General features: G+C 40.4%; 5 protein-coding genes across 18 annotated transcripts; 2 read left to right on the plus strand and 3 right to left on the minus strand.

The window, feature by feature from the left end:
- The first annotated feature begins 15,175 nt into the window (after nucleotides 1-15,175).
- MGAT4B (alpha-1,3-mannosyl-glycoprotein 4-beta-N-acetylglucosaminyltransferase B) lies at nucleotides 15,176-149,630 on the plus strand. 4 transcript variants are annotated; one of them, XR_011558010.1, is made up of 16 exons: nucleotides 15,180-15,605; nucleotides 89,364-89,543; nucleotides 91,542-91,682; nucleotides 96,105-96,238; nucleotides 106,943-106,989; nucleotides 110,243-110,356; nucleotides 111,005-111,080; nucleotides 115,034-115,148; nucleotides 116,533-116,663; nucleotides 124,289-124,396; nucleotides 127,610-127,803; nucleotides 128,317-130,010; nucleotides 135,991-136,069; nucleotides 137,844-137,931; nucleotides 144,801-144,913; nucleotides 148,698-149,630. XR_011558010.1 is itself a non-coding variant. In XM_070739098.1 (16 exons), the coding sequence occupies exons 1-16, from the start codon at nucleotides 15,522-15,524 to the stop codon at nucleotides 148,719-148,721; spliced, it is 1,719 nt and encodes a 572-aa protein (XP_070595199.1). In that variant the 5' UTR covers nucleotides 15,185-15,521; the 3' UTR covers nucleotides 148,722-149,630. The 4 variants fall into 4 exon arrangements, 3 of the variants coding, with proteins under 3 accessions (XP_070595200.1, XP_070595201.1, XP_070595199.1); XM_070739098.1 differs by lacking the exon at nucleotides 128,317-130,010 and adding an exon at nucleotides 76,887-76,977 and having other exon boundaries at nucleotides 15,185-15,605; XM_070739099.1 differs by lacking the exon at nucleotides 128,317-130,010 and having other exon boundaries at nucleotides 15,176-15,605.
- On the minus strand, nucleotides 121,515-178,645 carry LTC4S (leukotriene C4 synthase). Of its 7 annotated transcripts, none has more exons than XR_011558011.1 (6): nucleotides 162,386-162,592; nucleotides 161,694-161,793; nucleotides 159,782-159,852; nucleotides 157,687-157,768; nucleotides 129,761-129,986; nucleotides 121,515-122,000 (listed from the first exon to the last, which is right to left on the minus strand). XR_011558011.1 is itself a non-coding variant. In XM_070739102.1 (6 exons), exons 2-6 carry the CDS (start codon nucleotides 164,763-164,765, stop codon nucleotides 156,234-156,236), a joined length of 405 nt encoding a protein of 134 aa, XP_070595203.1. In that variant the 5' UTR covers nucleotides 164,766-164,938; nucleotides 178,231-178,642; the 3' UTR covers nucleotides 153,732-156,233. The 7 variants fall into 7 exon arrangements, 6 of the variants coding, with proteins under 6 accessions (XP_070595203.1, XP_070595204.1, XP_070595206.1 ...); XM_070739102.1 differs by lacking the exons at nucleotides 121,515-122,000; nucleotides 129,761-129,986; nucleotides 162,386-162,592 and adding exons at nucleotides 153,732-156,327; nucleotides 164,708-164,938; nucleotides 178,231-178,642; XM_070739103.1 differs by lacking the exons at nucleotides 121,515-122,000; nucleotides 129,761-129,986; nucleotides 162,386-162,592 and adding exons at nucleotides 153,732-156,327; nucleotides 164,708-164,938; nucleotides 167,181-167,311.
- Nucleotides 178,646-194,457: 15,812 nt separating this feature from the next.
- Nucleotides 194,458-240,040, minus strand: MAML1 (mastermind like transcriptional coactivator 1). Of its 2 annotated transcripts, none has more exons than XM_070739107.1 (5): nucleotides 239,297-240,040; nucleotides 209,593-210,996; nucleotides 206,937-207,182; nucleotides 204,933-205,047; nucleotides 194,458-198,677 (listed from the first exon to the last, which is right to left on the minus strand). In XM_070739107.1, exons 1-5 carry the CDS (start codon nucleotides 239,714-239,716, stop codon nucleotides 197,704-197,706), a joined length of 3,159 nt encoding a protein of 1,052 aa, XP_070595208.1. In that variant the 5' UTR covers nucleotides 239,717-240,040; the 3' UTR covers nucleotides 194,458-197,703. The 2 variants fall into 2 exon arrangements, with proteins under 2 accessions (XP_070595208.1, XP_070595209.1); XM_070739108.1 differs by having other exon boundaries at nucleotides 209,593-210,993; nucleotides 239,297-240,031.
- A 2,462-nt stretch (nucleotides 240,041-242,502) lies between these two features.
- On the minus strand, nucleotides 242,503-269,028 carry CANX (calnexin). 4 transcript variants are annotated; one of them, XM_070739111.1, is made up of 15 exons: nucleotides 268,884-269,028; nucleotides 262,774-262,974; nucleotides 262,083-262,156; nucleotides 261,321-261,379; nucleotides 260,305-260,446; nucleotides 258,935-259,016; nucleotides 258,373-258,565; nucleotides 257,268-257,457; nucleotides 252,765-252,878; nucleotides 251,628-251,784; nucleotides 249,598-249,813; nucleotides 248,630-248,749; nucleotides 248,392-248,533; nucleotides 247,958-248,073; nucleotides 242,503-245,209 (listed from the first exon to the last, which is right to left on the minus strand). In XM_070739111.1, exons 2-15 carry the CDS (start codon nucleotides 262,969-262,971, stop codon nucleotides 245,156-245,158), a joined length of 1,857 nt encoding a protein of 618 aa, XP_070595212.1. In that variant the 5' UTR covers nucleotides 262,972-262,974; nucleotides 268,884-269,028; the 3' UTR covers nucleotides 242,503-245,155. The 4 variants fall into 4 exon arrangements, with proteins under 4 accessions (XP_070595212.1, XP_070595215.1, XP_070595214.1 ...); XM_070739114.1 differs by having other exon boundaries at nucleotides 247,958-248,070; nucleotides 268,884-269,001; XM_070739113.1 differs by having other exon boundaries at nucleotides 268,889-268,974.
- Nucleotides 269,029-276,485: 7,457 nt separating this feature from the next.
- On the plus strand, nucleotides 276,486-277,021 carry CBY3 (chibby family member 3). The gene has a single exon (XM_070735852.1). It carries the CDS (start codon nucleotides 276,536-276,538, stop codon nucleotides 277,019-277,021), a length of 486 nt encoding a protein of 161 aa, XP_070591953.1. The 5' UTR covers nucleotides 276,486-276,535.
- The last annotated feature ends 3,127 nt before the right edge of the window (nucleotides 277,022-280,148 follow it).

Genomic DNA, 280,148 nt, shown 5'->3' on the forward strand with positions numbered 1-280,148 from the left:
TTCCCAGAGCGTACAGACGGCAGGAGCGTCGTACTAATCCTTATAATCGTCGCCAGCCCTTTCGCTGGGATTCCTCATCGTCGGGGGGGCAGAATGTTAGGCCTTTTCAGCAGGGCCAGTATGGACAGTCATCCTTTCGAGGTGACCGTGCTCCATTTCCGGACCGACAGAGGGGGTATCAGCAGGCTAGGAGGCCATTCAGAGGAAACCAACGGGGCTTCAAACGCAACGCCAAGTGACTTTCATTCGCTGGCGCCCATAGGAGGCAAACTACAACTTTTCAGTGCCTCCTGGAGAAGTATCTCCACCGACAAATGGGCGATAGCCACAATTGCTCAAGGGTTGCGTCTGGAGTTTCTTCAGCCCCCACCTCAACGTTATGTCCAGTGTCCATCAAACCGCGATCCGTTGAAAAATCTTCATTTACAGCGGGAAATAGAACATCTTTTGCACATCAAGGCGATAGAGAGAGTGCCCGAACATGCCAAAGGAACAGGGTTTTATTCCATCGTCTTCCTTGTACCAAAAGCTTCAGGAGGGTTCCGCATGATCCTCAATTTGAAATCTCTCAATGTCTTCATCCGGTATCGGAGATTTCGGATGCACTCTCTCCAGTCGATTCTCGCCTCTATTCGTCATCACGACTTTCTGTCGTCAATAGACCTGAAGGATGCTTACCTGCACATTCCTGTTTGGCCGGCTCATCGTCGTTTCCTCAGGTTCTGCCTCAACGGTACTCACTATCAGTACCGGGCAATGCCGTTCGGCCTGTCCTCTGCGCCTCGGACATTTACAAAACTAATGGACATATTGACGGCGCATGTCAGGGCACGGTCTGTGCGGGTGATGGCATACTTGGACGACATCATCGTGATGTCCAAGTCACTGCCTCGAGCGCAGCACGACTTGACGCTCACACGGGAGGTCCTGGAGAGCCTCGGCTATACCATCAACGAGGAAAAGAGTCATCTTGTGCCTTCTACCCGCATCCAACATCTGGGGTCGATTATAGATACCACCCAGGACACGGTCTCTTTGACACCGGAACGGCTTCTCAACATTCGGCGACTGGTCAGCGACCTGTGTCGACATCATCAGGTTTCGCTGGCCATGTTGTCCAAAGTACTCGGGACTCTGGTTTCAGCGATTGGAATCGTGCCATGGGCTCGATATCACATCAGGAAGCTCCAGTGGTTCCTGCTCCCGTACCAAAAGGTCAAGGTCAGTCATTCTCACCGGCAGGTGAGGATTCCAGCAGGCGTGAAACACTCTCTCAGATGGTGGTTGTCCCCAGCCTTGTTTCGCGGCTCTCCTCTCCACAGTCACGACCATCTGGTTCTGACTACGGATGCGAGTCTGTCGGGTTGGGGGGCGCACATGGGGCCCCATATGGCTCAGGGTTTATGGTCCCAGGAAGACCTAGCTCCTATCAATATCAACTTTCTGGAGCTCAGGGCAGTGTTTTTGGCACTTCAGGCCTTTTCCTCCTTGGTCCAGGGCAGAGACATACTGGTTCTAACAGACAATGTAGCAACCAGGGCCCATCTCAATCACCAAGGGGGCACGAAGTCACAGCGTCTAATGCTCGAGACTACAGTTCTCTTCGATTGGGCCGAACGTCATCTGTCTTCATTGAGAGCGGAGCACATTGCAGGGACCAGCAACGTGCAGGCGGACTGGCTGAGCAGAGCGACCATCGATCCTTCGGAATGGAGACTCGCTCCGGCTCTTTTCCACAGCGTAGTCCGCCGCTTCGGGGTACCATCAGTGGATCTATTTGCAACCCCGGCCAACGCCCAATTGCCCAGGTTTTATTCCCGGTTCACGACTCCAGGTGCGGAGGGGGTCAACGCCCTGTTGTCCCCCTGGCCCAAAGGCCTCCTTTATGCCTTTCCACCCACATGCCTGATTCAAAGGACGTTGGACAAGATGGTGCAAGAGGGAGCGGAGTTAATATTGATGGCTCCCCATTGGCCGAGACGCCCTTGGTTTGCCGACCTGACAGCCTTTTCGGTGTCCTCCCCGTGGAGGATTCCGGATTGCGAGATATCGTTATGCCAGGGGTCAGTGTGTCATCCGAACCCGCAGTGGTTCCAGCTGACCGCCTGGCACTTGAGAGGCTCAGGTTGACGAATCAGTGTATCCCGGACAATGTGGTTGATACCATGCAGGCCGCCCGTCAACCGTCTACGGTCCGGATTTACCAAGCTACATGGGCAGCTTTTTGTAGGTTTTGTTTAGAACGACGTGCTAACCCTCAAGACGCTTCGGTCATTTTGGTGTTGCAGTTCCTACAAGCAGGTGTTGACAGAGGGTTAGCGCCAAATACATTGAAAAGACAAATAGCGGCCCTGGCAACCATTGTACAGGTACCGTTTTCCCGTTCACTAGCACAACATCCTTGGATACGGGAATTTGTTAAAGGAGCTGTCAATTCCCATTCTCCTCCGGTACATAGGTTCCCGACCTGGGATTTGACTCTCGTACTGAAAGCTCTTACTTCACCTCCCTTTGAGCCGCTCAGGACTATTTCACTTCGTCTGCTGACAATAAAGACTGCATTTCTTGTGGCAATCACTTCTGCGCGCCGAGTATCAGAATTGTCTGCTCTGTCCACTCGGTCAGATTTGTGTGTGTTCCACTCGGACAGGGTGGTACTTAGGCTAGATCCGACCTTTATTCCCAAGGTCAACTCTGGTTTTCATAGATCGCAGGAGTTGGTCCTTCCTGATTTTTGTACTCATGGTCAACATCCGTTGGAGTTGAGGTGGCACAAGGTAGATGTTAGGAGGACCTTAAAGATTTATATTAGGAGGACTGATCAGTTTAGGAAGACTGACAGGATGTTTGTATCATTTGCTCAAGGATCTATGGGACTAGGGGTCTCATCTAAATCTATCAGTCGCTGGCTTAAGGAGTGTATTGCAGAAGCGTACAAAGCCAGGTCTCAATCGCCTCCGGCGGGCATAACTGCGCATTCCACCAGAAGTGCGGCCGCGTCTGCCGCTTGGAGTACTCAAGCATCTATTGAGAACATTTGCAAGGCAGCGACTTGGGCTTCGCCTACAACCTTCATCCGTCATTATAGACTGGACTCGGTTGCTTCGGCTGAAGCTTCCTTTGGGAGACGTGTGTTGCAGAGGGTTTGTTCCTCTCCGTCGACCGTGGCACAGCCTTTTCCCTCCCAAGGGATGTGAACTTTGGTATATCCCATGTTGGACTCTCCTTCCCAGTGCAGTGGAGAAGAACCGTTGTACATACCTGAACGGTCTTCTCGATGCACTGGAAGGAGAGTCCAAACCCACCCGGCGTAGTGGCCAGGTCGCCGGAGTATTTGGGTTGCGAGGTTTATGTGTTGATTGTTATATGGTTAAAGTTCAATAAATTGTGTTACCTCTATATTGTCTTCGTTTTTAAAACTGAGGTATTGGGGGCTGCTAAGGGGCGGTGGCTACCTCGCATTTAAATATTTAAATTAACTCAGTCTCTACCAATAGGATTGGTAATTACCCATGTTGGACTCTCCTTCCAGTGCATCGAGAAGACCGTTCAGGTATGTACAACGGTTCATCTCAGGGGTTGCCACAAAGAAGAAGGAGTCAAACTATTCTCCAAAGCACCTGGGTGTAGAACAAGAAGCAATGGGTGGAAACTAATCAAGGAGAGAAGCAACTTACAACTAAGGAAAAGTTTCCTGAGAGTTAGAACAATTAATCCATGGAACAACTTGCCTCCAGAAGTTATGAATGCTTCAACAATGGAAGTTTTTAAGAAGATGTCTGAAATGGTATAGGGTTTCCTACCTAAGCAGGGGGTTGGACTAGAAGACCTCTAAGGTCCCTTTCAACTCTGTTGTTCTGTTCTGTTCTGTTCCATTCCGTTCCATTCCATTCTGTTCCATTCTATTCTAACACAGTCCTAGAGGCCTTTTCCTCCAAATTGACACCATACATACATCCCAATACAAGAACATATTTCTTGCCTATCTTTCCCAATAAGTTTTATCAAGTTGCAAGGACATTGTTTATTTATCCGTGTGTTGCACACTTGTGGCTTTCTTTTTCCTCACACTTTGCAGTTAAATATGTAGATTTTTCAAATTATTCTATGAAAGCATCTAGCTGCTTTCCAGAAAGGCTGCTGGTATAACAGTCCTAGCAAGGATTTATCTTCAGTCTTACTCAGTAGTCCTGATTTAGTCCTGATTAAATATATGCACCTATATATGTGCATCCCAGCCATGCATTCTACAGGACAAACCCCAAGATCAGGCCCACATTAAAGGCATTACAGAAATCCAGTCTTGAAGATACCATTGCATGAATCCTTTTGTCCTCCCATTGACCTCTGCTATAATAACAAGATTTTTAATTTTCTCTCTGTGTTCACATTGTGGAGTTATAAATACCAGTGCTCCATTGTTTGGTGCTAATAATCAAATAATTAAAGATCTATAGGACAATATAAAGCATATCATTTTCCCTATTGCAAAATCTATGATAAGAACAGTAGATGGTGCTACTGATTTAACTGAGGCTTACACAGGATCTAAGATAGAAGACTATCTTCCGTTCTCTGCTACTTTCTTCACAGTGCAAACAAGAAAATACATAGAACAATCTTTCTGCTTTCTTTACTTTAGTACAACCATGTAACCTGAATCCCCCCCCCCTTTTTAGCTATGTAGCAACCTGAAGCCAGAGGTAAAGTGATACAGTGCTCTCTACTACTGTAACATTACCATTATTTGATTGATTTTCAAGCAATGAAGAGACAGGTGGTCTTACGTGTTGCATTACCTCATGGTGCAAATATCATACAGGTAATCCTTAGTTAACAACGGTAATTAGGACTGGAATCTTTATCACTAAACAATGCAGTCATAAAGTGCAATGCCATGTTTATTTATTTTTTATTTATTTATTTTGTCCAATACACAATACATATAGAAGAGAATAGACATGTAGTAATATATATAAAGAAAATATATAAAAATAGAGGAGAAGATATATGAAAGGAAGAAAATATATATGATATATGAGATAAAGGAAAGACAATTGGACAGGGGACGTAAGGCACACTAGTGCACTTATGTACGCCCCTTATGTGATTGCATTACTTAATGACAGCAACCTTTGCTTGTTTTTTTAAAGCAAGTGTTGTGGATTGTTAAGTGATTCACAAGTATGATCAAAGAAATGGAGCACCTCCCTTATGAAACCAGATTGCAACGCCTTGGTCTCTTCAGCTTTGAAAGACGGCGTTTAAGGGGTGACTTGATCGAAGTGTATAAAATCATGCACAGGATAGAAAAGGTGGATAGAGAAAAATTCTTTTCTCTATCACACAATACTAGGATGAGGGGGCACTCCCTAAATCTCACAGGTAAGAAAGCGAGGACAAATCAAGGGAAATATTTCTTCACCCAGAGGGTCATTGGTTTATGGAATTCACATCCAGAAGAGATCATGACAGCTGTTTGCCTTGGTAGCTTCAAGGCAGAATTAGACAGATTCATGGATGCCAAGTGTATCAGTGGTTATTGAAATGGATGTCCAAGTGCCGCCTCTGTGTTGGTTGAGGCAGGCAGGAAGGATTCCCTTGAGTACCATTTGTTGGGGGTCAGAGGAAAGGGAGGGTTTTGCCTTCTCTTTCTGCTCAAGATCCCCATGGACAGTTGGTGAGCCACTGTGTGACACAGAATGCTGGACTCGATGGGCTTTGGCCTGATTCAGCATGGCTCTCTTTATGTTCTTATGATTCCCATGTGGATTGCATGTAGGCCAGCAGGTAGATAAGGCATGGTATGAGGCATGGCAGGTGTAATGAGACCAGGAGGGGACTGGGTTTCAAGGTGGGAGAGGGTGTGCAAGTACTCAGGGCTGGCTGTTGCTGGGCAGGAGAAGGTGTGCAAGTAGCTCATTAAGTGTACCATTAGTGTGGCTGCAAGTGATGTGGTATGCTAAGAGCACGGCAAGACACGAAAGATGCCCTGATCAGCCACTAGGAGAAAGAAAACTCTGACTGCAAACCTCCACTGCCTTGTGGCTATATCCATCATTGGAGAAGGCTTCAGGAGTAAACCTTTAGGCAAAATCCTGAGCTGGAGTCCTGGAAGCAATTTGTGACTGTGTACAGCCACCTTCTGATAACTTCTGTGACGTAGCTGGAATCAACCGTATTGGCCTTTGCCATTCCATTGGAATATTTCAGAGACATGGAGATGGGGGATCTGCTGCTTGGGTAACAGTCTATCCCCTATACCAGTGATGGTGAACCTATGGCACGGGTGCCACAGGTGGCACACAGAACCATATCTGCTGGCACGTGAGCTGTTTATTTATTTATTTTATTTATTTATTACTTAGATTTGTATGCCGCCCCTCTCCGAAGACTCGGAGGGCTGTTGCCCTAGCTCAGCTCCAATGTGCATGTGTGTGTTGGCCAACTTATTTTTGGTTTGCACAGAGGCTCTAGGAGGGCATTTTTAGCTTTCAGAGAGCCTCTGGGAGACGGGGGGCGGGCGTTTTTACTTTACCCTTAGACTGTCCACTGTTGACCTCACTCAATTCCTAAGAGGTCAGTAAGGGATGTGTATTACCATACCAGTGTGCCTACCGTCCCTGTCCAATTGTTCCCTCTTATGAGTACCTATCTTATGTATATAAACAATGTTATATCTATGTATATTACAAATACGTACTTGACAAAATAAAATAAATAAATATCTGTAGAACTGCTGTGGGATGTTGCATGCAATTATCCAAAGCTTGTTTTTATTCTGTGCTCTCTCATCCCACTTGGTTCACATTTACCATAGTAACAGGTCCCTTGTGTTAGCAGGCTATTTCTAGTAGCCTTCTCTTTTGCAAAACAGACTTGAAAAAAAAGTATCTAGACATGCTGTGTGACTGTGCATGCAAATAACTTTTAGCAATATCAGTGTGTTCCAGATGCCTCTGACACATGACAGTTGTGCTATCACGAAGGGTGGGGTGGGAAGGAGAGCTGCGTGTTCAGAGCAGATCTGAAATAACAAAACAAGCTAACGTTAGCATCCAAACCCTTAACATTTCTTACCATTCTTTTAAATGAAATGGCGACCTTCTATTGACCCTCTTCTTCAGTTAGGACAACCCCCCCCCCCATCCTCTTCATGATACAGAACTGCGATAGCATACATTGCATAAATGTAAAAGCATTCATCATCATTAATTCAACAAAACATACTAAAACACTCATTGGTCAGGGGGCTAGGATAGCATACCTTGCATAAATGAGTGTATTAGTATGTTTTGTTGAATGAATGATGATGAATGTTTTTAAATTATATTGGAGTTTTTAAAGTCTTTAAAATAAATGTTAACCATATTAACTGGATTCTACATGTATTGCTATGTTTTTTGATATTATTATTATTTATTAGATTTGTATGCCGCCCTTCTCTGAAGACTCAGGTCAGCTCACATAATACAAAAAACAGCACGACAACAAATCTAATAATTAAAATTACTACTATAAGTTGTGAGCCGCCCCGAGTCCTCAGAGGGGGCGGAATACAAATTCAATAAACAAACAAACAAACAAACAAATAAATAACATAGGTTATGCTTGAGAACAGATACTGAATCACAGACCGGCTAATTATATTTTAGGCCAACGATCTGCCCAGACCAATCAAAACAGCAAATGGTTCCATAGCTGCTTTTATACCACCCAGTTAGACCGTTGAAAGACAAACATTATTGTATATTCACACAATATATTAAGCTTAGTAAATGCCACTTATTATGGCATTGCATATTGTGAGAATCCAGAGTATTCAATTGACTTAACGTTCAGGGTGGTTTATGAAGATAGAAAATAGTTTAATTTACTAACCAAGTTAAATAAGCATACTCAAGCAATTGGATTGATGAAACCATGGCTAACTTAATTAGTAATACTACAGAAGAAAACAGTAGCAAATCACTTCCAGCTTTTTTTCAACATAAGAACATAAGAAGAGCCATGCTGAATCAGGCCAAAGCCCATCGAGTCCAGCATTCTGTGTCACACAGTTGTCCTTGGGGATCTTGAGCAGAAAGAGAAGGCAAGACCCTCCCTTTCCCTTGACCCCCAACAAGTGGTACTCAAGGGAATCCTGCCTGCCTCAACCAACATAGAGGCGGCACATGGACATCCATTTCAATAACCACCAACACACTTGGCATCCATGAATCTGTCTAATCCTGCCTTGAAGCTATCAAGGCTGACAGCTGTCACGACCAATACCAATAGCATTTAGACTTATATACTATTTTATAGTACTTTTTTGCTGCACTAGAGGCGGCACATGGACTTCCGTTTCAATAACCACCGATACACTTGGCATCTGTGAATCTTTCTAATCCTGCCTTGAAGCTATCCAGGCTGACAGCTGTCACGACCTCTTCTGGAAGTGAATTCCATAAACCAATGACCCACTGGGTGAAGAAATATTTCCCTTTATTTGTCCTTGCTTTCTTACCTATGAGCTTTAGGGAGTGCCCCCTTATCCTAGTATTGTGTGATAGAGAAAAGAATTTTATTTTTATTTATTTTTATTTATTCTTTGTCCAATATACAATACATATGGAAGAGAATAGACATTAAGTAATATATATAATGATAGAAAGTAAAAAGAAGAGAAGTAGATGGGAGGGAGAGAATATATATGATATGAGAGATAAGGAGAGAATATATATGATATATATATAATATATAGATATAGATAAGGAGAGAATATATATGATAAATGAGATAAGGAAAGACAATTGGAGAGGGGACGATAGGCACATCAGTGCACTTATATACGCCCCTTACTGGCTTCTTAGGAACCTGGAGAGGTCAATCGTGGAGAGTCTAAGGGAGAAGTGTTGGGGGTTGGGAGTTGACACTATTGAGTCCGGTAATGAGTTCCACGCTTTTATTTCCCATGCATGATTTTATACACTTCGATCAAGTCACCCCTTAAACGCCGTCTTTCAAGGCTGAAGAGACCAAGGTGTTGCAACCTGGTATCATAAGGGAGGTGCTCCATTTCCTTTATCATTCTTGTTGCCCTTTTTTGCACCTTTTCCAGTTCCATTATATCCTTCTTGAGGTGCGGTGACCAGAAACCTCTATAACAGTGATGGCGGACCTTTTTTGATTCATGTTCAAAAAGAGGAATATGTGTGTGAACTAGCATGCATGCACGTGCCTACATCCCTTTCCATCCCAAAACATGTGCACTCCCCTGTGCTGCCCATCACGCATGCTCACAGGCCTTTCTGATGCCTGGTAGGTGAAAAAAAATTGCCCAAATGGGCAAACCGGAAGTTCAAAAAATGCACTTCCGTTTTGCCCATTGTGCTGTTTTTTGCACTCTAGGGCTTCAGGAAGCTTTCCTGAACCCTCCGGAGTGCAGAAAACAGCACAACGGCAAATCAGAAGTGCGTTTTTCTGAACTTCTGATTTGTCTGTTGGGGGATTTTTTTTACCTCCTGGGCTTCAGGGCCTTTCCCAAGGCTGAAAATCAGCTGAAACATGGCAAAGTCTTGCATGCCCTTCGATATGGCTCCACATGCCAGCTGTGGCACGTGTGCCATAGGTTTGCCATCACAGCTCTATAGACAGGGACTTAAAATCACCAGGTGCTGAGTTCAACTTAAGAGAGTTTTTTTACTTGTTACTCTTTCCAACCCAATACAATATTTGAAGTAAAGAAAGTATGACAAGGACACAGAAATCTAAAAACTGAACCGAGTGGAACCAAATTTGTGTAATTGGGAGAAGCTGGCAAAATAAACACTAAGTATGAAAATAGGCTTCATTTGCTTTGGTTTTGTGAAGCAAAACATTCTGCAAAAAAAAAAGGGGGGGGAGGCAATTGGGCAGCAGGTCAGCATGCTACTAACATTTTAAATTTCCTCCCTTCTTTTTCCTGGTCATGAAAAACAGATTGGATAACCTCAACCACTGTTGATGTTATCCAATCTCTTCTTTAAAAATGCCAGTGTTGGAGCATTCACGACTTCTGGAGGCTGATTAATTGTTCTGACTGTCAGGAAATTTCTCCTTAGTTCTAGGTTGCTTCTTGCCTTGATTAGTTTCCATCCATTGCTTCACGTGCTTTGGAGAATAGGTTGTTAATTATGTCTTATTTAATTTTCTGATAATATATCTGCTCATAACAGTACACGTTTTAAGAAATTTATTCTTATGTTTCCTGTCAGTTTCTTCTCCATTGAGAAAAGTATGCATATATACCAGCTCTTACTTAAAAGTTCCATGGTATTTAATAAAAATATTTAGATTTAGTCAAATGTTATGACCACACCATAAATGGTAACTAAACCATTCCAGTAAAAAGCTACCACTTGTAAATATAGCTTTTGTGCTGTCATTGCAGACAGAAATAGTTAGCTTGTATTAAGACATGTTTTTTTCAAGACATTACGTTAGGAAATTGTAGTTAGATTGCACTCTGGGTAATGTAGTTTTACATGTGACCACATCTGTGTATTCCTATTGGTTCTGACCCATGATGAGATGTAATTGGAGAGAGCATTCCAGCGGGTTCTTTGTTATTCAATAAGCAAGGCAGCATGTAAAAGCAACATGTAGAACAGCATGAGGACAGAGCCAGGGACAATTCGACATATTTTTACTATGCTCTTCGAGCCGGGGTGTGTGTTTCTGCCCACAGTATTAACTCAGCACACAGCATAGCTTTAATAACATGGGAGTCTCATCTTTAAAAACCAGCCAGTTCACACAGATTCAGATGAATTGTCACATTGATAGCCTAGCTCAGTGATGGCGAACCTATGGCACGTGTGCCATAGGTGGCACACAGAACCATATGTGAGGGCACCAAAGGTGTTACCCAAGGTCAAGTCCGGTCCGTATGCACATGCTGGCCAGCTGATTGTCAGCCTTCTTTTTGGCCATTTTCACTGTTCCCCAGGCTTCAGAAAAGCCTCCTGAACACTGGAGACGGTGGAAACCGAACCTCCAGTTGGCCCCTTGGACCATTTTTTGTCATCACCAGGGCTCAGGAAAGCCTTCTGAGATTTGGGGACAAAGAAAAATGGCCGACCATCCCAACCAAAAGTTCAGAAATGAACGTCCGGTTGGCCTATTGGGCCATTTTCAGTTCTACCCAGACTTTTGAAGGCTTTCCTGAAACCTGGGGAGAGTGAAAAACAGCCCAACAGGCCTACCAGAATACAGAGGCTGCCATGAAACATGTACACGTGTGGGTGGGCAGCACAGGGTTGTGTGCATGCACTCGGGGGTTGGCATTGCATTGTGGGTATGGGCACGCACATGCATGTTATCACTCATATTAGCTGCCTTTTGGCACCTGAGCAAAAAAAGGTTCACCATCCCTGGCCTAGCTGCTCAGCTGAGGACCTAGTTTTAGCTCCAGCACGAGTCTGAAAGCTCAGACAACTAAACCTCTGATCCCGGTGACTGACCCAGATTAGATCCTGCATTCTTGCTTATCTGTATATCAGAGTCAATAACTGGTATTGACTCTGATATACAGAGTCAATAACTGGTATGGGGAACAGTTTTCTTTTTTTAAAACCCATCCTTATTTAGCAGAAAAAGAATGGCAGGGAAGAAGTGAATTTTTATAGAATCATGCAATTAAAGAGTTAAAGGAGATATTTAGTCCACTGAATTCATCCTTCTGCTCTGGGTAGGAATCCAAATAAAAGTACCCTCATCAATAGGGCTGCCTAGCCTCTGCTTGAATACTTAAACGAGGGGCATTTCACCTTCTCTCTGGATAACTGGTTCAATTGTCCATACTGTTCAATTTTTTTCTGTAGCAATCAAAAAAATACCTTCCAGTCATTTAAGACCGAGTCCAGTCCTTTGGGTAAGAGAAGAAATCTTGACCTTCTGTGCTTCACTTTTTCAGGTGTTTTATATTATTCAAGTACCTGAATAGTACTCTTCAGCCTTTCTTTCTCATGATTAACAATTCTAAGTTTTTAAAAACTTTTTTTCATGTGACTTAGTTTCTACTCTCCTCGTCATCCTTGCCCTTTTCCATACTTACCCCATTTTGTCTGAAACTTTCTTACAATGTATTATCTAGAACTGGACACAATTCTCAAAGTGGAGTTTAATAATGCAAAAATAAATTTAGACACTTGCTTCCTGTGGTTTGAAAACTTTATTTCTGTTCACTTTTTTTGTAGTCAGTTTGTAGCTATCCTGCTGACTCATATTACGTTTATATTCCAAGATCTCTTTCACAAGGGCTATGCCAGGTCAGATCTACTCCATTCAATACCTACTGTATGCTTTTGATTTATATTAAGAATACTGTACTTCATTTGTCTCTGCACTGGTTCATCTGTTATTTTCATCTAATTTTTCTAATCTATCAAGATCATATAAAATTTTATCTTTTTTGCTATCTCACCAGTTTTGGGTCATCTGCAAATTTAATAAGCTGGTCCTCTTCTTTTAATTTAAATCATTAGTAACAGTTCAGAATCCCAGGCTGAACTTTGTGGCATTTCCCTTCATACCTCTCTTTGATTTGATGAGGAAGTACTGATGAACAATCAATGTGATTTTTTGAGTCACCTTGTCTCCTTTTATCCATTTCATTATCATGCCATCCAACCTGATATTACCTAATGAGCTAGCTAATCAAAATTCATCGGGTACTTTGTCAAATACTTTGTTGAAATCAAGGTATTTTTTCTCTCTCAACAATATTCCCACATTTTATATTGGAAATTACCCAATAAAAGTGAAATAAAAACTTGGCAAGATCCGCTTTTGATAAATTCAAGCTGACATCTGATAATCGCTGTCTTAAAATCTGCTCAAACTCAACCCTGACAAGACAGGAGTGGCTGTGGGTTCTGCCTCCCAAGGACAATTCCATCTGTCTGTCCATTAGCCTGGGGGGGGGGAACTACTGACCCCCTTGGAGAGGATTCGCAACTTGGGCATCCTCCTCGATCCACAACTAACATTAGAGCACCATCTTTCAGCTGTGGCAAGAAGGGCGTTTGCACAGGCTTGCCTGGTGCACCAGTCGAGACCCTATTTGGACAGGGAGTCATTGCTCACAGTCTCTCACAGCCTCATCACCTCAAGGTTTGACTACTGCAATGCCCTCTACATGGGACTACCTTTGAAGAGTGTTTGGAAACTCCAGATCGTGCAGAATGTGGCCGCGAGGGCTATTGTGGGGCTACCCAGATTTGCCCACGTCTCTCCAATACTCCGTGGCCTGCACTGCCAATTAGTTTCCAGTCACAATTCAAAGTGTTGGTAATGACTTATAAAGTCCTACATGGCATCGGACCAGAATACCTCTGGAACCGTCTTCTGCCGCACGAATCCCAGCAACCGATAAGGTCCCACAGAGTTGGCCTTCCCCGGGTCCCGTCGACTAAACAATGTTGGCTGGCAGGCCCCAGAGGAAGAGCCTTCTCTGTGGTTGCCCCAGCCCTCTGGAATCAATTCCTCCCAGAGATTAGAACTGCCCTCACCCTCCTTGCCTTTCATAAGTTGCTAAAGACCCACCTTTGTCGCCAGGCATGGGGGAATTAAGATACCCCCAGGTTTATATAGTTTACACATGGTATGATTGTGTTGTATGGTTTTAATTTTAGGTTTTTAGATGTTTTTAATATTAGATTTGTTATACTGTTATTATTTTGTTGTGAGCCACTCCAAGTCTACAGAGAGGGGCAGCATACAAATCTAATAAATTATTATTATTTCTTGCTACATGGACTTGGTTGCCATTTATAGGACAACCACCTTATAACGGATGCCCTCTCCCACTTCTTTGTTGTTTATGTCTACTATTCTTACCTAGCCTCTTCGCAAATTGTGAAATAACTTCAAAAGCATAGTTTATGCTTGTTCAAGCAAAGCACCCTCTGAAGCATTGTGCAGTCCAAGTGTGTATTTTTCTTTGCCTTTTAACCTCCTGTGCTTGTTCTTTTTGTTTTCAGACCTTTACTGATTATTTTGTGACATGGCCATACTGAGTACTTATTTTGTGACATGGCCATACTGGGTACTTCTGCTGTCTTTCACTCCCCCCTGCCATTGCTATTATATTGTAATATACTGTACTGCTCAAAGGGAACATTTAAAAAACAGAATATAACTTCAAGTAAATTGAAATTCTGTGAAATCAAACTGTCCACTTTGCAGTGTTTCCCAACCTTGGCAACTTGAAGTTATCAGGACTTCAACTCCCAGAATTCCCCAGCTGGCATTTGCTGGCTGGGGAATTCTGGGAGTTGAAGTCCAAATATCTTCAAGTTGCCAAGGTTGGGAAACACTTCACTTAGAAAGTAACACTGATTGATAGTCAATTTCACATGCTATTGTGCGAATAAATAGTTGTGCAAATGAAATATTCAATGAGAATATGCTCTTCCTTGAGATGATCCCATTCATAAACTTGAAATATGAATATCTAAAGTAGCTCTCTTGACCCGATAGCTTCCCGATAGGATTTCAGATCTTATAAATTCCCTAGCCAGCATGCTGAAGACACAACGGTGGAGGAGAAAAGCTTACTGAAATGTTTCAACCCATCACCGCTTGTTTCTCCTCGCTCAGACGAGATTTAGGCGTTAATTTGATTCCATTTCTGAGATCCGGATTCGGAAACAGCCAACTTCGCCTCAGAAAACCGCGGCCTTTGAGCCCGTTCAAAAAGTTCGGGAAGTCGTTTTGTGGGTGACCGCGTCGTTCCATGCCGTTGCGAAAAACTGAGCGATTGATATAAAATATGTACGTGTGAACCAGGATCGCCGCGCCGTCGTGTCCAACGTTGCTCACGGTCCCCGCCGGCGTTTGGCGAGGCAAAAGTTCACTCTGCCCATTTTACCTCACCCCACCTCACACCCACAAGTTCTCGGTTGACCCGTTCTTTGCTCGGGTGTGGAATTTGTAGTTCAGGCCCCTGCTCCGTTCGCGCGCAGTCGCCCGTCGCCAGCACACCGGGCTCGCCATGCACCTCACCCCGCAGAACCGAAGTAGCCCGGTGCACCGGCGACGGCTTACACGTGCCCGCTGCTGTGGGCAGCGCTCGGGCTGCCTGAGGAAAAGCGCGCGCGCGGCTCCTTTAACAGGATGGTACCACCTCCGCCCCTTCCCTTCCCTTTCTTGGCGGCGGCGGCGGCACCACCACAACAGCCCACTGTCTGCTCCAGGCCCGGGCGAAGTCGAAAGGACTGAGCGAGAAGCCTTTGCTGCCCGCTAAAGCCGGCGGCCCGGTGGGGCGCGGCCAGTGCATGAGGGCAGCGGGCGGAGGCGCAGAAGAAGGAGGAGGAGGAGGAGGCGGGGGCGGCGGTGAGTCCCTCCCGCTCGCCCGCCTGGGCACTGGCAGCCCCTGCCGCCGCCTCCGCTCCTCACCGGGGCCCGGGAGACTGAGGCCGCCTCGAAGAGCCCGGGACATGCGGCCTCTCCAGCCACAGCCAACGCCGAGGAGACGGAGGACATGAGGCTCCGCAATGGCACCTTCCTCACGCTGCTGCTCGGCTGCCTTTGCGCGCTCTTCTCGCTTTCGTGGTACGGGGCCTTCGGCGGGCACAAAGGTAAGGAAGGGGCTCGCGAGGGAGGGAGGGAGGAGCGCGCCCGCCTTGCGCACTGCGCCTGGCCCGGCTGAGGGCAGAGAACCCCGGCCCATCCGGAGAGGAACCCAGAGGAACAACATCCCAGCCTAAATGGGAGCCCGAAACCTGCTGCCTCGGTCTCCTCCTTCTCCCGTTGCTTTGAGGGAGACACCCTTAACCGGAACTTGAATGTGATCCCCCCCATTCCCGAGTTCTTCAGTTGTCCCCCCTCCCCAGCTTAGAGCGCATCTTCTTCTTGTCCCGCTTCTCTCCCCCCTCCACATTATTATTATTATTATTATTATTATTATTATTATTATTATTATTATTATTATTATTAATTTGCAAAAGGGTATTCTGTCCCCATCCGTTTTATTTCGCAGCTCCCAAAACATGATCAGGAGGTCCCTGGGGCGAGCAAGTGATCAATGACCTTCGCCCCCTTCCTGTTTAGGAGCTTCTCTAGACTTCATTTGCCAGCTAGAGTAGAAAATGTAGAGACTTTTGTCTTTTCCTGAAACAGGTAGTTTGGCTGTCTCCTTTTTTTCTTCTACACCCTTTCTGTTGGGGACACTATCCATTTTTGCAATTAATATTTCCTTAGGAAAGCATCTACAGATGTTATACAGGATGCTTAGTAGGTGTACCTTTTGGTTGTTGTTGTTTTTTTTAACCCAGGTTCGGTCAAGTAAAAGATATGATTCTTCCTTTTATGTTCCTGGTGTCCCTAAATTTTGAAGCATTGGAAGTGAGCATTAAACAAAGCAAAACCCTCAAATTGGGTCCTAGGCTGTGGTTTACAGGACTGGAACGTTGATCTCTGGTGCCCTTGATTGTATTTTCCATCTTTGTTTTTATTAGTATGGTTCTGTATTGAAGTGGATTATGTTTATTTGAAAGAGATATTCCTCTTGCTTATATTATTTTAAATATTTTGTGAAAAATGTGTCCATCAGTTAGAATGGTGAGTTTCCGTGTAGCAATAAAAAAGAAAAAGAAAATTAGTGACAATGGCCCAAGGAGGAAGCCAGGTATAAGAAGGAATCATGTCTGAGCTGTGTTAATAAGGTTTAAAGTCTATATTGCACATAGCTTTTGAAGTTGTAAGTGTGTTAAATGATAATTCAGGAGTTTTATTCTAAGATTTATGTACAGGAAAACTGGTGCTTCGGTTGACTTAGCTAGGAAAGTATAAAAATGGGTTCTCTGATTATTGTCTGTTATTAGCTACTTAGGGCTACTCAACACTTTGTACTTTTTAAACTGAAATAAAGGAACATGACAGGCAGTGACTGCTCCTGTTCCATATAATGGTCCTGTATTACATATATTTAGCATTGATATCTACTACTGCAAGCACAGCTATGCTACTGTGCCAGTATAAACTTACCATCAATTATTTGGATGGACTGTACAATATTGTCAAAACAACAGCAATAAACAACCCCACACCTTTAACTACATTAACTCACAAAACTTTTAAAAAATCAGTTAATTATCAAAATATATGGACAGTTGATTTGCATCAGCATCTTGATATTATTGTATCTGCCAGTTTTGACACTGGATTAATGGACTTTGTAATATTGCCCTTTTGTGTGACTTTTAACACATCCTGTGATAGTAAGTTTTAGAATGGGACTTTAGCACTTTTATTTCAGGAGAATTATCTGAACTAAATTGTTAACTAAATGATAGTTAACAACCTAGAGGACAGTCTATGGAGAGAAACAAATGCAAGCTTTTTATCAGAATTATGAAACACAATTTTTTTTAATAGGCTTTTTTTAGCTCAGAAAATTGAAATGGCACAAATGCAATATATTCTCTGCCACTTTTCCTATCAACATTCTTAATATTTATATGAATGTCAATATTTTTAATATTCTATATAAAATATAATGAGCTGATTATAAAGATGTATTGTCTTATTGAATTTGGCAAGCGCATACGCAAGTTACATCACAGATACTAAGTTAAATAGCTACATGTATCTTCAACTGTTATGATAAGGGAGTTGGAAAAGCGTGTACAGAGTTGAAGGACAGATTTGCCTTTAGGAGGCAACGTTTTTCAAAGCATCAGGACTGGTATAAATTCTACCAACTCAAGAAAAAAAAAGAGAGAGGTTCTCCCCCCCACTCCTACGCTTTCCCTTCCTTCATGTACAGTAATTGTTGCTATGAAGCGTAAGAGGGAATAATATGAATCAAATTCCCAAACCAATATTGCAAAACATAAATTTATTTAAAAGCAATGCACCACACAGGTACACATAGAGGAAGACCTCGGCTTGCAGCCATAATTGGGATGAGAATTTCCAAAGCATGGCAATTGTTAAGTGAATAGCATCCAATCTGACGAGCTTGTTTGCCATGGTTGTAAAGCAAATCACTGTAGTTAAGTAAAATCACACAGTCCTTAAATGAATCAGGTTTACCCCACTGACTCCACTTGTCACACATTGACTGGGAAGCTCATAAATGGGGATCAGGTGACCCCCTCCCCCAAGGTTCTGCAACCATTATAAATACACGCTGATTGCCAAATACAGTACTGTACTTGCATTTTGGCCAGTTGACTATGGAGATTCTGCAAGCTTGTAAGTGTGAGGATCGGTTGTAAGTTACTTTTCCCTCCCAGTATCATTGTAATCTTGAACAATAGCTAAAGGGATGATTGTAAATTGAGGATTACCTTATAGTAGAGCTGTAGGGTTCTTTGCCTTTGAAGGCAGAAAGGTGTTTCTATCTGAATTCCTTATATCACCTCCCTCTGTTTCTGTAGCTTCATGGCTATTTTCCAGAGCTGATTCCAGGAAAGGGTGTGTTGGATTAAATCAGATTCAGACAGATGCTATATATGAACCTCCTTGCATTCAGAAATACTTTTTACCTTTCAATTGAAGTGATACACACACTCTTTTACCCATGTAAAGCTGACTCTGTGTCTTATATCTCACCTTACATTTTCCAGCAGTATTATGCTGTAATTTTCTTTATTCTCCTTTATGTGAATATCTTCAATAAGGGTTTTAGGGATGATTTTCATCTTGAAATATCCCAGTTTAAACTTGTTATACCTGCTGCCCCTCTTCTCAAGTAGCTTTAATATACAAAAGCAGGTAATAATCTTTTCTTCATTGTTACACTGGCAATGTTTATACTAGGTAAAGGACTGTTGTATAAGCTAAATTTCTCCATCACTTTAAGGTCCAAACTTCCAGTTTACCATGGTACATAATAATCATACTAGCGTGTTGTAATTATCTTCAGTCATTATTTCGTCCATTAGATCTTCCACTGAAAACTGACACTATCCTACCATGGCTTCAAGGTTTGTAAAATATATAACGTCAGACCTGTGGTCTGGTGGCTAGGATGACTAGAGCAAAGCTGAAAGAGCAAGCAACTATCACTTTGTAAAAAAAAAAAAATTAACAACTGTTGCTCCTGCAAATCAGGACCATAGAATTTGGCAGAGATTCATTACAGATACAACAGGACTTGGAAGGAGAGAAAGCAAACTTTAGAATGGCACAAACATAGGAAAGGTGCAGGATGGTCTAACTCTAACTCAATACAGTAGTAGGCAATGATGTGGTTTCTTGGTTTTGGCATACTTTAATGTGCTGTTGAACTCATCCAGTGATTTCCTCTAGCTTTGCCTTTTACTGAGCATTATGCTGTTACTGTGCTACTAGAAAACAAACCTTTCTTTTTAATGAATGTTAATATGGTTGTTCTGAAGGTTAGGTCTGCAGGCTGTTGCTAAACCTAGCCTCAGTAAAACTACTTAAGGAGTAGTCCTTCTTGTCAATGGGTTTCATTCTGGCAAAGCTAATGGGTATTGTGCTTTGCCTACTGCTTAGCTTTATTAACTTAGTGCCTCTACTTTGGCTGCTAGTTTCTACATTTTAGAAGTCATTAGGGCCATATCATCCATCTGACTGGAGGCTATTTTACTCCCCCCAACCCATTTAAACAATGTGTCTTTGTAGCTCTGCATAATGGGTTTGGGCTAGGGATGCCCTTCCTTGCTTCCTTGCATTACTCATCAACTAAAAGGTTCTTTCAGCTGTGGTATAAATCCCATTAAAACCTCCTCCCTACAGAGCTTTAAATAAACAGATTTGGAGAATGATACCAGTAGAGAGACTTCTGGCTATTGCTATCTAGGCCTTCCTGAAAACATTATATGTGCCCTTCTTTGTTCTCCTGTTATTTTGGAAAAAACTGACTTCTCCTCCTATTTGTAATGGTTGTAAAAGACAGTGGCATGTCATTTTCTATTTAAATAAGAAGTGCCGCTTAGATAATGCTCATATGAATGGCAGTGAAATGAAAACAGTCTTTTTAGACTTTATTCTGGCTGTTTAATTGGTAATCATTTAATGTTGTAAAATGGTGAATTCTAGTATTTTTCTCCTTTTGTTATCTAGAGTTGTAAGTCGTAAGAAAAATATGCACATTGTTTTCAAATAACAGGAGACTACCTCTATATATTTAGCTAAATGTTGAATGGTTTATTTAGTTATTTGTTTGCTGACCTTTTGTCTAGAAACTGAAGCTGTCTTATACAGTACTTTTGCCCTCTAAATGTTCTTGTAACAAACAGGGTTTGGGAATGTAAAGTACTGTAGTTAGGCTGAAAGCTAGAGACTGGGCTACAACTTAACCAGCAAACTTTATGACAGAGGGTTTTTTCCACATTACAGCTTTAATCTGATTGGTCCCTGGGTTATTATAAGTCATATGGAGGGGGCTCAGGTTAAAAAAAGTCATTTCTAGATTTTTTTTTTCAGTTTGGCCACAGTATAAAATGTCCTTTGGATTGTGTTTGTGACAGCTCCTAATTGGTGGATTCCCTTTTTAAACTCCTCTTTAGCTAGCTCAGGGGTAGGCAAAGTTGGCTGTTCTATGACATGTGGACTTCAACTCCCAGAATTCCTGAGCTAGCATGATTGGTTCAGGAATTCTGGAAGTTGTAGTCCACAAGTCATAGAAGAGCCAACTTTGCCTACCCCTGAGCTAGTAAAAAAAATATATAGAAAGAAAGTAAATGCAATATTTTGGGATGGAAAGGTGACTTCATCCAGAAGAAGAAAATTGCAAAAGTGTTGAGATTTTACTTCTTTTTTTTAAGGTCAGAACCCAAGTTTCACTGCTTTATGGGTGAACTTGCCCAAAGCTTTTTACCCCTGGTGAACCTGGGTTTTTTTTTAAAACAAAAACAGGTTTGGGAGGCAGTAGCTACTTGGAGTGTGAAGCAATTTGCTTACAATGAAATGAAGCAGAGAAGCTAGAGAGAAGCGCTTGAATTGGCACAGACTGGAAAACCCAGGGAGTAGGAAATTCAGGTAGAAGTTGCCTTCCTTGGGAGCATATAAAAGAATTACATCATGCATTCTTTACCTCAGGAAATGGTTACTGTGGCAATGGTACAGTGACCATTGATGTGATGGCAAGATGAACCTGAAGATGACCTGAGTGGGAATTTGAGATCTGCTGATCACTGCATATTAAATCTTTCAAAACAACCATCACAAGAATTAAGTTGCATCTAAGAAAAAAATATTGAGAATGCCTAGGCATATGGGAGAGACAAGCAAAAATTAGCTTAGAATACTGCCCTCTATTTTGCAATATTTAGGAGGGGGAGGAGGCAAGTTTGCTATTGTAAGAATTTTAACATAAGGTATAAAAGCTGAAAGAGATAGTGCATTTTATTCCTTTATGACCTTTATATTTTAATATTTGTATATCCACTAGTTAACACCTTTGCAACTTGGAATGAAGTGTTAGAGTTTGCATATTATGTGTTGACAGACTTGGGCTGACAATACTTTTATCAGGGAGGGTTTAAAAAAACAATTCAAGTAATTGAAGCATCATGGAAATGAGAGCTGATGAAATAATCAATACCTCTAACTTGCAACTAAAGCTTAGAGAGGAGTCCCAAGTCAGTGTGGTATGGTTAATGGTTGAAGCTATGCAGTATTTGTTGCCTGAATTACAGATTGTAGAGACATAGTTAAAATTGGGTAGTAAATAATATAGACTAGGGTGGTCCCTCTGAAAAAACAGGTTTGATGTTTATTGGCAAGACACAGGTTAACCAGCATGGAACAAGATAGAAAATAGATAACTTTGAACATTACTATTGTTGTAATTCAGTTTATATGTACTTAAAACTCCAAGAAGTCTGGTGTGTATTCTGCTGTTTGTGCAGCTAGAAAATGTTGTGGGAGTTAAGAGAAGACTTAATTTTTTTATTGTTTGGGCAGTTGGCAGGAAAGTATTTGGAGCAGGTGACAGGAAGCATAATTGCCCTGTTTCTTGGGTCTGTGTATGAAAGAGGTCTTTACTATAATAGTATCAGTGATACCGCAGATTTCCCCTTCTGGTGCAGTTCGATATAAAATTTGGGCCTGGTCTATTAACTTGTTTGTGATTCAATGTTTTGCTGAAAACATTGCCTGTAAACTTTTACGTGGTCTCTTTCTTATAGTTAAGGACTGTGAACATGGGACATAAGAAAAATGGGATTGTAAGAGGCTGAGGAAATGTAGGAAAGGCAAGAAAAATAAACTTTACTAGTTCCAACTGAAGGAGAAGATGAACAGTCATGTCAAATTCATAATAGCAAACTTTTATACACAAGAACAAGGGGACACAATCTGAAGTTAGTTGGGGGAAAGATCAAAGGCAACATGAGAAAGTATTATTTTACTGAAAGAGTAGTAGATCCTTGGAACAAACTTCCAGCAGACGTGGTTGGTAAATCCACAGTAACCGAATTTAAACATGCCTGGGATAAACATATATCCATTGTAAGATAAAATACAGGAAATAGTAAAAGGGCAGACTAGATGGACCATGGGGTCTTTTTCTGCCGTCAGTCTTCTATGTTTCTATGTTTCTATGTTTATACGAATATGGCTTATGTTCTCATTTTGTTAGTTTGGCTCTATAATGAACACTTAATCCCCCCCCCCCCCTTCAGAAGCATAACTTTCTAAAGAGTTAAAATATTTATGCTACACAAGGAGTTTCCTAATGCAGGCAAAGCAATTCAGGTGTGGTATATGAACAGTTCAAACTATCTTCATCATTTCTTTCTATCACTGTTCAATGTTCTAGGAAAGTATTTTTGAATGCCTTGTCAGATGTGATAGATGACAGCTCCCATCAGGCAAGCATAATCAGATTGAAAGAGTCTGTCTATTATGTCAAAGTATAGTAGGCATTTAAAAAAAAAACATATTTATTTATCATATTTATATGGCCTGTCATTTTTAAAAAAGAAACTCTGCCCAGCATACAACAATTAGTGAAAGCGACAAATATGTGAAAACCATCATTATAAACATATAAAAATCAGTATTAAAATGATTATTAAAAATAAGAAACCCTAAAAATTTAAAATACTGTATATAAACTGCATAGAGACAGTGAAACAACAGAACTATCTAAGAACTTCTCCAGCTCCCTGGTGACTCAACCAGGTCTTGAGAGACTTCTGAAATAATAACAAGGATGGAGCTAACCTGATTTCAGGGATGGGTGAGAGACAGTGTTCCATAGGTTGAACCCTATGATGGAGAAGGTCCATTTCTTGTGGTCCACCAAACTGCAATAGGTTTTTTTTCCCTAATTACTGTACTTCCATGGACCTATTTCAGGTGAGCTGGGTATGGATGGCTCAAAGAACCTTTTGTAGGGACACCTGGAGGAATTGTCCCAGCCTCTGTTGGATAAAAGTGCTGTCATTTGTTCTCATTTGAACACTAACTTGGTTGCAAGTCTTCTGGAGATACTTAGGGAGGAGTCTTGCCCTGTTATCTGAGAATAATTTGACCAGCTGGACATGAGAAAGTGGACAGGATTCTTAGGGCTGTGAGCTCAGCCACTTGCTGTTTAAGATTCACACCCGTCATTATTTATTCATTTATTTATTGGATTTTTATGCCACCCCTCTCCGAGGACAAAGGGCAGCTTACAACATATAAAATAACAATACTGTATATCACATCCTGAATCCAATCAATAATTAATAATCTAAAACCCAAAGACCGTAAAAACACTCATACCCATTCAATCTACTAACTCACATAACTTTTGTTGGCCAGGGGCAGAAGTCTAATATGTCCAAGCCTGGCGACATAAATGAGTCTTGAGACTCTTACAGAAGGCGAGGAGGGTAGGGGCAGTGTGAATTTCTGGGGGGAACTGATTCCAGAGGGCCGGGGCCGCCATAGAGAAAGCTCTTTCCCTAGGCCCCGCCAGCGACATTGTCTAGTTGACGGGACCTGGAGAAGACCAACTCTGTGCGACCTGACTGGTCACTGGGACTCATGTGGCAGAAGGCAGTCCCGCAGGTATTATGGTCCGATGCCATATATAGGTCATAATCAACACTTTAAATTGAGCCCTGAAACCAAATGGCAACCAGTGCAGACCACAGAGTGTTGGAGAGTTGTGGACCTGTCTGGGTAGTTCCATGACTACGCGGCCACACGGCTGCATTTTGCACAATTTATAGTTTCTGAACACTCTTCAAAGGTAGCCCCATGTAGAGAGCATTGCAGTAGTCAAACCCTGAGGTGATAAACACAAACCTGGTTGGTAGCTGGGAAGCATGGGAATGAGTTCTAGCAATGGTTAATGCTTCCTTGAGGGAGGGGGTTGTTCTTTTGCCTATTAAGGAAACCCACTACAAGAAGCCATCACTGGACCGCACTATACTAGATAATTTCCATCCAATATCAAATCTCCATTTTGAGGAAAGGTGATTGAGAAGGTGGCAGCAGAGAAGCTTCAGAGAACATGGAATAAAACAGATTATCTGGATTCCTTTCATTTGGGCTTCAGGTCATGATATGGAATAGAAATGGCATTGATTGCACTTTTGAATGATCTCTGGCAAGGGTGGGGTGAAGGTAGTGCATCTATCCTTCCCTTACTTGACATCTCAGTAGCTTTTGATACCATCTACCATGGTATCCTGCAGGATTGCCTCCGGGACTGCCTTCTGCCGCACAAATCCCAGCGGTTAGGTCCCACAGAGTTGGCCTTCTCCAGGTCCCGTCGACTAAACAATGTCGTTTGGCGGGACCCAGGAAAAGAGCCTTCTCTGTGGCGGCCCCGATCCTCTGGAACCAGCTCCCCCCGGAGATTAGAACTGCACCCACCCTCCTTGCCTTTCGTAAAGTTCTTAAGACCCATCTCTGCCGTCAGGCATGGGGGAACTGAGATATCTCCCCCGGGTCTATACAGTTTATACATGGTATGTGTTGTGATTCAGTCTGAGGCTCCTCAGGGAACGGCTGGAACTCTGCCGGCTCCATGCTCAGAGGGGGAGGACGAGGAACAGGAGGAGGAGGAGGACCAGGCAGACGGGGAAGAGGAATGTCAGGACGAGGAGGAGGGAGAACAGCCTGAGACCCCCGGGGGGGAGCTCTCCCCAGCGAGTAGCCTGGAATCATTAGATGAGAACGCACAAGCCATCATAGATATGAGGCAGAGAAGGGCAGCACAACGAAGGGGACAATTAGCCAGGTATTTCCATCCCTAATAGGCAACAGCTGGGTTTGGGTGTGGTTCTCCTCAGAAAGGTTGAAAAGGCAGGCCCGCCCTTCCTGTATTGTGGAGAGTTATCTTTTGGGAGTCCTGTGACCTTGCTTCGATCCTTGGCGTCTCTGATTCTGGCTTGTGGCCTCGAAGGCTGAAAACTTGGGGGAGGCGTGGGTTTTATTATCTACAGTGGTGTGTGTGCCAGCAAGAAGCCTGTTGTATTGTCTGGCCATCGTGACTCTTCTGTGAAGCTTCATAGCATTCCAGTTTGTAAGAACAGTTTTTGTTATCTGTGTTTGTTTTCAAAGATATAAAATGACTTTGCTTTTTATCAGCGTGTCTGGATACTCTTTTTAGTTGGTGTTGGCATCTGGGGGAACCCAGACAGAACAGTATGTTTGTGTGTATGTTTGCTTTTAATAATGGGATTTTTAGTGTTTTTTAAATTATTAGATTTGTTCTTACATTGTCTTTGTTATTGTTGTGAGCCGCCCCGAGTCTATGGAGAGGGGCAGCATACAAATCTAATAAATAATAATAATAATAATAATAATAATAATAATAATAATAATAAAAGATTGGGGTGAGTATCACCTTGTTGTGCACATCCTTTCTTCAGGGCCAATTCTAGTCAATGGTGGTTGGGGAGGAGAGATCTTGACATTGACCCCTGCTGTGTGGGATACTGCAGGGCTTGGTACTCCTATTCAACATCTAAATGAGACTGTTCATCCATCATCACCATAGGGTGAAGTATTATCAGTATGCTGATGATACTCAATATATATCCTTAATCCTGGCAAATTAAGGAATACTGTAAAGTACTGGAAGTTGTTAGGCTCTGGAACAAGAAGTTTCAGATGAATTCTGGAAAGACTGATTGACTTTGGATTTTGGGGCCTTCTGGTTATAGGATTATACCATATTTTGTGCTGGCTGGGTTGGCACTATTGTATATGTAATTTGGGATCTTCTTAGATTCATGATTGCTGGTCGATGAGCAGGTAGCAATTGTGGTTAAGAGGATCTTTGCATGGGTTTGTGTTTGTGCCAGTTGTGCCCATTCTTGGATCATGGGATTCGCACTCACCGTAACTCATGCCCTTAAATCACTTTGTACTTGGATTTCTGTATTGTCTTCTAAATGAGGCTGCCCTTGAAGGGTATCTGGAAGCTTCAGATGGTGCAAAGTACAGCAGTATGGGGAATTACATATGTCCATAGAGCAGTACACATTATATCTCTGCTCTGCAAACAGTGTTATTTGCTGGTTTACTTCAGGGAGCCCTGATGGCAAAGTGGTTAGAATGCAGTGTTGCAGGCTAACTCTTCCCCCATCTCCCCAGCCTAGAGTTTCATCCTGATGGGGCTCAAGGTTGAGTCAGCCTTATGAGGTTGGTAAAACAAAGACCCAGATTGTTGAGGACAATACATTGGCTCTGCAAACCACTTAAAGAGTGGTTTATACTCTTATGGAGCACTATGGAGCAATGTAAAAGTCTAAGTGCTATTGCTATTTGACTTTAAAGCTCTTCATGGCAGGGGAATCAGTTATCTGAAGGACCATCTGTCTGCCCCATTAGGACTGGTAGAGAATTTTTATTTATTAATTAATTAGATTTGTATGCCGCCCCGAGTCTGCAGAGAGGGGCGGCATACAAATTAATTAATTAATTAATTAATTAAAAAATAGAGAAACCATGCTGCGGGTCCCATATACCAAGGTGATACATTTGATAGGTCCCAGGAAGAGGTCCTTCTTTGTCACACCACCTGCCTTCTGGAATCTTCTACATCTTCCCCCCATCTTCCCCTAGGAGAGATTAATTCCATTTTCTCAACATTCTGCAAGTCCTTGAAGACTGGCTATGTTATCAGGCCTGGGGATCCCGTAGTCTCAAGCCGATTTTGTTTGGCTCTCTTACTGTGGTTGGTTTCATCCTTTTATATATATATACTGTATATTTATTACTTAATTGTGATTGCTTTATATATTTATTGCTTAATTATGTGCTGTTTGCTGTCCTGAGTCATTTTCATGTGTGATGGGCTATTCAGATATGGTAAATAAATAAATTTGCCCATCATGAAGCACCCAGAGGGGGGAAATGTGATGAAATATTTAAAAGAAAATTAGCTGGATTCCAATTTTAGTTCAGCAGCACAGAGTTACAATTATTTTTAATACCTAAAAATTGCCAGAGCTATGTTGACTTACATGAGAAAAATTATGAATCACTGACATTTTTTGTGCATCAGGTGTCAAAATGAAGCCACATGAATTGCGCCCACTGTTGAAACTTGTTCATTAGGAACTGGACTGAAGCCATTTAATGGGCTATCAGGCACCCCTGACTTTAGCTAGGCAGCTGCCTGCACTGACAGGTTTGAATGATGATCTAGAAATCAGAAAATACTGCAGTGGTCAGGTAACAATTAAACCCTGAAGCACACAATTCTGTGGTAGCAACCTTCTCACACAAAAGAGTAAGCTCCCTGCCATATCTTCTGAAAGATACCCAGCAAATCATTTATCAGAATTAGTACCAGTTCAAGCACATTGTGTTCTCTCTGCTTATTTACAACTTTATTACTGCTGCTAACTGGTAAACATTTATTATGAATGTCAGTCAGCTGTGTTTGTTTTTACATAAACAATTTATTACACGGAATAAATGTACCCATTTATCCAATATGGTAAAACAGAAATTGGGTAGAATTATGCCTCACTTAATATACAACAAGTAACTGATCCTTTCTGGAAACATGGAACATTCAGTTTTTGGGAAGATATAATGGATGTATTGCCGAGTTACTATTATGGTAGAAAATGAAACGATTGAAAAGGGGCAGGGTACCCCTACACAGAAGAGCAAAAGAAACTGCCTAAAACCTGAATTCCAGAGAGCTGGATTAAAAGTCCCAAAGCACAATCATGTTCCTTTGAAACAATTGTTTGCATTTGCTTAACTCCTTCAACTCTATTGCTTTGGCTCAGGGGTGAAATACATTTTTTTTTACTACCAGTTCTGTGGGCTTGGCTTGGTGGGCATGGTGTGGATTGGTGGGTATGGCAGGGGAAGGATACTGCGAAATGTTGTTTATGTGTCAAAATGTTGAAAAACTTGTTCTTTATATGTTGTAAGCCGCCCCGAGTCCTCGGAGAGGGGCGATATATAAATCCTTTTAATAAATAAATGAATAAAATCTCCATTCTTTCCCCACTCCAGGGGACGGATACTATAAAATCTCCATTCCCTCCCCACTCTGGGGCCATTTAGAGGTGGTATTTGCTGGTTCAAAGTTTCCACTACCAGTTCTCCAGAAGCTGTCAGAACTTCCTGGATTTCACCCCTTCTTTGGCTCAACACTCATAACATCCAAGATCTACTTCCCCATGTCACTCATTTCTTTGTTTCTCTTTTGATCATGATCATTCCTTCCTTCCCTCCCATTTTTTCTTTCATCTCCAGGAACAGCATCTGCTCTCTCTCCTCAGTTAGGTAATTCTGCAAGCTTTCCTAACACCTCCCTCTGGTCTGTATGTTCTTCACTACTTGTGCCCTAATTCTTGTGTTTTCCTTACGAAGTTGCAATATGTGTTCATTTTATCAGGACAAGCCCATAACTGGATCCATGAGGACACTTTAAAGTGGGGCATTGACCTAGGAATTATTTCCCAGGAACATGATCTGATATCATCCAGAGGCATTTTGTATAATTATAAAAGCAGATTATGATGAGATGTTTTGATATTTTCAAGTACTGTATTCTTGAAAAGCTGTCCTTCTTTAAGGTGCTATGAAGATTTTTTAAAAAAAGATGTTTGTTGGTACATTGGCATATTACGTAATTCCTAATAAGTTGTGGAAACAGACATTTTGTGTTTTCATAATTTAGTCATTTCTAAAGAACTAACATGAAAACAAAATCTGCAAAATGAGTTTATCAAAGCCATTTTCTCCTCATTTCTCATCTTGTATCTTAAATATGGAATAAGTTAATAAATGAAAATTATTTATTTACACAAATCATTTCAGTACTTTTGTCTAAGGGGCTATTCTGTTGCTCATGGTTTTTTGTGTTTCTAGAGTCACATATTAAGTGACAGAGATACTATTTCCCCGTCTGCAGTAAAAGTAGATTTATTGGTCATGCTTGCTTAATTGCACTTAACTTTTTCAATAAATGTCATTTTTGTAATGAGATTTTCTGTAGTGCATATAACTGTCAGGAATACTTCTTAATGAATTAAATCTCTTACTATCCTAACACTGCATTAATAATCTTGGGGGGCAGCATTCATTGTGTCTAATGTCTCTAGGCTGGTTGAACCAGAATAATAACCATATCACAATTCTGATAGGAAAATAAACAATGTATACATATACAAACATACATACATATATTCATAACTTTAAAGTTGTGGTATAGATTCCACGAATGTCTTCTTACAAGCGATATTATTCTGGGTGAGAAATAATTACTTGATCACAGATTCATAAGTTGAAAAAAGTCATTGTATTCAACTTCTTATTGAGTTCAGGAACTCACATTATAGCAGCCCAGACAGCTGCTTTGCTCCACTTAAATATATTCAGTAAAAGGAAGCCCACCACCTTTCTGGGTAATTGGTTTCTATAGTTGAATAGTTCCTTCTGTTAGGAAGTCTTTTCTAACATTAAGTGAGAATCTGCTTCCTGTAACTTAAATTCAATATTCCATATCCTGCACACAAAAGCAGGAGCAAATAGATCTTCTGTTCCATATGAGATTCTCTCAGGTACCCGAAGAGTGCTAATATATCCTCCTTTAGTCATCATTTCTTGAGGCTAAACATAATGCCTTCAATCTCTCTAAGACTCTTCCTGATTTTCCGTTCACTGTTATTGCTATTTTGGTACCTGTTCCATTTTCTTGAACATTTCTTTTAATGTGGTGCCTAGGTTTGGACACAGTACTTGAAGTGGAATATGACTGAGGCAGAATAAAATGGAATTATTCCTTCTAGCAATTTTGAAATAGTTTTTGTTGTTATAGCCTAATATTACATTTGGTCCTTCCCTTCCCCTCCCTTCCCTTCCCCTCCCTTCCCTTCCCTTCCCCTCCCCTCCCTTCCCTTCCCCTCCCTTCCCTTCTCCTCCCCTCCCTTCCCCTCCCCTCCCTTCCCTTCCCCCTTCCCCCTTCCCCCTTCCCCCTTCCCCCTTCCCCCTTCCCCCTTCCCCCTTCCCCCTTCCCCCTTCCCCCTTCCCCCTTCCCCCTTCCCCCTTCCCCCTTCCCCTTCTTTCTTTTTGCAATTATTGGCTTGTACTGAACTGGCAGTCATCTATACTTCCAGGAATTTTTTCAAAATTACCAACTACCAACTGCTGCTAGCTGATCTGGTAGCAAGCTGGAATTGGGCTTTTTTTTAAAAAAAAAATATTTTTTTGGGCAGTAGCACTTTGGAAAACGTTCCCAAGAACTGGCAGCCATAAAATATACATGTAGCTATATGTATGTGTACATACAGATAGTCTCAACTTATGACCATTCATTTACTAATCATTCAAAGTTATGATGGCACTGAAAAAGGCAACTGGTTCTTGCACTTACAACTATTGCAGCATCCTTGTGGTTATGTGATTGCAATTTGGGCACTTGGCAACTTGCATGTCTTCTTATAATAGTTGTAGTATCCTTCATAGGACACTCCATAGCTGACTTCTGACAAGCAGAAAAGGCAGTAATAAAATTGCTAATCACAGTCATGAAAATTGCTAATCACAGTCATATGATATATTTTTTAACAAACTGTAGTGACTCACTTAAGGACTACAGTGGAAATAAGGTTGTAAGCCTGTCACAGTCACATGATGCCTCACTTCATAACTACATATATCACTTAACAATAAGGTTTCTTGTCTCAATCCTGGTCATAAAGTGAGGACTACCATACCTATATTTGGAGTAATAGTTCTACATATTAAAACACCAGTAATTTTATCAATGTGTTAGTTGTCTCTTCATAATATGGAAATAATTTCATGTACTATTACAAAAATGCACTTATTATAAACAAATAAGCAAGGGGTAAGAATCTGAGAAAGCAAAATGGGAAGAAAACTCATACATTAAATATAGGTTATATGTAGTTCATGCATTCGTACAGCTTTTCAAATATTCAACTGCCTTTGGATTAACTGCAGTTGAAATAATACAGGAAGACTTCAGGTTTAGGAAAAAAACCATTTCCACATTGTATGAACTATAGATGTACAGTTCAGAAAAATTCATTCAGATGCCCTGACTTTTTAAGACAGGGATGTCAAACTTGCAGCGTCACATAACATATCGTGACTTTTTTCCCCTTTGCTAAACTGGGCATAGGTGTGGTCAGCACGTAACACATCTGGCCCACGGGTCGTGAGTTTGACAGCCCTGCTTGAAGTGGTGAATAAGATTACAAATAGCAGGAGGATAAGGCTTGATATCAAAGCTGGGGCTCACTGGGAAGCTGCAGCTGGATCTGCAGGGCTGAGCAGCTACTCATTCCCATTTCACAAAAGTAGTTCATAGTTCAGAATCTTGCTTCTATGCACTGAAGCTTTGTGGAAATATCTGATTGCACAAAAACCATTATTTCCATATTATAACCTGGCAACAGAAGTACTGATAAAGTTGTTGTTGTTGTTCAACATTACTTTAAGTACGATTACACTGGAATTTCTAACCTAGTGAAGCAGGAATTTCAGATCAATCTCAGATCCTTGATGATACAGTACAGTACAATAGTTTGTTATAACTATTTAGGAAAGGAAAAACATGACATTATGGCAAAACTGAACCCACTTGTTACAATTTCTGAGCAGATAACATTTTCCTGGAGAGCTTTGAATTTGAAAAACGAGGCTTTTGAAAATATGAGAATATGCTAACCATTGATTTATGCAAATATTGAATTATCTTACGAATTCTATAAATTTACCCTGTAACAGTGGGGGAGTGATATGAATAATTAATTCATAAACCATAAATATGTAGTCGGAAGTGGTTGGTAATTTTTCAGTTAATCTTGTTTATTAATGGATTGATTCAATGCTGGAACATGGTTTTGTTGGAAGATAGGTAAACAGGCAGTTTCAAAAATGCTATTTCTTGACTGCATTATTTCAAGCCTGAAAGATTTATTTTGGCAAATTACAGGTTTGTTTCCTAGGTGCAAACACTTGTAGCAAATATTCTCATTATAGCATTCTTTTCCAAAGCCTCCATGTGAGAGTTAACTTATGACCTGCAACAAACTATCTCTGAGATATCTTACACTAAGCTTGGCTCAGAATCAACCCTTTCATAATTTGTTTTCTCACATTTCAAAGAGCAGAAAAACACAACTGGCATTATTCTAGTTGTTTAGTATTTGTTATTATTTGTATAGGTTTTTTAACTAGTAGTAATGTAGGATTAAAGTATTTCTATGCTAATCCTACTTAGCAAGGATGTAAAAACAAAACAAGCCTTTTAAAAGGCGCTGATAATAGAGTTACATTTTTATACCATTTGAAATAGTGACATGGTTATAAGGTATTTTAAAATTAAAGTGGAAGAAAAGATCAATTCACATCAAACAAAACATACAATTTAAATTATTCATAATACATCATAACTGGATACAGTATAGGTAAAGAACTGATGACAGTATATCAGGGGTTTCAAACCCCCAACCCTCACATGCTGGCCACACCCATCCCCAGTTTGGTGAAGGAGGAAAAAGTCATGATACATTATGTGACCCTAGAAAGTTTAGAACTAAGATGCCTTAAACAAGATCTAAGTATTGCCCACAAGATCATATGCTGCAACGTCCTGCCTGTCGGCGACTACTTCAGCTTCAACCACAACAACACAAGAGCACACAACAGATTTAAACTTAATATTAACCACTCCAAACTTGACTGTAAAAAATATGACTTCAGTAACCGAGTTGTCGAAGCGTGGAACTCATTACTGGACTCCATAGTGTCATCCCCAAACCCCCAACACTTTACCCTTAGATTATCTACGGTTGACCTATCCAGATTCCTAAGAGGTCAGTAAGGGGCGAGTACAAGTGCACTAGAGTGCCTTCCGTCCCCTGTCCTATTGCTCTCCTATATCTCCTATACCTTTCTTCTATTCCTATATCTCTTCTTCTATTCTTTCATTGAACAATATGATACTACAAATTTGACACTCCTGCAGTATATGGAAAGAAAACTACATGAATATGTACATGAACTATCTTGGTGACTCACAACATTGTGAAAAATTGAAAACCACATTTAAGGCAGAAGTAGAAATTAACTTTCGGGGGAATCTATTTTGAACATTTGCACATTGGAAATGTATACTTTGAAATTTGATTAATACGACATACTTTTTCTTCTCTACCATCATGAGCACTATGAATTTTGTGTCATGCAGGTTAGTTGAAAAGAGTTGAGTAGAAAATTCCCACTGAGGATTGACTTGAAAACACCTGGTGGGTCAAGTGCTTTAGATCAGGAGTCCCCAACCACCACCACCACCACCACCTGTGGGCAAGCACAGGTTTGTGGCAGCCTAGAAACTGGCTCATGCAAATAAGAAAAGCCCTATCTGCTGGATGCAGGCAGCATGCAAAACCATTGCAACATTCTGTCCATGGAAAACCTCTCCCCGTGGAACCCTTCCCTGCTGCCCAAAAGATTGGGGGCTGTTGCTTTAGACATCATTTTTCATGTATAGCAACTGCTGAATCAAGGTATACTTGGACTGCTATATGTAGTCTACAGATGTCGATAAACAACATTTGTACTCACCGTTCCAAATCCTTATTGTCCTTATTGTTATTATTATGTTGAGACTTTATTAATTTTTATTTCCTGTAGATATAGTTCTCTAATACTGCTAATGTACCACACTAATATTGTAAGTTAACCTATAGTTGCTTGATTAGGAATTCTTCACTGTTTAGAATTTATGTTTCAAAATACAATATATTTGAGTAAAATATGGTAAATGGATGGAATAAAATAGAAAATAATAAATTAATATGCATTTCTTCCTCTCATTTATTCTTACTATTTTTCTCTTCGAGACTTAACACACAGCAACTGAGGAAGGAAACTGTTTGCTGTTCTAAAATATTATTCTGCAGTCACGTACAAATAGTATTCTGGAGTCACATACTTTGTGTGTCTAATCTCCTGTTCCTCATTTTACTGTATATTTTTTCTGCTATCCACTGTTGAGCTGTTTGTTCAGTTTGGGTGATAGTTGAGCTTAAGCAAATTCTTCCCCAGACACCTCTTTGTTAGATCAAATTGCCCCTGTTCTTTTATTATCCCCTTTGTGCCTCCAATAGTACTATTTGTTTTTCAAACTGAAATTGAATACATTCTTCTTACTCTTCTGTATGATCAAGATACCATTTTCCCTACATTTTTCTCTTCTACAGATGAAAATTCTACATTATCCTAAGTCCAAAGGCTGAGAAATCTTTGAATATACTTTGCTTTTCAACTCGTATTTTAAGTGAGAAGATTGTGTTAAAAAAAACATCCAATTCCCTTCCTCCAAGCCTGACAATGAAGTCTTTAAGTCTTAAATTTAAGTCACAGGACCATTTTCCACCACTGTTCTCCTTTTTAAAAATAAATAAATAAATAACTTCCCCCATTCTTTTTCCTTTAGAAGTTAAAGGAAAATTCTTGTAGCCTCAGCTATTCCATATCCCCACCTCAAAACTAAATGTTATTGCTTTCCCAGATCACTAGAATATTTACAGAGAATTCTGTAATATATTCTTTTCTATAATGAATCCTCTTATACAATACCGTGTTGCATTCTAAACACATAATCCAGAGATGGAGCTTCTGCCAAACCTTGTGGGTTGGGACTTGTCTTTCTTTCTTGCACTGCATAATGAAGTGCCTAGTATGCTGGTAGCACTTGGCAAACAAACAAGGGCAGAATAAGCCTACTGAGGTACGGTAGTTGGATTACTTTAATTTCAGAAGTTCTCTCAGCTCCAATGCCTTGCTCGCAGCAGGCGAGCAAGGCAAAAAGATACCTGCATCTAAAACTGAACTAAAAGGAAGAAAGATTTTCTAGGCTGGTTCTAGAGCTGATGATTATTATTATTTTTGTCCAGGTGAGCAGAGGACAAATACTGTATATTGTGAATCCAACCGCTCTTTCACCTATTCTCCCCGTACCTTTCCTGCCACACCGCTTCTGTGTCTGTCCTTTTCTTTCCTTCAGCATCAGGGAACCAAGGATTTTCGAAGTATCTGCAGAGGTCAGGAGAGAGAATGAAGTGCCAGAATGAAGATTCATCTCTCCGTGTTTGGAACTGAATCCAAATAAAGGAGAAATTATAAAACATCTTATGATCCCTGGGATGTTTAGCTTGCAGCCCATGTAGAGCGAATGTCTAAATTACATTTTGGAGTATGTTAGAATGCATAACATGGGGTTTGTCAAAACCCAGGAAATAGGGGGAATTTTTCCTTTACTATCTTGCTTTGCATTTTATTAAACTTTACAAAATTGGAATTTGAGATAACTTGGACCCCTACTGATATCTTCAAGTATTTTGCTCCTTTATGTCACCTATTCCATTTGGATTTACTGTAAAAATTAAAGCTTTCACTATAGTGGAAAATGTCAGCTTCACTAGGTAGACCAGAAGAGGAAATTAACTCCACAGGCACACTAAAAATAAGTCAATTGAGATTGACTATAATAACAGAATCTTGCAAGTCTTATTGTACTGTATTTCCTCCTCCCTCTTATACATAAGTGAATTAGGAAGACATCTGCCCGAGCCACTTCCAAATTTTATACCATTCTACAGTTTAAAAATATTTCAGCTCCTTTTGATGCTTCAATATTTTCATCAAGGTCACCTTGCTTTAGTCTCTACAGAAAAGGAGCTCCTTGTTAGAACAAGCAGAGACACGGAAAACAAATGACTCCCTATTTTGGAGCAAGTACTATAAAAGATGGGATGAAATTCATTTCTCAACTTGAGTTAATAAGCAATGGGTAGTTGCAAAAGAAAGTAATAACAAATTGTCAGCAAGCTATATCGCAGCACTAGTATTCAAATAGCAGTTCTTCATTGTGCCAATGAAGGTGAATCTTGTCATCTTTATTTGTGTTTCTCATGATTTACAAAGTAAATCTTGCGTAACAGTTGAACAGTTGCATTATAAATCCTTTGCTGGCACTCTAAACTCTGGCTACATTTTCACTGAAATGTTGTAGAGGTAATTGCACAAATTGCACTAAGGGGTTAGATCAAAGTATTTTGTGAGTTCTGAGACTAGCAGGGTATATTAGTTAACATCTGTACATACATAAATGTATCGAAAGCAAATAACCTATGCAAAACATTTTTATTAGCTACCTTGGAAATATAAAAAACATTCTGAACCTAACATCAATACCTGGAAGGATACTGGGGTGGGAGTGAGGAACAGATCTGTGAACATCTAGAAACAAAGTTATAACCAGTAGCCAGCATGGCTTTGTTAAAAATGAATCATGCCCAAACCAATCTTATTTCATTCTTTGACAAAGAATGACTAAATTGGTAGACCAGTGAAATGCTGTGGACATAGCATATTTAGACTTCAGCAAGATATTTGACAAGGTAGACCACAATCTACTACTTGGTAAGCTAGAAAAATGTGGGATAGACAGCATCACAACCAGATGGATTTGTAACTGGCTGACAAACTGCACTCAGTGAGTAGTCCTTAATGGGACTACATCTACAAGGAGGGAAGTAAGCAGTGGGGGTATCACAAGGTTCCATTTCAGGCTCAATACCCTTCAAAATCTTCACAAATGACTTAGATGACAGAATAGAAGAGGAACTCATCAAATTTGCACATGACATTAAGCTGACAGGAATAGCCCACATCCCAGAAGACAAGCTCAGGATCCAAAAAGATCTTGACGGACTTGAACAATGGGCCCTATCCAACAACATGAAATTTTAATGTGGAGAAAAGCAAGGTTTTACAACTGGGAAGGAAAAACCAAAGGTACAAGTACAGATTGGGCAAAAAGTGGCTCAAAAACAGTAACTGTGAGAGGGACCTTGGAGTCCTAGTGGACGATCAGTTAAATATGAGCCAGCAGTGTGCGACAGCAGCCAGAAAAGCTTATTAAATGCACATAACGCCTTTGTAAGACCACACCTGGAATAGTGTATCCAGTTTTGGGCACCACATAAAAAAGATGTTGAGACTTTGGGGGGGGGGAATGCAAAGAAGAGCAAATAAGATGATCAAAGGCCTGGAGATGAAAACATATGAAGAATTATTGCAGTGTTTAGGTTTGCTAGCCCAGAGAAAAGAAGGACTAGAGGGGCCACACATGGTAGCAGTATTCCAGTATTTGAGAAGCAAAGAGGATGGGGTGAATTTATTTTCCAGAAGGAAGGAGAAGAAACAAATAGAGGAGAGTAATCAAGGAGAGTAGCAACCTAGAATTAAAGAGAAACTTTCTAACAGTAAGGACAATTAACCAGTGGAACAGCTTGGCTTTAGACGTTGTGGTTGCTACAGCACTGGAGGTTTTTAAGAAGAGACTAGACAGTATAGGAACTCCTGTTTGAGCAGGTGGCTGCACTAGAAGACCTCTGAGGCCCCTTCCAGCTTTATTCTGATTCATTATGAATAGATACATACTAGGTTCCCACATTGTACTAAACCTTAGTGTGGTGCTTTTGTTTTCGTTTTGCATGTTGTATGAATTTAGGCATTGCAATTTGTGAATCATAGAAATGGAACGATGTATGGCTTGTCCCTTATTTAGTAAATCCCTGTTAAAACAATTGGTGGCTTAATATGATGCATATTTATGCATAAATATGACCTAAAAACAACCTGTTCTCTACTGGATATAGAGAACTTAATTAAACAAGTCAAAAGCATATTACTTGTTCATTTGTTAAAGAAAATTATTTAAAGTATACATTTACTGTATGTGTGACAGAAGAGCTGTAAAACTTTCAGTAAATAGTGTGCTCTTCCTGGGTAGCAACTGCAACTTTTGAAATAACTGTTAGTCAGTCTGGCACTGAATTTTGATTTGGGTTGGATCAACTAGTTAGAAAGATTTTTTTAAAAAAATTGAGAAAAATAAAGGAACTGAAAAAGTCCTCTATAGTTGTAGCCTTTTTAATATGATGCTTTTATTTTAATTTGCAATTGACTATCACAACCTTTGATTGTGGCAAGTAAAATTTCAAAATATTCTTCACTGTATACCTGTGCAATGTCACACCTGATAATGACACTAAATATTTATATGCAGTCTTTTTATCAGTAAATGCTTACTTCCACAGCCTTTCCCACCATGTACCTGCTCTAAATGTGGAGTCACTCATGTTCTAAACTGGTTTTTACGCATGCACATACGAGGTCTGTTAGAAAAGTATCCAACCTTTTGCTGGGGGGAAAATACTGGCATACCTGGAGCATTGGAAACCCAATCACCCTCAAAGTAGTCTCCTTGGCACTACACACACTTCTCCCAGCGGTGCCACCATTGTTGGAAGCATTCCAAGAAAGTCTCTTTCAGAATGGAGTTTAGCTCAGCTGTCATTGCAGCCATAATGTCCTCTCTTGTCTGAAATCATGTTCCTTTCAATGGCCTCTTGAGTTTGGGGAACATGCAGAAGTTGCAGGGGGCGATATCAGGAGAGTAAGCATCCTGTTGAACAACAGGAGTCTGGTTTTTTGCCAAAAAAGTCTGAACCAAGTGCAAGGAATGTGCTGGAGCATTGTCGTGATGGAGGTGCCAATTTCCTGTTGACCAAAACTTTGGTCTCTTGCACTGCACAAAATCACATAGGCGACAGAGGACATCCCTGTAGTACTCTTTGATGATTACGTAACCCTGTGGTGCGTATTCATGGTGTACAACACCCTGGGAGTCAAAGAAAGCAGTCAGCATCACTTTCACGTTGCTGCGCACTTGAAGGGCCTTCTTTGGTCTTGGTGACGTGGAATGCTTCCACTGTGATGACTGGGATTTGGTTTCCAGGTGGTACCTGTACACCCAGGGCTCGTCACCAATGATTATGGTGCTCATGAAGTCAGGGTAGCTGTTTGTGGAGTCCAGCATGTCCTGTGAGACTTCAAATCGACGTTACTTTTGGTCCACCATCAGCAGCTTCGACACAAATTTCGCCACCACTCTCATCATAGCCAAATCTTCAGTCATAATGGAATGTGCCCAAAAAGTGCTGATGCCCACCTCTTCCGCAATTTCTCATATAGTCACATGATGGTCCCACATCACCACAGCGTTTAGTTTGGAAATCACCTGGTCATTTCGGCATGTTGATGGCCAAACGGAGCGTGGCTTGCTCTCCACCGATGCGCAGCTATCTTTAAACCAGTTGTACCACTCCTTAATCTGTGTGATGCCCATAGCATCATCACTGAAAGCCATCTGAATCTTCCGAATGATTTCCACCTGACTGTCACCCAGTTTCTGGCAAAATTTGGTGTAGTAGCGCTGCTCCAATCATTCCGTCATTTTCCCTGCAATGAAAAACCAACGAGAGCACTACCCACTATCTCACTCAAGTGCTGCTTGCCAGCCAAAGACGCTATCAATGGGGGGGGGATTCACACATGCACAGGAAGGTTTGAGATCGGCTCATGCAAGCGCGCTTGATTCAAATCCATCAGGTTTTTGCAAAAAGAAAAAAAGGTCGGATACTTTTCTAACAGACCTCGTATAAGGTAACTGATCAGACAATAGAATTGTGAAAGATAGATGTTGCTCAGACTTTGCTAGTGGAAGAACTCAAAGGTATGTAGTTTCCATGAGTCAAGACACACAATTTACTAGATAAGCAATTTTTGGAGTCAAAGGTAAAATTCAATAAACTACTGAACCTATTGAATAAACCGCTACTGAAGCTGAGTCTAAAAGTGCAAGCTAATATACACAAACAGCTGTATTACCTGATGTTTCATACATTTTTGATGTGGAAAAACACCTGAAAATATAGTTACAATTTGCTCAGGCTGCCTATTCAATGTACAGTAATACCTCATGATACGAACTTAATTGGTGCAAGGAGGAGGTTCGTAAGACGAAAGGTTCGTAAGATGAAACATTGTTTCCCATAGGAAACAATGTAAAGTCAATTAATCCGTGCAACCAAACCCCACCCCCCCCACAAAAAAACGGCTTTCGGCGACTGCTGGGAAGCCGCGCGGCTGTTTTAAAAGGTGACAGCCGGCCTGGGGGGCTTGCCAGCACCCCCTGAACCCGGGTTTGGGGTTCGGGGGGTGCTGGCAAGCCCCCCAGGCCGGCTGCGACCTTTCAAAACACCCGCGCCGCTTCCCAGCTGTCTCCTGAAGCCGAACGCTAAAGCCGAACTTCCGCGTTCGGCTTCGGGAGACAGCTGGGAAGTGGCGCGGGTGTTTTAAAAGGTCACAGCTGGCCTGGGGGGCTTCCCAGCAACCTCCCGAACCAAACCCGGGGTTCAGCAAAATTTTGCCTCTTCTTACGAACTTTGTTCGAGTTACGAACCGGCGTTCGGGAGGCTTCTGGGAAGCCCCGCCGCCCGGCTGTCACCTTTTCAAACAGCCGCGCAGCTTCCCAGCAGTCTCCGAACGCTGGTTCGGAACTCGAAAAAAGTTCGTAAGAAGAGGCAAAGTTTTTCTGAACCCCGGGTTCGTATCACAAGTTGTTCGTAAGACGAGGGGTTCGTATCTTGAGGTACCACTGTAGTAGTTTTTATCTTTTATTGGGTTTCACATCACTTCTGATATCATGGTAGGCTATTATATTTCCCCTGATATCATGGTTGATGCTGTTTCAAATATTTGTAAATAAACATGTACAGCGAGGAGAAACAAATATCATAAACAGCAATGAGCTTTTCTATATTTGTGTCTCTGGAATATGTGACTCAGTAGAAGATTAGACTCTGTTGAGTTAATATTATCTAGACTGACAAACATTTCAGTAACACTGATTATGTACAAAAGTAATAGAAAAGCCTGCCTATTGCCTAGAATCCAGTCCTGTTCAGTAGGGGTCCCCAACTCCCAGTTCACAAACTGCTACCAGTCCATGGCCAGTGGGAAACCAGGCCCCACAAGCAGCAGGTAAGTGTGCAAAACTCCATTTGTACATATGTGGGATTAGATTGCACTTATGCAACCCTCCCTCTCCTGCCATCCAGGAAAAGGGCCTTTATCGTATCAGGAATGCTTTATAACCTTTCAAGGGCCCAAGTATTAAAAAAAGAAATTAGCTGGCCAGGACTAGAAAATACCGCCCATCTATTATCTATCATCATGCAAACACCAGGGGATGACATTTTTTGTTCAGGATTATCTCTGCCATATTTTCATATGTTTGTATATGGCACTGTCACTTTTGCAAAAGATGTGGTTTTCTCTCTTCTTCCTTATTTTCCAGACCTTTTTTCTTAATATTTTATTAATGTGAGAAGGTTGCAGCTTCTTTTCTTTCTTCTTTTAACATTGTCCTTTCTTCTACATTACGATTTTATCTCCTCTTAATTTTTTTTACTAACGTTATTATTCAGCAAAAACATGAATGAAAAAATAAATATTAAGCTTCGATTACATTTTCATATTTTATTTTCTGAAAGTTATATCTTAAAATAATTATATTTTAATGATTGGCATACATATTCAGATTAACAGAGTTGGAAGGGACCTTGTAGGTCATCTAGTCCAACCCCTTTTCAAGCAGAAGATCCTATAACATTTCCAACAAATGGCAGTCCAATCTCTTTTTGAAAGTCTCAAGCCCACACAACTTCCAAAGGCAAGCTGTTCCAGTGGTTGATGATTCTCACTGTTAGAAAGTTCCTCCTTATTTCCATGTTGAATCTTACCTTGATCAGTTTCCATGCATTATTCCTTTTCTGGCCTCCAGGTGGTTTGGAAAATAGCTTGATCCCCTCTTCTCTATGGTAGCCCTTCAAATATTGGAATACTGCTATCATGTCTCCCCTGGTCCTTCTCTTCACTAAACTAGCTATGTCCGATTTCTGTAACCATTCATATGAATTAGTGTCCAGTCCCCTGATTATCCATGTTGTTTCTCTGCACTTTTTCTAGAGTCTCAACATCTTTTTTATAGTATGGTGGCCAAAAGGGGATACAGTATTCTAGGTGTGATCTAACTAAGGATTTATAGAGTGGTATTAGTACTTCACTAGATCTAGATTGTATCCCTCTGTTAATGCAATGTAGGATTGCATTGGCTTTTTTGGCGGCGGCTGCACACTGCTGTCTCATATTTAGCTGGTTGTCTACTAGGACTCCAAAATCCCTCTCACAGTCACTGCTGGTTCCACCCAGTTTATATGTATACTTTTGGTTTTTTTCACCTAAGTGTAAGGGTTTACTTTTCTCTACATTGAATTTCATTTATTAGATAGGGCCCAGTGTTCAAGATCCATCTGGATTTTGAGCCTATTTTCTAGGGTGTTAGCTATTCCTGCCAGTTTAGTATCATCTGCATATTTGGTAAGTTCTCCTTCTGTTCCCTCATCTAAGTCATTTATGAAGATATTGAAGAGCATTGGACTAAGATGGAACCTTGTGGTGCTCCACTGCTTACTTATCTCCATTTAGGCTTCAACCCGTTAAGGACTACTCGTTGAATTCGGTTTGTCAGACAGTTGTGATGAAGCTGTCATCTGGTGGTGAAGCTGTCTATCCCACTTTTTTCTAGCATACGAAGAAGTAGGTTGTGGTCTACTTTGTCGAATGCCTTGCTGAAGGCTAAGTATATTATGTCTGCAGTATTTTGCTGATCTACTAATTTAGTCACTGTGTTGAAGAATGAAATCAAATTGATTTGGCATGATCTGTTTTTTAAAAATGTTTTTAATGTTTTTTATTATTAAAATATTTGACTGGAATGAAAAGGACATTTTTGCTAGTGAAAGTCTGACTATTTTTAATTGGCATTTTCCCCAATGATTTTCATTCTTTTTAAAGAAAAATTAAGCTCACACATCTCTTTATTTCCTACTATTGAGAAACAATCTTTGTCAGTGGAGTTGTCTTCCTCTTTTCTATCTCTTTCTATTGTTCTCTCCTGCTGTCTTGGCTTTCTGTTCCTCCATAAATCCTCATTTTCACCCTTCACCCAAATCTGCCCTATGTTTTATGTAATATATAATTTTACTTCTCAACAACAATCATGTTATTAGATTTATTTGATGGAATGCCTGTCATGGAAATGTTTTATTGACCAGGTATAAAACATTTGATAAGAATATTAACCAAGACAGGGGGGACCAATAACTTTTCATATACTTGTATTACTAGATGAGATTTTACATTCTGGATTCTGGAGACTATTGCTGTCCTACAGCTATCAAAGTCTGATCTCTTATACGTTGCATATGCTTTAATTTATATGCTGCATATGCTGTAATTTGCGCGGTTCTGCTACATAGGACCAATTTGCAAATACAAGAGAGAAATCATAAACTTTAAGTAAATGAAATTTAATAGAGTAATGATATGAAGTTTTCTATAGTAGATTAAGATAATGAGAAACGTACCCTATAAATCAGTATTTTTCAACCAGTGTGCCGCGGCACACTAGTGTGCCGCAAGACATGGTCAGGTGTGCCGCGAAGCTCAGCAAGAGAGAAAGAGAGAGAGAAAGAAAGAGAAAGAAAGCAAGAGAGAGAAAGAGAGAGAAAGAGAAAGAAAGCGAGAGAGAGAGAAAAAGAGAAAGAAAGCAAGAGAGAGAGAGAAAGCAAGAGAGAGAAAGAGAGGCAGGGAAGGAGGGAAAGATAGAAAGAGCAAAAAAGAGAGGAGGGAAGGAAGAGAGAAAGAGGGATGGAGAGAGAGAGGAAGGAAGGAAGAGAGAGAAAGAGGGAGAGAAATAGAGTGAAAGGGAGGAAGAGAGAGATATATAATTTTTTTGTCCAAACTTTTTTTAGTGCCACTCCCCCCCGCTAAAGGTGCCCCATTATTTTGTATGTGTAAAAAATGTGCCGCAGCTCAAAAAAGGTTGAAAATCACTGCTATAAATAGTAGTTTATGGAAGGTCAAGAACTGAAAACACAATTGCAAATAATTCTAAAATGAAAGAAAGACAAAAGAAGCCAAAATGATTGTAGAAAACGCTTAGTGAAGATAAAAAAAAAGCAAAAGAATGCATATAGAAAAAATTTTTAAATGGATTTCGAGGCCGCCCTTCTCCACAGGGACTCAGTTTTCTAGAAAGAATATACACTAATACACTGTTACACTAATTACACTGCAGTTACACTAATTCAGAATACTGGAATATTATTAATATGAATTGAATTATTGAAGGAAAACACACAGGATGTTCTTAAAATAAAAGTAATAAATACACACTAAAACTTTAGTTTACAAATCTCACTTTCATGGAATTCAAATGCAATAGACCAAATTTACATTCTTAATTGCTAAAGGAATGGACGCCCATTGTTCCCCTTTTTAAAAAGACCATTGCTTCTGAGTTCTATCCAGACAATTTATTCAGTTTCACTCATTTGCATAATTATATGATTGATGGTTTATGTTTATGTCAATTTACTTTGTATGCGTGTATGAGTGCACGTGCCTTTAAGTCAGTTTTGACCCCTGGTGATTGCCTGATAAAGTCACTGTGGTTTTCTTGGCAAAGTTTCCCAGAACTGTTTTGCCACTGCCTCCTTCCTTGTGCTGAGAGATAATGATTGATCCAAAGTCACTTAGTTTGCTTTGTGTCTGTGGAGGGACTAGAGATTACAGTTTCCTAGTTCCTACCCAAGTGTCTTTACACACTATATCAAACTGTCTCTCCATAATTTGCATAAACATGATATAAATTTCCTCTTTATCATATTATATAAATTACTCAAACTATATATTAATAAACTTTTGGATTTAGCAGGCACTGCTTCTTCAAAGTGATCACTTAAATAAGGGGTAGACGGACAATAGGCAACAAAGAACACGGGTAACAAAGAAATATTCCACCAGGAAGTTATGAAGAGCAGAATAATGGAAGTTTGAGGCTGATAAAAGCATGGTATGAGTTTGGTTAATGTAATGTAAAATAATTTAAATTCTTAATAACTTGAAACTAGGACTGGGTTTTGTACTCTGTTTTGTACTCTGTTAAGTATCTTGCCAATCCCATTAAAATTAAAAATAATTTCTTAGTTTTTAATTGGTTTATATATTGTGTATTGAACTATGAAAATGAAGGTCACCTAGTTGGTAAATAATCTGCAGGTAAGATCCTACAGTCCCCGAGTCTACGGAGAGGGGCGGCATACAAATCTAAATAATAAATAAATAAAATATTTTCCTGTAATTAAAAATATACCCAGTGCCATCAGAAGTTCTCACAAGTCCTGCAACTCTAATGAAACTCAAGGCAATTGCTGACAGTATTGCTAATACAGGACAATTAGGCTCAGCATCTCTCAATCCAGTGAGAGATTTAAGAGCCAACTGAATTACTGATAGACTCAGTTTTTCTTCCTGAAGGTTGTTCTTGTACTGTATTGATTTCAGGTTTGCTTGTGGAGTGATATGGAGAAGGACTGCTTACTGGGTATCTGTACTATATAAGAGTTTACTGCTTATAAGAAATGTCTTAAGAAATGTTCATAGTTTATGCAGAGAAAAAGAGCTGTATTAACAGTTTTACAAGTGGTTTTGCAGCTTGCTGTAGCAGAAGGTAAAATAAATTCCTAATGGAGAATTTAAAGGAAATTGGTCTCTGTTATCATTCATGCCTCTTTTTCTCTTCCTCCTTCCTTTTTTCTTAGTTCAGAAGCTAATACAGTGGTACCTGGTCTTATGAATTTAATTCATTCCGTAACCAGGTTCGTAAGTAGAAAAGTTCGTAAGATGAAACAATGTTTCCCATAGGAATCAATATAAAAGCGAATAATACGTGCAAACCAATTAGGAAAATCCAAAACTTTAAGGCTTAAAAAAACAAGCGGCGACCGGAGGAACCGGCGGGCGCGAGGTTACTTTGGATGCGAGATCGGGCGGAGAACATAGCAGCAGGCAAGGGACATTTTGGAAGAGAGATCGGGTGGAGAACGTAGCAGCAGGCAAGGGACATTTTGAAAAGAGTTCAGGCACAGAACATAGCAGCAAGCTACGTCTTCAATATGCCTCTGTCTTGCTACTACGTTCTGTGCCCAGACTCTCTTAAATATGCCCCTGGCTTCCTGCTACGTTCTGTGCCCGAACTCTCTTCCAAAATGCCCCGTATCTGCTGCTACCTTCACCGCCTGTTCTCTCTCTTCTCCAATGCCTTGGTGCTTTGCCATGACGGTAGCAGAAGGGATTGGGATGGGGTGAAGACCTTGCACAGCAAAGCCTGGCTCCAGTTCCCTTGCGACCATCAGAGCCTACAAACGTAAAAGCGCTTGTTTTGGCCTCTGCTCGCAGCAGCAGCACCCGGGAGAGAAGCGAGGGTTCGTAAGACGAAAATGGTTCATGAAAAGAGGTAAAAAAATCCTGAACGCCCGGTTTGTATCTCGAAAAGTTCGTATGAAGAGGTGTTCATAAGATGAGGTATCACTGTATATCTATCTATGCAAATAATGCTCAATCAGATAAAGTTGCAGGGTTGCAGAATATATTTGTCAAATAATTTTTGTTGAGTATGTTAATATGCCATGTAAATAGTTGCCTGAGGTGAATGCTGTTACCAGGCAGATTGGAAATGCTAGGAGGCGTCTGATTGGCTCAGACGCAGGACAGCTCTTTTGGCGCGAGCCTTAAGAGTATAAATAGAGCCGAGTTTCTCATTGCCGGCTGGTGAGTTCCCAGCTGATTGTCACTTGCGGAAAGAGCTGAATAAAGGGAACCACTGTTTAGCACTTCGTCTGGCGTCTCAATACTTTTCACTGGCGACGAGAACCGGAGAGAACCTACAAGCAAGATGAATCCTTCGCAGATCGGCCGAGCACCCGACTATTTCGACCCCGAAAAGGCGTCTTGGGAAGCCTACATGACCCGCTTCGAAATCTTCCTGGAAGCCGCCGGAATGGGGACCACCGAAGACGACAGAAAGCGAGCCATCTTCCTTAACTATTGCGGCCCCGAAATCTTCGATTTGGTTCAAACGCTCACCGATCCGCTTCCTGCCAAGAACGTGCCGTGGCCAGACTTACAATCCAAGCTTGCGGGTCATTTCAAACCCACGAAGCCAGCTGTGGTATACCGCCATCAGTTCTCCAGGATGGCCCAACGTGAAGCTGAGTCTATTAACCAATTCGCCACAAGACTCCGAACCGTACTGTCAAAATGCCGTTTTGACAGCCCAGAAGCTCGACTAACAGACGCGATCATATTCGGCATGAAAAACACCACCGTACGCGGCAAACTCCTCACCGAGGACGAACCTACCTTGCAAACCGTCATCAAGCTAGCCCAGACAGCCGAGGTCGCCGAAGCGGCTGCCAAAGACCTCCAAAGCCACGTCAACAAAGAAACCGTCTCTAAAATCTCCTCCACAGCTGATCCAGCCGACGACCTCAGCCCTCCAGCCGCCACCGACGACTCCTGCCTCCTGCTTCCGAGCGACCCCTCAAGACAACCGAGATACCCTCGCACACCAGCCCCATGCCCAGGTTGCCGGGGAAATCATCCGCGACTTCGCTGCCCGTTTCGGGAAGCCATCTGTCGCCGCTGCAATCGGCGCGGTCACATCGCTGAGGCCTGCCGGGCTCCCCTGCCTGAAGAAACCTTTTCCGCTCCTCGCCAACAGCGTTTCTCCTACCAGGCTCCACAAGCCCGTGAAAACCGGCCTCCAAGATCTTTTACCCGGAAAACCAACTCAGCCGCTAACCGCGACTACAACAGAGGTAACTGTCAAACTTACGTAAATTGCGCAAATTCAACGCAAGGCACCAAAATCATTATTTCTCTACTTTTAAATGGCAAGCCTTGTGATTTAGAACTGGACACCGGGTCTAGGCACTCTATTATGCCTTGGGACAAATTCAAAATGTATATGCCACATGTCTGTAAATCTAAGTTAACTCAAACTGCTTTGATTATAAGGGATTTCCAGGGACATGTCATCCCTGTATTGGGTAAAATTGATATTCCTGTACAGTTCAAATCTGTTAAATGTTCCCTACCTTTGGTAATTGTGGATGGGGCAAGGCATTCCCTCCTTGGGTTAACCTGGATGCCCCCCTTAGGTATTGAGATCTCTGGCATCTGTTTAGTTCAGTCCCCCTCTGATACCCCAGATTTTGTACATGAGTTTCCTGAAGTATTCAGCCCCACTTTGGGAACTTATAAGGGGGACCCTATCTCTTTCTCCATAGACCCAAAGGTTCCGCCCATTCGCCTGAAGCCACGAAGGGTTCCTTTACCTTTACTGCCTAAACTAGACCACCAGCTAGATCAACTTATTGCTCAAGGAATCCTAGTCCCTGTAGAGCAAGGGCCATGGGAGACTCCAATTGTCACACCATTGAAACCGGACGGTTCGCTAAGAGTCTGTGCAGACTACAAGTCTACTATTAATAAGGCCCTTCAGCATCACCCCTATCCCATACCAGTAGTTCAGCACCTCCTACACTCCCTAGGAGAGGGAAAAGTCTTTGCAAAGATCGATCTTGCTCAGGCATACCTGCAGCTTCCGGTCGATGAGCCTACCTCTTTGGCTCAGACAATTGTCACGCACAGAGGTGCTTTCCGATGCACAAGATTGCAATTCGGGGTAAGCATAGCCCCTGGGATATTTCAGAGCTTAATGGAGCGAGTGTTAACGGGTCTTGAAGGAACCATACCCTACTTCGATGATATACTAATTTCGGCTAAAACCATTCCCCAATTGAACCAGAGAATCAGGGCTGTCCTACAACGACTCCAATCCAAGGGCCTCAGAGTAAAAGCAGACAAGTGTGTATGGGGCACCACTAGCATTGAATTTCTAGGATATAGAATAGATAGTCAGGGCATCCACCCCACAACTGATAAATTAAAAGCAATTACCGAAGCACCTGAACCAACCAATAAGACTGAACTACAAGCTTTTTTAGGTCTTCTGAATTTTTATTCTATTTTTTTGAGACAGAAGGCAACGGTCGCAGAACCCCTCCACCGACTCCTTCAGAAGGGAATTCCCTGGACCTGGGGCAGACCTGAACACCAAGCATTTTCTCTAATAAAGACCTTATTGACTTCTAATAGTGTGGTGGTGCAGTACAGTTCAGTCTTGCCCATAAGGCTTACATGCGATGCTTCGGCTTATGGGGTGGGCGGAGTATTGGCCCACGTAATGCCAGACAACACTGAGGCACCTATAGCTTTTTTCTCCAGAACGCTGACCCCTGCTGAACGAAACTATAGCCAGTTGGATAAGGAGGCCCTGGCTTTAATAGCTTGCATTAAGAAATTTCATAATTACTTATTTGGAAGGAGGTTTGAATTAATAACAGACCACAAACCCCTTTTGGGACTGTTGCCTTCAGATAAACCTACCCCTCCGTTCATGTCCCCTAGACTGATTAGATGGGCTCTATTCCTCTCCAGTTATCAGTATACCTTAATACATAAGGGAGGGAAGTCCATAAGCCACGCTGATGGACTAAGCAGGTGCCCTTTGGCACAAAGAGGGGAAGAACCAGTTCCTTCTGATGATGTACTACTGTTAGAAATAGAAGAAACCCCCCTAACTTCAGCCAGGGAAGTGGCCGAGCATACTAAGTCAGATCCCATTCTTCAAACAGTAATTAATTGTATACACAGGGGTTGGCTTGGGGGACCAGAGGAGGGGGGACTGGCAGACTTTAAGACAAAGCGACTAGAATTGTCCTACATGAAAGGATGTGTACTATGGGGGGATCGAGTGGTCATTCCAACTACACTTAGGAAAAAGGTGCTGACTATGTTACATGTGGGACACCCAGGCATTGTCCGAATGAAGGGTTTGGCAAGGGGATACCTGTGGTGGCCGGGCCTAGATCTCGATATTGAACATTGGGTAGCTCGGTGTGACCCCTGTCAAGAGTCACGACCCAATCCCCCTCGAACTGCCCCCGTAGAGTGGGGAGAGCCCACTGGGCCTTGGTCCAGGATACATATAGACTTTGCTGGCCCCATTGGGTCCCAGTTTTTCCTGGTTGTCGTAGATGCCTTTTCTAAGTGGGTAGAGATAGTGGCTATGCAAAATATAACAACATGTGCCACTATTAAGGCTCTGTATCATTTGTTTGCAACCCATGGGTGTCCTGATGTCCTTGTTTCAGATAATGGGCCACAACTGACCGCACGACAGTTTGAGGTGTTTTTGAGTAATCTAGGGGTCAGGCATGCGCTAATCTCCCCTTACTCCCCATGGGCTAATGGGTTGGCTGAACGTTATGTACGTGTGGCGAAAGAGGCGCTGCGCAGAGCAGGCCCTGGGGAAATACAAAATAAATTAGACCAATTCCTGTTAATGCAACATATTACTCCAAATGCTGCCACCCATAGAAGCCCTGCAGAAGTCTTAATGGGGCGGAAACTAAGGTCTCCTTTAGACAGGTTACATCCTCGATATTCAAATACCATGGGTCAAGGTGAAATGTCTGTAATACCTGAAAGAAGCATGTATCTAGGCCAGAATGTATTTGCCCGAAATTTTGATGGGGGAGTTCAATGGGTAAAAGGAAAAGTCCTACAACAAAAGGGGCCTAAAACATATTTAATACAATTAGAGGATGGCCGTATTTGGAAACGGCACATTGATTACTTAAGAGGGTGGATTAACTCTGAAAATACGCAAACCGCCATTGTAACCTCTTCCCCCAAAGCAGACTCTTATGTACAACCAGAATTGTTGGATGTAGATTTGGGCTTACCGAGGCTGGAACGCTCCCGCGACACCAACGAGCCACCATCATCCTCCTCCGACGTCGATTCAGCTTCCATCCGAACATCGCTGCAGGCCGGAGCCCCCACTCGGGCCCAGCCAGGCTCCGGATCCGACAGAGAGCCAACCTCCACCAACGAAGTCCCAGACTCAACTGATCTGCGCAGGTCTGAGCGAGCCTCGTGCAGACCCACTCGATTGGAGGACTTCATCACATGGCTCAACTGATGGACAGTTGGCACTTGACTAAGGAGGGAGGGGTGTTGAGTATGTTAATATGCCATGTAAATAGTTGCCTGAGGTGAATGCTGTTACCAGGCAGATTGGAAATGCTAGGAGGCGTCTGATTGGCTCAGACGCAGGACAGCTCTTTTGGCGCGAGCCTTAAGAGTATAAATAGAGCCGAGTTTCTCATTGCCGGCTGGTGAGTTCCCAGCTGATTGTCACTTGCGGAAAGAGCTGAATAAAGGGAACCACTGTTTAGCACTTCGTCTGGCGTCTCAATACTTTTCAATTTTCATGATGCGAGAACTCTTGAAACAAACTATCTCTGTTGTTTGATGTAGGCATTTCCTTACTCTAGAGCAGTGTGGTCTCCAACCATGGCAACTTTAAGACTTGTGGACTTCAACTCCCAAAGCTGGCTGAGGAACTCTGGAAGTTGAAGTCCACAAGTCTTAAAGTTGCCAAGGTTGGAGATTTCTGCTCAAGACCAGTAGTGGATGCTAAAACCCTTTACTACCGGTTTGTGCACATGTGCAATGCCTCTGCACATGCAGAGAAGTGTTCCAGGTGGGTGGGTGAAGCTTCCTGCCACAAGCACTAGTGGTTCTTACTACCGGACCAAACTGGGAGCAATCCACCGCTGCTCTAGACCCATGATGGCAAACTTACAGCATGCATGCCACAGGTGGTACACAGAGCCCTTTCAGTGGGCACACGCACCATCACCAGCTGCTCTGCATGCTACCAGAGGACAGCTGATTCTCTGCGCGCATGCATGCTGGGCAGCTGCTCTCTTCCAGGTTCCAGCTCTCCAGTGCACTCCAGTTTCAGCACTTAGTGCAGAAAAGGTTAACATCACGACTAGGGGTAGGCAAAGTTGGCTATGACTTGTGGACTTCAGCTCCCAGAATTCCTGAGCCAATCATGCTAGCTCAGGAATTCTGGGAGTTGGTCCTCATATCATAAAAGAGCCAACTTTGCCTACCCCTGTTCTAGACTGATATGTACTGTATATATGTAAAGAAAATCTACTTTTAAAAAATGGGAAGATGTACATCTGGGACCTATGGAGGAGAGGGACTATTTTTGTGTACTGTTCAAACAGTATTGTTCCCTGCTAACTACAAGTTCCATTGTATTCAGTGAAGTCTGCTTAATAACTGTATATGGAACTAGCTTCTCTCCTGCATTCCCTTTACATAGACAATTACAAGACTGTTCTTCCCCCATGAGATATTAGATAAAGGTAAGCGTTGCATTGAGGAGAGCTCAGTTCCTGATGACTTCATACAATCACTGAAATCAAAGCAGCTATTAAAACTAGATTCTGGGCAGGACTTGAGGTTTGGTTGGCATGATTGTCTGTGACATGCTAAAGTTAAGGTTAGTGCAGCTTTTAAAATCTTTATGGTGGATGTGATATGAATCTAGATTGTGCCCAAAAATGCCTGTATGACTCTTAGCACAAATAGCATTTCACAGAAAAGGCAAAAGAAGGTGGTTCACATGCATACAGAAGGGTATTTTATTATTTTATTATTTTATTTTATATTTTATTTTATTATTTTGTTTTGTTTTATTATTTTATTTTATTTTATTATTTTATTTATAGAAATTTATATTGCCACCAATTCGCGCATAGTGACTCAAGGCGACTTACATGGTTTTCAGGAATATATAAATCTCATATATAAAACAATAAAACTAATAAAAGAGAATAATTGCATAATAAAGTAATATAATAACCCCCACCCCCCCATCCATCACTGGCAACAACACATCACATGAGCCATTTAAAGGGGTTCCATCCCACTCTGTAGTTATCCTCTCTGGGTAATAAGAGTCTTCTATGCATGTGCTGTTCAATCCACATCTATCTTCCTCTAACTAAAACTCCAACATTCTTTGTCCTGTGCTATAGAATGAGATAGAAAAGAGCTTAATTTTATTCTGTGTGACATATTTTCAAGTCCTCTCAGAGTGATATTCCATTTCCCTGAATATTCAGGTTTGCTTTGCAACAGTAGTGGGTTGCTGTTGGTTCAGACCGGTCCCCCTGAACTGGTGGCATAAATTTGCCCCTGCTTGCTGAACCGGCAGCAATGGTTGGCTGGCCACACCCCTGAACAGCCACAAAAGTGGCTGGCAAAGAACCCTCTCCACAAAGGCTTCTGACATAAAGGCTTCTGATGCAAAACACACACTTCTGATGAGAAGCAAACTAGGAGGGAAGGTAAGTGGAACACAACGCCTGCTTTGTAATCATATGGAAGTTGTTTATTGTACTGCAGTACATCTATGGGGACACTTCAAACTTTCCAGTCTCACCTGCTGCCCTGGGACTCTTTGGTAGTCATTCTTTCAAGTACAAACCAGAATTAAATTTGTTTATCTTTTGCAATCAGCCAAGGCTAGCTAAATTATACGGAAACATTTCAAAAGCATGTTAATAAAGGATATGCATAATACCTTGGTTAACATTAACATGGCTGGCACAAAAATGAATACAGTCAGCAACCTCCCTCCTACATCTCTTTCACCAAAAATTAGATTCTTGAGTTAGTTATTCATTAAAATATCAGCATTGTTGCACACTGTTGTAATTTAGTAATTAGGTGTATAGTTTACATTTTAAGAAAGAAACAAGGATGTATTTCTTTTGCTTTATAAAAACACAAAAATACAATTAGAAGATTCCCTGCCCATGTTCTTACTTTGCATAGTAGCTTATCTGCTTTTTGTTTGGAGCAGATTATCTAAAGGTTAGAGTAAATAAAGTTAAATTATGCAGTTAATGGACTTCAGACCTTTTGCTGAATTTTACAGGGTAGAAGAAGATGTATCTGATAAGATTCCTATGTGAAATAAGGGAGGTAAGGCTTCCCATTTTCCTTCCTTTGTCATATTCTTAAGGTATTTTACTGGGAGTTCAGTGAGTCAGAGCAATACTTTAGCTTCCAGCATTATAAATAAGATGGGCCTCATTGATCCTTATTTTAGATTCAACCATTAGTATGAAGTTACACCATTAATTAAATAGTAAAGAATGGATTTTTTAATAGTATAGGGAGGGGAGATCAATACACAGTTAATAGTTTAAAAAGTAGCTGATTAAGCATTTTTATCTGGCTTTCAGTAACCATAACATATGTATCCTTCTTGATTGTATACTTTCACAATTAGAATTTCGACACTATATCAGTACCATTGATACCTAGTTTATAACTTTTTTTTTAGATAAACAAGCTTTCTTTCTTGACCTTTTCCATACTTTGTCATGGATGACTCAAAAAGATTGTTTAACATCATCTGGTAGATTTGATGGTTGACATGGAGCATTTATTAATCTAGACCTTAGTGGTCTCTTGCTTGATCTATGGGTAGGTCTTCTTTATCATCTCTTTAACTGCTAACTTTGGTTAGAAACTTTTGTTGTATCCTTTGCTTTGGACAACATCATTTTTGTCAATGTTTTGCAGTGCTTTACCCTGGCTTCTTGTTAGCCACTGCCCTAAAGTTGGCTGTTCCCTACTATCTGTTTAAGATCCTGCCTCAGTAGGATGTATTTAAACAAGATCCGTACAACGGTCTTTTTGTGTGTTGCTCAATCAGACTTGCATGCATTTCAGGAACTTGGTCTTCAATTACAGTATACAATTCTCTCTGCCTTCCATCCCCTCCATCACCCTATCTCACATACCTCGGATGCATTTAAAAATGATTTGAAAATCTGTTTATTCAATAAAGCAGTTTGATCAGTGGAAGTGGTTGGGAGAAGATTCTGAGAATGGCAATAGGGCTAAATTATTGTAAATTGTATTAGTAAAGTTGAATGGTAGCTAGGCGTAGACTTTTATACAATACTGTTTTCATTATGAATATGTACACACACACACACACAGCTGGATACCCATGCTTTGCTACAAAACTGAACTGCTTAGCATGGAGTACAATGTCTAAACTCCTAGCCTGCAGGCCCGACAAGTCACGTAGTAGCTACGTTCGCTTGCAGTTGGAACAGAGTTCTTTTCAGGTAGGGAGTGGGAAGTAAACATGCTAACTTCCTAGCATCAGAGCTTGTTAATAATAATATAAGAAATAACTAAAGATCTGGTGGTCATTTTTAAAATTTCTTTCTTAGCGAGCACTTAGAAGCCAAGAGGAACATATGTGCTAAGTTTCAAGTTTGTAGGCTTTACGGTTCTGGAGATTTTGTGATGATGCACGAGTGGCATTTGGCTTTTATATAGAGAGGTTGATTTTATTCTTTTTGTATAATCTTAACTGCTGCTTAATTTTTGTTTGTTGATTTGTACAAAAAAATATTTGTTAATTTCTAACCTTGAAATAGTAAAGGGCACATTATAAATAAAATGATTAAGAGAAATATAATACACAATTAACCAAGTCTTTTGTTTTCAGAATTTATTCTGAGGAAAAGATGTTATATCCTTTAATTGGATACTCTTCTAGTCTTGTACTTATGAAATAAGTCAATTATCATCTGCTTCCATTATCATCTGCTTTCATAACTTCAACTAAATGGTATCAGTGTTACAGTAAAATTCTATCACAGATCAAATAATTCAACAAAATATATTTCTGGCACTAAGTCATTGTTGAGATAAAATAGCAGTCTCTTAAAAAATTAAATATTATCCTTTCCTAGTCTGTCGTTTATTTCTTGAGTCAAACTCCACCATATTTTATTATATATTATTGATTCATTTTAGCAAGGAAGTTTTTAGAGGAAAAGTATTAGAGAAAAAACTAATCCTGAAAAGTATGTAATCTTTGTTTGATACAATACTATAGAGATAATTCCAACCAGGACTGACTCTACAATAGAAAATAATGCTCAAGCAATCCGCTTATAGAATCCTCAGATATAGATGAAAGTCCTTAATGGAATAAAGAAGGATCCAGATAATTATCTTGCTTGCGTTAACTCTTATCCTTTCAGCAGGTTAGTTTTCACTGACGTAGTTTCCATTGTTTGGAAATCTCTCTTGATATTTGCAAAATACAAACTACCTTTGTTTTTTCTGAATATAAAGATGTCCCAAACAGACATAATTTCCCAAAAAATTACATTTATTTTCTGTACATGTTATTAACTTGCAAGACTATTAGAAAGCATTAACTTATAAGAATAAACAAAGTCAGAAGTGTAAGGTAAAAAAATTGGAAGTGTGGAAAAGTAGATTTATCTAAAGTGTCTTAAAATACAAAAAATGCATTTTGAAAGTTTAATGAATTTATTATTAGAAAAAGAGTGGTTGGTTTCTTCAGAGGTTTTTTATTTTATTATATTTTGTTAAATATTGTATATCCCTGTTAATTTAATTTTTAGCTAGTTTCTTTTGTATGAGTATGTCCAGTGTAATATCCTTTTCTATATCATTTTTGTAGTCTGTCATTTTAAAATCTACTTTCAACTCAGCCTGAATCTTTTAGGTAAAACATATACCTCCTCCATAACATCTTTTAGACATTATCTATATCCTTCAGTGTGTCCAATTAAAATAGTTTGCTTCATTCTCTACTTGTAAATCAAGTATGAGTATCTTATGTGTTAATTATAATCTTTAGTTTCCTCTAGCTCCCTCAAGTATCCAATTTTTAGCTTTATTATTGTTTTTAAATTCAAAACAAACTCATTTTTCACATTTTAACAGAACAAGAGTAGAATGGAACCTTGAGGTCTTCTCATCACACTCCTTGTTCATGCAGGAAATCCTGTACAATTTCAGACAAATTATTGTCCAATCTCAGGGTGGAATACACACAACTCCTGGAGACAAGTCATTTCACTGCTTAATAGAATAGAATTCTTTTTTGACCAAGTGTGATTGGACACACAAGGTATTTGTCATTGGTGCACATGCTGTCAGTGTAATAAAAAGATACATGACATGAAATGACATGACATAAAAGAAAAGATACATTTGTCAAGAATCATGAGGTACAACACTGAATGATTGTTATAGGGTACAAATAAGCAATCAGGAAACAATTAATATTATGTAAATTGTAAGGATACAAGCAACAAGTTACAGTCAATCAGACATACCGTAAGTGGAGGAGATGGGTGATAGGAACAATTAGAAAAACTAATACTAATAGTAACGCTGCCTTAGTAAATAGTTTGACAGTGGTGAGGGAATTATTTGTTTAGCAGAGTAATGGAATTTGGGAAAAAATGTTCTTGTGTCTAGTTGCCTGGTGTACAGTGCTCCATAGTGTTGTTTTGAGGGTAGGAGCTTATGTCCAGGATAGTTGTTCTATCAGGAAATTTCTCCTTAGTTCTAGGTAAGTTATTTTCCCAAAAGCATTATTTATAAGTAATTCCAAAATCTTATTTCAAATTTATCTGGATCATTAGTCCATTTGTAACTTTCTAAAATTAAAGTTTCAACCACCCTTTTATAGTTTATTCTATTTTTTTAGGTTTTTAAATTTGTAAATTCTTTAATTAAGGATAGAAGAAAACTCACTTGTCAATCTAAATGTTCCTGATAGCCAGTGAAGGGCTACAAATGTTTTTACTACCACACTGTGGGCGTGGCTTATCTTATGGGTGTGACTTGCCAGCCATGTGACCAGGTGAGAGTGGCTTGACGATCATGCGACCGGGGCGGTGGCTTAAAGGTCATGTGACTGGCTTAAAGGTGGCCATCTTGATGTCACTCACTACATGAGTTTGGTTTAGGATTAGGGTGTCTGGCACTCTTCAGAGAGATACAATTTCCCTTGCTATTACTGAACATCCAAAATATACTATTTAATTCTATGTATATATGCCATATATGTACATACATATTACCCACAGGCACACAAAAATATATATTATATATTATATTATGTGTATGTACACACATGCACGTACAGCTCTTCTAAAATTATACACATTCAACCTCATTTACTATGATAGAAAAAACATACCCAGAGCCAGGGATGAGCTACTAACCGTAATGGCAGGAACGCCGTTCCATTGGCGGAAATGGAGCACATAGCCTCGCTCCATCGCCAGCAAGCGTGCAATTGACGCACATGCATGGAAGCAAAGAAATCAGCAATTTTTGCTCAAATCTCGCTGTCACAAGGATGTCCATGCAAGATTTCAGCTGCTACACATGCGCAGCAGCTGAATCTCACTGTGGCGCCTACAGCGGCAGCTGGGGCCACCACCAACAGCGGCCTACCAAGTTCTGGCTGCATGTCCTGCTCTCTGCTCTTCTGCGGCGCAGGCATCCCTCAGCGCACGCAGGAGAGCACAGAGCAGGCTGCACAGCTGGAGCTCGGGGCCACCCTGCCTGCTCCCTCTGCCATGGCTCATTGACCCGCAGGAGATTGAGAGCAGGATAAGGGCCGCGGCATGATGGATAGGTGAGTAGGCAGAGCTGCTGCTCGCAGTGGCGGCAGGGGGTGGTGTGGTGGGGGGGTGCGGCGGGGAGGGCAGGTACTCATGGTGCAGCCAAGGGTCATGGCGTAGTGGAGGACAGGCCACTTGTGATGGTGCCAGGGGGCAGCTGGGGCTTGCGGCACGGCCGAGGGTTGCGACATGGTGTAGATTCGTAGTTATGGATCAGCCACTCACAGCAGAGCAGGCAGGCCGCTTATGGTGGTGCTGGGGGCCACCACAATCAGCCTGCCTGTCCTGTAGTGAGCAGCAGCACTGGCGGCTCACCCCTCCACCACGCCCTGCAGGCAAGTAGATGGGAGCAGACCGGCAGTTCTTACCTTGTTTTGCCGGTCGCATCAGAGCGATCGGCAGCTTTTCTGCCCATTTTCTGGGTCTTTTTGCTTCCGTGCATGTGCGGAATAAAAAAAACCTTGAAATTGTGTTTGCGTTTTCATGCAACATGCGCAGAAACCAAATCTTGTGGTATGTGCGTGCACGCTTCTGGCATGGGCACGCACGCACATTTCCGGCCTGTTCCAGTAGGGCCGGCAACGGTAGCCGTCCACTGCCCAGAGCCCAGAAGGGAAAAATGTTGTTGTTTTCTTTTTATGACAATGGTCAAAGATGCTATATTCCTTCCTTACATATAGTCCTTCTGCACAATATTGGACCACATTCCAGTTTCAGAAAATCCTAGAGCGAGTTGAGCAAGAACAATATGATGTATTGGTTACCCAGGAGACATTGATTCAATTTGTAACTTCAGCTGTAGAAGCTTGGGACCAGGGACTTTCTTAACATAAACCTGTTCTCATGAGGACAAATTGGAAGAGTTAAGAAGTAACTGTGTTAATTGTGTTCAGTTCTGGAGACCTCACCTACAAAAAGATATTGACAAAACTGAACGGGTCCAAAGACGGGCTACAAGAATGGTGGAAGGTCTTAAGCATAAAACGTATCAGGAAAGACTTCATGAACTCAATCTGTATAGTCTGCAGGACAGAAGGAAAAGGGGGGACATGATCGAAACATTTAAATATATTAAAGGGTTAAATAAGGTTCAGGAGGGAAGTGTTTTTAATAGGAAAGTGAACACAAGAACAAGGGGACACAATCTGAAGTTAGTTGGGGGAAAGATCCAAAGCAACGTGAGGAAATATTATTTCACTGAAAGAGTAGTAGATCCTTGGAACAAACTTCCAGCAGACGTGGTAGATAAATCCACAGTAACTGAATTTAAACATGCCTGGGATAAACATATATCCATCCTAAGATAAAATACAGAAAATAGTATAAGGGCAGACTAGATGGACCATGAGGTCTTTTTCTGCCGTCAGACTTCTATGTTTCTATGTTTCTAAGTATAAGAAAACTTAAAAGAATAATAATGAAATATAGAAAAATATGGGAGCGTTTCTGAAAAAGCAATTTTACATATGTACTCTGAGAAAATTTCCAGCTTCATGTCTAGTTTGGTTCTTTGCTGACTTCCACATTATGCTGAAAAAGCCCTTTCTTTCTGAAATGTGCATTTGATGAATCACCAAGAGCCTCAGCTCGATTAAGAATGTTTAGCCCTTCCTTTCTCTTCACTTATCCCTGTAAATCCATCACACCAGCACCCCCCCCCTCCACATATGGGCTTAATCCTGGTTTTGGAGTCTGGAGAAAAATGCCTTGCATGTCTACATAGGAAAGGCATAGAATAAAAAAGAGATAAAGACCTGGCCTGCAAATGCAACTTTATAAGGAAAATATGATTAAATCCAACGTCAACTGTTTTGTGGCTCTGAAGTCTACATATATCAGTTTTACAGAAACTTGGAGTTGGTTTTGTGATTTGATCTACCGGTAATTGCAGTGCAGAAAGTGTGACTCACTGGTTCCTTTGATTTTGAACAGATCTGTTAGCTACCAGCTTTTCCTTTTGGACATAAAAAAAAAAGTATTCTATGCTCAAACTGGAGTAGGACGACACACTTTTCATTTGAATTATAGTAATGGTTTGTGTTGTGAGGACTGATGGAGTGGAGGCCATTGGCAGAGCCAAGTTGGGCAATGCAATTCTCAGTGGAGCCAAGGAATTACAGTACATAATTCTTTTAAAAGTTCCCAAAGAAAGGTAAGCAAAATGCATCATAGTTAAAGAGCAATTAATAAAACATTGGAACAGACTCTCATTCATAATGATTTAGAAGAAATAGTCAGGAAGGAAGTTTGCATGAGAAAAACAAAAGTTAAGACTTCCATTAGTTCTTTCAATCATTTACCTCCGAATTCTTACCAAAATAAATGAGAACTTGCCTGGAGTGTGGTGGGGTGAGGGCAGTAATGGGCTGCTGTCCCCACGGGGGGGGGGGGGGGAGAGACACAGTAGTTTTTTAAAAAATTATCCTTCCTTCTCTAGTACCTTAGTATGCTCCTTAATTACCGGTACTTTTAAAATAGGAAATAATTAAATAGTAGGTTTTTACTCATAAATGTTTTAATCATTTTCTAGAACTGAACTTTTATAGCCATTAAAGAAAATTGAGCTACTTGCCTAATCTGTTATCATACTGAACCTTGTGGGTTCAGTACAAACCTTAAAATGTTACAGTGCTCCTCAACAAATAATGCTGTCTATCATTTGTCCTTTTTGTGGCTATTCAAATAATGTGACTTAATCAACTGAAAAAGAGTCCAAGGACCTACAGTATTTGAAAATTTATCTTGGTCAGTAAGCAGTGAAGGGCTACCATTTTTTTTACTACCACACTGTGGGCATGGCTTATGCAGGACACCCTGCATTTTCTTTCAGCATCTTTCAGTGCAAATTGGGTACTCTGGGGTGGAACTCCATTTTCTCTACCCCACTGCGTCCCCCCACCATCCGGACAGTAGCCCACCCCTGTCAGTAAGCCACTCCCACCCACTCAAATGACCTCTAATCCACCCCGCCATATGATTGTCAAACCACTCCCACCTGGTCACATGGCCGGCAAGCCACTCCTATCCAGTCACATGACCATCAAGCCACACCCACAAAATAAGCCATGCCCAGAGTGTGGCAGTAAAAATTTTGGCAGCCCATCACTGGTGGGGGTGTCTTCGGATTTTGAACTAAAGCTTTTCTTCTTTCTTCCTCATTCCCTTTTCTGTATAGTTTGTTAACCTGAACGGAGATACTGAATTCTTTTAAACAACTTGAACAAAGGGTGTTTTAAATATGTTGAAAAACAATACATAAAATTCAACTTGAGAAAGGTTTTTAGAGTGAAGAAGGAACAATGCCTTTAAATCTTTAAAGCAAGTGGTTTAACTCTATAGCAACTGTCCTTTACACAGGAAGAAAAGGAGTGACAGTGATCTTTACGTTAGGATATGGGTTTTGTATATTGTTTTCCAGAAAATAGTATATTGAAGCATACACACACTCAAAATAAGAGTATGTGACCAGTACATATGTGAGAAGGAGCAAAGAGAGGCTCCTTCAGCCTGGTAATTGTAGCAGCCACAGAACCAGAGAGAAAAGGCACAGCTTGGTGACTTGCTGGAGGGTGGGTATGAAAAGAAACAGGTGTGATGTGTGACAGAAATTTCTATCATGGAGACATAGTCCCTATTGATTTGATAGTATCTGTTTCCTAACAGCCTGCTTTCTGATTGGGTCACTGAAGTTCATAACTACAAGTCCAGAGCTGTGCTTCCTCTTCTCCCTCTCATTTAGCATTGGCCCTCCCTGGCAAGTTTCCAAGTCCCAAAGCTACTGTAATTTGCCAAACAGTTAAGCAGGAAACGAGGAAAAGAGGAAGTAGCTCAATGCATTAGTTACTAGAATCAAAAAAGCTGCAGAAATTTAGTGTGTTTTCAAATGAGTGCCGTATTACATACCTCCCAAACAAACCTCAGTGCAACATCCCAAAGGTAAAACACAATTTTAGTGTTAAAACACCTTACTTTACAGCATCTATTTCAAACACAATTCCAAAACTTCTGTTTAGTTTTCTCTCCTTTTGCAATTGTGTCCTGTTGTGAGGTAAATGTTGCCGATCAGTTTCCGGTCACAATTCAAAGTGTTGGTTATGACCTATAAAGCCCTTCATGGCGCCGGACCATATTACCTCAGGGACCGCCTTCTGCGGCACGAATTCCAGCGACCAGTTAGGTCCCACAGAGTGGGTCTTCTCCAGGTCCCGTCAACTAAACAATGCCACTTGGCGGGACCCAGGGGAAGAGCCTTCTCTGTGGCGGCCCCTGCCGTCTGGAACCAACTCCCCCAGAGATTAGAATTGCCCCCACCCTCCTTGCCTTTCGTAAGCTACTTAAAACGCACCTCTGTTGCCAGGCATGGGGGAATTAAGATTCCTTTTCCCCCTAGGCCTTTACAATTCTATGCATGGTATGTTTGCATGTATGTTTGGTTTTTTATATTAAGGGGTTTTTAATTCGCTTTTAGTATTGGATTATTATTGTACACTGTTTATGATTGCCGTTAGCTGCCCCGAGTTTTCGGAGAGGGGCGGCATATAAATCCAATCAATCAATCAATCAATCAATCAACAAACAAACAAACAAACAAACAAACAAACAAGAAAATCCAGCCTTAGTTCTTGATTAGAGTAGGCCAGAGAAGGACAGTGGAATAAATCTAATTATCAGCATTTGAAATCTCGCTCAAGTCCAGTATTTGAAAGATATGTTCTTTTTGCTAGGGTGGAGCTAAAAAAACAGTTGTGGTTTTGGTTTTAGAAGGCATCATCTGTGCCAGGAATGATATTTTTTGAATCTGAGAAGAAAATATTCAGAGCTGGAAACATATGACAAATGGGAATTATGTCGAGCTATTTTGAGGACAAACGCTGCTTGCTTCTCTAACTAGCCTGCTCTCATGCTGAAGTCTGTATTTTTCAAATTTTATACATTTAATTCCCGAGCTCAACTACCTCTCTGCAAGGAAAAAAAGAAAGCAAGAAAACACTTTCTTGGAAATGAAAATAAAATTATTTTTCAGACTTGCTTCACTGACACCATGCTGCCCTCAGGCCTGATTTGCAGATTTCACAAACATCTCTGGCTGCATTGCTTTCCCAGTGCCACCTGTTAACATATCCACAAAATTTCTCATAGCCTGCTATTTTGGAAAACCTCATTATAGGTTGCTGGATATGGTGGTTATTCTCATCCTAGCGCTGCCAAGAAAATTTTCACCATAGTGGGAGAAGTCTTTTTGACCTATGATTTCATTGCATTTTTATTCCCATCTGTCTGCAAGTCCCTTTGCTGCACTGGAAGGAAATATTTAAGAAGTACAGTAGTCTGCAAAGAAAAAATATACTTCAAACAGCTCATTAGCCAAAATGGAGAAAACAATTGTGTTCTCAAAGAAGCTGGTAAGAGCTGACATTAACACAGAAGAAATTTATTCAATCCATGCCGCTATCTCTTTTTCTGCTACTTTCAGAGTAATTTTTTCATTAAAGGGCCTGTCTTTATCTTGTTTTACAATCCCTTACAACTGTCCCTCTGCCTTGTTTCCCCTGTTAATTTATAGAACACAGCACAGCTTAGTTTTGTACACATTTGCAAAAGCTCTTAAACTTGCTGCTGTAAATAAGAATCTACATTTCCTCTTGATATATCTTTAGACCAAAAATATTTTTAAATGTTCCTGGATATATGAAACATTAAGAAAATCAAAAGAATAATAGTTTATTAATTGATTTACAAAACCTATGTACTCTAATTATTGGTGCAAAACCCCCCCACATTAATTCAAATTTCTAGCATTTTAATTGCCTGGGCCATCTTTTAGAGAGGTGATTAGATGCATTCTGTGTGCACAAAATGGAATTTTTTATCCTGTTTCACCTGGACAAAGATTATTAATTACAGTAGTACCTTTGAGCTTTCTGGTGTTTCAGTGTGATTTGCTGTGCAAGCAGAACTTTTTAAAGGAATTGATATTACATTTTGGTTATTTGTTTTAAATATATAACTTATTTATAGCCAATTGTTGAGATCACAAATACAACTTTTTCTTATCCTTTATTTAAAAAAATGTAATGGGCTTTGGCCAAGTTACAATTAAAACTTGATTCCAACTACTAATTAGATTTTTATTAGTTTGTGTGCAAATTGCAAAAAGGATAGAGTGGAATTAAAATATGATATAATGTATCTATTCTCTCCCCACCAAAAGATAAAGGATGCAAATTCAGTTGTGCAAGTATTTATTCATTCATTCATTCTATTTATATAGTTCCTATCTAAAGTGCATTATTCAGATCACCTGATAACTAAAGAAATAAAATATAGAAACATTAAAATAAAACAAACAAAAAAACACATAGGAGCCAACGAATCATTAAAAAGACTCCCAACATAATCAAGAAAAGAGCTATATCCCACAACAAAGACCCCAGCCTTGAATACAGAACCAGATTTTTAAGCCTTTGGAAAGGTCAGCAAGATGGGATCCAATCTAATTTCATGAGAGAGGATGTTCCAGAGGGTGGCTGCTGTGATAGAAAAGACTCCTCTTCAGAGCTCTGCCAGCCAATAGTCCTTGGTTGATAGAAACCACCATATGTGTCTCCTCCTAGATCAGACAGGGCTGGTAGAAACAACCAGAGGAAGACAATCCCATAACTCAGAGATTCCCTACCTCTGGGCCCTGGCTCATTTGGAATCAGGCCATGCAAGCTACATGCAGTTCCATCTGTGCAAACAGCAGGTGCACGCATGCCCACTGCTTGTGCAAATGGAACTGTGCGCGTGAGCATGTGGAACCATCCCTTCTCCTCACCACAAAGCCAGAAAGGTTGGGCACCACTGCTTTAAGGGCAGCATGCTGCAGTAGAGCACACAGGAAGTCAGAAGGGCATGAATGACCATGAGCAGGTCCAGGGAACAGGTAATGAAGACAAGAAGCACACCCAGAAGTACCAGCTCTAACTTTATTGTAAGTTTACATTAACAGAATTTTGCAAGTCAGAAATACATATCTCCCCCACCTTGCCTTTACAGTCCAAGAAACAAGAAGGGTCCCTTCTAAAACATTTGCTATGTCCACATTCTTTCTATCGATGTCTGGTCTGCAATTCTTCCATCTGCCTCCAATGGTCTTTCACATATACCATTTAAGGGACAATTGACACACAACATGAAGCTGTGTAGGCTGCAACCTACTCTTCAAGCAGGAGCCATGAGACCAGAGGGATCTCCATATAGCTTTGTCTGAAGCAGGGCCACCACATCCAGAATCAAGTCAAAAGACCCAAAGCCACCTAATCTTGATTGAGTAGAGCTAAAGCCTGTTGCACCACATCTATATCCTCACAGTTTCTAAGCATTAAGACGTTATTGGCATCAGTGGGATGACCTTGGATGGAGCTCTCTAGCTGAGTATCATAGTGATACCTCACTCCAAACCATCATATTACATCACTCAATGGCTCCATGTAGATATTAAATGGGGGTTGGGGTGTGAGAAAAAGTAGCAAATCCTGAAACAACCAAGAAAAAGTAAGGGTTAGGGGCTGAATATCTCCCCTCCCTCCAACATCCCAGATTGGAACTGACTCAAGAAGAAGGAGAACCAGCACAACACAGTGCTGTCCGCCCCTACCTCCCTGTCTAGAAGGATATCATGATCAATGATATTGAAACCACCGAGAGGTCAAGAAGACAAGGAGGGACACACACGCTATCAGTGGTCATCCAACAGTGAAACCAGTGCTGTTTTAGTCCCACACTTAGACCTGAATTTTGACTGAAAACGGTCCAAATTATCTGTTTCTTCCTGGATCCTCTGTAGCCAAAGCAATCTTCTTGAGGTTCTTTTCCAGAAAAGTTGAAAAATGAACAAAAGTTGGGCAGAACAGCTCCTTGAGGAGGGGATCGCTACCATCTTAAGAGACAGTAGAACTACTGGAATGAACCACTGCACACACCTGTTTTGATCTAGAATACTGTCATTTGGTTTTAGTTATTAGAAGGAGCTGCTTAAAATACTTTCCTCAAAACCTCAAATATTGTTCAGGTTTTTGACACACTGCATCCCCTTAAGTAAAGTAGGTTTTTTGACATTGGATGATCACATTTCCCTTTAAAATATTTTTGATGGAAGGTGGATGAAACAGTTGAAAATTTTGTTCTATCTGGAGTAGTAGAGTAGATTGGGGAGCATAAAGAGAAAAGGCATATTAATCTGTGTACATTTTAATTTTAAACACGGGAAATTACCTGTCAAATTTTGTGCCTTAATTATACTACATTTACTATAATTTAATTGCTTTGACAGATTCTCAGTTCTGTTACATTGTCCTATCAGCCTTAAGAACTGTTCAAAGATCCAAGTGGCTTTTTTCTAAGTACTTGACAAGTACACAGCATATGAGGACCTTTTGTTCTGTAAGGTAGATAGTTTTCTCTTGCTTTGTGTAGCCTTCAGATGTCTTGAACCTCCCCAAACATAGCCAGTCAGTCTGGCTTTGTTAGCTAGAGGTAATGAGGATTGCAGTTCAAATACACTGGAATTGGGGGCAGGCAGGGGCAAACAGTGGGGATGTCAATCTCATCCAAGAACTGTTGCAACTTTCCCAATTATTTGGCTGTTGCCCTGAGGAGGAAAATTATGTGGCTGTCATATTTATGTCTGTTCTGTGTACTTCTCAAATGAATATAGATGGCCAAAGTAGAAAAGAAAAGGTTAACTGGAAATATTTTGGGTGAACTTCTTTACCTATTTCTTTTCCTCATTTCATAAAAAAGTTTTAATAAAAGAAGAATAATGGTTTCTTGATTTGGAAAGCTGTTCTCATAAGTCTTAAATGCTGTTTCAGCCCCAGTTTCTTGTTAGGGTGAATTTGCCCTTGATGTGTAGCGATGATGCTAAGGTAAGTATAGTATAATGTAAAAAGCCTCCACCCAAGGCCCACGTCTTCGGAATTTCAAGTCTCTTGGGCTTGCCCTAACTAGGCGTGCATAACATTTTTTTAAACCAATGATGATAATGATGACGATGACAACTGGCTTTTTCTGTGATGTGCCAGGACTTACTCTTCAAGAAATGAATTAGACAGGATTAGAAGGAATATTTTATTTATTAAAAATCAATCAATTGCATACAATAAATACATCCAAGTTTACATATATGGATTTATAGATAGAATAGAAATCTTTATTGGTTAAGTGTGATTGGACACACAAAGAACTTGTCATTGGTGCATATGCTCTCAGTGTACACAAAAGAAAAGATACATTTGTCAGGAATCCTGAGGTACAACACTTAATGATTGTCATAGGGTACAAATCATTTGCTCCTGTCATATTAAACTAGAGGCAAATTTTGGAGGGCCACAGATAATTTTAATTAATTTATATAATCCCCCATCGCAGCAAATGACTCTGGGTAGCACCAATAATAATTAGCACCTTGGATGCAATCCCAAAACAACTGGAACACCACTCGAACTCCATTGTGATTGACAAATTCACCCTCAGTCAATTGTAAAAGGCAGCTTTATTCAGAATAGCTTACATCCTCCAACAATATCTCTAACACTATCTGCATCAGACTTTCCCAAGTCCTTAGGTAGAATTCAATAGGTAGTCAAAAATGCCAAATGAAGTCTGAATATCTGGCCGACTTTTCGACAAACGAATACCAATATTAAGCTGAGAATAAAATACCCTTAAAACAAAGCTTGAGGATCCCATGGTAGAGTGCAGCTTTTTAGATAATTTTATGATAGCTAATGAAATGCATCATTTATATGTTTTCCTGCCATTTTTAAAATTAATTTTCTATTGTTTTTATTTTAATTTAAATTGGTTGTTTTAATCATTTTTATTATAATGAAACCAGTGTCTGCACATACTCTGGGCCTCAGAGCCAGGTCTTTGAGGACTTCCAAAACGTTAACAGGGTTGGGGACAGCTGATCCATAAGGCGGGCACTACGGTAGAAAAAAAGCTTTGTTGGCTGAGTAATTCTGGGAGTTGAAGTCCACAAGTCTTAAAATTGCCAAGGTTGGAGACCACTGCCGTAGACAATGGGACCCAAAACATGCCCATTCTGCTTAACTGGAACAGACAGGTGGAATCAACTGAGAAAAGATCTGCAAACAGCCTCAAGATTCCAAGCTATGAAGGACTTTAAAGATGATAATCAGTATCTTGAATTGCTCTTGGAAGCTTATTTGATAAAGAAGTCTTTCCTCCTGTGATTAATGCCAATGTTGCATGAATCCACAATACTGCCTACATAAAGCATAACAAGGTAGTTGGAATCAGACTTCTTCTATGTTTCTAAGGTTTTTGTGACAAGCAGTGCTCAATAAGTCTTTAGATCTTGACTATGAAATTTAGGTCATCTTTTTACAGTACAGAGTTACTCAGTCAGATTGTAATTCTGATTTTCCATTGTGTTTATTTATTTATCAGATTATCAGAAAATGACTTTCGATGGACCTTAATAAAAAATAAAATCCACTAATTACAATAAAATCTTAAATGTATTTTCAAAAAATATTGAAACAATACATAGAATCAACCCTCTATGAAAGTGCTGTGTTCCAATTGGAAGTTATTCCACAGGCCTAGGCTTGTCACTGCAATTCATATTTTCTGCTCTCCCCACTCTCTTTCACTCATGCTCCCCTTCTAAAAATGGAGGACAACCAGCATTCTCATATTTTTCGGGTTATAATACACACCGGAGTATAAGATGCACTTTAGTTTTGGGGGAGGAAAATAGTGAAAAGAATCTGTTTACCAGATATTCATTTGGCTAGCATCCTTAGTCTGGTCAGCTTCAGCACATTATTTTATGTTCTGCCGATGTGTTTCAACTGCCCGTAATTACAGAGTAATTAGTCTAGGAAGACACACACCACACGATAAAAGGAAAACCCAAAAGTTTTTATAAACAGAAAAAGCTCCCTTTTTAAATGTCAAAGGGATTTTCTGGTACACACAAGGCACAGGTTAAATGCAATCCAATTGCTCACCCAATAACTGGGAAATTGAGTCCAATTCTAAAGTCCAGAGAGTCCACACACAATCTTGAACAGCACAAAAACCACGATCTTGATGAAACAATTAATAAGATAAACTGCCATGAGGCTAAAACACCAAGCTGCACTTTTATCTGTAGCACTAATTACAGCAGCCCCACCCAACCACAGGTGGCCTCATTTTCTCTTGTAATAATCCTTCAGTTGTTGTCTCCTATGCATCACTCTACGCATGCGTGGATGTGTCATTAATTCTTGTTCAGAATCCAGGGATGATACAGATGATTGATCTCCTCCTGGGCTGTCTGCCAAACTCCCCTCTTCCCTGTCACTCACGCTTCCTTGGTCAGAGGAGGCTTCGTCGGCAGATTCCATCGGGAGCAAAACAGGCCTGTGGCATGTGGATGTTTTCCCCACATCCACCTGCACATTCCTTGGGGCAGGAGCTGGGCCAGAGCTAACCACAACAATTTTATCCCCTGGTTAGGGCTTTAAAAAAACCTTATTCAGACAGAGTAACAATAAAAGAGCTGGCAAACCAGTAAAAGCTGGGAAAAATCATTAGTACCTGGTTAGGGTTGGAAAGAAACACTCAGAGCAAGTAGAGCAATGGGGAAAAAACATGCAAAGACTTAGGGCTTGGAAAACATTCTTCACAAAGAGTAACAATGAAAGAGCTTGCTTCGAAAAAAGCTCAATTCAGAGAATAAGATGCACCTGAATTTTCAGCCTCCTTTAGGGAATAAAATGTTGCGTCTTATACTCCAAAAAAACAGTAGTCAAAATAATGTGGTCCTGTATGAATGCCAAGCCATAAAGGGCTTGATAAGTTAAAACCAATATTTCCTGAACAATTAAAATGTTGATTTAATTCAAAATTGCCATATGATTCCAAGAGCGAAGCTGATTCAAGTAGAATGTATTCCAAGTTGTTTAAATTAATTTCAGTCATGCAGTAAGATATATTTGTGTGCACATCAAAATCAACAAATTGTTCCAAAGATAATTGGTTTGATTCATGGTTTAAATCAGTTTTGCTAATGTGATTTGAAGAATCTATCCAAAGGAGTAATTTAAAATGCTTTGTGCAGCTTTAAAAGCCACAGGATTATATATATTAAACTGCTTGCAGTGTTTTAAGAACTATATGACGTGATGACAAGAGAAAGCTTTCTATTTTCATTCAAAGAATGAAATTTAAAATCATGCTGAACTAAACCAAAAATTATTTCTATTACTTTTCATAAAGCTTAGTACCATATTTATGTTGAAGTCTCTTACGTAAGTTATGGTAGATATTAAGAGATAGAGCTAAGTTTTTATTGTGAAGTTTGCTTTCATGTAAGTGCTTTAAGAGTAATGATGGGATATAAAAGAAAATGTGTCATTAGAACTGTGTTTTCCAGCTAAGATATTGGATTAAATATAATAAGATAATCATGCTGAATTTTGTTCCATAGTGCATGCTTAGTTTTAGACTTTTTTACTGGTATTATGGCCACAAGGAAGTCCTTAGTAGTGGGTTTTTACCCATGTATTGTTAAATTACCTTTTTAGCTTCCTCCAGGAACACTCTAGACCAGAGTTGGGTTCTTGTTTTCTTTGTTGCCAGTTCACTCATTTATGTACTGTGCGGGCACCCCTGTCACACACATGCAGTGCTAAAATACCAGCTTGGTATTGCAGAATAGTGGTGCCCATAGGGCCACTGAGAGAGACAATTTGGGGGCGTGGCAGGCCTGGATAGCTGCCGGTTCTAGCAACCCAGACCATCGTTACTACCGCAGTCCGAACTGGGAGGAATCCACTTTTGCTCTAGACATCTCCTCTACCTTCTCATCTTCCACCGTTTCTCTTCTCTTCAAGATTCATGGGCCACATAGTTATGATCTGATTATAGAAAGTTATCTTTTTTTCCATTTTATCTTTAGTGCTATTTCTTTTTTTGTAATGTACACTTTAGTGCTATTTCTTTGTTGTAATGTACACTTTTGTAATTATTGTTTTTAGCTAAGGAAGTCTTTCAAATGGCCTTCCAACTTATATTGGATGATTTAAAAACTGAAGAGGTTTTTTTTTACAAAACTTTTCTTTTTCAAAAGAAGCTCATTTTACAAAACTTCTTTTTCAAAAGAAGCTTTTTAATTGAAAAATATATTTATCTACAAGTTGGGTAGGTCAAATGCATATTAGTGGTAATTTCACTTTCTACTTGATTAACACATTGAAATAAGTGATGCAGAACAGTATTATTTAATATTGGTGATTAAATGTTCTGTCAAACACACTGCATTTATTAATTATTATGACTTTTGTAAGGGTCATATGGATGTTTTACTTAAGTGTTTTGATCATTTTCCTATTCTGTTAGAAGTTCAGATAGTATTGACTGGAGATTTTAATCAAGTTTTAGAATTATTGCGAGATTATTATTTTGCTCCAGCTAAATTTAATTTCTACATATAAAAAGCACTACAACTGTATATGTTGGAGTATAGATTTGTGGATATATGTTGATTTTAAATCAGTTACAATATGGATTTAAACCAACATAAAATGTTTGTGATTTGATTATTTTAGTATCTCAATATTTAATTGATTGCATAGATTATCATTTAGATTGTATTGCTATATCCAATTATGCTCTTATAACATTTATCAATTACCATAAAAGTGTTGCTTTTTCAATATGGTTTTATAATTCAGTAAATTTAATTTAATTCTTTTTAAGATGTATATTCGTTTGTATTATCACAGCTTCATTGAAAAAGAAAAATAAGAAATGTATAAAAGAACATTTGAAAAATAAAAATTAAGGATTTTTTAAAGTACATGCAAAACACCAGAATTTTGTAAATTACATAATACACTAAATCTGAATGTTATTTCTTTATACACAGTAAAGAATATTAATTGTCATATATAAAGAAATGTTATTGAGCTCATGGGGAAAAATCATGTAATCAAGTAATTTCTTGATGTTTTAATTGAAATCACGCAGAAACATGTAATCAAGTAATTTTTGACATGTTAATTGAAATCACAGCAAAGTAATAACTATTATTAAAGACCATCAAGGAAAATATATAATGATTAATAAATTAGTGGTTTTGGTATAAACCTTTTTACTGAAGAAGTAAATTATTAAGTTACTGAAGAAGGAATTATTAAAAAAATATTTTTCCCAAAGTTGTTCGTAATCAAGAGGTTTTCTAGCTACCTTCCTATTTATTTTTACGGAATATTAAATGTGTGAAGCAAATAAAGCTCACATCCTTGACAGATATACAGCTCAGTATCTTATATATTCTGCTTTCTTTTATATGGTTGTAGGTTTACAAAGGTGCTTTATTTTTTTTTACTCCAAGTTATTTTGCAGAGGCTCAGATGTGTTTAGTCAATTATTTCTTGCGTAGAGAAAAACCTCTAATTTCAGACAGTGCTGGTGTGAACTTCCCATGGTTTGATGGAGGCTCATTTTTCTAAATGGGCAGTCTAGCATCGCCCTTTGTGGAATCACTACAACTACACTAGAGGCTTATTCATGCACACATTTTATTTCCTAAAGGAGTTCTTTCATGCTATCCACAAAACAAAAAAGATCTGAAGCTTACACTTGGGACAACATTTGTAAAGAAACAGTTCAAGTTGTCTAAAATGCTGAAGTTTGCTAATTTATAAGGCCTAGTAATGGAGCTCTCTGGTCTGCTGTTATTCACTTAATTACTTATAGTGTATTAGGTAATAGTCATATGCCTTGGCAACATATGGCAGACTTTTCTTCCTTTTAGTTGTAAGAATAAGCCTCTGAGAACAAAAATCTTTTCTTTCAACAGCCTGAACTAGATCTGGGCTAAATGCTTAAATTTTGTTTGGCTGAGGTCAGCTAGAAATTGTTGTTGTTGCTTTTTAAAAAAATAACATATACATTCTTTAAAAATAAATTACGTATATGTTCTAACCCCCCCCCCACACACAGTGAGGGATAATTTGATATGTTTGTGTGTGTGTGTGTGTGTGTGTGTGTGTGTGTGTGTATGTCACATGTTTTTGCTGAATTTAAAAGTTAAGGGAGTCTAGGATAGATCTATTTCGGCCTTGATCTAGCCTCATCAGCTAGCCATACCCTCTCACTGAGATTTGAACTTGCAGTCTTTGCCTTGTAAGGCAGAGATTTAACCTCTAGGCTACAGTATCAATCCCTTCAGCTTTCTACCAGAGAAAGGTTATATGTTTTTTTTTTCCTGTCGAATCACCTTGGTATATTGAAGGAGCATCACAACCTCTCAGCCCAACCCAGGGCCATTTCCAAGGCAGTTAATTTAATCATAGCCGACAAACTATTTTCTGTATGTGTAGGCTGTCACATAGGCTGTCATGAATCCTGAGCATGTATGCTAAGCTGTTCTCAAGGGTGTCAAATCAATACAGCTATTCCCCCTTATAGTTTTTCAATAACAAAACAAAACAAAAGAATGGTGGGGCAGCATGGGTAAACTGCAAATAGAAGATATTATAATGTAGATACTTCTCATTAAGGTTTATGAACAATTCAGAGTAATTGCACGAATGCCTCAAGCCGAAGTATTCCTGGTCTAAGTAATTAGGTCTCTTTAATTTCCTCCCCCAAAGAAAACCCAAACCCTAACTACCTTTATTCAACACATACCAGATTACTGTATTTACTTTTCTCCTTTTTACTGGCATTACTCTGCTAAATGAAAATGAGATGCAGTTACCCAAAGGTAACTATGAAAGAAGATTCCTGACATCTTATCCAGCATTGTAATTCACATGGGGGCTTAATCCGATGGGATGTAGGGTCTTTAGGTAAGGAGTATTTCTATTATTCCTTAGCACTACAGATTTTGAATAGAGTAATTACTGCAATATATTTATTATCTATTTCTTAATGCTTGCTAATCATTTTCACTAATATTTGTTGTTTCCTAATGCAGGAGAATATAGGTGACTTGTTCCTGACATTTATTTAATTCAGTATATAAAATATGTCAAAATATTCCCCTCCTTTCATTTCCCTCTTTTTATACCAACAATCTGGTTTTTACCTGAATTATCATTCAGCCTTCCTTTCTGTCATATTCTCTATACAGATAGTCCCCAATTTACAACAGTTCATTTAGTGACAGTTCAAAGCTACAACATCACTGAAAAAAGAGACCCATTACCATTTTTCACACTAATGACCATTACAACATCCCCATGGTCATGGGATTTACATTGGATGCTTGACAGCTGACTCACATTTATGATGTTTGCAGTGTTCCGAGGTCACACAATCTCCTTTTGTGACCTTCTGACAAACAAAGTCAATGAGGAAACCAGACTTACTTAACACTTGGGTTGCTAATTTAAGAACTGCATTGATTCACTTAGCAAATGTGATGAGAAAAGTCACTTAACAAATTTCTCACTAAAAAAAAAAATTGGGCTCAGTTGTGGTCATAAGTTGAGGACTACCTGTAGCTTGTTTTTCCTTTTCCAGAACTTCAGAAAGATATTTTGTCTTATAAGCTTCTAATGCTAATTTATATCACTGTGATTTTTTTAAAAAAACCTGTTGATAGCTGATTTAATATGATTATTTCTGGTATACTGTACTCTTATACCTTAATTTATTTCCCCCCTGAATTTAATATTGTTATTCATATGGGAGCTTAGATGACTTTATTGATCCAGTACACATTATTGGAATGCATTTTAAAAATAGTTCCTTCAAAGTGTGGCTCTTTAAATACATTTCAGTCAGTCAACTGTGGGTGCTTTCATGTTGCATTTAAGTATAAGATTTAAAAAAAAACTTTAGTTAAAATGGCTCTGAGTTGGAAATGTGGCTGACTGGGGAATCATGGAATCAAAAAGTTGATGAAATACTATTTGGAAAACCTTTGATAGAGGTGGTTTGCAGGGTTTGTTAGTGCAAACAAAGCATTTTTCCTTGAATTGTAAAAACACCAGTGTCCTTTGAAAGGCTCACATGCTGCTTCAAAAGCTGTGCCAGTTCTCTGTGTAGGAAAAATAATTTCATATCACTTCTGGTCCAAGCAGAACTGCTATGTGTGCTTGTATACAAATAAGAAGGAAGTATAGGAGTCCCCTGGTATAGAAAGCCTGTAGAATGCAGTATTACAGTCTGACTCTCTGCCCACAATCTGGAGTTTGATCCTCTGGGCTCAAGATAGACTCAGACTTCCATCCTTTCAAGGTTGGTAAAATGAGGACCCAGATTGTTGGGGACAATATGCTGACATTTATAAACTGCTCAAAGTGTCTTGTAAAGCACTATGGAGCAGCATATAAAGTACTATTACTATTGCTATGTAAGACTTTTATGGGGATATAGCCACCTTATTCTTTTTAAGGGAGGGGTTTTCACAAAGTTATGTTTGGGATGCTTGGCTACTCTCTATCTTTATGACTCTAACCATTCCAGAAATGTAAGCTAATGTATAACTAGCATGTCAGGCAAGAATACCTCAGTCCATATTGTTTGTCATTCTGCCTCTCACAGTTCATCCTGTAATCGATCTGGTGCCAGCAAAACAAATAGCATTGCCTTAAATTCAGGAAATGTTTCTAGATAAATTAATGGAAAATTGAAGTTGCCTACTTTGGCAGGAAGCAAACAAAGCTAGCAATTATACATCTAAGAGATGTATTGGACAAGACAAGAGTCAATTTAATATGTATTACGAGAATTGACAATTGTCTTTTAACTGGTGTGCTTTTAGCTGCTCTACTTAATTAACAGCTCTACAACAACCAGAATTTACTGGGTAAATTCTTTTCCACAATAGTAGTCTCCATTATAGAAAAATACATTGTAACACTTCAGACTGGGTTTTTTGGTTTGTTTGTTGCTTTTGTCCCTTTTTGGTTTTTGCATTGTTTGAACACCAAAAGAGCAATAATATTGGAAGTTGCTTGCACAGCTTTAGATTGATAGTAAAGACTGTTCTATAGGCTATTTTGTCATTCTCCAGTGCTATTGTAAACATTCCATGCTATTGCTATAGCTTTGTATTGCTTGCTTTTTTAAATTGTTGTAAACATCATACAGCACTGATAAGCTAGATGCTTAGTTTATAAATAAAAAAGCAAAATAAAATATAAATATTGTTGTTATATATTTCCTCAGGTTTCATTAGATGTTTACCAGAATATGTGTAGCACTAAAAACCATATCCAAAGGAAGAAAATGCAGAATTTAAGAGTACTTTCCCACCAAAGTAAATATTACAAAACTATTTTTGTCCCTCTTATTATTCTCAGTTAATCTAAAATAATCCTTCCATTTGGGAACATTATTTGGGGGAAAAAGTTTACTTTTTAGATAAATACACTAAAATCAAAGCAGTATTTGATTTCTCTTTGTTATGATTGTAATTAAGATAAAGAAATACTTACTTGAAAACTTGCTAATATGCACTTGTAAAGGCTCAAGTAAAAAAATGTCAAATATCTTGCACAACTAGTATTATCAAACATTTCATATACCAACAGATTCCCATGTGAACTTAATAATTTGCGATAATAGGCAAGCACTGATATTATTCTTTGCTTGTACAGGATGTTATTGGTTTGCTTTACTATACTTTGTGTCCCTAAATTAAGATTTCATTTCTTTTGGATGATTGAATTTTAAAAATACATTCTTGCTAATGGAAAATGTCCATTGCAGAATAGTCATAGACAGAGGGGTTTTTCTTTCTGGAAAAATATCCTCTTTTAAATGATGTCTGCTAAACATATTACAGTAGTCTGTACAATGTCAGAGGGTTGCAAAAGTTAAAAAAAATATTCAGTAACTTTGAAGTTTAACAAGTATTTAGGAGAGGTTGGGGAGAGAGACTATTAAACTTGTGACAATTTCACAAGTTGTGATATTTTCTTCTTTAAAATTTAATTTAATTTAATTTGAACCTATATGCTAACCTTTTTAAAAGATGTGTTTGCTCATTTATTTTCACTATGTCATTCTATTTCCAGCTGATGTAACATGTACTTGCAGAGTCTTAGGAATTCTATCTATGCCACCTCTTTCATGTTTATGGAATGGTTTATTCCGATTTCTCCATCACCTCCAGCTGAGGATAACAATTGATTTGAGACAGTGTTCCCTTTTTGCAGACTTTTTGTGAGTCACTTGCTGAGCACTATCTTTTTTGAAATAAATAAATTGCCATGATACCATAGCCTACTGTCTATGTAAAGTTCTGCATAGATGTAGATGTACTACTATCATTTTTATAGAGCATTTAGAGCCAAGAAAAAATATTATTCTAATTATTTTTAATTAATAAAAATATTTTTCTAATGTTAATGTCTCAGTCTTCGGAGAGGGGCGGCATACAAATCTAATAAATTATTATTATTAATTATTATTATTATTTAGTTTTTAAAACCTTTCTCTTGCTTTGTGCTTTACCTATACTGTTACCAGTTAGGCTAATGCATCATTTTTATTTAAAATCAGCAGTGAAGGCAAAAACAGGGTGTGTTTGTGTTCAATATATCAGGAGGCTATCAAATTAGGGCAGGTTAGTCTGAATAGTGCAAATGATTCAGTTTTTTATGTCTCTATTCTTCTTTCTTTTATTTTGCTGACCAGCTTTTTTCTAGGTCCATCTGTACCTTCCCAGTATGTTTTAATCCCTAATCAAATTAAGACCAGAAAACAAAATCTTTTGAATTGCTTACATTTAATGAAGAGCTAATAATGCTGTTTCAAGATACCCAACCAAAGAGGAAAGATTTTCTTAGTATCATCAAACTAAATTTATCTTATTGATTATCTTAATTTATAATCACTTAGATAATAATGGATTCTCCAAATGTTCTGGACTATATCCTTTATAGTCAGAATGGCCAGTGAACTGGAATTTGTGGATTGTAGGCTTAGATATCTAGAGGGCACTAGGGTTATAATGAAGTCTAGCATGAGAGATAGTAGAAGTTATCTTTTAAGAGTAAATAATATTTACTCCACATATATTATTTCTCTTACATTTGCCTTACTGTGGCTGTCTTTTGCAACTAAATTAGTAGACCAGAAAAATGTTGTGGTGATGGTATACTTAGACTTCAGCATGGCATTCAACAAAATAGATGGCAAACTACTTCTTGGTAATTTCAGGATCCAAAAACATCCTTAAAATTTATATTGACTGGTTCCTAATATGATTTGATTGCTTGTATGTACAGTATGTACCCAGACTATCATTAAGTGTTGTACCTTATTATTCTTGACAAACGGGTGTTTTCTTTTTATGTAAACTGAGAGCATGTGCATCAAGACAAGTTCCTTGTGTGTCCAGTCACACTTGGCCAATAAAATTCTATTCTATTCTATTCTATTCACAGATTTGAACAATGGGCCAAATGCAACAACCTGAAATTTAATGTGTAGAAAAGCAAAATTTTACTTAGGCAAGAAAAACCAATGGTACAAATACAGATTAGGCAAAACTTGACTTGAAAGCAATAGCTGCGACAGGGACCTTGGATCCTAGTGCACAACCACTTAAATATGAATCAGCAGTGTGTGGCAGCAGCCAAAAAAGCTATTACAATCCTTAATTGTTTAAATAGAGACATAGAATCAAAATCACATGATATACTAGTACCACTTTATCAAGCCTTAGTAGGACCACACCTGGAATACTTCAACCAGTTTTTGTCATCATATTACAAAAAATATGTTGAGACTTTTTTTAAAGTGCAAAGAAGAGCAACTAAGATGAATAAAGGCCTGGAGACTAAAACATATGCAGGATTTGGTTTGGCTAGAAAAGAAGGACTGGGGGACATCATAGAAGAATTCCAGGATCTGAGAAATTGCCACAAAGAGGAGGAAGTCAATTTATTTACCAAAGCACCTGTAGGCCAGACAATAAACACTGGATGATAACAATCAAGGAGAGAACAACCTGGAATTAAAGAGAAACATCCTGAACATTGAGAACAATTAAGCAGCAGAACAGTTTTCCTTCAGATGTCATGAGTGCTTCATTACTGGAGGTTTTTAAGAAGAGACTGGGTAGTCACTTGTCTGAAACGATATATGATCTCCTGCTTGATCAGGGGATTAGACTAGAAGACTTCCAATTCCTCTCAAGCTCTATTCTGATTGGATTGCAGTGATATGATTTATCTTCGGTTGCCTTGTAGCTTGCCGGTATACAGAATAACAGAGCTGGAAAGGACTGTGGAGATCTTCTAGTCCAACCCCCAGCACAGGCAGGAAACCCTATAACAAATCAACCCAAAGCTCTAGAAGCTACGGAAGAAATTTCCTGTAGGTGAGGCTGTCCCCACAATGGATTTTTTTCTAATCGGACCCAGGTCTATTCTGTTGCTGCTGCCACCTATTGCTGCTGCTCGCCACTGCCTATCACTGCCACTTGCCACCACCGCCTATTGCTGCTGCTGTTTGTTGCTGTTGCTGCCTTTCACCACTGCCTATACATGGTTCAATTGGCCTCCCAGAATACCACCAATCAGCTGTTCCAGGTGGTGGGGATCATTGCTGCCTATTGCCACTGCCACGTGTTGTGACTGCCACTGTTTGCTGTGATAAGAGGTAGCACTCCCCGCTGCCTAGAACAGCTGATTAATGGTAATCCAGGAGGCTGATCCAACTGCCGATAGGTGGCAGCAAACAGCGGCAGTAGCAATAGGTGGTGGTAATAGGTGGTGGCAATCCCTACTGCCTGAAACAACTGATCGGTGGTATTCCAGGAGGCTGAAACAACTGCTGATAGGTGGTGGCCATAGGTGGAAGTAATAGGCAACGGCAGCAACAGGTCGCAATAAGTGGCAGTGATCACCAACACCTGGAACAGCTGATTGGCAGTATTCTGGGTGGCTGAACCAACTGCCGATAGGTAGCGGTGATGGTGATAGGCGACGGCGATAGGCAGTGGCAATTCCAGCTGCCTGGACAGCTGATTGCAGTATTCAAGGAGGCCAATCCAACCTCCAATAGGCAGCGAATGGTGGCAATAGGTAGCAGGAGTATTGATGATAGGTGTTGATAGATGGTGGCAGTGATAGGCTGTTCACCGGTGCCACACCAACCCCCTCTCCTCATCACTGTGACCTGGAACTGTGACTCAATCCATTAGATTTACAGACATTTTCACTCACTTTTTTTGGGTAGGGGCATCTTATATTTCAAGAAATATGTTAATTGATAGGCAATACATACTGATATTTTGCTGTTATGGAGGAAAAACTGGAAGAAGAAATGGAAGACAAGGGTCAACTTCTGTGTCCACTCCTTATTTTTAACTTTGTTATATCACTGTACCAGATTTTAATTTGTAAAAGTGTACATTAAAGAGCATGCAACAGAATTGAAAAGTATAATGACTGATTCATTATTGTTTTTGCTGGTTGTAGTTACTGAATTTTCCCTGTCATGTATTTTAAATTTTGTGTAATGATGTAGTGGAACTATTTTAGAAAGTTTTATTAAATTGAGGTTAATATTTCTGAAACAGGCCAGGAATTGCAACTGCAGTGTTTTCACCTGGACTGTTGAATATGTTTAAATAAAGTATATATGAAAGGAAGAAAGATCAATAATTAGGTATGAAGAATTTAGATCAAGGGCCTTGGGCAGAGTTCTTGATCCATCCTTCAGGGTCCAAAGTCTGCCAAATCTTTTTGTGTAAACAGTTCAGTAATATATTAGCCAGGTGTCTGGAGATATTTTGGTCAATGTTTGCTTTGAAATTCAAGGCACTAAAAGCTAAGTAGCAAATGTGCCAAGCTGTAAAACCTGGAACAATGTCAGATGCGTAGGTTTTCAAGTCGGTACAGTTCATTCACTAACTTGAAAAATACTTTGCCTGATGGTGCTCCAGATCTCTTTATGTGTACGGACTCTTTCCTGAAGTATTTAATACTGTGATTGAAGAACCCTTTCTTTATATTGTACTTGACTTTTAAAAATGCTCTTCTTTTGGGTATTTTAGACATATTTCGTATTTTTTCACCACCACCCCAGTTGTACATTATGGTGCTAGAGAACAGTACTGCATACTGCTCAATAACACATTTGTTCAAATTATATCACCAAATTTAGCTACAGTTGCATTCGGGATTCATAATGGCTAAAGTGGCTTAACAAAATGCCATACCTATCTTCGTGCAATATAGTATAAAAAAAAGAAATAAAACATATTATAGCTTAAATTAATGGCCTGGTTCATACAGCATGCTAAACATTGACTGCAAGTCTGCCCAGGCTGAACCAAAAAAATACCCATCCCATTTGATCTTAGCATTTTGCACAAGTGCAGTTTCTGAAATGACCGTGAGTAGCTTTCTGTTAGTTAAATTATGTACCCTAGGAATTCTTCTTCTCACATCCCTACACATTCACCCTTATGTTATGTACATTATTATTTTCCTAATGGACTCTCGGTTTGCTATACAAGTCATCAAGCAGATCCCAGTTATAGTACTTACGAGGAAAACAGTGTTCCTGGTGACTGGTGACTAAAACATTAACCAGGAGAATACAGGAGCTAGAGGCATTAACATTTAGTAATGATATAAAGTGAGCTCCTATTTCTTGACGCAAAAAAAATATTCTGTCTAACTTCCATCGAATTTTATCTTACTCTTAGGAACATGCCTTAAAAAAGTCAGACATGTATAGGATATGTAAATATATCTCAAGCCCCTCCAGAAAACCCTTCTATCCGCTTTTTTGTGTCTTAAGGCCCAGAAGGGTTGGCTAATACTCAGTCATTAGCTCTTAGAAAAAAGAATGTTTGACTAGTAGCAACATCCTTATATTTACACACACACAAACAAACACACACACACACACACTGCACCCTCCTTCCCCAGTCTTCCTGATTCATGTCATTTTATAACAATAATAATAATAATAATAATAATTATTATTATTATTATTATTATTATTATTATTTATTAGATTTGTATGCCGCCCCTCTCCAAGGACTCAAAGCAGCTCACAATAATAAAACATCATATACAAATCCAATGTTAAAACAGTCTTTAAAAATCCCCTATTAAAACAGTCATACAGCCCAAACACACCATCCATAAAGTCAAAGGCAGCTAAGGATCCTTGCCTTTTGACATAGATAAGTTTTCAAAAGTTTGCGAAAGGCAAGGAGGGTGGGGGCAGTCCTAATCTCCTGTGGGAGCTGATTCCAGAGGGCCGGGTCCACCACAGAGAAGGCTCTTCCCCTGGGTCCCACCAGATGGCATTGTTTCATCGACGGGAGCCGGAGAAGGCCAGTTCTGTGGGACCTACCGGTAATCGGTCGCTGGGATTCGTGCGGCATTTTCAGCAACCTCTGCCCCAACTTGTATGCAGCATCCACCAGGACACTCAGGGCCTCCTTCAACCCCCTTTGGCTGCCCCCACTCTCCTGCACTCCTTATCTGGGATTTCCTTTACTTAAATGACCTTAATGAACTTTGTCCTGTCTCCCAAGGTCATTCTCCCATACGCTATTACAGATGCAACAATACTTGTGCTGTAATAAATTCCTCAGCCCTCCTTGCTAGAGAAATATGATTGTGACATATCCTTGTAGTAAAATATCAACTTACTTCAGAAACCTAGAATGATAATTCTATTTCTCATATGATTCCTTTTGTTTACAAGTAGACCCAGTATCAGGTTCTAATCGGTACGCGCCACACTGCGCACCGGTAGCGAAACTGGAGCTACGTGTGCAGCTCCCCATCGCCGGCATGCTTCCGCCCGCATCCCAGCGAGATTTTGCCTCTGTGCATGTGCAGGAAGCAAGATCTTGGGAGGGGACATGTGCATGAGAGAGATTTTGGAATTTCTTTTGCTTCTGCGCATGCATGTAAGCAAAAAAAGTCACCGAAATTTCACATGAATGTCCTCTCGCAAGATTTTGCTTCCTGTGCATGCACAGAAGCAAAATCTCACTGGGATGCGCGGGTGTGCAAGCCAGCGGCGGGGAGCTGTGCATGTATTGCACCAATAGCGCCAGTAAGTAGGAACCCCCGCCTGAGTGAACCTCTTTCCAAAAAAAGGAGGGGGAGAGAATTGTCTATAAAAGATGGAAAATACTTTCCTGTGTTTTAAGCATTGTGGTGATTTGTTGCAAACGTCAACATTCAGTAGTTCAAGTCGATTCCTGTTGCTCCCAGGATAGTAACAATTTCTCCTTAGCCCTGCTTTCTTACTAGTGAAGAATGTAATTGTTGTCCAATGAATAGAAGGCTAATTCATATTTTGTCCAATCACTTTATATGGTAGACCTTGGTCAAAATAAATGGGAATTCTTGAATATGCCAATTTAGAAAAGAAGGTACTGTAATTGGTTCAAGGGTAAACTGTGTACTTTGCAAAAATTTAGCCAAAAATGTATCTAAGATTTTGAAAATGCTGGCTTATATACATGAATGTACAAAACAATTTCAGGAATATAAGTCCCCAGCATTACAGTAAGCAAGAGAAATTTTTCATCTCATTTGCCATGTGGCATGGAACAATAACAGAGAAAAAAACCAGGTTCTTTTCTACCTTTTATAATTACAGTGCTACCTAATTAGTATCTGCTCTGCATTCAAAGCAAACATTATTTTACAATTTTAAACAGGATGACTGGTTTAAAATATGTTTATAACTGCTGTGAAGATTAGAAGATGCTTCTTTACTTACTTTTGTTTTTTGTTTTCTATTTTTTTGCTCTTTACAGCTTTAGCACTTTTTTCTTTTCTATCTGTTTTTTTATATTGTTTATGTTTATCCTTTTAACTTTGTAACAATTCATCAATGAAACCCATTCAAACAAAAATAAACTAGAATTTAGGAGATCAGGAGTTGGCTCTTCCAGCTTAAACCTTTAAAACCAGCAGAATTTTACATTTGATGAGTGTCTACTACAGTTTATGAAAGGAAATCTTTTGATAGGTTGTCTCAGCTTTGCAGTTTAATGAAAAATACAACTCTATGTTGAAACAGGCAGACAAAGCATGACTGATATAATCAGTGACTTTTTCATTCTTTATGTGCTATAGATCTTCTAAAGGGATTGAGACTTTTTAATGTTGCTAAATAATCTTGATTGTGCTACTGTTCTCTTTCAAGGATTTATATGAGATCTGAAAGTGAAAACATAGTATTTTTGGCTTTATTTCAGAGTCTTATCTTTTTTTTACAAAAATGCAAATTTCATCAAGTAAATATTACCGTTTTGCTCTAATAAAAGCAGTATCATTTTTTAAGACTGGAAAATTTATCCCGTGAATCAAGTTTGCGACTTCACTTAATTTGAGCTAATTAATATTGTGAAGAGCCGCTTTCTTTTGTACTCATGAAGAACTGATTTTTCTCAATGCCTTTTTTATTCCAAGTATTCCAAAATAGTTCAGAATAGAACAGAACAGAATATAATTCTTTATTGGCCAAGTGTGATTGGGCATACAAGAAATTTGTCTTCGGTGCATATGTTCTCAATGTACATAATTCAGACTAGTTCAGAACTTCAGACTAATAATTCTGTACATAGTTCAGACTAAGATTCTAAGCAGTATACAAAAATAGTTTAAAAATTACAAGTAGTATAGCACTCCTTATGCTGGGAGCTTGCTGCTTTCAAGTTGCAAAGCATTTCTGGAACAATGAAATGTTTACAAGTCTCTGGAAGGAATGAGAATGAGAACTCCCCTTGCCTGAGGAGGACCTGGGAGAAGGGGAGAATGCCCTCTTCAGTCCCTCTTGTCACAGTACTTGTTAGGTGGAGGTTTTCATTAGGCTTTCTGTGTGGCCCTGGACAGAGTTGCTATGAGATAGGCATGGGAATGCTCTTCATGCAGCAATCTGGCAGGGCCCCCACCTTTTTAGCCTTCGGAAAGGCCATAAAGAGCAGCTCCAGTCTAAAATGGACACTGAATTAGTGGTAGAGGTGGGAACCTGCAAAAAACTTGTTGTGGTGTATCACAACTGAAGCACAGTATTTTTCTTCTGCTTTTTATGTTTGTTTTTTTAATATTTAGGTTTTCTTGTGAGCTTTGAACAATTTTGTTATAATATAGGTGGAACAATAACTAACTAAATAATAGGACACTTAATCTTAGAAATATTTTACCTGCAAATCTAAATTATTATTATTATTATTATTATTATTATTAATAATAATAATAATAATATTAATATTATTAATATTATATTATTATATAATAATAATAATAATAATAATAATAATAATAATAATAATAATTTATTGGATTTGTATGCCGCCCCTCTCCGCAGACTCGGGGCAGCTAACAACAATAATAAACACAACATGTACAATCCAATAATTAAAAAAAACTAAAAACCCCTATTATAAAACCAAACATACACACAAACATACCATGCATAACTTGTAATGGCCTAGGGGGAAGAGCTATCTCAACTCCCCCATGCCTGGCGGTATAAATGAGTCTTGAGTAGTTTACGAAAGACAGGGAGGGTGGGGGCAGTTCTAATCTCCGGGGGGAGTGGGTTCCAGAGGGCCGGGGTCGCCACAGAGAAGGCTCTTCCCCTGGGGCCCGCCAAACGACATTGTTTAGTCGACGGGACCCGGAGAAGGCCATTATTATTAAATTATTATTATATTTACCATTCTATTTATGGATGAATATATAAACCACCGTATTTCCCGAAAAATAACACCCAACCTGGACATAAGCCCTAGCATGATTTTTCAGAATGATTGTAATAGAAGCCTTACCCCCAAAATAAGCCCCAGTTAAGATCTGTCAGCCAAACACATTTAGTACCCTATTTCCCACAAGATAAGACCTAAATGGAAAATGAGCTCAGATGAGTCTCTTGAGCAAAAATTAATATAAGACCCAGTCTTATTTTCAGGGAAGCGTGGGTAGTCCTTTGGATAAGGAGGACTAATGTGTTAATAATATTTTTTGCCAGCTATGAAAGCTTTGAGCTTTGCTGAAGCCATCAAGTATCTGATTGTGCTCCATTATATAGAATTAACCTGGTCATAAATGCTTTGAATGAGGTATATTTCCTTTTTCTATGCCAGTGGTGCCTGGGCAGAACTGCCATCTGGTTTTCAATCGTGGCTAAATTTAAGACAAGAAAGAAGGAATGGAGGTTAAAAGGAAGACTGTAAAACATAAAATCAAAGCTAGGAGGGTTTGCAGCTGATCTGCTGTCATCTGCTGAAAAATCATGTGAATTTGATTTTGCTCCTCATGCTCCTCTGGCTAAATCAATAGTATGGTTTTATTTAGCACAGTTGGGAGTATCCTTAACAGTCTACAGCAATAATTAAATACACATTCCATTCATTGATTTTCTTTCTCCAAGTGCTACCTTGTGAATCATCTGGCTATGGAGGGCAGTCTGAGGTCCTGGATCTTTCTTTAATTATTTATGCTGGCCTGCTTGTGAAGCAGCTGTCACTTCATACATAGCTGGAAAACACACCTTCTACATCCAGTGTTTTAAACCACAGCTAAACCACCACAGAATACTGCAGGTGAAATGATTGATTCTTGTTTTTTTATTGTATACATTTTTTTATATTAAAAACCTTTGTCTAGCATTTTATTTTAGTCCGTTGGTTCCCCCCCCCACCTTTCTTAAACTGATCATTGCTAAAATCCTGGACTCCCAAGTTGTACGCAGAGTAACATAACTTTAGGAAATAAACAAGAAACTCTCTAGGGTTTGTTTTTTGTTTTTTTTTGGCAGAGGCTATTTTTGTGTTTCTCCAACAATTACTCTCAAACAAACTTGTGCTACAGCAATAATAATTACAATATAATTCACCACAAAGAAATCCTCTCTTGAATATTGGAGAACTAGTTTAACTTCAGAACACTTTTGAGAAGTTAATCCTTATTTCAAGTATAGCTCTGTATTGACGACTCAAAACAGGTAGACTTTTACAGAATGAATTTCCTATCATAGGAAAGCCAAAAAAATATTTGCAGTACTGTATGGAGTATTTCCCCTTTATCTGTCATATTTTGAGCACCATTTCCTTTTGATTAAAAATTATCTTAATAACATCTTCACTCTTCTTGAACTTAATACGAGAGAAATTAGGAATATTGAATTAGTTACCATTTAGTATTTTCTGAAATATTTCTTTTGACAAATTAAAAATTTGCTGGAAAGGGTACAATGTTTTATACAGTATCAACGGACCTGTCCATGCTTCAATATATTGTTATTGATATATAACTTAACATAAGCTCATATAAACAGGGCAATTTGTGCTTAGATACTGCTGTATTTATGTGAAGATATTTATCTATTTATTTGCATGCTCACAGATAATCCAAAATCAGTTTCAACTACCGGTATATCCTTTTCCTCAGCTGTTCATGCTATTATTTTCCTCCCTGTACTTAGCCTGTTGCAACTAACTGTGCATGAACCAATAACCGGTCCAGTGCACCATTAATAGTTAAACAAATGAATAAAGTGAGTGCAATATCCAATTGTGCTTCTCTGTTTTTCCCCATAAGTACTCTGGCAGAGCAATTATATATATTGTGTGCAAACTTACTGGTCAAGGTGACTGTCAAAGGAATGTGGTTTGTATATAACCATTTAACTACAGTATAACTTTGTTGTGGGCTCTTTCTAAAATGATCTGCAATATCTGAACTTCTGCCTAGAAGCACAAAACATGACTAGAATAACATATATAAGATATTTTTTTTAGAATCTAATATATTTATTAAAATTTATCCGATTTGGAAACACATTGTTCTAATTCAGAGAAACTATGCTGGCTGGAGAATTCAGGGGTTTGAAGTCTACAAGTCTTAAAGTTGTCAGATTTGAATACCTCTGCTTTAATTAGTATGTCTCTGTCTGGATCAAAATATTATTCCTTCAAAATTAGGGTGGGAGGAGATGTTTTGCTCCTTCCTGCTCCTCCACTCCTCCACTCAAAACAGAATACCCTACGAAAATAGACTAACAATCCTGGGTCTAAAAAGCTTAGAACTACGGTGCCTAAAACACGATTTAAGTATTGCCCACAAGATCATATGCTGCAACGTCCTACCGGTCAATGACTACTTCAGCTTCAACCGCATCAACACAAGAGCACGCAACAGATTCAAACTTAATATTAACCGCTCCAAACTTGACTGTAAAAAATATGACTTTAACAATCGAGTTGTCGAAGCATGGAACTCATTACTGGACTCAATAGTGTCAACCCCTAACCCCCAACATTTCTCCCTTAGACTCTCCACGATTGACCTCTCCAGGTTCCTAAGAGGTCAGTAAGAGGCGTACATAAGTGCACTAGTGTGCCTTTCGTCCCCTGTCCAATTGTCTTTCCTTTATCTCATATATCAAATATCTTTTCTTCCTTTCATATATCTTCTCCTCTATTTTTCCATATTATCTTTATATATATTAGTTCATGTCTATTCTCTTCCATATGTATTGTGTATTGGACAAATGAATAAAAATAAATAAATAAATAAATAAATCCTTCCTCCCTGGAAAGAATATGAAAAATTAGCAAAACTGTACATTGTTTACCATTATTCCTCAAAATAACCTCCCTTCCATTTGCAACAGTGCGACTTTTTCCTCATCTCGTTTCAGGTGATGTTGTGGATATCTATCAGCGAGAGTTCCTAGCACTGAGAGACCGTTTGCATGCAGCAGAACAGGAAAGCCTCAAACGGTCGAAGGAGCTGAATGTAGTCCTAGATGAAATCAAGAGAGCCATCTCCGAAAAGCAAGCCCTGCGGGATATCAATCGGACGTGGAGCAGTTTATCTGGTAAATCCGGCTTTTAAAAAGATGAGCTGTAGAGAAGTCTGCCTCAACCTGATGCCAAAGGTTGGAAGGTCTGGCAATTGGAATCCATCAAGCCTTGAAGCACCACTAGTGGCTGGCCAACAAAGAGCATTTGCTATGCAGATGTTTTGTAGGTCACAGAATGTAATGATGGGGGCTTAAAGTCTATGGAAATGTATTGAATCATGATACTCGCCATGCATGAAACGATGTGAAAATTATTTAAAATATTTCTTGGTCCAGTGAAAACATATAAAGTCATTACGAGTATGCAGACCGATGTTGTAAAGGGAGGCTATTTCATTTAAGATCCCAGCTCAAGGTCCGTAGTTTTTTGCAACAAAGAACTTCATACCTGTGCTGTTGTAGTGTTAGTTTTGTATGAACACTGCTGCCTGAATTCTATTTCCGCTGAGGCTTTCCTGGTTTTGTATATCATTTTTCTCAATAGCTTTCGCCAGTTGGTCTCTAAAGAGAACTTGTAAACAATCCCCCTTTGGAACAGAAAAATCTTCTTGCCCAAGGGTAGTATTCACTTACCCTTCCCTACTGGTTTGCAAATGTGAGCACACAAAAGCCTTGAGCATTGGGAACATGGAAAAATGGGACGTGGGTGAGCGGGACCTCCCGCAGTCAATGCTACCAGTTCAGCTGAACCCGATAAAACTGGCTGAATACCGTCTCTGTTCTTGCCCTTATGTGCTTTAATAATACATTATTATGTGTATAACAACATTAACTTTATATGCCTCCTGACTCCCAGCAACTCTTGGGTGGATTAGAGAGCGTTTAAAAAAACATTAAAAAACAATAATACACAAAAATGCAAAACAAAGTAACAAGATAGTGAAGAAACAAACCTAGATGGAACAAAGGAAAGAAAGAAAGAGGCACCAGTCGTCCTTGTTAAAGGCCTGGGAAAAGACGCACTTCTTCTAGCCTTTGAAAAACCAGTAGGGTGAATGCTATTCAGATTTTGGGGGGAATCTCATTCCAGAGTACAGGTGCTGCTACACAGAAGACAGACTTCCGTGGTCCTGATCACAGCACTGTTTAGTCACTGGAGTCTGGACTGTGTGAACCAACCAGGCAGATACTGTGGGAGAAGGGCACTCCCTCAAATAAACGGGCTGTGTGCCATGTAGGGGAAGCAACAAGCTTCTTGAATTGCACCCAGAAACAAGCTGCAAATCAGGGCAGCTCCTAAAGCAAAGCTGTTACATTGGCAAAGAAGAGAGCTTCTGGCGAGTATAGCTTCTGCTACTTGAAAAGGCTGTGTCAAATTGTTTAAAATGAAGGTGTATAAAGGATATAACTGCACTCAAAAGGCAAATTCTTCTCATTGGAATTGAAATGTAAGACGTATGTTTCTAAAACATAAAATAGTGCCATCATTTACAATTCGATTTCAGTTCCTTACATACACTGCCAATTAAAAACTTATTTTCATAGGTACATTTGGATACAGGTAGGCCAAATTTAGAACATAGGTTTGGGGATTTGTAGTGTTGTAGATTCAATATCTAAATGTGTTATCAGTGAGCCAGAAGCATTTTGTGTGTGTATGTGTATGAACTAATCTGAACAGCTGCATGGCTTTAATAAATATTAAAGAAAATTAGGTTCTGGGATTTGTAAACTGATGCTCTTACCTAGTTTGGGTAATGAAACATCTGCAAGAAAACAACCTAGCTCAGAGAACACCAGGGATTCTCCATTTCAACCCTGAGCTACAAATATTCTCCTTTACTGATTTGATAAATGTCTGTTTTCCCTTCTTTCAAACAACCTGAGGAAGAGTGAAGCATGGCTGTTTAGGGCTTTAGGTACTTGGCGCTAAACGTAAATGAAATTAGAGGATACAAAAGAAAAATATTGTACTATTTCACAAAATGCTTATTACAAACAGTGTATGAAATGGTTCTGACCAGCAAAATGGGTTGAATATATCATCCATGGGGTTCCCCTGTTTCCCCCCAGATGAAACAAAACTAAAACTGTGGAATATCACTAACAAGAATGTACTGCATCTTCCAACCATCTTCCATCATTTGCCGCATTTGTTGTCAAAGGAGAACAGCCTGCAGCCAGCTATTCACCTGGGTCAAGGCCGCACTGGAGGTAAGTGGGTGCCAACAGTTCAGTCAGTGGTTATTCATTCCTAATCCTAGCTGGAGTCCCACAACGAAGCTCTGCCGAAGTATGACTTGATTCTTTATGGTTTAAGGTGGCAGCTCTCAAATTCGGTCATGCCCTCACAGGGATCAAGAGCAGTGTTTGTCCCAATACTTAAAGAGTTTTACCTGAAAGATAGTAGGTTTAGGTTTAGGTTTATTGGATTTATATACCGCCCCTCTCCGCAAACTCGGGGCGGCTCACAACAATAATAAAAAACAGTACAGTACATAATACCAAATCCAATGCCCACCCATCTAGTTACAATTTAAAATTAATAATCTCATAAAAACAGTATATATAAAAAACAGGCACACAGTCAATCAATCAACAAAACAACATGGGCAAGGGGGAGGTGTTTTAGTTCCCCCATGCCTGACGGCAAAGGTGGGTCTTAAGGAGTTTACGAAAGGCAGGGAGGGTGGGGGCAATCCTAACCTCAGGGGGGAGCTGGTTCCAGTAGTTGAGTGCGCACTGTTCTGTAATGCTACATTTGTCTATCTACCTCCTTAGCAGAGGCAAAATGCTCCTTAAACTTACAATGCAGGTACTCCTCGACTTACTAACCACAATTGAGCCCAAAATTTCTGTTGCTAAGTGAGAATTTGCTAATTGCTCTTTGTCCCACCTTAGGCCCTTTCTTGCTACAGTTGTTAGTGAATCACTACAGTTGTTAAATTACCTTTGTTTCCCAGAAAATAAGACCTATCCAGAAAATAAGGCCTAGCATGTTTTACATGTGCACCTAATATATGCCCTGTCCCCAAAATACGTTCTCAAGGTAGTGTTGGAATTGCCCCATATGCTCTATCCCAGTTACCTCAGGGCTCCCGCAGCCAGGCCATCTAGGCCCCAATACTTGCCTCATGGCAGCATCCGTAGCCATGTGCAGCAGGAGCCCACGTGGCTGTTGGCCCACTTCTTGTGCTTGCTTGAGGCTGCAGTGGAGCAGGAGGCTGAGCTGGTATAATGACCATGAGGCAAAGCAGGTGTCAGGGCATGAATGGCCTGGCTGCAAGGGCCCTGAGGTAACCCTGTGTGGGGCACATGGGGCAGTTCCCCCCAACTTGCCTCATGGCTGTGACATTGTCACTTTGCTCACCCTCCTGCTCTGTTGTGGCCATGAGCAAGGAGAAAGAAGTGGACCTCTCGTACTTGGGAAAAAATAAAATATTCCCCCCCTCAAAAAAACAACAACCCTAGTGCTTATTTTAGGGCCGAAAATAAAATAAGACATATTCTTATTTTTGGTGAAACACGGGTAGTAACACATTTGTTAAGTAAATCCGGCTTCTCCATTGGCTTTGCTTGTCAGAATGTTGCAAAAGGTGATCACATAACCCCAGGACACTACAACCGTCATAAATATGGACCTTTTGTCAAGCGTCTGAATTTTGATCCTGTGACCACGGGATGCTGCAACGTGATTGTGAAAAATGGTTATGGGTCACATTTTTTAGTGCCATTATAACTTTGCACAGTCACTAAATGAACTGTTGTAAGTCGATGACTACCTGTAATATTATACTCTGTAAATCAGGATGTCAAACTCAATACCCGTGGGCCAAATCCAGCCTCTGGGGTGCTTGGATCTGGCCCTTGGTGCCTCCCTAGAAACAGCAAGGACTGGCCCGTTTTTGCTGCAGAAGGCCATCTCGGGAGCCCATTTTCACTGGCAGAGTGCTTGGACCACCACTGAACAATATAATTATAAAATATAAAAATATATAGTTATAAATTTTGATTTAAAAATCAAAGGAAACTTTAATTTTTAAAAGGTTTATCACTGTTGTATTTGATATAGAGAATACATTTTAATTAAACAGGTTGTATATTAATACTTTACCAACCTCAATAAAATTATTAATACTATTCTTAGCAAGAGAATTACGCAAATCCCTTTATCATTCTGAGGATTGGGTATCATAAAGTTTTAAAATCCTTGATTTAAGTTTCTGTATGAACTTAGAATCCTTGGAATAAGGCAATGAATCAGTTCAAATAAATATTATGATATGTAACTTGTAGTTTGAGGCATTGTGTGTGTGTGTGTTATATTCTCATGCAATTATGTTTTATTGTGCAGAGATGGTTTTTTTAAAAAAAAACTGGTTTACATTATGTGTGAATAGAAACAATATCATTCAGATTGTGAATTGTTTTAGTATTGTAGAATCAAATATACATATTTGATATGATATGATATGATACATATATATGTAGATTTTCTTATAGCTATGCTTGAATTGGAGATCAGGATACATTACACTGAAGCATAGATTAGTTTATTGGTGATGCAAAGACAGAGTATATAGGGATTACATTACCACCCCTCTTTATACCTATGATTCGCTATAACAGCAGGGCATTTCATTAAATAAATCATATTATTGCTTAGTGAGTGAGGTCATGAAGCATTTAGAGTATCACTGTGGGTCAGAATTGCAAAGACGATGAGGTTGTGAAAGAGGAAGCAGCATTTCTGAACATAGGTTCTTTCGGGAAAGTTATTTTCTTCTGTTCATCTCCCAGTTCTTTGTTCAATTTATCAACATTCCTTGGCCTTCTAAATGTTTTAAGGCCAAGCAGACAATTTTAGTTTCCTCAATTTAACACCATCTACTGAGCCAGTGCTTTGTTTTCCCTGGGACAATGTAAAGGCTTAGTCCAGTGGTGGGTTGTAAAATATTTTGCCACCGTTTTGTGTGCGGGCTCGCATGCACGCACAACACTTCTGCACATGTGCAGAAGCATCCCAGGTGGGTGGGTGGAGCATCCCGCCTCCAGCACTACCAGTTCTAAGAACCGATCCAAACAGGAAGCAACCCACCACTGGCTTAGTCTCCTCAAATCTCCTATATGTACCATATTTACATCACAGGAAAATAAAATGGTCCTTAATTACCTATTAATTGGAGGATTTATAGATTGATAGTTGTGAAATGGAAGTGTAGATAGATGCAGAGTTCAAACAAGATGAAGATTATTCTTTTGCCTGAGGACTGTTGAATTTAACCCTTTTCATAATGGTGGTTTCCTTTTCCTTCCCCTTCCTTTTTTTCCTTCCCTTTCATCTAGTTATCTCTGCACCCTGCTTTTATCCCCAACCAATCTTGTTCTCATCCTTCTCGTCCCTCCCCAGTGAGCTGCTGAATTCATACCCAATGCTAAGTCAGGATTTTTAAGTCAGGACAGTGCTTTGTTAAGTGACTCATAATTGCTTGGTTATTGCATTATCAACCAGCCTGACAGAGCATAAATGAAAAGTTTACCACAACAGAGTGATACTGCAGAACGTAACACTTTGAAATACAGTGGTACCTCGAGATATGAGTTTAATTCGTTCCGGACCTGGGCTCTTAAGTCGAGCAGCTCTTATCTCGAACGACTTTTCCCCATAGGAATTAATGTAAATAATTTTAATTGGTTCCAGCCCTCAAAAAACTCACAAAGTTAGTCTAAATTATGCAGAAAGACATGTTTTTAATGAAGAAATGTACATGTACATATAAATGAATAATGAAGTTTCTTTCACTTAACTTGTAAACTTTCTTAAACTTTTAAATTTACATATGTTCAACTTCTCTGCCACCCAATCCTGTAGGACAGAGGTCCCCAACCCTTTTTGCACCAGGGACCGGCTTTAAGCGATCAAGAGAGGAATGGGTGAATGAATGGACGGAGGGTGGGAAGGAAGGATGGAAAGAGGGAAGGGACAGGAACAGAGGAAGGAAGCAAGGAAACTTATGAAAGGGGAGAGTAAGAGAGGAATGAGTGAAGGGAGGGAGGGAAGAAGGTGGGAAGGAGAAAGAAAAGAAGAAATAGAGGAAGGGAAGGTAAAAGAGAGAAAGAAAAAGAGCAAGAAAGAAAGCTGCAAGCACCCCCCCGAGCCCCCCAGGCCGGCTGCAACCTTTTAAAACAAGCGCGCCGCTTCGCAGCTGTCTCCTGAAGCCGAACGCGGAAGTTAGCGTTTGGCTTCAGGAGACAGCTCCTTGGCGCTTGTATCTCGAATTTGGGCTTGTAAGTAGAACAAAAATATCTCTCCCCTCCCAGCTCTTATCTCGAGTTGCTCTTAAGTAGAGCAGCTCTTATGTCGGGGTTCCACTGTACCAGTATAAAATATAAGATTTTCTTCTTGAGTATCTCTTTGGTTTTTTTTTAAAAAAAACACAGTTTTTTAAAATAATTTTTCCTTGCAACTGCAAGGAAAAACATAGAATGTCCTTATTTATTTGTTCATACCCGAGAATATAGGTCAACTGACAGAATTGAGAATTGAACTAATTTTGAAAGTGGTGTGAGATAGTGAGAAAGTGTTTGGCTGCTAGCAGGATAATTTCACATCTGCTTTGTTTTGCTGCTTCACAGTATCAATAGTCATGGGGATCCCCAGTGTCAAAAGGGAGGTCCACTCCTATTTGACAGATACCCTGAACTCCTTGATCTCCGAGCTCAACCCACAGGAGAAAGAAGACTCTGTCATTGTCGTCATGATTGCTGAGGTAACGTGAGTGATGCTTTTGCTTTTGAATCTGACTTTCATAGCTCTATATCCTCATTTTATGTGCTTGGCAGAAAGCTGGTACTGAACTGGGAAGCCACAAGTCATAAGATAGCAGGATGATTCTCACATGGTTTGGAGCCAACGTTTCCTTTGGCACAGAAAGAGAAATCTTACTTCAGGCTGCTGTCCGACAAGGATCATCAGCCATATCCTGTCAATGGGCCCCAGTAGACTATTTCAAATGTGAAACAATGCTTGGGCGTATTCAGCTGTGTAGGGTCAATATGTTAACAGAAGGCTGTTTACTGCCTTACCAACATTTGTATATGTCCTTTTAATTTCAGTTGTACTGAGTTGGTTGATGTTTGCTCTTACAGAGTTAGAGGGAATTGTTTACTGAAATGCTATCTCCAAAAGAACCTTGGTGATATTCTCTCAGGATTTGCTGCAGAAATAATAAGATAATAATAGAAAAGAGAACTGAGCTGAAACCGAGCCATGTGCTTTTTCTAAATGAATGCCTCTAATCAAAACAGATTTTGAACTCTAGAATTAGCATGACCATTACACATTAAGTAAACAATGGCTGCAGTTTATCTTAGGATTTATATACATGTGTATATGCATGTTTTCTTACTGTGTTCCCACTGTAGTTATTTATCCCCAGTTTGAAATACTGTTTTCTTTAAACCCTTAAAGCAACAGAACCTCTTTTTCATCCTGCTATTGTAGAGAGAAAAACTAATTTTAATGTTCACTTTCAGTTTTCTTTTCCAACATTTTTGATTAGGAAGTGATTTAATATTCGTGGTTTAATATTTTTCCCTACACCACTGAGGGAAAAATGTTCTCTGTTTAGAAAAAAAAATATTGTTATTGAAAAAGAGGATGTAAAGTTATGTGACCTCTGATTTTGGACAAGAAATTCAAGCATATAAAAAGGTCTATCACAACTGTTGTGGCTCAGTTAGATAGTAGTGGCAATAGGGACAGCTGGACTTTGAATAAAATTCTGGATGTGTAACCCAGGTGAACTCTCTGGCACAGCCATTTTGATTTTGCCAACTTTATTCCCAACAAGTGTATATCAGGGATACAACAGGTTTAGGATCATTGGCCCAGAACATTCAATGAAAGCTAGCTGGCTGACTCTGGGTCAGACACTCTCTCTCAGCTCAACAGACCTTATAGGATTGTTGTGGGGGAAATAGGAGGGGGAAGGAATATTATATACGTTTGCCATCTTTATTTACTTCTGAAGTAATAAAGGTGGGATAAAAATCTAATAAATAAATTCATACTACCACTGAACTGTGATAACCACTGAATAATTGCAATAGCTTGCAGATGTTAGTGCCCCTCCACAGGTCTGTCCCCAAAACATCCAAATCTTTTATTTATTTATTAATTATTAATTGGATTTACAGTGTTCCCTCAATTTTCGCGGGTTCGAACTTCGCAAAAAGTCTATACCACGTTTTTTTCAAAAATATTAAATAAAAAATACTCTGCGGGTTTTTTCCCTATACCATGGTTTTTCCCGCCTGATGACGTCATATGTCAAACTTTCCTCTGCCTTTAATAAATATTTTTTAAATAAACTTTAATAAATAAACACAGTGAATAATAATCTAAATGGTTGCTAAGGGAATGGGAAATTGCAATTTAGGGGTTTAAAATGCTAAGGGAAGGTTTGTGATATTGTTCATAGCCAAAAATAGTGTATTTACTTCCGCATCTCTACTTCGCGGAAATTCGACTTTCATGGGCGGTTTCGGAACGCATCCCCTGCGAAAATCGAGGGAACACTGTATAAGCTGCCCCTCTCCGAGGACATACCTTTTCCTTGTTGACTAGTAAATAGAATTTCAGTACAGGAGATATAGTATTTTCTCATAACTTCATAGAGGAAGATAAAGGGAACTGAGAGAAGAAGTAACTAACTATACGTTTACTTAATTGATATGCTAGATTATACAAATAACAATGTAAACTTTACCATTAGCCAAAAAAACCTTACTGTAATGGTATATGGAAATCATTATGGTAAACAGGAAGAAGAGAATCAGCCAAGGTAACAGTCAGATAAAAGTCATCTTAGCCCACAGCAGGAATGGAGGTGGGCCAAGCAGCTCGGAAGGAACTCTCCATAGTTTCTTAAGCCCTGGGTCCCCAAACCCCAGTCTGTACACCGGTAATGGGCCCTCGGCAAGCCAGAAACCAGGCGCACAAACAAACAAAGCCTCATCCGCGGAATACAGGCAGCATGTGAAACCATGCCCCCTCTGGTCCATGGAAAAACGTCTCCATCAAGAGAGGAAAAACCTTTCCATGGAATCAGTCTTAAAAGGTGTCCTAGGACATAAAGGGGACATGGGAGAAATTAACTTTCAACGAGTCCTGAGAGAGGGGTAGCATATAAATCCAATCAATCAATCAATCAATCAATCAATGAAATAAGTAGGAAAGTAAATAAATAAGTAAGTAAGTAAGTAAAAGGCAGGATTTTCTTTATTTTATTTTATTTATTTATTTATTCAATTTTTATGCCACCCTTCTCCTTAGACCCAGGGCAGCTTACAACAGGTTAGCAATAGCACTTTTTAACAGAGCCAACATATTGCCACCATAATCCGGGTCCTCATTTTACTCACCTCGGAAGGATGGAAGGCTGAGATTTGAACCGCTGACCTTCAGATCTACAGTCAGCTTCAGTGACCTGCAGTACAGCACTCTATCTTCTTGATGCAACTATACGATTAAGTGGAATTAGCTCATTTGGCAATTGTTCCTGTCTTTGTCTATTTCACAAGATTTGCATCTGCATTGCCAGTAAACATATAAGAACGTAGTCATGGTTAAACTCCACTAAGAATGTTTATAGAGTCAGTAGTGGAAAAAAGTGCACTTTAAAAATACTTGAATAGGCACTTTAATCAAGTTGCTGCTCTATATTGCTGTTTTTATAAGCCAGGAAAGTAGAGAAAGATTTGGGGTTGATGTAGTTGCCCAGATACCTGACATATTATGTATTATGTAAATATAGTAAAATATTTTTACTATACTGTATCAACAACAATTAAAATAATGCAAAATAATGTACAAATGTTTAGTTAAATTTAGGTAGTGTATTGCAAAATAGAGAGAATGGGGAAATTTATTTATTTATTTATTTTATTTTATTTTATTTGCCTTCTATGCTACCCAATCCCGAAGGACTCAGGGCGGCTCACAATAGTATAAAATTACAATAACAATAACACTAAAAAGAAATCAAGGAAAAAAATGAGCAATTTCTAAAATCCTAATTAAAACTTTAAAAAACAGTTCAACAACACATGTACTAGTCATTCATACCAATTCATATCCCTGTGTTGCTGGGGAGAGGCAGATATGGCGGGGGCCACAGAGTTAGCCGTTCCAGGGGAACGAGGGATCGTTGCTTAATAACGGTCCCTTGTTCTGGCTCTGTGAGCCCAATCTTGGGTACTGGTGGTGAGTGTAACTCTGGCCCTGGGCTCAGGTTGCTGCTGCTGAATGCCAGGTCGGTAGTAAATAAAGCTCTCCTCATCCGGGATTTGATCCTGGATGAGGAGGCCGACCTGGCATGTATTACTGAAACCTGGCTAGGCCCAGAGGGAGGTGTTCCTCTCTCTGAAATTTGCCCAGCCGGGTTTCAGATATGGCATCAACCTCGACCCCAGGGAAGGGGGGGAGGAGTGGCTATTGTAGCCAGGGAGAGCCTTTGCCTGCGTAGACTCATTGCTCCGGAAATTGCGGGTTGCGAGTCTCTCTTGATGAAGTTGGACTTAGGGGTTCAGGTGGGCTTATTTCTCACGTACCTGCCTCCCAGCTGCGTGTCAAAAGCCCTGCCTGTGCTACTCGAGGAGGTAGCCGGGTTGGCGGTGGAGTTCCCCGGACTCATTGTCCTGGGGGACTTCAACCTGCCGTCACTCGGCGAAACCTCTTGGTTGGCACAGGAGTTCATGGCCACCATGACAGCCGTGGACCTGACTCAAGTAGTACAGGGTCCGACTCACGAGGGAGAGCATGCACCTGACATGGTATTCCTTTCCGAGCAATTGAGTAATGGTCTGAGACTAAGGGGCTTAGAAGTATTGCCTTTGTCATGGTCAGACCCTTTTCTACTACGGCTTGACTTCCTGGCTCCAATCCTCCCCCGCAGGGAGGCGGAACCAATGAAGATGTTCCGCCCCAGACGCCTGATGGACCCAGAGGGCTTTCAGACGGCGCTTGGGGTTATTCCAGAGGCACTCGTCCACAGTTCGGCGGAGTCTCTCGCAGAGGCCTGGAACAGGGCTGCAGCGGAGGCTCTTGACCGGATTGCGCCTTTGCGACCTCTCCATGGCGTTAGACCCCGTAGAGCCCCATGGTTCAACGAGGAGCTCCGGGAGTTGAAACGCCAAAAGAGACGTCTAGAGAAGCGATGGAGGAAGAGTAGGTCTGAATCCGATCGAACACTTGTAAGAGCTTTTATTAAGACTTACAAAGTGGCGCTCAAGGCGGCAAGATGCGCGTACCATGCCGCCTTGATTGCATCAGCGGAATCCCGCCCGGCCACTCTGTTTAGGGTGACCCGCTCCCTTCTTAACCAGAGGGGAGTTGGGGAGCCCTTGCAGAGTAGTGCCGAGGATTTTAACATGTTTTTCGCTGATAAAGTCGCTCAGATCCGGGCCGACCTCGACTCCAATTGTAAAACAGAGTCGACTGACAACGAGTCAGTCGAGGTGACTGGGGCACGTACTTGTCCACCTGTCTGGGAAGAGTTTGATCTGGTGACGCCTGATGAAGTGGACAAGGCCATTGGAGCTGTGAGTTCCGCCACCTGTTTACTGGATCCGTGTCCCTCCTGGTTGGTTTCGGCCAGCAGGGAGGTGACACAGAGCTGGGCCCAGGAGATTACCAACGCTTCCTTGGGGAGGGGAGTTTTTCCATCACTCTATAAAGAAGCGCTCGTGCGCCCCCTCCTCAAGAAGGCCTCCCTGGACCCAGCCGTGCTTAATAACTATCGTCGAGTCTCCAACCTTCCCTTTATGGGGAAGGTTGTTGAGAAGGTGGTGGCACTCCAGCGGTCCTTGGAAGAAGCCGATTATCTAGGTCCCCAGCAGTCGGGTTTCAGGCCCGGTTACAGCACGGAAACCGCTTTGGTCGCGTTGATGGATGATCTCTGGCGGGCCCGGGACAGGGGTTTATCCTCTGTCCTGGTGCTCCTTGACCTCTCAGCGGCTTTCGATACCATCGACCATGGTATCCTTCTGCACCGGCTGGAGGGGTTGGGGGTGGGAGGCACTGTTCTTCAGTGGTTCTCCTCCTACCTCTCTGGCCGGTCGCAGTCGGTGTTAGTGGGGGGGTCAGAGGTCGACTCCTAGGTTTCTCCCTTGTGGGGTGCCTCAGGGGTCGGTCCTCTCCCCCCTGCTATTCAACATCTACATGAAACCGCTGGGCGAGATCATCCAAGGACATGGGGTGAGGTATCATCAATATGCGGATGATACCCAGCTTTACATCTCCACCCCATGCCCAGTCAATGAAGCGGTGGAAGTGATGTGCCGGTGCCTGGAGGCTGTTGGGGCCTGGATGGGTGTCAACAGACTCAAGCTCAACCCGGATAAGACAGAGTGGCTGTGGGTTTTGCCTCCCAAGGACAATCCCATCTGTCCGTCCATCACCCTGGGGGGAGAATTATTGACCCCCTCAGAGAGGGTCCGCAACTTGGGCGTCCTCCTCGATCTACATCTCACATTAGAAAAACATCTCTCAGCTGTGGCGAGGGGGGCATTTGCCCAGGTTCGCCTGGTGCACCAGTTGCGGCCCTATCTGGACCGGGACTCATTGCTCACAGTCACTCATGCCCTCATCACCTTGAGGTTCGACTACTGTAATGCTCTCTACATGGGGCTACCTTTGAAAAGTGTTCAGAAACTTCAGATCGTGCAGAATGCAGCTGCGAGAGCAGTGATGGGCTTACCTAGATATGCCCATGTTTCACCATCACTCCGCAGTCTGCATTGGCTGCCGATCAGTTTCCGGTCACAATTCAAAGTGTTGGTTATGACCTTTAAAGCCCTTCATGGCATTGGACCAGAATATCTCCGAGACCGCCTCCTGCCGCACGAATCCCAGCGACCGATTAGGTCCCACAGAGTGGGCCTTCTCCGGGTCCCGTCAACTAAACAATGTCGGTTGGCGGGCCCCAGGGGAAGAGCCTTCTCTGTGGCGGCACCGGCCCTCTGGAACCAACTCCCCCCGGAGATTAGAACTGCCCCTACTCTTCCTGCCTTCCGTAAACTCCTTAAAACCCACCTTTGCCGTCAGGCATGGGGGAACTGAAACATCTCCCCCTGGGCATGTTTAATTTATATATGGTATGCTTGTGTGTATGTCTGTTAGTATATGGGGTCTTTTTTAAATCTTTAAATATTTTAAATTTGTCAGATTATTTATGATTTGTTCCACGTGTTGTGAGCCGCCCCGAGTCTTCGGAGAGGGGCGGCATACAAATCTAAGTAATAAATAAATAATAAAATAAATGGACAAGCTAGTGGTTGATCTAGGGCCCCCAGGCCTGCCGGCATAGTTACATTCCCCATTTTGCAGCCATGAGTTCTGCTACTCAGACTTAGTATTAAGATGGCATTTGTAGACTGAAGGCATGAAGGAAATGCTGGACTGTACCAGCTTTGAACAATCAAATGCATTGCTCTTGATTTAATAGCACGTAGGATCCTAGTGTAAAAGAAAACAGAAAAACAAAAAAGAAGTATAAGGTTTTTTTATTAGAAAAGCCAGATAAAACCGCTGGACATTGCACTAAGTGAGTTCAGCTATACTGCTTAGGGGAAGGAATTTTCTTAGTGAGAATTCGCTAATCCCAGCCACTTCCAGATGCATGGTTTAAGTCCCATAATTCTCATTAATAGCTGAGGAATTCTGGGGATTGAGTGCACAGGTTGTGCTCTAGCTGTATAGTAATTGTTTAGGTCTGTGATGGTGAACTTACGTCACGGAGCCCTCTCTGCAGGCATATGAGTCATTGACCAGCTCAGCTCCACTGAGTATATGTGTGTGCCTCCTGCTGGCCAACTGATTTTTGGGTCAAACATGCTCATGCTTTCTCCTCACTTTCTATGGGCTGTGCCTTCCCAGATGTCTGGAGATTCCATGCCAGCACTGTTTGGGCACACAAGGAACAGTTCCGTTACAGTTCCGTTTGGGGAAAGAGGTTTTTTCCCCTTCCCAACTCCAATTGGGGAAAGACACTTTCTGCCCCTCCCAGCTCCATTTGGGGATGGGAGGCTCCTCCCCCCTGCCAGCTCTGTTTGGGGAAAGAGGCTTTTCCCTCTCTCCCCTTGCTTTGGAGAAAGAGCCCCCCCTCCCAGCAGCATTTGGGTAAAGAGGCTTGCCCCCTCTGTTTGGGGAAAGGGCCTTTTTCTCCTTCCATTTGCGGAAAGGGGCTTCCCCCCCAGTTCCATTTGGGGAAAGAAGCCCTCCCCTCCTCCATTTGGGGAAAAAGCCTTTTCCCCCCTCCCAGGTCTGTTTGGGGATGGGAGGCTTTTCCCCTCTCCCACTGAAGCCCAAACGGGAGGGGGTGTTGTGCGTATATGCGCGGTGGGTCATGCACACATATGCATGAGGCAGGACATGCAGGAGGGGCATTTCACTATGTGTGTGGGCACTTGTGGATGTGCGACTTTTGGCACCCGGGGGGAAAAGGTTCCCCATCACTGGTTTAGGTGATAGGAAGTTCTCTTCTTCTGTAATAAGACTATCCTGCTTGGCCGGATGCATATTTAAAACAGTAATAACTGTGCAGATCCAATAAAACATGCAAATAGTCTTATTCATTCCAGCCTAGCATTCTCAATTCCAATCCTAAAATCCTGGAAACTCATATTTTATGTATTAGTAGAAATCCATTGCCATTTTTGCATCTCCACAAAGTACTGAAAAACAACTATTAGTATCTAAAAACCCTTTACTAGAGAAACCAACTGTGAATAGGTCTAACTACAGAGAATGGAACCACAGGTAACAAAGAACTATAGTATTTCTTTTTTAGATGAACACTGCTAACTGCTGAGATTCCTTTGCTAAATCCGACACCTTTAAAAAAATCCAAATTATTACATTATAGCTGCACTACTTATGAAACCACTGATATTCCAGCGCAGTGTATATTAGTTTTCTAGTTCCACCTGAATTTCAGCTTTTTATTTATTTTTGGTACTTGTACAATCAAGTAATTCTAGTTATCAGCTATATAATGTGATGACTTGTAATTTGTGTTTGTATTTTAAAGAGACAAATAGTAGCCTGCACATGATTTCTGATTACTGCTCTACTGGCAGTTCCAATTCTGCTTTGATTTAGTTTGGTTTACTTTAGTGGTTAAAACACAAGGCTAAAAATCAGGAGATTGTGAGTTGTAGTCCGGCCCTAGGCATGAAAGCCTGCCGTGTGACATTGGGCCAGTCACTCTCTCCTAGTCCACAATGTCAGAATCTGGTGACAAATTGGTCAGTGAATTCCTGTCACAGCCAATGGATCAACATCTGGTTGATCTGGAAAAAAAAAGAGGACCCTGTAGTTGCAGGAAAGTGCTAGGAAGACGGAAGACCATTCGAAACTCTTTGGCTATAAGTGGATGCCTGCGTCAACATTATCAAGACTACGTGGGTTTGGGAACAATATTAACACAATGATATTATAAAACATTGAGTCTGCTGGTGGAAAGCAGGATAATGAGCCTCAACTGCTGCCGCCTGTCCCATTTTTCTCCCTTAGTTTGATATTTTATTTTGAGAATTTAATTTTGAGTGCTGCTGACATGCCAAACAGACTGTTTGTTTTCTGCCCCAGACCCTGAATGCTTAAGCATCTGGGAAGAATAAACTGCAGCAGATTTTCTTTATTTTTGGAGTTCTGTGTTTGTTTGCTGTTACTCACAAGTCAGCTCCCATCTCTCTGTCTGCAAGGGGCTTTGCCATAAAGGGATTCTGCCATCTTGCTCATGCTTTTTTTGTCTGAAAAATTCCTGGAATGTAAGAAAATTAAGAAAATTAAGAAGCCAAGAAAGCAAACAAATGGAACAAATTAATTCAGAGTTCTCTTTCAAGGCATTAATGCTCAGGCTCAAATTATCCTGGTTTGGATAGATTTTGTGAATATACATTATGAGGATACATTATGTGAAATCCTAGCTGTTGTGAGTGCTCCTCGTCCAACTCTGGTAATGATAGATTCGGAGGAGGATGGTCCAGGCCCATTTTGGTACCCTGGGCCAGTGGTGTTGCTAGCTGATGCAGAGAGTGAGAGGGAGGGAGAAATAGACCTGGATGAAACTGAAGGACCACCAGAGGTGGCAGATATGCCAATGACAGTAGAGTCTGACTTAGAGGAGGAGGAAGATCAGGAGCCTTTGCTAGATGCCTACTTTAGAAGACTAAGAAAAAGACAAGAATACTTGAATTGGAAAAGGAAGTAGTCTGTGGTTCGTAACTCTAGGGAATTGTTGACCACTTCCTATAGGTATTTAAGGGTGGCACATGGGTAATTTGGAGTGACGTTCCAACGTTTTGCAATGGAATTGGATGATGTTTGAGGTCTCAGCCAGGTTATGCTAGACAACTGTTATTTTCCTACTCAAATCCTTGGAGAAAAAGTGCCCTGTTTACTATGATGCTGGGAAGCTGCAAAAGTAAGTCTGTGAAACTGGAGACTTCTTATCTCCTGAAGGAATTAGCAAATTAGCTTTGATCCTTGGCAGCAGCCTAGCCGCGAAACTGTTATCTTTTAATGGCTTTTACTGAGAAGCTGCCAAGATTGGCTTGTAAAAATGAGACTTTATATATAAAAAGACTGATTTGAAATATCAGCGCGTGGATTCCTCCTTTGTTTTCAAGCTGCATAGGGGCTAGAACACTAGCACTCTTGAGAATGGTCAAGTACTAGGAAGGAAAGGTGAGACAACAGCCAGCAACAAAGGGGTGATGAGTGCAATGTTGAAGGACCAATTTGGAGATAGATCATCATAGAGAATATAAGTCACTAAAACTCAACAATAATGTGATGGCACGTAATCCTCATTATACTATATGTGGGTTCATAGATCATTAATCTGTTGTTTATTACTAAACACTATAATGTGAATTGATATTATAGTGGGGAATTACTTTGCATCAGCTTTCCTCAAAGTGTGGTATCCATGTGTATTAGAATACAGGGCTCAGCTTGCTAGGAATGATAGGGCTTGTAGTTTGAGTCTTCGGAGAGGGGCGGCATACAAATCTAATAAATTATTGTTGTTGTTATTGTTATTATTATTATTATTATTATTATTATTATTATTGATTTGTCTGAAAGTTAGATTGGGATGGTTGCCTTCTAATGCACATTGAAATTTCTTAAAGTTGATATATGTGTATATTGTTATCTAATGCCAATGCCTTTGTTAATTGCTACAATTGGTGATAAAATTGACCCCAGAACTTTGTTTATGTAGTAGCCTAGTAAATATTTTCATTCTTGCTTTAACTGGATTTAACTGGATATATGAGCAAGCACTTCCAAATAAATTTTGGCATAGCAGAACTGCTTATTTTAGATGCAATATCAATACACCAGTGACTTCTTAACCTGTGTCTGTTAATTGTCTTTTATTATTGAATTTTTTTTCTTACAGACAGATCCACAATATACTACAGGAGTTGCAGAAAATATCAAAAGCTTGTAAGTATTCTTCTGCAATTTCATTGTACGGGATTTTTCTTTGATAGAAGAAAAATCAATATTGTAAGTTGTGTTATTGGTCTGAATTGTAGTAATTAGTAAATTGGACTGAATTGCATGACTTTTTTCTAGTCTGTTTAAAACTAGTTACTAGTTTTCATCAGTCATAGAGCAATCCAGTTATATTTCTGCTCCATTACTTTTTGTCCAGAAACATTATTAGGCAAAGTAAGATGTCTTTTTATGCTTGGTTATGGGCTATATAATGAGTACTGCTAACTTAGATTTACATGAGCCTGAGGCAAACTATGGTTTTTATCTGCATCCCACCATGAAAGGGAGATAGTAGTCAGCAGTCCTGAACTCAGACTGAATTAATGTTTTCTGTAAGGTTCACTTCCATTCTGGTTGACATCAATATCTCCCCCCTGATGCTATATTCTCCATTAGTTCATATTCTTTCTCCTGTGCTCCTATCAGATCTGCACCAGTGGTTTCTCCTGAGTTCCACGTTGATTTAAATGTTAATTTCTCTCTTGGTATACTTTTTCCAGTGTCATAGTTTCTTCATTTGACCTGGTCTTTTAAAAATGATTTGGAAGGAGACACTGGTGGATTGTTTTTAATTATTAGCAGAATTGAAAAGGATGATGGGCAGGGATTAGAAGTTGGAAACACCAGAGAACAGGAAGATTAGAAGATAATGGCAATAGAAGAGTCCCTGATTTCATTACCACTACTCCATTCTGCAAGTTGCCTATTAAATAACAGCAGCTAAAATCAGAACTTGAGAAAGATCATGGAGAGAGTTGAGGTGACCTAGCTACAGTTCTGTATTGTGGTCAGAGATGTAATAACGGAGATGGGAGCCCTGTGGTTTAAAATACAGAAGAACCCACCACTTTTTGCAGTGATTCCTGATTGTTCTCTCTGCATCATTTTGCTTCTTGGAACAGCAGTACCAAGAAAATGGAAGAGCAGGTGACAGTTGTGAGGAGAAGGGACAATTGTGTCCGTTCTTAGATAGGGGAAAGCCACTCATGGTCACTCACACCATGGTCACCTCCCTCTTACATTACTACAATATTTATTTATTTATTTATTGGATTTGTATGCCGCCCCTCTCCAGAGACTGTGCATGGGGTGCTCTTGAGGAATATTATTATTTCTGGTGGTTTTCTATTCATTATTAACAAGAACCAAAACTGCTTAGATTTCAAAACCAAATAATATTGGGGTGGGGCTACTACCTGCTGAGGTCAAGTACCTCAAACTTTTCCTTTGATTAACTTACCAATTTGCTTTTTCTCCTCCCTGTAAAATTGCTTGCTTTATCTTCTTTAAATTTAATAGGCTGAAGTGCGCTGGAAGGGGAAACACAAGTCTTAGATGACACAGAGAGGAAAAAGAAATTGCTGTGGAGCAAGAAAACAATATTAGCAATAAGAAGTCACAGATCAAATATTGCAGGAAGAAAATTAATTTAAAGGAGTACAAGAAAATCAGCAGAAAATAGGAAGGCTGTACTTTTTAATTAGACTAAATGTAGACAGCCTATTTATTCTTTGTCTCTCAGCAATAGTACTCATTTGTCAAATTAGATATTGAAGACAATAAAAAAAGTCACAGACCTCTTGAGAGTTCAAGGGCTTATTATTATATTGATGTAATTCTATGTCTCAACTTACCCGAACTTCTTAATGTCCTTTTAACTAATCCTTAACTGATGAATCCTGGTTTAAAAATAACAATATACCGATATATAGTGGGTTTTTTCTTCTGAAAGGGAAAAACTTCAAAATTTTGGAATGTGTTTTAAAATAAAAGCCACTTTGAAAATATAACATCATTGTATTGGCTCTTCTATTTCTTAGAACCACATCAGATATTTGCATTAAGATGTCATTTCATGGAAGAGGTACCACTGTACTTTTTCTTGATTTCATTGAATTATTCAGCCACAGATAAAATACATAAGAATAATTTATATACAAATTATTGGAATTGTGTATTTAAACAGAAAAAATTCCAGATGGCATTAAGTCAACCTTCATGAGCAACATGAGAAAATATTATTTTACTGAAAGAGTAGTAGATCCTTGGAACAAACTTCCAGCAGACGTGGTTGGTAAATCCACAGTAACTGAATTTAAACATGCCTGGGATAAACATATATCCATTGTAAGATAAAATACAGGAAATAGTATAAGGGCAGACTAGATGGACCATGAGGTCTTTTTCTGACGTCAGTCATCTATGTTTCTATGTTTCACCCTGATGAGATTCAAATTGCCAAATTACAAGCAGCCAGCAGCCAGCCTGCAATACTGCATTCCAACCACTGCACCACCAGGGCTAAATATTTAGCCTAGTCTCTGTGAGTCTGGTTGGAGTTCGATTTTACTTATTCCCTAGTGAGAAATGCCTAGAAATATGGAAATTGCAGTACAACACAGTTGGAGTACACAAATTTGGTTTCTCAGTTTGATTTAGTTGAGAAGGGAGGAATTGAATGCTTTTTGAGCTAAGCACACTGTGGTAATCCTTTTGAGCTTTTCCAGAAAAAACATATTTAGTAAGGTTAAGCTCACGGCCAGGTGTTTTGCTGAATGGGTATTCCTGAATAAGAAATAACGGTGTATATGTGTAAGAGCTTAATCTTGAATGACTCTGCTTTTTTTGCTCTGTTTTTAACCATTTGTTCTCTCTATATATTGTAAATCATCCATTTTCTCCTTGCATTGTCCCAATAAAGATTTAACACAGTGAATAATTGCTATTAAGTGATGACATAATATTTCAATTCAATTCCTTGTATAATGATCAGGGCAATGGGTATGTAATCTGCAGAAGTTATCATTAAAAATAATTCTGGAGCAGCTCCAAAAACAACAACTTTTCAAACCAACCAGTATGCAAAGAGGCATGAATACCACTGAAGAATCTAACATCTGCTTCCATCTGGCTTGTTAAATTTCAGCAGCTAAAAACTGAAGGTCATGGATCAGGAAAGCTACAGTTGAAAAGAGCAAGCTGGGAGGGGTTTTATGAAAAGAACATCAATATTCTTATTTTTTTTCCCCCAGCTTAAAATAGGGCTTCAAGGCATAACATTTCCTGTAGACCTTTGTTCAAAGTTGTTAATATTTCCTAGAGATATGGCTTAAGTTTAAGCTATTAATCATAACCACGGTTAAATTCCATTTTCCTTTTTACAGAAAATGATAATTGTTTACCTCTTCCTCTCTCTCAGATTCCCCAATGAAATACATTCTGGTCTTTTAGAGGTTATTTCCCCTTCTCCACACTTCTACCCAGATTTCTCCCGTTTGCGAGAATCTTTCGGTGACCCTAAAGAAAGAGTCAGGTAATTCCAGGCAATTTGATTTAAAGTGATATGCTAGGCTAGCAAGGCTTGTTACATTTTATTACCTGGCTTTGTAATAGGTATTTAAACATGTTTAGAAGAAAGCATATGGCATTCAGAAGAAGTATAGTAAATAGTCATTGGGTGCTTGCTAGTATGTATGCTTCTTCCACTTTTTTTTTAAAACCACCCTCGTGGTACCCAATTAAATTATTCTAATATTATGTGAATATTTGTTTGTGTGATTTTACATAACTCCAGTGGAACATAGAACAGGATCAAATTGCATCTGAAGTTATGAATGCAACTGGATTTGCTTGACAGGTTTTGGAAGTACATTATAGTTGTTATGGAGGAGCAGATGATTAAGCTTAACACAGTGGAGAGATTTAACTCATTGCTCCTACCACAATCTCACTATTGATGCTATACATTTCCATCACTTACTGGGGAAAAGCAATGGTGGCAATGGGAATGTCAGTTGAAATCTAAAATAATGTTATAATTCTGGGCTTACAACACAACTAGAAGTCTTCATATTTGACTAAAATCTTGTGTCTGATTAATCCTTTGCCAGATGTAGTTGATACCTCCCCAGAAAATACCTCCCAACAAAATAACAGTAATTTGTTTTGTGTGTTGTTGTAGGTGGAGAACTAAACAGAATTTAGATTACTGCTTTCTAATGATGTATGCACAATCCAAAGGCATATATTATGTTCAGGTAAGTTTTCCTATGCTCAAAAGATACATTTCATGTCCGTATCTGGGTTTTTTCCCCCAAGTAAGAAATATTGTGACTCAAACCCAGAATGGGCAACCTAGTTTCTGCCATATTTTTTAAAGAAAAACTATAGTGTCCCTCAATCCACCTTCAAAACAAATGGCAAGGGTTTGTCAGGCATTAATTCAAAAACTCTGGAAGGCAATATTTGCTCAAAATCTTGGATAAAAATCCATTCATTGGACCAAGGGTTATTGTATCTTGCAGTATAAAGAAGAAAAAACAGTTATAAAAAACTAATGAGTAACACTTTGGGGGGTTCACTCTTTCTAAACTTTTCAATTGCTATGTAAATTTCTCTCCCCCCCAGAACAAAGGAAGGACAGTCGACATAGTCCTTTGGAAACAGTGTCCACAGCCACTCATCTTTTCAGGATTAAGTTTGAGCCTATTGACTCCCATCCAGACCTTTACCTTGTCCAGGCCTTAGCACATCACATCCACTGCTTCACTGAACTGACATAGGGTGGAGATATATAGCTGGGTGTCACCCCGTGTGGTTGGATGATCTCACCCAGTGGTCTCATGTCGATGTTAAATAGTAGGAGAGAGAGTCCTGAGTCCTGAAGCAACCTGAAAACAAGGGGTCTAGGGTTGATCTCCTCTCCCACCAACACTGACTGTGATCAACCAAAGAGATAGGAGGAGAACTACCGTAATATGGTGCCTCCCAATCCCAGCTCCCTTAGTTGGCACAGAAGGATACCATTGTCAATGGTATTGAAAGCAGCTGAAAGGAATCTCACATAGAATCTCCTCTTCCTCTTTACATCAGGAGCACTGGGAAAAGGTCACTCTTGCACTGCTGCTAATAGCAGTGAAGAAGCTGGTTTTGATGGGGATCTTTTTATGGAGGAAATGAAAGTCTTTTTTGATAATCCTTCTCAGAGTAATTATGGAGTAGAATGACTTCAACTGTAGTTCCTTGATTGTTCCTCTGATCAGTATTGCTGCTTTCCTGCTGCTAATAGTGAGAAATTTTATTTTCTATATTCTACATCTGAACTAGAGCATAGGGAACCAATGAGATAGTGGACCCTTATTGTGTCACTAAGAACACTTTCAGCTTGCAGTTTAGTTATATGGTTTAAATAGTGCTATTAGTTCCTTCCAGCTGTAGGGATTCAGCTCCAGTGATCTCAGAGGCTAATGTCTTAGAAGAACTTGAACGATTAAAGATAAATAAGGCTATGGGTCCAGATGGCACCCACCCCAGAGTTCTTAAAGAACTCAGATCTGTGATTGTTACCCCACTGACTGATTTGTTTAACCAATCCCTTTTAACAGGAGATATTCCTGATGATTGGAGAATGCTTGGCTGCATAGCTAGAGGTATAGCTATGCAAGAAGAGGGAGATTGTGATCCCGCTTTATAGAGCACTGGTCAGACCATATTTGGATTACTTTGTTCAGTTCTGGAAACCTCACCTACAAAAAGATATTGACAAAATTGAACGGTTCCAAAAACAGGCTACAAGAATGGTGAAAGGTCTTAAGCATAAAACTTATCAGGAAAGACTTAATGAACTCAATCTTATAGTCTGAAGGACAGAAGGGAAAGGGGGACATGATCAAAACATTTAAATATGTTAAATGGTTAAATAAGGTTCAGGAGAGAAGTGTTTTTAATAGGAAAGTGAACACAAGGACAAGGGGACACAATCTGAGGTTAGTTGGGAGAAAGATCAGAAGCAACGTGAGAAAATATTATTTTACTGAAAGAGTAGTAGATGCTTGAAACAAACTTCCAGCAGATGTGGTTGGTAAATCCACAGTAACTGAATTTAAACATGCCTGGGATAAACATATATCCATCCTAAGATAAAATAGAGGAAATAGTATAAGGGCAGACTAGATGGACCATGAGTTTTTTTTCTGCCGTCAATCCTCTATGTTTCTATGTTTCTTTATTTTATTTGCCCATGGTAGATATTACTATAGGCCTGATAATTTTGATTTCAACTTTCTTGGGAACATCTGGCTTTCCTTGCCATTCTGGCTTCCATTGACCCTAAGAGATTTACTTTCTGTAATATAAGATTGGCTTTTTCTAACCTTTAAAAGACTATTGTAGAATGGCAGAATGAAATCATATATTTAGAAACCAAGCATATCAGAACGGATACTATGGGAAATAATTTAAGAAGTTTTTAAATACAATCAAGAAGTTTTAGCTATGTTGGTAGGTCCCGGTATATATAGCATATGTATTCAACATCACATATACCAGTGGTGGCGAACCTATGGCATGGGTGGCACAGGTGGCACGCGGAGCCATATCGTTTGGCATGTGAGCTGTTGCCCTAGTTCAGTTCCAATGTGCATGTGTGTGCTGGCCAGCTGATTTTTGGCTCACACAGAGGCTCTGGGAGGGCATTTTTGGCTTCCAGAGATCCTCCGGAGAGATGGGGGAGGGTATTTTCCCTTACCCCCTCCGGGGGTAAGGGAAGCAGTTTTTGTCCCTCCCTAGGCATTGGATTATGGGTGTGGGCACTTACACATGCATGATAGCACACATTCATACTCTTTTGGCATCCGAGGGAAAAAAGGTTCACCATCATTGACATATACACATCCAAATGAACAATTCTGATCACTTTTTAAAAAGCTAGAGTCTGGATTGTCTAGCACCCTGAGTTTCAGAAGAATGCTATATTTTCCACAATAGGATATGAAAATACTTATCTTCAGTAGCTCACATCCATAAAGCATATACTGATAAGGGTATAAATTGTAGTCTTCTCCATTCTGTCATATAGAGTCATGCTGTGGTAAGGTTTTCATTCAGTTTTAAAACACAGTAATGTTGACTATTATTAGCATTGAACCTACACAGGGCAAAAATATCCCTCTTTCTGATGGACAGCACTTGTTTACTAATGAGAAGACTAAAAGGATGTGCTTTTCCATCCAGGTGGCTTCCAGCATGTTATCAGAAATAGGAAATATGGAAACATACTATAATTATATTTTGAAGAGGCAAGCTTTTAAAAAGAATAAATAATGTTAAATTACTGAATGTAAAATATTTAGGAATCTTATTTTTTTGGATGCTATATTGCTTACTTTTCGTATTTTTATTTTTTATAAAATCTGTATAAAAGCAAAATCTAAGCTTAGCAAAAAAGAAAAAAAGAAACTTACATGTGAAGGAGTGACATATGAAAGGAATGACATATCAAAGGAGTGTCATGTTTTATTACAACTAGGATATGCTCAAGATATCAGTCTTCACCACAAAGGCATATGGACATTAATCATGACAGCTGTAACCATAAAGCCAGCATAAATAAACATAAAGAACAAAAAGGCTCAACCATTAGGAAGACAGCCAAAAAAACTGAGAGCAGGTACCTGGCAACCACAGAAGCGTGAAAGCACTCAAACAAAATAGCAAGGTATTAAATGGTATTAATACAATACAAAGCAGGCTCATAAAGCTGTGGTAATTTGATGTGCCACAGTATCATTGATAAAAAGAGATCAAAGTCAAGGCAAGCAAATAATCAGCCTTGCTCATCAGAAAGTGAATCTTGAATCAAGGCTAGGGCTCTCTCCCAATAATAGCCTGCTGATTGTGAAGTCAGTGTGCTGCTATTGATGCCAAAATATGCTTTCAGATAATAGTTTGTTTTATAAAAACTAATTTAATGGCTACAAAGTAAGTGTCTTGTCTGATCAAATCATATTGGGATTTTTCAACCCTGAGCTATTTCCCTTTATTCCTTGAAAATAAAAACAGTTGGAAATCCAGTGTTTTTGTCTCTAATAAGAGCCCAGGTATTGTATCTTTCCTGTTTCCACTTTTTAGACAGCTTTTCTTCAGTGGCATACATGTTCTCAGTTCAAGATCTGATCTCTTATGCAGCTGTACATTTCCCTTTCTTATGCAGCTAGAAGATGATATTGTGGCCAAGCCAAACTATCTCAGCACAATGAAGAACTTTGCTTTGCAGCAACCTTCTGAAGAATGGATGATCTTGGAGTTTTCCCAGCTTGGTTTCATTGGTAAACTCATTCCCCATGTCTAGCTGTAGCTTTGGGTGTTGTTTTGGGTTAATGCAAGACACTATATTGCTCCTCTAATACTGGAAATAATATTTATCCAGTCCTTGTTAAGGCAAGGAAAGACTATGAATGCTTTAAATTATGTGATTTTAGCGTAAAATTGAAATACAGAGTAGCATCCACTATACTGCTCCTTTTTCAGGACATACAGTAAGATCGGGTGGGTTCTGGATTCTCCGGCTAGTGATTCACTCAGGGATGTGCTATGCAGGTGTGCACACACGCACACTACTTTAAAAAGGCTTCTACGCATGTGCAGAAGCAAAAAACAAAATTGCACTGCCTGTGTGGCATGCCTGGATCGCTGCCGGCTCCAGCAACCCAGGCCACCAAATTACTCCTGATTCTTTAGAACTGGTTCAAACTGGGAGGAACCCACCTCTGCATAATACTAACCATCTCTAGTTTATCTTTGCTTTTATTGATGGATTTGTTAAATACTGTAGAAAAGGTTCCTTTGTGGGTTAAGTTAAAATCGGGAATGAACAAGAAGTTCTTATAAATACTTAATTATAGAGATTTTAACTTACTCTGGATCTTCAGCTTTTATGGATGAATCAAATTGGTACTCCCTATTCCCACTCTTTATAAGTTATGACATTGTTGTTCAACTGAACAAGGAAGTAATTTTGATCCTTATGTAACAATTTTATGAGCATAATTGCCCCCTTGTGAAAAGAAGCATTACTGTAGATACAGCTCAAAGGCCAATTATTTGGATTGATTTGGCCACCAATGCCTTGTCTAATCTTGATCAAAATTGAATTATGCCTCATACAAAAATGCCTACATTTGGGGGGAAATTGCATGTACAACCGTAAGTTAAAAAATGTGCAAAAATAACTTCTGGAAGACAGCATCATCGCATATAGAGTTGTTCTGATCATAAATGATTCTATTTTATGTACCAAACATTTTATACTACTGTAAAATTCTTATTGCCAGGAATTGCAAAACATTTTATACTACTGTAAAATCCTTATTGCCAGGAATTGCAGAACTTGACCTACTGTGAAGCAGGAAAAGAACTGACACATGTAATAAAACATAGGACTGTTTGTCCACCATTTCCTGACCAGAAAACCATTTGGCATGAGAATACTTTGCTACTCATTTCTGGTTAGAGCATTTTAGAAAGGTTTCAATGCTGAATCCTAATTCCCTTCACATGATCAAGTTAGATGCAGTATATATTGGTCTTTCAAGAATTCTTAACAGTAAAGAGGATTTTATCTTTTGTTGATCCAGAGTAAGTTTTATTAAATGTTCAGTTATGCTAGTTTTAAGATTACATTTCTTTTTTTTTATCCCAATATGCTTTCAGGAAAGATGTTCAAATCCTTGGATCTCAGTCTGATTGTGGAATTCATACTTATGTTCTACAAGGATAAACCCATCGATTGGCTTCTCGATCATATCCTCTGGGTAAAAGTTTGCAACCCAGAGAAAGATGCAGTAAGTTAGTCCTCTATTAAAAAGAATGGTTATTTCTTTTTTATGCAAAAATGTTTGTTTATAAATGTTGTTAAATTCAGCATGGTATTATGCAGTAAATATTTTTAAAATGTGCATTGAATATATTCCTTATTCCAGAATTTTATCTTTATTTTACAGAAATAAAAGAAGATTGACTCCATCCTTTGTTTTAGTTGAAAAGAGAATAATTCCAATGATAGGCCATTAATCGGTCCTAGAGATGTTGTCTTCTTGTGGGAAACTGCTTTGAGCAGTGATGGCAAACCTTATTTTCCTCGGGTGCCAAAAAAGTGTGGGTGGGTGCTATCGCGCATGCGCAAGTGCCCACAATCATAATTCAATGCCTGGGGAGGACGAAAACAGCTCCCCCCTCTCCCCAGAGGCCCTCTGAAGGCCAGAAATGGCCTGTTTTCCAACTTCTGATGGGCCCAGTAGGCTTGTGTTTCACCCTCCTCTGGCTCCAAAGCCTTTCCTGGAGCCAGGAGAGGGTAAGAATGCCCTCCCCCATCCCACGGAGGCTCTATGGAAGCCAAAAATGCCCTTCCAAAGCCTCTGTGCAAGCCCAAAATCAGCTGGCCAAGACACACATGCACATTGGAACTGAGTTATGGCAACGGTTCACGTGCCATAGGTTCGCCATCACTGGCTTAGAGTATTTTAAAAAATAGCCTTTCCTGTTGGTATAAAGAAAATAATCTAGCATAAAACTTTGTTATATTTGTTAAAGCTTTATTAGAATATCATGGATATTCTACTACAACCTTTGTTTTAATAAGAATTTCTAGAGCGCTACAAGATGTGATCACAGGAATCTTTAACGTATCAATTATTAAAAGGGAAAATAAATACGGCTCTGAGACAATAAAGACAGCAACTTGGGCTTTGCTTTATAAGTGAAAGAACCAACTCCTAGGACCTCAGCACCTTTATCTTATATCATTTATCCTATTACAATAGCAAATATATATTTTTCTTGGGATAAATGATATATTTGTTCTCCTTGGATAATTATATTCCATTTAAGGCAGTCTTCACCATAACTAGTCTTTTTCCTTTTCATGAATTGTCCATAAACTAGCTAAATTTTGTTGGGTGGACATCAGATTGAAAGAATATTAAATAGGATGAAGGCGGATGAGTGATCAAAAATTATATTACCTAACTATTACAGACTTTTAAAAGATGTTGCTAATTCTATAGGCTAATATACAAAAGCTGGATAATACATGTACAGTATAGTTTGGAAAGCAAGATTTGAATTAATCCTCATTCAGCATAGTCTATCTTGGTGACCTCATAGGCAAATTCAAAATCTTGAGGGGGATAGCTTAGGCTGATCACTAATATATAATTAGTTATATATAATATATAATTGGTTCTCTTAATGCTGTCTTTCAGTTCTTCAGGAGTTACAGATCACTTGTGCCCAGATTTAGTACCTGGCATTTCCTACAGAACAAAATGCATAAATTATTTTAATTTAGTCACACTTGGAATTGGATTAATTTTAAAATAAGATCCAAATTTGCTGGCTCAGCCGAGGCCGAGATGGTTCAGCATTCTGTATTACATAATAGGTTATTGCATCTGAGAGGCTCATAAGCCTGAGCTAGAGGGCAATAAATTTCCACTATACTTTCCTACCACCCATTATGCAAAGCATACTGCCTCTTTCTAAAATGAACCAGATTGTCCAATATTGCAAAGACTTCTGGTAGTAAATTCCATGATTTAAATATTTGCTACGTAGAAGTATCTGTTTCTTTTGATCCTGAATTTAATTTTGGTTATGGCTGTTCATAGGATAGCAGCAGGTGTCATTATGTAATTGCACCATTTGCACAACAACATAATGACACATGCAACAGCATTTTGAAGTCTTTGTGGACTGTTACAGATGGTTCTAAGGGATGATTTTGAGTATAATATAAAAGAGGGAGAAAATTCTGTCCATGTTATCTGTGTCACTTACAGCTTTATACCTTGGATGTCTCTTCCATTATCTGTCTTTGTTCCAGGCTGAAGAGCTCAGTTACTGTAATATTTCTTGTGGAAATATTATAAGGTGTGTGTGTGTGTGTGTGTGTGTGTGTGTGTGTGTGTGTGTAGCTTCAACCCAATAATCATTTTGGCTGCTCATTTTGTCCCTTTTCCCCCTTTCCTGTAATATCTTTCATACTTTTTAATCTCTTTTTTTCCTACAACATATTTTTTCACTAAATAACCTTTTCTTAATCTTTTAGGTGTAATGAGTGGAACTATAAACATGTATGATCTTGCTACCAATTTGTATGAGGATATTATATCGGCAGTTCTATTTTCAATTCTCTTCCTAATGACTAAAAGCTTTTGTTTTGCTAAGTGACAGAAATGAGATGTTGCTACATGTTTTTTCTCAGTTACAAAGCCCCGAATATAGCTAATATTTCAGTGTCATGATGTATCCAAGCTCACATATTTTTTTCCCTACCTGGTTATTTTCCAAGAACTTCCAAGAATGTATAAACATTGTCTATTAAAATATATAATCTAGTTCCAGCATGGATTTCTGTTTCTTCTTATGTTTATATGAGTAAATTCTCACACCAGCCTTTTGTGTTCAGATTTTTCTCTTGTAAATCCTGCTGTTAACATCAAATCAGTAATTTGTACGATTTATTTCCCTAATGGCAAATACGCCTGCCCTGAAGCTTTGTGATAAGTGCTTTGCCTTCTGTGGATCTCTGTGGTTCCTTTTGTATGAAAAATAACATTAGAGTTTACCAACCCTTGCTTGCTATCATTACTCCTTTCATTACTGCACAAGTAACAAGGATAGCGACAAAACACTAGGAGGAAAATGGATCTGCAGTTATGCAATGTCCCACTTATCCCCAAGTAAACAAAAGCTATTTGCTTACAATAGTCAGGAATGTTCTTATGAACAAAGTCTGATTCTTAATTTTCTAAAGTAATGAGAGTTAGATTAGGGGATTTATATGGAACCGAGCTGCAAGGAATGATTTTACAATCCCAAGTATTGCAGGTTGTACGGGCAAGGGAGGGCTGCATGTTTTCATCTTGTTCTTTTGAACCAAGATACTGTTAATACCCAATGCCCTAGAACTCTAGAATTGATAGATTTTAGTGGGTTAACAAGCTTATTCAAGAGGTAAATTCTGTCCATTTATATTGAATAGGGTTCCTTTTCTTCAAGCCTCAAAGTTTCATTTCTGAATGTGTGTCACTCTTTCTTGTAGCTAGCCATAAAGGTTTCATGTGATGGAATTACAATAAAACACGAACACCCTTTATGGATTCCTTAATCCAACCCAAGGCAATATCTTTAGTAGGCCAATTTAAAAAAAACAGTGTATGCGTGTTTAGTTCTCAAATATTATTCATTATGGCACATAGGAAGTGAAGGAAAGTAAAGAGCGAAAATGGTTGGTCAAGACTACATTTTCATGGAGTTGCCGTGAGACTGAACACAAAAATAGCCAGCAGTAATGTACATTGATTTTTGATTTGATCATTTCAGATTATTTCAGTGTTACTGGATGAAGAACCAATATTCTTCCCTTCCACCTCAAATATAAGAGTTGGTCTTCCACTTTTGGAAAATAATCCCAAGTCCAATCTATTGGGTTACAGTGTTCCCTCGATTTTCGTGGGGGTTACGTTCCAAGACCTCCCGCGAAAGTCGATTTTACGCGAAGTAGCGGTGCGGAAGTAAAAACACCATTTTTGGCTATGGACAGCCAAAAACTACCCCCATGCACCCTTTTTCAAGGCAGCGCAAGGAGCCGGGCTTGAAATTAGGGCAGGGAGCGACGAAAGTGCGGAGGCCGGCAAAGATTGCTTTGAATGTCGGCTGCCCCCGCCCCCCAGCGCCTCCGGCCCCCTCGCCGCTACCGCCCGCCTGCCCAATCCACCCCTCTCACCGGCTTTCTTTGGACATGGGTCCTCCTGCAGCAGCGCTGGCGGCTATGGCTTCTCATCCTCCTCATTCGGCCGGTAGCCGCTCTGAGCGCTTTGAGAATGCCTGCCTCGCCCCTCTCACAGTCCCTTAGCTGAGAGCACTTTCGTCCCAGCTATCAGCGAGGGGGCTGCAGGAGAGGTGGGGGCAGGCGTTCCCACAGAGAGGGAGAGGGAGAAAGAGAGAGAGAGCAAGAGGGGGGAGAGTGGAAGGTAGAGAGAGAGAAAAATGATAGAAAAAGGGAGAAAAAAGAGAAATGAGAAAATGATTGAAGCAGAGAATGACAGGAAAGAAAGAGAAAGAGAGAGAGAAGTGACTCTTGGTGATGACGTATGACGTCATCGGGTGAGAAAAACCGTGGTATAGAAAAAAAACCACGGAGTATTTTTTAATTAATATTTTTTGAAAAACCGTGGTATAGCGTTTCGCGAAGTTTGAACCCGCGAAAATCGAGGGATCACTGTATTTTAATGAAATGTTCAGGCCCTTGGTAGGTGAATTTAACTTAGCTTGTAATAGTTCTGGCACTATTCACCTATAAACCAACCCTAGACAGTTCATAGTAAAACCAATCAAATAAAAATATAATAAATAATTATGAAAAAATAAAACGAACAAATAACAACGACCAATGTTAGATCTGGCTAACCCAGCCAGCTACAATTCAGCAAGATCCAGAGGCATCCTAACCCAAGGCATGGGAGAATAGCCAGGTCTTTAAGGCTTTTCAGAATGCCACCCAAATAACTGAAGGAATGTCATTAAATGGGGCAGGTGCTGAGACAGAGAAGGCACACTTACAAGACCCTAATTGTTTATATGTATTTATTTATTACATTTGTATGCCGCCCCTCTCCAAAGACTCGGGCGGTTCACAACAACAATAAAACAATTCATGACATTGTTTATTTGAAAGGATCCAGAGCACTCCCAGCTGTTGAATTAGTCTGATTGACACCACAGGAGATTAGCTGTTCACCAAACAATCAGGCCATGAAGTTCTTTATAAGTCACAATCAGCATACCTGGAAGCAGACTGACAAAGCAATGCAGTTGGCAACAGAGATGTCACATGGGCACACCAAGTCATGCCCATCACTACCCCAAGCCACTTCATTCTGGACCATTTAAGGCTTCCCAGTAGTCTTCAAGGGCAGCCCTGTGTAGAGCATGTTATAATAGTTGAGCTATGAAGTCACAAGGACTTGAATGAAGGGCCTCCCAATCTAGAGAAAAGCACAATTGGTGCAACAGATGCAGCTGTGCAAAGCTTCATGGACACAGCTTCTACTTGCTCTTGAGGAGGAACCGTGAATCCAGAAAAATCCCAGATTGTGTATGATTGAATGTGATTCCATCTAAGGTTAAAAATGGAATATTTTATTTAATTAATTTATTTATTTGTCAGAACATGTACAAAATAATTGTATATTATAAACATAAACAAAAACATAAAACATAAACAAAAAGGTATATGTAAATTTGGACAATAGGGACGGTAGGCATGATGGTGCACTTATGCACGCCCCTTACAGACCTCTTAGGAATGGGGTGAGGTTGACTGTAGATAGTCTAAGGTTAAAGTTTTTGGGGTTTGAGGAAGAAACTACAGAGTCAGGTAGTGCATTCCATGCATTGATCACTGTTGCTGAAGTAATATTTCCTGCTGTTGAGTTTACATTGAGTTTGAATCTATTTTGTACACGTGTATTGTTGCGGTTGAAGCTGAAGTATTCATTGACTGGTAGGCCATACCTTATTCCATCAGACTTGAAATTTTGGGCTTAGAAAACCTAGAACTATGTCACCTTTGATCTGATCTAAATGTAGTTCATAAAATCATTTACCACAATGTCCTACCAGAGGAATGGAGGAGTGGAGGACTCTTCCTATGAAATATTTCTGGACTCTCTCAATTGTATTAATGTCCAATATGCTGTGGGCTTTCCAGACAGATGAGCTGTATTCAAGGTCTGGCAAATGTTTTGTATGCTCTGGTTAGCAGTTTAATATTGCCAGAGAAGAAGCTACGTTAGATTAACAACTCTTAGTGCCTTTTTGGCAATGTTGTTACAATGGGCTCTGGCACTTAGGTCATGAGATATGAGGACTCCAAAGTCCTTAACAGAATGAGGTTGTCTACAAGGTTGTGTCCGCCAAGTTTGTATTTTGTGTTCTGATTCTTTTTGCCAGTGTGTAAGACAGAGCATTTATTGGTTGAGATTTGAAGTTGCCAGTTATCAGAGCATTGTGATACATGGTCCAGGTCTTTTTGAAGGGTAGAAGTATTATCAGTGGTATTGAATAGTTTAACCTCATCAGCAAAGAGAATGCAGGTCATTTTTGTAAAGAATGGTGCAGGATTTGATAGGGCACTCCCTATTTTAAACATTTGTTGTCTGTTTGACAAGAACATAGTTATCCAATCATGAAGGGGACCAGAGATGTCATAGGGTTTCAGTTTTCTAAGTAATTTGTGGTGTACTATTGAATCAAAGGCTCAACAGGTTTCAATAGTCATTCAGGCTGGAAAATTTCTACAGCTTTATTCATATCATACTCAGGGAGTCTCAGGTTGGGAAAGTAGATCCTAATATATTGTCAATTTGACCTAAAAAAAGACAGATCTGATAGATTGATCTTGAGAAAAATTAGTGTTAACAGTGTAATTCTTCATATTTATAGATTAAACTTCTGCTAGAAAAAAGTTAATTGAAATTAACAGGGTAAGTCAATTACATTGTATATTTATGTATGCATCTCTTTGTCTCTCTGTGAATCTCTAATTAGGTAACTAAAAAGGAAAAGGTGTAGAAAAGTTTAATCAGTTATAAGAAAGTTTGAATCTTTTGAGTGGGACAAATGGAAAATATTTCAAACAATTATTTTCACAATAAGCAAGGGAGGAAATATAGTTAACCTTTTTAAACTGCTACTTAATAATCCCAAAAATTAATAACAGATTTTTGAGACACACTATGCCAGCTAAATGATTACAGATGTCGAATATTTTTCTGTTTCCGCTATCCATCTTCTGACAACCCTGACAATTTTTTCCTTGAAAATTAACAAAACATTCTTCTTTAATATCCATGTAAGAAATCAGAAATGAATCAACAACTTAAGAGCTTTATAGAAATCAATTTGAACTGATGCATTTTAACATTAAAATAATGTTCTAGTATTAAAATATCCTAATTTTATGGTAGTATTTAAGAAGGGATTTCTATGGAATTTTCATTTTTAACTGCAATTCAAGTTGGTCAGTTGACCTCAGTCCATACAGCTATTAAAAATGGCTATTAATTGAGAAGGCAGGTGAGAGGAAGAGTTAAAGTTTGTTTGGAACAACCACACCATCTCGATCCCAATGAAGATAGGCCTAATCATTTGAATTTAGCAAGGCATTTTCTAAGATGCTCATTTTTTTGGCAATATATTTGCGTTCATAACATTTCACCACACTTGGAGTGGAGGACGACAAACCAGTTTAGTACTGTCATAAATCCGTGGGCTCAGAATGTAAGATGGGGAGTGGAAAGACGAACCTAAGTGAAAGTAATAAACTGTTTTCCATTCTGTGCTTTGCTCTTCAGAACTGAAAGATTAAACATTTAGTTCCTGCTGTGTTTTTTTTCCTTCCCAGAAACATTGTGATAGACAGAAGGCAAACCTAAGAATCCGCTTCAAGCCTTCGCTGTTCCAACATGTAGGAACGCACTCCTCTCTCGCTGGTAAAATACAGAAGTTGAAAGTGAGTAGAGAACATCACGGTTATAGAAATGAGGGAGGGGAGAAGGGGATCTAGAAAACAGCAAGCGGCAGAAAAAATGTTTGTTGCTTTATGGTAACTATTGAATTATACAAGCAGTGTGCGTAGTCCTCATTTAATGATTGCCTCATGAAGCAGCCATTTTGAAATTACAGTAATATGAAAAAGAAACTTTCCAATCCATCCTCCTGCTTATGACTTTTCCAGATTGAAGGAAAATTGAATACAATTAGTTTCACTTAGCGACCATTTTGCTTAACAATCAAGTTGCAAATCCCAATTCCAACTACAGTGGTACTTCGACATACGAGTTTAATTCGTTCCAGACCCGAGCTCGTAAGTCGATCAACTCGCATCTCGAATGAATGCCTTTAGACTTTGTTTTTCGCGCCGAGATAACTGGAAGCAAGGAGATTCTTGCGCCACCTAGCGGAAGCTCGGCTCATATCCCGAATTTGAGCTCGAGTGTCGAACAGAAATTTTGCTCGTGTCGCGGCTTGTAACTTGGAATACTCGCATGTAGAGCAGCTCGTATCTAGAGGTACCACTGTAAATGAGATTGTTAAGTGAGAACTGCCTTAAAAGTTCTTGCTTTTATTCCCTGCATTGCTGAAAGTGGCTCAGGTGGAGTAAAAGAAGACGGAAGATTGCATGAAGATAACCAAAGTCTGCCTGAACCAGTTGAGCTTCACATTAGCAGACTTGCAGGTTTTTTTCCTCTGAGCTTAAATTTCATCAAATCTGTATTCTAGCAAGGAATCTTGTAATGCTATACATCTTGGATGTTGAGGTATGGAGCCAATTTCAAGATGGATGGGGGGAGAAAAATGTTTTGAAAGTAAAAATAACTTCTGGGAAGACAGGAAAATTCTGATGTAGTTCAGTTGCCCTGCAGTCACACATAGGTGACGACTTTCGGTGGCCATATATAGCTGTGTTTAATAATAAATAAAATTTACTTGTAAACCTATATTATGCAATACGTATATCCCTGCGCACACACAATTTAGATGTACCTTAACAGGTTTGTGTATAAAATGCATTGTGTTTTGAATGTGTGAAACAGTTTTGGAAAAACAGGTGCTGCCTGATACAGATCTATTCCCTGGGGAGTAAAGGCCACCACCTGTGCTATTTTGTAAAAAGAAAATAAATGCTTCAATGATAGAATGTGTAGCAAATTGTAAATGGTTCAGAAAGAAAAAAAGAGGCATCAGGTAAAGAGGCAAGGGAATTGGAGCTTATCCACTTTGATGAAAAGAGAGAGAGAGGCTAAGATAAATTAATTAGCTATGTATTTTGCCATTTGTCAAAGCCTTAACACCACAGTATAAAGTCTGTAAGTAAAGCTGGAGAGGGTGTGTAGGTTTCTAATATACAAATAGTCTTCAAGTTACAACTGGTTATTTAATGACCATTTGAAGTTTCAGAAGACTTCAAAAAGCTACTTAAGACCTATCTTTTCAGTTAGAGTTGCTATCTCTGATATACTTCACGCATTTCTACACTTACATGATTGTGTTTGGGGAGCTGGAAACCAGCTGGTATTTATGATCTCTTGCAGTGATCTATAATAATGTGACTGTGCTGGTTTCTGGCAAAAAAAATCCAAACCACCATTTGAGAGATTGAATTAGCTAATAGGCCACTATTGATTGGTTGATTGATTGATTGATTGATTGATTGATTGATTGATTGGACTTATATGTTGCCCCTCTCTGTGGACTCGGGGCGGCTCACATTTCGATAAAAAGATACAATATAAAACATTTCTAAGCCAATTAATAGAATAATTAGTTTAAAAATTATCTTAAAACTAGTGATTTAAAAACGAACAATCACATACATACTGTCACATTCAAAATGTTTACTGGGCAGAGGCTGAGGTCTAGGTGCGTTTTCAAGTTCTTATGAAAGGCAAAGGGGGGGGGCAATGATTTGCATCATGACAGATGTAAAATTGATCCCATGGTGCCTCAACTTATAACTGCAATGACTGACAACTGACGTTCTAGACTCCATTGTGGTCATAAGTTGAAAACTCCCCGTATTGGGCTTATACCTAAATTTTGGAAGTTCTGTGAGTGCTGCTTCTTTTTATGTTGTATAATGATTTAATTAATGAAGGGAGATGTGTGTGTGTGAGGTTTTTTTGCCAAATCACCCTGGTATATGAAAGTCTCCCTTCCTTTTCATTATTAGGAAAAATACATTACATAGAAACATAGAAGATTGACGGCAGAAAAAGACCTCATGGTCCATCTAGTCTGCCCTTATACTATTTCCTGTATTTTATCTTTGGATGGATGGATGGATGATGTATATATGTGTATACACACACACACACACACACACACACACACACACACGTATATCTTTACAAATATATACATACTTCCCAATAATTTAGTTCACATAATAAGAATTTTAAAAAATATAACAGTAAACATACACTGAAATTTCCCCCTTCTCCTTTACTAGGGGTAGCTCAGTGCCTGTGAGTAAAGGAACTGTTCAGCATTCTTTCATTGGTTAATGTTTAGGATTTCTACAGACTAGGGGTGAAATCCAGCAGGTTCTTACAGGTTCTGGAGTAGAAATTTTGAGTAGTTTGGAGAACCGGCAAATACCACCTCTGGCTGGCCCCAGAGTAGGGAGGGAATGGGGATTTTGCAGTATCCTTCCCCTGCCATGCCCACCAAACCATGCCCATAGAACCAGTAGTAAAAAAAAATTAGATTTCACCACTGCTACAGACTCAATTCCATGTTATATCAAAAGCATTTTAAGCTGCCTTGTTAGTGTCTTTTTTTCAAGATTTTGACAATGATAGCTTAAAGGGGGGGGGACGCCCTCATGAGACTGAAGTTGGCAGAAATTCACCCTTTGTGCAGGGATCTGTGTCAGTAGAGATATGTAAAGAGAAAGAAATGAATTGGTGATGGATTGGCCATGCAGAGCAAAGGGGGAGGAAAACTAAAATACAAAGTAAAGGCATTGTACCTGACTAACAGGCTGGACAATGGTTTTGTCAAAAGAATCGATGAACATACAGTATAAAGTCATAAAGATTTGGAAGGGGTAAAATGTTAAATCTGTCCCTTAAAATCCTTTCAGGGCATTTTCCACCGATGTGTAATATAAAAGATGTATGTTTCTCAAGGAAATCATCTCCACTTTCCTTTTTATCTTGAGGACAAAGATTTTGGAAAGCAGTCTCTTCGGAAAGAGCATGTGAACCCTCCTGCAGAAGTGAGCACAAGCCTGAAGACTTACCAGCACTTCTCCTTGGAGAAGGCCTACCTGAGGGAAGACTTTTTCTGGGCATTTACCCCCACGGCGGGTGACTTTATACGCTTTCGCTTCTTTAAGCCTCTCCGTATTGAACGGTAAGCCTCAACAGCTTTGGGAAGCAAGAAATGGGAAAGTTTAGCTTGGGGTTGAAAGTCCCTTGTTCTGGTGAAAGAGAATTCAACTGAAAAGCAGATTGCATGTCATTCTGTTTCTTCCCAGCATGCTCCAGTGGTTGCCATTTTGTTTTGGGTCTTTCTGCACTATTTGAAAGACAATCTTAAGGTATATGATAGAATCATTGGCCTGCTCAAAGTTACTATAGAATCTCTACATCTGGCTTAGCCAATATTTTTAATTGAATTATAAAGTATTATAAAATATAAAGTAAATAAAAAAGGAGTGGGGGGGGGAGGAGAAGTGTGGAAAGATAAGAAAAAGAAAAGAAGAAGAAGCATTGACTTCTGACTCCTGTATTACGGTAAAATAAGGCATTAGCATCAAATCACAAGTTTTTGCTTTTTGATAATAAGAACAAGCTATTTCTATAAAGGTCTATCAGTCTAATTGGTAAAATCCAAAGTCAAAATTTCATTCTTTTTCACATCAAGCGCGAAGATCAGAAGCGGTCTCCATATGGAAACAAAAGAACTTATGCTTGTAAAGTACTTATGCTTGGGGCACACGCACGAGAGAGGAAGAGATGGCGGCCTTAATGGACGAGGCGATAGACAGATACGCTTATCCCTCATACAACCCTTATGCCTACCGCTACCAGGCTCACAAGAGCAAAGGAGGGCAGGGTGCCTGGAGGCACCAGCACTACCACTGCAGTAGCAGCAGCAACACCAGTGGTTACTACTCCGTCTACAGCAAAGCAGTGGTGGCGGCCGCATACTTCGACAACTACCAGCAGGCGCAGTTGAAGGCCATACTCTCACAGGTCAATCCCAACCTGACGCTATGGTTGCACAAGGCCAACACCAAGGAGGTGGCCGTGCAGGTCAACCTGCGCCAGGATGCCTCAGTGCAGTGCTCGCTCGGGCCGTGCCCGCTCTTTTTTTGCGCCCAGGCCTGTGTGGGTGTCAGCATTGTCGAACAGGAACAAGGCTGCCCGGTGAGCGGCGCACCGCATGTGGTTACCACAGACCATCGCCATCTACTTGCCCATGGCCTCCCAATGCCTCACCACCTTCTTGGAAGAAACCAAGGCCTGGGAGCCATCAACGGCCACAGTTGGGCAGGCCCCGGGCCCTGAGGGGGACGCCAGTGTCGCTACCACCACCGTCACCTGGCGCAAAATATAGGAGAGCAGCACCCAATTCCGCGAGTGGAAAAAGTTGGCCTCAGTCCCCCCCGATGGGGTGGGAGGTTCGCCATCAAAGAAGCCCCAAGCCGGCAGTGCACCTGAGGAGAAAAGGGAGGAGAAAGAAGAGGAAAAGTGGAAAGGTGAAGGCAGGAAGGCCGTCGCTACCACCACCGCCACCTGGCGCAAAACATAAGAGAGCAGCACCCAATTCCGGGAGTGGAAAAAATTGGCCTCGGTCCCCCCCGATGGGGCAGGAGGTTCGCCGTCAAAGAAGCCCCAAGCCGGCAGTGCACCTGAGGAGAAAAGGGAGGAGAAAGTAGAGGGAAAGTGGAAAGGTGAAGGCAGGAAGGCCGTCGTGCTGCAACCATCTTGGGAGGAAGCCAGGATGAACAAGGCCCGCGTGCACTTCCAGTTCCTAGAGTAGAAGTACAGCCGTTACCAATGCAAAGATTGCAATATTCAATGGGAGAGTGCCTATGTCTGGTTTACTTTAGGCAGTTCTGCCGAACTTGCCAGAAGTCTTACAACCCCTACTGGGTGGAGAATATTACCTGCCAAAGCTGCAAGCAAACCAGATGTTCCTGCCTGGTAAAACTATGCCATGTGGATCCTAAGAGACCTCATCGCCAGGACCTTTGTGGAAGATGCAAAGGCAAACGTCTTTCTTGCGATAGCATCTTTATTTTCAAATATATCATTTAAGGAAAGGGCCTAGAGAAGAGCCCTCACTGTCAAATTGTACCTACCAGCGGCTGCCAGGAGTTGAGAAAGCCTGGCGATGGAGATGTAAATCAGGATGGAACCAAACTTCTGCCTCTTTTGTTATAATTGCATTAAGGATCAGGGGAATCTGCTCGGTGTCTTCTGACAAATGCAATTCTATTTTGACGGCAGAAGCGGTGAAAGCAAGCTCAGTCTTTGTTCTTGTTACGTGGGAAGGAAATCATCGTCTTAATTTCTTCATAGGGGAAGCTGCTCTAGACAGAGGAATGCACTGTGAGTCAACCTTGGGCAAAATATGCAACTGTTATGGTAAATGTTTCATAGTGACAATTGCCAGGGTAGGCAAGCAAACCCTAGGGAAAAAAATTTAGTTGTGATAGCACACTGTTTGAAAGAACTCGAGGAGGGTGGAAAAAGCAAGCACAAATTACCAAAATTCAGAAGTTGTACCGCAGCACTGTGTTGTCTTGCTGCTGAGTAAAATGACATAATTGTTTGGGTGCCAGGTTCATAGGCATTATTATGGATATGGATAGAAGGGAGCAGGTTCTCGGGAGCACACCTACGAAAGGAATTATTTTGTTGGTCAGTACTAAAGCATTTCATAAACAATGCATTGCCTGAAGTTTAGAAACAACTAAGATTTCCTTTGGTCAGAGTCAATATGGTAATTTCATCATTTTTTTGAGCATAGATCTCTAATAAAGTAACCATGATTATTTTTTTTAAAGTACTTATGCTCTTTTCTTTAATCAAAGTTCAACTTTGCCATTTCAGCAACTCCATCAACTTCTGCAACATTCGTAGGAATTGAAATGTCCCTCCATTTTTGTGCATACAATAGTCTTGTTGCAGTCAACATACAGTATATAATAACAGATCTACATCTGGCTTGTTGGTAGTGCCCATATCACTTTGGCTTTCCATCCTCCAAGCTTGGTGTATTTTTTTTCTTTTATATGAAAGCCGTCATTGCTTCTTGAAACAAGGGAGCCTTGATAAGGGTCTTTTTATCTTGCATATATTTTCTCACAATTAGATTATACCTGAGTTATTTTCCACATACTGATACTGCTAAAAATGTATAGAGGAGCAGTTAGTATACTCTTAGACTCCCAAGTCATGGTGGAATGCTGTTTCTACAGCCTCTAACACAACCTTTGGAGTTTGTGAAAGTTACAGTCCAACCCAACACATCTGGAGATTCCTCTGATGGATAAAGCTGCCCTAGTGCTTTTGGGAGATACAATAATAAGATATAATGAGATATACTCGCTTAGCATTTGATAAGTCTGGCTCTTGAAATCCAAAAATAACTGTATGTGAAAAGTTCTACAATCTTAACCCAACAGGATCAGAAGCCTCTGGGCAGACAACCTCCCCGCAATAGGAGGGAAGGTTTCAAGATGTTGCAAGAAATGTTTTTATTCTATGCTTCTCCCCAAAATGCATACAAAATATAAGCATATACTATTTTCAAAGAATATATAATTGTTTTTGGCACAGCTATAACACCATAAAGCCTTTTTTGTCCTTCACTTTGTTGAAGGACTTCATGGATGCTTTTTCCTTTCCTGTGTGGCTAATTCAACATTAAATTTATTTTCAATTCTTCAGTCTGAATTTTGGCAAGTACTCATAACAGATGGGGCCTTAGTGGCATCTATGCTGAGCTGTACCATCCCTAGAGAAACTTGTCTATACTATAGCTACAATTGTGGCTTCAGAAAGCAAATAATGTTTATTTATTTATATTTCCCAAAGACTCGTAGCATTGCACAATTAAAATCAGGACACATAACAATACCTCAAAAATGAACATAGTAAATCAACCAATAACATTAAATATTAATAAAAACATTACAGCAATTATGAATAGTATCCAAAGACTCAGTGCCAACCCTCAAATGTTCTTCTAAATAGTTCTGCTTTCAAAGTCTGCTGAAGCTAGAAGCAAAGGGACTATCCAAATCTCAAGGGAGAATCTCTCTTTTAAAGGGTGATCTCACAGAAAAGGACAGATTTCTCACTGAATCTTCCATGAGCAAGAACTTATAGGTCTCATAGGACAAGCACACTGGATGGTTAGGAGCTCTTTGAAGTAAATCGTCAAGCAGGTATTTGAATACCAAGCAATGTAGGCTTTGTAGATCAACACCAGCAGTTTGAATGGTATCCAGAAGGCTATTCACAAGGAATGCAGTGCCTGCAACACAGATGTTATGAGTAAAACATGGGCTGGTGTTTTGTACCAATGGTGATTATTAACTAATCTCTAGAGACTTCCACATGTAGTGTGCACTGTACTAATCTTTCCAGGAGAGGGCAATGGCTTGAGTCACCGTCTTCAGGAAGAGTACATCAGCTAAAGCTGGGCAAAGATTCCACCAGCCTATCCAAAAGCAGCTGTAATTCTACGAGAACCCCCAAATCATGTACCTGCTTCTTCAGAGTGAATGCTACCTGAACCAGAGTTATCACTGGAGTAAAATGCAGGTGATATCTGGGATTCGACTTCAACTTGTTTCTCCCCATCCAAAGAAAAAGAGAAAGATGAGTTGTGCAACACACTTGCATTGAAGTAATTAATGGGAAATCTGGAAACTGTATAGTGGTTGTATTACATAGCCAGTTGAAGGAAGAGGTTTTTATATGATGGGGTGCATTAGTTCTTCCTTCAAAGAAGATGGGACCATCGCCTCCCAGGCTGTGCCGCAAGACAGTACTTCTATAATCACCATAGAGCCTGCAGAATAACAACTTAAATGACAACTTAAACCTTACTTCCAAAATGTTGCTCGAAAGTACAAGGGCGAGTACAAGTGCATTAGAGTGCCTTCCGTCCCCTGTCCTATTGCTCTCCTATATCTCCTATACCTTTCTTCTATTCCTATATCTCTTCTTCTATTCTTTCATTGATATGTTCTATTACTATATCTTCTTTTCTATTATTTCTTAGATATATTTTACTATGAGTATCTCCTCTATAACCTTCATCATGTATTTTACTATGTGTATATAGATATATACCCACTAAAACCCTCAACAAAATAAATCAATAATAATAATAATAAAAATAAATATTCACTGAAGCGTATGCATAGACATTGTTTTATTTGGGGGTGGGGATGACAAAAAGGACTAAATCATTCTAAACGAGGCTTCGGGGCCATAGACAACCAACTCAGTAAAGGTAGAGAATTAGAAACATCCACCACCCTTATCACTAGGATCCATTCCAGGGGTAGGTTTCTCCCAGTTCAGACCAGTTCTCTCAAACCGGTAGTGACCCGCTGGTGATGTCATGATGATGTCACCAAACCAGATCGGTCCCTCCCGTGCCACATGGGCACTGCCATCATTTTTTTTAAATGATTTTTAATTTTTTTTAAAAAAATTCCCCCCTTTTGAGCATGCGCAAAAACCGAATTCCAGCACTGTGCATGCAGTAACCATCTTTTTTGGGACTTTAAAAAAGAATTCATTACTGCACATGTGTATGCCCATGAGGTGCACCCATGTGGCACAGGAGGGAGGGAATGAACCAACAATGAGTTAAGTTGGAACCTACTCCTGATTTGGGCTGGAAAACACCCCCACTCCCCCCTTTAGCCAGTGGAGTTGTCCTTCTGCTTTCCCCAGTTGCTTCCCTGATTCCTGCACTACAAAAAACACATGGAAAGTCAGAAGGATTGGCCCTTTTTGCAGGAGGCTCTCCTAACAGGAAAGGAAGGGAAGGGACTGGCAAGGAGAAATACACCGAATCAGTATGAGAAAACCTCCCAGTTTTGTAGCAACACTGCTGAATTTCAAACGAGAACCAACAGTTCTTCCCCACGTGAGTTATTTGTGCCTGTGCAAAGCAAAACTTTACTGAAGGAGGGAAAAAGGAACAGGGGGAATCAGGGAAGCAACCAGGCAAAGCACAAGGGCAACTCCAGTGGATAAAGGAATGGGATAGATGGGAGGTTTTTTTCCAGCCCAAATGATTCAGGGTAACATTTATTCTCAGCAGAGCCACGGTGGGCAGGCAGACAGGCAGCAGCACAAAGTTAGTTTATTTATTTAGCTATGCTGGCAGGGGAATTCTGGGAGTTGAAGTCCACAAGTCTTAAAGTTGCCATGGTTGGAGACCCCTGTTCTAGAAGTTTTCTATGGTAGTTTGTGCTAAGAGTAGCTCCCTACGTATGTGTGTGTGTATCTATGTGGGTACTAGGTTGTATTTCTCTTCACTCCCAAGATGGCCTGAGGCATTCTCCACCCAACGCCCTGCCAGAACATACAGCCACCTCTCATCCGCCCCGCTCCCTCGCACCTAGGGGCAGAAGGGAGAAGCCGCAGGTTCAGCTGCAGGAGAGCAGCTCCAGAAAAGTCTGCATCTCCTGAAGCCAGCACCATTGGAGCTGCGACAGGCTACAAGCCGGCACAATGGCTGTATGTTCAGGCAGAGTGAAAATGGCCCCGCCCCCATTCCACTGCGCCAGCAAAGAAGCCTGGAGGTTCCAGCCTATCTGCCCCACGAGCATGAAGGAGAACGTTGGACAGCAGCAGGTTGCGTGGAGGAGGAGCAGCAGAGGACCCCTGCCCTCCCCTCACCTGCCCTCTGTGCCCAGAGACAAACCCCCGCCTGCCCTGAACGCCTTGCTGCTCCCTCACTAACGCCCAAGCTCCGCTCAACTGTGCTGGTTTGCTGGCATTTAAGCATTATCTGCCAATAAGAAAATTAATGAGGTCACAGTTTTAAAAGTACAGATATACTTTGAAAAAGATATTTTGCCAGATGTTAAATGATTGAGATTTTCCTTTTGCTTAAATTCAATCTTAGCATCTTGTATTTTTTGAATAGGACTGAGAGCCTGTCTGATGATTTGATTAAGGTATTAGAATAGAAGCAGACAGACTCTGTTCATGTCCTCTTGTAGGCATGGAATTTATTTATTTATTGTTAGAGTTGAAAGGGGCCATGCAGGTCATCAAGTCCAACCCCCTGCCTGAGCAGGAATCCTAAAGCACCCCAGCCAAGTGGCAGTCCAATCTCCTCCTGAAAGTGTCCAGAGTTGGGGAGTTCACAACCTCTGCAGGCAGGTTGTTCCACTGGTTTGGAATTTGGCTGGGAGATTTTTGACAACTTGTTCTCTCTTAGCCCTAGACTGAGAAATCATAAAACATCTATCTACCAAAAAATATTGGTCCAATGTGTACAGTATGGTTCATAACCTTCAGTGAAACTGCCTTGAACCTTCAGTGGATTGGATGATGATGGTTAGGACGTTGATCATGATAACAATAGCACTATCACTTAGATGTACATGCCATTTCATAGTTCTTTACAGCCCTCTCTAAGAGGTTTACAGAGTCAGCATCTTGTCCCCAACCATCTGGGCCCTCATTTTATCGACCTTGGAAGGATGCAAGGCTGAGTCAACATTGAGCTGGTCAGAATCAAACTTGGCTGTGGGCAAGGTTGTCATGCAATGCTATGTTCATATGCAAATTCTTCAAAAGAATTGTGAACTTATAGAGACAGCTGCCAGCAGATGGAAGGCAGCTCTGTGAGCCTGGAGTAAATTGCAGATTCTTTATTGATTCAAAGAAAAGTGCTTTGTGCATGCTCCTGCATTTCCCCCCAAAAGGATTTGCACTACAGTGGTATTGACTATCATTTGCAGAAATATGTATGTTTTCTTCTTCTTTTTCCCCTGCCTTGGCCTAATTCCATTAGGTTTAGGGCATCTCTCTCCTCAGTTCTTTTGTCTGATGTGCATTGCTTCTCTCTCTGCTATCTTTGCCTGCAGCTTAAAGTATATAGTCAGGAACCATAGGAATAATAATAACAATGTCATTTCTCAAAATCCATTTGTTTAAATTTCTCTGAATTAAATTTCTCTTTATAAATAAAGTGGGAACAGCTTCCCTCTGTAGCCCTTTTCTTCCCAATGTGCTCCTGTATTCAGAATGTATTTCCAGTAATTTCCAATCAGTTTAAGACTGTAGTTGAAAAGGTCACTGTCATCATGGTATTTGTGTTGCTTAGTGCTAACAGATCCTTTCAAATGCAGAAGAGTGCTTAATTTGTGAGAATGGACAAATGGTTCATGGTATGATGTTTGCTTATACAATATAGCACTTTTCTTTCTCAAAAACACTTTACAGAGATGGTTATTACTGAGTTCAGGCAAAGTCATTAGTGAGATAAATGTTATGTTTTACCATTGTGAGGGCTCTGCAATCATTATTGATTCCTGTTGCACAGGTTTTTCTTCCGTAGTGGCAACATTGAACACCCTGAAGACAAACTATTCAACACAACAGTGGAAGTCTTGCCCTTTGATGTAAGTTTCCTGAGTTTATTTTTGTTAATTGTTATTATTAGATTTTTATCTTGTCTTTTTATATATTTTGGTCCTAATTCTCCTTTCTCCTCCTATTTTCCTCAAAACAATGACAATCCTGCAATGTACAGTGATACCTTGTCTTACAAACTTAATTGGTCCCGGGGAAAGTTTGTAAGACAAAACAATGTTTCCCATAGGAATCAATGGAAAAGCGATTAATGTGTGCAAGCCCAAAACTCACCCCTTTTGCCAGCCGAAGCACCCGTTTTTGCGCTGTTGGGATTCCCCTGAGGTTCCCCTCCATGGGAAATCCTACCTCTGGACTTCCGTGTTTTTGTGATACTGCGATTTCGCTGAGGCTCCCCTCACTGGGAAACCCCACGTCCGGACTTCCATTGCCAGCGAAGCGCCCGTTTTTGTGCTGCTGGGATTCCCCTGCAGCATCGCAAAAACATGGAAGTCTGGAGGTGGTGTTTCCCATGGAGGGGAACCTTAGGGGAATCCCAGCAGCACAAAAATGGGCGCTTCGCTGGCAACATAATTCTGGAGGCGGGGCAACCCAGTGGCGGTGGCTTGGGTTTATAAGGGCAAAATAGTTTGGAAGAAGAGGCAAAAAAATCTTAAACCCCGGGTTTGTATTTCGAAAAGTTTGTATGACGAGGTATCACTGTACTTTGGCCTACGAGCCAACAATGGCTTTTATGCCTGAGGTAGACCTTGAATTCATATGTTCTGGTTTCTAGGTCAGCACTTTCATCAAAATAGCTCCATGATGGAACATGATATAAATATTATCCTTCAAAAGCTTCTGAATCTCAGTTGCTGGTTCTAGTTTTGGTTTATTCCTTAGTCCTTTTAGGGTCTAAGAATAGTTTTTCTGCAGTACAATATTACAACACTTAGAATTCCCTAAGATTAGACGATGGTTTTGGAATCCATTGTTATTACAGATAGCCGCCAATTTATGACTGTAATGGAGCCTGCCATTATATGAAGTCATCATGCTCGTAAAGTGGGTCATCATGTGACCAACTTGACCTGACCAAAAAAATGTGCATCAATCATCTCCTTGATCATTAAGCAGATTGTTAAATGAACCTTGTTTGCTATGGGGCATTTTTGTTTTGGCCAAAAACTGGAATTGTAAATTGTAATTCATGTGATTGCAGAATACTGCAAATGGGAACACATGCTGTCTGGTTGTATGTCCCCAAAATCACATGATGGTAGGGAGAGCCCAGCCATTGGAACTTCAAAATTGGGTCGTAACCACTTTCTAGGAGGTGGGGGGAATATCTCATGACTTCAAATGGTCAATAGGCGACTAGTAAGTCAAAGATTACAGGTTATTGGAATACTGAAGGCATCATAGATTGTTAGGAGTATAAAGCAGATTATTATTCTGTAGCCAGTTATCTGCCTGGGGTCTCAAAGTATAATCAAAATCTAAATTCCAATGTTCCGAGACTACATTGCAAACCTCAAAGCATGTCTGCTTCATTGTTCTTAATGTAAAATGCATAGCCTATAACAGAGAAAAAGGTTTCAAGTCTGATCCTTATTCGGTATCCTTCAGTAGTCTTTTATGAGTCCTTGAAAGGCATAAAAAGTTCTTCTAGTGACACTGACTGTTAGAATAATGCTCTCTTTCTCTAAAGCCGTAAGTATTGCCTGGTGATTTATTGTCATAGCATTTCACACTGTATACACAGCGGGCTGCCTAAATCCTTATAGTTGCCTTTTTGCAAAGATTGTCTGTTTCCCTGAATAGAGTCTCCAGTCAGATAAGGAAGCTCTGCAGGAGGGAAGAGCAACAGCATTCAAGTACCACAGGACGTCTGATGGCTACATACAGATAGGTAAATTGCTGGTTCAAGTCCAACAATACCCTGCCGATTATAGATGGTTATGTTGCTCTTCACGTAACAGCAAATACAGAGTGTGATGGCCAGGAAGAGGTAGGATAAGCTCTTTCTGAATTCATTAGCATTTATCATCAATTGCCCTGGCATTTAAAGTGGTGGGGGAAATGAATTTATTATCATTATTGAGTATATTGCCCCTTCTAATGATTCCAAGTACCTCACAGTAAAACAGACAAACAATAAACTCCTGTGACACTCCTACACATGTACTTAGCTATCCATCTAATAAGAAGATGCCTTGCTGCAGAGTTTCTAATAATCTAATATTTACAACAAGCCCAGGAACTCAAGAAAAGAGAAAGAGTGCCCCAACTGTTAAAAATGGGGCCCAGAAGGAAAATAGTTCAGTTTTTAACAGTCCTTCTAAAGATATCCAATGTGGGCGCAGTGCAATACCACCACCACCCCAAAAAACCTTAATCCTGAGATTCCACGCCTGTCATTTCCTGGTAGGCAAATGAAAGTGGGCATATTCCATTCAAACGAAACAATCTGTTAAGTATCTGGGAACACGCCACATATGGAGCTTTTTAGGTAAAAGCCAGAGCTTTTTATTGTTCTTTGAAATCTTTTGGCAGCGAATGCAGCAAGTGCAAAATCAATTTTATAATAGTAGAGCAACTCTCATGTCTCAGGCTGCAATTTGTAAGTAGTTTCCAAGAGACCCAAGTGAAGCACATTGCAGTAATCATGCATCAGGATGATGAGCTTGTATCTTCTCCGTCTACTACTGCAGGAAAGGTCACAATTGGAACACCAGCCAAATTCGGTTAAGTTTCTCCTGACCACCAATTCACCTACTGATCAAGGCGGAATTGTGAGTCCAGAAGAACATCCAGGTTATGAACTTTAGGGGAAGCCAATTGCCATTAGGGGAAGAAAAAGAGACAAGTGTTTTTTCAACACACATAAATCTGCCCCAATCTTTTCATATATAAGTCATAAAGCATGCATGAGACAGCTGAGCCTTGTGGCACTCCACAGAAGAGGAGTTAAGTGCTCAGCCACTCATTTCATTGTGACACCAACTGGACCTTCCCATGAGGAAAGAGCAGATCCATTGTAAAATAGTGCATCTCTGCCCAGAAATATACCATTAACCTGACCGAGAGGACAAATAAGACCAAGAAGACTGTATTTGCCTCATTTAGGTCCTGATAAATACCATATAGTAGAGCAGTGATGGCAAACCATTTTTGGTCCCCTTGCTAAAAGGAGAAGAGTGTGAGGAGGGGTTGCGTGCGTGTGCCTGCCTACACCCGTAATTCCATGGTCCCCCTGTGCATGCGCACATGGCACCGCCTCCTCCAGCTCCTGGCATGCAATGGCATGCCAGTTTTTCGTGCTCTGCAGGCTTCAGAGCCTTTCTAGGAGCCTGGAGAGGATGAAAACGGCCTCCCCCACCCCTGGAGGCCCTCCGGAGGCCAGAAATGGCCCATTTCCCAACTTTAAATGTGCCATTTCTGGCCTCCAGAGTAGGGAGTCCATTTTCGCCCTCCCCAGGCGCCTAGAAAGGCCCTGGAGCTTTGGGAGAACAAAAAACAGGCCTTCCCCATTCCCTCCAGAGGATGGAAACTGCCTATTTCCCAACTCCCAATAGGCCCAGAAGGCCTGAAAATCAGCTGGCTGGTGTGCGCATGCACGCCAAACCTGAGTTCACGTGCTCACCACTATGGCTCCATGTAACACTTGTGGTACGCGTGACATAGGCTCAACCTCACATTACTAGAGTGATCGATGCAGTTTCCATCCAATACTCGTAGCTGGATCCTATTCAGAAGAGATTGATTAATTGTCTTGATCTAGAAGCCTCTTTAACAGGCATCACACCAACATCTCCAAATCATTCCCTACAAAGGGAAGATTGCAGACCAGGCAGAGGAGGTCTGAATTGGTTTCCCCAGGAGGGAATGCACCATTGCTTCTTTTAAAATAGTCGATACCTTCTTCACTACCAAAAAACAATTCATCGGTTCATGAATCTGTCTCTTACCCTGATTGCATAAAATGGGGCAAGAATCCAGTTCCCAAGAGGCCAAGCTGATATTACAGCATGCCCTAGCCTCCTTTTTGTCAAAATCCAGGAGCTGAAATGAATCCCAGATGACCTTTAATATACTACCCTAGGTACCTCATTGAACTCCAGGCTTGGTAAATTAATCAGCAAAATGTTCTGCAGACACGTCATGCAGCCTGCAGGCAGTTCTTATCCTTGTCCTTCCCTTAAAGAGAAAAGGACGCCAGCAGAGCTGCTGTACATTCTCACAGTGCAGTCAATGTAGGGAAAAATAATGATACTTCACTTTTACCAACACAGTAGAGGTATGAACCTGGGGTTATATGCCTGCTCGGTTTTATTCACCTTTGGACTTATGCCATGGCAATTAGCTTCCACTTCTCCCATATATCAATTTGCTCCCTGCGTTCAACAGTCAGAGTCTGCTTAGATGCAGTCTCAACCACACCCTCAGAAGCGCCGTAGTGTAGAAGTCAGCAAGCAGCTGCTTAAAACCAATAAGATACATTAAACATTTGAAGTAGACTATCCTAATCAATCCCCTGTTCTTGTGGAGATCGCAGGTAATACTAAGCCTCGCGCTCATTCGCAAGTAATATAATGATGATAGACAAGTAATCACAACATCCTTCATTTTGAGATCACAGGCCAACTACTCCAAAGTAAACCCTAGATCTAAACATGACCATTTTGTGTGCATTGCTTGAGATCACGTAAGACAAGTGGTGGGATTCAAAAATCCCCATTTCTCCCAATCAGATGGGACGTGTAAGGCAGAGAATAGATGGAGATGGGACCACCTTTGTTACAGTTGCTATGATAACCATCAATTCCTCCATCCTCCTTAAACTACTTTCACTCCATTGCATGGCAATTGAAATTCCTCAGAAACAACAGCAGTGATTCTCTACCACTATCCAAGTAATGTCTATGGAGATTCTCAATCATCCAGGTCATAGTTGTCCCAAGGCAACTGGACTTTCTGGTTTTTCTTCTGCTGAAGAAGCTTCTTGGATGAGAAACGAAACGTCTTAAAAAAAAAAACCAGGGAGTCCAGTTGCCTCTTGAAAAAGCACCTTTGGGTTCCCAAGTATTGAGATCTAGGACACCAATGGACAGTAGGATGAGCAGTACCCCTAATTGCTTCTACAGCCCAAGATCACATAGAGGCCCTTGAATCCAGTGATCTATAGATCATGACATTTGATGATCACTGGGGTGTCTTGTAAGATCAGATGCATCCTTATTCCCCAGCATGAGGGCTGTGGCTATTGCAGCAGCTGAAATTCAAGAGCAAAGTGAATTTCAGAGGATAATGCAGTTCCAAAGAAAAGAGAGCAGTCCTTGCTGATTGCATACTGTACGAGAAGAAATCCACAAGGATCCATCATTCTTGATTGTGGCAGAGACCCTTGTAGACAGAGCTGGGGAGCTGATCAGTGTGTAACAGAAAGTAAACACCATATTCTCTAAAAATGTAGAAAAACCTGCTATGTTTTTTTTTCTACCCAGATCCTTAAGCATTGAGGGGTTGTAGCAAGAGGGAGGGAAAGGCTCTTTGAAGCATCAGCAATCCTATCCAGGAACTAAAAAAAAATATCTCAAAATAAAATACCTAGGAAGTAAATAAGTATGTCAGCAGAATTTTGAGGCTTCTCCTCTTCTTGGAACTAACAGTATCAGTGTACATTCCAACCTCACCTATGCACATACTTTAGAATACTTTATTGGCCAAGGCACACAAGGAATTTGTCTCCAGTGCCAAAGCTCTCAGTGTACATGCAAAACAACAGAGTAATAATAACAACAACAATAATACCAATAAGGGGGTGATAAAGAAGAGAAGAGGAATTATATTACAGCACTATAACATACTTAGACATAAAGGAGTATTGTGAGAATTAGGTGTTCTGCAGAGTGATGGCACAAGGGGGAAAAACTATTCCTGTGTCATTTTGGCATAAAGGCATTACCTTACTTGGGAAGTCTCTTTTCTTTCCTCTAATGAAGGCTTTCCAATATGAGGAACGAACTCTATTCCATGCCTGGAAAATGAGCCAACTCCTGACCAGGCGGTATAAAAGGTGGGAGTCTGTTTATACCGGTTTATTCAGAATAATTCCAATAGGCACTTCCTCTGCAGGCTTCTCTTTGTTGTCCTCCCGTATCTGTTGTCTCCCTCAACTCCTTTCCCAACCCACACACAGCCCTTTAATTGGAACAGCCTTTTTGCCTAGCGAGCACTGCAGGCACTTACAGGAGCCGTGGCTTACTCCTGAGGAGCAAGGGCTCTTTTCAACACACTGACAATCAGTCTGTTGCCAATTTCAGTGCAATTCAAGAACTTCTCTGTGTTTGTACAGCCTCCCAATTTGGTCCAAGGCCAGGTCCAGTCAATTCTTTGTCTCCTCTGTGTGAGCCTTCTTCCCCATCCTCTATCCCATTTTTGCTGGCTGGGGTATTCTGGGAGTTGAAGTCCTCCAGGCTTAAAGTGGCCAAGGTTGGAGAACTCTGCTCTATCTGATTTTTTCATATTGCTGTCAATCCATTGACATACAAGCCTTCCCTTTTTAATCATCTTTACTCTCTTCACTTTTTGTTCTCTCTTTAATTGTTTCATGTTCGTATCCTACCAAATAAAACTTGGCTCACAACGCAAAGTGATGCTGGTTAAAGTATGTATCTAAAAGGATGCCATTTTAACACTCCTTTTTACTTCCCCCCTTTTCTCTTTCTGTGTGTCTGTGCGTGGGCACAGGGGTGGACATAGATACCTTTACAAAAGGGCCTTGAGGAACAAAAGCAAATATGGTGACAAGTGATTAAGCAGTGCCCTCTGCTGGGCAGTTGGGAAGGCTTTGCAAAAATAGTCACCCATCCCTCAATGCTCTTCTGATCAAAAATGCTACACCAGACAACATTTGCCTGTGTCTTTATTGCCTGCAGCCTTTTTTTGCATTACAGTAGACAATGTTGTCAGACTAACTTTTCTTTGGTTTGCAGGTTCTTTTTACCTCTAGAAACTTGTCATTTGCAAAGGTTCTCTTGAGATATAGTATTCTTCCGGCATTCATAAAGGACATGGTTGTACAGCACATCTACAAATGTACCTCCACTGCCACATGTTTGGCAGTTGTTGGAAAGGATCAGATGGAAAGAATGCTGGAATCCAGCCCAATAGGGAGCCTTTTCTCTAAACTGCGATATGTAGTGGTAACATAATAATAATAATAATAATAATAATAATAATAATAATAATAATAGCAGCAGCAGCAACAACAACAACAACAGAATTGGAAGGGACCTTGGAGGTCTTCTAGTCTAACCCCCTGCTTGGGCAGGAGACCCTACACTACTTCAGACAAATTGTTATCCAGGATCTTCCTAAAGACCTCCAGTATTGTAGCATTCACAACTTCTGGAGGCAAACCAGAAGTTGTGATCAATTGTTCTAATTGTCAGGAATTTTCTCCTTAGTTCTAAGTTGCTTCTCTTCTTGATTAGTTTCCACCTGTTCCTACTTGTCCTACTCTCAGGTGCTTTGAAGGACAGCCTGACTCCCTCTTCTTTGTGACAACCCCTGAGATATTGGAACACTGCTATCATGTCTACCCTAGTCCTTCTTTTCATTAAATTAGACATACCCAGTTCCTGCAACAGTTCTTCATATGTTTTAGCTTAGAAAAGAAAAGCATTTTAGAAAAGTGCTCTTCTTTGCACTTTTTCTAGAGTCTCAACATCCTTTTTACATCGTGGTGATCAAAACTGAATGCAGTATTCCAAGTGTGGGTTTACCAAGGCCTTATAAAGTGGTATTAACACTTTACATAATCTTGATTCTATCCTTCTGTTAATGGAGCCTAGAATTGTGTTGGCTTTTTTGGCAGCTGCTGCACACTGCTGGCTCATATTTAAATGGTTGTCCACTAGGACTCCAAGATCCCTCTCACAGTTACTACTGTTGAGCAAGGTACCACATATACTGTACCTGTGCATTTTGTTTTTGTTACCTAAATATAGAACCTTACTTTTTTCACCATTGAATTTCATTTTGTTTGATAGAGTCCAATGTTCAAGTCTGTCAAGATCCTTCTGTATCTTCTGGAGAGTTGGCTATTCCTGCCAATTTGGTGTCATCTTCAAATTTGATTAGTTCTCCATCTATCCCCTCGTTAAAATCTTTCATGAAGATATCGAAGAGTACTGGGCCTAAAACAGATCCTTGGGGTACTCCACTACATACTTCCCTTCATGTAGATGCAGTTCCGTTGAGCACTACTCATTGAGTGCGGTTGGTTAGCCAGTTTTGAATCCACCTGGTGGTGTTGCTGTCTAACTCATTTTTCAACTTTATGCTTACTGAAGTCCAAAGTCTTGTGGACACATGAGTTAGCATAATAACATGCAGTACCTATTGAGGAATGTCACAAAGTGCTGTCTGTTCTGTTAACACTAACCCATGACATTATGGCATCCATGCAAACACAGTAATTTGTGAGGTTAAATCACAATTGATTACAATTGATTTTCTTTAAAAAATAAAAGAATATAGTACTGAGTCCATCATGAAAAAATAAAGGAAACTTCAACTCCAGCCATTGCAGATATTGATAAGTTTTTCTTCAAATAAGAAGATGGTGGCTTCACAATTAAAATTGTGCCTAAGGTTGATTGAAACTGCAAAGGGAGTGCCAAAGTCTACCTGGTATTATAGAAGAATGTCTGCTTACACAAGAACAGGTTCATAGAGAGGTAAGCTAAAATCCCTCTGTCTGTCTTCTCACAGGCTCATTTTCAAAGGGCATTGCTGAAGGAGAAGTGGACCCTTCCTTTGGCCCTCTGGAAGCAATACGACTCTCAATCCAGACTGACTCTCCCGTGTGGATAATCTTGAGTGAGGTAATCAGCCATTCTGGTCAGGCTATTAAATGAAGAGGGTGAGGTACAAACACTGAATGTTTTCTCCCACAGGGTCCTTTCGGTTGTAGCCTTATCTGACTGCACAAGGAGGAGGAATTGTTTAATCATTCTAGCCATGCGCCAGAGCACCTAAAATTGAATCTCTTTATCTCTTAACACACAAAGTTTCCAATCAAGGATAGTAAAGGGACAAGCACAAAAGTCAAGGTGTCGCATGGAGGCCTCAGTTGCTGTGGGCACCTGGCACAATTGTCTCCAGAATATATAGGTAGTCCTTGCTTACCATTTAGTCACTGTACAAAACTATGGCAGCTCCGGAAAAGGAAACTTACAACCAGTCCTCAAAGTTCTGACCATCCCAGCACCCTCACAGTCATGTGAATGTGATTTGGATGTTTGGTAATCAGCTGGCACTTAACAATGGTTGTAGTGTCATGTGATATTACCATTTGCCTTGGCTTTCCCTGCTAGCTAATTAATGGGGGACGTGGCAGGGAAAGTAACAAGTCACTCTTCTCCACCTGACAGAAGCAACTCCCAGCCCCTTCTTTTCCACCACTGTTTGACTCCTGGCCTTCTTGAAAGCTGACCAGGACTTAGTTAACAACCCACAGTTCTTGCTTAATAACAGCAATGGGGAATGTTGGGATTGTCATAGCTAGACGATGCAGGGGTAGGTGCCTTCCGGTTTGGACTGGTTCACCTGAATGGGTAGCGACCTGTGGGTGATGTCACAATAACATCATGGATCAGGTTCGGTGAGTGCCAGTCCATTGGTGATTTGTTTGGAATTTTGTTTGGAATTTTTTTTCTTCTGAGCATGCAAAGAGGCCGAATTTACGGCACTGTGCTTGTGGTCACCATCTTGTTTTCAGATCCCACCCCTCTTACTGTGCAAAGGCACGCCCTCACAGCGTGGAGAAAGCGAACAGGTAACGAGGTAAGTTAGAACCCACCTATGCATAACATTGCATTTTACAATTGTGTCACTTAGCAATGGAAATTCTGCCCAATTATCATCAATAACTTGAAATTATCTCTGTGTACTGAGCTGGTATATAATATTTGTCCACAGATATTCTCTACAGCTGTAGGTAGGTGTTTCTGGTTGGTGCAGTCACTGACCAAATGTTATTTGAGCTTTTAAATGGTTATGAATACAAACCTCCCATGAGTTAAATGTAATTTTGTTCATTCCTTATCTTAGAAAATGTAGCCTAACTGGAATGATCACAGGCATAATTTATATAGAAAGATTTAATAGCAAAGTCTAGTAGACAGCACATTTACTCATACAATGCCAACCAGGGATTCTTGAAGTGTAGCGTAACTCCATGGGTGGTCATGAGAAGATTAGAAGGGTGGCATTCCAGTTTTCCGGGTGGCCAGAAGTTGAAGGGTAGAAAGACTGGGAGTGGAGCTTCCCTAGAGCTCTGGTTCTCAGGGAAGGTGCCTGTGCTACAGAGCTGATCAGGAGGAGAAAGGGGCACTTCCTCAAAGCCAGAAAGAGAGAATGATATTGAGCTCTCTACTTTGGAAAGCTGCTGGTCCACTTTGGAAAGCTATGGGCTACAAGAATATACCTTATCTTCTGATATACTTCTTGTTCGGCAGCTACTTTCACTAACATGAAGGCTTAGGGTGGCTGGAATAGCAGGCGGACCCTGCTCAGGAGCTACCACACACCAAGTCCTACATTTATTTATTTGTTTGTTTGTTTGTTTGTTTGTTTGTTTATTTAGTCAGTCCAATACATAATACACATTGAAGAGAATAGATATGTAATAATATAAAGAAAGAAAAGAAGAAAAGATATGAAAGTATAGGTGAACATATTTGAAAGGAAGAAAAGATAAATGAGATAAGGAGAGACAATTGGACAGGGGACGGAAGGCACACTGGTGCACTTATGCACGCCCCTTACTGACCTCTAAGGAACCTGGAGTGGTCAATCATGGATAGTCTAAGGGAAAAATGTTGGGAGTTAGGGGTTGACACTACTGAGTCAGGTAATGAGTTCCACACTTCGATAACTCGGTTGCTGAAGTCATATTTTTTACAGTCAAGTTTGGAGCGGTTAATATTAAGTTTGAATCTGTTGCGTGCTCTTGTGTTGTTGCGATTGAAGTTGAAGTAGTCATTGACAGGTAGAACGTTGCAGCATATGATCTTGTGGGCAATACTTAGATAGTGTTTTAGGCGACGTAGTTCTACGTTTTCTAGACCTAGGATTGGTAGTCTGCTTTCATAGGGTATTCTGTTTCGAGTGGAGGAGTGAAGGGATCGTCTGGTGAAGTATCTTTGGACATTTTCAAGGGTGTTGATGTCCAAGATGTGGTATGGGTTCCAGAGAGATAAACTGTATTCAAGGATGAGTCTGGAAAAAGTTTTGTAGGCTCTGGTGAGTAGTGTGAGATTGCCAGAGCAGAAGCTGCGTAGGATCAGGTTAACAACTCTAAAAGCCTTTTTGGCAATATTGTTGCAGTGGGCTTTGGCACTTAGATCATTTGATATTAGTATTCCAAGGTCTGTATTCCTACATTCCTACATCTATATTCCTACATTCCTACATCTGTGGAGAACAAGATATCTTAGTGTCCCAGGAGAAGTCCCTTGTCCTCCTTCCATTGCATCTCAGCCACAATTTCCTCCAGGGTTTGGTTGTCCTTTTCCAGACTTCCTCCCTCTGCCAGTTTCAGGCCTTGGTAGTTCCCAAAGCTGATACAGCTGCTACCCTCCTGCAGCAAAAAGGAATCCAGGCTCTGCTTTAGAAAGTTCTTTTTCTTTCCAAGAAAAGCTCTCCAGATTGTTGCTGGAGATTAGAAGGAGCATCCTAAGATCCATTTCATCCAATGAAGTCACTAAAGCCATTGTGTCATTATGACTATGGTCTACGAGAATATCCCTCATCTTCGTTTTTTGACTTTGAAAATTCTTATTAAACTGCCAATCAGGAACATGGCAGGAAAGAATGTTGTCTTCAAGGACAAAAGTCTGGTTGTTCACTTCATGTGGCATTTACATCTAGTATGTAGTTTGTGGGAGAAGAGCACCATTTCTTAGGTGCAGCCTCATCAGGTGCCATGCTGTCTTTGCTTTCAGCAGCAGCTTTCCTTCCACCTGTTCCTGGTAATGTTCCAATTCCATTATATCCAGACAGCTGATTGGAGTGATGGGAATTGGCATCTGAATGCATTCAAAAACCCCATACAGCTGGAGAAGATTTCATTCTTTCAACAGCTATTGGGAATCTAATAATATCGGTAATAAGTTTACAACACTTGGAATTACCAAGTTGCTCTTGATAATCTATTATTGTTTTGTTGTTACAATCAAAATACCATAAAGTTTAATACAACAAAATTTAAGAGCCACCCCAATAACTAAAACAATAGCAACTGTAGGAAAGTCAGCAAGACACTGAATTTTAAAGGCCTTAAGTAAATCAGGGCATCATATTAAGCAGTTGTGTGTTTCATTTGGATGGTTATGTGAACCTAACCACTGTGGTTTGTAATCATAGTTTATGGTTCAGAGTGTTCTGCAAACAGTGTTTGGATCTATTTTACGGTTTACAGTAACCACATCCTTCCATGTCATATAGAAAGAGATAACTTTTTTTTAAAAAGAAAGAGATAACTCGTAGTTTGGACAGTAGTTTTGTTATGCAACTTACTCTTTTGTAAGAAAGGTAATTTATGAGCCCAAGTACTGATTGACTGAATTCTGATCAGTTTTTCTTTTGTTATCCATGTACTTTCAGATATTCCTGAAAAAAGCAGACTGATCTTGAAGATACAAGGAGTACTATATCTATCCAATGTCTTTCTAGCGCTTCCATTCTTCTAAGACAGCGAAGATGCATCAGAATGAGTGGGCTGCTAACGAAGCGAAGCTAGATGAATAAAGAGCACCTCCTGCCCCAAGAACAGGAAGAAATATCTTGGGGTGAAATTTTGGAGAACCTTGGAGTTTTCTTACCATTCTTAAATGAGGGAGAAAAGAATTTTTCAAACACAGGTGCTGGGACTCAATTACAAGGAGCACCATTGCTGGCTTACCTTACATTCAGTTGCCTTTGCAGCTAGAACAGAGACATAGAAACCAATAAGGACTCTAGGAATGAACTTTCTGTGTAGAAGGTTTGTTTTTTGGTCTCTTGAGTAAGAACCATGTTGTTCCTATATTTCTTTCTTACTCCCTGAACATTAATCCAGGATGTATCATTAAAAGGTACATTTAGAAGTGCAGGCTTATGGAATGCGAAGCTAACGGAAGGGAAACTTGGCAGTTGAGCACTTATGGAAAAGAATCAAGATTTAATCATACTTGATCTCCAAACTTTCAAGTAACCTTTGCTATGTCGACACCTGAAAACAAAATGCAACGGAGGACCATTCTTGAAAATTGCAGAGGTGGCAGATGGCAGGGATAAAAAAAAGAAATAACATGCAAGAGCCACCCATGGTTGAACATGCCTCTTTCATAAATACAGATCATGTTAAACTCTCCGGTCTCTTCATGCCTTGGGAATCAGTACAAAGTTCACCCTTTTTAAATCCATCTCTCTGTAATGTACCGGTTGATGTGAATTTTAAAAAAGAAGAAAATTTTAAGTCAATTCTCAAGGGATAAGGGTTAGAGTTGAAAACAAAAACCCAATATCTCTAACTATACACTGGAATGCATTATACTACTTTCATGTGCTGTATTTTTTTTATTATTGGATACATTTGGTTTTCCCCCCCAAGAGTGTGTGTGCGTGTGTGTGTGAATACACATACACTCACAGACATACATACATACATACATATATATATATATATATATATATATATATATATATATATATATATATATATATATACTGTATATATATATATAAAAGTACACTGTAGAAAGTGTTTTACTGCATTTTCCTTAAGCAGAGAAATCTGACAAACTGAAAATATTTTGCAGGTATATTATAAGTATGTGAATGATTTGTCTTTTTGCATGAAGGTTTAGCTATAGCCAAGAGATATTTTTGCAAGGAAACTTCTATTAAAAGCAAAACTTAGCCATTTCCTCTGCATGCCCGTGTCTGTGCAACATCAAGAATATTAGCATAGCAAAACTGGGCATTTTACTTCCTTAAAAATACCCATTATAAACTAGAAAATAGGTGTTTTCCCCCTAATAAATGTTTTTATAATTTATAATTCACCTTCATCTTTCCTAGGCCATGAACCTGCATAATCTTACTCAACTAGCATCCTTGCTGGATCCAAGTAAATGTCCATTTCATCTACTATATTGGCAGTGGGAAGAATTTTCCATTTGGATTGCAAAACATTTACTTGACATGAAAGTGACCAAACTTTTCAACCAATTTAAGCAAAAGCAATCTAAAAGGCCTCTAATTTAGATATACTGTATTTTTCGCTCTATAAGACGCACCTGCTGATAAGACGCACCTAGATTTTAGAGGAGGAAAATAGAAAAAAAAATATTTTGAGCCAAAAAGTAGGCTAAAATATTTATTACAATAACACTGCCCTAGGGGAATTGGGAAAATATACAAACAGTACTTGTTTTTGCACAGAAAACATTTGAGAGCTTGACTGTTGTGAATATTCTAAAACAAAACATTCCTTTCCACAATATGACAATAGCACAATTTGATGAGTTTAGTTGGAAAATGGGAGGGCTGTATATTTTGTTGTAAAACAGTTTTTATTTGAAATCCACTTATGTGACTGCAAAAAGTGAAAAAACAATGAAATGATAAATAGCTTTATGAGTCATCTACCACCATTTTCAGTAAGTTGTTGAGTGGCAATTGACCATTAAAGAAATACACCTCATTCAATAACCTCATCCAATAACACAAATCAGTCTTAATGATTAGCATACCCAGAGAGGTTCACCCAAATTGTTATGCCACAAGAAGTTTTGACTGCCTAATCTGCAAAATTTTCAATTTTGGTTTGTAAACTGCAGATGTTTCAGGACAGCTCATTAAGCCTTTCTTTTGTAATTTGAACTTTAAACATGATTTGTTAAGGAAAAATTGAATCTCTCGTTCAGGCTCTGCTTGGCTGCGGTGGCCAAGCTTGGGAAGCGGGAAAGCCAAGAGCGCCCAGCCATGAGGAGTGCGGGAAGGGAAAGTTAATAAGGTTACCCAAAACAACTGAAGTGAGAACGGCAGCAGCTTTTGTCGCTTCCCCTTGGCTGCCGCATCTTTCCGCCGACCGGCTGCGAGCGACTGGCTGGGTTTTGGGTCTTCGAGACCTCCCCGCCTCCTGAAGCGATTCCCGTAGCCTTCCCAAAGGCTCGGAGCCGCCAACGCTCCTCCGGTGCCGCTCCGCCTCCTAGACGGAGGCGTCCCCCGGCCCAGCACTTCCGGAGGCCGAAAGGCGCGGCTCTCTTCGGGGTTGGGAAGAGGAGAGGCGGCGACAGAGGCGGCGGTCTCCAGATGAAGACCGCCGCCCCCCCTCTGCTCCAGCGCCTACCCCCCCTCCCTGCCTGCATCTTCGCTCCATACGACGCGGCTGATTTTTCATCCTACTTTGGGAGGGAAAAAAACTGCGTCTTATGGAGCGAAAAATACGGTAATTTTAGTTTGGTCACTTTTCAGTTCTTTGGTAAGAAAGATTTTAAAGACCTTGAACATATTTTGTGAGAAGAACTGCAACTTTACATTTGATATCTTTTAAAATTCTTAAGTTAATATTGTCTGAATCTAGTGATTTCTCCAATTTGTTAAAAAGTACGATTCCTAACTTAACATGGAGGGATGTCAATACAGTATACCTCTAGGCATCTACAGTCCATTAACTAGTCTTTCAGTTGACATTTTATATTTCCAAGACATTATTTTAATTAAAAGAAATAGGAAACTAGCATGCTATGAAATACACAACTATCTTGCAGCTTCAGTTTTATTTCTGAAAAACTTCTGGGTCTCAAATGGATATAAAAAGACAAATATAAATAGAAGCAGGTGGTATACAAATGGCAGGTAGTGATTTAATAAATGAGAAGCTTGTGCAAGCTTATATCCTTTGTAGCAGATAGTGGTGTCATTATCAGTAATAAGACTGATCAATATATTGTTTGTTTATTTGTTTATTCGTTCATTCATTCATTCATTCATTCATTTACTTACTTATTTATTGATTGATTTACTTACTTACTTACTTACTTACTTACTTACTTATTTATACTTCTATGCCGCCCAATCCCAAAGGACTCAGAGCAGCTTACAATAACAATATAAATACAAAAACAATAAAAAGAAGCCAAATATACAATCTAAAACTATAAAACCCTGATTAAAAACCCATAATTAAACAATCAAGACTACATGTATGCATACAATTCATATGATTTGGCCATGATAGTTGTTAATTCATGGCCCTCAGGCCTGCCGACAAAGCCAGTTTTTCGTGGCCTTCCGGAAGGCTAGTAGGGTGGGAGCAGTATGGACATCAGGGAGGAGTTGATTCCATAGAGGCGGAGCAGCAACAGAGAAGGCCCTCCCCTGCAGCCCCGCCAACCTGCATTGCTTAGATGATGGGACCTGAAGGAGGCCAACTCTGTGTGCTCTTATTGGTTTCTGGGAGGTATGCGGCAGGAGACAGTCCCGTATATAGTCTGGCCCTGAGCCATGTAGGGCTTTATAGGTAATAACCAAAACCTTGAATTGTGCCCGGAGAGTAACAGGAAACCAGTGCAGCTCACAGAGCACAGGTGTTATATGGGCATACCAAGGCATACACATGACAGCTCTTGCAGGTGCATTCTGGACTATTTGCAGTCTCCGAACACTCTTCAAGGATTCAATGGTTAAATATGGACTGCTGTAGTTTAGACCTGCTGAAGCCAAGGGCAACCCCATATAGAGTGAATTACAGTAATTTAAACAAGAGATGATCAGGATATGACTTGCTGTCCTCACTAAAGTTGGTCTTTGGATTATGACAGTTATGTTCAATGATTGTTCAGTTACAATGGCTCTGAACAAGGGGGACTTATGTCCAGTCATTGGGCGTTCTGACCATCGCAAGTTTCTCCTGATTGTAAGATCACACACTGAGCATTCAAGTGCCCAGTTTAGGATTACAATGTTGCAAATGAGCTATGGCCACATGATCAAGAGCCTCAGTGGTGCAGTTGTTAGAGTGCTGTACTGCAGGCTATTTCTGCTGATCACCAGCTGCCAGCAGTTTGGCAGATCGAATCTCAGTAGGCTCAAGGCTGACTCAGCCTTCCATCCTTCCAAGGTTGGTAAAATGAGGACCCAGATTCAGGTGCTTAGAGAGGGTTGTAAAGCACTGTGAAGCGGTATATAAGTCTAAATGCTATTGCTATCTTCATTTGCAATCTTTCCTGACAGCTTCTCATGAGCAAAGTCAATGGTGAAACCAGCAAGGAAGGCCATAAGTCACTCCCACTATCTTCCTGTTAAAAGAGACCTTCTGCAAAGGATGAGATCCCAGGAATCTTGCATTCCACAATACACTCCCCACCCACCCATCCATGTTCCAAAGTGCCTGCCACCCCACCTATGTTCATTATGTTCATCTGCTCGCAGCATTGCTTGCCTAGAATTTCAGTCACCTGTGTCCTCTCTTAATGACCCACATAGTCTGGGTTTGCTGTTGCTTTCACAATCACATCACTGAGTGATAGGAATTCCAGTCCTAACTGCTGTTACAACCCAAGGATTGACTGTATATCCTATTGCAGGAAAATGGCTGCCCTGTTTGAGTTGCATCTACTTTTGGATTCAGAGGCAATAAGGACACCTGTATGGGTAATCAAGGTTTTATTCCAATATGATAAACAAAGGAGAAAACAATCCAAGGCAACTTACAAAGAGCATAATGCTAATGTCTGAAATAGACAAAGAAGTCTTGCACCCCTTCTGTTAGTCAGGAAACTTCTCCAAATCAGTAAGTGTACACTAACTCCCAGATTAGGTCTGTTCTGAAGTTCCACTCTACAAGGGCTTCTGACTGGCTTATATACAGTAGATCATAGGTAATAACCACACCTATACACAATATGTCTGCTCATCTCTGCCAAGGGCAGGATGGATTGGTGTCTCTTATCAGCATTCCACTTGTCCTTGCCAAGTTCAAGGAGAAGTTTAACTTTTATATTCTCTTATCCTGGAAAGGCCCCACTAGGGCCAAAAAATGCCTTGTTTATATCAGGTGATTTTAGTCGAGAACGGAAAGTTCTGCCACTATTTTGAAGTTTGAAGTTAACTGATCTAGTGTGCTAAATACTCAAACACATTTCACTGTTCAGCTATTATATGGAAATGTATTTATTTATTATTAATTTAATTCATTATTTATTAATTTAATTTATATGCCACCCAATTCCTTAAGGACACTAGGCGGCTCACAACGTCTAAAAAAACCAACAATATAAAAACACAGTTTAAAACCCATAAGAAACCATTCATATCTTTTTGTGGCTGGATCTAGGCAATACCGCATTGAACAACAGACCCAGGTTTGCCAGCAGAGCTAGGTCTTTACAGCTTTCCGGAAGGCCAGTAAGGTGGGGGCAGTACAGATCTCAGGAGGTAGCTGGTTCCAGAGAGCCGGAGCTGCCACAGAGAAGGCCCTCCCCCACGGTCCCATCAACTGACACTGTTTAGCTGACGGGACCCAGAGAAGACCAACCCTGTAGGCCCTTATTGGTCACTGGGAGCTGTACAGCAAAAGGCAATCCCAAAGATAATCTGGCCTTAAGCCCTGTAGGGCTATAACCAACACCTTAAATTGCATCTGGAGACTGATTGGGAGCCAGTGCAACTTGTAGAGAGTTGGTGTGATGTGGCTGTACCTAGGTGTACCCACAACAGCTCACACAACTGCATTCTGGACCAGTTGTAGTCTCCGAACGCTTTTCAGGGGTAGCCCCATGTCAAAATATAGAATTTGGCACAAATTGCTACTCATTTCTACTTTGCCAATCTTCCAGTAGGATCTCCATTACCCTGGCACATTAGCTTAAGCTAAGCAAAGGCTTTTTTGGTCATCGCATCCAGCTGTTCCTCTAGAAGGTGCTATAACTTCAAGAGTCCCAAAGGTACTTTTCAAAAGGCAACTGGACTTTCTTGAAGATTTTTCACTTCTCATCCAGGCGGCTTCTTCAGTTCTTCAGTTCACTTCCGTTCTGAACTGAAGAAGCTTCTTAGATGAAAAGTGAAATGTCTTCAAGGAAAAAAACAAATGAAATTCAGTTGTCTTTTGAAAAGCACCTTTGGGACAGCCATAACCTGGATGAGTGAGAATCTCCGTAGACATTTATGAATTCAGGAGGATTCTCAAGTTGCCGGTCTGCCCACTCTGTGGCTTAACTTCAATATGCTTTAAAATGTTATAGTCACAGAAAATCTTGGTTTCTAAATTAGCAGTTGTTCTGGTTGATTCTGAGCCCGTTTCTCCCCATCCAAATCCTGATAGCCTCCAGGTACTGCTCAGGAGACCTTCTGCATCTTCAATTTGCCCAAAATGGAGATGTACAAGAGGCGATCATCAGTATATTGATGGTGCTGCATTGTGAACTCCCATGACTTCTTCATGGGAGTAAAGAGGATAGGGAAGTGCCAAGTCCCTCCCTAATAATCCTAGGGCCTAACTCTTCCCTCGCTAGATTGGATCCAGTACGTGGGATGGAGCCATAGTTAAAATAGTACCTACAGTATAATTCCCAATCTTTTATCTATTTTAAAACAATATGAATACAAGAGAGAAAAGAATAAAATCCAGAGGATTTTTGTTTTGTTTTTGTTTTATGACCCTGTCATTCCTCACATTGGATTGGACGAACAAACAGAGCTGAGTGTTTAAGTGTCCAAATGTCCTTCCTGTTGCCTACTCGGTGTTCACAGCAGATAGTTTCACTTTGTGCCACACAGAGAGAAATATCTGCTGCTACCTAAAATTGAACTCACAGCCTCCTGATTGTGAGGCGAAAAACAATTAGAATTACAATGAAGACAGAATCAGCTTAATAATTGAAGATTATTCAAAATTTTATCTTGTTAGGATGTCTGTTACAACTTAACACATTTTTTTTTTACCACAGGAAATAGATCGAACAATACTACTGTGGAGAAAGCATACAAACATTAACAAAAACATCTCTAGAAAATTATAGTTTGAAATGTTTGGTGTTCAAAACTGCTTAAATTTGGAGGGTGGTGGTGGAGGATAAATGAAAGTTGAAAACTAAGCCACAAATCATTGAGTTGAAAAGGATGAATGGCTGATTTCAAAGCACTTTTCAGGAATCAAAAGTATTGCGCAAAATGGACTAGTAATCCCACTATGGACAAGCCAATAAGAATGATAAGAATTCCACTGCTGAAATACATGGGCCCCAATCTGTGCAAATAGGAAGGGGGAAAAAACAGAGTTAATTGAAGCTGGTTGTTGCCACAGTAATGTCAGTGTTCTCACAAATTAGCTTCCATGGTAACTTGATAAACAGACTGAGATAAACCCTGCAAATACAAGCTGCATTACTGGGGAAGGATTTAAAAAATGCCCATCTAGCAGAATTAAATGAGTGAGTTGCAACTACTAGAGTTGTAGGATGGTAATAGTCAAACTGTACCCACATTCTCAGCTTTGATTCTCCCTCTCCCCAACCCCCGTGTAACTTCTGAAGTCCAGATATTCATATTTCCAAATTCACCAAACATGGGATGGCCTGGAGATGATCTAGAGATGCACAATTCTATATATTATCTTCTTGGACTAACCACAGGAGGATAGGCAGTTTCTGGTGGTTTCTTTTCTTTTCTTTTCTTTTCTTAAAACGTTATAAGGGGAAAAGGATGTAGAACAGGGGTGGGGAATTATGGCCCCTTTGTGATTTGTAGACTTCAACTCCTAAAATTCCTGAGGAAGTTGAAGTCATAAAGAGACCATAGTTCCCCATCGCAAATGGGAAGGGAAAGATACGTTCCAAGATTATGTATTTCCTTTGCCTTAATTATCAATTAGATGCTTAATCTATGTCAACTCTATATCCTTTGAGAGTTAAATCCAACAAGTTCTGGCACGTTCTGGAGAACCAGTAGTGGAAATTTTGAGTAGTTCAGAGAACTGGCAAATACCACTTCTGGCTGGCTCCAGAGTGGGTGGGAATGGAGATTTTGCAGTATCCTTCCCCTGCCACACTCACCAAGCCATGCCCACATAACTGATAGTAAAAAATAATTGGATTTCACCACTGAGTTAAATATAAAATTAATATACTTCTCAAAAAAGTAAAGGGAACACTCAAATAACACATCCTAGATCTGAATGAATGAAATATTCTCATGGAATACTTTGTTCTGTACAAAGTTGAATGTGCACAACAACATGTGAAATTGATTGACAATTGTCAATCAGTGTTGCTTCCTAAGTGGACAGTTTGGTTTCACAGAAGTTTGGTTTACTTGGAGTTATATTATGCTGTTTATTTTTTTGAGCAGTGTACATTCCTGGGGACTACTTAGGAGACAGGAAGTTAGGGGAGATTAAAAAAAAACACCTAGTTTGTTTTATGCAAGGGTTTTTGTATTGGATAACATCTTACACTTTGTTGCCTGCCTTTAGCCTAAAGCAATCAAATTCAGAGATGGGTTTCTGTTGCTCTCAAGGCTACAAAATCTAGCTTGAACATCAGCAAAATTACTTGTCTGAAAGACAATCTACTTGATATTTCTTCTATTTAAAAGAAGGATTACTCACCTCCTTTCAGCAGAATGTGCATACCCTTTAAAGTATTGATAGCGAGCACACAGGTAAATTACTCCACAGAATGCAACCAAAACTACAGAGAAGACAGTAATCAGTTACTTAGAAAGTTTATGGAATACTAATTTCAATAATAAATACAACAAAGGAAGGCTTTTTTTTCTTAAAGAAAAGATTTTCATGAGGCAACTCAAGGGCTGGACACTTTAAGGCATCAGCCTTGTTTTAACAATGAAACAGACCATAAAATTCTGCAAAAGTCTTTTGCAACTACTGAGAACTAATTAATAAAAGAAACCTTAAATGACATTTTCTCTCTTTCAACCTTTATTTTTAATTAACTTATTGCTAAACCTTCTCAATTGGCGAAGTGACTCTAGGTACTATACCTTTCTGAAAAATCAAAGGAAAAACAATCAGGAAGAAAACCAATATTGTAAAACATATTTGCAAAGAAAAGCACTAAGCCAATTCTTGCTTTGCTGTTCTTGTTTTGACCTCCCTGCTTAATGTAGCAAGGTCTGTGGAAGTCAAATCAGGTAAAGGAGCACTATTATCTAAATCCTCCCATTATATATTAGCACAACTGAAAAGATTTTTAGGCAGAAGCAATAACATTCATCCTATGTAGCTTGAGCCTATAGAATATAATACTTGTTCTTCCCTGCATTAGCCTGATCCAAACGTGATCTGTTTTACCCAAACTTCTCATGAAACCTCTGCCAAATCTGAGAGTATATACAATGCTAAAAAATAAATAAAGGGAACACTTGAACAACACAACATAACTCCAAGTAAATCAAACTTCTGTGAAATCAAACTGTCCACTTAGGAAGCAACACTGATTGACAATCCATTTCACATGCTGTTGTGCACATTCAACTTTGTACAGAACAAAGTATTCCATGAGAATATTTCATTCATTCAGATCTAGGATGTGTTCTTTGAGTGTTCCCTTTATTTTTTTGAGCAGTATAATAACTGGGTATTTCAACAGCAATAGCATCTCTCATATGCAGGTAGTCCTCAACTTACAACAATTCATTCATTCAGAGTTATAATGGCACTAAAAAAATTGACTTGTGTTTATGTGACATACGTTGCTGTCCCTACAGTCACATGATCAAAATTCAGATGCTTGGCAACTGACTCACATTTATGACGGTTGCGGTCTGCTGGGGTCACGTGATCTCCTTTCGTGACCTTCTGACAAGCAAAGTCAATGGGGAAGCCAGATTCACTTAACAACCACATTACTAGCTTAACAACTGCTGGGATCCACTTAACAACTGTGGCAAGGAAGATCGTAAAATGGGGCAAAATTCACAGATGTCTTGCTCAGCAGCACACATTTTGGACTCAATTGGGGTCGTAAGTTGAGGACTACCTGCAATCAGTCTCCTTCAGCTTGTTCTCATGTGTATTGGTCTGTTACATCCTTTACAGGTGGTGCATTTTAGATGAACAGTGGAAAGCATCAGATTGGCCATAGATGACCCTCAGCATTTTGAGGCAAATGAACAAAGTGCAGAGGCCCTGTGCAGGTGATAACTAAAGTCGGTAGTAGATACAAAAAACACTTCAGGGAAACCCAAGGTACACCATCTCTACCACTGGAGGCGTGAGGCCCTCCTTCAGTGAAGGGCTACCAAATTTATTACTACCACACTGTGGGCGTGGCTTACCCAGGACACCCTACATTTTCTTTCAACATCTTTAAGTGCAAATTGGGTGCTCTGGGGTGGAGCTCCATTTTCGCTACCCCACTATGTTTCCCTCCCATCCTGGCAGTAGCCCACCCCTGCCCTCCTTGATGAAAACTCTACCCGCCTACCAGATTTTAATACTTAATACTGCCTTTAGCCTAAAGCAATCAAATTCAGAGATGGGTTTCTGTTGCTCTCAAGGCTACAAAATCTAGCTTGAACATTTACAATGTAGTTACATTAGATGAACATTAACAATAAAAACTAAAAAGCCGTGGAGGGCTTTTAAAAAATTCTCCAGAATCTCACTTATTATTCCATGTTTTTATTTGCAGAAAGGACATCACAGTTGAGAGATTCTGCATTAGGATTTTATTTCTTACCTTGATGGAAAAAGACTCCAGCCACCCATAAGAGGGAGAGAAATATTGGGAAATATTCGGAGCAATTTGCTCTGATAAAACAAAAAAGAAAACAATCAGATTGCAGCTGATGGGGAAAAATAATTGGGACTGAACAAATCTGACAAATTTGCCCTGCTTCTCATTTTCTTGATTTCTATATGTTCATTTCAGCCCATTTCTGCATCCATTAACAAATTCATCTCAGACCATTATAGAAAAATGTGTGTATGCATTTTCAGAACATTTATCCTCTGCTCTTTTGCAGCCACAATATTTTTGCAACCCATGCATTATTTCCCTAGTTCTAAAATGTGGATCTTTTTGTTCCAGTCTAAAAAAAAAATCACTATGTTTGTTGCTGAATTGCATGCCTGGAGGGTGGTAACAATTTAAAATCCCTTTTCATTATAGAAATGAAGGGGTTTTCCTTTTAAAAGTGGGCTTAACATTCTAAAATCTGACCAACTAGAGGGGGGATGGGACCAAAATGGAGGTTTAAAAAAACTGGAAGATGTGATAATTACAGTTTTGAGGTATAATTACACAGAAACTGGACATTTGCTTCAGAAGTTTTATGGAAAAGATCAGTTTTGAAGAGGAATTGCATGTAATTGGTTCTAATCGTTATTCTATAGCAGAGTCCCTTCTGGCAACAAAAATAGTTACAACAAAGCATCAGAAAAATAAAGTATCACACTGCATACAAGACAATTAAAAGGTGAAGGAAAATAAAATGAGCTTTGTCTGCTGCTGGGAAGATACCTACCTCATTTTATACCTCATTTTATACTAACTGAACTGCAATAGAAGGAATTTCATGATCACAAATGGATCATTTCCATACCGCATCTGACCTGTTGATCATTTCCTCTCTTTAAAGGAAAGGGAAACCATTATAACTAACTTAGCCTAAGAGGGGAAGCTTAGAAAGTGTGATAATTTCCAAGAAAAAGGCTCTCGCTAACTATATATCACGGCCAGGAAGCTAAAAAGAGAACTTCACCAGCTGTCTCTGAGTAAGGATGAACTGCAAAGGTTAATAACAAGTTAAATGATGTCCAGAAATCACGTGTGGATTTTGGATTTTCTCGCTGCCACTTATGGCCGCTACCAGTGCGCTTCCCACAGAGCTCTGCAGCCGAGCGCAGGTCCATGTACGTCTGAGCAAGACTTTGCTTCTGTGTGTGTGCAGCAGGAAGCAAAATCTCACGAGGGGAAGCCCGTGTGAGTTTTGGGGGGGGGGGGTTGCTTCTGTGCATGCACAGAAGCAAAAAATCGCCAAAATCTTTCTTGCATGTACGTTTGCTCACAAGATTCACCCAGGTGCATGTGGGCGAGAGCACAGGGATGTGGACCTGCCCGCACAGCTCAGTTTTCCTTACTGGAGTTACTGTGTGGGCCATATCGGTAGGAACCAAATATTGCTGTGCTGTGGTGCACTGGGGGTGGAACCTGGCACACATTGTGCACACACTCATGCCTGATGCTTTTAAAACGCTTCTGCACATGTGCAGAAGCTAAAAACAAGATGGCAGCGGCGTAGCGCCATCAAAACAACCAGTTTGGTGCTGTGGCCGGCCTGGGTCACTGCCGGCTCCAGTGTGAATAAGTTACTATAAATTAGATCTGGCTAAGCTTTCTTCTCCCCCATTCTCCATTACATTTTATTTGTTTGTGTTACCCAACAGTTTGTTCGTTTGTTTGTTTGTTTGTTTGTTTGTCAATCAATCAATCAATTTTGTTTCTATGCCACCCAACTCCCTACGGATTTATTTAAGTTTTTCCTTCTTTTATGAACTTTGTATAACATAATTTACCTTGAAAGGGAAATACTTTGTTTCTTCCAAATGCATTTCAAAGGCAACAAATATTCTTTTTTTAAAAAACTTACTGTGCTCTGAAGACCCTTTCAAATTCTGGTGGGCCTGAAGTGATGGGGGGAGAAACTTTGAACTTCCGCCGAAAGATGATCACCTGAATAGCAAAATAGGCTAGATGTGAACAAAAAGTAAAGAGAAGTTCATTATTTCTTCTGGTGAAGAAAAACAGCTCAGTCATTTGTATCAGCAAACATAAAGTGACCAGATCATAATCCTGGTAAAGCAGGACACCATTGCCTATGGACGACCCTTCCTTCCCCGATGCCCTCACTTTCCCTCTCCTTTACTCCCTGGCTTTAAGCCCACTCTCCTTCCAGCCACTTTCTTTCACCCGCAAAAAACACCTGCCCCAAAACAATGCCTCTCTCCCACACACCCAGACAACCCTCTGCCCTTCCCAGACAACGACCACGCCCCTTCCAGCTCCCCAAGGACAAAACTCGGCCTTTTGCAACTGTGAGAGGCAGAAGGGGGGGCGCTCTGGGGGAGATACTTCGGCTGACCCTCCACTGGCTATTCAGCAGGCAGCTGCCGGGGAGAAGGAGCTCCACCCTGGGAGTGCTGGGTCGGACTAACTCGGGGAAGGGATTAATAGGGGGGGCAAAGAAAGTCTGTCTGCCCTTTCAGATGGGAGGGGGGAGAATTGATCAAAGCTGCCGCTGAAGAAAAACTCCAGGTGATTGCAGTTCTCTTGTAAGCTTACCTGGATGCAGGTAAAGAAGAAGAAGGGATGTTGACACTTTTATTCCACCCCCACAAGAGAGCCTTCGCTTCCCTTCCATGCCCCCCCCCTTCCAAGAGCTTCCAACTTTGCCCTGTTGCTGCCGTTGCTCTTCACCCCTCCTTCCTCCAGCCGTTTCTGCCCCGCCCAATAGCTAAAACCCCAAAGGGAGAGAAATCCACCCCTGGAGCCCTGCGGTGGCCGATCCGACCCTCCCAAGAATGGCTTCCCTGCGCCCACCGGCCCCGCCCACCTCGCCTGCCTACCTTGCCGACTTCTGCGGGGTGGGGCCGAAGGCAGATGCCTCCCCCCACAAGACCCCTGGAGTAAGGTGACCAGACATCTCATTTTTTAAAAATCAGGACTTTTTAAAAACGCTGCAGGACACGGGACAAATTGCTCAAAAGCGGGATTGTCCCGCCAAAAGCAGGACGTCTGGTCACCTTAAGCAAATACTGCTCACAAACACAGTGAGTACACAAAAGCAGAACCCAAGAAAACCTCAGAAGGACCCACAGCCATCACTTGATTCTTATTGGCTTCTTCCTCTCTTTCAACATTAATAGGATGGACAGATGTTTACCTTCAAGTGGTCAAAGTATCCACATTTCCCCAAAAGGATTCTATTTTACACTGTGCACATTTATTCTATTTATTTCTATAGGCCTAGTGGGGAAGACTCTTGCCTCCAACTTGAAAGGTTGACAGTTTAATCCTACATAGCAGCAGATGTTTCTCTCTTAAGAAAGAAAAAACTCAGGAGTGGTTGGGGATGTTTACTTTGCAGGAGAGAAGAATGTGTGAAGACTTGATAGTGTATTCCATAACTGAAAGGCTCTTATGTAGAAGATGGGAAAGAAGTGCTCAGAGTACAGGTTTAAATCATAAAGAGGTAAATTTTGCCTACAACAGATAGTATAAAAAATGCTAATGTTAAATTGTCTGGCAACAGAACAGACTGCCTTGGGATCTCTCTCTCCTCAGGGCATTTAAATGATGGGTCATCGGGTGGCCTTCTGCTAGGGATGCCCAGGTAATGGAGCAGGCACTTGGGCTAGATGATCTCCAAGGTAAATTCCAACTCTTCCAGTCAACGAGTCCATAAAATTATTTGTTAAACATGCCACCCATCTCAACAAAGGTGACTCTAGGCAGCACATAATCATTCAATTAAAACTAGGGTATAAAACATTAAAGCAATAAATAGAGATTTTAAATTTTAAATTAAATTAAAATTAAATTGACCAAGGTGAATAGGAAGGGAGGAGGTGGAATGACTGGGGTGTTATCTATCCCATTAGCCATCTCCAAAATGCCAGACTCCTATTGGAGCTCAGGTCAGTTGGCACAGCCAGGTCTCCAGGCCCTTTCATAAGGCCAAAAAGGTGGGTGCAGATGTTGCCTCAGGGACCACAATGTCCAGAGAGCAAAAGCCACAGCAGGAAAGGCTCTTCTTCTGGACCCCCACCAGCTGAAGTTGACTGATGGGTTCCACAGCATGCTCCTTCTGCCAGCACGGGTAGAGCAGGCTAGTCCCATCGGAGTGAGAGGGTTATAAAATGGGCAGTGGGGAGAGGCAAAGCACAGGGCAGAAAAATATTCTGCAATATGTGGGAGCTTGCAGGCAAAGGATGGTTTTCGCATCTCAACTTCACACAAAGAGTTAGGTTTATCTTACTGAATACAGTACAACAGTCTGGTTTACCTCCTGGGTCTTGTCCCCTGCTTAAATTGTGTTGCATTGAACTTAAGAAGGTGTTTTATGGAATAGGTTTACATTTAATAGCAAAATGTTCCCTTGATTTTGGGAGAATTTCTTTTTCTAGTTTTTAATAACCACAACAACAGCAGCAGCAGCAGCAACAACAACAACAATAGAGTTGGAAGGAATCTTGGAGGTCTTCTATTCCAACCTCCTGCTTAGGTAGGAAACCCTACACTAATTCAGACAGATGGTTATCCAACATTTGCTTAAAAACTTCCAGTGTTGGGGCATTCATTTTGTTCTTGTATTAGACAAACAAAACATCTATATACCGGGAATATACAATCATCATTTCTATAACCCAGCCTTTGGCTTTTGCCCCTCAAAATAGCTGAAAGAAACCCTGAATTACTTTTTATTGGATAAAAGTCTTACTATAATACCCCAAATCATTTTGGCTTTTTGGCTAACCTACTGCTAAATTTCTTATACAATGTACTTTTTGTAGATATCTTAATGACCCAGGTTTTGTTTTGTTTTTTGGTAGCTTATAAAGCTATGTTCAATTTGTTACTGTAAAAGCAGAATGCATCACTTACCTTGTTCCAGCACAGCCAAAACAGTCACAGTGGACAGCAGAGCTATATTGTGCAACATCTTAATCTTCAAAATACACCAGGAAAGTAAATGAGCTCAAAGCTAGACACTCCTTGTAAGGTCTCTGCTTTTAGTCATAAATCTGCAGTGTGATCAGTATAATTAGATAGCCTCTGAAATGCCTTTGTTTCCTCTTTTAAAGTCCTGGTTAGTTAACTCCTTGCTTGCTGGTGCTGTAAAAGGATTATTATTATTATTATTATTATTATTATTATTATTATTATTATTATTATTATTTATTGGATTTGTATGCCGCCCCTCTCCGCAGACTCGGGGCGGCTAACAACAATGATAAAGAAACAACATGTAACAATAGGCACATTGTGTACACACTCATGCACGGCGCTGTTAAAAAGCTTCTGCACATGTGCAGAAGCTAAAAACAAGATGGCAGCGGCGTAGCGCCATCAAAAGAACCAGTTCGGTGCTGTGGCAGGCCTGGGTCGCTGCCGGCTCCAGCAACCCAGGTTGGCAAGTTACTACTGGTTCTACAGAATCGTTCTGAACTGGGAAGAAACTACCACTGCCAGAATTAAGATGTCTGTACAGTTCACTCAATATAAACAGAACATATACAGTATGTCACAGAAGTGAGTACATCACCTCACATTTTGTAAATATTGAAGTACGGTATATCTTTTCATGTGACAACACTGAAGAAACAACACTTGGCTACAATATAAAGTATACAGCTTGTATAACAGTGTAAATGCGCTGTCCCCTCAAAATAAAGCAACACTTAGCCATTCATGTCTAAACAGGTGGCAAGAAAAGTGACTACATACCTAAGTTATAATTTCCAAATGTCAATATTTTGTGTGGCCACCATTATTTTCCATTACTGCCTTAACCCTCTTGGGCAAAGAGTTCACCAGAGTTTCACAGATTGCCACTGGAGTCCTCTTCTAGTCTTCCATTATGACATCACGGAATTGTGGGTGTTAAGAGATCCTTTGCACATCCACCTACCATTTCAGGATTCCCTTAGATGCTCAATAGGGTTTAGGTCTGCAGACAAGCTTGGCCAGTCTATCACCTTTACCCTCAGCCTCAGACATTTTGGAGGTGTGTTTGAAGTAATTGTCATGTTAGAATATTGCCCTGTGGCCCTGTCTCTGATGGGAGAGAATCATGCTCTGCTTCAATAGGTAACACTACATACTGGCATTCATGGTTCCCTCAATGAACTGTAGCTCCCCAGTACTGGCAGCACTCATGCAGCCCCAGACCATGACATTCCCACCACCATGCTTGACTGTAGACAAGACACAAGTGTCGTTTCATTAGTGTTGTCACATGAAAAGATAAATATTTACAAAATGTGAGGGGGTGTACTCACTTCTGTGACATACTGTATATTCCCTCTGACAGCATTTTGAACCAATCAAAAGCACATTTTGGAGCTGCCAGTTGTCTTAGGAACATCTTGTGGCGATTAGCAAGTGCACATGTCATGGAAGAGCCAAAGTCAGAAGATAATAAATTGAAAATTCAGCCCATTGATTTTAATCGTAGTGTGGGAAGCCCCTCCCCTGAGAATGAAATATGTTGGGGAATATTAAATGAGAAATTGATAAAGAACAAAGCAGTACCAGTTTTCCTGCCTTAGCTTCAAATTCCACAATCTGGTGGCCGCTACCGGTGAGCAATCGCCTATTACACCACTGCTCAGAATCCTATAAAGATCCATCCACTCAGTCAGCCATTTTGTGAGCCACCTCAGAAACATGCTACTATCACTGAAGTTTCTGGAAGCCAGATAAACAGAGACAATCAGCCAGCCTCCATTTTATTTCCAGTGTCTTTCTCTTGGCTTGGAACCGGACTGGATCCCCCCCCCCCCCTATAGCAAACAGCAAATGCTTCTGTTTATGAACAGATGCATTTTATTTGACTTGATGGGTCTGGAGCTGTGTTTCTCAGCCTGGCCATCCTCCAGAAGTGTAGGCCTCACCTCCCAGAACTCTCAGCAGAGCTCATGCTGGCTAGAGAATTTAAAGGCCCCATGTCGGAGCAGGTTATCTGGAACATCCCATATTTGGAAGAAACTATGCAAAGCTATGGAAAGCAGGTTGTTTTAGCAAAAAATGCCACAGCCTTGAAAACAAAGCTCCTGTTTCTTCTCTCTCTCTCTTTGCTCAGTACAATCAGCTCTTCCCACTGGTACTTTGGAAAGGAAGTGGATGTTTGCCAGAAATGTGTAGAATGCAGTTACCGTAGTAATCGCAAAACAGCTTTTTGTTAAGAAAAACCTTTATGTGTTTACCTTTTCTCACCAGTTACAGTCTCATAGCCATGTGGAAATTAAGCAGGACAACTACTATTAACCTCTCCTGAAAAGCTTTACCATGCCTTTGAACAATTATTTATTTATATCCCACTTTTATTGTTTTTATAATAAGGCAATGAACATACCTCATATTCCTTCCTCCTCCTCCTTTCTCTACAATAATCCTTTGAGATGGGTTGGGCTGAGAGTGGGTGACCAGCCCAAAGTCTCCAGCTGAACTTCATGTCAGGGTTGGATTAGAATTTATAGCCTCCTAGTTTCTAGAATGATGCTTTAACCCAGGGATGGTGAATCTTTTTTCCCTTGGGTGGCAAAAAAGTGTGGGTGGGTGCTATCGCGCATGCATGATTGCCCACACCCATAATTCAATGCCTGAGGGTAGTGAAAACAGCTTTCCCCCCCTCCCGAAGCCCTCTGGAGGCTGGAAATGGCCTGTTTCCCAACTTCTGGTGGGCCCAATAATCTCGTATTTCACCCACCCCAGACTGCAAGGTCTTCCCTGGAGCCAGGGGAGGATTAAAAAAACACCCTCTCTCACCCCCCTGGAAGCCAAAAATGCCCTCCCAGAGCCTCTGTGCGAGTCAAAAATCAGGTGGTTGGCACACACATGCACATTGGAGCTGAGCTACGGCAACGGCTCGTGTGCCAGAAGACATGGCTCCGTGTGCCAACTGCGGCACCTGTGCCATAGGTTTGGCATCACTGCTTTAACCATTAGATCACACTGGCTCTCAAGCTTTGCTTCTGAAATTACGCCCTCTCATAGAAAATGTAAGGAATGAGCATATTTTATTTATTTGTTTATTTGTTTGTTTTGTCAAGTATGTATTGTTGGTATGCAAAGATACAGTGTTCCCTCGATTTTCGCGGGTTCGAACTTCACAAATAGCCTATACCACGGTTTTTCAAAAAATATTAATTAAAAAATACTTCGGTTTTTTTTAATATACCACGTTTTTTCTGCCCGATGACATCATACGTCATCACCAAACTAATAATTTTTGCAAATAAATAACAAAAAAAAATATTGTTAATAAATAATTATATTTATAAATATCAGGATCACTAAGTGTCTTATTCAATGGTGAGTACCAGTAATAATGGTGTGTAAATGGTTGTTAAGAGAATGGGAAATGGTAATTTAGGGGTTTAAAGTGTTAAAGGAAGGCTTGTGATACTGTCCATAGCCAAAAATGGTGTATTTACTTCTGTATCTCTACTTCGCAAAAATTCGACTTTCGCGGGCGGACTCGGAACGCATCCCTCGCAAAAATCTAGGGAACACTGTATAACAATATTTATATACTAGTAACAGAGAAACATTAGGACAGGGGATGGAAAGCACTCTGGTGCACTTATGCACACCCTTTATTGACTTCTTAGGAATTGAGAGGAAGGAAGGAGCATATTTTCTAGTGAAGAGGAGGACTGGAGTGATGTGATAGTAGTCATCAAAGCACCAGAAGGCAAGACGACAAACATTGGATGAAAATTAATCAAGGAAAGAAACAACCTAAAGCTAAAGAGAAATTTCTTAAGAGTGAAAACAACCAGTGGAACAGGTTGCCTTCTGAAATTGTGGGTGCTATATCACTGGAGGCTTAGAAGAAGTCTCTTCAAACTCTATTCTTCTAAACCTCTGAACATTGTCTTTCATTTTGTATTGTTAGAGAGAACTTTTACAGATATTTTCTGCTCAGAATGTGCAATGTTCTAAAATAGTTTGGACATGTTTGTGGAAACCAAAACAGAGAAAGAGACTGGAGGTGTTTTCCATACTTCCATTACCAGTACTCCACATAATCAATATTTGTCCAGATCCTTCCCCTTGGTCTAAAATTAGGAGGGTGACATTTTACTGCCTAAATGTTCATTGCAAAACCGCAGTCTGAAAATAGGTTCATAAGAAAAGTGAAAGGAAGTGTTGTGTTTCACCAGGAACTAGCAGAGTTGACAGTGAGGAGATTGGGGAGGAACATGAGTCAGTCCTGGAGTGTGAGGAACGCTTGGGCGAGTGCTCTGCATCAGAGGCAAAGCCAGGACAGTCTGACAGTTGTCAGTTGCCTTTGCAGTCAGACATCAGTGAGGAACAGCTGGAGCCTGTTCCCAATATGCGCATGTACAGAGTTGCCGGATGAAGAGAACAGTTGAGGAACAAGGGTCAACTTGGGAGTAAGGCCAAAGGTGGACAATGAATGGCCCATCCTATAGGGAATAAAAGAGGCGCGAATGGGGACGGTGGTTTGCAGAAGACAATTAGGTTGTTTAATTAGTTCATTCCTGCATTCTTGCCAAGTATTGCAGCATCTGAAAGATATCTGCCTGGCCACTCCCCAAGCCTGATAAAGGTTGGTATTTGTGAACCATCTTGAAAGACGGTGGGAGAGGAAAGACTTTGCTGATGTTCACTGTACATTATAAAAGAGGTTTTATCAGGGCAAGGAGTCTGCTTCGCTTCGTGGTTTGGGAGAAGCCCAGGTCAGGACAGGAAGTTGAATGTAGTGGCAAGGGCGTACTTGAGAAGAACGTGGAATAAATGAATCTTTGAAGTGGCTTGGCCATACAGAAAGAATGAATGGAAATCAAACCACAGAGGAAGCGCATGAAGAGAGAGTCAACTGATTTAGAGGAAGAAAGTTGAGAAAGTCACAATTGGATGGAGTAGATGAGATCCTAAGAGAGAAAAGAGAACTTTTAAAGAACAAAAAGCATGAGGTCACCAAGTCAGACAGCCATGTAAAGCTCTAGCATCTCATTTTTTAAAAAATTGGGACTTTTTAAAAACACTGCAGGACGTGGGACAAATTGCTCAAAAGCAGGATTGTCCCGCCAAAAGCGGGACGTCTAGTCACCTTAAGCAAATACTGCTCACAAACACTGTGAGTACACAAAAGCAGAACCCAAGAAAACCTCAGAAGGACCCACAGCCATCACTTGATTCTTATCGGCTTCTTCCTCTCTTTCAACATTAATAGGATGGGCAGATGTTTACCTTCAAGTGGTCAAAGTATCCACATTTCCCCAAAAGGATTCTATTTTACACTGTGCACATTTATTCTATTTATTTCTATAGGCCTAGTGGGGAAGACTCTTGCCTCCAACTTGAAAGGTTGACAGTTTAATCCTGCATAGCAGCAGATGTTTCTCTCTTAAGGTGCAAATAAAAAATATCTGCTGTGAACTCCCATGGGGACTAGAGACGAGGGATTATAACTCATGGTATCTTACTTTCTAGCTTGGTGCCTTCACCACTGGACCAAACACTTTTGTTTTGGCTTACTTTCCATGGGAACATACATGGCAGATTCTTCAATGGCTAGGAAGATGATTGACAGTTTAGAGCCCTACTTAAGGGCCTCTTACGTTGAGCAACTTTGGAAGGTTACCTTTAGTGAGACTACACTTTCCCAAATGGGGAAACTCCCCCATTTCCAAAAAATATTTCCTGCCATCTCTCTTTTCTGCTGCTGTCCTATGATGTTATTTAACTTTATCTCTTCAATATTTTAAAATGTTTTTGGTGGCATCTATTTCAATGTTTTATTTTATATTTTAAAAAATTAAAATTTAAAAGAAATCATATTTCTTTTGCATGTAGCCTTACAGCAAATAGTTATGGAGCCTTTAAGAAACACTTGAAATATATTTTCTGGCACCTAGAGTCTACAAACATGCTGTTTTTTAAAGGGTTAATGTATTTTTAAAAAAATAATTATTGTATACCAACACCACCATCAAGGTTAAGTGCAAGTAAAAAGTAAAGGAAACATAACAAAAATACTAACAAAAGTGTCTCTGGAAATGTTAAATCAAGGGTGTGTCTGTGTTTTACCTAACAGAAAAAAAATAGAAAGCTTTGCTTCCAATCTTCACTCAGACTGAGGGAAATTCTAAAAGAATTCCACCACTAGGGAGTAGCAGGCAGACCTTTTGTAACCTCTAAATAACAAGTCACTCAGTAAAACATTCAAAGACAAAATGCTGAAATCAAAATACGTAGCCGAAGCCAGAAAACAATTTGCAATTTGGAGCCCTACACAAATTGACGGGGTGATTTGATCTATACTTCTTTCTACTTTTAATCCTCAAATGGAAATTAAACCATAGAATATGTATAAAAAGATGCAATATTTGAGTATTAAAACCACCACAGAATCAAGCCCGAAGAAGAAAGAACATTTCATTTAAAGGTGCATTTTATTAATATATTTTGAATTGCTGTTCACTGTGATGTGCATGGTCATGTTACACTGGAATATGTTACATAAGGTATTGTTATATGCAAGAAGGAAAACAAAAGGATATCGAATAAATTATTACACTTGGATCAATTACTGTGTTGAATTGGAACTTTGCCCAGAAATTGTAGGAAACATATGGCATATTTCAGGACAGCTTTCCTTATTAACTCCTCTTGGTCATTATCTGTTGGGGAAGCCTCAACAAAGCACACTGAAGGAACTTTGTCCCAAGATAATATTCTCCTCACAACTTCTACCTTTTCTTCTTCATTAGCCATGTACTCTTCCCAGGGCAAGTATTAGAAAAGGCAATATGAAGTAGACCCAGAGACAGGGTTTGAGCAATCGGTACTTTTATTCAGCTCAGAGAATAAGTGACAGCTCAGCGAGGTAAAGTGACGATTCAGCGAGTACCGACTGGCTCTGCAGGGAGAAGCCGCTTCTTTTATACTTTTGCGGTTCCCGCCAAAGCGAGAGCCGGCCGCGTCTGAGCCAATCAGGAGCGACTTCCTGCTTGGGCTCAGACAGCGCTGGAAAAGAGGAACAAACTATTTACAGCGTTACAAGGTAGCCATTTCAGGATACAACACCCCTCCCCTCATAGTTGGACCCATCCATCAAGAAAGCCACGTGACGAAGTCGTCCAATCGGTGAGGCCTTCGAGACTCTCGCGCTGACCTGCGCAGTCCATTTTCTCCTTCGCCACTGACTGTGGAGGATGGCTCGCCGCTGTTCTCCCGGTGCGGCGGACTAGGCCTGGCGGGCCCAACGAAGGCCTCGGAGGACGAGGATGGCTCGGCGTCGCTGGATGGTTCCCCCTGGCCCGATAAGTCTCTCTGCGTGTTTCTTAGTTCGGGCAATGTATAAAAGTCTGTTGAGGGGGGAGAGTCCGAGTCAGCGGGTTGTTGTAATTGGTTTTCAGTTCGTTTCCGAATGTGGTCTATGTGTCGTTTCCACAAACGACCATCCTCCAGTTTAACAATATAAGTCTTGGGTGCATTTTGCTTAACAATAATTCCCTTCATCCAGTTTACATTTCCATCAAAGCATTTTACATATACATTTTGACCCAAATACATTTCTCTTTCTGGTTTTATGCACATTTGGTTATTATTCAAACAGAACCTTGGGTTTAACCTGTCTAGTGGTGACCTCAACTTTCTCCCCATCAATAACTCTGCAGGGCTTACATGTGTGTGCGAGTTAGGGGTAATGTGCTGGGTTAATAAGAATTGGTCCAAGTTCTGTTGCACATCTCCAGGGCCTGACCTGTGCAATGCCTCTTTTGCCACCCTTACGTAACGTTCTGCCAACCCGTTAGCCCAGGGCGAGTAAGGCGAGATGAGGGCATGTCTGACCCCCAGGCCATCTAGGAATAATTCGAATTGCCTGGCTGTTAGTTGTGGTCCATTGTCAGACACCAATAGATCAGGGCAACCATGGGATGCAAACAGTCTGCTCAATACCTTGATAGTGGCACTTGTGGTTATGTTGTTCATTGCTATTATTTCCAACCATTTGGAGAAAGCATCAACCACTATTAGGAAATACTGAGACCCCACTGGGCCAGCAAAATCAATGTGGATCCTAGACCAAGGGCCAGCAGGCTGTTCCCACTCAGCCGGAGTTGTTTTGGGGGGATTGGGCCTAGACTCTTGGCACGGGTCACACTTTGAAACCCAACTTTCAATATCAGCATCAAGCCCTGGCCACCATAAATGCCCCCTTGCTAGGCTCTTCATCCTGACAATCCCAGGATGGCCCACGTGTAACATTCTGAGTACCTTTTCCCTTAGGCGTTTGGGGATGATCACTCTATCCCCCCACAGCAAACAACCTTTTACATATGACAATTCAAGCCTTTTGTTCTTAAAATCACACAATTCAGGTTTAACAATATCATTTTGCCATCCCTTTAGAACACAGTTCACTACTTGTTTCAGGATTTGGTCTTGCTGCGTGTGTGCAGCTACCTCTTTTGCTGTGGTTAGTGGGTTTTCCTCGAGTTCTATCATTAGCACGTCTGTGGTTGGAACAGGGTCTTCTACCAGGTCTGCTATGGGACATCTGCTGAGGCCGTCTGCATGATTGATTTCCTTCCCCCCCTTGTGGGTGAGCTCATACTGATACCCAGAGAGGAAAAGGGCCCATCTGATTAGTCTTGGAGACATAAAAGGTGGAGTGGGCTTGTTGGGGGCTAGCAGGCCTAGTAGGGGTTTGTGGTCAGTGACTAGCTCAAAATTTCTCCCAAAAATGTAATTGTGAAACTTCTTTACCCCTGCCACTAATGCCAGAGCCTCCTTGTCTAACTGGCTATAATTTCTCTCCGTGCTGGTCATGGTTCTTGAAAAAAATGCTATTGGGGCCTCTGTCTGATTAGGTAGAACGTGAGCTAGGACTCCTCCTATGCCGTACGGCGAAGCGTCGCACGTGAGCCTAATGGGTAGTGAGGCACTATATTGGACTACTACACTTTTAGAAGTTAGTAAATTTTTTATTTGAGCAAAGGCTTCACGTTCAATTTTCCCCCATGTCCAGCGGGCTTCCTTCTGGAGTAAACGATGGAGAGGCTCTGCTACTGTTGCCTTCTGCTTTAAAAAAACGGAATAAAAATTAAGGAGGCCCAAAAATGCTTGCAACTCACTCTTATCTCGTGGCTCTGGGGCTTCTCTAATTGCTCTCAGCTTCTCAGTTGTGGGGTGGATACCTTCCTTATCTATTTTATATCCTAGGAATTCAATACTGTTAGTTCCCCAGACACATTTATCAGGCTTGATTCGTAACCCTTTGTCCTGTAGCCTCTTAAGTACTTCCCTTATTCTTTTGTTCACTTGTTCCTGGTTTTCCCCTGCAATTAAGATGTCATCAAAATATGGGATGGCCCCATTTACCCCTGACAATAGGCGTTCCATGATGCTCTGGAATATCCCTGGGGCTATGCTCACCCCAAACTGTAACCTCGTGCATTTGAAAGCCCCCCTGTGCGTTACAATTGTTTGAGCGTTTGCTGTTTGTTCATCGACCGGAAGTTGCTGGTAAGCCTGCGCCAGGTCGATCTTTGCGAACCTTTTCCCCTCCCCCAGGGAGTGTAAGAGTTGTTGCACAACCGGAATGGGGTAGGGGTGGTGTTGGAGTGCCTTATTCAGGGTTGATTTGTAATCAGCGCAAACTCTTAAGGAGCCATCTGGCTTCAGGGGTGTCACTATGGGAGTTTCCCATGGCCCCTGTTCCACAGGGACCAAGATACCTTGACTAATGAGTTTGTCCAGCTGTAAGTCTAGCTTGGGGAGAAGCGGGAGGGGAACCCTGCGAGGTTTCAGTCTAACTGGTGGGACCTTGGGGTCAATAGAGAAAGATATGGGGGTTCCCTTATACAATCCTAAGGTGGGGCTGAACACTTCAGGGAACTCTTTCACAAAGTTAGGCATAATATCACAGTTTACATTACACACACCCGAAATTTCAATCCCCAACGGTTCCATCCATGCTAGCCCTAGCAGGGAGTGTTTGGCCCCCGTCACAATAAGCATGGGAAGGGTACATTTGACATTCTTAAATACAATAGGTACATTTGCAGTTCCCAGGACCGAGATTACCCCCCCTTGGAAGTCTCTGATCACCAAAGAGGTTTGAATTAGGTCAGCCTCAGACACATTAGGCATATATAGCTTAAATTTTTCCCAGGGCATGATGGTATATCTCGAACCCGTATCTAGCTCCATTGAGCAAGGCTGGTTATTTAGCAACAACGAGATAACAATTTTAGCCCCCTTTTTGGTTGCCGTGTTATTCACGGAATATTGAGAGTTACCTCTATTGTAGTCTCGGTTAGCGGTGGGGTAATTCCTTTGACCCGAGTTGCGGAACGGTCTCCTTTCACGCGATTGGGGGGGGTGGTTTTGGGGTCGCTGGTATTGTTGTGTGGCAAAAGTTTCTTCTGGTGCCGTTGCCCTGCACGCGATGGCGATGTGGCCTCTCCGGTTGCAACGGCGGCAAGTGGTGTCGCGGAACGGGCATCGATGGCGCTGGTGATTTCCCCGGCAGCCCGCGCAGGGGGCTGGATGAGTAGCTCTAGGGTGTCTCGGTTGGTCTTGCAGGAGGAGGCAGTCGTCCCCGTTGCTAGTTAGCTGGCCGCGGACGTCTGTTCCCATGGCGCTGGGAGATTCGGCGTCGATTTTGGCAATGGTTTCTCGCCTTCCGTGCTCTTTTAATTCTCTTGCCGCTGCGTCGGCTGCTTCCGCGGTTTGCGCTAATTTGATTACGGTTTGTAGAGTCGGCTCATCTTCGGTGAGGAGTTTACTTCTCACTGTGTGGTTCTTCATGCCGAAAATCAAGGCGTCGGTGAGGCGAGCTTCCGGATCTTGAAACTTGCATTGAGCGAGTACCGTTCGAAGCCGCGTTGTGAATTGGCTTATTGACTCGGTTTCTCTCTGAGCCATCATGTGAAATTGATGCCGGTAAACCACGGCTGGTCTGGTTGGTTTAAAATGGCTCGCTAGTTTCTGTTGAAGGACGTCCCACGCTGTGGCTCTTGCTTGTTCTGGTTCGGTGAGAGTTTGGGCAAGTCTACGGATCTCTGCGCCGCAGTAGTTTAGAAAAATAGCCCGTCTGCGATCGGCTCCGGCGTCCTGCATTCCCGCCGCCTCGAGGAATATCTCGAAGGTGGCCATGTACTCGTCCCAAGTCATTTTCTCGGCATCGAAAAGTTCTGGAGCCTGGCCGATCTGGATTTTGTCCATGTTGCACGCGAAGTTCTTCCGTTCGTTCGTCGCCAGTGAAGTAGACCCAGAGACAGGGTTTGAGCAATCGGTACTTTTATTCAGCTCAGAGAATAAGTGACAGCTCAGCGAGGTAAAGTGACGATTCAGCGAGTACCGACTGGCTCTGCAGGGAGAAGCCGCTTCTTTTATACTTTTGCGGTTCCCGCCAAAGCGAGAGCCGGCCGCGTCTGAGCCAATCAGGAGCGACTTCCTGCTTGGGCTCAGACAGCGCTGGAAAAGAGGAACAAACTATTTACAGCGTTACAAGGTAGCCATTTCAGGATACAACACAATAGAAAAATGATTGTTCTTCATCCTTTTGGTTTTGCATTTGTTAAACAGCACCAAGGATATTAGGACCAGTTGTGGGTACAGCAACTTAGGAAGAATATTTGACCCACTGGAGTGGGTCCAGAAGACAAGTAAGCAAGACAATAAGAAACTTGGAAGAAAAAACTCAGGAGTGGTTGGGGATGTTTACTTTGCAGGAGAGAAGAATGTGTGAAGACTTGATAGTGTATTCAATAACTGAAAGGCTCTTGTGTAGAAGATAACAACAACAACAACAACAACAACAACAACAACAACAATAATAATAATAATAATAATTTATTAGATTTGTATGCCGCCCCTCTCCGAAGATGTGAAAGAAGTGCTCAGAGTACAGGTTTAAATAATAAAGAAGTAAATTTTGCCTAGATAGTATAAAAAATGCTAATGTTAAATTGTCTGGCAACAGAACAGACTGCCTTGGGATCTCCCTCTCCTCAGGGCATTTAAAAGGTGGGTGATCAGGTGGCCTTCTGCTAGGGATGCCCAGGTAATGGAGCAGGCACTTGGGCTAGATGATCTCCAAGGTAAATTCCAACTCTTCCAGTCAATGATTCCATAAAATTATTTGTTAAACATGCCACCCATCTCAACAAAGGTGACTCTAGGCAGCACATAATCATTTAATTAAAACTATGATATAAAACATTAAAGCAATAAATAGACATTTTAAATTCTAAATTAAATTAAAATTAAATTGACCAAGGTGGATAGAAAGGGAGGAGGTGGAATGACTGAGGTGTCATCTATCCCATTAGCCATCTCCAAAATGCTAGACTCCTATTGGAGCTCAGGTCAGTTGGCACAGCCAGGTCTCCAGGCCCTTTCATAAGGCCAAAAAGATGGGTGCAGATGTCGCCTCAGGGACCACAATGTCCAGAGAGCAAAAGTCACAGCAGGAAAGGCTCTTCTTCTGGACCCCCACCAGCTGAAGTTGACTGATGGGTTCCACAGCATGCTCCTTCTGTCAGCACGGGTAGAGCAGGCTAGTCCCATCGGAGTGAGAGGGTTATAAAATGGGCAGTGGGGAGAGGCAAAGCACAGGGCAGAAAAGTATTCTGCAATATGTGGGAGCTTGCAGGCAAAGGATGGTTTTCGCATCTCAACTTCACACAAAGAGTTAGGTTTATCTTACTGAATACAGTACAACAGTCTGGTTTACCTCCTGGGTCTTGTCCCCTGCTTAAATTGTGTTGCATTGAACTTAAGAAGGTGTTTTATGGAATAGGTTTACATTTAATAGCAAAATGTTCCCTTGATTTTGGGAGAATTTCTTTTTCTAGTTTTTAACAACCGCAGCAGCAGCAGCAGCAACAACAACAGAGTTGGAAGGAATCTTGGAGGTCTTCTAGTCCAACCTCCTGCTTAGGTAGGAAACCCTACACCAATTCCGCCCCAAGTCTTCGGAGAGGGGCAGCATACAAATCTAATTAATAATAATAATAATAATAATAATAATAACAACAACAACAACAACAACAACAACAATAATAATAATAATAATTCAGACAGATGGTTATCCAACAGTGTTGGGGCATTCATTTTGCTCTTGTATTAGACAAACAATACATCTATTTACCGGCAATATACAATCATCATTTCTATAACCCAGCCTTTGGCTTTTGCCCCTCAAAATAGCTGAAAGAAACCCTGAATTACTTTTTATTGGATAAAAGTCTTACTATAATACCCCAAATCATTTTGGCTTTTTGACTAACCTACTGCTACATTTCTTATACAATGTACTTTTTGTAGCTATCTTAATGACCCAGGTTTTTTTTTTTTTTGGTGGCTTATAAAGCTATGTTCAATTTGTTACTGTAAAAGCAGAATGCATCGCTTACCTTGTTCCAGCACAGCCAAAGCAGTCACAGTGGACAGCAGAGCTATATTGTGCAACATCTTAATCTTCAAAAGACACCAGGAAAGTAAATGAGCTCAAAGCTAGACACTCCTTGTAAGGTCTCTGCTTTTAGTCATAAATCTGCAGTGTGATCAGTATAATTAGATAGCCTCTGAAATGCCTTCGTTTCCTCTTTTAAAGTCCTGGTTAGTTAACTCCTTGCTTGCTGGTGCTGTAAAAGGATCCCATCATGTAGATTTTCATTTGGAGAAAAGAGAAGTCTTGTGGACCTATAAAAGCAAAAAGTTTCTTGCAACTTGCCCTTTTATGATTAAGAAAAGTGAACATCTGAATTACCTGAAGATGGTTCACCACCACAGAGAAACGTTTAGCTTACCACACAGCTTGATCTAATTTCCTCTTTGGTCATTTTCACTTGTGTCACTTCCCAAAGTTAGTTTGGTCTTCCTCCTCCCCTTCTCTTACACACATTGGCAAAGGTGAGGACATTGCCTTCTTGTCTGAAGAAACTTTACATTAGTCTCTTATGTTAACTGGGACCTCCTCTGATGCTATTTTTGTAATTTCTGCTGCTTTAATTAAGGCTCATCTTTGTGCATCTCAGAGTATTTCTAAACAATTTATTCTCTCACAGGTTTTGGTATTTACCTGTCTTCCATATGAAATGTAACTTTTATTAAGGAAGTTGGATCTTCCACTGAAACTGTGGATACTAGTTTGAGTATTTAATCAGTATTTGAAAGGCATAGGTAAGAAATAGTCTTAAAATTTAAAAATAACCTGTGAAACAACAATACAGTGATACCTTGTCTTACGAACTTAATTGGTTCCGGGACGAATTTTGTAAGGTGAAAAGTTTGTAAGACAAAACAATGTTTCCCATAGGAATCAATGGAAAAGCGATTAATGTGTGCAAGCCCAAAACTCACCCATTTGCCAGCCAAAGCGCCCGTTTTTGCGCTGCTGGGATTCGCCTGAGGCTCCCCTCCATGGGAAACCCCACCTCTGGACTTCCTTATTTTTGTGAAGCTGCGATTTCATTGAGGCTCCCCTCTCTGGGAAACCCCGCCTCCGGATTTCCATTGCCAGTGAAGCGCCCATTTTTGCACTGCTGGGATTCCCCTGCAGCATAACAAAAACATGGAAGTCCAGAGGTGGGGCATCCCAGTGGTGGCGGCTTGGGTTTGTAAGGTGAAAATAGTTTGGAAGAAGAGGCAAAAAAATCTTAAACCCCGGGTTTGTATCTCGAAATGTTTTTGTGATGAGGGGTTTGTAAGACTGTGTATTTAAATGTTCTGGTCTTTTACAGTAGGGTCAGCCTCCTTTCAAAAGAGAGTCTTTGTTTCTAAAAGTACTGTATTTTAACACTTTGGAAAAATATATTTAATATTCATTTAACACCTCAGTAGGGATAACTATTATGGAGCCTTCCTGGTGCCTTTCAGTTTCTTGGTTCAGTTTCTTTAAATGTAATGCTGATTTAGCATGCAACTAATAAGTAGAGCAATATACCTTTCATGACTTAATGAGAATGAATCTTATGTGTCTTTCTTGCCCATCCTTTGTTGGACTCAGAGAAACCATTACTGCTGGCCAAGATGACTGCCTTGAAAGGTCAGGAAAAATCGTATATTTAGCAAGAAGCTGGATTAGGCGTTGGAACTTACTTGATACACCTCTTCTCATCTGGTGGAACCAGTATTTAGGATGGGCTGTCTTCAACTAATCAGATAGAGGACCGAGTTTGTCTCTTTTTTAATTGCTAGGATCCGCCCTGCTACTTCCAGATTCGGCGAACCCAAAGACTAGACTCAAAGTGGCAAACAACTGTCAGTTGAAATTATGTAGTGGACTCCCATCCACTCAGCCTAAGGCCAGAATAATTAAAGGTGAAGTTGGCTAAAGTTGTTGTACAGTTCAAGGGTGGGATTGAATGCTGGTTCCATTGGATGAGAAGAGACATATGAGGTAAGTTCCAACACCTATTCTCCATCTTGGGGTAGAACCAGCATTCAGGATGGGACATACCCACTCCCTGGGAGGGAACTGTTTGAGTCAAAAAGATACTAATTAGTGTCCACCACCTGTTGTTACACCCGCCGTCCAAAAGCAGCATCATGCTGAAGTATAATAGTTAATCTTTTTTAAAATATAAATGTTTATTGATTAAAATCAAACTTAAGCATTGTATTTATAAACGTGAGTACAAATCAAAACAAACAGCATAACAAAAAACAAATAAAAAAGAAAAATACAAAAAATAACATGATTAAAAACAAGAGAGAAACCCTCATTCTCTCTTAGCTATCTAATTCTTACTTATGTATTTCTATATTTTGTGCAGTTATTCATATCGTTTAGCATAATTACATTCTCATTTTTGGTGTATTATGGTTCCATCTCCTTAATAAGTTATTACTATTAAATAATATATACTATAATTAATTAATACATTAATACCTTCCACCCTTGAATACTAATTTTTATTGTCTATACCGATTTTTCTATCTCTATATATTCTCCTTAAAGTCACCTCTATGCAATGTAGTTGTTTCATTTTTATTCTTTTTGTCTAACCAGTTATACTATTTGTCCCATACTTTATAGTAATCCGGATCTTCTTTCTCTTTTATTCTCATCGTTAATCTATTCATTTCAGCCATTTCAAATATTTCATTTATGATCTGTATGTTGGTGGAGGAGGTTTCTTTCTTCCAAAATTGGGTGTAGCAGATTCTTACTGCTATTATTATGTGAATAGACAAGTATCTTTATGTATTATTTGATCCATCATGCCTAGTAAGAATATCTCTGGTCTTAATTCTAAGTTAATTAATGTAATGTCTTTCAACCACTTTTGGATTTTCTTCAAAATCCCGGGCCTGCCAGAGATCATCTGTCAGCATGTCCAAAGCAGTTTCTGCACTGTAGCCAGACCTGAATCCTGACTGTTGAGGACTTAGATAATCAGCTTCATCCAAGAACCGTAGGAGCTAGAGTGACACTACCTTCTCAACAACCTTTCCAATGAAGGTAAGGTTGGAGACAATACCATAGTTGTTAAATACAGCTGGATCCAGGGAAGGCTTTTTGAGGAGAGGGTGCACAAGTGCCTCCTAGTAGGAAGCCGGAAAGGACCCCTCCTCAAAGAAGTGTTGACAATATCCTGGACCCAGCTACAAGTTACCTCCCTGCTGGCTGAAACCAGCCAGGAGGGAAAAAGGTCCAACAAACAGATGGCGGAGCTCCCAGTTCCCATGGTCTTACCAGGCGTTACCAGGTCAAACTCTTTCCACACAACAGGATTTCTATGCTGCCCTTCTCAGATGACTCAGAGCAGCATACAACATAACAAATACAGTACAATGCATTCCAACACAAGCATCCACATTTTGCTGCCTTTCTGTTGCCTTTGAGCAGTGTTTCTCAAATAGTGAGATGCACCCTCCCTGGGTGGGCATGGAGCGATGCCAGGGGGGCATTTCCTGGGGAGGAAATGTGCTTTTTTTGTTGCAAAGAGTAGGGTTTTTTTGCATCAAACAATAGCACACAGATCAGAGTAGGAGATATTAAGTGCAGATAACAAACCCTTAAGAGACACCATGGAAAAATATTTAACAGGGATGAAAAGAAAGGAGGAGAGAGACGGAGATAATGTGACAAATCTTAAGTCTCCTGAAAGTTAAGATGAAGAAATATGATGAAGCATATGTAGTGCTTGGCTTCACTGTGATTATGGTGGGAGACGAAGAAAGACCGGTATGTTTACTATGTCTCAAAATGTTGGCAGATGACAGCATGAAGCCAAATAAATTAATGCATCCCTTAAACATATTATACTCCAATCACGCTGATAAGCCACTTGAATTTTTCCAGCAAAAACATGCTGAATATTGCAAACAATTGTCCCAGCAGAGTTGGGGATGCGCGAAATGTTTACTTCTTCCTGTGTGTGTGTAACAGAAAATAATTGAGAAACACTGCCTTTGAGGAACCTCTCCTAGATCTGGAAGATCTGGGAGGAGAGTGGTCTGGGGAGGGGGCCTGGTCAGCTTCAGAGGAAGGGCTGTTACATTTCTTATGCCTTTTGTCCCCAGGCTTTTCAATGCACAGGGTCTTGTCTACCATGAAGGAGGATTGGGCCTATCCAAAATGGCGTCCTCAATGTAGCAGAGCAAAATGCCCCCCTCCGCCTTGTAGTCCTCAAGGCCTGGTCTATTGCTCCTTCCCAAGCTCAGGGAGACACGGGGCAATGGCACACACTCACACACATGCTGGGCCCTCCCAAGCAGGCTCAGGGAGAAGTGGGCCCAGGAATGAATTTAGCAGTGCCAGTAACGTGCCTGCGTTGGGGCTTATTTGTACGTGAGCAGTAACTCAGCATCTAGAGAGACTCCTCTCAGTGCTTAATTATCGGTGCTGGTGGAATAGACCATTTGGGGAAGAATAAGCTGTGTGAGCAAGCTCTAGCATCGGCTTTTGCACTGCAAGGGGCCAAGCTGTGCTCGGAAGAGCAAGGAGATAATTAATGGTGCCAATCTATGAAGGCAAGCTGGAGAGGGACAAACCACATGAGTAAGCTCTCGTGTTGGCTTTCCTCACCGCAGGGACCCAAGCTGTAGCTGAGGGGAGAAGTCCAGACCCTCAGCACACCTGGAAGATTGTCGGCATGTGGGCGGCTAGATTCTCTTCTTCATCCTCCCTTAAGAGCACCCTGGGGAAAGCTGGTGGGGGGCCACTCCCACGGCCTGAAGATATGGAAGGAACGGGGCTATTTAATCCTCTGGCTTTGGTTACGAAGCAAAACTGTCCCTCGGCAATCAGAGATAAGCAGCCAGGAGGAAAGGAGCGTGCTCAGCTGAGCACGTGGCCAGCTGGCCACCAAAACAGGCAAAAAAGGATCTGTAGCTCCTGGCAACTTGTAGGTGTTTTGCAGGCAAAAGGTGGAAATTTGAAACAATTTGTTTGAGATCAAAGATCTAATTTGAAACCAGTATTCAGGATGGGAGTCTGTTTGACAAATGTCTGTCTTCCTGAAGGACCGAGTCAAATCTGGGAATAGCAGAGCGGATCCTAGCAATTAAAAAATGAAACAAGACTCGGTCCTCTATTTGATTGGTCAAGGACAACCCATCCTGAATTCCATCCCAAGATGGAGAAAAAAACATTCTCAAATGTTGCACATTAAATTGGACCAGAGTACCTCCGGAACCGCCTGCTACCGCACGAATCCCAGCGACTGATAAGGTCCCACAGAGTTGGCCTTCTTCAGGTCCCGTCGACTAAACAATGTCATTTGGCGGGCCCTAGGGGAAGAGCCTTCTCTGTGGCGGCCCTGGCCCTCTGGAATCAACTCCCCCCGGAGATTAGAACTGCCCCCACCCTCCTTGTCTTTTGTAAATTACTCAAGACCCATCTATACCGCCAGGCATGGGTGAGTTGAGACACCTTTCCCCCAGGCTTTTTTTAAATATTTATGTTTGGGTATGTATGTGTTGTTTGCTTTTTAAATCTGATAGGGTTTTTATGTGCTTTTTAATATTAGATTTGTTTTCGCTAGAATATTGTTTTTATTATTGTTGTGAGCCACCCCGAGTCTTCGGAGAGGGGCGGCATACAAATCAATCAATCAATCAATCAATCAATAGAAACATAGAAGACTGACGGCAGAAAAAGACCTCTTGGTCCATCTAGTCTGCCCTTTTACTATTTCCTGTATTTTATCTTAGGATGGATATATGTTTATCCCAGGCATGTTTAAATTCAGTTACTGTGGATTTCCCAACCACGTCTGCTGGAAGTTTGTTCCAAGGATCTACTACTCTTTCAGTAAAATAATATTTTCTCATGTCAAACAAACAAACAAATAGTCTCTAGTAAATTCAATGTAGGCCATAAATTTAATTCCATTCTTATTAGCCAAACCAAAGTGAGTATCCTTAGAAAATAAAAATTGGAAAGTGGTAACTTGACACATTGAGTTTGAGAATGTATCTATCTGCCTGGAAAGAAGAAATATGAAGTGGTAGAGTTGTATTCTGTTAATTAGGTATATTAAATATTACTGCTTCTCACATTTCTTCTTCAGTAACATGGAGACTCACAGATTATGCTCCTCTGCTCTACAAAAGTAACAATTGTTAAAGATATGTATATTTTTCTCAAGGTATATCCTCAATACATGGAATTGATCAATGCCATAAAATCTTGGTTTTACAGACAAGGTGAGAGAAAAAGTCTGAACAAGAATGTCCATAAGTGAAAATGTCTGTAACTCACATTATTTGCATAATTTGTCAATTGCATAATTACAAACATTATATAATTTATATCATTGTTTTACGCAAGTTACATAAATTATGTAAGATGTCCATGTCATCATTTGGGAACTGACAAAAAGGGAGAAGCTTCTGCACAACACGGTAGAGATTTTAAGAAATCTACTACATATTTTTCTAATATGTATGTATGCTTATTTTACTGTGAGTCAAATGTATGTTGAGTAAGAGAATTGCTGGACACTTTACTTGTAGCCAATTATCTGTTTTTTTGCAAGTCCCTTTCTTCCTGTAAAGAAAATACGGCTTGTATTTGGTTACCAGAGGGAGTCTTTCACCTTGAAAATGTTGCTAATGTGTTTTATGTCTGAGGCTCTGCAAAACCTCACAAATAAACAATGTTGGGTTTGTGGCTTTCACAGAGCAGGCAAATGAACCAGAATGAACCTCACTGTAAAAATACAGTAGTCCCTCACCTATCGCTGGTGTTACGTTCCAGACCTGGCCGCGATAGGTGAAATCCGCGATGGGGAATTTATCGACTGATAGTACTTATTTAAGTATTTATATTGTAATTGTTTGGTAAGTTTTCATTGTTTTAAGTGTTTATAAACCCTTCCCACACAGTATTTATTTTAGATACAGTATTTAAATACAGTATTTACAATTTTAGATTTTTTATTTTTTTTAAAAAACCTGCCGATTGAGTTCGGCGGACTGTTTAAATCTGCCGATCAACTTCCTCAGAAACCCGCGATGAAGTGAAGCCGCAGTAGGTGAAGCGCGGTATAGCGAGGGACTACTGTAGCTGAAAAGGAAAAGATAGCTGTGGTTATCTGGAGTTTTCTTTCCAATTTGTGAGGTCCGAATTAAAATGTTTTCAGTTTCATCTGAAGTCAATTGAATGGAGTTCTAGGAAATAAAGAGCAAGTTATGGTTCCAAGTAAAAGCTGTATCTAAGATATTAGTACATTGGAAGAAATAATCCACTGTTCATTAGTAACAATTGATAATTAACAAGTATTTAATTAATATTTAATTTGACTGTCTTCTGAAAGAAGCAAGAGAATTAACAGTATAGCATGGGATTTTTCACACATATTTGTTCCTTCCTTCCTTTACCCTTTTTTAATTTAAAATATAGTACAGTGGTCATGCTTTCTCAAAATAAGCAGTGATCAGGGGTGGGCTACTGCCTGGACGGGGACGGACGGACGGACGGGACACAGTGGGGTAGCGAAAATGGAGCTCCCCACCCCAGAGCACCCAATTTGCACTGAAAGACGGTGAAAGAAAATGGAGGGCATCCTGCATAAGCCACGCCCACAGTGTGATAGTAAAAATTTTGGTAGCCCTTCACTGAGTGTCATATTTCTTTGGGGGGGTTTAAGGAATAAAATAGGCGTTGATTGCTTACCTGAACGCCTCTTCTCGTACGGTGAGCGGGTACAGCAGTCACATGGGTTGCTCATGTCCAATCCGGTGGAACTGAGCCTAGTGTTAAAAAAGCTTGCTGGATCCGCCCCTTCCCCAGAATTCGCGAATCCATAGACTAGGCTCAGCTGTGAAGCTCTGTAGTGTTCAACTCTCATAGTTAGAGGAAGAAAGGTTATAGGAAGGAAAAGAAGACACATACAAGGGCGGGAAGTGACTGCTGTACCCGCTCACCGTACGAGAAGAGGCGTTCAGGTAAGCAATCAACGCCTATTCTCCGTACTGAAGGAGCGGGTCCAGCAGTCACATGGGACATACCCAATAGATAGTCCCTAGGGTGGGATTAGATTGCTATCGTGTGAGATAACGGATTGGAGTACCCTTCTGCCGAAGGCAGCGTCCGCTGAAGCGTAAGAGTCAATCTTGTAGTGCCTGATGAAGGAATTTGGCGAGGCCCAAGTGGCTGCTTTGCAGACCTCCTCCAACGGGGCTTGAGTCGCCCAAGCGGCCAAGGTGGCTGCGCTCCTGGTGGAATGCGCTGTGATGTTCCTTGGAACTGAGAGGGAGGCCGACTCGTAGGCCTTAGATATAGTCCCTCTGATCCAACGGCCTATCACTGTTGAAGACACTTTGGCACCCATGACTCTGGGGTGATAGGCTATAAAAAGTGCTTCTGACCTCCGAAAGGGTCCTGTGCGTTGGATATAGATTCTCAGCGCTCTAATGAGATCCAGGGTATGCCATCTAATTGCCAAGGGATGGTCTCGTTGGAGGCAGAAAGAAGGTAGGACAATATCCTGAGTTCTGTGGAACATGGAACTGACCTTGGGTAAGAAGGTGGGGTCCAGTCGCAAGACTACCTTGTCCTGATGAAATTGACAAAGGTCCTGCCTGATTGAGAGGGCAGCCAGCTCCGAAATGCGTCGGGCAGAGGTAATAGCCACCAGAAATGCTACTTTAAAGGATAGGTACCTGAGGGACGCCGATTTTAGGGGTTCGTATGGTGCCTGCGTGAGGGAATGGAGAACCCGTGGCAAATCCCAGGAAGGATACCTGTGGACCTTGGAAGGTCTGAGGTTGGCTATGCCCTTGAGGAATTCCTGAACTTCTGGGAAGGAGCGGAGAGGCTGTCTGCGGGGCCCCGCTAGGACAGAGGAAATGGCCGCCAGATGACGCCGGAGGGTGCTGGTGGAAAGTCCCTGATGGAAACCTTGCATAAGGAAGGAAATGATTCTGTGTATGGGGATGCACAGGGGAGAGAGGCCTTCCTGTAGACACCACTGGTGAAACTTGGACCACGTGTGGTCGTAGATTCGATTGGTCGAACCCCTTCTGGCCTTTAAAATGACCTCCACTGTATCGGGGTCGTGGCCACGCAGTTCTAAGTCTCTCCTGATAACAGCCAGGCGGTGAGGTGGAACCACTCCGGGTCTGGATGGAATGAGGCCCCCTGCCGCAGCATATCCCCCGAAACGGGGAGTCGCCAAGGGTCCTGGACGGACAGCTGTTGGAGATCTGCGAACCAGGGCCGGCGGGGCCAATGAGGGGCGATTAGGATTACTCGGGCCCTCTCGGTGAGGACCTTGTGAATCACGTCCGGGAGAATTGGAATTGGAGGGAATGCGTAGAGTAGGCCTGGAGGCCATGGGCTCCGGAGGGCATTGATTGCTTCCGCTCCCGGGGATGGAAATCTGGAAAAAAAGCGAGGGAGTTGGGCGTTCGCATTGGTCGCGAAGAGATCCAGAACTGGAAGGCCGAATCTGAGGCTGATTTGATGGAACAGGTCTTGATGGAGATTCCACTCTCCTGGGTCTATCGTTGCTCGAGATAGCCAATCCGCCTGGACGTTGAGGCTCCCCGAGATGTGGTCGGCTAGGAGCGACCGAAGATGTTTTTCCGCCCAAAGGCCTAACTTGAGGGCCTCCCTCATGAGGGCCTTGGATCTCGTGCCCCCCTGTCTGCAGATATGGCTTTTCGTGGCAATGTTGTCGGTGAGAATGAGAACGTGCCGGTTGGGAATGCGAGGAGAGAAATGCTTCAGAGCCAGGGAGACGGCTCTTAACTCTAGCCAATTGATTGTCTTGGAAGCCTCCTCCGGGGACCACGTGCCCTGGGCTATCATCCCCTGGGCGTGGGCGCCCCATCCCGATAGACTGGCGTCTGTGGTGATGACAAATTGCTCCGGGCACCTGAAAGGGGATCCTTTGTCCATGGCCGGAGACTTCCACCACTTGAAGGATCTGCGAACAATTGGTGGGATGACAATGCGACGACTTGAGTTGCTGTGCCCCGATCTCTGAAAGGGTAATAGGAGCCACTGTAGTTCCCTAGCATGAAGGCGAGCCCAGGGAATGATGCCTATGCAAGACACCATCTTCCCCAAAAGGGAAGACAGGGATACTATGGAAACTGAAGGTTGAGATAAAATGCATGAAATTAACTCCCCAATACTGATTTTTCTCTCAGGAGAGAGAAAGACCTGGGAGGATTCTGAATTAATAACGGATCCCAGGTGTAAAATGGATGTGGAAGGTTGGAGATGACTTTTGTCAAAGTTGATGGAAAATCCATGGTTCTGTAGAACTGACATGGTGACAGAAAGATCTGTTTTCACTTTCTCCAGGGAGTTCCCATGAATCAAAATATCATCAAGGTAACATAAAATGTGGATGGGAGACGCCCGGATATAGGCCGCCAGGGACCCCAAGAGCTTTGTAAAGACCCGAGGGGCCGAGGAAAGGCCAAATGGCATCGCCCTATACTGGAAATGCCTGCCCTGAAAGGAGAAACGTAAAAGTTTTCTGTGGCATTTGGCTATAGGAATATGGAGGTAGGCCTCAGTGAGGTCTAAGGAGACCATGAAATCTCCCGGGTGGATGGCGGCCAAAATGGATGACAAGGAGTGCATCTTAAACTTCCTATATTTGATGAATAGGTTCAGCTTCTTTAAATCCAAAATAGCTCTCCAACCTCCGGAGGATTTTGGAACCATAAATAGGATGGAATAAAAACCTCGACCCTTCTGACCGGGGGGAACCGGTTGAATGGCTCTGATGGACAATAAATGGGAAATGGCCTCCTCCATACGGTTACAATCTGAGGAGGACCTGGGAGAAGGGCAGGAAATAAAACGTTTCGGGGGGGGAGAAGTAAATTCTAAAAGAAGGCCTGTTTGAACAGTGTCAATGACCCAGGGGTCCTTGGAGGTGAGACGCCAATTAGAGGCGAAATGGGCTAGTCGGCCACCTATGGGAATCGAGGAAAAACTACCATCTAGGTTTTTTTGAAGCCCTGTTAGAGGACGCTCCCCTTTGGAAGCGAAACCCTCTGCCCCTGGAGTTCCTACCTTGGGAACGAAAGCGGGGGGAATACTGACCTGGAGATCTCTGATAGGAAGCCGCTTGATCTTGCTGACGCCCTGGGCGACGAAAGGACTGCGTTTTGGTAGCCTTTTTGGTGGTTGGACCCAATACTTTCTTCTTGTCCGTGGTTTCCGTGAGGAGTGGATCCAGAAGATCCCCGAAAAGAAGGTCGCGCTTTAAGGGTCCCAGAGATAACTGCCACTTCTGGCGTACTCCTGCTTGCCAAGGGCGAAGCCATAGGAGTCTTCTTGCCGTTGTAGAAGCTGCAATAGACTTGGCAGAAAATCTAGTAGATTGTAAAGTGGCATCAGCCACGTACTGAGCAGCTGCAAAGACCTTGTTGAAGTCTTGTTGACCTCTCAAGTCATCGGGAGGAATATGCTGTTGAAGTTGGCGAAGCCACAGAAGCATGGCTCTGGAGAAAAAGGAAGCCGCTGCAGAACTTTTAATGGCCCAGGAATCTGCGGTGAATCCTCTTTTGAGCATTTGTTCAATCCGCTTGTCCTCTGGGCGGAGGACTTCCTCTGCTTCGCCTGGCACAGCAGCCGCCGAGTGAAGGATCTTGACAGGTTCATCCGGTTTAGGAAAGGATAGGAGCTCCTCATAGGAAGAGGAGAGTTTGTACAATTTTTTGTCCTTGGTTGAGGGATTAAGCCCAGAGGCTGGGAAATCCCACTGCTTAAGTAAGGCATCTTTAAACAATTTAGGCATAGGAATTACCTCGTTATCCTCCTGTTCCTCTGTGAAGTAAGGTAAATTCTCCTCCGGGGGATCAGTGGATGTGGAGGCCTGTTTCTCCTGGGCCGCCAATCCCGTAGAAATTCTAGCTTTGAGAAGGAGAGATTTGAACAATTGAGAAGGAAAAATAGTAATTGGAGAAGGAACCTTTATTTGGGATTCCTCATCATCTGAGAGGCCTTGAAAGGGATCCTCATCCTCCTCCATATCGTCATATTCGTCCTGGGAGGAATCTGATTCATCCTGAATAGGAGCTCTAACCGCTGGGGAAGAACCCAAGGGGCGGGAGGGACGAGGAGGTGGAGGAGGTAAGGGAAGCGCATTGATGGTAGAGAATTTAGCATCAATGGCCTTGGATAACACAGAAAAAATAGATTGGAATTCAGGAGGTAAACTAGAAATATCAGCAGGAATGGCAGAAGAATCCCTGAAGGCCTGGGGGGATCCTGGCTGGGGGGAATCTTCAATAATATCTGGTTCCTCTGGACCTATTCCCCATAGGTTAGGTTGGGGTATGTCTAGGTTTGGCTCATCCAGAGATAACACAGGGACCCCAGAAGGAGGCAGATTAGAAGCCTCTGGGGGGTCTTGACTACTGAGTACTTGGGCCTGTACTTTCAAACGCTTTGCTGATTTGTCATGGATTCTTTGTAGGGCTAGGTCCCTTCTCTTCTCAGCCCTGGTGACCTTGGTCGAGGGGCGGGCCCCTGAAGAAGAGGAGGTCGAGGCCTGGGGGATACTGGTAATCTCATCGCCTGTAGGCCTGGCCTCTCTGGGACCTTTAGTGGTGCCTCTCTTGGGAAAAGTAGCCATAGTCTGACAATTAACAGAAGACAAGGCTGAGCCAATAACTGAATAATTAGGGAGAAGAATTTCAAAGACTTCCCAAGAGGAATGGATCCTGCTCCGAGGCCTCGGAGCTGCTGAGACTTGAGGGCAATCTGGGCAAACCCAGAGTTCGTGTCCCCAAATACAGCGTGGCCAGCCTCCCTAAACTTTAATTAAAGTAACCAAGGCACTCTGGTTGGAGGCTTAGCCGGTGGAGAATTAAGCCTGAGCGTCCCAAAGCCCACTCCGGGATCCAAGCGGTGGACTGAGGCCTACGCGGCTGGCAGAAGGCCAACACGAGAGGCCTAAATTTAAAAAGGGCGCGAAGGCCTTCGCGCCGAAAAATCGCTCCGTAATAGAATTCTTAAAGGGGAAGCGATCGACTAAGTCCAGGAGACTAATACAAGCGTCTCACTCCGCAGGAGGTATTATTTTAAGCCCTTTAACAATAATACTATAATAAATCAATGAAGCAATACTTGCACCAAGACCTCCAGGCCAAAGGATTAAAGGAATCCACAAGCGGCAGCGGGGATCGTAAACGGCAAAACAGCCGGGGGAAAACGAAACCGCAACTTCTCCCAAAGGAAAAAAGCCGAGCCACAAACGGCTGGCGCTATTAGTGCAAGTAAACAAATAAGGATAAACAATTCTTACTACTTTTGAAGGAAAGATCGAAGGGAAGGTGTTAGAATGTTGAACGAGCTATCACAATACAACCGCAGGATATGCGAACTGAGCGAATTCTGGGGAAGGGGCGGATCCAGCAAGCTTTTTTAACACTAGGCTCAGTTCCACCGGATTGGACATGAGCAACCCATGTGACTGCTGGACCCGCTCCTTCAGTACGGAGAATACCTTATATCTTTTTAAGTGAGGGATCCTTGTTGTTCTGAGCTTGGTTAATTTATTTTACTTTACTTTATACTAAATTGTCATTGTACATATGTACACAGTATACCCATACAATGAAATTCACATTACCCCCAAAGACCAGGCCAGCATACAAAATCTCAAAATATGCCCTCACCCGCCACAAATTCCCCACCCAAAACCACCCAAATATCCACATAGGTTTCCCTGTACATGTTCCATTATCCACACTGAGTAACATTATCAGTGCTACTAAGGAATGGTGTTTACTTTCAGTTTATATTCTAATGGTTTTTGGTTCCCTTTGTGGCTTGTTAATTATCTCTTTTGCACAATATAGAGTTGTATGTCTCTATACTGTGCAAGAGATTAGCCAAAAAGGGAACAAAAAGAACAAAACATCTCCTGACCAGCAATCAACACCCAGATGAGTGAGACCAAGATTTACCTCAGAATTCAATAAAGGGCTGCCAAAATGTTCTGCTACCACACTGTGGGCGTGGTTTGTGCAGGACACGCTGCATTATTCTTTCAATATCTTTCAGTGCAAGTTGGGTGCTCTGGGATGGAGCCCCATTTTTGCTAGCCCACTGCGTTCCTCCCCATCCGGGCAGCAGCACCCCTGCCTCAGACCAACAATCAAGAGATAAACAATACCTAATCAAGGAATTGTCAAACAAGCAAACATTAAACAGTCCAATCAAAGAATCTCTCAGACTATTCCCACCAAAATTGAGAGGGCAATCCACTAGAATATGAACTGAAAGTAAACCGCATTTCTTATCGCTAAGATATTCATGAACTGGGAGAACCATGTTAAGGTCAGCCAATGAATAGGCATAGCAACTAAGTCAGCCAATAAGAGCTAAACACTTCTGAGTCTGTGCAGAGAATCGAAATTGAAACTTATGCTTAAGGCTGGGCGTGGCTCAGTCCATTCTGTTCTTTCAGCCCACTCTGTGCTCGTATACTCTAATGAATTGAAACTAACTCTCCTGCTTGAGTTTATCTGAAGAAATAATCTACTTGTGGTATTGTATATATATTACTATGTTTATAAAGAAGCTAATGAATCCAGCTGAATCAGTTACCTGAGTGTGCTTCTGCTTTTGATTTTTATGCAACAAACTCTATACTTATTAGCACTGATGATATTACCTAGTTTGGGTAATGAAATGTCTGCAAGAAAACAACCAAGCTCAGAGGGTACCAAGGACTCCTCATTTCAAACTCCAAATATTCTCCTTTATTGGTAGATTTTTAATCCTTAAAATTTCCAATGGATTAAAAAAAAAAAAAAGCTTGATTCACTTTAGGATGCCATCCTTTTAGCGACCACTTTCTCTGTGGGCCTTGGCATGCATAATACATTCAAAAAGAAATGTAGAAGTGTTCTTTGATGGGAAGGTATTCCTGGCTCAGGATACTATGGTCAAGAGTATCCAAAGTCACCAAGAGATCAAGGAGCACAGGGATGGATGTGCCAAGGCCTTCCAGACTCAGCTGCAGCTCCCTCAGGCCTTTGGGTTGGGTGTTTGAACCAGCCCTGATGGCGAATTTGTTTATGGTTTGAAAATGAAATAGTTTAGATGTCACTGTGGGTTATTTTACATGTTATATTATGGTTTTTTTGCTTTTAATTTTTTGGCTGACCAGAGATGGGTGGCTATACAAATGATCTAAATAAAAAGAAAAGAAATAGTACATATTGTTCATTGTTCTGATGCAAAACATTATTCCACAGCTTGAAACAGGAAACAATGGATGAAAGTACAGTACAAGCTGTACTGCATGCTCAATTTTCAGCAGTGTTTTGAAGGAAGGTCAGAATGAGAATGAGGTATGCAATCTAACTTGTAAGGCGGGGTGGATATTCATAATACAAGCATTTGCTACCGAGAAGCCTCCCCAAAGCTCTTCCAGCCCATGCCTTGCAGGAATGGCAGACCAAGTTCCTTTCGGGACATACGAGTTGGTGTTTACGATACCAGTTGGGAAACCTGCAGATGCCCTGATGCCAAACCATGTTATTATATTTCAGAGATGACAGCCAGCACATTGAATTGCATCTAGAGTCTAAAAGGAAGCCAGCACAGAGCTTAGAGCATCGGTATAACATGCATATAGCAATGAGTGCTGGCTAAAAGACAAAGTGCTACATTCTAGATTAATTGAAACTTAAAATGAGAGCCAATTCCTGTTTCTGAGAAATAAAACGAGTTCTCATTTATAGTTATCTTCTGAGTATTTCCCTCCCTTACATTCTGAAGTAAAGTTTGTTTGGGGGGTTTTTTGTTTGAAAAATGCAAGACCAAGCTTTTCCAAAACGGTTGCATTAATCCTCATGGGCAAAGATATATTAAATTGGCATTAATCATTGTCTAGCACTGTTAAAAAATAATATTTAAAATATATATATAAATATTGCACTGACATGGAAATGCATACATAGCAAGTGGAAGCCTTAAGCCAGTGTTGTGTGTTTTGCAGCATCTTTCAATTTCAGATCAGCCAAGGAATAGAATGGAATGGAATTGGCTTCTGGCAGAAAAAAACAAAGGAAAGATCAAGAAAGTATCCATACGAGTCTTCAGAGAGAGGCAGCATACAAATCTAATAAAACTTAACAGTTCCAAAGATAATAGAAAACTATATTCATCTCAGGATATTTTAAAAAAACACCACAACAATGTGTTCAGTACACTAGCAAAATATTTATTTTTTTTAATAATGACATAACAGAAGTAAAAGGTTTTTGGTGTGCCACAATAATTGTAGTTAAAAGAAAAAAAAGGGGATTAATGGACTCTTTATACATCTCAACGTCAAAAAAAAAAGTTAGCATCAAATCTGAACTGTTCACCATTTAAACAAATGTAAAACGTGTAACCGCCCCCAACATATATATAAAGAATTATAGTTTTAAAATCTATAAAAAGTAAAAAATATACACTCAGAAGATCTAACTCTTATTCAGTCTTTAATATAAAACTGTAAACTTTTATTTACACAAAGAAAATGTGTAGGATAGAAAAACTGAGCACCCTTTCCATTTTGCGGGGGTTTAGGAAGGTGGGGGTGGGGGAATCTTGGACAGGTGTGGTTTCTTTTCACACCTTTTCACCGGCCCAGGACTGCAGCCTATAAATAAAACTGAGGCAACAGGCCACGCAAATTGAGGGGAGGGGTCTTATTGCTCTGAAGCTGCAGCAAATAGAAAGCACAAGTGCAGATATTCAACGATGAACTGCTACTAGTGATTGATGGGAGTGCCCTGCACTTTGTCCCAGTTAGCTTCCATGTTCAAGGATGACTGCATGGCACATTTTATCTCTTTCAACATTATGCTACATGTTCAAATCTGAAACAGTTTTGTACTGACTGAAAGCAACAATTGAAATCAAGTTGAGGATATAATGTAACTTAAATTTTAAGGGAATTTTTTTTTTTCAATTTTGAAAGGGCACTGTCAATCCGAAATTATTTCCAGCTAATTTATTTCACCAGAAGGCATTTGTTACTCTTGAAAGGTTGCAGATTACAATTCTCATCAGTCCAGCAAAAGGGTAACTGGGCGGGACCTTGGGAGTTGTAGTCCAGGATACCTAAAAAGCAACAGGAGGCTTATCCATAGCTGAATGTGCTGCAGCTAATTAAAACCTTACGTAGCTAAACAAAGACAGGAGGTATCTGCCTATAGCACTTGAAAGACAAAGTGTCTGTTACATTTTCTTCTGACCAAAATTTTATTTGATAAATTAAACTAGAATGATATAAAATCTATAATTTTTTTTTCTGCACCTAAAGAAGAAATAAGAACTCAAACAATTAAGAAGTATGAGGTCCCAAGTACCTCCACAAACGAAAGGAAGGCACACTGGTGCAAGATTACCAAAACACATAACATATATACTTTATCTCCATTTCAAATCTCTTCCTCCCAGACCCCAATAATTTTTCCATGGTCAAAAAAAGCAGCTACACAGATTACAATATTTTCCAGCTGACATTCATTTTGGATCAAATCTTTGATTGAATTGAATTCACTGAAAAAAATTAACTCGATGGCTGATTTATGGAAAAGATTAGTAAATTTAACTCTAATCTAATTTACTTACAATATAGTGAAACCTATATTTTAATTATTAAATTAAGCAACTCTTATTATGTTTTTAAAATATACACTCGATGCAATTTGCTTCAGTTTGGACATATCAGTAGTGGAACCATTCATTAACATGCAGTTTTCACTATTATTCCCCATCAATTATTCCCCAAAATGCAAACATCTCTTTAGCACAGCATACTTATGTTGATCATGGATGGCAACCATATACAATGAAAGGAACGGGAAAATTTAAATTAAAAGTAGTGTTAAAGCAGATTGTTTTCCAAAGTGCACATTTGAGAGGAACACTGCAGATACAGTAAAATATTTTCCTATTTTTTCATCTTTTTTAATCTCTTCATTGTTCCCCTGTCCAAAATATCCCAGATTCAAATATCTCTATAAACTCTCCTGAACGTATCTGAAGCAAAGGAAATTCTATGATTCTCAGTTGCAAATGTTATGAAGTAAATTAAGAATCCTTATAACAGGAGGTAAACAGCCCTGTTCATTAAAGAACAAAACAAAACCCCGAGTAGGAACAGAGAGGTATCTATGCATCTAAAACAACTTTCAAATTGATTACCTTTATAACTAAAGGTTAAGGCAAAAGGTGGTTTGTTGGCAAGCAGAGATTCTTTTTGGTAACGCATTAAAAAATAATTCTCTTTTCCTTGCCATATAAAGAACTAATTTTACGCATCCAGGAAAGTATCTCCATGGAACATGAAGAATTAGCAGCATTTATTTCATTGTAGATTCGTCTTTATATTTCTAAAAAGCTCCAATCACCATTTTCTTCAAGGGTCTCACAATTGTTACTTTTTTAAAATAAAAATATAGTGTGCCCCTATCTTCCTGTGCCATTATTGCAAAATTTTCAGTCAATAACTCCCAAGGCATAAAACTTGCTTCACCTGCTTGACAAAGACCAAATCCTATCCACATAGTACAGTAAAAAACACTGCTATGTATAAATGCCCTCTGAATCAAACAGAGAAATGAGGTCTGATTAATCCAATTTCAATGAATGCAGGAAAGGAGATAAAAAAGTGCACACACTTGATTTTAAATCTATTTCTCCAATTAAAAAAATAACTAAAAAAGTATCCCCCCACCCCCCACCCCATAGCAGAGTGCAAATTGCTTTGTTCAGTAAGCCATGGACCAGGTTCCCCAGTTTAGATCTACAGCAATCTGCTGCTGGAAATGTTGTGATAGTTAAGGATCTCCAGTAAGTAAACCCATTATCAGTTATTGTGAATTCTTATATTTGGTTTGTTAAGAATGTTGGCACACATTGATTAGAAAATTATCCTCCCTAAACTAAGGAAGATTCCACAAAAGAATAAGGGCTCTACACATTCTTTCCTTGAAAATGGTGGCCAGATGGTACTTTTTACTATTTAGAGATCCAAATTAAGATAAAGAAATCTATCAAGTACTATCTGTAGGAAAGAATACCTTAACTCTGAATACTTAAAAACCTATTCCCTTGCTGGCTTACTTTCTGCACTGCAACTGCATGGGTTCACATCTAAGTCTTCAAATGTAAAACACTGGAAAAAAGTTACATTTTTGCTGGGCTGTTTGGATTATGCACCAAACCGTTTGCATACGTTGTGTTCCAGACACACTGCAGAAGTGACATTTTTTCCCCTAGCAAGCCAGGGCATCTTTTTTATGCTCTTATAGACCCAGAAAGAAGCAACTCCAATACATTCCCACTAGCACCTGTGAGTTTTCAATGACACAGGTATTTGGTCCAAAGATCATTTATAATTTTTTAAAAAATGACTCGGGGAAGAAAAACAACAACACCAAATCTCATTTCAGTGATTCCCTAACAACTCATCCAAATCATCCATCCACTCTTCTGAAGTCCTGCTTTTCAATAAAGTGTCTATGAGGTCTGTATCCCCAGTTAAGTTCTGTAATCCATTACCTCCAGATGGGTTACTGTAGGCAAAAGGCAATTCCTGATTGGCTGTCCTCACAGGATAACCTTGAGTACAGTGTAGATTGGTTCTGCTGGACAGCTGCTGATTTTGATTCTGGCTGAAAGTCAGATCTGGGACAGTTTGACTCATGCCTGGCAAGACCTGCTGCGACTGGACTGGCTGTTGAGCAGGAGGGTTTGTCCGCTGCTGAGCCCCTAACGGTGGCAGTATCTGTCCAGAGACAGCTGAATTCATGGGTGCTATTGTCCTGCTGGTGTTGAGGCTTACCTGAGGCATTCCTTGGGCAAACTGCTGACTGGGCAACTTTAAGTGAGTCTGCTGCATATGGAACGTGGAGCTGGCAGTAAACGTCGCTAAACCATTATTTCGTTGAGCCTGATTGTTCATATTTGATATACCTTGATGCTGCCAGGATGAATTTTGGGCTCCAATTGCTGGCATTCTTGCCATCTGAGGCTTGGATAATGCAGCATTTAATGCTCCTTTATTATGTTGGTGAGAAATGCCTGAATTTCCTAGCGTGTTCTGTCCGTATCCAGCAGGAAGAGCAGTGCCCTGAGCCAAACTGGGTTGTCTTTGCATCTGTGGCTGACCATTGGCAGTTGGATTTGCATGTTGTTGAACCATCTGGGTCATACCAGATGCCATGCTGTATAAATTACCTCTCTGAATATTCTGCAGACCTGTATATTGATTAACTGCTCGATCTTGCTGATTACTGTTAGATGAGACAGAATTGTGCCCTGATCCAATCTGAATCATGTTCTGATTCTGAGAAAACATTCGTGGACTGCTGGAGTTGGACTGGCCTAAATTATTTACCCCTGTCATTGATGGTGATGAACCTGTAATATAAGATCACCAATGTTAGTGATTTTAAAAATCAATCCAAACATTCTCAGAATATTTGAAGCAACATTTTATATATGTAACATGCAATACAGTAGTTTCTAGCTATGTTTAGGGCTTGCCAGCTTAGATCTTGAAAACGTCTAGTGGGATGGGCTTTAGGAAAGTTATTTTTTTCTTCCTGCCACTCTTCTGAATAGCCTCTTTTAAATGTTTTGTGTGACTCTGGAGGCTAAGGGAAGAAGTCAAAAATTAAACTGAGCATCTCTTTCCTTCTATCATAATGGCATGCTTTATGTGTTATACGCATCTCAAAAAATATAACTTTTCATAAAATTTGTTTTAAATACAACTAATTAATTTGGAATATACTGTACAAAGATACAATTATTTAACAAGGTTGGGCATTCTTTTAAAATCTGTTTCAGATAGAAGATTAATCTACATTGCATATGTGCGTCAAGTCACTATTAGCCATCATTAAACATGTTTATGTAGGAATGCATCTCTGCAAACTGAACCGTACAGGGATATTGCTCCAATGCTTTTCGTAATTGTAGCGGTTATTGCAAAAATGAGAATTCCAAAAGCTATTTAAAAGATGTGCTCATGGTGAAAAAGCATCTGTGTTAACCAGCTCTTAGTTATTTAAGATAAATAAGATATTTATTTATTTGCCCAGCCGGGTTTCAGATATTGCATCAGCCTCGACCCCAGGGAATGGGGGGAGGAGTGGCTATAATAGCCAGGGAGAGTCTTTGCCTGTGTAGACTCGTTGCTCCAGAGATTGCGGGTTGTGAGTCCCTCCTGGTGAAGTTGGACTTAGGGGTTCAGGTGGGCTTGTTTCTCACGTATCTGCCTCCCAGCTGCGTGTCAACAGCCCTGCCTATGCTGCTCGAGGTGGTAGCCAGGCTGGCGGTGGGGTTCCCCAGACTTATTGTCTTGGGGGACTTTAACCTACCGTCGCTCGGCGAAACCTCTGGGCTAGCGCAAGAGTTCATGGCCACCATGACAGCCATGGACCGGACTCAAGTAGTGCATGGTCCGACTCACGAGGGGAGGCACGCACCCGACATGGTATTCCTCTCTGAGCAACTGAGTAATGGTCTGAGACTAAGGGGCTTAGAAGCGCTGCCTTTGTCATGGTCAGACCATTTTCTATTGCGGCTTGATTTCCTGGCTCCAATCCTCCCCCGCAGGGAGGCGGAACCGACTAGGTGGTTCTGCCCCAGATGGCTTTCAGAGGGCACTTGGGGTTATTCCAGATGCACTCGTCCACAATTTGGCAGAGTCTCTTGCTGTGGCCTGGAACAAGGCTGCAGCGGACGCTCTTGACCGGATTGCGCCGTTGTGACCTCTCTGCGGCACTAGACCCCGTAGAGCTCCATGGTTCAACGAGAAGCTCCAGGAGTTGAAACGCCAGAAGAGATGTCTAGAGAAGCGGTGGAGGAAGAGTAGGTCCAAATCCGATCGAACACTTGTAAGAGCTCATATTAAGACTTACAAAGTGGCACTCAAGGCGGCAAGATGCTGCCTTGATTGCATCAGCGGAATCCCGCCCGGCCGCTCTGTTTAGGGTGACCCGCTCCCTTCTTAATGAGGGGGGTGTTGGAGAGCCCTTACAGAGTAGTGCCGAGGACTTTAACACGTTTTTCGCTGATGAAATTGCTCGGATCTGGGCAGACCTCAACTCTAATTGGATAACAGAGTCGACTGACAATGAGTCAGTCGAGGTGACTGGGGTTCGTACTTGTCCATTTGTCTGGGAAGAGTTTGGTCCGGTGACACCTGATGAAGTGGACAAGGCCATTGGAGCTATGAGATCCGCCACCTGCTTACTGGATCCGTGTCCCTCCTGGCTGGTTCCAGGAGATTGTCAAAGCTTCTCTGGGGAGGGGGTCCTTTCCGGATCCCTACAAGGAGGCACTTGTGCGCCCCCTCCTCAAGAAGCCTTCCCTGGACCCAGCCATTCTCAATAACTATTGTCCAGTCTCCAACCTTCCCTTTATGGGGAAGGTTGTCAAGAAGGTGGTGGCGCTCCAGCGGTCCTTGGAAGAAGCTGATTATCTAGGCCCTCAGCAGTCAGGATTCAGGCCCGGCTACAGCACGGAAACTGCTTTGGTCGCGTTGATGGATGATCTCTGGCGGGCCTGGGACAGGGGTTTATCCTCTGACCTGGTGCTTCTTGACCTCTCATCGGCTTTCGATACCATCGACCATAGTATCCTTCTGCGCCGACTGGAGGGGTTGGGAGTGGGAGGCACTGTTCTACAGTGGTTCTCTTCCTACCTCTCCGGTCGGTCGCAGTCGGTGTTCGGGGTGTGTGTGTCAGAGGTCGACTTCTAGGTCTCTCCCTTGTGGGGTGCCTCAGGGGTTGGTCCTCTCCCCCCTGCTATTTAATATCTACATGAAACCGCTGGGCAAGATCATTCAAATGCATGGGGTGAGGTATCATCAGTATGCGGATGATACTCAGTTGTACATCTTCACCCCATGTCCAGTCAATGAAGCAGTGGATGTGATGTGCCGGTGCCTGGAGTCTGTTGGGGTCTGGATGGGTGTCAACAGACTCAAACTCAACCCTGATAAGACGGAGTGACTGTGGGTTTTGCCTCCCAGAGACAATTCCATCTGTCCGTCCATCACCCTGGGTGAGTAACATTGACCCCCTCACAGAGGGTCCGCAACTTGGGCGTCCTCCTCGATCCACAGCTCACATTAGAGAAACATCTTTCAGCTGTGGCGAGGGGGGCGTTTGCTCAGGTTCGCCTGGTGCACCAGTTGCGGCCCTATTTGGACCGGGAGTCACTGCTCAAAGTCACTCATGCCCTCATCACCTCGAGGCTCGACTACTGTAACGCTCTCTACATGGGGCTACCTTTGAAAAGTGTTCGGAAACTTCAGATTGTGCAGAATGCAGCTGAGAGAGCAATCATGGGCTTCCCCAAATATGCCCATGTTACACCACTCCGCAGTCTGCATTGGTTGCCGATCAGTTTCCGGTCACAATTCAAAGTGTTGGTTATGACCTATAAAGCCCTTCATGGCATTGGACCATAATATATCCGGGTCCGCCTTCTGCCGCATGAATCCCAGCGACCGGTTAGGTCCCACAGAGTCGGTCTTCTCCGGGTCCTGTCAACTAAACAATGTCGTCTGGCGGGACCCAGGGGAAGAGCCTTCTCTGTGGCGGCCCCGAACCTCTGGAACCAGCTCCCCCCGGAGATCAGAATTGCACCCACCCTACTTGCCTTTCGTAACCTCATTAAAACCCACCTCTGTCGTCAGGCTTGGGGGAACTGAACTACCCTTTTCCCCCTAGGCCTATACAATTTATGCATGGTATGTTTGTGTGTATGTTTGGTTTTAAATAAGGGGTTTTAATTATTTTAAACATTAGATTTGTTATATGCTGTTTATTACTGTTGTTAGCCGCCCCGAGTCTATGGAGAGGGTCGGCATACAAATCTAATAAACAAACAAACAAACAAAACAAACAAAACAAACAAACAAGGGGGACTGCAGCTGATTGTAGAGTACATGGAAGAACCATCTAGTTATTCTCTACTCCACTTTTTAAAAACCAAAAACCACACTAGGGAGGAGGAACAATTTTACTACTTTTACTACAATTGTTCTAGTGGCTACTCCTGTTTGGGATGGTGTAGAGTTTGATTCTCTACTTCATTATTTAAAATCTATATAATGTTAAGACTGGTTCGTCTGATCACTTGGTGTAAAGTACCAGCAATATGGTCATTATTTACTGCCACTGGGGGCCTGCCGATGACGATGAGGCTGTTAAGACTCTGGATAAAAGAAAATAAGCTTAAATTAAACCCAAAGAAGGTGAAATTGCTATTTGTTTACTGTGGCTCTCTGCCACATCTAATGGTAGGGCTGTCCCTGGCAGAGCAAGCCCATGTTTGGATGATTTTCTTGGATCTTTTTGGGTGGGTAGCACCTGTTGAAAAAGTCATGATCAGAAGTTCTTTTCTTCAAGCTCCATTACTGTTCGCATTACAGCCTGAACTGGAACACAAAGCCTTCTTTTATAGCCACTGCCCTTATCACTGCTTACTTACAAGAGGACAACACACATTACATGGATATTGCTTTCAAACAACACTTTTTAAACTCAAATTGACCCAACTTTAATGGCTTGCATACTGGCAAGCGTTTAGCACAATAAATACATTAAACCAAGTTTGCAAAAATGACACCAGTTGTCAGATTTCCAAGAACAATGCTAAGTCATATTTTTAAGCTATGGAGTTCTGCTCTTTATGATTTGACATCTTGATACCTTCATGATTATCTCTTCCAATCATAAAATGTATCGCCTTGACTCATCCAAGACATCTTTCTTAGGAGAACATGTTGATATTGTGCAGTGTGTGTGTGTGTGTGTGTGAGAAAACAATAGAGCTATCTTCTACTCTTTGTTAAAAGATTGACTCATTTGGGAGCAGCTTTTTGGAAGCTAGTTAAAAATCTAATTATTTCAGAGGGCTTTGGGTGAATGTCATATTGTCAGAGCTGTTATATGATTTTATTAACTTGAACAATTAATCTGCATTTTATTGTGGATATTTTAACTGTCTATTTTGTAGCTGTTGTCGATTATTAGAAATAACATATTGTAACTGAATATGCATTTAATAAATAATAGTATCAGACTACATTTTGACTACAAAAGAGCATTTAACTCAAGGTTCGACAAACCCAGGCGCCTGGTCGCCAGTGGCGCCTAGAAAATGTTGTCTGGCGCCTAGAGCTGCCTGGGCAGGGCGCTGCGGTGCCTCTGACCTCTCCGCTCCTGCCCGATGCCGGGGTTTCTGGCGCTCTCCTGCTGGGTCCCAAAGAAGGCAGGCAGGAAGGAGAGCTCCATTCTTCGCGCCTTTTTCCCGCCTTCCTTCTTTGGAGCCCAGCAGGAGAGCGCCAGAAACCGCGGCATCGAGCAGGAACCGGGAGGTCGGAGGCACCGGCACGGCAGCGCCCGCCCAGCTGAAGGTTCCTTGTCGGCACTGGCGGTGGGAGGGGGGGGGGGGCGGCTGCAGCGGCACAGGCAGTCGCGGGGAGATGGCGGGGGGAGCGGGGGGCGGCTAAAGCGGCCCCGGGCACCGTTCCCTGTACGCTTTTCCAGGGGCGCGCAGGGAGCCGCGGCCACCCGCCCGCCTACCGGATTTCCCTCCGCGCGGCTGGGGAGGTGGATTCGCCGCCCCCGCCAGCCCGATCTCCCTCCAGTGGCTGGTGACGTAGTTCTACCGCCCTCGCCAGCCTGATCTCCCTCCGTGGGGGGGTGGGGGGCGACGAACCGACGACCGGGGGCTGTCCGTCCGTGTTGGGTGGTGCAGGGCAGGCACAGGCAGCCCCAGGGGAGAACAAGGGAGGGAGAGAAAGGAAAGAGAGAGTAAGGGAGGGAGAGAAAATTGAATGAAGGAGGGAGAGAAAGAAAGAGTAAGAAGCAGAAAGGATAGAGAAAAAGGAAGAGAAAGGGAGGGGGAGAAAGGAAAGAGGGAGGAAGGGGGGGAGAGAAAATTGAATGAAGGAGGGAGAGAAAGAAAGAGTAAGAAGTAGAAAGGATAGAGAAAAAGGAAGAGAAAGGGAGGGAGAGAAAGGAAAGAGGGAGGAAGGGGGGGAGAGAAAATTGAATGAAGGAGGGAGAGAAAGAAAGAGTAAGAAGTAGAAAGGATAGAGAAAAAGGAAGAGAAAGGGAGGGAGAGAAAGGAAAGAGAGAGAAAGGGAGAGAAAGGGAGGGAGAGAAAATTGAATGAAGGAGGGAGAGAAAGAAAGAGTAAGAAGTAGAAAGGATAGAGAAAAAGGAAGAGAAAGGGAGGGGGAGAAAGGAAAGAGGGAGGAAGGGGGAGAGAAAGAAGATATGAAGGAGGGAGAAAAAGAAAGAGAGATAGGAAGGAAAGAGGGAGAGAAAGGAATGAGAGAGAAAGGGAGGGAGAGAAAGGGAATGAAAGAGGGAGAAGGGGTGAGAGATAGAAAGGATAGACAGAAAGGGAGAGAAAGGAAAGAGAGAAAGGGAGGGAGAGGAAGGAAAGAGATGAGAGAGGAAGGAGGAGACAGAGGGGGTGAAAGCGATGTCAGGTGGAGACTCGGCAAAAAACCAAGTTTGCTTAAAAAAAATTCTGGCTCCTAAATTTTTTGGCTGGCTCCTAGATTCTGAACAACTTTGTCGACCCCTGATTTAACTCATGCCCATCCCAGTCCTTCATATTTCAACCCCACATCCGCCTTACCTGGGAACTGCCCAACTTGTTGCTGATATGCGTTTTGTGTCTGATCTTGGTACTGAGGAGGTGGTCGTGTCAAATGCCTCTGGAGTTGTTGCTCCTGATGATGCCTTTGTTTCTCCTAAAATGAAAATACAGGTTATCGGAGGAATGTTTCTCTACACAAAGCATCAGATGTAAAGTTTAACTGTTGAACCAACCTACCGTCCACTGCTTTGGGGTTGAACTAACTTACCACCCACTGGCACTTAAATACCAATTTTAGAAAATATACTTTATATGTAAAAGGTAATATGTGCTCTTTAAAATACGCAAAACAAAAGGGATCAGAAAATGTTCTGAAAATGTGAAGGAATTAATGTAAACATTCCTTGGGTCAAGCTTCATTTGGAATAACTTTCTCCATGCAGTTCTCTTAGTAGTTTGTAGCCTTCCTCCAACATTCTTTTTCAATGCAATGATCAAATGAGACTTTTATTCTCTGGTTTCATACCAGAAACACAGAACTGCTTAACAGAAGCATTAATACTATAGTTTACTACATTTGGTACTGTGAAGTGTCTACACAGCCTATTTTTTTGGTTTTGCGCTTTCTAAACACAATGATAGATAATAGGGATTACAATTAGGGAGGGTACTGGCTATCTTTCTCAATAACTAGAGGTATTATTTTAATCAATCTGCTTTTATGTTTCTCCTTGTCCATCTAAAAACTCAGGAAGAACAAGCAAATTTTGAAATAAAAGCATCTGCAATAATCTTATTCCGCATTCCAGCCACTTTGGGTGTAGAACTGTTCATTTGTAGAACTGTAATGTAGAAATGTAGAACTGTTCACTTGGGTGTGGCCAGCCACCAAGTTGTCTCAAGACAAGTCAAAACAGCCAAATTCGCCATAGGGACAACTCACTGTGGACAACTGGAAGGAGAGCTGGGTGGACAGGCAAGAGAGCAGAGCGGCAGTTGGGGGCTCCTCCCTTGAAGGACCTGGGCAGGTGGGTTAGTGCTCAGGTTGGCAAAGCACAGAGTGGTAGTGGTGACCAGAGGCTTCCCATTGGAGGGAAAGCTGGGTGTGTGGATGAGTGGGTGGGCAAAGCAGTGGTGACTGGAGTCTTCCTATTTTCACATACATCCCCACTTGATGCTGGCCTGAACTGCTTGGGGTTTGGTGGTGACACTATTTGGGTCATTTGGCAGCAGGATGTATGAAAATGGGACACACCTGACCTTTACTATTACTAATGGCTCAAATGCTGCCACCAATAGATCCAAAATCTGAATGGCCAGGAGCTTGGTGCAGTGGCAGCAGGTATGTGTATGTGAAAACAGAAGCCCCCGGCTGCCATTCCGCTCTCAGCTGCCTGCCCAGCTTTCTCTTTGGCTGGAAACCCCTGGTTGTCGCTCTGAGTTCTGACTACTTGCTTGTTCGCCCAACTGGCTCGTCCACAGCAAGTAGCCCCATGGCAAATTGGCTATGTTGATTTGTCCTGTGACAACGTGGCAGCAGTGAACTGACAGAGGTTGAGTTGTCATTGGCAAATTGTCCCATTCCCTTCCCTTCACCATCATTTACCTTCCTGCCTCTTGTTATGGTTACCCTAACCTATTTTTGAATTGTTCTCTCCTAAAGTTTCTTTTTCAGTTTCTTAACACCTCCTTTATCAGCAGAAATGTGCAGTTGTGGCCAGAGAAGAATCCATATTCATTCCTATATTCTGGAAAGAGTGATCATGTAGTTATTACCCTGACCTTCTGCTTGGACCAATTTTCAAGGCAGCTCACAATAATGAGCAATTATCCCTAAGGATGTCTGAGGGCAAGTCTTCCTAATCCTTTCTGAATTAAGGGCATGTGTTTGAGGGGTGGGTGGGAATCCTACAAAATTTGCAATAAGCAACACTAGGCTACTCTCATGTGGTAAACATAATATGCAACCTGATTATTTAACATAATCAAGTACTGAATATTCCACTACGTTGGCACAATCTTTGTCACAGCAATATGTTTTACCTGTTCAGCAAGTAGTTGCCTCTGTCCCATTAGAAACTGTTTATGTTGTTCTATTAACAACTGCTTTTGTTGCTGCTTGTGATCGAGTAGCATCTGGTGCTGCTTCATTACAGCTGCTTGCTGCTGACTGTTGAGATAAACTGCATTACCATGGTTACCTGCCATGGAAACATTGGGCGGCTGTACATTTACACCAGTGCCAGGAACAGAAACAGGAATACGAGGAACACCAGAATGATTTTGATCCTACAAAAGCAGAGACAGATATTGGCTATGCAACAAGGACAATACCTGAGAAAAGCAATATCTCCACATTTTTAATGACGTTTTAATGGAAAACTTCTTCAGTGTTTACATAGTGAGTCATGAAAAAGTATAATCTAGCTTCTAGCATAACTTTGTTTCTAAATGAACTAAGCCAAGGTGTACGAAATGGCTTATATAGAAGAGCTGCCACCTAGAGGAAATCTGAAGAGATTTCACTGCAAGAGGCAGTTCAATAAAGATCAACTTCTGTGTAGTCTCTTTCAATTGGGGGGGGGGGGGGAGAGATTAAACGTAAATAACTTTTCAAATAGACTCCTATCTCTAGTTTTAATGAGGATAATACTACATCCTTCCTAAAACTGGCTATTTCACTTGTTAAGACTTGAATACCCACAGAGTACAGGATCCAAAAATCTAATTAATAAATAAAGATATGATGGATAGATTTCTGGCTCAGTGAAAATCCCAACTCTGATATTAATATACAAATTAAATAATACTTGGGCAATAATACATCAAATCTTGGCATACTTTTGGGTTGGAATAGGTTTAATTGCCATTCTGATTACTTTCCTCCAGAATTTGCTACAGTATTGAATCAAAGGTTGCTTAAATCACCTGGCATAATCCATTAAATAACCACAAATTTCATCGAGATTAAGCTCCATTATCTTTAAATTTCCATGACATCATCACTAAGGGGGAGAAAAATTAGGCATTATAACGGGAGAAAACACTGTGACATTAATTCCCATTGTGGCATAGTATTAAAGTCACCAGTGAATATTAATACTGAATTTGAAAATTGAGAAATTAAGTCAAGGCAATCCTATCGTAAATTTGAGATAGGATACAGACATCAGGAAAAATCTAGTATTGATTTTTAAGGGTCAATAATTTTAGTTAGTCATAGTAAGGAATTAAGTTCCTACAAATGTATTATGCTATCATGTAACTTTATGCAAAGTATAGAAAAAGAGTAAACCAGAGGAATTACAAGTCAGGCTACAGATATTATCTCGTTTGCCCATCATGGATTTGGAGACTGAAGCTTTCATGTAACATTATTTTAGTAAGTTACAAAAAGTACAGTCTAAATTAAGGTGTTAGCTGCATTTTGGTCACAATCAACATTCCTTGATAACAATATAAGAAGAGCATCTGGAAAGATATACAGTGATACCTTGTCTTACAAACTTAATTGATTCTGGGACGAGGTTCTTAAGGTGAAAAGTTTGTAAGATGAAACAATGTTTCCCATAGGAATCAATGGAAAAGCGATTAATGCATGCAAGCCCAAAATTCACCCCTTTTGCCAGCCAAAAGGCCCGTTTTTGCACTGCTGGGATTCCCCAGAGGCTCCCCTCCATGGGAAACCCCACCTCCGGACTTCTGTGTTTTTGCGATGCTGTAGGGGAATCCCAGCTGGGGAATCCTAGCATCGCAAAAATGAGTGCTTCGCTGGCAACGGAAGTCGAGGTGGGGTTTCCCAGCGAAGGGAGCGTCAGTGAAATTGCAGCATCGCAAAAACAACGAAGTCCTCGAAACCCCACCTCCGCACCTCTGTTTTTGTGATGCTGCGATTTCACTGACGCTCCCTTCGCTGGGAAACCCCACCTCCGGACTTCGGTTGCCAGCGAACCGCCCGTTTTAATGCTGCTGGGATTCCCCTGCAGCATCACAAAAACATGGAAGTCTGGAGGTGGGGTTTCCCATGGAGGGGAGCCTCAGGGGAATCCTAGCAGCACAATAACGGGTGCTTTGCTGGCAACAGAAGTCTGGAGACGGGGCATCCCAGCGGTGGCGGTGGGTTTGTAAGGTGAAAATAGTTTGTAAGAAGAGGCAAAAAAATCTTAAACCCCAGGTTTATATCTCGAAAAGTTTGTATGACGAGGCGTTTGTAAGATGAGGTATCATTGTATCTTATTTGCTGAAATGGACCACTAACATACATTGTTGGTCAATATTTGATTTGGTCCTTTGTTACCAGAGAGATAAGAAACAGGAATTTTTTTAGTAATTTGAAGCAAACTCTTCACAGCCATTTCATTGTGGAATGTTTCAGGCTTTTTTTTCTTTCCCTTATTTAACTTTTAATGCAATCAAGTATGTCTCTGTTTGGGTATTTCTTCTTTTGTTAACCAGATTTAGTAAAATGCTATGAAAGAAATATTATACATTCCCTATTCTGTCTTCTTATTTTATGGGCAATAGCAGAACAGGAAAGTGAGCTATGAAAGAAGTATACATGCAATGAATGCATAATAACAATATGTATGTTAGTGTGTCATTCAACAGGCTATTTACAGCACATAACTATGAAATTAATTAGTATGTTTATTTAGCCTATCTCAGTTACTATACCCAACCAACGGCTAGAAACACTTACCTGATTGTGTGGTACTAAAGGCCTATAAGCAATATTTCCAGACTTCTTCATTACAAATATCCCACCCTGCTCATCGCTCATATGAGGCAGTGTAGGATGCTGATGTTGCTGAAGATATGCTAACATAGAAGACTTGTTTTGTCCGGGTACTGTGATTCCTTGCCCACATTCTTTGTAATGTGAAAGAGGTTTTGTATTCCCATAATCTAGCACAGAGTTTGGATTAGATGCAGAATTCTGATTTATGTTGGTTGGCTGATGGCTTAGTATATTTCCCCCATGATAATTACCTCCTGTTCTAGGAGAACTCTTGTTTGGCATATTGGATATCAGGAGTTTTTGGTTACTGAAGTCTTGCTGGTAAACAGAAGGGCTAGTTGGATTTTCCATAGTGTAGGAGACAGCCAATGGACTGTGAGACGGTCCAGACTGTTGCCAGCTAGAAATTTGATTGGATGGGTGGACCTGCTGTTGGTTCTGCAACAATTGATCTCTCTTTTGCTTAGCAGCTATTTGCTGTAGCTGTTTAGCAGATGACATCTCTTTGGCACTCCCTGTAGTTTGTCCAGATAATAATGAATTAGATAGAGGCCTCTGAACATTTTGGGCCTGGCTTGCTGCTTGCATTATTGACTGGTTGGGATTTTCAGCCATGGACTGACTTGAAGGCTGAAACATTGTTTGAGAATTACTAACTGCTGGAGAAGTAGCAGTAACAGGGACAGAAGATGTACCAATAAATGTTGTGCCAGTAGAGGTAGTTCTGACTTGTGGAGACCCTATCTGTTCCTGTTCAAAGTCTGCCGGGGAAAATTCAGTCTTTATAATGATATCTTGCGGTAAAGGAGTTTGTGCAGTTGAATTTGAAGGATCAGCATCTTTCTTTTCCTCAAAGTCTTCAGTAAATAGATCTTTCATATCCTCATCAGGCATTGACCTGTTTAGTTCATTCATTAGCTCCTCCCACTCTTGGTCATTAAGGTTAAGATCAGACATCAAATTGTTTTGCGATATCGAACTTCCTGGTCCCGTAATCATACAAGGAAGATCATCTGGTTCTTGTTTGAGTTCTTTGTTAATAATCATAGCAAATGAGTCATCAGCATCACTGCTTCCATTCAACTGAAGGCTAGAATCTGGCAGATCCTTTTTGCTCATCCCATCTAGGCTTATGGAATGTTTTCCATTAAGATGTAAATTTTCTCCACTGGAAGGTTTGCTGTCAGGCTGATGTAGAGGAGATACAGGAGGTATTCCATTGGAGGAGCCACTCAACCCACCAAGACCATCATTATGACACAATTTCTTGGGTACGGGAAATATGTCACCAAAGCCATTCGGCTGGTCGCCATTTTGAGGTGAAACAGAATTATCAAGTTTCCTTTTTACAGTTTCATGAAGCTGCTGAAAGAAAAATAAAGTTAGTTTATTGCTTCAGCAATCTAAGAAACCTAGGTTTTTTTTTAGGCTAGCAATATTCACAGAAATACAATGGATTAACACTTCTTTCAAGCAACTACTTTTTAACTTATATGATTAAAAAACAATGCACATTCTACAGTAAGAGAAATGAAGGATGTTTGAACATGTAAAAATATTGTTTTCAAAATAAAATATTATTTTGGCAATATTGACTAATACTTTCACTAGACTTCACTTCTAGGACTACTACTAAATTTTCTTGTAGCCTAGGTACTCAAAGAAAAATCTGAGATCATCCAAATTATAGTAAGGCTGAAATGACTTTCAACTGATCAGATGTGGAATGGGAGATGCCTGAAAACATCATATAAAAGTGATAAATATTGATAAATAGTTTAATAACAGATAAACTATTTTTTGTACTCTTAAAGACTTTATGCTAAATACGGTAATATGATTGCACGTGATTCTTCCACAAAACATTTTTGTGATAAACAATTAAATAACTGCACTCACAATATGCTCTTAAGATTCAATAACTTCAAGAGTCTTACTCAGGCTTTAAGGACAAAATAGTTCATATATAACAGAACTAACATGGAGCCCTCTATAGAGAAAGCAAACTGCAGGCAATACAAATTCAGCTGTAAATCATCTACTTTCTGAGGATAATCCAAACTGAGGCAAATTTCAACAATCAAATTGATCTGTAAAGATGATACTTTCATAATTAAAAAATAAGGAAAAACCTCAGCTTCTAAAAGAAAGCCAAAATAATACAATAATAATAATAACACCAAAGTCACGGGTTCATTCCCTGTACGGAGAACTTGGACAGGAAAGCCAGAAAATTAATGATGATCCATCATGCACTATACCTCTGCAGTGATGATGACAGGCTATATTTACCAAGGAAAACAGGCAACAGAGGACTTTTGCAAGTGAGGCAGATAGTGGAGGAACAGAAGCATGCATTAGCTGACTATGTGAAGGAGAGCAAAGAGTCAGCGTTGATAGAAGTCAACAACAGGAAGCTTCTCAAGGTGAAGCAAACTAAGGACCAATACACAATGTTGGATGGACAGCTGACAGAACAAAGCATTGCATGGCCAGTTCTTGGAGAAGATTAAAAACAAAGTGGATAAAGAAAAGACCTGGTCATAGCTTATAAGTGGAACACTAAAAAAGCAGATGGAAGGACTAATTCTGACTGCAGAAGAACAGGCCATTAGAACAAATGCTATCAAAGCCAGGACTGAAAAATCAACAGACGATCCAAAGAGCAAACTCTGTAAAGAAATAGACGAAACAATTGATCACATACTCAGCTGCTGGAACTTGTGCCACAACTACTAACTATCAGTGGCAAAGAACTGGTGGGATCATAAGCCCGAAAAAGTGATTGAAAATGAGCAAGTAAAACTATTGTGGGACTTCCGACTTCCGACTGACCAAATTTTGAAACATAATACACCAGACATCATGATTGTGTGGAGAAAAAGAAAATATAGATCATTGACATCACAATGCCAAGAGACAGGAGAATTGAGGAGAAGCAGCTAGAAAAATTTGCAAAATATGAAGATCTGAAAATTGAGCTGCAACAACTCTGGCATAAGCCAGTGAAAGTGGTCCCAGTGGTCCTTGGCACACTGGGCGCAGTGGCAAAAGATCTCAGTGGACTTTTGAAAACTATCAGAATTGACAAAATCTCCAGTTGTCAACTGTAAAAGGCCACATTACTGGGGTCATCACACATAATTCGCTGCTATATCATGCAGTCCTAGCTGCTTGGGAAGCGCCCGACTGGTGATGAAATACGAAATTCAGCATAGTGATCTCATTTGCTGTGTTGTATTGTTGATAATAATAATAATAGCAACAACAACAGCAAACTTTCTCTTTTAGGAATTAATTTTTATAAAATTTTATTTTACTGTGGAGTTGCTTTTCTAGAAATAACAAACATCTTGGCACAAACAGCATCTCTCTCATAAGTCAAAACTTAATGTATTGATGCTTCAAAACCTCTATCTTCTTTTTCGTAGAATTGTACTCTCTCTCTTGATACCAGATATAAGTTTTATAGTTGTTTATTTGAGAGGTTCCTAAATCTGGCATGGGCAATTAAATAGATAATTGCACTGGAAATAAAACATGAAAATACTATAGTGAAAGTCATTTCGGTGCTGAAGTCAGCAAAAGTCCATTAAGGGTTACTAGAGATAACATCATATATATTTTAATCAAATAAGTCATCTTTATATTCCTTCCTTTTACATTTAACAGTCTTGATCTTTAGTCCCTACAAATAATGTTCTAGAATCTGATTTCCTTTTTTTTTGGTCCCTTATCATAAAATTTTTCAAAGACTTAAACAAGCCTCTTTTGTAAATCCAATATGCGAAAATTATCCAAGCCACTCTCTTGGTTTATTTGTATACCTTTTTTAATTATTAAAACATCAGCCAGTTTCTCTATGAAAGGACATTCATATCATTGTTGCGGCCTGTCATTTTTAAAATCATTTTCAAGTAAGTCTCAATCATGTTAGTTAAAGCTTGTTCTTCTTTCAGATATCTTTTAAACACATCTATAGAGGCAGACACTTAAGGGTTCATTTTTGAAAATATGTCAAATGTTAAAATATACTGATTCATTCTTTATAAGTTCTTTTTTTAATTGTAATCTTTAGTTCCCTCTAGTGTCCAGTTTTTAAAATCTTACACTATTTTTTCAAAAGAAAAGCATTTTCCTATAGGAAATATTCTTACCGTATAATTCTTTCCAAAATCTTATTTCACATTTACCTGGACTCAAATCTTTCGGTGTTTATTCCAAATTTATGACTAAGTCTTTAAACTTGATTTAAAACATTTTTTCCTAACGACTAAAGGAAACTCAACCTGGGGATTGGACTAGATAGAACACAGGTCACCAACCAGTGGGCCACAGACCACTGGTGGTCCGTGAGAAAATTTTGATGGTCCGTGGCCCACCCAGGTGTAGGAGCTACTCCAGGATATCTAACGGCCAGTCCTGTGACTAGAGTTCTGGAATATGGGACTGGCCAGGCAGCTCATACTGGGGTTGGAAATCTATGCCGTACAGGGAGCTACATGAAACTACGTGAAGCAGGGCACAGGTGGGCCGAAGCAATGGGTGTCGGCAACCGGAAACCTGTTCTCCCCCCTGCTGTGGCCTCCTGTCAGCTGAACCCACCAATGGCTGGCCTGCTTCTCACCTTCCCCTGCCAGTTACTCCTCACCTGGCCTGAGAAGGGAAGGGCGGGGGATGGAGATTTATCTAAATTCCAGAGCAGGAGAAAAGCTTCATCTCCTGCTGGGACTGGCAGGGAGATGCTTGACTTCCTCTCAGCCCCAAGACACTGGCCCAGCCCTGTTGTTTCTCTCCGCAGCTCCTCCATAGCCTGCCGGCTGCTTTTGCAGTACAGTTAAATTTAGCTCACTTCACAATGAGGGAGATGGCATCCTCTTCTCCTCCTGGAGCCCATTAGGTTGCGGAACATTAGCTAGAGCCAGGTCAGACAGCGTCAGGGTGGAAAGCAAGCTGTGCGTCTCAAGTGACCGAGGTGCATCCAGCCCAAGAAAGCCTGAAGAAGCGCCCACAAGACTCAGAGAGCGCTGGAGAATCAGAATGAAAGAGAGGCAAAGAAAGAAAGAGAGAAGGGGGGGAGAGAAAGAGATGGCAGAGAGAAAGAGTTGACAAAGAGAGGGGGAGAGAAAAAGAGATGACACGGGGGAGAGAAAAATGGGAGAGACACACAAAGAGAGGGAGAGAGATGGGAGAAAGTGGTGAGAGAGAAAGATGAAACAGAGGAAAGGGGAGATGAGGGAGACAAAGATAGAGAGGAGAAAGAGAGGAGAGAGAAAGATAAAGGGGGAGACGGGGAAAGAGAGAGGAGGGAGAAAAATAGAAGGAGAGAGAAAGATGAGAGAGACAGACAAAGAGTGAAGAGAGAAGTGTGAGAGGGGGGGAGAAAGAGAAGAGACAAAGAGGGGGGAGAGAAAGAGGAAGAGAGAAAGGGACAGAAAGGAGAGAGAGAAAGAGTTGAGAGAGAAAAAGAGTGGGGGAGAGAGAAACAGAGAAATATGAGAGACAAAGGGGGGGAGAGACAGAGGGGAGAGAAAGAGAGAGAGGGAGAGAGAAACGGGGGAGACAGACAGATGAGAAAGAAAGATTGAAGGGGGAGAGAGAAAGGGGAGCAAGAAAAAGAGCAGGAGATAATGCCTCAAGGACCCCATCCCATCACTGGGAGTCCAGGCACTTTAGCAAGCGGCGTGCTGGATTTGTATTAGTGATCCGCAGGATTTAAAATTATGAATGTAGTGGTCTGTGAGGTCCAAAGGTTTGGGGACCCCTGAACTAGAAGACCTATGTATTTTTTATATGTCACACATTTTTGTATTCAATCCACATTTCCTCATCATCCATTCATTCTTGATCTTATCTGTTTCATCATACATACTTCTGAAATAATCTACCCCCATAGATTCAATTCACTTTTATGTTTTACTTGATGTACCCAAATCTCATTCCCATGTACTGAAGTGGGCAGAAATATACACTTCTTTCAGCTAACATTCTTCTCAAGTTTCTGGGACCATTTCCAATTTATTTGCATGACTGGTGTTGTTACAAAATGGGTTGTACTTTAAAAGAACTAGTAATAATCTGAGCCTCAATCAGAATGGGAAGTTAGATCTTGAGGCTCATTTAAGATAAAAACCATTAAATAATAACCTCAAGTAAATACTTGTACACTATTTCAGGAAGTGACATTTGAGGAAGATAATTTTTGGACAAGGTTTATGACACCTATTGTTTATATTGAGTATATGAAATAAACAGGATGAGACTGAACTCTTAACAAATAAATATTAAAAGTTTATTATAAAATTATATTTATACAAATATAATTTTAAAAATATAACAGTGGCCTGATTAAAGCTAAGGTAATTTCCATGGTCAGGATACTGCAATTCAAGGATATGATTTGTTCAAAGGGAAAGTTTAAAGGCAGAATTTGTAATGTACGTTAAACAAAAGCATATCTGCATTGTAATTAATTCAAATGAATGGAATCAATAATATTGTAGAACAGGAGTCCCCAATCCCCAGTCCATGGACTTGCACATATTCACATCATGGCAGCACCTTTCACGACATGGCAGCACCTTGGCCATGCCAACAAGCAAAGCCCCAATTCTATGATACAAGCAGCACATAAAACCATGTACCCTCTAGCCAGAGGAAAGCCTTTCTCCAACCAGTCCTTGGTGCCAAAAGGTTGGAGGCCGCTGCTGTAGACTATATATTTGAATTAAAAGAACTGGAAAAAAGAGTAAAGGCAAAACTGTTTTAGTTTACTACACATGTAGTCCCTGAGATCCGATTGTAATGGAACCTGCCCATTACTGTTGCATGTTGCAGCAGTTGTTAGATGAAATGTATTGCCTAATTCCTGCTCTCCACAGTGAAATGTATAATAAATGTATGGGTCCTTAAGGGAAGTGTGGGATGTCTCCTGGATGGGGGAGGCTATTGAAGGCCTAGTACAGGCCCAGGCCCTTCTGCCCTGACTCTCCCCCCTCAAGGCTTCCCCCATCCTCGAAATGCCCTGTGTTCCACTTCCTGTGCTTTGAGTCCCAAAAGTCCTTTTCCAACTCCCATTGGGTCCTGTCAGACTTGATTCTCAGCCCATAAGGCAGAACACCCATCTCACAAATTACCTTTTGAAGAGCTCTAAGGCTTTAGAGTGCCAGGATGACTTATTCTTTGCGCGGCCACCTTTTTGTCCTGCCCACAAAATGGTGTCTTTGTTCCGGTCACCACACTACAGCCTAGGGATACATGGCTTGCCCTCCTTCTATAACATGAGAGCCGGAGTGCTTCAGAAGTTAAGTGCAATGAGTGTGTGGAGAGTGTGTTAAATGTGATGAGTGTGTGGGGAGAAGGCCCAAATTCTGCAAGCTTCAGATGAGGATGGGAAGAAAGAGGCAGGAGGGTGCTGCAGAAGCAACCCTGTGGTGGGCCATAAGGGCAAGCAACTGCTGGCCTTCTGTAGCCATTGCAATTTTGAAATGGGGTCATAAGTAGCTTGTGGGGTGGTTGGTCGTAATTTTGAATGTTAAATAACTTGTACTATTACTTGCCCAGCCAAAGGGTGGGGGGGAGGATATTTCTAGCATAAGAATTTTTCAGTAAGTGATAAAAGCAAACTTCATTCCAACATCTGTTGAGACAAACTTGCCAAGCAGAGCTTCTAGGAAAAGTTTCTGACAACTTTTTCCTTCAGACAATGAACATGTGGCACACAAACACAAATTGCTGCTCTTTTTATTAACCAATATGGATGATGTAGTTGAGAAAATTAGAGCACAGAGATAAAAATTGTGAGAAATAACTGTGCAATGTTAAATGTCAAGATTTTCAAGACAGCTAACATTATGTGTCACTGAATGTATTTCCTGAACTTCAAAAATTGGATTTACCATATTTTTTGGAGTATAAGACACACCTTTTTACCCCCTCAAAGAAGGTGAAAACTTGAGTGTGTTTTATACACCAAATGTAGCCCCACCCCAACCTTTGGCCTCTCCCTACCAGCAATTTACTTCCTTGCAGCCAACAGAACAGAGCCTATCTGTAGCCGCCCCGAGTCTACGGAGAGGGGCGGCATACAAATCCAATAAATAATAATAATAATAATAATAATAATAATAATAATAATAATAAGCCAAGCAACTCATTATCAGCTTCCTGACCCTCAGCTGATTGGACGCTCCAGCCATGGTGCTAAACTGAAACTGAAACTAACTGCAAGTAGGCAAATTGCTGGAAGGAAGAGGCAGATTTTTCTTTTCTGCTGAACTGGATGGAAGGAGGTAAGTCAATAACTATAAATGTCTGTAGAATGTTCAAATTATAGACTTATTTTTAAAGACTGTTTTATTATTTTTCTAGATAACAAAAGCTTTTAAAAATAAATGCTTGATCTGAAAAGGCCCAGTGGTATTGTATCTTCTTTTAAATAGCAAGGAACAATTATACAGTGGTACCTCTACTTAAGAATGCCTCTACTTAAGAACTTTTCTAAATAAGAACCCGGTGTTCAAGATTTTTTTACCTCTACTTAAGAACCATTTTCTACTTAAGAACCTGAGCCTGGAAAAATTTCCCAGGAAATTTGAGAGCGGCACGAAGGCCCGGCCAGTTTCCTGCCATTCCCCCTTTAATCCCAGCAATCTCGGGATTTTCTGGGCTGCAAGAGGAGCCTTTCAGTGGCGCTTATGAAGGCTTTGGCAGTCCAGAGTGAACAAAGCATTTTACTTTCTCTGGACAGGGAATAAACCTTTGCCAGTGCCCTTCGTTCTGGGAAGCCAAGGAGTCACCACAGCGAAGGAAAGGCACCGGCTACAAAGCAAACGAGCAAGAGGAGAGGAGAGTCCTTCAACATGGGAAGGAAGAGGCAGCAGGTTGCAGCAGCAACAGCCAGTGTATGGGAGGTAGTATATGGGAGGCAGCCTCGCACCAGGTGTATTGGAGGCGTGTGCTTCAAAGTTCCTCTTTTTTTTTTTTTAAGCCTTAACGTTTTGGATTTTTTTTCTTCCCCTTCCCTCACCTTCTTCCTTCGGCAGTGACTGTCCTCCTCCTCCTCCTCCCACCCAAATTCTGAGCTTTTATTTCTTTCCTAATGGGTTTGCACGCATTATTTGCTTTTTCATTGATTCCTATGGGAAAAATTGATTCTACTTAAAAACTTTTCTACTTAAGAACCTGGTCATGGAATGAATTAAGTTCTTAAGTAGAGGTACCACTGTACTTCCAGAAAGCCACACCAATTTTAATAGAATCTGTACAAGTATAGTCTGAAATGTAACAGTATTAAGATAAGGCAGCTTAATTAAATTTGAGTTAGTCATATTTAGAGTAGATCTATTTAAATAATTTGGAGGAGTTAGTGTGACTACTTTTGAGAAAACTTTCTGGCATTAATATTCTGCCATAATGTCCATTTCTCCAATTCTTTGCTATTTCTATCGTCAGGTCACATGCACAGAAATACACAGCAAACAGTGTATATCATCTGGTTTCCCCCCTTCCTTGTTTTCTTCTCCCAAAACTAAGATGCATCTTACACTCTGAAAAATACAGTAAATAGAATGGTAATAAGAGGATTCTTCAGCAAAAAAAGCTACTGACTACGGGAAAGCATGGGACATATTGCTTCTGCAATTCATTCTAACTATTTTGTCACCATTGATCATAGAAGGCATTTTCTTTTGTGTAATGAAGACAGAACAGTATCTGTGTTGTTTTTGCTCTCCCCTCATGCTATATTCCTCTAAAATCCAAACTCCAAAAATGCTAGAGAATTATTGAAAGCCTGGCACTCAGACAAATAGGCCATCAACAAGCACATAGAGGTATGTAATAACTACACACCATTGAAAAGAAACAATCAAAAGCTTAAAAGGAAACAAAGAGACCAAAATACCTCTTTACCTCTATCAGTGATCACAGCCCAGATAAGCAGAGGTTAATATTAAGATTAATATTAGACCAACCATCAAGAAGCAAGCAATACCACAAACAAAAACTACCAAGCAAGCTAACCATAAACAACACCCCAATCAAGGAACTACCAAGATCACTCCCACTAACACTAGTAAGCCACTAATATACAGTATATACAGTAAAATGAAAGCGAGCCCCACTCCCTACTAGCAGTTACCTAGTTAGGTAATGAAATGTCTGTAAGAAAACAACCAAACAGAAAAAAATCAAAGATCTCAAAATTCAACCTTGAGCTACAAATATTATATTCTATTGGTACTGAATAAATTCATCACAAGATTCAATCGGACCCTATATACATGAAATATCTTAATATTTTTATTAACATTGTGAATGAGGTACAGAGAATGCTTATTTGTAGATAGCATAAAACACATAAATAGTGAAGATCAGAAAGCAATGATTGGTGGGAGGTTACAAAATAGTACCTTTATATCAAGTTCCTTCAAAAAAAAAATTGAGAGAGAGAATTTAATGCAAAAATATATTAATACAAAGCAGGACTTTTCTAGAAGCATACATGAAACCTCAAAATAAAATGAAACATTCTTTTCTTTCACCAGTGTTATTATGCCGGGAGGGAATAAAAATTTTATGAACGCTCCTGACCATCTGTCCTAACCACTCTGCAAAGTGAATTACAACTGAGGTGAAGCCAGAGGGCTTGATTCTTGACATGCCATACTCTGAAAGGCCCAAAGTCTCACTGCTCTCTGATCAGAGAGGCACTGAGCTCCTGATCATATAGAAAGTAGCAGATCCTTGGGGAAGCCCACTGCGAATAGATATACAAATGGCAAATCCGCACAATGCAATGCAAGACTAAAAGAGCAATTGGACAAGGTTTGCTTCATTCAAGATCATTTCAACAGACTGCAGGTCAACCAATACCTCTTCAATTTTATGGAAGTTTGCCAGAGAAGTTTGAGGGAGCCCAGAATCAATTTCTAACCTTCTTTCTTCCATGTGAATTATTTATGGTGAGTCAGCCAGCAAGATTTTCTACAAATCATTCCAGATAACTTTCAAGGTCACTAAAAGGAATAGTAATCAAGGGGGCTATGTCCTGTATCAAGGGCAATGGTCTATTAATGATAATTACCAATATGTGTTGCAAATGTTGAATTGCATACAACAATCAGACAACAAATTAATAATTGTAAACTGAAACAAGATTACAACAGAATATAAACTACAGTTTCAATGGTATGCCAGAGAACGTGAAATAATAGAAACATAGAAGTCTGACGGCAGAAAAAGACCTCATGGTCCATCTAGTCTGCCCTTATACTATTTTCTGTATTTTATCTTACAATGGATATATGTTTATCCCAGGCATGTTTAAATTCAGTTACTGTGGATTTATCTACCACGTCTGCTGGAAGTTTGTTCCAAGGATCTACTACTCTTTCAGTAAAATAATATTTTCTCATGTTGCTTTTGATCTTTCCCCCAACTAACTTCAGATTGTGTCCCCTTGTTCTTGTGTTCACTTTCCTATTAAAAACACTTCCCTCCTGGACCTTATTTAACCCTTTAATATATTTAAATGTTTCGATCATGTCCCCCCTTTTCTTTCTGTCCTCCAAACTATACAGATTGAGTTCATTAAGTTCTTTCCTGATACGTTTTATGCTTAAAACCTTCCACCATCCTTGTAGCTCGTCTTTGGACCCGTTCAATTTTGTCAATATCTTTTTGTAGGTGAGGTCTCCAGAACTGAACACAGAATTCCAAATGTGGTCTCACCAGCATTCTATATAGCGGGATCATAATCTCCCTCTTCCTGCTTGTTATACTTCTAGCTATGCAGCCAAGCATCCTACTTGCTTTCCCTACTGCCCAACCACACTGCTCACCCATTTTGAGACTGTCAGAAATCACTACCCCTAAATCCTTTTCTTCTGAAGTATTTGCTAACACAGAACTGCCAATACAATACTCAGATTGAGGATTCCTTTTCCCCAAGTTCGGTGGAGGAAATACATTTGCCTCAGTCTTTGTAAACAACAAGCTCATGCCCAAAATTCCCTAATCGTAGCACAAATAATTACAACCATGTAACACAAAATAGATTCTGGTGCACTTAGCAGTGGTAAGGGGTTTTGAATGAATCATAATACTAAATTGAAATGAGAGTAGAAGTTTGATCTCCGAGCTTGTGGGAACCATTTCATTACCAGGCTAGGTTGCATCTTCAGCAGAATTTAGTGAATGTCAGTGTTGATGTTATTCTGCTTATAAGGGCTTCATTTGATCAACGGGTCTTATGATGAGAGGGTCATGTTAGGTGAGGATACAGTGACGGGTCTTTTAAGGGATCAGGTATGGGTCACATCAGGTGAAGGTCTAATGCTGGATCTTTTGAGGGGTCAGTTTGGATCTTGCAAAAATGCCAAGATTTGGTGTTGCTTTCCACTGAATTTGTACCTTATGTTTGCTCGTCTATAAAACTGAATTTGAACTCCCCTGACTTGACTTCTGAAACTGTTCCTCTCCCATCCTATACTGAGAAAAAGAACATTCGTACCTACCTGATCCATTCGTCCTCAGTGCACTATAGGAGCATCCATATGTCGATTTTATAGTGGTGAACAAAGGGAGAGGGGAATGACCAGGTAGCTGCCCTACAAATATCAAGAATAGAAGCTTGGGTAGACCAAGCAGCGGAGGTGGTTGCACTCCTAGTGGAGTGAGCCATATCTCACCCTGGTAGAGAAATGGCCTTTAGTTGATATGCGGTTGCAATGCACACTTTCAGCCAATGTCCGATAGATGGTGTGTGTGTGTGTGTGATCTTTTTACCCTTGGGATGAGGGGAAGGGGCGGAAAGGCATAGAATAGCCCCTGGAGCCAAGGGCTGTGAAGGGCATTGACCTATTCTGCCCCTTGGTCTGGAAACCTGGAGAAGAATCTCGGGGGCCACATTTTCCATCAAGATAAGCACATAGCGGCTCTTGATTTCCATCTGAAAATGGCGTAGAGCCAGGTGGACAGCTCGTAACTCCAGCCAGTTTATATTGTTTAATAAGTCAGCTGGAGACCACCTGGTCTGGACTACCTGATCCTGAACATGCGTGCCCCAGCTGAATAGGCTGGCATTTAACGTGATCATTGTATGTTGAGGCTCCTTGAAGTCACACCCAACTTTGATGACGTCTGATGTCCACTGGGAAACTGAAGTCTGAACCCATGGCGGAAGGCACACCAACTGCTTGAAGGTGTTCCTGCCGGCTCTCTGATGTGGCAGCAAGTATTACCGGAGAGTTCTTGCATGCAGGTATGCCCAAGGTACAATGACAATGCAAGAGAGCATCTTGCCCAACAAACATACCAGTGTGGCAGAGGGACCCTTGGAAGATGTGAACCCAATCCACCAGAGACTGTGTGCTGTATGAATTTGTATGCGGCCATAAATTTGACATCTGTTATGGCCGAATCATACTGTATATGCATGTTGTGTTGATTGAATTCTTTGAGTTGTGGGTTTTTAAGCCTGCTGATTGTCATGATCCTGCCTGCTCCAATATCTTCCCCACTGTGTTCAAAGCAACAAAGAAAAAACAGCCACACCAACAAATATATTTTTCCAAGTATGGGCTTCGACTAATCTGCTCGGATGAGATAAAACATCTGCTTGGCATGACTGAGTTGTAAAAACTGATGGATCCAGCCGAGCAGAGGGGGCATGACCAGAAATCTTAAACAAACTCAATCTCTGGGCAGATGGAAATCAATACCCACACATAGATGCTCTTAGCAGAGCACAGGTGAAGACCATGATGCAGAATACATTCTGGATTCCATATTTAAGAAGAGTCATTTAGAGCAGTGTTTCCCAACCTTTTTTGAGCCGCGGCACATTACAGTATTCATATTTTCAAAATCCTGGGGAACATTGGGGGAGGGGGGGGCGCTAAAAAAAAGTTTGGACAAAAAAAATCTCTCTTCCTCCCTTTCGCTATATTTCTCCTTCCCTTTCTCTCCCTTCCTTCCCTTTTTCTCTCTCTCCATCCCTCTTTCTTTCTCTTTTTTGCTCTCTTTCTCTCTCCCTCCTTCCCTCCCTCTATGTCTTTCTCTCCCTCCTTCCCCCTCTCTTATTATTTATTATTTAGATTTGTATGCTGCCCCTCTCCGAAGACTCTTGCTCTCTCTCTCTGTGTCTCTCGCTATCTCTCTTTCTTTCTCTCTTTCTCTTGCTATCTCTCTTTCTCTGTCTCTTGCTATCTCTGTCTCTCTTGCTATGTCTCTCTTTCTTTCTCTCTCTTGCTATCTTTTTCTCTCTCTCTCTCTGTCTCTCTTGCTCTCTCTGTCTCTCTGTCTCTCTTGCTCTCTCTCTCTTTCTGTCTCTCTCTGTCTCTCTTGCTATGTTTCTCTCTCTCTCTCTCTCCCTCTGTGTCTCTCTTGCTATCTCTCTCTTTCTCTCTCTCTGTCTCTCTTGCTATGTCTCTCTTTCTCTCTCTCTGTCTCTCTTGCTATCTTTCTCTCTCTCTCTGTCTCTCTTGCTATCTCTTTCTCTCTCTGCCACTCTTGCTATGTCTCTCTTTCTCTCTCTCTCTGTCTCTCTTGCTATGTCTCTTTCTCTCTGTCTCTCTTGCTATGTCTCTCTTTCTCTCTCTCTCTCTGTCTGTCTCTCTTGCTATCTTTCTCTCTCTCTCTGTCTCTCTTGCTATCTCTTTCTCTTTCTCTCTCTGCCTCTCTTGCTATGTCTCTTTTTCTCTCTCTCTCTGCCTCTCTTCCTATGTCTCTCTCTCTTTCTCTCTGGAGCTCCCTCTCGCCGCTGCCATCTCCCCACGACTGCCTGGGGCCGCTGCAGCCGGCACCCTCCCGCTCCCACCACCAGTGCCCTCCCGCCGGGCCCCAAAGGACACTGGTTGCCGCCAACGCCAGGGAAGCTCCAGCTGGGCAGGGCGCTGCCGGTGCCAGTGCCTCCGACCTGGAGCTCCCACTCGCAACTGTCCCCCAGCTACTGCCCGATGCCGCTGTTTCTGGCGCTCTCCTGCTGGGCCCCAAAGAAGGAAGGCGGGGGAAAGGAGGCACGAAGACTGAAGCTCTCCTTTCCCCCGCCTTCCTTCTTTGGAGCCGAGCAGGAGAGCGCCAGAAACAGTGGCATCGGGCAGTAGCCGGGGAGCAGCTGCGAGTGGGAGCTCCAGGACGGAGGCACCGGCACCGGCAGTGCCCCGCCCAGCTGGAGCTTCCCTAGGAGCTTCGCGGCACACCTGACCTTGTCTCGCAGCACATTAGTGTGCCACGGCACACCAGTTGGGAAACGCTGATTTAGAGTATCTAATTCAAGGCTACCTGAATCTGAAAGGTGGTGTGAGTGCACAACAGATGTTCATGCCTCATACTGGCACATTAGTTTTGTATGAAATTCCTGCATAAATTTTGTTCCTGTCATCTACCACCACTATCAATAGACAGTGAATCCCAGGACAAAGACAACTCTGTGTTCTCCAATATAATAGACTTTCTGGTACTGGTTACTGTGGGACCATAGGGAAAGAAGGGAGGACTTTCCACATTCATCTGACTGTGTGCTGGCAAGACTTGTCTGATGACCTTGAGGAGTTGCCAAGTGAGAGCCTGGGAAGTGAGTCAATGGTTGGTTTACATAGTAACTTGTAGGTATCTTCCTCATGTATGAGAGATGAGACAGATTCTGATGGGTTAATTGGTGTAAAAGAGTATGAAGATAGTCTTGAAGAAAAATTCAAATGTCAGGGTTCCAAGTAATATCCCTAATGAAAGAAAACTCTGAGGCTTGGATTTCCTCAAAGCTAGATTTTATTAGAGATGTCATATTGGCACATCTGGGGAAACCCAAATTTGAAAGGTTCCAGGGTTTCCCCCACCCAAAGGAAAATTCAAGTCCCTGCCCAACATCCACAAGTTCATCATATGACCCAATCAAAGCACCTATCAGCTTTCTTGCCATCGGTTGCCATAAAAATGGGTGGTGGGGGATGTTAAGTTTTTGGGAAGGGAAGAAACAATGCTGGAGGAGATAGCGCCCTATTTGTCTGATTAGGAAGAAGGGAGGGAAGCACCTGGTGCACCAGTTGCGACCCTATTTGGACCGGGAGTCACTGCTCACAGTCACTCATGCCCTTATCACCTCGAGGCTTGACTACTGTAACGCTCTCTACATGGGGCTACCTCTGAAAAGTGTTCAGAAACTTCAGATCGTGCAGAATGCAGCTGAGAGAGCAATCATGGGCTTTCCTAATATGCCCATGTTACACCAACACTCCGCAGTCTGCATTGGTTGCCGATCAGTTTCCGGTCACAATTCAAAGTGTTGCTTATGACCTATAAAGCCCTTCATGGCACCAGACCAGATTATCTAAGGCAGCGTTTCCCAACACTGTCAGGTGTGCCGCGGCGAGAGGCGGCGGAGGAGAGTGGGCGGATCGGGCGGGTAATGAGGCAGGGCGGAGAAGCCAGGGGCGCGTTTGGCCGGAGGCACCGTGGGGAGGCAGGGGCAGCCGCGGCTCCCTTTACTCCTACTGCCGCACCACCCTGCCCCTGCTCCCCACGGTGCCTCCGGCCAAACGTGCCACTGGCTTCTCCGTCCTGCCCCATTGCCTGCCCGATCCGCCCACTCTTCTCCGCCACCGCCTCCTGCCTTGGGGCGAGAATCCGAGAGTCCGGGACTGTGTGGCTTTGCGCCATGAAGAGAAAACGGCCGACTTTTCCCTGCTGCCGTTTTCTCTTCATGGCGCAAAGCCAGGGCCGCCGATAGACGGGTACTACAGGGAGCGCGCTACCGGGCCCCGGGCAAATTGGGGCCCGCAGTCAGCGGCTCCTTGCACTGAGCTCCCGCTCGCAGCTGTCCCCTGGCTCCTGCTCGATGCCACGGTTTTCGGCACTGTCCTGCTGGGCCCCAAAGACGGAAGGCAGGAAGGAGGAGAGCTCCATTCTTCTCGCCTTTTTCCCGCCTTCCTTCTTTGGGGCACAGCAGGACAGCGCCGAAAACCGCGGCATCGAGCAGAAGCCGGGGGACAGCTGCGAGCGGGAGCCCCAGGAGGGAAGTACCGGCAGCGCCCCGCCCAGCTGAAGCTTCACTGGCGTCGGCGGCAAATGTCCTTTGTGGCCCGGTGGGAGGGGGGGGCTGCAGCGGCCGCAGGCAGTCGCAGGGAGATGGCTGCGGCGAGAGGGAGCTCCAGGCGGCGGCGAGAGGGAGCTCTCTCTCTCTCTCTCAGCTGACTGCAAGCGGGAGCCCTGACGTGGCGGTCAATTGAGAGAGAGAGAGAAAGAAAGAAAGAAAGAGAGACATATAAGAGAGGCAGAGAGAGAGAGAAAGAGAGACATAGCAAGAAAGAGAGACAGCAAGAGAGGCAGAGAAAGAGAGAGAGAAAGAGAGACATAGCAAGAGAGGCAGAGAGAGAGAAAAAGAGAGACTTAGCAAGAGGCAGAGAGAGAAAGAGAAAGAGAAAGAAAGAGAGACATAGCAAGAGAGACAGAGAGAGAGAGAGAAAGAGAGACATAGCAAGAGAGAGAGAGAGAAAGAGGGACATAGCAAGAGAGGCAGAGAAAGAGAGACAGCAAGAGAGGCAGAGAAAGAGAGACATAGCAATAGAGGCAGAGAGAGAGAAAAAGAAAGAGAGACATAGCAAGAGAAAAAGAGAGACTTAGCAAGAGAGGCAGAGAGAGAGAGAAAGAGAAAGAGAAAGAAAGAGAGACATATAAGAGAGGCAGAGAGAGAGAGAAAGAGAGACATAGCAAGAGAGGCAGAGAAAGGGAGACAGAGCAAGAAAGAGAGACAGCAAGAGAGGCAGAGAAAGAGAGAGAAAGAGACATAGCAAGAGAGGCAGAGAGAGAGAAAAAGAAAGAGAGACATAGCAAGAGAAAAAGAGAGACTTAGCAAGAGAGGCAGAGAGAGAGAGAAAGAGAAACATATAAGAGAGGCAGAGAGAGAGAGAAAGAGAGACATAGCAGGAGAGGCAGAGAGACAGAGCAAGAAAGAGAGACAGCAAGAGAGGCAGAGAAAGAGAGAGAGAAAGAGAGACATAGCAAGAGAGGCAGAGAGAGAGAAAAAGAAAGAGAGACATAGCAAGAGAAAAAGAGACTTAGCAAGAGAGGCAGAGAGAGAGAGAAAGAGAAGGAAAGAGAGATAGCAAGAGAGGCAAAGAGAAAGAAAGAGATATAGCAAGACAGTGAAAGAGAGAGAGAAAAAAGCAAGAAAGAGATAGCAAGAGAGACAGAGAGAGAGCAAGGGAGAGAGAAAGACAGAGGAAGGGAAGGAGGGAGAAAGAGAGCAAAAAAGAAAGGAAGAAAGAAAGACGGATGGAGAGAAAGAAGGGAAGGAAGGAAAAGAGAGAAAGAGGGAGAAATAGAGCGAAAGGGAGGAAGAGAGAGGGTTTTTTTGTCCAAACTTTTCTTTAGCCCGCCCCCCCCCCTTTCAATGTTCCCCAGGATTTTGAAAATATGAATAATGTGCCGCGGCTCAAAAAAGGTTGGGAAACACTGATCTAAGGGACCGCCTTCTGCCGCACGAATCCCAGCGACCGATTAGGTCCCACAGAGTGGGTTTTCTCCGGGTCCCATCAACTAAACAATGTCGCTTGGCGGGACCCAGGGGAAGAGCCTTCTCTGTGGCGGCCCCGGCCCTCTGGAACCAACTCCCCCAAGAAATTAGAATTGCCCCCACCCTCCTTGCCTTTCGTAAGCTGCTTAAAACTCACCTCTGCCGCCAGGCATGGGGGAATTGAGATACTCTTTCCCCCTAGCCTTTACAATTTTATGCATGGTATGTCTGTATGTATGTTTGGTTTTTATAATACTGTAATGGGTTTTTAACTGTTTTTAGTATTGGATTATTATTATATGCTGTTTTATTATTGCTGTTAGCCGCCCCGATTCTCCAGAGAGGGGCGGAATACAAATCCAATAAATAAATAATAAGTAAAATAAGTTCTTATCATCTACTGTGCTGCCAAATGGACTTGCTTACAGCTAGGTCAAGGTCAACCGTCCCAGCATACCAGATGTGATGGCTCCACATGAAGATGTGCCCCACACGACATCCTGGGAGAATGGGGATTGGATGGTCAGCCCGGGTCTTTGAGGGGAGGGATTTGGGAATGCTTTCAATATGTAATTTTGCGCCTTTAGTCTCAAAACGTATTGCTATCAACTTGTTGCTATCAGTTCTTACTCAGTAAAAGTACCTTTCTCTACAAACATGGAGTTGGAAGTTTTCTTTCTTGGGTTTTGAACCGAGGCATATCTGATAGCACTGTCCCAACTGGAGATTCCTCCCATGTCCATCCTCCCAGGTATGGAGCAAGATGTCCTTGAACTTCTGAGAAACGAATGTTATTATGACTATATATCTCACAGGTTCCATACAATTCCCCTTCCCAATTTCCCAAAGCAGTAAATGTGACAGGCCTGAAGGCCCAAGTAAAAAGATGGCTTCCAGGCCTTACAACAAGAAGTAAATGTCAACTTAATCCTAGGAAGGAAGAGAGGATGAAAAAGAAACCCAAGCTTAAGAGGAGGCAGAAGAAACCTTGACCATTTTTAAAGATTCTGTTATACTCTATAAATTAGTATTCTTGCGGGTGTCCCAAATTCTGACCCCTGACCTGGCACTGCTTGACTGATAGATTTATGTTCTCTGTAAAAGCTTTTACTAAAAATAACAGAATTTGCCAATTCCTATTCCAAAATGCAAGTAAGTTCCTCCTATTCATTAAAATGTGTTTTGAATTTAGGAGTTTTTGTTTATTTGCAATAATATTTTTTAATAAAAGTATAAAGTCCTATTATTATTATTATTACTACACACACACACACACACACACACACACACACACTGTAATTACTACATATGGTGTATTTATTTCTTGCCTAGCCCATTTTTTTAATGAAGAAAATCACATTAATTTATTTACCATATTAGAGTACTGCAAACTATATAAAGGATGGTAATGGGCCATTAATAGCAGTGGACAACAAAGATTTTGCTTCCTGAACATTTTTAGATATATCTTACAAATTTTGGGCGCTAATTACAAAAATAACCTGTAATTTAACCTATCACATATTGTTTTATAACAGCCTTCTGTTTTTACACAATGTCAATGTACACACTCTTCAGTATTTGTTGGCTATGCTGTACACATGAAACATATGAAACATGAACTGTTGTTGAATCAAATCCAGTATACCAAGCACAACTGGAATATCTGTAGAGATCTGAAAGCAGTGGCTCTTCTGCCTGGAATGCAGCTTGGATATACAGTATCAAGTATTGTTGTTACATATGCAAACAGAACAACCAGGCAAGAGAATCTCATAACATTAAAAAGAAATGCCCAATCCAAAAAATTGGTTCCAGGACAGAAAAATGTGGCACATGAACCATTTATTGACCCAACTAAAATATTTTTGCCTCTATTTCACATAAAATTTGGACTGATGAAAAATGCTGGGAAAGCAGTGAACAAAGAAGGTAAAGGTTATTGTTATTTCAGACAGATATCTGATGCCAAGGTTAAAGAAGGCATTTTAGTTAGTCCACAGATCAGCTGTATTGTCAATGATAAGCAAGTCAAAGATCTGTTATTAGGGCCACAGAAAATCGCCTGAAAAGCATTCAAGGATATTGTTCAGAATTTTCTTGGCAATTACACAGCATCAAACTAAATTCAGATAGTTGACAAACTTCTATAGCATTCAAGACCATGAAGTGCAACATGTCATTGAAGATTCATTTTCTGCATTCATACTTGGACTTCTTTCCTGAAAATTTTGATAGTGATGAATACAGTGAAAGGTTTCACCAGGACATTGACCAATGAAAAAACAGTATCAAGGCAATTGGAATCCATCAGCCAACACTGCATCAAGATACACTGGACCCTGAATACAACTGAAAATCAGTAGAATACTTTTAGCCCTAATGAACTTATGCAGTACATTAGAAGTATGTGATCAAGTACCGTATTTCCCCCCAAATAAGACCCTGTCTTATATTTTTTTGAATCCTGAAATAAATGCTTGGCCTTATTGCCATGCACTCAAAAGTCCAATTGGGCTTATTATCAAGGGATGTCTTATTTGGGAGAGAAACAGGGTAAATGATAATAATTAAAAGTTAATTTCATATTTCTGAAAATTCCTACTGATATATGCATTCTGAAATTACATTTGTGTTCAACTTGAAGGCATCTATCACGATCATCAAAAGTTTTTCAAGAAGCAAAACTTTTGAAAAATGTGTTATCCAGTGAACCAATTCAAACAAGAGCTAACAAAAATGGATAGAGTATAGTGAAGTTCTGTATAAGAAACATATCAATATCTAAGATATCCTAGAACATATTTTCTATTTAACCCTGCTGTTCTGTTCGGGTCTGTGAGACCCGAAATCAAAGTTTGAGACCCTGTAAAAAATTTTCCCTGCATATCTGAAACTTGAAATTTCATGACTTTTCATCATTTCAGGGGTTCTCTCTATGAGAATTTTTTTGGGGGGGTGGGAGGTTTCTTTCTTGCTGAAAAAAAAAAACTCCCTAATGTTATGTTCCCGGGTCTATTTGACCCGGACTGCAAATTGATCATTTTAGGTACTTATATTTGGTCTTTTTGAAAGCTTTTTTCACCTGGAAACATGTTTGAACATTTCTGCACACAATGGAATGAAAATTGAACTGAAAAAATTAATCCTTATTGGTTTATTTTGCACATAAATGTGCCTCCCCTCCGTTTTTGTGAAAGTATTTTTCAATTTATGGATAGTTTTGCTTGCAAAATGCAGTCTATTTTACTGGAGTTGGTGTGGGAATGGTACCTTGAACATTTCTGAATATAAGAAAAATATAAAGGAACTGAAAAAAAATGATTCTTACTGGTTTTTTAACATCAGAAATAAGGCCTTCCCCCCCCCTCGGCTGCTTGCAATCATTTTCACTTTTTATTTTTTTATGCTCCAAATCCAAAATATTCTTTAAAATCTTAGGCATTCATTTACTCAATTTAACAATGCTGATCATCAAAAAATATTTTTGGGGTGGTGGCTAATTATTTTCTGGGCAAAAAAAATTCATAACTTCGAATCTGTTTCTGTTCATATATGACCGGACCAAAAATATTTTTTTTAGGTACTTGAATTTGATCTTTTTGAAAACTTTTTCAACTGGAAAACTAGTTTGAACATTTATGAACATAATGATATGAAAATTGAACTGGAAAAATTGAGACTTATATTTTTATTTTGATCAAAAAGCCCCTCCCCCATCCTTTCTGAATTTCGTGTCAATTTCTATTTTTTAAGGCTACAAATCCCTAAGGAATTTCCCCCCAAAAGGTTTGATATACTAAATTGAACATTTCTGAATATAAGAAAAATATAAATGAACTGAAAAAAATGGTTCTTATTGGTTTATTTTTGCCACAAAAGGGACACCCCCCCCCCCGGCCTTGCTGTGTGCCATTATTGTCACTGTTTATACATATTTGTCTAGAAATATTTGGAATATCCTTTTGAAAATCAACCACATTGTAGCCAGATAACTAATTTTATGAAAGAAATCCATTTTACTAAAAAAAAGTATGTAAGTTTGAAATTAACAGCATAATTTTTATATAAATTGAAATAAATTTATATGCAAAATAAACCAATGTGCATCAATTTTTCCACTTCAATTTTCATATCATTATGTTCAGAAATGTTCAAGCTACAAATCCCACACCAACTTTAGCAAAATTGAATGTATTCTGCTAGCAAAACTATCCATAAAGTGAAGACTATGTCACAGAAACGGGGGGGAGGCACATTTATGTGCAAAATAAACCAATAAGGGTTAATTTTCTCAGTTCAATTTTCATATCATTGTGTGCAGAAATGTTCAAGCTACCAATCCCACACCAACTTTAGTAAAATAGAATGGATTTTGCAAGCAAAACTATCCATAAATTGAAAAAACTTTCACAAAAACGGGGGGGGAGGCACATTTATGTGCAAAACAAACCAATAAGGATTAATTTCTTCAGTTCAATTTTCATTCCATTGTGTGCAGAAATGTTCAAACATGTTTCCAGGTGAAAAAAGCTTTCAAAAAGACCAAATATAAGTACCTAAAATGATCAATTTGCAGTCCGGGTCAAATAGACCCGGGAACATAATATTAGGCAGTTTTTTCGAACAGCATACAAGGGTTAAAAGAACCTCAAAGATGAAAGAAGATGAAGTTAGATCTAGAAGATGAAGTTAGATCAGCACTCTGATCATTACTAATTGGAAGAAATTATTGGAATATCTTCAGAACTCTAACAAGCAAGAGAAGAAAAATCAATAAAGACTCTACTCAAGACTACGCAAAGAAAACTGCAAAATTACACAGTGGCAAATAGTGGAAGAGGTCAATTTATATACTAATATCTAAGAGATGTAATAGTGTGTGCAAACTACTGCATTCTATTCTTATTTTCACACAATAGCAAAATTATATTTAAGATCATCCAATGTGAATTATTAAGAGTTCTACACAGAAAGGAAATGTGGATATGTACTTTGGTGCTCTCTGAGCTTAGTTATTTACAGTACTTCCAGATGCTTCATTACTAGAGTAGGAAATCATGGTCAGAAAGCAATCCTGAGCTAGATAACATTCTCTATGAGAAGGGGAAATGCAGATGTTCAAGATAGACTTAGAATCTCACATGCAATACTTTCACAATCAAATAAAAGCTTATTACTGAATAACATCAGCACAAGAATACACTATTAACAAACAGCACAATCTATGAAAAGAGGAAGCTAGCAGAAAAGGAAAGGGGAAAAGAAAGGAACACAACAACCAAAAACAATAGCCACAGAATGAGATAAATTAAGGGGGACTGAATTAGGATATTGCTAGCCAACTCCTTCAATAAAAATATTCTATAATGAAACATTTTGTTGCAAATTCTATGTTCAGCATTGCAAAACAACTAGACTACAAATTTAAAAAGAAATGAAGCAGGATTTTAATCCTATTTTTTTTCACCCTAAGAAGAATACTGTGAACTTTGATTTTCTATTTGGATATATATATATTACATTTTTAATTTTTGTACTTATATTAGATTCATAATTGGTAAACTATACAACCTAGTTATAAAATGCCTCTCTTGAATAAGAGTTTACAAAAGCTTAGTAAATGAGTCAGTTACCGCCCCACCAAAGTAGCGTCAAGACAAGAAAAACCTGTTGTAGAACAAAATCTCAAAGGAAAGGGAACTCTGCAAAAGAAATCAATACTATTTGTCAACCTATAAAAAACCCTTTATTCTATTTTAGGTTTAGCTTATAAACAACTACAAACTGAATGAAAAAGTAGTGAAATTACATAGAGTGGGCATATATAGAGATTGGAAACCTTCTCTCAAGGACACTGAGTAGAGTAAGTAGAGTAAGTAAAATATAGAACATATTTAGAAAAGCAATCAAGTATCACTTGTTACATTTCCACCATTCATATGAAATTATCTTAGTTACCACCAGCATTCAACATGAAATAAATTATTTGTCTGAAAATATAATATAATAATGCATTATGTATTCTGGAAATATAGCACACGACAGACTCAAGCATTAATATTAGAAGACTTGAAATACTCAATGAAATGAAGAAAAGCTATGATTTCCATACATTTTCATTATTGCTGGGAAAATGTTTGGTCTAGTGCAGTGAAAAGGCTGTGTAGAAACGTCACACACATGCTCGCTTGTCAGAGCCATGCCTGAAAAAGCTGAACTTCTGGGTTCTAGTGCATGTGAGCATCCAACTATCAGCTGGCCGGCGTGCATGTGCAGGCATTTTCAGGACTGCAATACACACAAAGGACAGCTAATTGTTGTGCATGCATGCCACAGAAACCCAGAAGACAAACAGGCAAGACCGCACAGGCTGGGCAACATGGGTTTGCATGCCACGGGTCTAGTGATTAAGGCACCAGCTACACCGTAAGTTCTAGTGGCAGTCATTCTCTCTCAGTGCAGGGGGTTGTTGTTGTACAGCAGGAGAAAGCTGTATTAGATACGTTTACCTCCTTGAGTTATTTATAAAAATAATAAAGATATACATAAATGAGTAAAAATAACCTCTCAGACACACACATACACACAAGGATAGATGCTGTATTAGGAACACTATACTTCAGGCAGTCAAAAAAAGAAATCATTTTATCTCCACAATATTTACACATCCTAAGCCAGTGATGGCGAACCTTTTTTCCCTAGGGTGCCGAAAGAATGTGGGCGCACACTATCACGCATGCCTGAGTGCCCATACCCATAATTCAATGCCTGGGGAGGGCGAAACCTATGTTTACTTCTGGTTTCCAGGAAAAAAAGCCCACTGGCAAAAATGGATTTGCTTAATCACCATCATGTTCACTTAGCAGCTGCAGTGTTTCTTTAATGACTGCTACAAAAAAAATCTCATAAAATTGTGTGCAGTCACATAGACTGAATGACTGGCACGACTTACAACCATAATTCTGAACTCAATTACAGTTCTAAGTTGAGGATTACCTGTACCTGGCCCCGAGAGTGGGAAGACAGAAATAAAAAGGTTTTATTTTAAATTAGCCACATAGTAGCTCAGTGCTCTTTTCCTGATATTTCTAATATTAAGTAAGTTAAAAATATATTTTTCTCCCTAACAATGTAATCTAACAATGGCTCCTATTCCTAAAAAATGGTAAAAGTTAGATATCCAGTGTTCATTTTTGAAATGCTAAATAGAAAGTAACATTTTTATGTTGTTTATGCAACATTTTCCATAATTGTTAGCATGCCAAAAATGCACTAGCTTTTCTTTTAAAAAAAAAAAAGTGAACACTTTGGATTTAAGTTCCCACAAACAGAATCCACTTATCATGGGGAAAAGATACTTATCTTACATCTTTTCTGGAAAATTCAATAATCATCTGGAATATTCTTTGTTTAGTGCTGTCTCATTCAGTGACTATTCAAATATGGTAGTAACAATAATGATAAAATATTTGCTAGTCATTTCACACACTAATAACCAGATTTTGTGCACCTGACAATGTATATTGGAATTAGAGTAACACCGGCACTGCAGCACAGGTGAACTTTAAGTAAATGAAATAGCAGCAACCAGTGATCATATCTCTCTCTCTCTCTCTGTCATATGTTTGGTTATTGCCCATTTTGTTTCTGATTTAAGGTACGCATTGCAATTGCCAAATGAGACTATGGTCTATCAGTCATTGGAGTGAAGCAGCCATGAGTAGTGGCTCTCTAGACAGGAAAAAAACCCTCTGGATTCAGGGCATGTTTTAGTTTGACATTTTAATTAGAGTGGCATTTTATTTGTCATTAGACTATCCATCAGCAGCTTGCTTTGTTCTTTCAATATAAAATTAGCAGAAATCTCACTACAGACATTACTAATGAATTTTTTAATGTACAGTTTTGCCAATTCAAACTAACCTGTCCACATTCGGAGGTTAAAGAAAGCAGGAAAGGGCCAGCTTCCATCACGCAGCATACATTTGGAGCGTGCAAGAAACCAATCCTTTACTGTCCTCTTGATTCCCAAGACCCTCTAGGTTGGGGCTTCAGGCATTAGAGTTCTGATTCGACTCATGGCAGCACTGAAGCCAAACCTGATGGGTCCTGGGTGGAAGTGGGAGAAGGTGGAAAAGAAGTTGAGAGAAGGTAAAAAAGGGTCCGCTTCTGAAATATTGCATATGTATGCTGTGTAGCTCCCCTACTCTCCCACGACCTGCCTCCTAAGCCTCCTGGACTATTACCCAGTACTGAACTGAAGTACACAATTTTTATGCTTACTGATTGGAGAAGAAAATGTATGATTGGAGTCTTCGGAGAGGGGCAGCATACAAATCTAATACATTATTATTATTATTATTATTATTATTGATGTTGTTGTTATTATTTATGAAGAGCCTCTCAGAATATAACCCATTCATATGTAAGGGACTGTATGTACTGTACATAATAAAAATATTGAATTTATTTTCTGTATTGAACATTCTGAAAAATTATTGACAATTAACACAAAGAAAATTCTGATATTTTTTTCTTTATATTATTATTTGAGCCCAATTTCTTTAAAATTTAAGTAACATTTACCAATTATGGATATCATTTTTCACCAATATTTAATAATAAAACATTTATTATAAATTTTATCCCAATTTTTAAAATATGACTTGGTCAATTCAAGGCAGCAAACGTATTTAATACTCTTGCCCTTATTTTCTCCACAACAATCTTGTGAGGTAGATAGAGATGAGAGAGAATGATTGGCCTAAAGTCACCCAGCTGGCTTTCATGCTTAAGGAAGGCTTAAATTTCAGTCTCCTGGTTTCTAGGCCAGCACCTTAACTACAAATAGCAAATGAATGAAATAACCCTGACATATATTACTCATAGTATTTAGTATTAAAGAATATAGCACTCTCACACTGTTCAATGCTGCATTAAAAACAATTCATCTATAAAGCATCATCTACAGAGAATATATTATCTAGTCAGGTTTCTAATCTAGTCAATTTTCCCAATATATAACTAATTGAAAAATTCAACATCTAAAGTTATCAGAAAAGCTTGTAAATTCTGACCAATAATAGGAATATTTGATAGATAGACAGAAATATAGGGGGGAAAACCCTTTCCTGAATAGATTTGATAGGTCATTGTGTGACACAGAAGGCTGAACTAGATAGGCCTGCTTTTTCCAGTGTGGATTATAGAATTATAGGGTTGGAAGAGGCCATTAAGCCACTGAATGTAACCAAGTATGAATCTCAGTTAAAGGAACCAAGAGAGAAAAAGTTGTTTTTCCTCTAAAGACATGACAGTCTATTTAAAACTGATTATCTTACATTAACTTTATAAAATGTATTGCTATATTTTGTTTTGTTTTCCTCTTTTAAGCACAGAAGTTCCATATAACTTTGTCAAATAAAAATTAATGCGACCAATCATTTGGACTGTGACCTATCTCTGTCCAGCCACCTTCTAAACAAAGAAATGACTAATAGATCAGACAACTTCTGATTCTACCATATGAAAAGATCACGATTTAAAATAACAAGAGGAAACTTTTTTCCTTTCTTGTACCCTACTTCATTAGGAACATAAAGATAATTTTACATGTTTTAAAAGCACAGGCAGCTATTCCAACTCATTTTCACATTATCTACATATTTCCTTCACTTCTAACAGGAAAAATATATAGCATTTTACTTGTAATCATTTTTAACCAATGAACAGCATTCCACCTTTCCAGTGTATTCTGAATTATATTGAGTTTTGCTATTAATACAGTACAGAAGTTATATGAAGTTACAGAAGTTATATATATTGATTAAATTTAGAGAAAACATTGATCAATAAAATGCCTATAATCTATCTCCAGTATTTGCAGATATTAAACTTTAAATATTTATATAGAAAACATGTTGAAGGCTTGGATCCTGAAGCACTGTTACATGAATTAATCATTTTAGCTGGAACACTTTAGTATCTAGAAGACCTTATAATTTGTTCTTGTACAATTTTTTAAAAAACACAGAATTTGCTTTATTTCTAGTATACCTAACTCAAAGGTAAATAGTTCAAAATGAAAATGAAATATAAGCAAGTATATTGCCTGAGATAAGAAACTACAATAAAGTTGCTGTAGATAACCAATCCTCCATAATTGTTCCGGATTATATAGCACTGCTCCCCTAGTAACCCCTCAAAAGTTAATAAATATATGCTGATGCAGAATTCAAACACATCTTTAAACCCTAGTGCAGGAGCAAAATAGGCAAAGAAGCCTATCAATTTCTCCTATAAAATATTGGTTTAGAACATTATAAGAAGAAAACTAGAAACTTGAATATCTTGCATAGACATTCCATTTATTTTCCATTTATATTCTCAAGATGAGGGCAATATATATCCTACTTTATATCCTATCTAGTGCAAAAAAAGCAGATGTCATTGAGCAACTATTGGAGATTCTTGTCAGTAGAGCAGATACACTTTCAGGCAAACCTACTGCTCATATTGTGGTAAAAATAAATCAAAATAACTCCCAGGTGAATCACTTTCGGATTCTTGGGAAAAGATTTGAATTTAAGTGAAAAAAATAAAGCAAGAAATTATTTCTGCTTTCTTACAGAGATCACATACTTATGCTGCATTCAGGTCTAAAGCAAATTCATCCATTTGCAATTTTAAATAAAAAAATCTGCTTCAGTTTACTTTTAATTTTGTAGAAGTAGAATAATACAGATGCCTTTGTTTATTTTTCAAGTTCTTAAAAAAAAAATCTCAAGGGCCATTTTAAAACTGCCTGAAGCAGCAAAGTGAAGAGATAATATGCATAGGCAAAACAAGCACAAACAGTGATTAAATTATCTTTCGCTACAAAGGGGTAAGACAGTGGAACAGGGGAGGGGAAAAGGTTACCGATACGGTTCTGAAATTTAAAATGAAAGGGGAGGGGGGAACCTATCTCACGGGAATGTAAGTCGTTTTCCATTTTAAAAGTTTCGCAACTTTTCTGAAGTATGCTAATGTTTTGACAAAGAAGAACCCGCCTAAGTCCAAGCAAACAATACACAATTGATTTGGAGAGAGAGGGTGGGGTGTCTGCGAGCTAAAAACAACCCCCTGGCCCCGACCTCTGGCTCTTACCGCGATGAGGGCGCTGCTACGGCCGTGCTGTTGCGGTTCACCGCCCGCGGTGTCACCGTCCAGGCCATTGACTCCAGGCCTGTCGGAATTAGTGGAGGTAGACGCGGGGGGCCCGGCCCCCGGGGCCGGAGCAGAGGCAGGCGGATGCGAAGGAGCCGTCGGAGGTGGCGCACTGGGGGCTGGAAGGGGCGGCTGGCGGTGCTTCCCTGCTCGCTTGGCCTTAGCCTGCAAGCAGCGCTGGTGCAGGGCGAAGGTCTGCTGGCGCTCCAGCTCCAGCCGCTCCGGGGACACGGCCTGGTAGCGGGACTCGCAGGCACTGTGATGTCGCCGGCAAAGCTCGATGCGCCGGCGGAGCCGCTCCATCACCGCGCTGTGCTGCGACACCACGAACTCCGCCATGGGGCAAGGGGGCAGAACCATCAGCCGCGAGCGGAAAATACGGGAGCACCGGGAGCAGCCGGCTCTTCAATCCGCCATAGCTGCCGGCGAGGGACAGCGGGCACTCGGGAGCCCAATTCTCCCTCTTCTTCTGCCGTCACCACTACCTTTCTCAGGCGGGGGCGCCCCGATGCCGCCCGACCCGCCTTTCCGATGCAGGCCCGGTGGTTTCAGTCCCCTGCCCCGATCCAGCTCAGGCCCAGAGCCGTCCAAAGCTCCCGTTTCCCATTGTTATCCGCGCCTCAGCCGCCGCCATCTTGAAATTGTTTTACCCCTTTTCTCTCCCCCACTTAGGAAGCCTGCCCAGTCCGGAGCGGGTGGCCTTTCCTAGGTAGTGGCAGACGTCACGGCGCACGCACTCACTGGCAGTAGGCGTTGACTGACTGCTCGAAGAGCCAAACGGAGATGGGGACGGAAAAGAAAAGGGCGGGGAAAAGCTGGGGGGAGGGGATTTCCCTTTCCGTTTCTCTCCTCCCCCCCCCCCCCACTTCTCTACGACCTTTCCGGAAAAGTAGAAGGGGTGGAACTTTGTGATTGACAGGAAATGTCCCCGTATGCAGCTTATGCTGGAATGGCTGAAACCTGTAGGCCTGCCCCTCGCATACGTTATTGGGCAATAAGTGAGGCAATATATAAAAGTAAATACTGAACGGTAGTTGGGTTTTACCCTGAAAATATGCAAATGAGCAATAAAGGCCAAACCAAGCGTTTGAATTCTCTTTCCTTTAAATTGAGGACAACTGCCATTTTAAATGGCTTCTTCCATGTATTCAGTATGCACTGATTTAAAAGTTTTCTTTGCGGGACTAACGATTAACCTACTATAAAATAATCTAAATCCGGGTCCTCTTAAAATCAGATATGTTTACGGGGACTAATCTCCTGTTTATGTAATACAGTAAAGCTTTCCCCCCGACAATAATAATTTAAGTGCCGCCCAATTCTCAACAATCCTAGAAATACAGTATAGAAGATTGACGGCAGAAAAAAAACCCTCATGGTCCATCTAGCCTGCCCTTATACCATTTCCTGTATTTTATCTTAGGATGGACATGTTTATCCCAAGCATGTTTAAATTCAGTTACTGTGGATTTACCAATCCCGTCTGCTGAAAGTTTATTTTCCTTTCAGTAAAATTATTTTCTCACCTTGCTTCTGATCTTTCTAACCTAAGAAACCTCAGATTGTGCACCCTTGTCCTTGTATTCACTTTCCTATCAAAAACACTTCCCTCCTGAACCTTATTTAACCCTTTAACATATTGAAATGTTTTTCGATCATGTCCCCACTTTCCCTTCTATCCTCCAGACTATACAGATTGAGTTCATTAAGTCTTTCCTGATAGGTTTTATGCTTAAGACCTTCCACCATTCTTGTAGCCCATCTTTGGACCCGTTCAATTTTATCTTTTTGTAGGTGAGGTCTCCAGAACTGAACACAGTAATACAAATGTGGTCTCACCAACGCTCTATACCTGGCCTGAGAATAGTTTTAGCTTAAGCCACAGGAGAATAAGGCGAAAGGTTTTCACCTCTAACTGAAAAGCATTTAAAAAATGGTTTCTTTCTCTTTTGCTGAGGGTTTTTTAGCTGAAAAAACCACCCAACACCCTCAGCTACCAGCAAGAAATTTGATCAAGTCAGAATGCAAGGCAAACTGTTTTGTATGTTTGGGGGTGGGTGGGGTGTACTTGGAAATGTACTGTATAACCATCTGCAGATGTTGACCAGATTTTAAAATTCGTAGTGAAAGTGTCAACTCTTGAACAGGTAGTATACATACATTTATGTAACTTCCAGCATATTTATAATTTAGTCTTTTTAAATTGCTGGTAAGCTTTAGTGTTATTTATAGTTTAAGCATATAACTTGTGATTTGTTACAATTCAGTTACTGTGGATTTACCAACCACTCTGCTGAAAGTTTATTTTTCTTTCAGTAAAATGTTTGGTGAACATTTGTGTGTTTAAAACTGGAAAAAGAATGAATGCAACAATTGGATTAAATGAAGCAATTTATTGCCAGAAGATTATTTACTTTAAGGAAAAGTATATTTTATGCGCTGAACACCCAGACAACTTTTGAAAGTTTTAAGGCCACATTCTTGGGACATTTTATAACATTTCTGAAATGAAAATTATTTTATTTCATAAAAATATTCCAAATAAATAGAATTATTTATCACAGCATAATTTTAAAGTCACAATTACTCTAGGAAGCAAATGTATAACTACCGGTAGCAGAAAGTTTGAAACATAAGAAACGCTACTGTTTGATAATCATTCCATTTATTGTATAATTAATGATTCATATCTTAGAAATATGTGCTGTGTAACTATGTATCAATAATTAAAGTATTTTCTATGGTAGTCAATTTTCATATTGAAATTATGAATGTTATACTAGAACAAGGTTATAAACAGTGATATGAACTTGTGTACTTTGAACACTTCTGAAAGATTAACACATTTGAAGAAGGTTCAGGTTTCTAAAAACAAGATGCTCACTATGAAAGCCATTTGGAACCACTACATCAATATGATATTATTCGTAACTTTTAAATTTCAACCCTTTCAACAATTCTGATTCAAAATATTCTCAATAGGATATTTAAAATGTAATGCAGATAATGTAATGACTTTGCATTTTGGATATTGTTCAGTTTTTCCACAACAAAGCAATAGTTCTGAAGGAAGATCTATCAACTCTTCTGTCTTTAGATTATAAAAGCCAACCCAAAAAAATATTGCAGACTAGACGGTAGAAAAATAGTGATCTATGTTTCTTTATTGATCAAGTAAGCTTACATTTGTTTATAACTTAACCAATATATTTATATGCATACTGCATCTTCAGATTTTTACAACAGTCAGGACTTAAGTCACAATCTTCTTTACCAACACTTGAACCCTGCATCAAACAATACTGGCATTTAGAAAATTATAATAGAGAAGGCAAAGAGGTGCAAAGAAATGTATTCCTAGCACCATATTTAGTGTCACAGGAGAGCTGGGGCCACATTATAAAGATCTAGGATAATCTTTGCCATTTATGGTTAATCATGTTCAGCTCTCTTGTCAACCATAACATCCCCATATGAAATGGGGTAAGTATCCTAAGTCAGAACACACATTTAAGTTCTTTATCTTTTTTAAAGCATCTATATCTTCATATGTTGCATATAAACTGTGACTGATTTGAAATGGCTACAATGCACTTTCTTTTCCAAACAGAAGTAGTTAAATATCTTATTCATTCTAAAATTCTTTAGAACATTTCCTGAAAGTCTGTTAGAAGTCTATTTCTTTCCAACCAAGAGTTCAACTATGTCAGTGTAAAAATATTTCCTGCATCGGAATGGTTTTCCATAGTCTTTTTAAAATCATCCATTCAGTTACCAATTCAGCACCCCAAAGTACTTGGAAATTACAAATGACTTTTTATATTAATTTTTTGCTTTATTATTCTTAAATAGCAGATGACAATCTTCTCCCAGTACTAAGTAGTCTTAATAAGGCTTCACAGGTTACACTGGGCATTTAAAAAAGTACATTTTCACTAACATGGAAAAAGGCAAAAACATGCAAACAGAGGAGTATTCTGAAGAGGTCTTATGAATTCAGATTCATTCTTCCCAGTATCCTGGAGAAAGGAATATGTGTTTCACAAAAAGTGAAGACGTTGATCAAAAAACATTAACCCAAGCACATTAAAATTAGTACTAGTATTAAATAGCCACTGCAAGTCAATGATGTAGAAAAAAATAGAAGAAACTAGGGGGAATAATTTCATTTAAACATCCTGACTAGACCACAGAAAGAAACTATGGAAGCAAGCCACTGACTGTATTAAATTGAATCTACCAGTGGAATGGATGTAGAGTTTATAAACTTCCCTAGAGGACACAAAGAAAAAAAGAACTCTTGCACAACTACTGTAAGTGTGCAAGGAATGATGCTGGAATGCAAGGCCAAAGGCTGCAAGCACTGTAGCTTCAAATGAGGATAATTCTGCTGTTTAGAAAAGAACAGAACTGAGGGTTCTGCAAAATAATCTGCAAGACAACAGTTAGTCTTGTTTCGAAAAAGCTATGTATATAATTATATCTGAACAAAAGTATAAAATCTTAGTTACTCTGACAAATTCTTACCCACCAAGTAGAAACTGGGAGTGTTTTAATTCAGTGCCAAAAATTAAAATAAAGGACAACAGATGGCAAAATATTTCTTCTTCGCTTTCCTCCATCATGCACTTCAATATAATATAGAGGATTATGCTTTTCTTAAGTAAACACTCTGTATTCTACATAAGATTTCTGAATAGATACTCAATGCAACATTTTTTTTAAAAAAATTATTCATCTGGAACCCCCTAGTTTCACAACATTTTGATACATAAAGAGCACTGAGATTCAAAATGTTATGTATGCCAAGTTTTCACATGCTCATTCCTCAGCCACAAATACTGACATTTGCTTTCAGCACAAATAAAACTTGAAAGATCAGCTTGCCTGTGCCTTTTATCCTGTGTATAAATGTACATAAGATGGCAACAATAAAGAGGTTAGCAACACTGTCCTGTTTCACAATGTTTGGACCTAGAAATAAGTAGTGCTACCTTCTGAGAAAAAGAATCACAAGTATGAACTAAACAAGTGTATTCTCTAGCAGCAAAGCTGCGTCTGAAAAAACTGTACAGAAGAAGCAACAACTGGAACAGGAGAAAATGATTTAAAAAAACTGAGAGAGGGGGAAACACAAAAACTGAAAGCAAATTCCAAATTAAGAAAAAGTTCAAAATCTAAACGAACAAGACAACCCAGTCTCACTAAAATCTGCTCCTAAATTCAGACTAGTGCAAATACTGTTTTAACTGAGCTGTATCTGTGACCAATCTGAGTATTTCATGACCACATGCTTTTCATCAATAAGAAAGTTTGAGCACTTGAAGATTGCTTCAAATGGATTTTGTCCTACATTTAACATGATCGTACTATGAGAAATAAGAGTTGTATAAGAATTTCCATCTTTGTAAGAAAGAAAAGACTTATAAAAACTTTACATCTGGTATTTTTTAAGGTTTGCTCTTCACTTCCATTGATAGATTAATACATTAATTTAAGCCAAAAATTTTGAGACTGGTAATTCTATCATCTATTTAAAAACAAAATAAAAATGTTAGTTTTTGTAACATTCCAGAAATTCATAGCCAGGTTGTGTTAAATGCATTCTTTTTCTACAGGAGTATTATTTAGAAACACAATTGCAAATATTTGACTGCTAAACACTTTTCACTGCAGAGTATTTGATAGGAACCTATGGATGGTGTATTTTGAAGATTTTTGATTTTCAGCAAAAAGGTATCCATGGTCCTCTCCCAAACCGTATCAGAAAAAATCATCAGATTAAGTTTTTAGGATATTTCATTCTCTTCTTGGTTTTCTATTTCTGGGAGACCTATTCACAGTTTCTTCCTCCTGCAAACATTAAAAAAAACCCTATATAAATAAGCCAGCTGCATTTATTTAGCTTTAGAAGCAATAAGCAGATATTTTTAAAGGTAATGAGATCTCAAGAATAATGTACATCAGTAAATGTTTTTTTGCTTTATTTTAACAATTGTTAGCACTGCTGAAAGATAAAAGCTACTTCCTAAAACCCTAAGCCTGACTTTTTAGCTGTCAATCAAATAGAACTATTATCAAACATGTTTATTTCTTTCAATATTAAAATAAATTCGATACCATCGACCATGGTATCCTTCTGCGCCGGCTGGAGGGGTTGGGAGTGGGAGGCACTGTTCTTCAGTGGTTCTCCTCCTACCTCTCCGGTCGGTCACAGTTGGTGTTAGTGGGGGGGGTCAGAGGTCGACCTCTAGGTTTCTCCCTTGTGGGGTGCCTCAGGGGCTGGTTCTCTCCCCCCTGCTATTTAATATCTACATGAAACCGCTGGGCGAAATCATCCAGAGGCATGGGGTGAGGTATCATCAGTACGCAGATTATACCCAGTTGTACATCTCCACCCCATGTCCAGTCAATGAAGCAGTGGAAGTGATGTGCCGGTGCCTGGAGGCTGTTGGGGTCTGGATGGGTGTCAACAGACTCAAACTCAACCCTGATAAGACGGAGTGGATGTGGGTTTTGCCTCCCAAGGACAATCCTATCTGACCATCCATCACCCCGGGGGGGGGGGGGGATTATTGATCCCTTCATAGAGGGTTCGCAACTTGGGTGTCCTCCTCGATCCACAGCTCACATTACAGAAACATCTTTCAGCTGTGGCAAGGGGGGCCTTTGCCCAGGTTCGCCTGGTGCACCAGTTGCGGCCCTATTTGGACCGGAAGTCACTGCTCACAGTCACTCATGCCCTCATCACCTCGAGGTTCGACTACTGTAATGCTCTTTACATGGAGCTACCTTTGAAAATTGTTCGGAGACTTCAGATCATGCAGAATGCAGTTGCGAGAGCAATCATGGGCTTCCCTAGGTATGCCCACGTTACACCAACACTCCGCAGCCTGCATTGGTTGCCAATCAGTTTCCGGTCACAATTCAAAGTGTTGGTTATGACCTATAAAGCCCTTCATGGCATCAGACTAGAATATCTCCAGGACCGCCTTCTGCCGCACGAATCCTAGTGACCAGTTAGGTCCCACAGAGTTGGCCTTCTCCGGGTCCCGTCAACTAAAGAATGTTGTTTGGCGGGACCCAGGGGAAGAGCTTTCTCTATGGCGGCCCCGACCAGCTCCCCCCAGAGATCAGAGTTGCCCCCACCCTCCTTGCCTTTTGTAAGCTCCTTAAATCCCACCTCTGTCGTCAGGCATGGAGGAATTGAGATACTCCTTTCCCCCTAGGCCTATACAATTTACGTATGGTATGTTTGTGTGTGTGTGTGTGTTTGGTTTCAATAAGGGTTTTTAGTTATTTTAGTATTAGATTTGTCACATGCTGTTTTATTATTGTTGTTAGCCGGCCCGAGTCTACGGAGAGGGGCGGCATACAAATCTAATAAATAAAAATAATAATAAATAAATAAAGCATTTAAATTCTAACATATACTGTATTAGGATAACAGAAAAATCAAGTTCAGAGTTATTTTTTATAAATGGCATAACAAAACCTTAAGATTTAATATTTTTAACATTTGACAGCATCAATAATGCGTATTTCAAAAAATATCAAATACGCTCAAATTGAAATGAATATATCGGATAGCAATAGCATTTAGCATTATATACCACTTTGCAGTGCTTTACAGTCCTCTCTAAGCGGTTTTCAGAGAGTAAGCATATTGCCCCCAACAATCTTGGTCCTCATTTCACCGACCTTGGAAGGATGGAAGGCTAAGTCAACCTTGAGCCTACTGAGATTCAATCTGCCAAACTGCTGGCAGCCAGTGATCAGCTGAAGTAGCTTGCAGTACTGCACTCTAACCACTGCGCCACTGAGGCACTTCACCGGATTGTATTTGCTAATGTTCAATGTTTGAATAATCTTCTAATAATTTGTAGAGTTATATGTAATTTCATTTTGAAATATTATTGACTGGAAAAAGTTGCTATAAATAATATTTTGTGAAGATTAGTAGGAAGTTAAAAGGGCAGGAAAAGTAACAAACTTGAATTACTGTCTTGATTTGCTTGAACTTCATGAAATGAGCTAATTAAAAAGTTGCATAGGCTAGGGTGTTTTAGTGAATAGGAAGTTCACTCAGGATAGATCCCGGTGTATGATTGATAATGGGGTACTATTTGAACAGAAACCAATCACAGATAATATGCCACGAGGCTCAGTGCTAGGTCCTATTATGTTCAACATGTTTGTCAGTGATATAACTGAAGGACTGCTTGGTAAGTTTGTTTTGTTGCTGATGACACAAAGTTGTATAATAGAGTTCATGTTCTTATTCGTAACATGGAACATGATTTGACATTGCTGGAAAATTGGTAAAAAATGTGAAAATTCTAGACTCAAACGCTGCAGCTATACAGTGTTGGGAAAAAATAACAAATGCTAATAAACAAATTTGTATCCCAACATGAGATATTGGTACATATTTACTGCTTCGTTATGGTATACTTCTTGTTTGCCTTGATTCACATGGAAAGTTGTGGTTACAGATTTAGGAGGCAATGTATTGTAAGATAGGCTTATTAAATATACTAATGGCATAATATCTTGTATTAATATTTGTCTCATACAAAGTTTATGTAATTAAATACTTGCCTCTCTAATGTCCCTGCTTTCTTCTTCCTCTTCCATCTCTACCTCTTCTTCTTCCTCTTCTGCTTCCTCCTCTTGGCTCACATTTTCTGAATTTCCATCATTCCTGTCCTTCTCTTCTAAATAAAGTTTTACAAGGTATTAATTTTTTTCAACAAAAGTCAGTTTTGCAGACACTTCAATGCAACAGACAAAATTCCTAATGTTTATATAATTTTATGTCATTTATCTGAATTTGAATAATAATACCATGGATGATATAACAGACAACTGGGAATAATCAACACCTTCTCCCACGACTGATATATTAAAATTGAACGTTCGCTATAGTGCAATATTCATCTTCCCTTTCTCAAAAATCAAGAGGTTTTTTTTTTAAGATGGGCAATTTTCTGAGTCCTTTTTAGTCATTTCTGAGCTTGGGCACCTTTACTTACCAGGCTTTTTTTCATTTGATTCTTCCTCTTCCTCATCCTCCTCATCCTCTTCTTTTTCTTTCTCCTCCACCTTCTCTTCTTCATTTACATCTGGTTGAGGAGCATCTGTCTTTTTGTACTCTGCAGCACTTGGTTGTTTTGTCTGAAATAAGATGTTGAAATTCAGTTCTTTTAAAATGGTCTGTTTTCTTTCTGTGTATCAAACAAAATATTTAAAATCAACTACATCCATACACACCTTTCCAGAGCAGCAGAAAAGAACAACGAGAAAAACAGGCAGAGCCACGGTCAAGATATATACTATCCAAAGCCACGGACGTTCTTCAGCAGCAGTCATCATTTGGGTCACAACACCAGGCTAAAAGATAAACACAAATCTAAATATATGCAATTTGCATAGTAAACAATATATAAGCCCATCGAATTATTGATACATACCTACTACAATGTTTATAGCATGATATTCAAATTTTTAAGTTACATTTACTTTAAGTCATATAAGTTTAATATGTTTATAGAACCCCCATCCTATTTGTGCAGATTTAAAGTGTATTAAATATTTAAGATGGTTAAAGTAATTTCTAAATCTCTTAACTACTAACATTTCAAAATATTAATAACTGCAACAGTTTCAGCACTGTTACAACTAATATATTCTATGAAAGCAATCTAAGGGTTTTCCAGGAAGATTAAGTATTCATATTTGAGTGTTATCTCACCATTTAGTTTCTTGAAATTATCTGATGGATAGAATGCTAGACTAGAGCACCCTGACTGAAAAACTCAGGTCTGAAGATGTATAAAGCTATTGCTAGCAATGGTTTTTCACAGCCAGTTGAATCATTTGGCCAATAGATTATCAGCTTTCATCTGATATGGTACAGCTTTCTTCTGCCTTAAGTTTGGAGAAAATACTTTTGATCCTAATATTTGGTATTAAACTAGTACTTTATCTAAGGCTACAAATCTTTTAAAAATGGCAAAGTTACTTAACCTAGCCATAAAAAAAATGGAAAATAAAAATGAGTTAGCACACTCCAACTAACAATATCCGAATATCATGAATAAACTGAATAAAGCTGTGCTTCTAATTTGCCACAAAGATAAGTTTTGTTTCTCTTTTCTCAAAGTAAAGAAAAAAATAAGAATTTTGTGAATTCTGTTTTATTCTGCACTATTGGAAAAAATTAAACTTTTCTTTCTCACCTCAGCAGCACCATCAGCTGCCTTCTTCAGGCCCCATCCATCATTACCCCAGTCATCTGCTACAGCCCGCTCAGTACAGATGATAAAATTATCAAAGAATATATCGGAAGTCATAGACCACAATTCAAGTCCCACAGCATTAAAAGGAGTCATTTTGAATGGATGCAAGTCTTCAAAGAAATCGGGGTTTGGAATCTTCCTTGGCTTCCAGATGCCCTAAATAATGCATAGACATCAATCTGTATAAGTTTTGATTACTCAGACATTTAATTAAAGCTTCAAACATTCCTGAACTGAACAGATTAATAAAAATCTTAATATCCAATTAAAATATTATGAAGAAGGCTGTCACTCTGGTGATCTTCGGGGAGACATTGCCAAAATATAAATGGCAAGGTAAAAAAGAAAGGGGGGGGAAGGAAGCTAACTTTTTTCAATGCAGTAAAATTTAAAATACTGTAGTTTGAAAATTTTGTTTTACACATTTAGTTAAGTATTAGGAATTTCTATAACAAATTAATCTAATTAACATAACTCAGAAACAAAGTTTCATTTTTTTCTGTTTTGGACATAAAGTCCAGAAGCAGTTTTCAAGTAAAAACAAAACTGGATAGCTTCCTTTCTTTAATTAAACTAGTGTGTTTTGCTATCTTCGCCAACTCCCATTGCTTTTCCCACCCTTTCTTCCATTATGAGACAATAGCTTCATCTTAGATTATATTTTTGTTTTATTCCACTATTATTATTTTTTAAAGTCAATGCAATGAACATACCCAATACACTTTTCTGCTACTTTCTTCACAACAACAAACTTGTGAAGTTAGTTGGGCTGAGAGAGAGGAACTGGCTTTAAGTAACCCAGCCAGCTTTCATGCCTAAGGGTGGACTAGAACTCCTCGTCTATAGCCTTGTGAATATTCTCACCATTGGTACGCTGATTGTGTTGTCACCTAGTTGCTTGTAAACAAATATTACTTTTTATGCGTACAGTCAACAACAGAATGGTCCCTAATTATATTTTTTCCATTCACTTCCCTATGACCTCGCACCTTCCAAACCATGTGAATAAACATACCAACATTTGAGAGCAGAATTTCACACACTGGATGAAGTAATCTTGTAAATTTATGCTTCAACAACTTTTAAGGTGCCACAGGACTTTGCTTTTTCATGTAAAATTTTCTGAAGGGGTGAACTGGGCCTGTTATGGGGGGGTCAAATCAAGAGGGCTACAATTGCAGTCCGTGGCACCGCTGCAGGCCAGATACAGATAGCCAAAGGGCTGGATGTGGCACATGGACCATACAATTGCCAGGGCTAATATAGAGATAAATTTACAAGCTTACTTTATATAAATAATCACCCACCTGTCTTTCAAAAAGTGTTATAATTTAATTCTGCATAAGGACCTGAAAATATACCTAATTTAACATTGAAATAATACATAAAGGAAAAGTTATTGACACAATTTTTAAAATAATATACAGTGATCCCTCGAGTATCGCGAGGGTTACGTTCCAAGACCCCTCGCGATACTCGATTTTTCGCGATATAGTGGTGCGGAAGTAAAAACACCATCCGCGCATGCGCACCCTTTTTCCATGGCCGCACATGCGCAGATGGTGGAGTTTGCGTGGGCGGCGGGGAAGACCCAGGGAAGGTTTCTTCGGCCGCCCAGGAGCTGATCTGCTCGGCAGCGCCGCAGCAGCGAGGAGCCGAAGATCGGGGTTTCCCCGCCGCCCACGCAAAGGGGAAACCCCGATCTTCGGCTCCTCGCTGCTGCCCGCCCGCCGCTCTCCCGCCGCCCGCCGCTCGAGAGCAAGAGGGGGAGAGATAGAGAAAGAGAGAGAAGGAAAGAAAGAGATGAGAGAGGGAGGAAGAGAGTGTGAGAGAGGAAGAAGCAAGATAGAGAAAGAGAGAGAGAAAGAAAGATGAGAAAGGAAGGAAGAGATTGACATCATCGGGTGGGAAAAATCGCGATATAGCGTTTCGCGAAGCTCGAGATCGCGAAAATCGAGGGATCACTGTACCTGATAATTGGGGTTGTCAATCATAGCAGGCTTCCATTTGCCCTTATAGTTTGGATTGTCAATTGTGGGTCGTTGCCAAGTACCACAGCCAGGAGCAGATTCACATTTGGGATTTGCAATCTGGGGTGCTTCCCACTCTCCATCCATATCTTCATCCCTGAAACAAGAATCTCTTTATTAGGACTTTCTAATAAATGCAGAGCATGTGCGTAGGAGAGATACAATCAATAGCAATTAAAGTTATACTGATTAACTCAGTATAAAAATACAGTATAAATTACAGTGTTGAAATGTTAGAATTTTATTTAGGTTAACATGATATACATCATCACTGAAAAAATATCATGTAAAATAATTATAACTATACAGATTGCTTCAATTTATTGGCATATGATCAGAGAGAAACTTTTGTGCTATAATATATAGTTAAATTCAATTCAATTCATATTGATCTATGCTATGAGAAAGTATTTGCCCTTTTCAGTCTTGTGCATCTTTATACTATTACCAGAACCTCATGGATCCTATTGAAACAGAGAAAATCTCTATTAACAAGTAACACTTAACTTAGTTGTTTGCTTGATTTATTTCATAAACTAAATTATCCATCATATGATCTTTGAGTATGAAAAAACAGTTGTCCCCTGCTTGAGCATGAGGTTGGAATAAAAAGCCTCCAAGGTACCTTCCAACTCTGTTACTCTGTATCTATTAACTGTTTGCATACAGCTTTAACTGCAACGGCTGCAACGGAACTCTTCTAGAAATTAGTGATCAGTCACTCATTTTGCTATGTACTAGTTTTGATCCATTTGTCCTGGTAAATTGCTCCAACGTGGAAACATTTGAGAGCTTTCTAGTGCAAACTATTCATTTCAAATTATCCCACAAAATTTCTGACATTGGCTGACTTTGATTTGGCCATTTCAAAACACTACATCTGCAGCTCTTCAATTTTCTTATAAACTTGTGTGGGCATGTAGTCCTTAACTTGCAGCCATTCATTTAGTGATTGTTCAAAGTTACAACAGCACTAACAAAAGCGATTTATGACTGGTCCTCACAATTATAACTGCAGGAGTATAGTTAGGACCCCAGCCTAAAGCTAAATATATTGTGAAACCAGTATTAACTTACCAATCCTCTGGTTTTTCTGCATCAGGATCAGCTACATATTCTGGCTCATCATCCAACCAACCTTCTGGCTTCAGAGCATCTTCATCTGGAATTTTAGCAGGAGCATCCTCATCCCTATAAAAAATTAAGTAATAATCAAAATCATGTTATTTTATTTACAATTTAACATGATTTAAAATCAAAATGCTAGCTTTTTCAAATATGTATTAGTTGTACTAACTAAATTAGTCCTCAATTACTGACCATTTGTTCAGGAACAGTTTGAAGTTATAATATACCATTTACAATCATATACAACCTTCCAAGGTCCCTTAGTCATGGGATTATTAGTCTGTACATGGTGTCCTGTACCTGCCTGTTTGTTTGTTTTTAACCCTTGCAGAGAAAAGAGTGGAGAAAAATGAATAGGAAGAGTAAACTATTTGCTTTTATACACACCGAAAGCAATGTAATTGTATCACCAGCATGAAAAGACTAATGAGAGAAATCACTTGATTCAACTATGCACTTTGCAGAGCAATGATTGGAGAGGGATTGTGAATGTATTTTAAGCTCTTTGCATAGCATGCTTGCTATGCCCAGACTTGATTGCCAATGTGATTACACTGCTTTCCATGTTGGTAAGCAGGCACTCCTGCATTCCGAAGAATGAGAAAATGATTAGGAGGCAAATAAAATCTGAAGATATCAAATTGACTGGTATTATCTTTTTCCAGTCAGAAAATGGTTAAAGTCATGTGATTTCCTATTTAGTTATACTTTTGCTTAACAAGAGAGTTGCCAGTCCCAGTTAGTTTATAAATGAGAACTATCTGTAGAATCTGGTAGCTTGTGCCATCTACGTGAAAGTGACCAGATATTAATCGGTTCCGCAGAGCAGGCTATCTTTGCCTAAGAGACAACGGAGAATACACTAGGCAAACAGCCAATGCTAACACTTTCCTCTCAGGGTATTCCCCATTGTATGCTTCTTCACTCATTTGCAATCTCTTTCTCATCAATTAACAGAAAACAGTCCTCACTTAATAATAGCAATTGGAATAATTAACTTTAACCTCTGTGACTAAATTATGTATTTGTAAACCAGAATGTCACATTATGACAACATTATTTAGTGACAGCAATCCTGACACTCCCTATTGCCATTGTTAAGCAAGGACCTCCTAATTTTCAGCAAGCCAGGTTTCAACAGGCCACGCCAAAGGGGAAACTAGCAGGAACTTGTAGGTGGCTTAAAATTGCTTGCAAGTAAGACAGTAAGTGACTGCTGTTAAGTAGGGGAATATGCATGAAAATGTGAAGGTGGCTGTCAAAGTAGGGCATGACATGGCACAGACAGCTGGGGGAGTATAAACATATGGTTATGAAAGTGTGGTAAAGTGAAATAGCTGCTGCCAAATGCACAGCTGATTCTCAAAGTCCAATAAGAGCACAGCAGGGGTGGATCCCTTTAGGTGGGAAAGGGTGTGACTGACTTTCCAGGTATAGGACTGGCTGTTGAGCAACAGAAGAGTGTAATGGGATTGACTGCTGCCAGATGGGAAAGAGTGTGTGAGTGAGTGATGCAAAAAAGTAGGAGGTGGCTGCTGCATGGTGGGGGAAGGTATGCAAGTGGCTGCTGAGACATGGATGAAGCATAAGTAGCTGCTGTCCATGGGAGAATATGTGTGCAAGGGACTACCTCAAGCTGATGGATATTGTGGATGCCATAGCCAGGCTCCTTGGAGGGAATACAAACAACTTACAGGAATGACTTGCTGGATTCCTATTGAGTTTGCTTCTGGCAAACCAGCAGGGAAGGTTGCATAACGTATGGTGTTGTAATTGTTATTAAGTGCAAGCTGGTTGACAAATGCCCAAATAATGAGCATATGACTACAGGCTGGTGGGAAAACCAGAAGTTTGAGAACTGATTTTAAGTATCGTAACTTTGAACCCCCATTGAATAGTTAACTGAGGAGCAGCTAGAATTCTATGTGCATGTCTTTAGTGTGCCTTTCAAATGTCAGCTATGCTTGGTATAGAGAAAAGCCAGAATAGTGTGCTGACGGTATCTCAATGGTACACTCTAACTCTGCCAAGAGCAGTACAGTTCCTTTGTTGTGCTTGGCTAATGGCCAGCTCCTCTGGCCACTGATTTTGACTCAGAGGAGCCGGGTCCTTCAGATCAAAAAAGAGGAGTCAGACAGTGAAGGGGAAGGAGAAGTTGAAGATGGCGGAGAGGCCTGCAGAGCCTGTAAGATCTTCAGTCAGAGCTTCATCTGGGTCAGATGAGGAGGGGATGATGGATGACCCCATTCTCAATGTTAGGGTGTGTAGAATGCTGGGATGCCAGGAGCAGCTGCGCAGACGCAGCAATCCAGGAATTTGCAGCAGGGTTAAAAAGGGAAGGGCTTGAAGAAGGCGGTGTGGGAAATTATTGTTCGGATTTGAGAGGGAGACATTGATGCTTTGTCATTCAGTTTTTCCTTTGGACAATTTTGGAATTCTGAACACTCAAGTCAAGAAGTAATCGGCTGAAGCAAGCCAGAGAGACTTTTATTGCTGGCTTGAGTCGTTAACCCTGACCCTTGGACTCATAAACCAGCATTCCTTTTGCAGTTGCTGTGGCTTTTATCCAATTTTGTACATAAAGAAACCTCTGCCTTTTGCAAGTTTCTATGTGTGTGTGCTTGTATACTGCCTTGTTGGGCGGCCAGCCGGCCAGGCAGAACATCCTTTAACAAGTGTTTGCAATTCAACAGTGATAAAAAATTAACTGCAACAATCCTCATATTGTTGTAAACCCGTAAAGCAAAGGAAAGCCGAAGTATGATCAAAAGAACAGTTGCAATTTCACCTAGTGACTATTTTGTTACTAGTTCTATTTGCAGTCTCAAGGGGCACCAGTACAAGTGATGCTGTACAAGGTGCTTGCAGATTGGATGTATGTGAGTAGATGTGTCTCACGTCTAACACTGACTGTGTTTCTGGGCTGTTTCTGGGGCCATTCCGATGATAGCACTCCCTCAAATGGAGCTGGTGTGTAATCTGGGGGTCTTCCTGAACCCGTAACTACTGTTCAAGGAGTAGATCTATCTCACATGCAACTTGTGCTCAGGATCAACAGGCTTTGCTTATACTCTTTCATGCCTTAGACACTTCTTATCTGGATTATTGCAATATTTATCTAGGACTGCCCTTTAAAAGACTCAGAAGCTTTGATTAGTCCAATGCAGCAGCATAGACAGTTCAGGATGCACTGAGGTTTGGCAAAGCACTAACTTCTAAATAGATTTCTAGGTGCATTTCAAAGAGCCAATTATCACTTCTAAGTCCCTACATAAGATGGGACCTTATTTCAATTATTTCTGTGATCCCACCATAATAAAGAATGATTATGTTCCGGATTCCCTCAGTGAAACAGGGTCATCTTGCAGCAGCAAGACAACAACATGTCTTCTTTGTTGCAGCTCCTCTGTGAAACAGGCTCTTCCTTGAAATTGGATGGCCTTGACATTGTTGACCTTCTTGAAGGCTGTAAAAGTCTAGAGCCTCATATAAATAAGTCTACGACTGAAAGTAATTACATATCAGGTACCTTAGTTTTTGTATTCCATATTTACAATGTTTGTTTAAATTTGTATTTGTTTTTATCACTTTGTGTCCACAGTTACAGTATTTGCTTCCAATTAACAGCCATATAAGGTTAAATTAAAAATGCAAAGAGTTACTGAATTGATAGATGAGATTCCCTAGTTTCAACACTCGGTATTTTTACTTCCTTTACCTTCACTACAGCAAGGACTGCAGGGCAATATACATATATACATATATACATACATACATACGAACATATCTGAAAAATTTTCAGCTTGCTTGCTAATTTGAATAAAGAGAACAACAGGGCTGCTGACAAAATTCCTGAAAAATATAAAACACAACCATAACATTTTGAAATCCCCTGATATTTCCCTTTAACTTGTGATCTAGTTAAGGCGCGGTTTTAGATGACGTCATACCAAACGGCTAAGCCCTGGAGAAATATCGGTAGCTGAGGAAGCAAGTTGTTGCCACAGTTATGCTCATTTTTGCTTGACTCTGCCAGGCAGTGCGATCCGGTTTTTTTAAACATGATTTTTCCCCTGACTTTTAAACATTTTAATACAGTTTGTTCCCCCCCCCAACCCGATTTATTCCGTTTTTTCCATCAGTTCCCTGATAATTCCTTGATATTTCCCGAACCGCCAATTTCCCTGATAATTCCCTGCTTTCCACATTTGCTGGACACCCTGTCGTCCTACAAAAGTTCCACCTCTTTCCCAGATTACAAGATAAAGCTGGGATCAGTGCATTTCACTAATGAAGCTATTAAGCAGGTCTATCAATTAGTACACAGTGGGATTGCCTCCAATTCCCTAATATAATTTATACCGAAGAAGGCTATTATAGAAGAGATGCTGCAAAAAATGAGCTCCACCCACCTTCTTTCATCTTTTTATAATCAAAATCAATGGTACTCACCAATCATCTGGTTTAACAGCATCTGGATCTGGAATCTTAGCTCTCTCATCCCAATCTTCTGGCTTCTGATCATTTGGGTCTTCTATCTCACGTGGAGGATTCACAGGAGGGGTCATATCAGATAGTAGATTTCCAGTGTTTACAACAGTTTGATCAATCAAAACTTCAAAGCTGTTGTCTGGATTCAAGACTATGATAAAAATCCAGAAATATAAAAATGAAATTAGTTCAAAAAATTCTGCCATTATATTTTGGTGAACTGGCTTTCTTTTTATATAGCATTATGAAAGGGTCTGGTGAATGGAATACAGACTTAAAAAATACTTCATATAAATTCAAGCAAGCAGTAATATTTGGGTTCCCTAGACTACTCAAAAATGGAAATCAGATAGTCCTTGACTTACACCATTTGTTTAGTGGCATAATCAAAATTTGGACACTTGGCAACTAGCATGTATTTATGACAGCTGCACTGTCCCTAGGTCATATGACAATCATTTAACTTTCTGACAAGCAAAGTCAATGTGGGAAGCCAAATTTGCTTAATGGCCACATGATTCACTTAATAATTGCAGTGGTTAGCTTAACAACTGTGGCAAAACTCACTTAACAACTGCCTTGCTTAGCAATGAAAATATTAGATTTAACTGTGGTTAAAAGTCAAGAACCATCTGTAATATATTGCATTACAGTTCTCCTTATCAAGAACCAGTTCTGCCAAATAGCGTTGTAAGAATCATGGGAATATAAAAAAGGTATTCTCTACAATATAGTCCGCATGTTAGGCCCACTGATAAACCTGAGCAGGGGAGCAATTCTCCATGAAGGCAAACACTAACTTTATTGAGATGAGCCATAATAGAACTGTCTAAGTCTCACTGTGCTATACTTCTTATATAACCATGAATCAGAGAGCTCTCTGCCTGACTTTTTCAGTCATTAAAATTGTTTCATTCCTTTTTCTCATAAATAACATTTTTTGCATGTTTTCATCAAGGTCACTTTCCTTATTCACTGTACCATAGTTGAGAATGCTCTCTTGCCTTCAATAATTACTATATTACAATTTTACCCACAAAAACAGCCAAATATGTGTCTGTTTTACCCAGTGTATAAAGATGTGTCTTCTTATCAGTAAAAAAATTCTTTAAATCTGCCTCGGGACGTTTGGCATGTTTCTCCTCATATTGGCCAGTCTTTGGATTCTTGTGGCGGAAAATGAAGTGTAACTTGTAATCTTCACCACACTTGTCTGGACCAAACATGATTGTATATGGAGTCTTATCATGGAATTGGTCCTATGAAAGATAAAGATAGGAAAACCTTCAAAATATAAATTAACTTTTAACAAAACTTTTGTTTTACACTTTATTGCACATCTAATTATATTTCAGTTTACTTGAGCCTATCAACCATTTCTCAGCTAACTGATTTAAATCAATACCTGGGGCTGGGTGGGTGGACTCTTTGTTCGGATCCCTTTTTTAATGCAAAATAAACCACAAGAGTCCAAATTAAAAAAGAATGATATTCCAACTAATGAGTAATAGTTTACATTTCTTAGCGGTTTTCATAAAAATTGCATATAGAAATAAGATGATTTGCAAGAGTGTAATCCAAACAAATAAACATTAAAATCTCAAAATTAGAAGATTAACAATACTCACCAAGTTTAAATCATTAGATTTGGTAAGCAGTTTTACATATGCACCACCACATTCAATTCCATTTTGGAAGTTGACTTCATACCTAAGTTTGCAACATAAGAGATTACAGTCTTTAAAAAATCCTATTAGAAATGATTTCACACACCACACTACATTAACATTTGACTATCAAAGCTAACATTTTCATTTGCATTCTTCCCTCAATTCCTTCCTAGGTTTCTCTCCAAAAAACTACATTAACTTGCATGCACGCACACACTTCCAATTTGCAATTCTATCATATAATATAATGGTATAATATGCACATACCAACAATGAAAAACTAAATTTATTTCTTATTTATTTTCTAAGATTTTTTTTAAAATCCTGCCTTTATTATTTTTATAAAAAACTCAAGGTGGCGAACATACCTAGCACTATTCCTCCTATTTTCCTCACAATAGTTCTGTGAGGCGATTTGGGTTGAGTGTGGCCCAAAGTCACCCTCTTGGTTTTCATGTCTAAAGTAGCACTAGAACTCTTGGTTTCTGTTGTGGTTAGCTCTGGCCCTGCTCCTGCCCCAAGGACTGTGGATGTGGGGGAGACATCCACATGCTGCAGGCCTGTTTCCCCCCCCCCCCCGTGGAATCTGCTGATGAAGGCTCCTCTGACCAAGAAGACATGAGTGACAGGGAGGAGGAGAGTGTGGCAGACAGCTCAGAAGGAGATCAATTATCTAGCTCCTCCTTGGATTCAGAACAAGAGTTAATGATACAGCCACGCATGCGGAGAGCGATGCATAGGCAACAACAGAGATTATTATCAAAGAAAATGAGGACACCTGTGGTTGGGTGGGGCTGTGGTAATTAGTGAGGTTGCTATAAATAGCAGCCTGTGGGTTTGGACATTGTGGAGGATTATCTGATCATTGTGTTTCGTGACTGCTTTACTGACTTTGACTTTTTGTGTTCTGATTTTTCCCGGCTTTGAAACTAAACCAGAGCAAAGTGTGTGTCACTTTGTGAAAGAAGAAGGACTGTGAATTGCCTCACAGCTGCAAGCTAAGTATCACAGAACTGATAAGGGACTTGTACAAATTACCAGTTTGTTTGGAGCCGAGTGCTCTTTGCTATGCCAAAAGAGGGCTTGGTTTAAGTGAATTTTCATTATAAAGAACATTGTTTTGAATTTTCAAATGTGTGTGTGTCTGAAATTTGTACCTGTGAATTTTTGGGAGGATTCTACCAGAGAGCCCGACAGAACAGTTTCTAGCCTGGTGCCTTAATCACTAGACCAAAGTGGCTCTAAATTACATTGTGAGCCCTTATCTATTGTTTATGCATTGGTACAGTATTGTTGGTTCTGTGAAAAAGACAGCAAAACATACTTACTGTACAATGAGAGGCTTGGTGTCAAAGATAAAAGGCTTATTAAGTTTGGCAGAAATTGCATGATGTTTGGCCCGTGAAATCAACACAAGTCCTTTATCCCCAGGAAGTTTAGTATCCTTCATTTCCTGTACTTCCCATTTGCCTACAGAAACAAGACAGAAAGAACACAATTTTGATATTTTGATTCTGCAACAAATATGATGGAGATATGTCAAACACAACATTTTTCAATCTCTTCAGTTATTATGTTCCTCCCCCTTTTCCTTCAGAAGATTTTACCAGCCATACCTTTTGCAGACAGTAGTCTTTCTTTGATGAAATTATGTTTTTATACTGCTAGAAGTTACTGAATATGAGTACATTTATTAGAAATAATTATCTGTTCATAACTGCTTTTTGCAGTCACATGATGACTTTGTTGAAATTATTAATCTGGATACTTGTGAAAAATTATACTTGCATTCTACTTTCGTGGAATTATTTTTTCTGAAACAGCAAAATGCATAAACAATTGGCCAAACATATTTTCTAATAAACATCTAGACCAGTGGTTTTCAACCTTTCTAATGCTGCAACCCCTTACTACAGTTCCTCATGTTGTGGTGACCCCAACCATAAGTCTAGTGCCAATTCTCCCAACAGAGCTTTAAGCTGATTGGCAGGAAGGTCAGAGGGACACCTCCACTGTAAATGCCTGCTTGCTCACATTGTAAAAATATGTTCCAAGGCGCCAGAATAAAAGCTTTAGTTCCTAATACCATGAGAAATTTGTTTTTTCCCATGCTCTTAAGCGACTCCTGTGAAATGGTCATTCGACCCCCAGGTTGAGAACCACTGATCTACACTAAATTTAAATGCCCTAACAGAAATCTGATTTAGATTACATTCAGGAAAAAAAATGTATCTGGGCTACACAGATTGCAAATTGAGCCTTATATAACTAATCCTCTCTAATAAAACTCTTTATAGAAAAACATATAAAACTTCTCATATGAAGAATAAGATATCATACGAACCATCATATTTGGCAATCTCATCATCTGTATCATCCTTCTTGGCTTTAGACAGAAACCATCTGAAATGTTTTTTTAAAGTTTACATGAAGATATTGTAGAGCAAGTATTGTTCAATTTTATACAGCATACAAATCCAATTTAATATAAATCTAAATTTTATATAGCTATCAATCTCACAACTTTGATTTTGCATGATACACAATAAAACAATTATGAAAAAATAAAGGTTTTGAGAGTTTCAGGGATGTCACAGCCAATTTCATTGAGGGCTGCATCAGGGCTGGGGGGGGGGGCAGGCAGGCATAGCTGACTAAGTAGGCATGGCCAACTTGACACCACTCACTGGGCATGGCCAACTGGGTGGGCATGACCAGCTTGATGTCACTACCCAAACTGCTGGCATATTTCTCCTTTGCATTGGGTAGACCAGGGCGAAACCACGCTGGCCCATTTTTTCCTCTTTGCATTTAGTAGACCGGGCTGAAGTGATGCAGCCGGCTCCTTAAATTTTCCTGGACAGTCGCACAGGGCCAGATCCAACCACATCATGGGCCGGATCCTGCAGGCCTTGTGTTTGACATCCCTGTTCTAAATGATCCATTTTTTCCAACTGTTATCAGATGTACTCTATATTAGGCATTTTAGTTACACTGATTTTATTTGCTTGATTTATGAATTGATTCATAAAAATATTTAAAAACATATTTTAATTCAAGATTTCATAATATATATCTACTAGTACTTTTTAAAATGAATTCTTACCCTTCTAAAGTTCCTTTATCGAAGTTTTCAGCAAAATAAACTTCTCCTGTTGGTACTGGAGCTCTATAAGTAACCTGAGGACAGAAATTCATTATTAGATGATATTCTGAATAATTTAATTTTTTACTATGCTTATAATCAAAAGCAATATAAAAAGGTGTAATTATATGTCAAAACTCCCAATCATTCAACTTCCAAATTAAGATCAGAATTACTAGAATACCAATGTAGTTAAATATAATCTTGGGAATTTACACATCAGGTAAAGTTATGTTTTCTGAAAAATTAAAAGCAAAAATCAAGCTACAGTATGTGTGTGTGTAACATCCACCCACACCATACTTCAATCTTTAAATGTATGATTCAGAATATTTCGCCTACCTTTTGAATGATAATGGAACATGGATGTTCCTTTCATTTGAAAATAGGCATTGGAGACCTTTTTAACAATAGGTCCTACAATGCAATCTCACATAAGAAATTGCACAACATCTTGTGAGAGCACCCAATGTTGTGTGATTTGATTGTATAGAAAATCCTTAAATTATGCATGCTGTTTCCTAATCTTTCATGAAATTTTATATAAAATGCTAAAAAATGCAAGCTTAATTCTAATTTTACAAGACAAAGCTGGCTTTTCTTTTTGTAGCTTTTGCTGATTTTTTTTAACTGGAGAAATATTTTAACAAACCTTAGGTAATGGAGGAGCACTGGTTTCATGCTTTAATTCTTCTACATCTTCAGCACCATTATCCAGGTCATCTTCTATATCTATTACATCTTCATCATCATGATCGTGATCATGATCGTGATCATCACTATCATGTGCCAGGAGACTGGATATTCCAGCTATTAGCAATAATGCAAATAGCAAGTACTTTCCCTTCATGGTCTATGACAGAGAGAAGAGTGTGTTAAATTTATCAATAAAATGCAGTGTAACTGCCAAGACTATGATCTTTTGCTTGATTTATTTAATCTTAAACCCAACATTTACAAATACAAGGCATGTACGGTCGCTTCATACAACTGCTTTAATGATTATTATAACAAAGAATCCACACACCAAATTAGGTGTGATGCAGATATGCACCTTGCATTGTCCAAGGATTGATATTAACATTTGAATACAAGAAAAATAGGAAACTTTAAAATAAACATTAATACATTTATTAAAAAGAGGCTACATTACTATATTTAATTGTGGATTTCGAGTACAGTAAATGAGATGTGATAGTTTTTACATGAGTTAAAGTTTTACAGAAGATATCAAATGTTGAGAACAAATATGGCTTTCATGCTTCTATGGAAGTTTTCCTAAGACATTAGGTTCATGATGACGAACCTATGGCAAGTGTGCCAGAGGTGTCATGCAGAGCCCTCTCTGTGAGCAAGCACATCATCGCCTGCTGCTCTGCTGGGTTCCATTGTGTGCATGCGCACTAGCTAGCTGCTCTTTTCTGGGTTCCGTCCCCGTCTTTGAAGATCAGCTGTCCAGCACACATACATGCAGGAACCTGGAAGAGACATGCATATCAAATCAGCTATCCAGTGCGCATGCGTGTGACGGAATCTGGAAGAGCAGCTGGCCTCCATACGCATGTGCACCGGCCAGCTGCTCACTTCCGGCGCTCCAGCATGCACTCCAGTTTTGGCACTCAGTGCTGAAACGTTTAGCCGTCACTGCACTAGTTAACAATTGTTGGAAAGAGATATTTATAATATTCAATATTTTCAGAAAATTCTCTTATTTTAAATTTGTTTAAGGAAAGTAACATAGTTAGGGAAACAACTAGATACGAAGGATTGAAAATATACAGCCACATAATGTATATACAAATATTATTGGGTTCAGGAAGGTTACCAACTATATCATACAAAGAGAAGTTCCTGCAATATGTTCAGCAATGTCATATTTTCTGCGATGGCACAGTGGTTAGAGTGCAGTATTGGAGGCTACTTCTGCCAATCACCGGCTGCCAGCAGTTTGGCAGATCGAATCTCACCAGGCCCAAGGTGGACTTAGCTGTCCATCCTTCATAGGTGGGTACGATGAGGACCCAGATTGTGGGGCCAATGTGCTGACTCTGAAAATCGCTTATAGGGTGCTGTAAAGTGCTATTGCTAACATTTTAAATTTTATGGTAACCGTAAACTTTATTTACTCATTTTTTCCATATGTACCCTTTCTCACTTTTTTCTTTTATCTACCATTTTTATTTTTATTTTTTTTAAAGGTGCTTAGTTTTACATTGTTATTGCCATTTTGTCTTCTAAATTACGTATCTTCTTCCTTTAGAAATCCAACTATACATTTTAAAAAATACACAAAAAATGCTCCTTTTAACAACTTGTAAATAGTATTTTACCAAGCAGCTAAGTATTTCCCCCACAAATTATCACCTATTAAATGTTAAAAGATCAAAGCTACTGAAAAGATCACTAAAACTGCCTGTTTTGAGAATACCATACTTATAGAAATATTATGCACATTTTTAATGTTTGGAGTAATGCTGTGTTATAGATAGTGTGAGTAAACAAAATAGTAGAAACTACTTTGGCATGACTGAAGAACAGTAAGAACCCTTTTTGAAACTGAGTTCATGGCTTTCTTTCACATACAGGTACAGTAGTCCCTTAAGTTACGAACATTTGTTTAATGAGTGTTCAAGTGAAGATGGCACTGAATGAATGTAGCTTATGACTGCTCCTTAAAGTTCCAACCAACGCAGATCCCTGTGGTCATGTGACTGGGGTATTTGGCAAATAAATCACACAAAAGTAGCAGCATCCCCCTGGTCACATGATCGCCATTTGTGACCTTCCCTGTTGACTTACCCAAACAAATTCAATGGGGACATTAGACGGGAAGATTACAAGTCACTCCTGGAATAGCTCTGTAAGATATCCCAGGGACCTTGTATTACACAGCAAACCCTGCCCGCACTCTGTAGTGTGCCTCCACTTGTAGCAACTTCAGCTCATGGCCCTCCTGCGTTTCTACTCTACCACACTCACCCATGGTAAAAGCTTGCAGCACCCACATATACCCTGCACTCCTTGCCTGTGACTCCAGCCTCTTCCCACTTAATGATCCATTCAGTCTAATGGTTACAATAGAAACTGGTACTGCTATTGCTAAGCAATGCAATCATGTGATGTGATTTTATTTATTTATTTATTATTTAGATTTGTATGCCGCCCCTCTCCGCAGACTCCGCAGATGTTTTACAACTGCATCACTTAGTGACCGGTTGCTGTTCCAACTGTCCTTGTAACTTGAGAATTAGCTATAAATTGCAATAGTAGAAATTTACACTAAAGGATAAAAATGAGGATTTTTAAAAAAATAATAAAGGATTATATTGGTGTATCATTATATTTAAATAATTAAACATTTTCCACTTTTAAGATCATATTTGTTATTGAAATCCAGAAGTTAAGCAATTAAAGTGAAATGAGATTTGATAGGATCCCTTGGCATTTATATTTAGCAGTTATGTTGAACTCTGGACTAGAAAACTAATGATAAAGCATTAATTTCTGCAGAGGTTTGAACATAATGCCTATGTGAAACAGCCAATCATTTTCCTGTCACCCCAAGTCTTAACTTAATCAGCTGTAAAGAAATACATTCATGTCCACCATATCTTCAAAAGCATGTTTTGTGCCTTCCAACCTGAAGGGTGCACAGTCCTGTAATTTAGCTACCAGTCCATTCAAACTCTACTACCCAAACAAATGAGCAAGTTACCAAATATCACCTAATAGGCCCTGCAGAAGTCATTTTAAAAAGTGCTTTGTAGACCTTTTTAGCATAAAAAGTATTTGGGAAGGGAATCTCTACTCACAGACACTCATGCCATTATCACCTTGAGTTTCGACTACTGCAATGCTCTCTACATGGGGCTACCTCTGAAGAGTTTCCAGCACTCCGCGGACTGCATTGTCTGCCGATTGGTTTCCGGACACAATTCAAAGTATTGGTTATGACCTATAAAGTCGTACATGGTACCGGACCAGATTACTTGTGGGACCGCCTTCTGACGCATGAGCCCCAGTGACCGGTTAGGTTCCACAAAGTCGCCCTTCTCCAGGTCCCGTCAACTATACAATGTCGCCTGGCGGGATCTAGGGGAAGAGCCTTCTCTGTGGGGGCCCCTGCCCTCTGGAATCAGCTCCCTCCAGGGATTCGCAGACCCCACCCTCCTCACCTTCCACAAGAGTCTTAAGACTCATCTCTGTCACCATGCTTGGGGCCATTAGACTCTAGCCCCCTGGTCGACACAGGTATGTCTGCTTTTGAATGGGAAAGAGTGGTTTTTAAATGCTATTAGGGTTTTAAAATTTAATTAGCTAACTTAATTGGATTTTAGATATCTGTACTGTACCTTGTGTTTCTTGATATGTTGTAATTCACCCCGAAAAGAGAGGTGGCATATAAATTCAAGAAACAAACAAATGATTAAATTTCTTCTTAAAGCATTGAAGAAATTGGAAAACTCATGCAACTCCTCTGTAGACTGCCTTTATCTAAACAGACTCAGACAGCACTTTCCTGGGGCTGCCAGGAAAGCAAGCAGGAGATTACCCATAACAACCTTTGATATGATCAAGAGCTGTTGTTCTAAATAACAGATTGAGGGAATGCAAAAGTCCCTTCATTTACTGTATTTTGTTACTTTTAACTCTTCCTTTGTATTAAAACTCATATTTAGTGGTTAAATGTTCATTAAGTAGAAGTATCTGAAAATTATATTTTGAAAAATGTAGCCATTCAAAGACTTAAATGTTTTTCCGAGCTGTGCCTTTAACCAATAAACAAAATATTCATTTTTCTACATATTTTTAAAAAAATAATTATACCTCATGGACTCTAAAAACAGAGTACAACAAAGTACAAACTCCATCCATTAAAATATATACCCATATATAAAATTTCAACATGAACAGGAATGCCTATATACTATTCTGTACTTTTGTAACACAATACCCAGTACAGTAGTTACAAATTTTTTTGCCAAATTAAAAACTGTCAATCACATTTAAGACAATACATAGATTTTTCATATGTACTGAATTGTCATTTCCAATTCAGTGTCATACCATTAAGAACTAAAATACTGTTTTGAAAACATTAAATTATTGCTTTAGTTGAAAATGGTATAGAATTGCTTAGTCCATTATGAACAATAGACATTTTCTGCAGTGTTTTATGGTCATTTGGGAATTATTCTTTAATATTATACCCCAATACACTTGTATTTTTATTTCTGTAAGCCTTTTTACAGCACAGATGTAAGCACTCACTTCGATGTAAAAAGGTGTTTATAACTTGAGACAAACACAAGGAAAATGACAAATTAAATTATGGAAGGCTATATGGCTGACTTGAAAATTTTAAATAAACTGCTACTTCCAAAAAGACAGAGGTACTGTATTTCCTCATTCTTGTGACCATCATCCTTTTGAAGTTCAAGGCTTGTTAGCTCATTACATCACCAACATCCTGCATTCACAAGTTAACCTTCGACCTGTGGAATCATTCTACTGGCACACAAAAATTAGATTTCTTCATGCTGAAACTGTGATCACAGTGGCTTATTTTTTAATTAGACCACAGCTCACATCCACATTTAGCTTTTTAAAATTGTAAAATTCAAATTGGTTTTGATATTATCATATTGGTTTTTCAGTCCACAGTGGGATGGATTTGGTCTAGATCAGTTTTTCTCTCCCTGGTGACCTCAGGTTTCTCTGGAACATAAATCCAAAATTTAATTTATCCATACTGTCTGAAAATTATGTATTAAGCCTCCAACTGGCAAAAGGCCAATTCATTTCAAAGAGGAATGAAATAGTACTTTTCTCAGAACTGCACAGGCAGAGAGCCCACTTTTGATGCAGATACTGGTAGCAGTACTAATGCCACATTATACGATTTTCACAATCGCATTACCCACAATAAAAAGATCCCATAAAAATACAAGATCCGTTTTCCGCTTCATTCACCCAGCGCTCCCGTCCACTGCGCACGCCTTAAATGAAAGGAGCCCTGGGCCAAATTCACTCATTCTCCTTTCTCACCTCATGACAGAGGAAACTTCCGTATAAAGTCACGCGTATTTTTCAGACCCCAACGGCTTTCCCCCCTCACCTTTTACACGAAGGAATGTTAACCTACACTTCACGGCTCTCTGCGTCCGGATCTTCTCCCTACTTATAGGGTTCCCTCTCTGCCCGAACCGCTTTACGGGATCCTTCTTCACCCTGCAGCGACACCTCCTCGCCCTCGACGGCGGCTCTTCGTAACCCGCCCACGACTACAAATGCTAAGTCATTGACACGCATGTGGCCCTCCCACCAGCAGTCCCCACAGGCCCGAGGACTAAAGCCGGGCACCTTCCCCCCAACTCGTCCACGAGGCCTGGGCGCCGCACCCACAACCCTCCGTTCCCCTTCTGGGTCGAGCGAAAAAGAGAGAGAAGCGACGGGGATGCCTCTCCTCATTCAATCCCTCCGCTTAGGCCTCACGGGGGGGGGGGGGGGGTAAAGGCGGCAATTGTCTGCCGCTCTAGGCTCTCGCCCCCCTTCCCTCAGATCCCCCCAAGCCTCGGGAATTCCTTCAGGAGCTCTCGACCCGCCGCCCTCCGTCAACCAAGATGCCCGCCTTGGCCGCTGCGAGCGAGCCCCAGTCTTCTCCCGCCCCCTCCCATCACCCGACAGAGAAGCAGGAGCTTCAGGCTCTGCGGGGAGGGCTCCCCTCTGGTTCCTGACAGAAGCGGGCGAGCCCCAACTCACCTTACCCGCGCTCCCACCGAGCAAAGAACTCCAGGCGGTCCGAGTGCCTTTTATCACGTGGTCGCTGCCGCCGCTACCCACTCGCCTCTTCGCTCCCTAAAACGCAAACCCCGCCTCTAACGCTGAGAGAACTCCTTACCCCATTGATTCGGAGGGGCACGGAAGCTCCGCCCACGGGATCGCTTCCGCGCCCCATTGGTCAGCCCGCGCTGTCACTTAACTTTGGTCTATGCTGAAGCGACGTCCCCACGACGCTACCTTCGTGGAGCGCTTCCATTGGAGGGTTATGAGAGAGGAAGTGGCCCCGGATTGGCAGTCGGTCAGAGAAGGGGATGTTTGAATGAAGAGTTCCGATTCATTATTAAAGTGACATGAAACTCCTTTGACTAGGAGTCTCCAGCCTTGGCAACTTTAAGACTAGTGGACTTCAACTCCCAGAAATCCTCAGCCAGCAAAGCTCTGAGAGGTGAAGTCTACAAGTCTTAAAGTTGCCAAGATTAGAGACCCCTGCCTTAGACGCTTATTTTCAGTTTCAACGTGCAAGAGGAGTTGTTCTTTATTATTTCATCTACTGTATATCTTTACCCCCTGCAGTTAGATATTACTCATAGACAGGTTCAAATTAAATATTTCTGACACAGTAAGAGAAAAAAGAAGAAGGAAAAACAATATAATTAGCAGCCAAATAAATGAATGTACTCAGTTACAGCATAGCTGTTGGAAAGTCTGAAGGAATAGGTTGAGAACACCATCCTGGAGAAAACGTGTAGTCACTCCAATAAGAGTACCAAAATCATCATCACTATCACAGTTAGACATATACTCAGAAAACAATTTTAAAATCAGTTTCAATGTTCTTTTAGAAAACATGGAAACTCTTCACAGAAGAGGACAGAATAGTCTTGTGTAGTTTTACATTTTATTTATGAGATGTAAGCCTAGAGCCCATGACTGGGTGTTTACATACAACAGAAAATAAAAATACAATAAAAACAAAAATATTGCTTTATTATCAAAAAGTCTGGAAATAATAATCATTTTTTAAAAATTGGCAACAAGCCTTTCTCCCCACTCTAACCCAGGGCCTAGGCATAAAGGGATCTGGAGTATGCCCAACTGTCTTAATTCATGTTGGTTGAATAGGTAGTCCCTTAGATCAGGGGTCTCCAACCTTGGCCACTTTAAGACTTTTGGACTTCAACTCCCAGAGCTGGGAGTTGAAGTCCACAAGTCTTAAACTGGCCAAGGTTGGAGAACCCTGCCTTAGTAACCAGGATTTATGCCACAAAGAGCTTCATGTATAATACGTAATCAGAAGCTTGAATTGCATCTGGAAGCATGCTGGCAACAGCATATCTCACAGAGCATAAGTGCAACAAAAGCATGTTGTGGCTGGGCCATAATTGGTCCTGGTGCAGCTTTTGAATGGCTTTCAAAGGCAGTCCCAAGTTGAATGTATTGCAATTGTTAAATTAGAAGGCAACCAAAGCATAGGAGACTGTAGCTTCCTGGTCTAGATGTGAATACAAATAGTGTCTTAGATGAATTTGGTTTTAGTTATGCTTTTTCAGTATGGCATAGCTATGTGAGAGGTGTTCCAATTCTCATGAGTCATAAGGAATTAGCAGACTCATAAACTGTAGCACTGTACACAAATGTGAGCTGCTTAGAGGATTTTCTGAAATAATTTGATTTATATCTCTCTACTGATGGTGTTTTACATTGTTTCAGTCTAATGCAGTATGTTGCAATTCCTCATGAGGAAATTTGCTTTTTGATTATAGGGTAAAAAAGCTAATTATGTATCTTTAAAGATCCTTCCCAACCCTTCAGAAATGGTTTTGCAATATATTTACATATATAGTCATGGCATATTGGACAATCCTACATCTTCCAAGTCATTTCAGATACCAACACTGCTATAACATACAATGTCAGATTCCATATTGCAGTGTTCAAAATTTATTGAATGACGACCTCTGCATAAATAAGGGTTAAGCACCCAGTTCACATATTATTAAACTGTATTTAATTTGATATACTATTTCCCTTTATGCTCTCCTATGTCTATCTAACGTTCCTACCTAATGCTCCTACCCTTCTTATAGATTCTTACACTTTTATATGTTTCCTGTCTTTGTATTTTCTAAATTTTCATAAATTTAAAGACCTTATATGTGTCTGTCTTAGGCTCAAATTTCTAATAGAAAGCTTATACTCCACCTACTAGTATGTTGTAGTGAGTCAGTATGGAGAGAATAGTTTCTGGATCCCTGCCACCTGGAACCGGCTGAAAATGTGACAGGCGGAGGCCAAAAATGTTGTGTGCAGAGGCTGAAAATCTGACATATGGAGGCTGAAAACATGATGCATGGATGCAGTGATCAGCAGTGATATATTGTGGTGAGCCCGGCAGCCTGGAGTGGGTTTAAAATGGAGCGTGTGGAGACCAAAAACATGATGCATGAAGGCCAAGAACATACTGTGCAGAACAGTATTATGATGATGATGATGATGATGATGATGATAATGATGATGATGTCAATACAACACAGCAAACGAGATTACTATGCTGGATTTCGTATTTCATCACCATTATTATTATTATTATTATTATTATTATTATTATTATTATTATTATTATTATCATCATCATCATCATCATCATTATTATTTATTAGATTTGTATGCTGCCCCTCTCCAGAGACTCGGAGCGGCTCACAACAACAAAACAGTACAAATCCAATGGTTAAAAACAATTTAAAACCCTTAATATAAAAAACAATCATACATCTCATACAAACCATACGTAAAGCAGAAAAGGCCCAGGTGGATTTTAAGGAGTTTGCGAAAGGCAAGGAGGGTGGGGGCAATCCTAATCTCCGGAGGGAGTTGATTCCAGAGGGTTGGGTGATGCCACAGAGAAGGCTCTTCCCCTGGATTTCATCGACAGGAGAAGGCCAACTCTGTGGGATCTAACCGGTCGCTGGGATTCGTGCGGCAGGAAGCGGTCTCAGAGTAGTGGGTTCCAAAACCCTTTACTACTGGTTTCAGCATGCATGTGCACACACGATGCTTCTACACATGTGCAAAAGCATCACAAACAGGTGGGTGGAGTCTCCCACCCCTGCTGCTATCGATTTTAAGAACTGGTTCGAACCAGGAGTAACCCACTGTTGGTGCAGAAGCGGCAATGTGCTGTGATGATCCCCACAGCCTGGAACAGCCAATTGGCGGTATTCTGGGAGGCTGATCCAACCTCCAATCAGCTGCTTGTGCTGAATCAGGCTGCAATAACGTGCTGAACCTGAGCAGGCTTTTGCTGTAAGGATAATAATAATAATAATAATAATAATTATTATTATTATTATTATTATTATTATTATTATTATTATTATTATTTATTAGATTTGTATGCCGCCCCTCTCCGAAGACTCGCCAGATGAATACTGATGGATTCTGGTAGGCGGAGGCAGAATTTTTTTTCCTCATTTCTCTCCCCAAAAACTGATGATCATCTTATACTCTGAAAAATATGGTAATTGTCATTCCTGTACTGCAATTCTGAACAGTGAATTCTCAACATAAGGTATTTTGAACAGTGACACCTGTATAAAAGTTACTACTGTACTGTAAGACTTGGCTCATCCAATATACAGTGGTACATCTACTTAAGAACGCCTCTGCTTAAGAACTTTCCTAGATAAGAACCAGGTGTTCAAGATTTTTTTGCCTCTACTTAAGAACCATTCTCTACTTAAGAAGCTGAGAGTTGCATGAAGGCCCAGTTTCCTGCCATTCCGCCTTTAATCCCGGCCATTTCGGGCTTTTCTGGGCTGCCAGAGGAGCCTTTCGGTGGCACTTAAGGAGGCTTTGGCAGTCCAGAGCAAACAAAGCATTTTCCTTTCTCTGGGCGCTTGGAGAGGGAATAAACCTCTGCCAGCGCCCAGAGAAAAGAAACGCTCCCTTCACTCTAGTCAGCCCAGAGTGAATGGAGCATTTTCCTTTCTCTGGGTGCTTGGAGAGAAAATAAACCACTTCGCTGTGGTGAGTCCCTCGCGCTGCCTCCCACACATCCGGCACGAGGTTGCCTCCCAGAGCATCTGGGCACGGAAAGGCAAAAAGGGGCACTTCGCCCTGGCCTGATCAACTCGGCTTCAGCCACACCGTGGCATCACCACAGTGAAGGAAAGGCGCCGGCTACAAAGCGAGCGAGCGAGCGAGAGGAGAGGGAAGCCCTTCAGTATGGGAAAGAAGAGGAAGCGGGTAGCAGCAGCAGCAGCCACCTTTCAGTCAAAGGAATGGGAGGTTCCACCCTCTTACTCGCCTGGGTTTCTCTGTGGCGCAGTATATGGGAGGCAGCCTTGCGCTGGGTGTATGGGAGGTGCGTGCTCCTCCTCGCTGCCTCAGAGTCCCTTTTTTTAAAAAAAGCCTTAAAGTTTGGGATTTTTTTGATTCCCCTCACCTCAACTTCTTCCTTCGGCAGTGATTGTCCTCCTCTTCTTCTTCCTTCTCCTTCCACCCAAATTCGGAGCTTTTATTTTTTTCCTAATGGGCTTGCACGCATTATTTGCTTTTACACTGATTCCTATGGGAAAAATTGCTTCTACTGACAAACTTTTCTACTTAAGAACCTGGTCACCGAACAAATTAAGTTCTTAAGTAGAGGTACCACTGTACTTGGCTAAAAGGTATTATTTAATTTTGTACAGTATGCTGTGTGAGACCATGAAATTGTATTAATGTAGTACATTGTGGTTCAGTAAAGCATACATGAATAGAGTTTATATCAATGACTTCAAAAGTCTCAATAAAAGTAGTTTTTTGGGGGGGAAGAAGCTGAAATAGGAGGTAAAATTGTTTAACTTATAAGTATGTTACTTGTTAACAGGCTGGTATGAGCACTTGATACATGAAACTTGTTTTAATTTGCACAATACTAATTGTAGGTAGTGGGTTAATTAATATAAATTAATGTAACTAGCTAAAACACGGGTGTGTCATTTAACAGTCATGAAACAAAACCATCTTCATTTAAGTATTCAATGCAAAAACATGATTGGATAAAACAGGAACAGCAATTGTTCCTGTCACATGGTGACATTAGGTAAGTTAACAATATGATGTGAGGCATAACTTCAGTGAGAGTGCATATACATATGTGAATACACTCAAAAGGAATAGTTTATCTCTACTGTCAAGCCTGTTTATGCCTGAGGTTTTAGCTGAAACAAGAACTTGAATAGCTACAACAAAATACTATCTGGTGAGCATGGCTTTCTCAGAACAGGGAGAACATTTTGCCTGTTTTTATGGCTAGTACTGTCTACAATCTACCTTCATATGCTTTCTTTCAAAGACCTCAACAACAGCCTGAGGCTGTAGTGCAATTCTCTTCTTACTAGAAGACCATACAGGGGGAAGGGAGGGCCCTCTAACTATATTACCATTCATTGTGATAACATTGTGAGTTACTTGTGAGGCAATTCCTTGAGAAAATTGATCTTTTCTTCTATCTGTGCTCAGGCTCACCAAGACCAAGAGTTAATGTTATGATTTAAACCTTAAAATTCTGGAGAAAGGGAAAGAAGGGAAGAATCAAGCAAACAATCAGGTTTCTGGAATAGTCAGAGTAATGGCTACACATCCAGGTCAAACTCATTTTCCCCCTCTCATTTAGAAACTATTTTCTCTACTCTGATGCAGATGTGGACTATAATTCCTAGAATTTCCATCATCATGATCCTTCCTAAGCTATAGTTTAACAGATCTCAAGGACACCAAAGGTACACCTGTTATAGATCTACTCATATTCATGTTTCAATATCCTATGATTTGCTGAAACAGTTATGGTATAATTAGATTATTGTCATGCTGCTGCTATTACTCTCAAACAGAGTTTGGACAAGAGAAATAAAAGGATATTAATAGAATGACAAAGAAATTTTCAGTTACTGAAATAGTTTTCAGTTAAAGAAAAAAGAAAAACACTGTTTTTCGTATGAGCCACCACAATAAGACTGATGGAAATAATAGATACAAATATAAACTGTCGAAGACACAGTTTGGGAGGGGGGAGGGTTAGGGATATCATGTGTTGTATTGTTTTATACCAGACATGCTACAACTGTAACTATAAGCTGAAACATACAATGTCTTGTACTCTTTGTTTTTAATATGTATAATTTTTCTTTTAAAAAAAAGAGACACCCAAAACAAACAAACAAAAAAGAAATAATAGATACAGGAAAATAGGTATGGTCCATAAGATTTTAATAGTCATTCTTGTTCTGGGAACCATTGACCTGAGGCTAAATCTTGTATTCTGTTTAGAATCTTTAGTTTTTTATGCTCTAATAAAAAGAGCTGGTAGGGCCAATAAAATTTATAAACAAATAAATTAAATAGGGATAGAAAATTTTGATTTTTAATAGAGTACTTCTGGGAGAATGTAAGTTAAGCAAATGGTATTCAACTGGGAAAATTATGTTCCAAAAGATGGGTATGATGACAGAAAACATTCTTGTCTCAAATCCCATCATGTTGTCACTTCATCCAAAATTAAAAACATTTACACACACACACATCTCTTCCGTGTGAGACAAGGTGACATTTTATCTGGTGTACAGTTCTCCTTAGTTTGTCATCCCCACTATGAAACTGTTCCCAGAGCAGAGAAGCTTGCAGAAGTTATTTCCACCATTCTTCCAAACAGAATGTTTACTAACAACAGAAACCTATTCTGTGATTGAAAGAAGACAGTTTTCATTTTATTGATTGTTTAGAGGGCTTTCCAACCCAACAAGGACAGCAACAGGAAGGCTATGAAATTGGCTGTTCATATCATCTAGCAGCAAACTGAACATACACCGCTGTTTATCTACGGTACTAATCAGAATCTTTACCAATAGCAAATGAATGCATGGTTAAACTACATCTTCCAGCACATGTGGCCAATATTGAAGAGTTCTGGGAGATGAAATTTCATATCATTGGAAAGGTTACATTTTAGGAACTCTTGCTTAGCATCTACAGCAGTGGTTCCCAACCTTTCTTTGGCCGTGCCCCACCTAAGCATCTTTAAAATCCTGATGCCCTCCACCCATATAATTCTTATTATTGAAAAAGTAACTCCTACTCACGTGGAGCAAGCCTAAAAGACCAATAACTTGATTTAAACAAGGTTCCAATTGCCCCCATTAAAAATCAAATTGCCACCCTGTGGGGCGTGGGGCCCATGTTGGGAATCACCGATCTACAGTATAGCTTTAAGAAGATAGATATTCCTGCTTGATTTCTTTTTAGTACTTCCTTTTTATACTGTCCCTGTTTTCAGAATTCATTTTTTCTTTTTACCTGGGGTTTTAAAAATAAATGGTTTGATTGATGAATCTGACTGACTTAAAAAAATAAAATACTGTATCATGTTATATATTGTATGTTTCCAAATTTATAAACCACTATGAGAAATGGTAAGCAGCATTTTAAATAAAATATTATTAATTTATACATCTAGCCAACTTAATTTCTGATCTAATAAAGCTATACAATACCCCAGTCTTTTCTTTAACATTGGACGTGTTGGTTTTCTACTCCAGAACTTTCTTCTATAGGTTTCTTACTGGTATCCCCCATCTCTAATTCTCCTTGCCATGGAAACCATTTCTAACATTCTACAGGATATGCGTGATTACTGGGCTGATCATTTTTCTCGTAAATTCTATCCAAGAAGGCCAACACTTCGCCAAGCAAGTTCATTATCCACTTTTTATTTATTGGACTACAAAACTCGACAAGCTGAACTTGGAATGGACTATGACCATCCACGTGCTCAGCTGAACAAAACAAAATTTGTCTTCCACAACGGTGAGTGGAAAAATGAGAATATCCCCCACCAGATGCCCTCATTACAGTTATTCCCCTCTCCAGAGAAGGAATCACCCAACAAGGCCCTGAAGAAAGCAAACAAATACTTACTGGAAGAGAACAATTACTTGAAGCTACAGGTTGACCTGCTTATGGAAATGCTGACGGACAGCACATCACGACTACACTTGGTAGAAAAAAAGCTGGACACTACTACTTGGCATTCAAAAACAAAAAAGTCAAATAACAAGGTGCTTATGCTTCGAGCTTAATAAACAGCTTGGATATAAGACCTAAAACAATTGTATTTCGGAAGTACCGACATCCAGACTCTTAATACAATCTAGAAAAAAAAATATAATGGCTTTGATTGTGTTTACTGTGTTTTGACTCATTGAGGTGTTGGGGAGCAAGGTATCTCTACCTTTATATATTCATTTCTGCTGATGGCTGGACTCACAATCAGCAACAGTTACTTCTTGGATAGTCTTTGCATCTGATGTGAGCACCTGTCCCAGAAGAAACTCTCCAGCATTACTGTCAGGATGACGATTCCACTGTTTCTGATTTTATTTCCTAGCAGGTATATATAAATGGGAATTTCCCATGGTCTACAATAGGCTAACAGCAGGGGCTGGCAGTGTCACCTAGCAAACATTCTCTCTATATATATATATTTACATATACATAATGTTTTTTTATTGTTTTCTCCACAATTTCCATAAATGCACACACACACACACACACGTATATACAGTGATCCCTCGATTTTCGCGGTCTCGATTTTCGCAAAACGCTATACCACGGTTTTTCAAAAAATATTAATTAAAAAATACTCCACGGTTTTTTTGCTATACCACGGTTTTTCCCACCCGATGACGTCATCCGTCATCACCAAGAGTCATTTCTCTGTCTCTTTCTCTTTCTTTCCTGTCATTCTCTGCTTCAATCATTTTCTCATTTCTCTTTTTTTCTCCCCTTTTTTCTATCATTTATCTCCCTCTTCCTTCCACTCTTCTCTCTCTCTCTTTCTTCCTCTCTCTCACTCTCTTCCTTTCTCATCTTTCTTTCTCTCTCTCTTTCTCTATCTTGCTTCTTCCTCTCTCACACTCTCTTCCTCCCTCTCATCTCTTTCTTTCCTTCTCTCTCTTTCTCTATCTCTCCCCCTTTTGCTCTCGAACGGCGGGCAAGTGAACGGGCGAGCGGCGAGCGAGCGGCCGGGTGAACGGGCGAGCAGCGAATATATCAATAATATACAGAGTTATACATTGTTTTAATCATTCTTAAATCATTGCACCTATTTTATATTACTATTCATCAGTCTGTTATTGTCCATTTCTTTACACTCCCCTCCATCTCTACCTTCTTCTTCTTTCCTCCTTCCTACTTCCCTCCACTGCTCTTTTCCCTTCACCTTTCTACTTCTTCTTTCTCCTTTACCTTTTCCTTTCTAAACATACAATTCTTTATATGCTATTTATCTAATGCTGACTCCTCAATACCTAATTATATCATGGGGTCTACCACCATTCATTCTCCATTTTCTTCTTTTGTAATAATTCTAATTTAATTTCTTTATATATTCATTTTCTGTACAATCATAAAATTTCACTCATACTTTATAATATTCTGTATCTTCCTTGTCTTTAAGTTTCATTGTGAGTCTATTCTTCTCTGCACAGTTCAAAATGTTCTTAATCACTTCTCCTTCAGAGGAATTTTTGTTGCTTTTGTTAAATTTTTCTGGTAAAATACCCAACAGGAATGTCTCTGGTTTTAGTTCTATACTTTGTTTCAACATTTTTTTCATGCATGTTGGAATCCGACTCCAATAGTCTTTGGCCTCTGCACATGTCCACCACATATAATAAAAAGAGCTGGTGTCTGCTGACATTTCCAACATTTCATAGATTTATGTTTAAACATTTTAATTATTCTTCCTGGTGACATATGCCATATATAAAACATCTTATACATGTTCTCTTTAACTATGTTGCCATAGTTAATTTATAATTTCTTTCCCAAAGTCTAGCAAGCTGTTTCATGGGCCACTCCTAGAAGTCAGCTGTTCTGTTGTGTGTGACGTCATCTTTCTCTTCCTAAGAATCCAGTATCTGCTATCAGGCAGCAATGCAATTAGAGCAGCAGTCTTGAAGAAAATGCAGCAATCTCCCCTCTCCACTGCAGTTTGCTAGTTACAGACCAAATTATAGTCTCCATTTTTCCCTGGAAATTGGCGTTGTCCACACTTACAACCAGTGGCTTCCCAGGTTCTTTGGCAGAAAAAGCAATCTTGTCAGCTGTAACCTGATTCTTTTAAGTCAAGGTACTGGAGATTAAACCTAAGGTTCATGTACTGTAATCAAACAAAGTAACATACTATATACAAATGCAGATGTCTCTTCAGCTGAATTCCCAATGTGTGTATGTACACATGTGTATCTGTGTCTGTGTTTTCTGTTCTATAACATTTGTGTTTTCAATGTTAAACTCTTGTGCAGTTTTTAAAATTTCCAATGTTTTGTTGATCATTACATGTTTAATCTCATTTCAGATGAACATGTTTAAAAAAATAGCCTGGTGGTTCATTTATTATTCTGCTGATTTTGTGAACCATTAAATTTGGCTATTTGAGTCCACCATAGTTAAATTAATTTTGTATAAACAAATCACATGCATCTAACTCCAGATACTCCAACTCTTCTTTTTTGGGGTTGTAGATGAATGAGGGGAAAAACCTGACACTTTTGATTAAATTTGTATGCTGCAAATGTAGATACCTGAATTAATTTCAAATTCAGCACTAGTCTAGAGCATGATACTGTGCTTCTGATTGAAGGCTAGAAGTACCCAAGTATCATTAGCCTAGGTCACGGGTAGGCAAAGTTGGCTCTTCTATGACATGTGGACTTCAACTCCCAGAATTCCTGAGCTAGCATGATTGGCTCAGGAATTCTGGAAGTTGAAGTCCACATGTCATAAAAGAGCCATCTTTGCCTACCCCTGGCCTAGGGGATGGGGATTGGAGGGGATAAGAAACACACCCACTTCAAGAAACTTGCTAGAAGATCAAAGTGAACAATTTATTTAGTTCAGCATTTTGTTGCAAAGTAGGCACATTTAGGAAGGTTTGTAAATATGGACAAGAAGACAACACTTCTCTGCTGCTTGTGATTTCAAACAATAAACACATCCAAAGTTGCCATTAATATCTTAACCTATGAATCTGGCCAAACTCCATTTAGCTGCAGTTTTCAGTTCTTACTCCTCTTCACCATCTTAAATTATGGAAGCTAAATCCAAATAAAAATAAAACATTTTGGAATAAAACAAAACAAATTCACTCTGGCCTCCATCTGCCTTTGGGTTGAATGGTATCATAAATTGGAGTTAACTATG

The sequence above is a fragment of the Erythrolamprus reginae genome, chromosome 2 (genome assembly GCF_031021105.1).
Source record: "Erythrolamprus reginae isolate rEryReg1 chromosome 2, rEryReg1.hap1, whole genome shotgun sequence".
NCBI classification, from domain to species: domain Eukaryota; kingdom Metazoa; phylum Chordata; class Lepidosauria; order Squamata; family Dipsadidae; genus Erythrolamprus; species Erythrolamprus reginae.

Excerpts from the sequence above, each read along its gene's own strand:
- MGAT4B (XM_070739098.1), top strand. The coding sequence starts at position 15,522 with ATGGCACCTTCCTCACGCTGCTGCTCGGCTGCCTTTGCGCGCTCTTCT. Across the intron at positions 137,932-144,800 it reads TGATGGCTACATACAGATAG|GCTCATTTTCAAAGGGCATT; the intron begins GTAAATTGCTGG and ends GTCTTCTCACAG. Across the intron at positions 144,914-148,697 it reads TGTGGATAATCTTGAGTGAG|ATATTCCTGAAAAAAGCAGA; the intron begins GTAATCAGCCAT and ends ATGTACTTTCAG.
- LTC4S (XM_070739101.1), bottom strand. The coding sequence starts at position 162,464 with ATGGAAGGGAAGCGAAGGCTCTCTTGTGGGGGTGGAATAAAAGTGTCA. Across the intron at positions 161,794-162,385 it reads TCTTCTTTACCTGCATCCAG|CCTATTTTGCTATTCAGGTG; the intron begins GTAAGCTTACAA and ends GTTCACATCTAG. Across the intron at positions 156,328-157,686 it reads GCACATTCTGCTGAAAGGAG|ATTGGGGCCCATGTATTTCA; the intron begins GTGAGTAATCCT and ends CTATTTGCACAG.
- MAML1 (XM_070739107.1), bottom strand. The coding sequence starts at position 239,716 with ATGGTTCTGCCCCCTTGCCCCATGGCGGAGTTCGTGGTGTCGCAGCAC. Across the intron at positions 210,997-239,296 it reads GTAGCAGCGCCCTCATCGCG|CAGCTTCATGAAACTGTAAA; the intron begins GTAAGAGCCAGA and ends TTTTTCTTTCAG. Across the intron at positions 207,183-209,592 it reads CTTTAGTACCACACAATCAG|GATCAAAATCATTCTGGTGT; the intron begins GTAAGTGTTTCT and ends CTGCTTTTGTAG.
- CANX (XM_070739111.1), bottom strand. The coding sequence starts at position 262,971 with ATGAAGGGAAAGTACTTGCTATTTGCATTATTGCTAATAGCTGGAATA. Across the intron at positions 257,458-258,372 it reads GACACATCTTTATACACTGG|TCTTGAATCCAGACAACAGC; the intron begins GTAAAACAGACA and ends TTTTTATCATAG. Across the intron at positions 245,210-247,957 it reads AAAGCAGGGACATTAGAGAG|GAGGAAGAAACTGTGAATAG; the intron begins GCAAGTATTTAA and ends TAATGTTTGCAG.
- CBY3 (XM_070735852.1), top strand. The coding sequence starts at position 276,536 with ATGGAAACCATTTCTAACATTCTACAGGATATGCGTGATTACTGGGCT.